At 46.9% G+C, this 288358-nt stretch overlaps 2 protein-coding genes across 2 annotated transcripts; both read left to right on the top strand.

Annotated features, from left to right (window-relative positions):
* The first annotated feature begins 150408 nt into the window (after positions 1-150408).
* Positions 150409-286642, top strand: LOC147722880 (fibrous sheath-interacting protein 2-like). The gene is made up of 3 exons (XM_086967404.1): positions 150409-153894; positions 285287-285868; positions 286553-286642. The coding sequence occupies exons 1-3, from the start codon at positions 150409-150411 to the stop codon at positions 286640-286642; spliced, it is 4158 nt and encodes a 1385-aa protein (XP_086823530.1).
* On the top strand, positions 235704-236997 carry LOC147722881 (lamina-associated polypeptide 2, isoforms alpha/zeta-like). The gene has a single exon (XM_086965299.1). The coding sequence runs from the start codon at positions 235704-235706 to the stop codon at positions 236847-236849; it is 1146 nt and encodes a 381-aa protein (XP_086821425.1). The 3' UTR covers positions 236850-236997.
* Positions 286643-288358: the final 1716 nt, after the last annotated feature.

The raw sequence follows: 288358 nt of genomic DNA, 5'->3' as shown, positions 1-288358 counted from the left end.
AGGAGGTCTGGACTCAGGGGTCCCCTCGGTTCTAGTCTCTGGCTTAGGAAGGGGGTAGCGGGACAGTCTTTGTTACCAATGAGTGGAAAATAGCTCTCAATCCTCGAGCTCGGCGTTCTAGATGATCGGGCCGCGGTGGAGCCAGCAGGTCCCGAGATGGACGAAGGAAAACGACGGTCCGCGGCGGAGCCTGCAGGTCCCGGTGAAGATGACGGTTACAACGGTCCGCGGCCACGCCAGCAGGTCCCGACGACGATGAAGGATATGAAGGTTGCGAAGGCTGTGGCAGCGCCAACAGGCCGGACGATGGTGCACAAGACAGAGCTACGGCAGCGCCAGTAGTCCGTCAAGGATGAGTTCCTCTTTACGTCTCTCGACTCCAAGATACAACTGCCTTCCTGCTCTGGAGCTGCCCCAGTTATAGGGCTGGCGGGCTTTGATGTCCGGACCCTCGCACTTGGAGGTCGGGAGGTCCGGGATGAGGGAGTCCAGACACCCAGCAGGGGGGTGGAGCCAGCGCCCGGGGAGGCGATGGGCGAGCGGCACTTGGCGGGGGAGAGCCATCGGCACCTCTTTCTCCCATTGACTTGCCAAGTAGCCCGCTCACCTCCTGGGTGGAGGGTGGTGCCGGAATGTCTGAGGCCGGGCCCGGCCCAGGGTTGAGGTCGATCGGGGGCCAGGCGGCCTCGTGGTGGAGTGTCCAAGATGGCGCCCCAGGCTGGGCGCGTGGGCCGGCCGTGGATCGGGCCCACGAGGTCAACAGGCTTGAGGGCAGGGGTCCCTGAGGGGACGGAGGACGTGCAGTGGTGGTGTGTGGTACTTGCGTGACTGGACTCAGGCCTGGTTGGGCCGGGGGAGAGCGGCCCTTCATGTGGCCTGTCCAACATGCGTCCCCCCCAGCTGAAGGCGGGGAGAGTTACCCATCCTCTTGGGGACTCTCCTCGTCGAGGCGGAAAAACCGGGACAGGCCATCCGCGTTGGCGTGATCTGGCCCAGGCCGGTGTTCGACTGTGAAGTCCATACCTTGCAAGGAGATGGACCAGCGTAGCAACTTTGGGTTTTCCCCCCGCATATGCATCAGCCACTGCAGGGGTCGGTGGTCGGTCTGCACCCGAAAGTGGGTGCCAAAAAGGTAGGGCCGGAGCTTCTTGAGGGCCCATACCACAGCGAATGCTTCCCTCTCTATGGTGCTCCAGCGTTGCTCCCGTGGTAGGAGTCTCCGGCTGATGAAGGCCACCGGTCGATCAAGGCCTTCGGTGTTCACTTGAGACAGGACTGCCCCCACGCCCTGGTCGGAGGCGTCTGTCTGGACGACGAACTCCCGGCTGTAGTCTGGGGCCTGGAGCACAGGGGCGGAACACATGGCGTCCTTCAATTGTTCAAATGCAGTTTGACACTCTGGGGTCCAGTTGACTTTCTTGGGCTGATTCTTTGACGTGAGTTCTGTGAGGGGCCCCACTATGGTACCATAGTCTTTCACGAACCTTCGGTAATAGCCCGTGAGGCCCAGGAAGGCTCGTACCTCGGTTTGGGTGATGGGGGGCTGCCAGGCCTGGATGGCGGCAATTTTCAGCTGCAGAGGGGCCACTAGGCCGCTTCCCACCTGGTGTCCGAGGTAGGTTACAGACCCTTGCCCAATTTGACACTTGCTGGCCTTGATCGTGAGGCCAGCTTGCTGAAGGGCTTGCAGCACTGCTCGGAGGTGGTGGAGGTGCTCGGTCCAATGGTGGCTGTATACAGCGATGTCGTCTAGGTAGGCGGCGCTGAATCCTTCGAGCCCCGCCAGGACCTGATTGACGAGCCGTTGGAATGTTGCTGGGGCATTCTTCATGCCGAAGGGCATGACCGTGAAATGGTAATGGCCATCGGGGGTGGAGAAGGCAGAACGTTCTTGCGCCCGGGGTGTGAGGCCGATCTGCCAATAGCCTGCTGTCAGGTCGAAGATGCTGAGGTAGCGGGCAGCTCCCATTCGGTCGACTAGTTCATCTGCCCGGGGGATGGGATGTGCGTCTGTTCTGGTGACCGCATTCAAGCCCCGGTAGTCGACGCAGAACCGGAGTTCTGGTGTGGTGCCGGGGGCCGCTGCTTTGGGGACCAGTACGACAGGGCTGGCCCAGGGACTGTCTGAGGGCTCGATGACCCCGAGCGTGAGCATCTTGGCTACTTCTTCCTGGATGCAGGCCCGTACCCGATCTGGCACGCGGTAGGCCCGGTGGCGGATAGGGGGGCTGTCCCCGGTGTCCACATCGTGCACACACCAGGAAGTGACACCTGGGGTGAGGGAGAACAGGCTGGCGAACTGCGACAGGAGGGCTTGACACTCTTGGCGTTGTTCTCTGGTGAGGGCCTCCGAGAGCCGGACCCCATCCACGGAGCCGTCTTGCTCCTGAGTCCGTAGGAGGTCAGGGAGAGGCTCGGAGTCTTCTTCAACCCCATTGTCTGTGGCCATCAGGAGGCTGAGCTCCGTCCGTACAAAGTGGGGCTTTAGTCTGTTAGCGTGGAGGACCCGGAGAGCGTTCCGGGAGGATTCCATGTCGATGAGATAGGTGGCAGGACCCTTGCGCTCGATTACTTTGAAGGGCCCCGTCCATTTGTCTTGTAGGGCGCAAGGCTCAGTGGGGGACATCACCCATACCTGTTGGCCAGGTTCGAATTCAATGCATGAGGCATTCTGGTCATACCATTTTTTCATATCCTCTTGACTGGCCTCTAGGTTGGCTTTCGCTAGTTCTCTGAACCGCCGGGTCTGGTTGCGGAGGGTGAGGAGGTACCGGAAGACATCTGGAGGGTTCTTTAACGGAGGCATCTCCCAGCCCTCTTTGACTAGGCTGAGCGGCCCCCGCACTGGGTGTCCATATAGCAGTTCAAATGGGCTGAAGCCTAGGGATTTCTGAGGGACCTCTCGGTAGGCGAAGAGGAGGCACGGCAGCAGCACATCCCACTGGCGACGGAGGGGCTCTTCCAACCCCCCGATCATCCCCTTTAGCGTGCGGTTGAACCGCTCAACAAGTCCGTTCCCTTGGGGGTGATAGGGGGTCGTGAATCGGTAGGTGACCCCGCACTGTTGCCAGAGGGATTTCATGTATTTAGAGATAAAGTTCGTGCCTCTGTCGCTGACGACTTCTCGGGGGAAGCCCACACGGGAGAAGATCCCCATCAGAGCCCGGCCGACTACCGGGGCTGTCACAGTTCGTAGAGGAACAGCCTCAGGGTAGCGGGTGGCGTGGTCCACTAGCACCAAAATGAATCGATGGCCTTGTTTTGTGCGCGGGTCCAGGGGCCCCACAATGTCTATTCCGACCCTCTCAAATGGGGTAGTGACCACAGGGAACGGTTGCAGGGGGGCCTTTAGTTTGCGGCCGCTCTTTCCACTGGCTTGGCACGTGGGGCAAGATCGGCAATGCTGGTGCACGTTGTTCCTCATTTTGGGCCAGAAGAAGTGGGTCACTAGGCGACTGTAGGTTTTATCCTGTCCCAGGTGCCCTGCCAGGGGGACATCGTGGGCCAGGTTTAGCAGAAAGTCTCTAAAACGGAGGGGTACCACTAATACTCTGTTGGCCCCCAGCTCGGCTATTCTTTGCTCGCTGTACAGCAGATCATTGTCCCAGTAGACCCAATGAGTTCCGGAGGTATCCCCTGCGCTTTGGGCGAGCGCTTGCTGGCGGAGTCCCTCGAGGGAGGGACAGGTCTTCTGTTCTTGGCGAAATTGTTCTTGCGTGGGCCCTCCCTCTTGAGGCCACTGGTCGAGATTAGCGAGGTCGGAGGGTTGAGCTGGTTCGGGGGGGATGTCCTGGTCGGTGGTTTCGGCTGGGGCGACCGGAGGCGGTGGCGCCGGCCATTCGGGTTCTTCTGGGCGGTGGTTGGCACGGGCGGCCATGGACCGGGTGGTGACGCACGCCCAGTCTGGGACGCCTAACATCCCCAGGTGTTCTCTTCGCTCCACGGCTGCCCACGGAGAGCTTTCAAGGTCATTTCCAAGGAGGCAGTCTACGGGGGCGTCGTCTCGGACCGTTACTTTCAACATGCCGGAGACCCCTCCCCATTCGAAGGGGACGCAGGCCATCCGACACAAACTTTCCGAGTTATCGGCTGATCGTACAGGGCAGAGAATGTTCGGTAGATACTGTTCTGGGGTCACCAGGTGACAGCGGACGGCTGTTACACTGGCCCCGGTGTCACGAAGGGCTTCGGCCCGGCGTCCATTGATGCTCACCCATTGGCTGTACTTCTGGGTGTTAGCGGGTAGGGGGACCCGCGGGACCATGTCTTTTCCCCCTAAGCATGCTAGAGCCATGGCGGCTGGCTCCCACTCCTGATGCTCTTGTTCGTATTCTTCCTGCTCCTCGGAGATCTGTTCTTCTCCTAGGGCCGCGGCGGCCACTTGGCGGGGTCTGGGGCTCTGGTACTGCGGGCAGTTTGGGTCGTTTGCGTAGTGGCCGACTCGTTGGCATCGGTGACACGTGACATTGGCTCTGTACCCCGGTCGCGCCGGGGTGCTGCCCCGGTTGGCCGGGGGGGTGGTGCTGGTTGCGGGGGCGGTCGTAGCGTTGTCTTTTCCTCGTCCTTGGCCCCCTCCTCCTCCTCTGGGTCGGTGCTGACCATTGTTGTTCCGGTTCTGTTCGTAGAACCCATTCCGGCCTACTCTGGTGATCTCCCACCGGTCAGCTTCTGCTGCGAGCTGCCGGGGATCTGTTAACTTGCTGTCGAGGAGGTGCTGGCGGAGTTCAATGAAGCAATTGTTCGACAGATGCTCCCATACCATCAGATTGAACAGTTGTTCGTAGGTCGTGACGTTGCTTCCTCTGATCCAGCCCTCGAAGGCTCGGCTGAAGTAGGTTACATAGTCCACCCAAGTTGTACCCGGGATGCGGGTGCAGTCTCGGAACCTCTGACGGTACATCTCGGGTGTGAGGCCATAGCGGGTGAGGAGTGCCGCTTTCATATGGTCATAGGAGGTCATCTGGTGGTCCGGGAGCTGTAGCAGGGTATTGCGGCCCTCATTGAGGAATCTCCCCCATAGGCCGGCTCCCCAATCGCTTCTATCGATCCGGTGTGCGGTCATCGCTATTTCATAGGCCTTAAACCATTGCTGGATGTCGTCCTCTCGGAAGTATTCTCGGACAACATCCTTGGGGATGTGTACCTTTTTCTCTGTGGCCCCTGAGGTGTGGGGTCGCTCGGGCACCCCTGCTTCTTTATTCTGCTTGCGCAGGTTGATCTCGGCTAGGTTCCGTTCGTGTTCGTACGCCAGTTTCTTTTCCTCGAGCTCCCTTTGTCTCTGTTTCTCCTCTCTTTCTTCTCGGAGATGCAGGTGCTCTAAGTTGATTTTTTGTTCGGCCAGCTTGAGTTCAATGTCCATCTTGAGTCGGGCCATTTCCAGCTCGTGTAGTCAGGTTCTTTCTCTTTCCTGGATCTCGTCTTGCGAGAGACCCGTTCTTTGCCCTTCAGGGGCCGTGGTGGTTTTTTCTGCGGTGCTTTGATCGGGGGTTCCGGCAGCCCCGGTCTCTGCCCAAGATTCTAGGGCATGCTTGAAATCGTCTTTGGTGCTTAGTCCGGTGGTAGCGATACCCAGTTCGATGCAGAATTGTTTTAGTTCACGATGGCTGTACTCCTCCAGTTTCTCCATTTGGAACTTCTCGGTTGATCCGCTTTCTTTAGTTGTCATTGTGATTTCGTCGTGGGGTGAGCTACTCTCTGTACGTTATGCGGTGATTCGAATCGCGCCGCTGGCCACCAATGTTAGACGGACCGGGAGGGTCGGCCGAGACTACGGGGAGAGGTCTCCGGGGAGAGCCGTCTCCAACGACTGTACAGACAAGTAACTTCCCCCCCACAGACGGACACCACACAAGATTGAAGGTTAACGAGACTTTATAGGCAATTCTTAGGTTACAATGATATGATACAAGGAGGTCTGGACTCAGGGGTCCCCTCGGTTCTAGTCTCTGGCTTAGGAAGGGGGTAGCGGGACAGTCTTTGTTACCAATGAGTGGAAAATAGCTCTCAATCCTCGAGCTCGGCGTTCTAGATGATCGGGCCGCGGTGGAGCCAGCAGGTCCCGAGATGGACGAAGGAAAACGACGGTCCGCGGCGGAGCCTGCAGGTCCCGGTGAAGATGACGGTTACAACGGTCCGCGGCCACGCCAGCAGGTCCCGACGACGATGAAGGATATGAAGGTTGCGAAGGCTGTGGCAGCGCCAACAGGCCGGACGATGGTGCACAAGACAGAGCTACGGCAGCGCCAGTAGTCCGTCAAGGATGAGTTCCTCTTTACGTCTCTCGACTCCAAGATACAACTGCCTTCCTGCTCTGGAGCTGCCCCAGTTATAGGGCTGGCGGGCTTTGATGTCCGGACCCTCGCACTTGGAGGTCGGGAGGTCCGGGATGAGGGAGTCCAGACACCCAGCAGGGGGGTGGAGCCAGCGCCCGGGGAGGCGATGGGCGAGCGGCACTTGGCGGGGGAGAGCCATCGGCACCTCTTTCTCCCATTGACTTGCCAAGTAGCCCGCTCACCTCCTGGGTGGAGGGTGGTGCCGGAATGTCTGAGGCCGGGCCCGGCCCAGGGTTGAGGTCGATCGGGGGCCAGGCGGCCTCGTGGTGGAGTGTCCAAGATGGCGCCCCAGGCTGGGCGCGTGGGCCGGCCGTGGATCGGGCCCACGAGGTCAACAGGCTCGAGGGCAGGGGTCCCTGAGGGGACGGAGGACGTGCAGTGGTGGTGTGTGGTACTTGCGTGACTGGACTCAGGCCTGGTTGGGCCGGGGGAGAGCGGCCCTTCATGTGGCCTGTCCAACAGTTCTTATTTTTGTTTTTCAAACCGCCATCCGGATTCAGCTGCTAGGGTCGTGGTTGCCCAAGTCTTTGGAGTGCAGCTGAAGACGTTAGGTCGACAGTTCTGGTCGGTCTAAGGGAGTTGCCCTGGACTGACAGAAGCATTCCTTAGCATAGAACACCCTACCGCCACGGGCAGCAATTAGAGAGGATGGAGTTTTTCGAGATAGAGAGACATGCCAAACTGTTGGACTTTAAAGCCTGAATGTGTATATTGATGACAAAGAAACCATTTTTGATATTATGCATTTTCATGTTGCTTAGTGTAATGACGTTTTTAATAGGATATGTGTTATTCTCTTTTCAAGTGACCTTTGTACCCACTACACAGCCCATACCTCCTTCTACTGTTTCCTCGCATTCTTTTTACCCTCTGCCTGAGCATGAGTCCACCAGAAGATTAGAGTTTATCAATAACTCTTTCATTCAGCTCTTACACCAACACCAATTAGTAGTGAACACAACTAATTGTTGGGTGTGTGGTCTTATGCCACATACAACAGATAAGGGTATCCCATACTTGGTCTTACCATTTAGTTACAATGGTTTACCATTTAGTTACAATGGTTCTTTGTGGGCGTTTCAGACGATGTTCATATATGCCATCGAACCATATCCCCCACGTTCCAAGAAAAGTAACTCGAGCAACAAAGCATTGGTAGCGGGAATCACAAATATGAGCAGAAACATTGACTCGTATAGAACGATTCCCAGAGATGAGTTACAAGCTTACGCTAGATGGAATGTAACAGGATATGGAGTTACTCTGAGTGAGAACCAGCGAGCAAAGAGATCCTCCCCGATTTGGATTGTACCCCATCAGGGTCACCTATGTCTGCAAGGTAATGGCAAGAATCCCAGAGCTCAGTTAGGGAAAAGTATCTGCACTGAAACATATGTTTTGCATCTCAGATTTCCCCTTAGTTTCTAGCAGCTAAGGGTACCTATTTAATCTGCCATGATAGAGCCTATACATGGTTGCCCCCTGACTTCTTGGGCACATGTTTTGTTTCGTTCCTGTTGCCTCCCACCTACACGGCCGCAGCAGATTACCACAAGACAAGGATAGTTAGAGGTGTCATCAGTGAAGAAGACACTGCAGGACAAGAATTTGGAGATTTCATAAAGGGTTTTCTGCCGTTTTGGGGACCTATGGTTAACAGCAGGAACATAAGGCAATTGACAAGGGTGGTTGAAACCACTGTAGTTGAAACCGCCGGTGCCCTTAGTAATCTGACGGCTGAGCTCCAGGCGGACCGCCTTATGACTCTTCAGAACAGGGTTGCATTTGACGTCATACTTGCAGACCGAGGTGGGGTATGTAAAGAGATCCAATCAAGTTGCTGTGTTTTCATCCCAGATAACACTCCGACAGTCTACCAGGCAAATTCCAAACTGCATAAGATCTCTGAATCTATTCACTTGGATATAGGAGATTGGTCATTGATGGGGTGGTTCTGGGAACTGATATCCGCCTGAGGATGGAAGATCCTGATAGTCATTGGGATAATCTTAGCCATCCTTTTTCTGTTTTGTCTGTGTGCACAGTGTGCTCCTGCAATATGTGGCCTCTGTGCTACATCGTGTGTAAGGAAACCTGTATCAAGGAACGAGCTAAGTAATAGGATGATGCTACAGCAACATCTCAATGACTTTATGAATATAGACCTGGACTCAGATTAGCGTGAGTATAGGTTATTGCCTATGTAAGGGCAAAAGGAGGGTCTGCGGTACTGAAAATTCTGGACCCGTGTTATAAACATCGTCGTATAATGACGATTTTGGTATCAGCAGACCAATAATGATTAGAATACTATGCACAAGCATTTTCGTCACATTCGGGTGACGAAATCACCCTGAAATCAGAGTTTCCGTCCTGAACCCTCGGGTTCCATGTTGTGAACGGCAGCCATTTTGTGATTGCCCTCACATAGGCCCAATGACTAAGGCCAAAAACGAGTCTGAAGGACACGTACACCTTTGCTGACTCCTCTGTGACCTGGGCAAGCTGACTCCACTGCCTGAAGCCAAACCTGTTCGGCCAGTTCCTTTCCCAGTGGTCGAATGAGATTAGTATCAAGGCACAACATATGTTATGTTATGTTATGTTATGTTATGTTATGTTATGTTATGTTATCAACATTTATTTTGCGCACAGATGCTCCAGCTAAGGAGCGTCCTGGCGCATGGAAAAGGTGGACATAACACAACGCAAAGAAAACAAAAAAGTGAGGGTCAACATAAAAGATTAAAACAGGTAAGTTTTCCCGGCCCTACGGAATGCTAGTAGATCCTCTAACAGGCGGATTTCCAGAGGGAGAGAGTTCCAGAGAGCCGCAGCTCTCACACGGAAAGAACGACCGCCCATCCGGCTAAGCCTGAAACGCGGGATAACCGCAAGGGATTGCCCAAGAGATCTGAGGGAGCGAGTCGGGACATAGGCGGATAAGAGATTATTGAGGATCTCAGGTGCCGATCCTTTTAAAATTTTAAAGGCAAGGCTAAGGGCCTTAAAGTGGATTCGGCTTTTCATTGGTAGCCAGTGTAGGGACCGCAAAGTATTGGACGTGGGACAGGACCTCGGCAGACTCACCACTGCTCTCGCCGCCGCGTTCTGAACGCGCTGCAAGCGAACGATCTCAGATTGGTTAGCTCCCAGCAGGAGCGAGCTGGCGTAGTCCAGAAGGGAGATGATCGTCGCTTGAATGACCAACTGTCTCGTCGGAGCATCAAAAAATTTGAGCACCGGCCTCAGTCCACGCAGAACACCAAAACAACATGCCGCCACTTTCGTAGTGTGGGTAGTAAAGCAGAGGGTGTGGTCAAGCCATACTCCCAGGTTTCTAAGTTCCATCACCGGTGTAGGGGCCGGCCTGAGCTCCTGAGGCCACCAAGTGTCCCCCCAGCAGTCCGTTCCCCTTCCCACGATCATCACCTTAGTTTTTTTCGCGTTCAGCTGGAGACAGTTGTTATTCATCCAGCTGGCCACCTCTCTCAGCCCATCTCGGAACCTGGGGGCATCCCGTTCGGCATCCCCGGCATGATCGTGACCGCTAGCTGCATGTCGTCGGCATATGAGACCATGGTTAGGCCCCACTGCCTGGCGACATCAGCCAGCGCCTGCACGTACAGATTGAAGAGCGTGGGACTCAGCGAGGAGCCCTGAGGGACCCCCAGGTCCAACTGATGGAATTTGGACTGAAAAGGAAGGGTGGCAACGCAGAAGGAGCGATCGCTGAGGAAGGAACGGAACCACTGCAGAGCAGGGCCACAGATGCCAATGTCCTCCAGGCGGTGCAGAAGGATGCGATGGGACACTGTGTCAAAGGCAGCGCTAAGGTCTAATAAAATAAGCGCTGCCGTTTGACCTGCATCCAACACACTCCGCAGATGTTCTACCATTGCCAGAAAGGCGGTCTCCGTGCTGTGCCCAGCACGGAACCCATTCTGCGTAGGATCGAGGACATTGGCCCGGGCCAAATGCTCGGATAGAGCATAAACCTTTCATCGCACGCAAACCATGCCTAATCTTACACACACCTGTCCCTGTTTCTTTCTTTATGACTTGCTTTACGAGGCGGAGGTGACCGTTTTTATTGGGGGTCCGTCGATATCTGATGAGACTACTGGGCTTTGCCGAGTAATTGATTGTGGGCTGGACAAACTAAAATATGGGCTTGTCATCATGACTCTTCTTTTTCTTTGTAGTGAAAATATGTGAATGGTCAACTGTAAAATAAGGAATGTTTGCCTAAAGCATAATATTTTGTATAAAAAGAGAAGGCTGGCTTTGTAAGATCGAGCAGTCTCCTGAGAATATACACCGTGTTGTACTTCTAGGATACCTGTTACTGGCTGCAGCCAATAAATACGATCTTTGACTTCACCAAGAAGGCTCTGTGTTTCTGTATTCTGAAACAGGAAGGACTCGAATTCTTCGGGTGTGTTCCCTGGCACCGCTGGGTTCTTAAAAACCCAGTACTTCAGAACCAGGATTAGGCCTAAGAATCAGGGGAATGACCAAAAGAAGGATACTTCCAAGGCTCAAGAGAAGGGTGGGGATACATCTAATGACAAGTCTCCCACAGGGGCCCAAAACTCCAAGGATGGGGTGGGTCCCAAAACACTTCCTCTACCCAGAAGAAACCTTACTGCCATGCCTGTAAACAGACTGGCCACTGGAAAACAGACAGCTGTTGTCCAAAGAATAGCAATAAAGAAAATATTCCTCCAAGTAACACTCCAACACCTTCTGTTACTACTAGTAGTAATCCCCCAGGTGGTGGGAGCACCCCCAAGAATTTGGGTGGGTTTACTTTTGGAACGCAGGTGGACTCTGGCCTAACCAGGTCCCCAACTACAACTACTCTTGTCTGTGAAAATGGCATGGGGTGTGCCAACTTCACTGCTTGCCCAAACACTTTGAGCAAGTACAGACAGGAGCCCCTCATCAATGGTCAAAAAGTTGAGGCCTATAGTGACACATGGGCTAGCATCACTATGGTGACTGAGAATCTAGTCCCCTCAAGGTAACTTTTACCTGGTGCCACATACCAGGTGACCAATATTGATGGAATACAAACCAATCATCCTATGGTAGTAGTAAATCTCAGCTGGGGAGGTGTCACTGGCCCAAAGAGAGTGGCAGTGTCAGCAAACTTACTTGTAGATTGTATACTTGGGAATGATTTGGAAATCTCAGCCTGGGCTGAGGTTGAACAGGAAATCCATTCTAAAATGGTAAATATCCATGGAAACGTTAGTGGGGCTGTGATGGCCACAGCCCCAATCCAAGATGTCCTTCCTGAAAAGGTTGGTAGGGCTGTGCAAGTCTCAGCCCCATCTTCAGCAGACTCCCTTCCTAGACAGATTAGCAGGGCTGTGATGGTAACAGCCCATACCCAAACTGAGTCCCTTCCTGAAAAGGTTGGTGGGGCTGTGAAGGCCGCAGCCCAAACTCAAACTGATTCCTGTGTTGTGAAACCTGAAACTATGGATCACTTCACACAAACAGAGAGCACTGAGGAGGAAGGGAAATCTCCCTCCCACCAGACACTAGGAAAGGATCAGCCTCCTCAGGGAACTGATCTTACCACTTGTGAAGAAACTGCCCCAGAGGTAGTCAGGCCAAGCCTGGCAGAGCCCCTGATGTCAGTGGACCCTTCCAAGGTGGGACCCAGTCTGGAGCAGGTAACCTGCCCCTCTCTACCCTGCCTCAGTCAGCCCAGGGCTGCAGAGGTCAGGAAGGTCAGTGAGCCCCAAAGGGCCCCCTGTCTAATAAAGCACCCCCATCAGCAGATATGGGGCACCACAGCTAGCAGCCCTAGCAAGGTGAAAACTTTAAAAATTCCTGAGGGATCCCCCTTCCCACTAGTTAGGGACCTCCCCCAAATGGACACTGTTGGGCACAGCCAAACCTGGGACCCCAAGGCCCCAAACCTGACCTGTCCCTCCATTAAGCCAACCAAAGGGACCCAGCCTCCAGCTGTAGGCAGCCAGAGGTTGACCCTGAGAGCACAGTGCAACTCAGTCAAGGAAAGAAAGGCATCCATGGTGGATAGTGATTGGAGGAAGCTGAGTCCTACATAAGTGGAACCTCACTTCAATACTCAATCTCAACACCAGCCTTTCACTTTGCCAAAACACACCACAGGTAGTGATTTCCTATGGAGGAGACCCTCTGATACCCCTAGGGTGAGGGATTGCTTAGTGGACCATGAGGCAGGGGCTAACCATGCTAGTGCAGGTACTTCCTTATATGGCCCGTAGGCAATATAGGCTTACCTGGTCAAGGATAGCCTTATCTCCTTTCGTTGGGGGGGGGGGGGAGTTATGTAGGAAGGTGGATACCTGACTATAATTTCCCCAGATTTTTTGCCTTGTGTTTAGCTGCTTTTTGACTTAGTTGGCCTGGGACCCTGCTAATCAGAGTCCCAGGCTATCTGCTCTCTCTATAAAATGGACTCCATGCACCCTAGGTGCATAACCAATTTGGTACTGGACACCTTATCAGCCCCTGTACAGTGCACTATAGGTGCCCAGGGCATAGGTGCATCCAAGGCCTACCAGGGGCTGCAGCATATCTTTTGCCACCCCTGGCTGGTACTTAAATTGACACAACTGGCTGATCACTCAGCTGGGGCAAGGTGGTGTAATCACCCCTTGCTTAGATATAGTATACCTATATCTAAACCTATATCAGGACACATATATACCTATCAGTCACTCCTATGGCAGGCCTTAACAATCCTGGAGGCAGAGTGCTTGGTTTTATGTAAGATGGTGCTCTAGCATGAGCTGAGCCTGTCTGCAGCTGTCGGGACCAACTCCATTTGCTGTTCCGGGATATTGCCATACCATATACTCTTAAGTGCATTATAATCGACGCTGTTACTTGCTAACTTTGGTTTGGCTTTATCAAAACATGTCGTGTAAGGTGTCATACGCTTTGGAATACTACCCCCTCGCCAGTCCTGGTGACGGGGGTAGCATTCCACCCTTCTAGAGGAAGAAGACATGTTACTTTGCTAAAACGCGGTTAATCCTAACCAGAGCCTCAGCATCACAAAATGGATGCTGCTGCCCCGACACAAGTCTGACCTCCTGCTGCTGACCGAAACTTGGCAGGGGAGGCCTGGACAAAGGGTTTCCTGTCACAGGGAGGTGCTACACCACCCCAGACAGGAGATAGTGGATTGGAGCAGGGAGGGTTGAAAGAAACTATACACTGCCTGGGGCACACAAGGTGTCCCATGCAAAATCCAGTCAAATCGGTTCTGGTGCACTCCAGCCCCAGTCCTGGCGTGAAACTGGACAAAGGGAAAGGGGTGTAACCACCCCCTTCCTGGGTCCCACCCATAGGAGGGACCTAGCAGGTAATCCAGCCCCCAGATTTGGAATAAAGGTGGGAGCAGTGCCAATGCACATCAGATTATCCTGACTGAAACTTATGAAATGAAACTCTGGATCCTTCGACATCCTACTCGACGTAGAAGACTGAAGAATCTCCGTGTGGTCAAGGAGTGACCACCCTGTGCAAACAGGCACCATCCAGCGCCTCACCATTTGCTTTGTTGCAGTTCCTGCCAGAACTCGAGCGACAGAAATCGACAAGACCCAGCTTTCCTGCCTTCCAGCAGCCCGATCCACAGTCCCAACGAATCTGAGACCCGTGGAGGTGACCTGATGCGTGGGGCCAGCCATCTTGGAAAAACAACAAAGTGCTGACAGTGCAGCTCCCGAGGCTCCCTCGACACTGTTCATTGGGGTTTGAAAAGCCCCAGCCCGAGCAGCTTTTGCACCAAAGCTCTCCCCTCCACACTCACCAAGTGCTGCATGGGGCCCTTTTGCATTTTCCTGCTCGACACGTTGGTCCGGTCACTTGCCCGTTGGCTAGCGGCCCCAGTACCGACTAACCTTTGAATTTGCTCTTCTAGTCTGGTTGCTCCAGACTGGCCCTCGCTCCCCTGAAAAGGAGCAACCTCTCTGACCTTGCTGGTCCGAGTAAGAAGCGATCTTCGAATCCTGCGTGGGTTGCACTTGCCAAAGCTTGTTAACTCCAATCTGGAAGCCGACACCGCCGACAGCGCGAGCCTTTGTGGGACAGCTCGTGATCCACTCCTGGACATCCTCGGTGCCCCAGAGTCTATGTGGCAGCGGAGACAAGCTTCTTGACAACCACCTGATTGCGCCCGACATCGCCTGGTTCCTTCCTGGTCACTGGCTAGTGACCCAGACTCTGTCCCCTCTGCTTTCAGGTACTCTAATCGTCGATCCACCCTTGGATCTACCCGGACTCTTCTCTTCTGGCCGCCTGCAGCATCTTCATCTCCAGGCTCCTTAGATCTACACGACGAAACCCGACACACTTTGGCACCTATGCACACGCTTCCTGTGGGTGAGGTAACTCATGAACGCCGGTGCTCCTGTAGTGGTTTACACCTCTAGGCCCTTATTTATGAGGCCTTGCGTCAGTGTTGATCCGCTGGTGCGTCACTTTTTGTGACGCACCAGCGGCGTAAAATATGCGCCTTGTTGCGCCATATTTAAAAAGTGACGCAGTGAAATCTATGAGATTTCACTGCGTCACTTTTAGGATGCTGTTGCGTCAAAATCTTGCGCCTGCCTCACAGCAGGCGTAAGGCTGACGCAAGCCCTTTCACATGGGGCTTTCCACATGTGAAAGGACGCATTGCTGGAGTTGCGTCACTTTTGTGACACACTCCAGCAATGCGTCACTTTTGCGCTTACAGATACGTCAGAAATACTGACGTATCTGTAAGTCCTTGCGACATGATGCGTCATACATTAAATATGACGCATCATTGGTGTCGCAAGGAGTGCGCAGTGAAAAGTGACGCATCGCTGTTTTCACGCAGCGATGCGTCACTTTTCATAAATGAGGCCCCTAGTGTCTAAGTCTAAAGTTTTGTATTTCTAGTCCAGTCGGAAGACTCCTAAAACTGTAACTCGATAACTTTTACGCACCATTGACTTTGAATTGGTGCATGCGTGTGCTTTTAGCGCTGCACCCGAGTACTGCTGGCTTCTCCCGACTTCATCACTGCTAGTCCCGAGTAGTCCCAGCGATTACCAAGGCCCTAGGCCTTACCACTGATCGAATAGTGATACTTATACCACTTTTTTGATATATGGTTTGAGTGGCCACCGGCCTCATCCATAAACGTGCAACTTTCATATGTTAAACTGTGCTTTTCTTTAAACGCTTATGCTTCTATACTCATAAAGAGTACAGGGGATTATTCTGAGAATAAATACATATATTTTTATAATATATAACTTGTGTGGTGTCCTTTCATTTGATATTACAGGATTGCATATGGTAAAACAGCTGGCTTCACATGCCTTCTTGAGTTTAGCCTGAAGGCTGCTTAGTCCATGCTACCCCTAGGATAGCTTGTCTTTTTAAGGTTGACTTACAACCACCACCATAAGGGATTGTTTGGACTGATACAAGGTGCCCACAGAATTGTGGACATCATACATCAGGCCCACTTCTCACACTCAGGTCTTACCTGCCCTGGACCTGGGAGACTGGATGGTAGCGTTGGACTTGCAGGACGCTTATTTTCACATCCCCGTCCTGCCGGCCCACCAGCGCTACCTGCGGTTCACGGTAGGCCACAAGCACTTTCAGTTTATCGTGCTCCCCTTCGGCCTTACCAGCGCCCCTCGGGTGTTCACGAAAGTGATGGCGGTGGTCGCAGCTCATCTGTGCAGATTAGGGGTGTCAGTCTTCCCCTATCTCGACGACTGGTTGTTGAAGGCGGGCTCGCCCCAGACAGTCGTCAGCCACCTCCAGACTACAGCCGACCTCCTGCACCTGCTGGGGTTCTCCATCAATGTGCCGAAGACACACCTGTGTCCCTCTTAGAAGCTCCTCTTCATCTGAGCGGTTCTAGACTCGGCGCAGTTTCAGGTTTATCCCCTCGAACAGCGGGTTCGGGATATTCAGGCTCTGATTCCGATCTTTCAGCCTTTATCACGAGTCTCGGTCAGGTTGAAGCTGCGGCTTCTGGGGCTGATGGCCTCCTGCATCCCTCTGGTGCATCACGCCAGGTGGCGGATGCGGGCTCTGCAGTGGGACCTGAAGTTTTAGTGGGCCCAGCATCAGGGCAACTTGTCCAACCATGTCTTGATCTCGGACCGCGATTGGGTCAGCCGGAGATCCCTCTCCCTACCCCAGCCGGAGCACGTAGTTGTGATGGACGCGTCCCTCCTGGGCTGGGGGCCACATGGGAGAGGTGGAGATCAGAGGCCTCTGGACTCTGGCAGTGTCCCGGCTCCACATCAACCTTCTGGAGCTGCGGGTGATCCAGCTTGCACTGAAAGCATTCCTCCCCTCTGTCTGGGGGACTGTAGTGCAGGTGTTCATGGACAACAACACCGCCATGTGGTACTCCAACAAACAGGGCGGGGTGGGGTCGTGGACCCTGTGCCAGGAAGTTCTGCGCCTCTGGCACAGGCTGGAACATCAGGGCGGGACCCTGGTGGTTCAAAACCTGGCAGGTTCCCTGTACGCCAGGGCGGACAAACTCAGCCGTCGGTGCATGATGGATCATGAATGGCGTCTGAACTCGAACGTGGCGCAAGGTCTCTTTCAGCAGTGGGGAGAGCCTTGGTTAGATCTATTCTCCAAAGAAGAGAACGCGCAATGTCATCAGTTTTGCGCGTTGGAATTTCCATGGTGGCACTCGCTCGGAGACGCTTTTCATCGCGAGTGGAGCTGCGGTCTATTGTACGCCTTTCCGCCTATACCACACCTACCCAGAGTGCTGAGGAAGATCAGGTGCGACCAGGCCCAAGTCATCCTTGTGGATCGGGACTGGGCATGAAGATACTGGTATCCCGAGCTACTCAGCATGTCAGTCGATCCCCCGATTCGTCTGCCTCTTCAGGAGGACCTTCTATCGTATCAGCAGGGGACGGTCCTCCACCCTAACCTGTCCAGCCTCCACCTCCATGTCTGGAGATTGAGCGGCGACAGTTGAGGCCATTTGACTTGCCTCCTGAATTCTGCGCTGTGATTCTGGCAGCCAGGCATCCCTCCACCAAATCGGTATATGCCTGCAGGTGGAAACAATGTGTGGCATGGTGCACAGCAAAGGCCGTGGATCCACTCTCTGCTCACTTTCTGAGGTTCTCCTCTTTCTTCTTTCTCTCGCCCAGCAGGGCTCTGCTCTGGGCACTCTTGAGGGCTACCTCTCTGCCATTTCCGCCTTCTTAAGGCTCCCTGTTCAGCCCTTACTTTTCAAGTCCCCAGTTGTAAATAGGTTCTTGAAGGGCGTCACTCATATGTTCCCCCTTGTTTCTTTTGTGATGCCTCAGTGGGACTTTAATCTTGTTCTGACGTATCTGATGTGCGCTCCCTTTGAGCCACTTCATAACTGTCCTCTTCGTCTCCTTACTCTTAAGACTGCATTCCTGGTTGCCATCAACTCTGCCAGGAGAGTGAGTGAGCTCCAGGCTCTTTCTTCACAACCTCCTTTCCTTTCTGTCCATCCGTACAAAGTTGTGTTGCGGACGTGACCCTCTTTTCTGCCCAAGGTAGTCACAGCCTTCCACATCGGGCAGTCCATCACCTTGCCCACCTTCTTTCCGCCTCCGCTTCCCTCGAAAGGGGAAGAGAGGCTCCACTGTCTGGACCCCAAAAGTGCGCTCTCATACTATCTGGATCGCACACACCAGTTCCTGGTAGATGGCCAACTCTTTGTTGGTTACCTGGGCGCTAAGAAGGGACGGGCGGTGCACAAACGGACCATTTCTCGGTGGGTCGTCTTGTGCATCAAGGCTTGTTATTCACTAGCTAAAAAGGAGCCTCCTGTGGGGCTGCATGCCCATTCCACTCGGGACACGGAGGCTCCTACTGCCCTGGGTCGGGGAGTCCCCTTGCAGGACATCTGTCAGGCAACTACGTGGGCCTCGCTGCACAAGTTCGCAAGACACTACTGCCTGGACAGCCAAGTCCGGAGAGATGGCTTTTTCGGCTGTTCCGTTCTCCAGGACTTTCTGGTGTGATTATTGGTTTGCAGACCCACCACCGGGGTTGGTATTGCTGGGGTATCTATTCTAAGGTAAGGAATCTAATACTAACCTGTTTCTTTCAGATGCACAAGTTACTTACCTTCGGTAACGATACATCTGTAAGCTATACTAGTTAGTATTAGATTCCTTACCGCCCCACCCATCCTCCCTGCTCTGCGAACCGATATCTAGGGTTAAGGTCATCCCCTTTCAGGGCCCTAGTTTCATGGCAGCAGTATTGGATTTTATCATGGCTCTGCGTTTCTGGCGCGTAAAGCTGTGTATAAGAGCTAGCGTCGGTGCGCGGGGGCGGCGTCTGGGTGCTCCGGCAGCGGATGCGGAGCCGCGGACGGCGCCTGGCGACGCGCTGGGGTGCTGCTGTGCGGGGGTTTCCGGATTCAGGCTTGCGCCTGGGGATGTTCTAAGCTAAGGAATCTAATACTAATCCAGAGACTAATACATCATCCAGAGACAAACTTCCAAGCCCACCAAAGCTAACCCCTCTGCCTCCAACCTGCAGTGTAACAACCTGGCTAAATTCTTCGATGACAAAATCTCCAATATTGAGCTCTCCCTAGACCCCCACCCTCAATCCCAACACAGTAATTCCACACCCCTTATGAAACCTCTCCCATCCCCAGCCCACAACACGCTCACGGAAGCCGAGACCACTCCTCCATCGACCCCCAAACTCACCCCTCACCCTTGCCCCCCACCCCCTCCCAAGCAGCGGAAAGACTTCAACCCTCTCTCCGAAGAGGACATTTCTAATGTGATTGCTAACTCCAAACCCTCCAACCATTTCGCAGACCCTTTACCCGCCTCCCTAGCCAAGAACCTCAACCTCACCCTAACCCCACTGTGGACAAAGATTATCAACAGCAAACAACGGACTGATGCACGATTGCCTCATACTAGGCCAAGTCACCCCCCTCCTAAAAAAACCTGAGGCCGACGCAAATGACCTCAAAAATTTTAGACCCATCACCAACCTCCCTTTCCTACCCAAAATCCTGGAGAAATGTGTTCTCTCCCAATGGAACCAACACCTGGAATCTAATAACCTACTCGACTCAAACCAATCTCGGTTCAGAAAAGGATGCAGCACAGAAACCGCTATACTGAGCATTACAGACGACATTCACAACTCCCTTGACTCCTACAAATGCTGCCTACTTGTCCTCCTAGACGTATCAGCTGCTTTTGACACGGTTGATCACAACCTACTCTTAGACGCTCTTGCCCCGATTACCCGCCCGTTCATGGAGGCTCTTTGTGCTTCTCTTAGGGAGGATTACCATCTTATCCGAAAATATATCTCTGCTGATTTGAAGGAAATCCACCAGATGGTGGACAGCCTGGGAGACAGGATGTCTTCCTTAGAGGCCCATGAGAAAAGCAGGAGAGAAGATATCTAACAGCTGCAACAGGAGCTATTCCACCTCAGAGATCAGAACTTAGATCTGCAAGCGCACACAGATGATCTTGAGAACAGATCAAGATTCAACAACATACATATCCAAGATATTTTTACTGATGCAGAGGGATCTAACCTCAATCAGTTTGTAGTGGATTTTTTTCACTCAATCTTACATGTCTCCTCTGATACAGATATCAAAATGGACGGAGTCCATAGAGTGGGCCCAGGAGAATGGGCTTGGCTTCCCTAGCAGATATATTAACATGCGTCCATGACTTAACATTGAAAGTGCACATACTTAAGGCAGGCAGGAGCCAGTATCCTAAAAAATACAAAGATCACTCCTCGACCTTGTTTAAGAATTTGGCAGCCTCCACCCTTCAAAAACACAGGTCTTTTCACCCAGTGACTGCCCACCTTCTAAACCAGAATGTCACCTACAACTGGGGCCGTCCCTTACGCCTGATCTTCCACATACCAGGGAAACTTCACTAGACACGCTCCTTGGAGGGGGCTTGAGGTCTTCTTGGTATAGAGGACCCATTGATGGAGAATCCCTCCAAGCAGAGTTGGTCAAGATGATCCAAGTGGCGAAATAGGCAAGGGGAAGCGGACATGTCAATCGGGGCATTCCGTCTGGACTCAGAGACAATGGCCAATAGAAAGGAGTCCTATCCGGAGACTTTATAACGCCAGAGAAGTCCTGATCTGGACTGCACTTTAGCTTCTTAAGGTTTCTGGGCTGGTGGCCAGGGCCGTGACGGGGGATTTTCCTATTGAGCCACCACATACCCCACATTTTGGTCCCCACAGGAATTGGGATTGTGTCCTATTTTTCCATTCTCTTTGGCATTTTCTTGTTGATCAACATGTTTTGTTGTGTTGCTTTTTCACTTAGTTGTACAAAGGAAAACCTATGAATGCTGATCTTTATTTTATTTAAAACTGCTTTTATTGCATTTTTTCACAAATAGCTGCCATCATACATACATGCATAGTCATACAAGACAGGTGAATATGAAGATCAATATAACAGCATTCAACTTAAACTAAAAAAAAAAATATTCACGTTTCAGGAATGTACATCAAAGAATGAAAAAAGAGAGGAAAAATCATTTATGATCAATTGAGGATAACTGCTTTTACCGGGATGAAGAGTTATATTGGTGCATTAGCAGTTCAAAATACGGGATAGCGGCATGAATAGCTGACAAGCAAGGCCAGATGACTGAAGTTCGTGTCAGAATAGGAGCCAATTTGGAAAATGGCAATATGGCCAATATGATTGCAGCATAGGTTAAAGTGAGATCATGACTCCACATAGTATTCCTTGGAATCCCAACCTATCCCCAGCCCCAAGGTCTCAGGTCAGGTTCAGAGTGCCCAAATTCAGTTAGTTTCCTGAAGGAGGCTCAATAGGTAGCAGCAAAGCAGTTGCCAAATATCTTTGGGTCTGGAGGAGGGGGCAATAGTGTTGCATAGATATCGCTTGTAGTGTCACAGTGTTTCAGGTCTCTCATCCAGGCATTGACTAATTGTACTGCATAGCTGCCCCAGTGTATGGAGATCTGCCTCTTGGCGAGTAGTAGACCAATGTCAGTGAAGTGCCAAATTCCAGCACCTAATGTTTTACAGTATCCCAGCAGTGCCAATATTTGGGAGGGGGGTCAATATGCAACAATCAGTGTGAGATGCCTGAAGACTGTTTCCCAATATAACAAGACCGGTGGCCAATTCCACGCCAAGTGAACGAAGTCAGCACTTTCATCTGCACATCTAGAGCAATTTTGGGACTTGGGGGGTCCATTATGGCAAGTAGTGTTGGAGTAATGTAAGCTCTGTGTAACTATTTGAAATGCAGAAATGTGTGTTTTTTAATTGTTAGATATGAAACGGGTTAGTGCAACAATATGCCCACACCTTATCAGACAGGGGGTGGCCCAAGTCTCTCTCCCATGCCACCGCAGTACCACCGCGTGTCGGGGGATCACTTGCAACTTCTACAAGAGGAAGTTACGGCCCTCTTGGCCAAGGGGGCCATTGAGCGCGTTCCTGGGCCAGAAGTAGGGCGTGGTTGTTACTCCCACTACTTTCTGGTTCCCTAGAAGGGCAAAGGGGGCCTACGCCCTATCTTGGACCTGCGGAACGTCAACGGCTTCCTCTGGATGGAGAAGTTCAAGATGCTGACTTTGGCTTAGATCTTAGCTGCCCTAGACCTGGGAGACTGGATGGTAGCATTGGACTTGCAGGAGGCCTATTTTCACATCCCCATCCTGCCGGCCCACCAGCGTCACCTGCGGTTCACGGTAGGCCACTAGCACTTTCAGTTTACCGCGCTCCCCTTCGGCCTGATCAGTGCCCCTCGGGTGTTCACGAAAGTGATGGCAGTGGTCGCAGCTCATCTGCGCAGATTAGGGGTGTCAGTCTTCCCCTATCTCACTGACTGGTTGTTGAAGGCGGGCTCACCCCTGTCGTCAGCCACCTCCAGACTACGGCCAATCTCCTGCACCTGCTGGGGTTCTCCATCAATGTGCCGAAGTCACACCTGTGTCCCTCTCAGAAGCTCCTCTTCATCGGAGCGGTTCTAGACTCTGCGCAGTTTCGGGTTTATCCTCCCGAACAGCGGGTTCGGGATATTCAGGCTCTGATTCTGATCTTTCAGCCTTTATCCTGAGTCTCGGTCAGGTTGACGCTGTGGCTTCTGGGGCTGATGACCTCCTGCATCCTTCTGGTGCATCATGCCAGGTGGCGGATGCGGGCTCTGCAGTGGGACCAGAAGTTTCAGTAGGCCCAGCATCATGGCAATTTTTCCGACCATGTCTTGATCTCGGAGGGCACTGCAAGACAGTTGCAGTGGTGGCTCACGGACCCCAATTGGGTCAGCGGCAGATCCCTCTCCCTACCCCAACCGGAGCACGTAGTTGTGACGGACGCGTCCCTCCTGGGCTGGGGGGGCCACATGGGAGAGGCGGAGATCAGAGGCCTCTGGTGTCCGGCAGAGTCGCGGCTCCACATAAACCTTCTGGAGCTGCGGGCGATCCGGCTTGCACTGAAAGCATTCCTCCCCTCTGTTGGGAGAGTGTAGTGCAGGTGTTCACAGACAACACCACCGCCAGGTGGTACTGCAACAAACAGGGTGGAGTGGGGTGGTGGACCCTGTGCCAGGAGGCTCTGCGCCTCTGGCAGTGGCTGGAAAATCAGGGCGTGACCCTGGTGGTTCAACACCTGGCAGGTTCCCTGAACGCCAGGGCGGAGGAACTCAGCTGTCGGTGCATGATGGATCACGAATGGCATCTGAACTCGGATGTGGCGCAAGGTCTCTTTCAGCAGTGGGAAGAGCCTTGGCTAGATCTATTCGCCACAGAAGAGAATGAACAATGTCATCATTTCTCCGCGTTGGAATTTCGAAGGCGGCACTCACTCAGAGACGCTTTTTGTCACAAGTGGAGTTGCGGTCTGTTGTACGCCTTTCCACCTATACCACTTCTGCCCAGAATGCTGAAGAAGATCAGGCGCAACCGGGCCCAGATCATCCTTGTGGCTCCGAACTGGGCACGAAGATACTGGTATCCCGAGCTACTCAGCATGTCAGTCGATCCCCCGATTCGTCTGCCTCTTCAGGAGGACCTTCTGTCGCAGCATGGTCCTCCTCCCGAACCTGTCCAGCCTCCACCTCCATGCGTTGAGATTGACCGGCGACAGTTGAGGCCATTTGACTTGCCTCCTGAAGTCTGTGATGTTATTCTGGCAGCCAGGCGTCCCTCCACAAAATCGGTATACGCCTGCAGGTGGAACAAATTTGTGGCATTGTGCACAGCAAAGGCTTTGGATCCACTCTCTGCCCCCCTTTCTGAGGTTCTCCTCTTTCTTCTTTCTCTTGCCCAGCAGGGCTCTGCTCTGGGCAATATTAAGGGCTACCTCTCTGCCATTTGCGCCTTCTTAAGGCTACCTGATCAGCCCTCTCTTTTCAAGTCCCCGGTTGTAAATAAGTTCTTGAAGGGCATCACTCATATGTTGCCCCCTGTTCCTTTCGTTATGCCTCAGTGGGACTTGAACCTTGTTCTGATTTATCTGATGTGCGCTCCCTTCGAGCCACTTCATAACTGTCCTCTTCGTCTTCTCACCCTTAAGACTGCATTCCTGGTTGCCATCACCTCTGCCAGGAGAGTGAGTGAGCTCCAGGCCCTTTCTTCACAACCTCCTTTCCTTTCTGTCCATCCGGACAAAGTTTATTTATTTTATTTATTTATGTCATTTCTAAAGCGCGCTGCAACCCTACGGGCATCCTGGCGCTGAAAAAAGTGCAACTAAAGAAACTGAACAGCAAAGGGACAAGTGAGTGGAACAGCTCTAGGGAAGTATAATTTTGGGGAAAAGCCAAGTCTTTATCCTTTTGTGAAAAAGCAACAGTTCGTTGGTTTTCCTAATTGCCAAGGGAAGGCTATTCCAGAGATGAGCTGCAGCTATGCTAAAAGCTCTGCCACCATGAGTAGCTTTCCTAATCCTAGGTACACTGAGGAGGTTAGTGGATGAGGAGCGGAGGGTCCGTGTGGGTTCATACCACTTGAATTTGGCCTGAAGGGGCTTAGGACCCAAACCATGCGCTGCCTTGAAGACGGTGCACAGGGATTTGAACCGGATCCTCTGATGAACGGGCAGCCAGTGCAACTCAGCTAGAGCAAGGGAGGTGGAGGACCGACGTCCTCGAGAAAGCACCATCTTTGCAGCTGCCGCCTGGATGCTCTGGAGTCTGGAAATCAGATAGGCAGGAGATTCCAGTAACAGAGCGTTGCAGTAATCCAGGCGGCTGAGGATGGTACTTCTGACCACGGTTGCTCTGGTGTGTGCTGGAAGTAAAGGCAGCAGCTTTCGAAGGCCCCGCATTAGGGCGAAGCAGCTGCTCACCTGTCTGTTGACGTTGGTCTCCAGACTCAGGTTGTCATTGAGACTGACCCCCAGATTCCGCACTGTTTTTACTGGTGCCAGTGGCTCACATGAGTCTAGAGGCCAAAAGCCAACAGGCAGGTTTCTGGCTATTCTTCCCACTTTGCATTGCATTATCTCAGTTTTGCTGCTGTTAAACTGTAGTGAATTTCTTTTTAGCCAGGTTGCCATTTTCATTATGCAGGTGTGGAAGGTCTCAAGAGATTCTGCATGGGCACCATCCAGGGAAATCATCAGCTGCGTGTCATCCGCATAGTTGATCACGCTAATGCCGTGAGCCTTGATGATGGCCATCAGGGGCTGCATATAAACATTAAAAAGGATCGGGCTAATCGCAGACCCCTGAGGGACCCCATGTGGGACCATAGCGAACTCAGACTGATACGGGGGCAATGCCACTGCCTGCCATCTATCTGACAGATAAGAGCGGAGCCAGTCAAGTGCCATACCCTGTACTCCAAAGGTTTTCAACCTAGTCAGCAGGATGTCATGGCTCACCGTATCGAATGCGGCGGACAGGTCAAGCAGAATCAGAATTGCTGATTCTCCCCTGTCCGCCCTCATTCTTAGGTCATCCAGTACCATCAGTAAAGCTGACTCGGTTCCATGGGCTGGTCTGAAACCGAATTGCTCCTCTTCAAGGATGTTATTTGTTTCCAGGAAGAGGGACAAAGACCTACTGACCAGCCGTTCCATGATCTTAACTGGGTACGGCAGGAGTGAGATAGGCCGGTAGTTCTTATGGCAATTGGGGTCCAGATTAGATTTCTTTAGCAGCGGTGTGACAACTGCCTGTTTCCACTCCCTCGGCACAATGCCTGTGCCTAGGGATTGAACACATAGCTGGCGGAGTACAGGAAAGAATTCAACCCCAAATTCTTTAACTATTTTATGGGGTAGAGGATCCAATGGGGATCCAGATGTTACATTGAGGGCTAATTGCGTGAACTCTTGTTCTGTGGGGGTAACAAATGTATCCAGGATAGCCCCTGGTGCTAGGTGTTCATCCATTTCTTCATTCTTCTTTCCATTCTCCATGCTGCTTTGGTGCTGCATTATGGAGGGGGGGCATCCTCCATGCTTTCTATGAGTTTGAAGTAGTGTTGCGGACACAACCTTCTTTCCTGCCCAAGGTTGTCACAGCCTGTCACATCGGGCAGTCCATCATCTTGCCCACCTTCTTTCCGCCTCGGCATCCCTCGAAAGAGGAAGAGAGGCTCCACCGTCTGGATCCAAATTGTGCGCTATCATACTATCTGGATCGTACACGCCAGATCCGGGTTGATGACCAACTCTGTTGGTTAAGAGGGTGCTAAGAAAGGACGGGCAGTGCACAAACAAACCATTTATCGATGGGTCGTCTTGTGCATCAAGGCTTTTTATTCACTGGCTAAAAAGGAGCCTCCTGTGGGGCTGCATGCCCATTCCACTCGAGCCACGGCAGCTACTACTGCCCTGGGTCGGGGAGTCCCCTTGCAGGACCTCTGTCAGGCAGCTACGTGGGCCTCGCTGCACACGTTCGCCAGACACTACTGCCTGGACAGCCAAGTCCGGAGATATGGCTTTTTCGGCCGTTCCGTTCTCCAGGACGTTCTGGTGTGATTATTGGTTCGCAGACCCACCACCGGGGTTGGTATTGCTGGGGTATCTATTCTAAGGTAAGGAATCTAATACTAACCTGTTTCTTTCAGATGCACAAGTTACTTACCTTCGGTAACGATATATCTGTAAGAAACAGTAGTTAGTATTAGATTACGTATCGCCCCACCCATCCTCCCGGTTCTGCGAATCGATATCTAGGGTTAAGGTCATCCCTTTGAGCCTTTGAGGGCCCTAGTTTCATGGCACCAGTGCTGGTTTTATCATGGCTCTGCGTTTCTGGCGCGGAAAAGCTGTCTATAAGAACTGACATCAGCGAGCAAGGGCGGCGTCTAAGTACTCCGGCGACGTCATCCCGGCGCCAACGACGCCGGCGATGCATGCGAAGTCGCAGATAACGCCTACTGACGCGCAGGGGTACTGCTACGCAAAAATGTCCGACTCCAGACTGACGCCTGGGAATATTCTAAGGTAAGGAATCTAATACTAACTACTGTGTCTTACAGATATATTGTTACCGAAGGTAAGTAACTTGTGCTTCACGGTGAGACAATTTAACTGCTCCCACTTTGACAGCAATGGGCAGTTGACTCCCACGCACTAAGATGGCTGTGCAGAGAGAGCTCCATTGGGAAGTGGAAGGGTGCACTGGGAAAGGACACGAAAGGATAGGGCCACATCAATCGCACACTATAAGGGCTAAGCCACGCAGAAGACTTCTATACTCGCCGATGACCCTAGTCAGTGGAGGGGTGCACGAAGACAAGACTGCGACCTGAGGGCCAAGGGTGCTGAGAAGCTGGCGTCTAGACTCACTCCCAGGGAAAACTGAAAGATAGGACATCCGTGAAGAGTAAATGTTGCGGGGAGCCATTTACAGATAGCGGCCACTACCTCTGAAAGGCCAAGTGAATAGCGCCTCCAAACAACATGGGCATTGAAACGAAGAAAAGCCCTATTGAACAATGGAAAAGCAGCTGTAAAAAATTCAGATTGGTGACGGACGTTATAGTGAAGCCTGTTGAAGATCTAACAGCGCAGTCATGAGACCCGGCCCAACCTAACATGACAACTCGCCAGCAAAGACAGAGCCAAGATGGGGAAGCCAGACACTTGCCAACCGAAGCTAACATTTTACGCTAATAAATCCGCAAAACAGCAACAAGCGGAAGCGGACCTTGAAGCAGAATTCTCACAGCAGGAACAACAGCCCAAGGCAGGGGAAGACTTGAAATCGGTCCTACTGGAGTTGCGACAGGGCTTCGGGGTCATCGCAGAAAAAATGGACACGATGACGACGCAGATGGGCACGATAGCCCGGAAAATTGAGGGACATGAAACACGCTTGAAAGACGTAGAACAACACATCTCCACTGTCGAAGACACCACCAGCCATGTGCAAAAAACGACGGCGCAGATCGATAAGCTGCTTAAAGTCATAGCAGCTAAAAATGAGGACATAGAAGCGCAAAGCCGAAGAAACAACATACGCGTTTTGGGAATACCCGAGAGTACGAACACGAGCAAGATGGAAGAGTATGTTAAGAAATTATTGGTTGCTGGGGTGGGCACGGAATTGCTCTCACCTCACTTTATAATAGAAAGGGTACACAGATCCCTTGGGCCGAGCCCGCCTCCTGGGAGCACTCCAGGGCCCATTATCGCCCGCCTATTAAATTACAGAGACAGAGATGTTGCTCTGCGTTTGGCCAGGGAGAAATAACTATTGAATAACGAGGGAGTACCTTTTACAATGTACCCAGACATTACATTACATGTATAGGAGGAATGGCGCAAATTCCTGGCAGTGAAACAAAAACGAAGACAAGCCCAGATCGACTACGCCCTCCTATACCCAGCTCATCTTCGTGTCACCCATCAAGGAACACAAAAGTTCTTCACTAATCCTCAACAAGTGGAAGTCTTTCTAAAGTAGATACACAAACAGAGAAGATCGACGCCAACACCGGACAACTCAACACAATCTCATTCACTAGGAATAGAATGAACACTGCTGCAAACTGCGATAAATAACTGATGTGACAAGTTTTATGACAAATGGACATTGACACGTTCATAACGCAGTACATGAGAGTGGGGTAACACTCAATATACACAAGAAACAAGGACTTACAGTGGCAAGACACCTTGCGAGGAGTATGACCTACACTCCAGCCAGGCACCCTCGAAGTCTGGCCAGGAAATAACAGAGAGATACACTACACCTGGACTGACTAGAGGTATTCGTGGGCCACCCAGATGCATCACCCCACCTGGGAATACCCCACTATTGTTTTCAATTTACGTATGCTTTTCTTTATTCTCTTCTCAAGTTTTAAATGGGAAGGGATTGCTATAACCGTTATAATGGAGAAGCTGATGGGCATTGGGGAGGGGGGTGGGACTTTTACAACTGGCATGATTGGGATGCTTCAGTGGGTGGGGGAGGTAAGGGGAGGGGAGTTTCAAAGTTACAGTGAACCAAATATACGGAATGTTTTACATATGACTGTTTTTTGGAGCATGCACTTTTTGAAGTGTGCACGCTCACAGAGCACAGACCAGTTAGGGCTAGAAAGATATGATGACACAGGAGGATAGAACTATACTAGGAGTGATGTCTTGGAACGTCAGGAGCCTAGGGGATTTGAGGAAATGGAGGCAAGTATTAGCTTATCTAGATAGGCAACAGATACACGTGGCACTGTTACAAGAGACACATCTCGACCCGAGGGCCCAGAATCACTTTGTCAGTAAATGGGCGGGGTGTTGCCTCTTTTCTTCCTACTCAACTTATGCCTGTGGGACAGCAATACTCTTCAAGAAACAAATTGGATTTGAGATGGCCGGGGTGATAGAAGATCCACAGGGCAGATGTGTCATTGTGTGGGGGAGACTAGGCAGAGACATAGTCACGATTGCCAGCTGTTATGGTCCTAACGGATAGCCCAGAATTTTTCACTGACCTGTGGGGCAAAATATTGAAAGTTGGGTCCACTCACATAATATAGGGGGGGGGGGATTTCAATGTCACCCTACAACCACACCAGGATAGATCTAATACAGCCGCACACCACTATACCAATGCACAGGAGGCATTGAAGGGCATAATTGAGGAGGGTGGACTGATCGATAGTTGGAGGCACAAGCACCCAGAAAGACAAGAGGGCACACGCTTCACGTCGCACAGGGGACATGGGCAAGGATAGATTATTGTTTGCTTTCGAGGGGATTGGGGTCTGGTATATGCAATGTGATACACATGGATAGGATATTCTTGGATCATTGCCTGGTAAAGGTATTAATTGTTCCACCAGGATATGATAGTCCTAGGCCGAGCTGGAGGTTGCAACCCACGGCTTTGTTGGATACAGTTTTCCAGGCGGAGTTAGGGGAGGAAATCCAGGACTTCTTTGCTAGAAATAAGTGATCGGTTTACAGTGTTGAATTGATATCGGAGGCTTTCAAAGTTACAATAAGGGTATTCTGCATCTCAAAGAGTTTTGGGGTACTAAAAGGCATACGACACACACTACAAAACCTTGAGCGAGATCTACTGGGATTGGAGAGACAAATGAGCGGAGAGGGGAAGGGAGAAGTGCAAAGCAACTTCTGAGAAAAGTTATTGGAATACGAAGAAGCTGCAAAGAGAGAGTAGAAATTTAGGGGATGTGTGAGAAGTTGGCCTGATATGTAGTGCTCACTATTCTAGTGATCACTGTGTATCATTCCAAACGACCCTAATGAGGATTGGTTGTAAGTCAACCGTTAGACCAGCTATCCTAGTAGCATGGACAAGAGCGGTCTTTAGGCTAAACTCTAGAGGGCGTGTTAAGCCAGCTGTTATACCATCACATATACCCCTTGAACACCAAGTGAAAGAACACCACACAAGTTGTTATGAAAATAAAGTATATTTATTTAGAAAACAACAGCCCTGGACTCTTTATGAGGACAGGGCGCTAAGCACAATACAAAGCTCCTAAGAAAATACTGAGTCGCACAATTTACACAAATGCCCGAGGGGCACGAAAAACCATATACTCTAAAAGTGGAATGTGAAATTACTAGCAGGTAAGTACTACTCTAATAGGCTTTAGCATCGCTAGGACTGGACTACTGAACCTTCAGATTACTAGCAGGAGGCCTAGGGAGATCGGGTGCAGAGTGTGCACTCTCACGCGGGATGCGGGACAAAGTCTATGGATGCTAGATTTCGTAAAGTTAGTGTTATCGGACGAATCCGACTAGGTAGAGCTGAAACGAAAAAGGATCTGGACCTTTGGATAGTTAAGCTATGCTGGAGCACCGAAATGCTCAGGTTACCTAGCCCAGGGGCTGCGGCTGCATAAGTCTGGAAAGACGTCGGGATTCCTCGTTGCAGTCTATGGAGCCTGAAAGAAGAAGTTGCTGGCAGGCGACCAGTGATGAAGTTCAAAGTGATCCAAGCCTGGATCAAAGATGGAAGACACCTGTAAGCAGAGGGGACCAAGATATGAATCACTAGCCAGTGATTAGGTGGGCACCAGGATGGCACTGGACGGAGTCACCTCAACCAGGCGAGTGGGTGATGCTGGGCTCTGCAGTCTCTCGGACCAGGAGGCGTTGTCGGCAACCAGGATGGAGGTGCGAGCTGTCCCACAATGGTATCTGCTGTCGACGTCGCTGGACCCAGGATTGGGGCAACAAGTCTTGGCAAATGCAAGCCCACGCAGTGGACTCAAAATGGCGTCTGGAGTGGACCAGGAGGGTCCGGGGTGCTCCTCTGTTGGAGGGGAGCAAGGGCCAGTCTGGAGCAACCAGACCAGTGGTGTTGTCATCATGGTGCATCGTCAGGAGGGCCACAAGCCAGCAGGCAAGTAGCCGGACAACGCAGTGAGCAGCAAAGAGCAGAAGGGCCCCACGCAGATCTGGTGGATGCTGGGGGGCTGGACTTCGGTGCTGGAGCTGCTCAGGGTTAGGGCTTCTCAAACCCCAAAGCACTCACTCGAGGATCCCTCGGCGGTCGTGCTGGATAAGAGTCGTGCAGTTCTGAAGATGGCCGGTCCCTCGAGGTCTCGTCACACCCACGGATCTCAGCAGAGCTGACGATGTAGGTAGAGGTCAGAGGTGCCAGGGAAGCCGGGTCTCGTTGTGCTGGTCAGTCAGATTCCTGAGGAAGGACGTGCAGCAAACCGCAGTGTTCTTAGTTGGTGCCCGCAGATGCAGGGTGACTACTCCTTAGTCACAAGGGAGAAATCTTGAGAAGAAGTCGAGAGTTCCTTTCGTAGAAAGTAGTTTCAGGATTCAAAGATGATCTAATTTGGAAGGGTCCCCGCTCCCACCTTTATACTAAAGAAAGGGGCTGGTACGGGACTAGGTCCTGCCCATGGGTGGGACCAGGAAGGGGGGTGGTTACACCCCTCTCCATTGCCGGACTTTCCCCAGCTCAGGGGCTGGTCTGCCCCTGGAACTGGTTCTAGCCGGCAGATGCATAGTGAGCACCGGGGTGCCACTTGCAGTCACCTTCCTATTCAGCCCTGCCTACCTAGGATACACAAAACCCTGTCTGGGTCGGTGCTAGCACCGCCCCTGACAGGAAACCCTTTGTCCAAGCTCTCCTCGCTGGAAGGACTCCCAGCAGCAGGAGGTCAGACTTGTGTCTGTGGTGGCAGCATCCATTTTGTGATGCTGAGGCTCGAGTTAACTTTAACCGGGGTTCACAGTTACATACATGTCGTGTCCCTCTAGAAGGGTGGAATGCTAACCCCGTCGTCAGAATTGGCGAGGGGTTAGTATTCCAATTTGTATGACACCTTACTCGACATGTTTTGATAAAGCGATACCAGAGTTGGCATATAACCGCGAGGATTATAATGCACTTAAGAGTATATGGTACGCGTTATCATAGAACAGCTATTAGGACTTGGTTCCGCAAGCTGCAGGCTGGCTCAGCTCATGCCAGAGCACCATCTCACATGATTCCACGCACTCTGCCTTCAGGATTGTTAAGGCCTGCCATAGGAGTGACTGATAGGAATACATGTGTCCATTTTAGGGTTAGATATAGGTATACTATATCTACAGCAAAGGGTGATTACACCACTTTGCCCCAGCTGTCGTGCAGCCAGTTGTGTCAGATTTAGATGGCCAGCCAGGGGTGGCATAATACATGCTGCAGCCCCTGGTAGGCCCTGGGTACACCTGTGCCCTGAGTTACAGGGTCTGATAAGGTGGCCCAGTACCAATTAGTTAATGCACCTAAGGTACACGTGTCAATTTAGTGAGAGAACAGCAAGGCTGTGGATCTGATTGGCAGGCCCACAGCCAGAGAAGTCGTAAACCAGTGAAGCAAAAAGCAAAAATCTGGGGTGATCATAGGATTGCAGACCCTACTCTCATACATGACCCCCCCAAACTTTGGGACAATAAACTAACCTTGACCAGGTGAGTCTTCTTGCTCTAAGTGGAAATACCTGGAGAGCCCATCTGCATTGCCATGATCAGTGCCAGGTCTATGCTCCACTGTAAAACCCATCCCCTGTAGGGAAATGGACCACCTAAGCAGTTTGGGGTTTTCACCCTTCATCTGATTTAGCCACAAGAGGGGCTTATGGTCGGTCTGAATCTTGAAATGAGTGCCAAACATGTATGGCCTCAGTTTCTTCAGGGCCCAAATCACAGCATAGGCCTCCTTCTCAATAGCTGACCAATTTTTCTCTCTGGGGGTCAGCCTTCTGCTAATAAAAGCAATGGGCTGGTCATGACCATCAAAATTCAGTTGAGATAGAACAGCTCCCACACCCAACTCAGAAGCATCTGTTTGGACAATGAATGGTTTGGAGTAGTCTGGACTCTTAAGGATAGGGGCTGTGCACATGGCCTGCTTTAGGTCATCGAATGCCTTTTGACAGCCTGCTGTCCACTGAACTTTCTTTGGCATCTTTTTGCTTGTCAGGTCATTAAGTGGAGTCACAATTGATCCATAATTCCTGACAAATTTCCTGTAATAACCAGTCAGGCCAAGAAAGCTCGAACCTGAGTCTGGGTGGTTGGAAGAGCCCAATCTTTGATGAATTGTATCTTGCTCTCCAGTGGCTGAACCTGGCCTCCACCTACAAGGTGGCCCAGGTATACAACCTGTGTCTGCCCTATCTGGCACTTTGTGGCCTTGATAGTGAGACCTGCTGCTTGCAGTGCCTCTAACACTTTCCTCAGGTGGACCAGGTGATCCTCCCAGGTGGAACTAAAGACAGCTATATCATCAAGATATGCTGCACAGAAATCATCCAGCCCAGTGAGAACTTGATTCACCAGCCTTTGGAAGGTGGCAGGTGCATTTTTCAAACCAAAGGGCATTACCATAAACTGATAATGCCCACCAGGGGTAGAAAATGCTGTCTTGGGCTTGGCATCCTCAGCTAACCTGCTTTGCCAATACCCAGCTGTCAGGTCAAATGTACTTAAGTAGTTGGCAGAAGCCAATCTATCTATCAGTTCATCTGCCCTTGGTATTGGGTGGGCATCAGTCTTAGTGACTGCATTGAGGCCTCTGTAGTCTACGCAAAACCTCATCTCTTTCTTACCACCCTGGGTGTGAGGCTTTGGCACTAGAACTACTGGACTAGCCCAAGGGCTATCTGAGGGCTCAATGACTCCCAGCTCCAACATTTTCTGCACTTCAGTTTTGATGCAGTCTCTGACATGATCAGGCTGCCTGTAGATTTTACTCTTAACTGGCAGACTGTCACCAGTGTCAACCTCATGGGTACACCAATTGGTTTGACTGGGTGTCAGAGAGAACATATCTCTAAAGGATTGAAGAACTTGTTTGCAATCCTTTTGCTGATGTTCAGAGAGGCTGCCACAAAAGTCAACACCATCCACGATTATCATTGCCACACGGGGTGCAAATGAGCCTCGATAGGGGTAAGGATAGTCAACAAACCTCTCTGACCGGTTCCATAAAATAACCTGGCTTAATGAAATTAGGAACTTGCTTCAAAAATTGCACTTAGACCACTTATGGACTACCACTGACCCCTACGCCTTTCCATCTAAGGCGATACTGAAAAAAATGTATTGGGACAAGGTATATCATTCTGTCTTAATTTCCAATCAACCGTCTATGATGGCATCCCAGTACCCGGAGACCAAAATAACCCCAAAATGTGAACAGTACTGGGATTTGATTACAAAACCCTTGGATAGAAAGCTGTACTTCCAGTTTAGAGTTGGTTCCCTACCTTTAAATGCTTTTACTTTTAAATGGTCACCAGGCAATGTAAATACATGTTGTTACTGCAAGGTACATGTTGAGGCCATCCCACATTTTTTGTTCGTTTGCCCATTATATGCATGCTGCCCCAAGAAGCAGATAGCTAAAACCGGTGTGCAGGAACTTGGGTATAAGAAAGTACCTAGAAGCCCTGAGAATATTAAGTTCAAATTGTACCCCCAATCTTGCAATCGCCTTAGCCAAATACTTGGGATGGGCCTGGATAATTCGCACGCGCACTTTAACTGCAATTGATTATGTATGATGGAAAATATCTAATTTTAAGATCAACCCCATTTCTCATGAACTAGGTACTGTGACTCTGATTTTTAAAATGTATGTATTTTTTAAGCTGAAAAAAAGAATTCGCCAGCATTTTTTGTATCTGATTGTATTTAATGTGTATCTTATGTCGATCTTAAGTTTAGCGTAGTATTTATACTTGTTTAGAATAGGGGAAAAAATGCTTTTATGACAATGCTGTCGAATAAAGTATTGAAACTTGACTTGACAACACCATCCACTGACCCATCATCAGGGTTCTGAGTGAGCAGGTCTGGGAGAGGGTCACTCTCCTCCTCCTGTCCCTCATCTGTGGCCATGAGCAAGCTCAAGTCCTTCCTGTTGACATATGCTTTGAGCCTATTCACATGGAGCACCCTGAGGGTGCTCCTGGGAGTTCCAAGGTCCACCAGGTAGGTGACCTCTCCCTTTTGCTCAATGATTGTGTGGGGCCCAGACCATTTGTCTTTGAGTGCTGCTGGGGCCACTGGCTCCAGCACCCACACCTTCTGTCCAGGCTTGTACACAGTCAGGACAGCCTTAGAGGCATGCCAAGCTTTTTGGAGTTCTTGGCTAGCCTCAAGGTTTTCAGAAGCCTTTTCCATATACTCAGCCATCCTGGAGCGGAGACCAAGTACACAGTCCACTATGTTGGTTGCAGGCTTTTTGAGAGGTTTCTCCCATCCTTCCTTCACCAAACACAGGGGCCCCCTTACAGAATGCCCATACAGAAGTTCAAAAGGGCTGAAGCCAACCCCCTTCTGTGGGACCTCTCTGTAAGCAAACAAAAGGCAGGGTATCAGGACATCCCATCTACGCCTGAGCTTTTCAGGTAGTCCATGAATCATCCCTTTTAGGGTCCTGTTGAACCTTTCAACAAGCCCATTGCATTGTGGGTGATAGGGTGTAGTGAACTTGTAGTTGACACCACATAGCAGTCAAATATCCTGACATGAAGTTTGCACCTCTGTCAGAGACAACCTCCTTAGGGAAGCCCACTCTGAAGAACACTCCAACTAGGGCTCTTGCCACAACAGGTGCTGTAGTGGTCCTAAGGGGAATAGCTTCAGGATACCTGGTGGCATGGTCCACCACCACCAGTATAAACTTGTGCCCTGATGCTGTCTGGGGTTCCATTGGACCAACAATGTCAATCCCCACTCTTTCAAAGGGCACCCCACCACAGGCATTGATATAAGGGGGGCCTTTGTGGTGCCACCTGACTTACCACTGGCTTGGCAAGTGACACAGGAGCGACAAAACTCCTTGGTATCTTCATTCATATGAGGCCAGTGAAAGTGTGAGACAAGTCTGTCCCAAGTCTTATTCTGGCCTAAGTGTCCTGCAAGGGGAATCTCATGGGCCAAGGTAAGAAGGAAACCTCTCTGTGACAAGGGGACGACCAGCCTCCTGGTTGCACCAGGCTTGGGGTCTCTTGCTTCAGAGTACAGGAGTCCATCATCCCAGTATACCTTGTGGGTACCTGTGGCGTTCCCTGCAGCCTCAGCAGCAGCCTGCTGTCTGAGGGGTTCAAGAGAAGGGCAGTCTAACTGTGCCTTCCCCAGGTCTTCTCTGGAGGGTCCCCCTGAACCCAGAAACTCAACCTGATCAGGTTCGAGTTCTTTAGGCTCAGTTTACCTCAGCTCTTTGAGGTCAGCCTCCTCTGAGACTTGATCCTCAACCTGGGGCAAGGGGGAAGGCAATGCCTTAACCCTACTGCTCTTCTTCTTGGAAGGTGTCTGCTCCATTGTTCCAGGATCCAGCACCTGTTCAGTGGGGCATCTTCTGGCCTGTGACCTAGTCACAGCAAAGACATGTGCTGGCACACCTAACATCTCCATGTGAGTCCTCTGCTCCACTTCTGACCATAGTGATGACTCCAAATCATTGCCCAACAAACATTCAACTGGGAGGTCTGAACTAACAACAACCTTCTTTTGGCCACTTACCCTTTCCCAGGAGAAAGCTACAATTGCCATACTATGGTGGGTAGTGACATTGCTAGCATTGGTCACTAGGTAGTCTGTACCTAGTATGATCTGTCCAGGGTCCACAAAGTTAGGTGTCACCATTGTGACACTGGCACAAGTGTCCATATAGGCCTGAGCCATCTTTCCATTTATAAAAGGTGTCTGCCTGTATTTGTCCAAAGTATTGGGACTTGCATCAGGGGACATATCCATATCCCCTGTACAGACAAGGACAGCCTGAGTGAGTATGCCAACTAAGTTGTCATACCCCTCAGATCCCAAGGTTAACCCAACTAATCCCTTGGGAGGTGCACTACCACTGCTGACTGTACTAGGGGGTGCAGGTGCCTTAGGGGCTGCAGTGGCAGGAGTTTGCCCTCCTTTCTTGGTGCACTCACTAAACCAGTGAGTTTTACTTTTACAGTATTGGCACCACCTTTTAGACTGGCCTTCTTGAGTCTTCTTCTTCTGGGAAGCCTGACCACCACCCTCTTTGGTTTGTTGGGGGCCTGTCGAAGACTTCTGGTCATTTTGTTCACCTTTGTTATTATTACCCTTCTGGTCTGCTTTCTTCTGACCACCCTGGTTCTGGCCCTGGTTCTGCTTAACCCTTGTTCGGACCCATCTGTCTGCCTTCTTTCCCAATTCTTGGGGAGAGGTCAGATCTGAGTCAACAAGGTGCTGATGCAACAACTGGTTCTGACAATTGTTTAAAATCTGTTCCCTCATGATCAGATTGTACAATCCTGTATAATCAGTAACCTTACTGCCCAGCAACCAGCCCTCCAAAGCCTTAGTGGCACAATCCACAAAGTCAGACCAATCCTGAGACTGAGTTTTCTGGGTATCCCTGAACCGCAACCTGTACTGCTCAGTGGTTAGGCCAAACCCATCTATCAGTGTATTTTTCAGGACTTGGTAATTGTTAGCATCCTCAGCTCTAGTAGTGAGGAGCTTATCTCTACCTTTGCCTTCAAAGGAGAGCCACAAGACAGCTGCCCACTGACTCTGGGGGACGCACTGGACAGTGCAGGCCCTCTCCAAAGCAGTTATCCATTTGTGGATATCATCCCCTTGTTTAAAGGGGGGCACTATCTTACTCAGGTGTCTAGTGTCTAAACTCCTGTCCTTCTCTCGAGGTAAAATGCTGCCTACCCCACTCAATTTCTGCTCTCTAGCAAAGGCAAGCCTCTCTTTGGCCAGGGCAAGTTCTTCCCTTTCAATCCTCAGATTGGTCTCCCTCATCTTTGCTTCATGCTCTCTCCTCTTAGGGGATGACATCCCTCTACGAGAAGAGGTCTGAGAGCCATTGGTTTGAATGGATCTGTTAGAGCCTCTGGATAGAGACCTAACTCGTCCATTCCCAATGTTAAGTCTGCCTGAGTGTGGCCCTGGGGTCCCCCAAATCCATTCTCATGCCTACTTAAGTTGGTCCTGGTGAGTCTACTGACTTCTACCTGACCCTTGTCTGCCTCCTCCTCTGACAACTCCTGATCCTCCTCCTCACCTTCACTCACTGTTCCATTGTTTTGGAGGTCAGGGTCCCCAAGGGTTCCCTCTAAGGGGGGCATGTTCCCATCTGGATGAGAAGGATCTGTGTTGGCAGTCCTCCTGGCATCATAAGTCTCTAAGAGACCAATCAGAAAGGGAATGGTAGGGTTAGAACCCTGTTTTAGCTTCCTGGATGTACAGATTTGTCTCATCTCCTGGAAGCTAAGAGCAGCATATCGTGAAGTGACCTGTGGAGGGTCCACAGACATAAGGGGGGCTTCTGAGTTCCCTCCTTTGTCCGACATGCTTCTAGTGTGGTGTAAGTGATGCACCTACCTACACTATTTGTTTGCCTACTGATCCCTTGCTAAGAGATGTAGTCAGGGTGTGCTAGGCCCTGTTGAACTACAACAGCTGGTTCAGTAGAACTCAGAGTATTCTAAGCTAAGTTATATGTACCTGGGTACTTATGTGATCTTTCACAAGGATATTCTTAGGATACGTGAGGTAAAACAACAGCAAGCTCAAATCCCAACCGCTGCCACCAATGTGAGAAGTTGGTCTGATATGTAGTGCTCACTATTCTAGTGATCACTGTGTATCATTCCAAACGACCCTTATGATGATTGGTTGTAAGTCAACCGTTAGACCAGCTATCCTAGTAGCATGGACAAGAGCAGTCTTTAGGCTAAACTCTAGAGGGCGTGTTAAGCCAGCTGTTATACCATCACATATACCCCTTGAACACCAAGTGAAAGGACACCACACAAGTTGTTATGAAAATAAAGTATATTTATTTAGAACACAACAGCCCTGGACTCTTTATGAGGACAGGGCGCTAAGCACAATACAAAGCTCTTAAGAAAATACTGAAAGTCGCACAATTTACACAAATGCCCGAGGGGCACGAAAAACCATATACTCTAAAAGTGGAATGCGAAATTACTAGCAGGTAAGTACTATTCTAATAGGCTTTAGGATCGCTAGGACTGGACTACTGAACCTTCAGATTACTAGCAGGAGGCCTAGGGAGATCGGGTGCAGAGTGTGCACTCTCACGCGGGATGCGGGACAAAGTCTATGGATGCTAGATTTCGTAAAGTTAGTGTTATCGGACGAATCCGACTAGGTAGAGCTGAAACGAAAAAGGATCTGGACCTTTGGATAGTTAAGCTATGCTGGAGCACGGAAATGCTCAGGTTACCTAGCCCAGGGGCTGCGGCTGCATAGGTCTGGAAAGACGTCGGGAATCCTCGTTGCAGTCTATGGAGCCGGAATGAAGAAGTTGCTGGCAGGCGACCAGTGATGAAGTTCGAAGTGATCCAAGCCTGGATCGAAGATGGAAGACACCTGTAAGCAGAGGGGACCAAGTTCTGAGTCACTAGCCAGTGATTAAGTGGGCACCAGGATGGCACCGGACGAAGTCACCTCGACCAGGTGAGTGGGCGACGCTGGGCTCTGCAGTCTCTCGGACCAGGAGGCGTTGTCGGTGACCAGGATGGAGGTGCGAGCTGTCCCACGATGGTATCTGCTGTCGACGTCACTGGACCCAGGATTGGGGCAACAAGTCTTGGCAAATGCAAGCCCACGCGGTGGACTCAAAATGGCGTCTGGAGTGGACCAGGAGGGTCCGGGGTGCTCCTCTGTTGGAGGGGAGCAAGGACCAGTCTGGAGCAACCAGACCAGCGGTGTTGTCGTCGTGGTGCATCGTCAGGAGGGCCACAAGCCAGCAGGCAAGTAGCCGGACAACGCGGTGAGCAGCAAAGAGCAGAAGGGCTCCACGCAGATCTGGTGGATGCTGGGGGGCTGGACTTCGGTGCTGGAGCTGCTCAGGGTTAGGGCTTCTCAAAACCCAAAGCACTCACTCGAGGATCTCTCGGCGGTCGTGCTGGATAAGAGTCGTGCAGTTCTGAAGATGGCGGGTCCCTCGAGGTCTCGTCCCACCCACGGATCTCAGCTGAGCTGACGATGTAGGTAGAGGTCAGAGGTGCCAGGGAAGCCGGGTCTCGTCGTGCTGGTCGGTCGGATTCCTGAGGAAGGACGTGCAGAAAACCGCAGTCTTCTTAGTTGGTGCCCGCAGATGCAGGGTGACTACTCCTTAGTCACAAGGGAGAAATCTTGAGAAGAAGTCGAGAGTTCCTTTCGTAGAAAGTAGTTTCAGGATTCAAAGATGATCTAATTTGGAAGGGTCCCCGCTCCCACCTTTACACTAAAGAAAGGGGCTGGTACGGGACTAGGTCCTGCCCATGGGTGGGACCAGGAAGGGGGGTGGTTACACCCCTCTCCCATGCCAGACTTTCCCGAGCTCAGGGGCTGGTGTGCCCCTGGAACTGGTTCTAGCCGGCAGATGCATAGTGAGCACCGGGGTGCCACTTGCAGTCACCTTCCTATTCAGCCCTGCCTACCTAGGATACACAAAACCCTGTCTGGGTCGGTGCTAGCACCGTCCCTGACAGCAAACCCTTTGTCCAAACTCTCCTCGCTGGAAGGACTCCCAGCAGCAGGAGGTCAGACTTGTGTCTGTGGTGGCAGCATCCATTTTGTGATGCTGAGGCTCGAGTTAACTTTAACCGGGGTTCACAGTTACATACATGTTGTGTCCCTCTAGAAGGGTGGAATGCTAACCCCGTCGCCAGGATTGGCGAGGGGTTAGTATTCCAATTCGTATGACACCTTACTCGACATGTTTTGATAAAGGGATACCAGAGTTGGCATATAACCGCGAGGATTATAATGCACTTAAGAGTATATGGTACGCGTTATCATAGAACAGCTATTAGGACTTGGTTCCGCAAGCTGCAGACGGGCTCAGATCATGCCAGAGCACCATCTCACATGATTCCACGCACTCTGCCTTCAGGATTGTTAAGGCCTGCCATAGGAGTGACTGATAGGAATACATGTGTCCATTTTAGGGTTAGATATAGGTATACTATATCTACAGCAAAGGGTGATTACACCACTTTGCCCCAGCTGTCGTGCAGCCAGTTGTGTCAGATTTAGATGGCCAGCCAGGGGTGGCATAATACATGCTGCAGCCCCTGGTAGGCCCTGGGTACACCTGTGCCCTGAGTTACAGGGTCTGATAAGGTGGCCCAGTACCAATTGGTTAATGCACCTAAGGTACACGTGTCAATTTAGTGAGAGAACAGCAAGGCTGTGGGTCTGATTGGCAGGCCCACAGCCAGAGAAGTCGTAAACCAGTGAAGCAAAAAGCAAAAATCTGGGGTGATCATAGGATTGCAGACCCTACTCTCCTACAGGATGCTACTGGGTATCTCGCAGGTATGGGGAAGGGGAGAGACCGGGCAAGGCATTAGCAGCAGTGACAAGATGCCCACCCTTAAATACTCACATATTGGAGATACAGGGGCCTGGGGAAATACTACAACGGGACTCAGTAGACTTATTGGACACGTTTGTCACACACCACAGCACGTTCTACACCTCTCAGAGACATGGCTGACCTGATTTGGAAGACTTCATGGGGGAGGTGGCTCTTGGATGGCTCAGTGATACGCAACACAAATTCCTATGCCTCCCGTTTGAGGTGTATGAAATCAGGGAAGCAATCATGCAGCTAAAGAATGGGAATGCGCCTGGATCAGACGGCCTACTGACTGATTATAAAAGCTACATTGATATCATAAGGGGGTGGTGATGGACGGAGCATCTGAATCAATCAAACACTCACACCCAGTCAAAAAATCTGGGTTTAATCCATCACCGTTCTTCAGCCCACTCTGCCACCCCAGTTCAGACATGGCTATATGCAAATCAGTCTGACCCTGTGCCTCATGGGAACAGTCCAGCCCGAACTGCCAAGCCATGTCTTCGCTGGACCGGAAACAAGCTTCCGAGGAACGGATTCTGGCATTCCAGCTGTCTTCAGCCCGGCTTGCTTGAATCCAGTGGCAAAGTGAGCAAGGGACTCACGTCTGAGCATACCCTGCAACACTTATGGCGGCCAAAAGCGGTACAAAAGACATGGCTTGGTAGTTCGGGCTGGACTGTTCCCATGAGGCACAGGGTCAAGGCTGATTTGCATATAGCCAGTGTATGACCTAGGGGGGTGTGGAGTGCAAAAAACGATGGATTTAGGCTCAGAACTTTGTACTGGGGTGAATGTAAGACATTGTTCTGCATTCTGTCCATCAACTGTGTTTTTTGCAATTTTCACCCCGAGTGGGCTGGTTATGCTCAGACGTGAGTCCCAGGCTCTCCACATCACTGGAGTCAAGCTATCCAGGCTGAAGAAGGCTGATAGCCAGAAACCGGTCCTTGGATGCTTGATTCTGGTCTAGGAAAGACATGGCTTGGTAGTTCGGCTGGACTGTTCCCATGAGGCACAGGGTCAGGGCTGATTTGCATATAGCCAGTGTCTGACCTAGGGTGGTGTGGAGTGCAAAAAAACAATGGATTTAGGCCCAGATCTTTGTACTGGGGTGAATGTAAGACATTGTTCTGCATTCTGTCCATCAACTGTGTTTTTTGAAATTTTCACCCCGAGTGGGCTGGCTTTGCTCAGACGTGAGTCCCAGGCTCTCCACATCACTGGAGTCAAGCTATCCAAGCTGAAGAAGGCTGATAGACAGAAACCGGCCCTTGGATGCTTGATTCCGGTCTGGGAAAGATATGGCTGTGTAGTTCGGACTGGACTGTTCCCATGGGGCACAGGGTCAGAGCTGATTTGCATAAAGCCATTATCTAACCCAGGGTGGTGTGGAGTGCAAAAAACGATGGATTTAGGCCCAGATCCTTGTACTGGGGTGAATGTAAGACATTGATCTACATTCTGTCCATCAAATTGTTTTTTGTAATTTTGCTTCTTGGGTACACAGCGCAGATCCTTAAAACGTACAGGAAATTCATAGCTATAGCACTTTTATTAGCAAAGTGGAAGGTGGCCTGCAGGTGGGGCAGAGGCCGAGCCCCAAAATTTAAGGAGTGGGTAGCAGACCTAATATATTACCAAGAACAGACCTCCACATATGCCGAACTGCTACCACATGCATCTGAAAGAGACACGTTAGTGATAGATTCCTTACCTTAGAATATCCCCAGGCGTCAGACTGGATCCGGAACATTTTTTGCGTAGCAATACCCCTGCGCGTCGGTAGGCGTTGTCTGCGGCTCCGCGTCCGTCGTCGGCATCGTGAGCGCCGGAATGACGTCGTCGGAGTACTTAGATGCCGCCCATGCGCGCTGACGTCAGTTCTTCTTTTTTCCGTGCCAGCTAGCACAGATCCGGAAGATGCTCTACCCCCAGTCAATTTTTGACTGGCATTTTTGATCTTTTTGATCGCCCTTTCTTGTCGAGTCTTTGACTCCATCGGTGCCAGGGATGCCCGGGTTCAAGCCTTGCTCGAAGTGCGACCGACTCATGTCGGTCACAGACCCCCATCGCTGGTGCCTGAAGTGCTTAGGCCTCGACCACGATGATCGAACCTGCTCCGACTGCCGGGCCCTGACGTCGAAGGCTAGGCGGGAGTGGTCCCGCAAGCAACTCGAGCTGAGGCAGTCGGCCCGCGCCGCTCCAGGTCCCGGTCCCGGTCCCACGGGAGGTCGAGGGACAGGTCGCGAGGTCGGAGTCATCGGAGCTCCGGAAGTGGACACCGATCGTCTGGTTCCAAGTCCTCAGGTAAGAGGCATGAGCAGTCGGAGCGACGTCATCGATCCTCCGACCTACCCCGACGCTCGCACGATGCGGCCGGGGGCTCGGGCGACACCGCCCACGCGGCTCCTCGGGAGTCGCTAGCGTCGCCGCCTGCCCAACACCTTCGGGTCCCTGGGCAGGGCGCGACGCCGGAGGAGGTCGAGAGGTACCTCATGGCCATGAGGGCCCTCCCTCCTCAGTCGGTTCCAGTGGCGCCTTCGGGCCCGACGGTTCCGTCTGGAGGTTCTAACGGATCGGGCGCTTCGGCCCCAACGCCGTCGGGCGCTTCTGCCCCGACGCCGCCGGCGACTTCGGTCCCGGCGCCGCAGGACCTCGTTGGATCCGGCTCCGTATCCGGGACGTCGCCGGTCGACCTTACGACCTCGCCGGCGCCGTCCTCAAGGGTGTCGCCCCCGGCGCCCACTGTGGTTGCCGTCCCTAATGTTTCCTACGGTCCGACTCAGGCACCGGAAGGGCGCCGCTGGGCGCCGATTCCGTCGGCCTTTGGGGATTTTTATCTCCACAAGGAGGCCCTGTCTGCTAATCCTGGTTTACAGGACACAGGTGACGAGGAAGATTGGGAGGGGTCCGAGGACCCTCTGGCACTAGATTGCCAGTCTCAACAGGACTGGACATATGAGCTTGGGGAGGCCAGTGGTCTTGACACTTCACCAGACACTGGATTTAGCTCACCTCCGACTGTGGCTTCGGAGGCGGGCTCTACATATAGTGTAGTGGAGACGAAGGCAGCTAAGGCCTTAAACTTTAAGCTTCCCGCCGCGGCCGTGAGGACTAACCTCCTCACAGAGGTCCTCAAACCGCAGTCAAGCTCCAGTGAGCCTCTGCTGCCATTCAATGAGTGTGACGTTCTTGTGGGCACTTGGTCCAAGCCCGCCACAGGTCCGCCTGTGGATAGGAACGTGGCCAGACGGTACCGCCCGGCCCCGGGCGACCCATGCTTTTTGTCCACCCACCCCACCCCGAGAGTCTGGTCATCCAGGCCTCAAACTCCCAGACCGCATTCCCATCAGCCCCACCCGACAGGGAATCCAAGAGATACGAACAGTTCGGGAAGAAGGTTTTCTCATCTGTTAGCTTAGGGCTGCGGTCTGTGAATACCGCCTGTCTCTTGGGCCGCTACACCCACACTCTGTGGGGCACGGTTGCGGAGGTGCTGCCACAATGCCTGGAGGAGGTCCAGGCTAAACTCGGCCAAGCCCTTGCGGAAGGCCGAGACGCAGCACGCTTTTCTATCAGGTGTGGGCTGGATACCACGGACTCACTGGGCAGGGCGATGGCAACGACAGTGGCGGTTCGACGCCACACCTGGTTGAGGTCCGCCAACTTCTCGGCCGATGTCCAGGCCACAATACTGGACATGCCGTTTGATGGCTGTCGCCTCTTCGGCGACAAGGCAGACCATGCGCTGGAACGTTTCAAGGACTCCAGGGCTACGGCCAAGTCCTTGGGCCTCACAGCCCCACGCCAGCAATCGGGTGCCTTTCGCTCCTTTCGTGGCCACGGAAGGGACGCCCCCACACGTACTGCCAGCCACGCGCCGCAGAATGTCCAACAGCGCGGTGGCGGACGTGGAAACCGCCTTGGCGGCGGTTGGGGACCACGGCGAGGCCAGTCCACACCCCCCGCAGCAGCCCTTGCCTCTAAACCTTCCTAGTCCGAGTTTTCAGGCCCATGTGATGCCTGTGGGAGGCAGGTTTCGCCATCACCTCTCCCACTGGCGCACAGTCACTTCGGACAGGTGGGTGCTGCAGATTGTCCGAAGGGGCTACTCCCTCCCCTTCGAGGCATCCCCTCCATCCATGCCACCGCAATGCCACCGCGTGTCGGGGGATCACTTGCAACTTCTGCAAGAGGAAGTCACGGCCCTCTTGGCCAAGAGGGCCATCGAGCGCGTTCCTGGGCCAGAAGTAGGGTGTGGATGTTACTCCCACTACTTTCTGGTACCCAAAAAGGGCAAAGGGGGCCTGCGCCCGATCTTGGACCTACGGAACGTCAACGTGTTCCTCCGGAAGGAGAAGTTCAAGATGCTAACTTTGGCTCAGGTCCTGGCTGCCCTGGACCCGGAAGACTGGATGGTAGCGTTGGACCTGCAGGACGCTTATTTCCACATTCCCGTCCTGCCGGCCCACCGGCGATACCTGCGGTTCACGGTAGGCCAAGAGCACTTTCAGTTTACCGTGCTCACCTTCGGCCTTACCAGCGCCCCACGGGTGTTCACGAAGGTGATGGCGGTGGTCGCAGCTCATCTGCGCAGGCAAGGGGTGTCAGTCTTCCCGTACCTCGACGACTGGTTGTTGAAGGCGGGCTCGCCCCAGGTAGTCGTCACCCACCTCCAGACTACGGCCGACCTCCTGCACTTGCTGGGGTTTTCCATCAATGTGCCAAAGTCACACCTGTGCCCCTCTCAGAAGCTCCTCTTCATCGGAGCGGTTCTCGACTCGGCGCAGTTTCGGGTTTACCCACCCGAACAGCGGATTCGGGATATTCAGGCTCTGATTCCCATCTTCCAGCGTTTATCCCGAGTCTCGGTCAGGTTGACGCTGTGGCTTCTGGGGCTGATGGCCTCCTGCATCCTTCTGGTGCATCACGCCAGGTGGCGGATGCGGGCTCCGCAGTGGGACCTGAAGTTTCAGTGGGCCCAGCGTCAGGGCAACCTGTCCGATCATGTCTTGATCTCGGAGGGCACTGCGAGACAACTGCAGTGGTGGCTCACGAACCGCGACTGGGTCAGTGGCAGATCCCTCTCCCTACCCCATCCCGGAGCACGTAGTTGTGACGGACGCGTCTCTCCGGACTGGGCACGAAGATACTGGTATCCCGAGCTACTCAGCATGTCAGTCGATCCCCCGATTCGTCTGCCTCTTCGGGAGGACCTTCTGTTGCAGCAGCAGGGGACGGGGCTGCACCCGAACCTGTCCAGTCTCCACCTCCATGCTTGGAGATTGAGTGGCGACAGTTGAGGCCATTTGACTTGCCTCCTGAAGTCTGTACTGTGATTCTGGCAGTCAGGCGTCCCTCCACAAAGTTGGTATACGCCTGCAGGTGGAACAGATTTGTGGCATGGTGCACAGCAAAGGCTGTGGATCCTCTCTCTGCACCCCTTTCGGAAGTGCTGCTCTTTCTTCTTTCCCTTGCCCAGCAGGGCTCTGCTCTGGGCACTCTTAAAGGGTACCTTTCTGCTCTTTCTGCCTTCTTAAGGCTACCTGATCAGCCTTCTTTATTCAAGTCCCCCATTGTAAGTAGATTTCTGAAGGGCATCACACACATGTTTCCTCCTGTTCCCTTTGTGATGCCCCAGTGGGACTTGAATCTTGTTCTCACTTATCTGATGTGTGGTCCCTTTGAGCCGCTACATAACTGTCCTCTCCATCTTCTCACATTGAAGACTGCTTTCCTGGTCGCCATCACCTCTGCCAGGAGAGTGAGTGAGCTCCAGGCTCTTTCTTGTACTCCACCTTTCCTATCTGTTCATCCTGACAAGGTGGTGTTGCGTACACGACCTTCCTTTCTGCCCAAGGTTTTCACGGCCTTCCACATCGGGCAGTTCATTACTTTGCCCACCTTCTTTCTGCCTCCGCATCCCTCGAAAGAAGAGAGGCTCCACCGTCTGGATCCAAAACGTGCGCTCTCCTATTACATAGACCGCACACGCCAATTCCGGGTGGATGACCAACTCTTTGTTGGTTACGTGGGCGCGAAGAAGGGAAAGGCAGTACACAAGAGGACCATTTCGCGGTGGATCATCTTGTGTATTCAGGCATGTTACTCCATGGCGAAAAAGGAGCCCCCTGCTGGACTGCGGGCTCATTCCACTCGTGCCACGGCAACAACTGCCCTGGGCCGAGGAGTCCCTTTACAGGACATTTGCCAGGCAGCAACGTGGGCCTCACTGCACACGTTCGCAAGACACTACTGCCTGGACAGTCAAGTCCGGAGGGATGGCTTCTTTGGCCGTTCAGTCCTCCAGGACTTTCTGGTGTGATAATTGGTTTGCAGACCCACCACCGGGGTTGGTATTGCTGGGGTATCTATTCTAAGGTAAGGAATTATCACTAACGTGTCTCTTTCAGATGCACAAGTTACTACTTGTGTAACTATATATCTGTAAGAGACATTAGTTAGTGATAGATTCCTTACCGACCCACCCATCCTCCCCGTTCTGCGAACCGATATCTAGGGTTAAGGTCATCCCCTTTCAGGGCCCTAGTTTTATGGCACCAGTGTTGGTTCTATCATAGCTCTGCGTATCTGGCGCGGAAAAGCTGTGTATCAGAACTGACGTCAGCGCGCATGGGCGGCCTCTAAGTACTCCGACGACGTCATTCCGGCGCTCACGACGCCGACGATGGACGCGGAGCCGCAGACGACGCCTACCGAGTGCAGGGGTATTGCTACGCAAAAATTTTCCGGATCCAGTCTGACGCCTGGGGATATTCTAAGGTAAGGAATCTATCACTAACTAATGTCTCTTACAGATATATCGTTACACAAGTAGTAACTTGTGCTTCTAAACCCAAAGACATATGGGGGCCGCTACAAGGATATCTCCTCTCACAAGGCTTTGAAGACACGCCTACCATGACCTCCCCGACACATGATTAATAGGAGACATACTTAAGTAAATAGCCATTTCTCTTTTTTGTGCTACAAACACGCAATACTCACTATGCCTATTGGAAGAGAAGGAACCTAGTATCAATAAAGGGAAAAGATAACATGGTAATGGTTATGTATAAATTGCTGCTTTGGGATAGCCCAAACATGTCACTAAACTGATGTTTCTGACCACCCTGTGTCATCACTCTGTACACAAATGTGTTGATCTGTGTAAGATGCTGGTGACAGCTGGGTCTATGGGCTCTGGAGGGGGAGACTGGTGATCATTGCCCCAGAGACGACTCTGGAGGGGGAGACTGGAGATCATTGCCCCAGAAACGACAATGACAGAGTGGTGAGTGTGAGGAGGCTGGGTGGAGCCTGGTCTCCCACTTACTTGAAGGAGGTCTACTACTAGGACTTGTGCACTGCAGGGGTAGGATTGCTGCATTCAAGAGGTGAGAGTGGCTGTGGTGCGGGAGCTCGGGCCGTCTGCAGATGAGAGCCTGAGTGTGCACTAGGAGGGTGCCCCTAGGAGGCCATGAGATCGGCAGATGGGAAAGCGGCATGCTGGGCCTTTGGATTCTTTACTGCTATGACCAGGCCCTGTGAATGGAGAGCTAAAACTCATAAGCACGAGGCAGTGAGACTGGCTGTACTGATTTCTGACTGCCACCTGGTGTGATCTTTATCTTCTTGATGTTCTCAAGTGCAACACACAATCTGACCCACCCTCTGTAGCCCTGAGGCCTTGGTGCAACTCTACAGTCCTGGTAGTGGTGGCCTGGACCCTGGGAGAAGCCTCGCCTGTTCTTGCTTACCTGGCCAGCTTCTTGGCGACGGCTCTGTGTCTTGGCTTGGACGGAGATATTGTGCAATTTTTCAGGGTCATTGGCTCTACTTCCCTCCTTCAACCCTATGAGACTTTCACTCTTGTCGCTGTTTGGTCACCTTTGGCGCCAGACCGACAGCATCTGTGCCCTAGTATCTCTGTGTTTTGTCCTGAGCTGAGTCCCACCACTGTAAAAGCACTTTGCCACCCGGCAAACTTATTGCCCCTCCATTTTATCTCAGCATCTTTCTTCTAAGACATCATGGCCATGGGCAGAGGCAAACAGGACTGCACCATGAAGAGCATTCTTGTTAGAGTTGGTGTTCACCCAATTCCTGACAATCCTTTGCCAAAAAACAAAGGATTGTGCCTGTGCCCAGTCCAAACCAGTTATGAAACATTCTGTTTACCAGACTTCTCCTTTCCTTTCACAGTGCAGAGCAGAAACATCAGACGCCCCACAGGAGGTGGAGCCATGATTGTGGAAGGCAAGTATAGCCCTGTAGCACTTTGTTGACAGGATTCCTTTTCGGTGTGCAGGGCAGAGGCATCAGCCACTCCCCAGGAGGTGGAGCTAGCATTGTGGAAGGCAGGCAAAGCCCTATTCAAGGTTCAGGTGCAACTCCTGCCTCCCATCTAGATGCAGATCTCTCTATTCACCACTGGGCTGACTCATACTGCCTCTTAGAATCCCCCAGTCCTGTCACTCACAAACTCCAGACAAGGAATGCACAACCTAGCAGAGGCGTGCTTGAAAGGTTAGGCAAGCAAATACAAGTGGTGTTTGCAAACACAGAATGTTAAAACCAACTTCACTAAAAGATGCATTTTATCATTCTGATTCCAGGCATACTAAACTCGAATTTCTACCATGTTCTCTGAGCCGGTTAGGATTATAAAATGTAATAATTCTAACAGCCCATTCTGGCCTATGGAGAACAGGTAGCATTGCAATAGTGTAAAACGAAAATGACTGTAATTCACTATTAGGACATGCCACACACATCAGGGCTTGTCCTACCTTATACTTACAATGCACCCTGCCCTTGGGCCTACCATAGGGGTGTCTGATATGAAGAAAAGAGAAGGTTTAGGGACTGGCAAGTGGGTGCACTTGCCCAGTCAGCATGACAGTACCAGACTGCACGCAGGCTCTGCAATGGCAGACCTTAGACACATTTTACAATGCTGCTTCTATGGCTGGCACAACCGGTGCAGCAAGCCCACTAGCAGCATTTGGATTTACAAGCCCTGGGCACTCCTGGTGCACTGTACTAGGGTCTGACAAGTAAACCAAATCAGCCAATCATGGAATCACAAATTAATGCATTAATTTACAATAGGGAGACCATATGCACTATACCACTGATCAGCAGTGGTAAAGTGCCCAGATTCATAAAACCAACAAAAACTTGAGGTCAGATAAAATATAGGAGGAAGGCAAAAAGTTCAAGGATAACCCTGTAAAAAGGACAAAGTCCAACAACCCCTATCCCACTTTACTATGTTCCAAAACAATTTCGAACTCTTGCTTGCACATGCCTGTCTGAGATCCTGCCATTGGTTCTCATCCCAAGCTTTCTTGGCCTTTACCTGAGCTCTCCTATAGGTTTGCCTAGGAGGGACCTCCCAACCCTTTCCTTTAGGTAGTTAAGTTAAGGGCTTACCTGTGGGTGGCTCTTCAGATTCATTGTGGGACAAGATTCAGATCTGAAACCACTTCCTCTTTAACCAACTAGGCACTTTAGACTTTGCTTTGAAAACCGAGACTGCAACTGGGAAGTCTCCTGCTGCTCCTGGTCTTGTCATCCTGGCAGTTGTCTGTGTCTGTGCTGCTTAGAGATTCTTCTACAGGCCTGTGGACATCCATGACACCCGAAGGAATCTCCCTTGGAGTGAAGGAGTCACTCCCCTGCATCCAAAGGCACCAGAACAAAGCTGACCGTTCTGTTGTTCCTCAGCTCCCACAGACTCCGAATGGTTCAGTAACGTAGGTGGTGGTTCTGTGAATCCCTCAAGGCCTTCACAGCAAGTTTGAATCCAGTATCCCCAGTTGGAACCAATTGAGCAGTATCCCTGTTCAGAGTGTTGGCTTACCATTGCCAAGGCTTGTTGACTCTCTTCTCCAGAGAACTTCTGGCTCCAAGAATCTCCAGCCGCTAGCATCTCTTGCTACCAAGATCTTCGTCCTCACCACATCCTCTGCACCGTGGGCCTTCATTATTTGTGTGCTGCTCGAGGTCTTCTTGCGACTCCTGTGCCTCTGGCCTGTGGGTCCTCTTGAGGGTCTTCTTTGGCTATAGTGGCTCCCATGCTTGCTCGGGGCCTGCGCTGACTTACCTGCTTGTGGTGAGTCCCTTCGATCTTGCTGGTCAAGACATTGTACCTTTTTCGCCTACTACATTTGTTGCCATTGTCAAGGCTTGTTAGTGCTCCTGGCGGACACCGACCCCCTGGCTCTTGACAACCGACATGGGCCAGCTAATGAACAGCTGCTGGTCTTCCACAGCATTGCCTGGTTCACACAGCTGCAGCGCTAAGGTCACTGTCAACTCTCTTGAGTCTTCCAACATCGGTAGGCATTCGTCTTCTGTGCCCCTTGGTCACTACTGAGTGGAATAAATTCTGTCCCAGTGGCTTGCAGGTACTTCTTTTCCTGAATCCACCTTAGAGTTCTACTGGACTGTTTAATCTTCTTTGCCAGCGGCATCATCCTTAAAGTCCTCCATTCTACAGCGGTTTCCAATGTCACTTTGCACCTATGCACCCGGCTACCGTGGTGTCGATATCCTCGTTCCTGGGGTATCCACGCATATGGTGACCCTCCAACCTTCCATCTTCCACAAGGTTTCGTCAGGGTCCTCTGGGAAGGGTCCTTCTTCTTAAAACCTACCTCTGCAAGGTAACCATTGACTTGATTGAGCACGTGGTCGAGTTCCCACTCTGCACACGGCCTCCGAGGTGATCCTGGGTACTTACCTTGAGTGGTTCCTTGCTCTTCTACATCTTCTGGGTCCAGTCTCGACTAAGGTTGTGGTTCACATTCCACTTAATTAGTATATGGTTCAGTCTCCCCCTGTAGACCACTGTGTATTTGTGCTACTTACATGCTACTTACATGTTCTAGTAATAAATTATTGAGATTATATATCTGGGTAGGAGATATTACAATGTGTTAGTGTTTATAATAAATACATATTTTTATAACTACACGGTGTGGTTCTTTTTTATTTAACATACACTAAATGTTTAGTACTGGTAAAACAAGCTGCTTTACACTCCTAGAAGCCTGAAGGCTGCTCTCCACAGCTACCCATTAGAGAGCTTTCAAGGATGTCTAAGACCTTTAAAATAAGCATTAGGGTTGTCTGGATTAGTGAACAGTGTTACACTTACATTTGTGAGCACCATATAATAAGCCAGCCTCCTACACTAGCTCAATTTGCTCAAATGTTAAAAACAACAAAGCGACACGTTTTGCCACGCAGTGGAAGGCCCTTTGAAAGGTTGACTGCTCACATTGCTTATTGCTGTACTTGGGTGTTAAGCTGGTACTAGTGAGGCGCATCCAATGCCCAGAAAACCTCAAGAAGTGTATAAAAGAAAAAATAATGAAGCAATAGTATCAAAAAATCTGCTGCATTAAACCGTGTAATGTGCCTTTTCTTGCAGCATAATTTATTCAACCCTGCTGCAGAATTTGGCCTTTCACTGCCACATAATTCCATTGGCCCCGCCTATAACCCATGACAGCAAGTTTCAAGGGCATGTCAAAGTTGAAGTATGTACATCCTCTCGACTGTAGTTGAAGTGGGCGGGATTAGTAGGGCATGGCATGCCCCTACTTTTTCAATTTAATGGAATCCATTCCCCAACCAATATTACTTTTAAAAATGCGTCCCAGGACTGCAGAAATAGCCAAGGCCTAAAGTGAATGCTTGGCTATTCATGGCCGTTCAGGATCGGGCAGGATGTGGAGAGAAGGAAAAGGACTGTTTCTTCCTTCTTGCCCAGAGAAGACAAGGCCAGTGTCCACTTCACCTCTCTATGTCAGCTACCCCTCCTATCTCTTTTCTTTCTTTCTTCCTTTTCCTCTTATGCCCTCTCTTTCTGTCTTTGTCTCCCTTCTCTTCACTTGCTGAATGAAAATTATGACTTTAAGAAATGGCTCTAACCCTCTTTTTCCTCTGCTTTCCTTCATTCCTTTGCCTGTGAAATGGATCCAAAAAAGAAAAACACTTTGCTAATAATTTCGTCTTTTTCTGACATTTTTCTATTATAAAGTGCAGCCTCATGATGAAAAGAAAAAAAGATTCAAATTACCTAAAATAAGAAAAGAAAGCAAGAAAGCGTGGTCGCAAAGTGGCAAGAATGGGTTATTCACACCCAGACACATTAGGCCATGTTACAAAGTTTGCCAGTGAAGCGCTAGTTTCATTTTCTCTTCTTTCTTTGAACAACATTGCTTTCGCCGGGTGGGGAAGTGCACCATTTCTGGAGGTACTGAAATACCTGGTTGATGTGTGGAGTGGAAAACATTTAAAGTGATCCTTATCAGCTGTTTTCTTTATTTTAGTTAACAAAATGTGTACCACAACTCTGTGTTCAGGGATGAGGTCTTTTTATACCATACTGCGTACGTTTTGTAGGGATATAAGCAATGGACCTTGAAATGGGTCCCTACCAGGCACTGTAGTCATGGCCTTAACTTTTCAGGCAAACACACTCATTGATTTCTGAATAATGAGTGTAAAAGCGTTACGGTTACCATGTTGTTCCTTCTTATATTTCACATGCTTTACTTAATCTTGCATGCCCTATGAGTGTTCGCTTTTTTAGGATCTTATTACTTTTTTTCCAGGCAGCATATTACTCTTGTATATTGCATATTTTGAATTGAGTCACATGGAGGTGTTTAGAGTGGGGTATTATAGTGGGGCACAATTAGGTTTTAACTAAAGGCACTGCTAGTTTCTCTCAGTTGGGCAGTTAAGTGTTCTGTGGGGGAGAGGAGGTGGCACTTTGACCAGAGCTAAAAAATTTGGAACTGGGGAACAAGGTTCAGTTTTCATGACCAGTCCACGAGGCCACTCTCCTGAGCAAACACATTTCCATTCTAGACCTTAAAAGGCCCGCTAGAACTTAGAAACCCTGGACCCTAGTGGTAGCAAGTGTGGGTTAAATGTGAAGGCACGTTCACCACAATCCGTACTGACGTTCACCTCCAGTCTTGCGGTCAGGCCTACAAAGGGGCACACCCTAGAGCGACAGTGGCTGTGTCACTGAGGTCACAGAACCCTCAAGGCCAGTCCACCCCACCCATTGGTACCTCCATTGGCCTTGTTTCAGCAGTAGTAGTGCAACTCACCAGGGATCGGCAATGTGGGAATTGCACACACACCAAACTAAGTTCACCCTACTTCATGCTTTCTCTGCTGCTTCATGTGCAAGTACCTTTAACATGTGCTGCCTGCTTTGGGGCCACCAGAAATATGCAGCAATGCAGGACAAAATGATGTTGCAGAGTTGAGTAAATTATGCAGCAAAAAAAAAGGCTGCATCTGTTACTTATTATTTTTACACGATAACAGTCTCGGCAAAGATTTTGCCTTATTAATAACAGTGTGTTATGCAAATGCAGCAGTGAGAAAGGTAACCAGTAAACCTTTGCAAAGGGCCCTACACTTTGCAGCAGCATTTTTTAGTAACTCTTGATCCGTTGGAGCGACACATTTTTTTTTAAGGTAAAGTCGTCAGATTAGACAGTAGAATATGTATTTATGAGGCAAATATGCAAAGTCATAATTATGTGGAAAAAACTTGCACAACTAGGATATTTTGGAATTCAAGTTAGAATTACTTCAGAGGAAAAAGGGAAGAGAAGTGCTGATGACAGAATCTGCATGGCTCAGAGACAAATGGCTTGTGCTTCCACTTTTCAGCATATAGGGACTTTGTGAATGTATTGTAATGTCAATAACTCATATTAAACCTTAAGTAAACATGAGAATCCATTGGTTGAATTAAATACATTAATAAGCTGTAACTGGTCAGTTAATTGCCAAACAAATACTAAAAAGTGGGATGTTTTCCTCTTTCTGGCCAGACTTCTATCTCCGCCCACTGACACAATCTTCAGGTAATTCCCGCCCTCTGATTCTTCACCCACAGTTCCCCTACTTTTTTCCCTACGTTGACCACAGCCTCTCGAAGAGTTTAATAACTTTTTTTATGTTGAGCCCAGCGCAGTGCGCATGCGCTGCTCTATGGGGAGACTTCTTGTGAGCACTCTAAACTTCCCCGTGTGGGTCTGACTCTTCCCACATGTTGGATTGGCCTTTGTGTGTGCCTTTCAAGAATGAAAGCATGCAAATGGCCGAAGGTGGGTGCATGTCCCACCTCTTCTCCAAAGGTTCACTCCCACAGCGTTTTGTTCTCAGGAGCGAGCAGCGGAGTGCAGGGTGGCAGCTGCAATCCTTGTTGTCTCGTCTTGGATCAGGTTACTAATTAAACACAGCGCAGTCCCTTTCACTTTAGCGGCCGCGCTTGTTGTTTTGTGTGGGCTTGTTAGTAGTGTGACTTGTAATGGTATGCTTTTGCTTTTATTTTTGGGCAAAGTTGAAAATAGCTGTTTAAATTGGGCAACCTGGTTTTTTTCATAGTAAGAAGCAGTAAACAATGTGCAATGAAAAACAATCAGCACGTCCACTCAACTACACTCGGCCATGCACATTGTTATTTCCGACTCAGATTTGTCATTGCGTGTCAGTGGCTTATGCAGATTGTTTAAAAAGCAAATAATTCACGGTGGCACTCCTGCTAATGATTAGTTTGAATGACCAATTGATACGTTATTGGTTGAAGTTATATTTTCAGTAATATTGCTACGTTGGCAGTTTTGCTTCGGAGACTTGAGGGATCACATTATAGTTTTGGGTCCATGGCTAAAGCATGCGTCATGGCGACGGGTACGGTATTTCATTCATTTGCTATTTTCAAGATGGCGGCTGGACATTTTGTGGGCATGGAAGGTTTGTGTAACATTGATGTCTTCATTGAAAAAGACCCTGGTCTGCAAGAAGAACCATTGTCGAATTCTTAAGATTGGAAGTTGGCCTTTTTAATAAAAGAAAATTGGTCAAAATGTACCCAGTAGTTGCCCTTTTGCCAGTAAAATACAGTGTTACCAGTCTAGATTTACAGGCCGTCGCTCAGAAGCTCGCAGGTGTACTGCCTTCAACCTGTATTATTACCACGTGGAAGCAAGCAGGCTTTAAATGGAGCATGCCATTGGGGCAAAGACTCAGGGCATATTATCAAGGCCAACAACGCCACTTTAACAGCTGTATCTGAAAGAAACAGGTTAGTATTAGATTCCTTACCTTAGAATATCCCCAGGCGTCAGACTGGATCCAGAAACTTTTGCGTAGCAGTACCCTTAGCGTCGGTAGGCGTCGTCTGCGGCTCCGCGACCGTCGTCGGCGTCGTTGGTGCCGGGATGACGTCACCGGAGTACTTAGACGCCGCCCTCGCGCACTGACGTCAGTTCTTCTTTTTTCCCGCCAGCAAGCGCAGATCCGGAAAAAGTGGTACCCTTAGTCAATTTTTTACTAACTTTTTCGATCCTTTTTGATCATTTTTTGAAGTTTATCAACTCCGACGGTGCCGGTAGGGATGCCCGGGTTCAAACCCTGCATCGACTGCAACCGACTGATGTCGGTTACCGACCCCCATCGCCGGTGCCTTCACTGTCTGGGTCCCGACCACGACGACAAGTCCTGTTGCGACTGCCGGGTCCTGACATCCAAAGCTAGACGAGAGTGGTCCCGCAAGCGACTCGAGCTCCGGCAGTCGGCCCCGCGCCGCTCGAGGTCCCAGTCCGCGAGGAGGTCGAGGGACCGGTCGCGGGGTCGGAGTCATCATAGCTCCGGGAGTCGTCACCAGTCTTCGGGCTTGGTAAGAGGCACAAGAAGTCGAAGAGGCGTCATCGCTCTTCTGACTCCCCTGACTCACCCCGACGCTCGCGCGACGTGGCCGGGGGTTCGGGCGACACTGCACACGCGGCTCCGTCGGAGCATCATGCATCGCGGCCTGCTCCAAACCCGCCGGTCCCTGGGCAGAACGCGACGGCGGGGGGAGATTGAGGCGTTCCTCACGGCCATGAGGTCACTCACTCCTCCGTCGGGTTCCGCAGCGCCTTCGGGCCAAGGGGCCCCGACTGGGTCCCCACGCGGGCCGGGTGCTTCGGCCCCGGCGCCGTCGTGTGCTTCGGCCCCAGTGCTGTCAGCGACTTCAGTCCCGACGCGGCAGGGCCCCGCCAGATCCGGCTCCGGATCCTGTTGTCGCGGGTCGACCTCGCTGGCGCCGACCCCCAGGGTGTCGCCTCCGGCGCCGTCCCTGGACGACGTTGTCCCGGGTCCTACCTTCGATTCGGGTCCGCTCTCAATGCCGATGGGAGATTTCTATTTATATGACCCAGCCCCATCCTTTGACCCTGAGTATCAGGAGATGGGTGGCGAGGAGGATTGGGAGGGGTCTGAGGACCCTCTGGCACGTGAGTGCCAGTCTTCTCAGGGCTGGACAGGTGAGCTTGGGGAGGCCAGTGGTCTGGACACTTTGCCCGACACTGGTTTTGTCTCCCCTGCTACCGTGGCTACGGAGGAGGGAGCTGTCTATAGCGTGGTGCTGACGCGGGCTGCCAAGGCCTTGGGCCTTGAGCTCCCCCGTCGTGGCCTGGAGGACCAACCTCCTCACTGAGGTCCTTAAACCGCAGACAAGCTCGGCTGAGCCTCTGCTGCCGTTTAATGAGGCCTTTTCAGACGTTCTTCTGGGCACTTGGTACAAGCCCGCTACAGGTCCGCCTGTAGATAGTAACGTGGCCAGGTGCCACCGCCCGGCTCCGGGCGACCCTTGCTTCCTGTCCACCCACCCCACCCCCCAGAGCCTGGTCATCCAGGCCTCTAACTTCCAGTCCGCATTCCTGATGGCTCCCCCCGATCGGGAATCCAAGAGGTATGAGCAATACGGGAAAAAGGTATTCTCCTCCCTGAGTTTGGGGTTGCGGTCAGTCAACACCGCGTGCCTCTTGGGGCATTACACCCACTCTCTGTGGGACACGGTCATGGACGTGCTGCCACAATGTCCGGAGGGGGATCTGGACTAAACTTGCCAAAGCCCTTGCGGAGGGTCGAGATGCGGCACAGTATTCCATCCGGTGTGGGCTGGATACCACAGACTCTCTGGGCAGAGCGATGGCAACGACGGCGATTCGTCGCCACGCCTGGTTGAGGTCCGCCACCTTTTTAGCTGATGTCCAAAATACCCTTATGGACATGCCGTTTGATGACCGTTACCTCTTTGGCGACAAGGCAGACCATGCGCTTAAGCGCCTTAAGGACTCCAGGACTACGGCCAAGTCCGTGGGCCTCTCGGCCCGAGCCAGCCAAGGGCTGCCTATCGCTCCTTTCGTGGCCACACGTCATGCCAGCCACGGGCCGCAGACTACCATCCAGCGCAGTGGCATTCGCCTCGAAACCCTCCTAGTCCGTGCTTTCAGGCCGATGTCACGCCAGTGGGGGGCAGGGTTCGCCATCACCACCTCCACTGGCGCACTGTCACATTGGACAGGTGGGTGCTGCAAATCATCCGAAGGGGCTACTCCCTCCCCTTCAAGGCGACCCCTCCAGCCATGCCACCGCAGTACCACTGCGTGTCAGGGGATCACTTGAAACTTCTACAAGAGGATGTTACGGCCCTCTTGGCCAAGGGGGCATCAAGCGCGTTCCTGGGCCAGAAGTAGGGTGTGGTTGTTACTCCCACTACTTTCTGGTACCCAAGAAGGGCAAAGAGGGCCTATGCCCTATCTTGGACCTTCGGAACGTCAACGGCTTCCTCCGGAAGGAGAAGTTCAAGATGCTGACACTGGCGCAGGTCTTAGCTGCCCTGGACCCAGGAGACTGGATGGTATCGTTGGACTTGCAGGACGCTTATTTTCATATCCCCGCCCTGCCGGCCCACCGGTGTTACCTGCAGTTCACGGTAGGCCATGAGCACTTTCAGTTTACTGTGTTCCCCTTCGGCCCTACCAGCGCCCCAAGGGTGTTCACAAAAGTGATGGCGGTGGTACCAGCTCATCTGCGCATGTTAGGGGTTTCAATCTTCCCCTACCTCGACGACTGGTTATTGAAGGCGGGCTCGCCCCAGACAGTCGTCAGCCACCTCCAGACTACGGCCGACCTCCTGCACCTGCTGGGGTTCTCCATCAATGTGCCGAAGTCATACCTGTGTCCCTCTCAGAAGCTCCTCTACATCAGAGCGGTTCTAGTCTCGGCACAGTTTCGGGTTCATCCTCCCGAACAGCGGGTTCGGGATATTCAGGCTCTGATTCCGATCTTTCAGCCGTTATACCGAGTCTCGGTCAGGTTGACGCTGCGGCTTCTGGGGCTGATGGCCTTCTGCATCCTTCTGGTGCATCACGCCAGGTGGCGATTGCGGTGTCTGCAGTGGGCGCTGAAGTTTCAGTGGGCCCAGCATCAGGGCAACTTGTCCGACCATGTCTTGATCTCGGAGGGCACTGCAAGACAGTTGCAGTGGTGGCTCACGGACTGCGATTGGGTCAGCAGCAGATCCCTCTCCCTACCCCAACCGGAGCACGTAGTTGTAACGGACACGGCCCCTCCAGGGCTGGGGGGGGGGGCACATGGGAGAGGCGGAGATCAGAGGCCTCTGATCTCTGGAGGAGTCCCGGCTCCACATCAATCTTCTGGAGCTGTGGGCGATCCGGCTTGCACTGAGGGCATTCCTCCCCTCTGTCCGGGGGAGTGTAGTGCAGGTGTTCACAGACAACACCCCCACCATGTGGTACTGCAACAAACAGGTCGGGGTGGGGTCGTGGACCCTATGCCAGGAGGCTCTGCGCCTCTGGCAGTGGGTGGAACATCAGGGCGTGACCCTGGTGGTTCAACACCTGGCAGGGAACCCGAACGCCAGGGCGGACAAACTCCGCCGTCGGTGCATGATGGATCACGAATGGCGTCTGAACTCTGACGTGGTGCAAGGCCTCTTTCAGCAGTGGGGAGAGTCTTAATTAGATCTATTCGCCACAGAAGAGAGCGTGCAATGTCATCAGTTTTGCGCGTTGGAATTTCCAAGGCGGCACTCGCTCTGAGACGTTTTTCATCGCGAGTGGAGCTGCGGTCTGTTGTACGCCTTTCCGCCTATACCACTTCTGCCCAGAGTGCTGAAGAAGGTTAGACGTGACCGGGCCCAAGTTATCCTTGTGGCTCCGGACTGGACATGAAGATACTGGTATCCCGAGCTACTCAGCATGTCTGTCGATCCCCCAATTCGTCTGCCTCTTCAGGAGGACCTTCTGTCACAGCAGCAGGGGACGGTCCTCCACCCAAACCTGTCCAGTCTCCACCTCCATGCTTGGAGATTGAGCAGCGACAGTTGAGGTCATTTGACTAGCCTCCTGAAATTTGTGATGTGATTCTGGCAGCCCAGGCGTCCCTCCACAAAGTCGGTATACGCCTGCAGGTGGAACAGATTTGTGGCATGGTGCACAGCAAAGGCTGTGGATCCTCTCTCTGCCCCTCTTTCTGAGGTTCTCCTCTTCCTTCTTTCTCTTGCCCAGCAGGGCTCTGCTCTGGGCCCTATCAAGGGCTACCTTTCTGTGCTTTCCGCCTTATTAAGGCTACCTGATCAGCCTTCTTTGTTCAAGTCCCCGATTGTAAATAGGTTCTTGAAGGGCATCAATCATATGTTTCCCCCTGTTCCTTTCGTGATGCCCCAGTAGGACTTGAACCTGGTTCTGACTTCCCTGATGTGTGCTCCTTTTGAGCCACTTCATAACTGTCCTCTCCGTCTTCTTACTCTTAAGACTGCTTTCCTGGTTGCCATCACCTCTGCCAGGAGAGTGAGTGAGCTCCAGGCTCTTTCCCCCAAGCCTCCTTTCCTTTCTGTCCATCCGGACAAGGTTGTGTTGCGGACAAGACCCTCTTTCCTGCCCAAGGTAGTCACAGCCTTCCACATCGGGCAGTCCATCACTTTGCCCACCTTCTTTCCGCATCCCTCTAAAGAGTAAGAGCGGCTCCACCGTCTGGACCCAAAATGTGCACTCTCATACTATCTGGATGGCACACGCCAGTTCCGGGTGGATGACCAACTCTTTGTTGGTTACGTGGGCGCTAAGAAGGGACGGGCGGTGCACAAACGGACCATCTCTCGGTGGGTCGTGTTGTGCATCAAGGCATGCTACTCTTTGGCTAAGAAGGAGCCTCCTGTTGGGCTGAGGGCCCATTCCACTCAGGCCACGGCGGCTACTACTGCCCTGGGCTGGGGAGTCCCCTTGCAGGATATCTTTCAGGCAGCTACGTGGGCCTCGCTGCACACGTTCGCAAGACACTACTGCCTGGACAGCCAAGTCCGGAGGGATGGCTTCTTTCGCCGTTCCGTCCTCCAGGACTTTCTGGTGTGATTATTGGTTCGCAGACCCACCACCGGGGTTGGTATTGCTGGGGTATCTATTCTAAGGTAAGGAATCTAATACTAACCTGTTTCTTTCAGATGCACAAGTTACTTACCTTCGGTAACGATATATCTGTAAGAAACAGTAGTTAGTATTAGATTCCTTAACGCCCCACCCATCCTCCCCGTTCTGCGAACCGATATCTAGGGTTAAGGTCATCCCCTTTCAGGGCCCTAGTTTCATGGCACCAGTGTTGGTTTTTATCATGGCTCTGCGTTTCTGGCGCAGAAAAGCTGTGTGTAAGAACTGACGTCATCCCGGCGCCAACGACGCTGACGACGGACGCGGAGCCGCAGTCTACGTCTACGGCGCAAGGGTACTGCTACGCAAAAGTTTCCGGATCCAGTCTGACGCCTGGGGATATTCTAAGGTAAGGAATCTAATACTAACTACTGTTTCTTACAGATATATCGTTACCGAAGGTAAGTAACTTGTGCTTTCGGCCAAAAAGCGGCGACTGAATTACCTCACTATTAGCAAGGACATGCTAATAGGCATCAGCGCGTGTTTCCTGGTGTCAGCTGCTTTTTCACTAACGCCTCGCATCGCATCTCTAATGAGATGCAAAGAAGGCATTCCCTCTAAAAACAAAACTGAAAAAGTCGCCAACCGCACATCGCGTTATCAACAAGCTGGACTCTGACACCCATAGCGACATAAATATCTGCGCTAACCGCTGTTAACGCCGTCAGCTAACGTCTGCTAAATTTCAGACTTAGCTATGTGCATAAAGGGAGGTGGATTGTCTGCCTAAGACCATCGTGGCGTATCAACAATGGATTCCCTATTGCTGCAGTGTTATCGCTGGATTTCGAGCAATAAGCCCCCATTTCGCCGCTATTGCTGCATTGTTTATTGCCTTGGAGATAAGCGTTGATAATAACGCAATATCTCTGCGATGAAATGCAGTGATAGCCGGCAATATTCAAAACAGCGCTAAATGCGCTCTGCGATGATTATCGCAGCTACTTGTTGATATGCCCCTCAGTATGCTTTGTTCTCTTACTCCCAGCTTGTCCCTTGGCTTCTTTCGTCCTTAAAAGAAAACCTCAGTGTTTCTTTTGTTTTTAATGAGGAATCGCTTGCTACCCTGTGATATCTCACTTTGAAATTGAATATTTTTACAGCACTATAAATTGAAAACACTCTCTACAAAGGGGTTTGTTCTGGTTGTGTGCTAATCCAGGCTATTTATTATGTGACTGTTTGGCCTCTGCTCACAGCAGGATGTTGTGTTCTATTTACTCAATTTGTCCCATGTTTAACACTGTAGTTACCTCGCGCCGCTGCCAGTGCACGAGCCATGCCCTGAGCTTTATTACGCCCCAGTGTTCTATGTTAGAACCTGGCAGGGATGACCGTTGACAGGTGGCAGTTGTGGCTAGGAATGACTGTATGAAGACGTACCTTGGTGTCAGGGACTGATGTTAATAAATCACGTGAAACGTACTTCTGGCTCCACTCCTTCTTTACAATTTGGTGACGTTGGGAGCCCTGACACCACAACGAACCTCGGTGTGCTCCGGATCCTTCAACTGCAGAATTTTATCTTGAGGGTCGTCTTCATCGAACCGATATAGGGTTCCATCGCCATTCTAGTGTTTCCTGCCGGCGTGTGCATTACCTGCTGTTCGTCTAACAGTTTATAAGCGCACCGACCGTCCTATGTTCCAGCTGGGCGCAATCTTCCGGGTGATTCGCAGTCCATGTGATGACTTCTGATCGTCAAGCAATGTCCCACTCGCGTGTTAGCTGGTGGAGGATGCGGTGATCGACGCATGGAACATCGTGGCTGCTGAATTTGCCTTCGTGCTGCCGGTGAGATCTTTTCTATCTGCCTGCTTTGTACATCCGCCTGCGATCAAGGTGGATTTATATATTCATTGAGAGTAATTCTCCTAAGGTATTTTGCCTGCGCTGTTCCCGCCGTAAGCGTTCTCCTCAGTGCTCCTCCCTTGCGGGATGACGTCACTGGAACGCACACGTTAGGGACGCCCTGCAGCTCTTTTACTACAGCTTTCGGCAGATTCCACGCGTGTCACACTTACTAGTGACTTGCACTCCTTCAAAGATCGATGATATTGGGAAGCATTTCGGCGTGTTAATAAACGGTGACACGCACACCTTATAAAAATATTTACATATTTAATAACTTTGATTCACACTACTGTCAGCCTTCAGCAGATTCAAAGCGTGCCTTGCCTACTGGTGACACGCACACCAGATTGTTATAGTTTCAAGTTGGCTGACATTGAGCATACCATCCATTGCATGTGACCTCACGGTGACACGCACACCGGAATTGTGTATAATTACTTAAGATTTTTGACATCCATTTTGAGTATAAACGTGGAAACAAATTTCTGCTGGAGCCCACACAGCTGAATTTGCGTGTTACTTAACGGTGACACACACACCTTACTATTCTATAAGTGGTTTTCACATGTGTGTCTTTCAATACGGTGACACACACACCTGTGAGTTTCTTATAAGAACATTCCGTGTTTTGCTGTACAAATTATAAAACAGTTTGATTTTTTGAATCGCCTGTGGTATTCACTCCTATTTCCTTACCTCTCCTACTGTACTATATTCCCCCACTCATTCTGGACAAAATTGTTATTAGTCAATTTATAATTCACCATGGCGTCAGGCACCATATTGAACCTTTCACATCCACAACCATTCATTCCATCTACAAGTGATGACGCTATCTAATGGGAGGTTTGGCGAGAATATTTTGAAAATTATATCTCAACCATTGAAGAGAAAGAAGAACTCACTCTGGAAAGTTAAAGAAAAATACTCCTCCATTGCTTAGGTGCTAAAGCAATGAAAATATACAATCGAATCAATAAAAAACCCAGGGCAGGAGATGTATACATGATTGCATTGGAAGATTTAACTATGTATTTCAAACCTACTATTTCTATTTCTGTTAACAGATACAAATTCTTCCTACGCAAGCAGGCTCCTGAAGAATCTATAGAGGATTTTGTTGCCACGTTGAAGAGTTTGGCACTCACTTGCAGGTTTGGCACATTGCATGACGAATTTATTCGTGACCAAATCGTTATTAGATCTTCTGATAAGAATATTCAGGAGAAATTGTGGGCGAAGGGAGAATTTCCACTAGAAGGGGTTATTGAGATTGTCAAATGTACAGAATTAACTGGTAGATGTGCCAAAGCTGTTTTGCAAGAAAGGAAATCCACCACTGATGACAAATCCACCATAGCAAAAATCATTCCTTCTAAAAATTATTACAATAAACCTTGTTCTAGCAATGTACAAAAGAAAGATACTAGCTCTAAGGTCAAATTGTCAGACAATGGGCAATGTTTCAGATGCAGTAGTAGATACCATTTAGCTAATGACAAAAAGTGTCCGGCATTGAAACAAAAATGTTCAAGATGTGGGTTGATTGGGCATTTTTCAGCAGTGTGTAATAGAAAACAGAGAAGTGTGAGGAATGTAAATGTGGTTGTACCAGAGGAACATGATGATGCAGATTCTTCGGATGAAGAAGATATGAATTTATTTGTACTGAATATCAATGATACGTCAAACAAAAAGAAGAAACCATTATGCCATTTAAATATTGGAGGTGTGGACATCTTGATCGTAGCTGATTCGGGGTCTCCATACACCATTGTGAATGAAAAGGTGGGGTTGGATAAATTTGTTCCCGTTATAGGCAGAGAGTTACTGAGCCCTGATATATCTCCCAAAACATTCACAGGGTAAACAATTGAAATGCTAGGTTTCAGGGAGTTGCACTTTCAATTTGAAACACAACAAATGTTAGGGAAGTTGTATATCTCCAGAGTTGGTCCTTCTGTGTTGTGGTGGATCGACCAAGGTGAGATAGGGATAATTCTAGATCCTAACAGTCCAGATCCCGTTTTGGTACTGCAAACTGAAGATAATTATAACAGTTTCATTGTTGTTGGACTTGGCCCTTCTGGCAGGTTCACCCCTAAACTTTTTGCTTTGTGTTTGTGACCCAGTGGTAGTGATTTTTGGTTTCTGCGCACTTTCACTGTGTCCCAGTAGAAAGTGCGTGCGCACTCTGAGTGCGTGGAGTAAGGTTGACCTGCCCTCCCATAGGAATGCATGGGGAATGTCTGTGTCCCTGGAAGTTCCTGATGCATGAGACGTGCATGCTCAAGTTTGGTATGTGCGAACTCGTGAGAGTGAATACTGCGCAATGGTATGTGCGATGTGTATGTGTCTAGTGGGGAAGTGCCACTTCTAGACATGGCTGTATGTGTGCTGTGAGGGTGCTGGAGTGTGATTGGCTGGAGCTGGCTGGGATGCCAGGCTCCAGGATGTCTGGATGGGTCTGCCCAGTGGTGAGTGCTGAGATTAGCATGCTGATGTGAGGGGAGGAGTGCACCTGTGTCCTGAATGAGGCTGGGTTTTCCCCACACAATGCTGGCTCCGCCCCCTGTGGTGCGACTAATGACCCTAGCCCTGCCAGTGAATGAAAGGGGTGGTTGAGCCATCAAGGGTGCTCCAAAACCAGATGCGACTGGTTTCTCCCCCACCCTGCACCTAAAGACAAAGGAATTTGAAGTATAAGAAGGGGCTGTGTCCCCTAACAAAATGTTCTCTTCCAGGATCCTGAGGGGGCTGCTGCTGTTGCTGGGCAGGAGGACCGCCACTTGGACTGTCTCCCTGCCTGGAGACCCAGTGACCTGGCTCTGGGCCCAGCCTTGCCCCCCTGAAGAACTTTGCTGGACTTTTGTGTTTCCTGCTAGCGCCTGGGAGCGCTATACTTTCACCCCCCCCCAGCGCCTGGAAGCGCTTGCATATTCCTCCTAGCACCTGGGAGCACTTTGTTCTGCTTCTAGCGCTTAAGAGCGCTTTATTGCGGCTTGTAGCGCTTGGGGAGCGCTTTATTTGTAAACGTCGGTGCCCACCCGGCATTGGACCCGTTTTGCCGATTTTCGGCGCAGTGCCCCTCTTTGGCTGCGTTAGTTATTTATCTACGAGTGCCCACCTCGATTGAATATTATTGAAGAAGAGCCGGTGCCCACCCGGCATTTGCTGCTTATCCCCCGCCGGGCCGCCGCGCTGCCTGCGACGACCCGGAAGCAGCTAGTTGGCTGGCCAATAGCAGTGAGGAAAGGCAGAAGTCCCGCCATGCAGCCGCGACGAGGAAGGCAGTCAGCGTCTCTCCCTCCCCCGGGGCTCCCTAGTGCGAGGGAGAGCCCCAGAGAGCGCAGGAAGAGTGCCGGGAGAGCCCAGAGAGAGCCACCGCCGCACAGAGAAGCCGGTGAGTGCACAGGCCGCTTAGAGAGAGGGGGGACGTCGGGGCACATTGCCGGTGCCCGCCCCCCCTCCAGTGTGAAGCGCCTATTGAGGCTCAGGTGCATAGCTTCGGTTTAGAGCCCGAGAGGCTCTTGGGGGGCAGTCATTTGTTTAGAGCCGAGCCTCAGAGTGCCCATTACCGTCAGAGCAAGAGGGAGGCGTCGGGCACATTGCCGGTGCCCGCCCCCCCCCATGGAGTTACTCCAGCTCCGGGAGCATTTGATCATTTTTAGCCCACGAAGGGCTCAGGGGGGCATCTTAGAGTTAGTGCCACGAGAGGCTCTTAAGTGTCGCATTCTGTTTCGAGCCCTCAGAGGCTCCACGTGGCATCACTTTGTTTTCCAGCCTAGGAGAGGCTCCAGGGGCATTTCATTTTCTACAGCCCTGAGAGGGGCTCTTGAGTGCCCACATTGTGTTTAAGAGCCTGAGAGGCTCAGGAGGGCCATTTTGTTTGGTTAGAGCCATGAGGCTCTTGGGGGACACAAGTGCGGTGTGCAGAGCCTGAGAGGCTCCAACGTTGTCCCCACCATCATTGCTTCACAGCTGCCCAGCACTTCGTGGGCAGCTGCCACGTTTAGGCCCCTGACTTTGGGACACAGGGCGTCCTAGCCCTAGAGAGGCCAGTTGGCCTAGGGCCAGCCACAGGTGGTGGCTCATGTGAGTTTGGCGCACTTTGTGATTTACTTGCTAAGGTGATTTCTGCGAAAATTGGTATTTCCTACACCTCTGAATGTTTTTAGGCATCATGTGTTTTCCTCCCTTACACCTCTGAATGTATGTTCTGCATCATGTGTTATGTGCCTATACCCCTTCTTGTATTGTGATACTTAGGTGGTTGTTCTTGCTACTACAGGTGTTGCTAGCGAGGTCCTAGTTCCCTGCGTGACCTGTTCCTAAGGTGGTTAGGATTGCGTAGGTGGTACTTAACCTTTACCAGTAGTTACTGGTTGTGTGCTTTATGTTCTATTTTGTGCTACAGTGATTTATATTCTATGTTCTAAGTGCTAATTCTACCCAGTGCTAAGTTCTAAAAGTGCCTATTCCTGACAGTGGTCCATGTGGTCCTGTCTTGTACATATCCCCTGTAAATTCTGCCTGTGCCTGTTGGCACATTGTAAAGTGTGTGTTTTCATCTAATGTGTTTTGGTGTAATACAAAGGCTATTTTTATATATAACCTTGTGTGGAGTTTCCTTTGTGGTGGGCCTTGGGTGTTGTTGCTGGGGTGCGTGCGTAAATACTTAACTCACATCGCCTCCAAGTTTAGCCTTGCTGCTCGCGCCACGTTACCTAGAGGGTGAGCGGGGGTTATCTTGGCGTGTAACTCCCTTGCCCTGACTTAGGAGTGGTGGTCTCTGATTGACTTTGGCGCAAGCCCTGGCCAGCCAGGGATCCCATTTCTAACATTGTCAAAAGGTATCCCAAAGTATTTTCTGAAGGAATAGGAAAACTTAAAGGATTTGTTCATGAGATTAAGCTCAAAGAAAATGCTGTCCCTTGCATTCATAAATCGAGGAACATCCCATTTTCTATCATGGACGAAGTAGAAGAAGAACTTATCAGACTACAAAAGTCAGGTATCATCCAACCTGTAGAGTCTGCCGAGTGAGTATCCCCCTTGGTCATTGCAAAAAAATCTAATGGCAAACTCTGCCTGTGTGTGGACCTTCGTGACCTAAATAAAAACATCTTGATAGACCAATTTCCCCTGCCAAGAATTAGTGAAATGCTATCCTACACTAATGGTGCCAAGTGGTTCTCCACAATAGATTTAAGCTCAGCCTACCACCAGGTAGCGCTTCATCCTAAATGCAGAAGTCTCACCACTTTCGTAACGCTGTTGGGGTGTTTTAGATTTAAGAGAGTAGCATTTGGACTAGCCTTGGCTGCGGCTATGTTCCAAAGATTGATGCGCACACTCTTTAAAGATGAAAAGAATCTCCTAATTTTTCAGGATGATATTATGGTAACAGGCACCAACAGGAAGGAACACGATGAGAAATTGAACAGAGTTTTGAGTATACTGGATCACCATGGTCTCACTGTGGATGTTCGTAAATGTAAATTTGCCACCAATGAGGTTACGTACTTGGGGCATGAGATTAACAGTAGTGGTATAAAACCAAAAAAAGAGCTCCTATTGGCTATTAGAGACACCCCCCGACCAAAAACCAAGGAGGAAGTTAGAGCTTTCCTTGGCCTTTCAGAATTCTATGCAAAGTGTGTACAAAACTTTTCTTCAAAAACTTTTCCTTTAAGAGAACTTATGTTATGTTATGTTAATAACTTTTATTTGGCGCACAGCTGCCCCAGCGAAAGGGCGTCCTGGCGCCTGATCAAGTACCACAACATAACAGGAGGAGCTGAGAAAGAAGAATCAGTTAGCAGAGGCAAACGGGTGAGTTTTGATGGCGCGTCTGAAAAGAGTTAGGCTGTTTAGGGCACGGATGTGGATTATTAAACAAAACAACAAATTTGAATGGAGTACTACTTGTGAGGAGTCTTTTGAAAGAATTAAAAATGACATCTGTAAAGCCCCACCCCTCCAAGGATTCAATCCCTCCCTCCACAGCATGTAACCACTGATGCGAGTGGATCAGGATTAGGGGCAGGACTTAACCAAATTACGGAAGAAGGCAAAGAAGTGACTGTAGCTTTTGCCTCTTGCTCGATCACACCTACAGAAGAAGGTACTCTGTGATTGAGCGTGAGGCACTAGCATGTGCCTGGGGTCTAGAGCACTTTAGGCAGTATATATGGGGGTATCAAATTACTCTCAGGAGTGACCATAAACCTTTGCTCACAGTGCTTTCCACCAAAGGTTTACAAAGTGCCTCTCCACAACTTGCACGCATCTCAATGAGAATGATGGATTTTAATTACAAGGTTGAGTACCTTCCTGGTATAAAGAATCGAGTGGCAGATTGTTTGAGTCGGTTATCTTTACCCAACACTAATGAGCTGACATCAGACATAGAATCATTTTGCATTGCTAACATCATTGAGGAGGTACCCTGCATTTCACATTCTGATTGGACCTCTGCCATGGAGGGAGATGCTACTCTTCTTGAAGTAAAGAAATACATAAGAGCGGCTGTCCTGTAAAAAGAAGTATTCCTAAACAACTGTACACTTTTTGGGAACTCAAGGACGAATTATCCATTGAAGGAGATTTGATACTTAGGAATGGTAAGGTTATTCCCGCTACCTGTTTACGATCTAAACTCCTAGAGATCTGTCATGAGGGCCACCTTGGCATTGGGAAAACCAAAAGTAGAGTTAGGAACTCGTATTGGTGGCCTGTTGTTGATATTGAAATCGAAAGGACTGTCAGGAACTGTGTGGCATGTGAGAATTCAGACAAGTCTCAACAAACTTTGAGGCCACCCCTTCAGCCACTTTCTTGCCCTTCCATGCCATGGGTCAGACTAGGCATTGATATTTGTGGTCCCATTTGGGAACATGGGGAACAATTGTATCTCATTGTGCTAGTGGACCATTTTTCTATATGGCCTGACGTGGAAGTTGTTCAGAACGCGGATGCTAAGACCATTGTCAGCTTCTTAAAAAAATTGTTCCTTAGAGAAGGTCTCCCAATTTGTTTAGTCTCAGACAATGGCCCACAATTTGTATCCACCATTTTCAAGACATTCCTTAAAGAAAATGGCATCTCTCATAAGACCACTTCGGTATACCATCCCGCTGGGAATGGAGAGATTTAATCATGTGATTAAAGGTGTCGTTTAATTAGCCTACCAAAATGACCTCTCATGGAGAAAACAACTTATCCACAATCTATGGGCCTTTCGTGTGACTCCCTGTGAGTCCACAGGTACTAGTCCCTTTGTACTTTTAAGAGGTAGAACCCCCATCACGAAAGATAGCGTGGGTTGGGCAACTCCCAAAAGAATTTCTTGGTCCCTGGTTAAAGTGAAAAAAAATATAGTACATTCACAAAAAGATCAGCAAGAAATACTATGACTCTAAACATGCATGTAAAGAAGTTCACATTCAAGTAGGAGACAAAGTTAAAGTAAAGAATCCCAAGTTCACTAGCTAAGGGCATAGTCGTTATTCACAACCCATGGAGGTTAGGAAAGTTTTCTGTAACTCAGCCCTCTTAAGTGATGGCAAAACTTGGCATTTTTCAGCTTTATCGATGTGTAAGGATGGCGTTGTTGCTTCACCTCCTCATTGCAGTTCTGACAACCAAGATCTTTCATCTTCCCCAAACTACGATTGGATTCTGGATGGTGATGCCAGTAGGGATTTGAAGTAAGCCCACACAACCACAAATGATGGGTCAGATCTTATTTATTAGACATTAGTCACAAGAGCTCCCAGGAACTGACAAAACAGGAATACAGAGAACAGTATTCAAAGCACAACATTCTGTATCCATAGGAATGGACATGACATGGTAATGTTCTGATATAATATAAACATAGAAGATGGAAACTAGATTACTACAATATTTCCCTTCTTTCACAGAAATCAAACCTAAAGAATTGAAGGATGAATAAAAACCCAAAAAGAAGAAACTATGAAAAATAGAAAGAGAAAATGAGAAGAATAAGACTTTATAGAGAAAAGAAGAAGATTCATATAGCATTTGCATTTTCAAGTTACATTCAACAACTAATTACATTAAAAACTATGTAGTATTTGCATTTTAAAATCACATATAAAAACGACATAGCATTCTAAAAATCACATATAAAAACTACATAGCATTCTAAAACTACTTCCAAAACTACAAATCCATGCGTTTAGGAGTAACCCTAATCCTACTGCTCCTCCTAGGAGGAAACTTAGAATCAATTTTACCAGCAATTTCAAGTCCTGTATTTTCCCCTCTGCTAGCACATCCCAGCTGAGAAACAACCTTCTGAGGCAGTTTATAAACACGAGCAAGGTTCCACCAGTTTTTTCCATTAACTCTCACTGCAAATTTCGTAACAGCATCGACATGAACTGGTGAACCAAATTCAGATAAACCTTTAGGAACATTATGTGGTGACTTGATCTTAACCCAGTCACCAACTTTTATGTTGGACACAAATTCAATCTGATTGATTGTTTCCTGATGACTTTTAACAACTTGTCCTCCTTGATGCTTATTTACATTCTTATCAGTATAAGGTTGATTATTTGTCAAAGAACCTTCCTTTGTGGACTTATTCTGCAAGATTGAACCCCATTCTCTCATCCAAGCCGGGCACAGATGGAATGAAGCCTCCCTTCCTCTTAAAAGCTTGAACGGACTTGAACCAGTGGTTGCATTAGGAGTTGTTCTATGTGCCCATAACATACTCTGCACGGCCTCCTTAATATTTAAATCAGAAGACACTGCCCATTGTATACACTCCACCAAAATTCGGTTATTCCTCTCAATAAAACCATTTGCTTGTGGATGATAAAGGGCCACCCTCTTGTGAACAATACCCGATTGAGACAAGAAGACGGACATTTCTTTTGAGGTAAACTGAACTCCATTATCCGAAACAATCTCTTTCGGAAACCCCTCCCTAGCAAATATACTTTAAAAGAATTTGATAACCTCATTAGAATTGGGATCAGACATTAAATGGACCTCCCACCATTTGCTAAAGTAGTCGGCCACAACCAATGCAAATTTACATTTGTTAGGTAAAATGTTGAATGGACCCACAAAATCCACCGCCAATTTCAACCATGGACCATCAGGCAAAGCCACATGTTGAATCGGAGGAGAAACAATCTTAACTACTTTATCACTTGAAATGCAGATAAAACAATCCTCCACAATAGAAGTGATCTGTTGGTCCATTGAGGGCCACCAGTAAAAATTATGAATTCTCTTCTTTGTGTTAGTCTGCCCCAGATGTCCTTCATGTACAAAGTTAACTATGGCTGACCTTAGTTTCTCTGGAGGTACACATTTCTCACCCCTCATAATCATACTGCCACCTTCAACAGTTAACTCATCACCAACTTTTGCTAAAGGATTAAATACTTTTTCCAGTAAATTTTCTTTAGGCCAGCCAGTGATAATGTAATGTTTGACCCTCTTCAAAACACTATCTTGCTCCATAGCAGCAAACCATTCATTCTCAAAGAAACAACCAACTGAACACGCATCCACAGCAGCAATCAAACAATCTTCAGCTATGTTTTCTTTGAACTCGTTTTTAGACATAGGTTCCGGGAATCTTGACAAGAAATCTGCACAAGTATTCTTTCCACCTGGTATGTGCGCAACTTGAAAGCTATACTGTAAAAGTTTGCTACTGAGTCTTTCTATACGCGGTGTATGATCTTTTATAACCTTTCCTTGGAGAATGAGAATCAACGGTTTGTGATCAGTGAGAAGGTTGAAATTCCTACCCCACAAAAAACATTTAAACCTCTCAATTGCCCAACAACAAGCCAAGAGTTCACGCTCAATTACTGAATAGTTCTTTTCACTAGGTCTTAAGGCCTGTGACGCAAAGCCAACAGTAGATTCCTTCCCATCTTTCACTTGTGAAATCATACCACCTAAGCCATACAAACTTGCATCGAAGGTCACAGTACATTTTACATTAGGATCGAATGGTGTTAAAATGTTACATGATCCTAATTCTTTCTTAAAAATTCCTGAACTCTCTTTCACAGATTACATCCCAATTAAAAATTGCCCTTTTTTTAAGCAAATCTCTCAAATGTGCAGTCTTCATAGAGAAGCTGGGAATAAATTTTGAATAAAACTCGCACATTCCCAGAAAAGAGGAAACCATGTCCTTTGTAGTCGGACTGGGAGCATCTACAATTGCTGGTATCAAACCTTCCCTTGGTACTATACCTTCTCCTGAAATCTGATGTCCTAAATACTCAATTGATTGCACACCAAAAATGCATTTAAGCTTATTTGCCACAATACCATTCTGCTCCAACCTTTCCAACACTTTAGACACATTAGAATCATGTTGAATTTTAGTTTTCCCAGCTACTAAGATGTCATCCTGATAAACAACAGTTTCCATAACACCTTGCAAAACCTTCTCCATAACCAGTTGAAAGACTGAAGCTGCGCTAGCTAAGCCAAATGGCATTCTTCTAAATTGAAATGTTCCAATAGGAGATACAAAAGCTGTGATGTGTTTGCAAGATGGATCTAATTGCACTTGGTGATAAGCTGAAGCTAAATCAATTTTAGAAAAATATCTAGACCCCGCAAACTTAGAAAGAATATCATCTATGCGAGGCAAAGGATGAGAATTCACTATTGACACTGCGAAGATCAATACAGACTCTCAAACTTCCATTGGGTTTGCGTCTGACAACCAAGGGAGATAACCAAAGAGAAGACTCAATGGGTTCAATTGCTCCGGATTCACACATTTCCCTGAGTTCATTAGCCAAATCATCCCTGACACTATGAGGTACCGTCCGTAACTTGTGTTTGATAGGGATAGCACCTTCTTTTAACCTAATTAAATGTTTAAAACCAGAAATGCATCCTAAACCATCCCCAAATACCTTTGGAAACCTATCAAACCATGAACTACATGTATTCTCTAACTCAACATCTTCAACCACAGAAACTTGATCTTTCGTGCCAGGTCTAAGTTGCATTTTGAATAGACCCTGATGGTACCAACCAAGAATATTAAGTCCTTTTTTAGCTACATAGACCTTACCTTCAATAGTTCTTTGTCTAAAAACTAACGTAGCTTCAAAGAAACCTGACAATTCTATTTGTCTACCCTCATAAGAGAGTGGTCGCCTGTCAGGTGGATAAAGTGACCTTTCTTTCCATGTCTTTTCAAATAACTCAACAGTTATCATCGTTATACCTGCCCCTGAATCAACCAAAGATCTAAAGGTTTATTATCTACCAAAACTTCAACAATAGGACCAACACAATCCTCAGTTTCATCCTTCACTACCACCACCAAATCTGATAATGAACTCACCACTTCCCCATCACTTTCATCTTCCTGTGTTTTACCCCTATAAACTGTATTCACTGTGTTCTTTGAGTTACAAACTTTTGCAAAATATCCTTGTTTACCACACTTATGGCAAGATGCATTCTTGGCTGGACACATGTAGGGGAGTAGGGTCTGCTATCCTATGGTCACCCCAATTTTTTGCTTTTTGCTTCACTGGTTTTCGACTTACTGAGGCTGTGGGCCTGCTAATCTGACCCCCAGCCTGATGTTCTCTCTCTAAATTCACATACATGTACTATAGGTACATAACCCAATTGGAAAATGGACTCCTTGTCAGCCCCTGTACCATGCACTATAGGTGCTCAGGGCATAGGTGCCACCAAGACCTACCAGGGGCTGAAGCATAGCTTTTGCCACCCCTGGCTGGTTCTTAAATTGACACAACTGGCTGATCACTCAGCTGGGGCAAGTTGGTGTAATCACCCCTTGCTTAGATATAGTATACCTATATCTAAACCTATATCTGGACACATATAAACCTGTGAGCCACTCCTATGGAAGGCCTCATCAATCCTGGAGGCAGAGTGCGTGGTTTAATGTCAGATGGAGCCCTAGCATGAGCTGAGCCTGTCTGCAGCTGTCGGGAACAACTCCCTAAGCTGTTCCGGGATAATGCCATACCATATACTATTAAGTGCATTATAATCCTCGCGGTTATCTAGCAACTTTGGTTTGGCTTTATCAAAACATGTCATGTAAGGTGTCATACGATTTGGAATACTATCCCCCTCTACAGTTCTGTCGACAGGGATAGCATTCCACCCTTCTAGAGGGAGAAGACATGTTACTTTACTGAAACGCGGTTGATTTTTAAAAGAGCCTCAGATCCACAAAATGGATGCTTCTGCCACAGACACAAGTCTGACCTCCTGCTGCTGACCGAAACTCAGCAGAGGAGGCCTGGACAAAGGCTTTCCTGTCGCAGGGAGGTGTTACACCACCCCAGACAGGAGATAGAGGATTGTAGCAGGGAGGTTTGAAAGAAACCAGACACTGCCTGGGGCGCACAAGTCTGCCCCTTGCATAATCCGGCCAAACCGGTTCTGGGGCACACCAGCCCCAGTCCCAGTGCGGCCTGGATCAAGGAAAGGGGTGTATCCACCCCCTTCCTGGGTCCCACCCATAGGAGGGGACCTAGCAGGTAATCCAGCCCCCTAGATTGGTATAAGAATGGGAGCAGTGCCAACGCACTCAGATTGTCCTGATGAAACATTTGAAACGAAACTCTGGACCCTTCGACACACTACTCGGCATAGAAGACTGAAGAATCTCCCTTGTGGTCAAGGAGTGACCACCCTGTGCAAACAGGCACCATCCAGCACCTTGACGTCTGCTTTGTTGCAGTTCCTGACGGATCTTGAGCGACAGATATCGACGCGATCAAGCTTGCCTGCCTTCTTACAGCCCGATCCAGAGTCCCTACAGAGCTGAGACCCGTGGAGGCGACCGGAAGTGTGGGGCACGCCATCTTGAAAAGACCACGAGACGCTGACTGTGCAGCCCACGAGTGACCCTCGAAGCTGTACACCGGGTTTGAGAAGCCCCAACCCTGAGCCACTTTTGCACCAAAGCTCACCCCTCTACACTCGACGAGTGCTGCGTGGGGCCCTTCTGCTTTCTTTGGCTCGATGCGTTGGCCCGGTCAATTTCCAGCTGGCTTGTGGCCCTTGTGCTGGCAAAAACCTAAATACGACTTGTGATTCTGGTTGCTCCAGACTTGCACCTGCTCCTCTGAAAAGGAGCACCCGCTCTGACCCTCCTGGTCTGAGTGAGAAGCAATCTTCCAGTCCTGCGTGGATTGCTCTTGCCAAGTGTTGTTTGCTCCGATCTTGAAGCCGACAGCGCCGACCGTGAGAGCCTGCGTGGAACAGCTCGTGACCCGCTCCTGGACGTCGCAGATGCCCCAGAGCCCACGTGGCAGCGGAGAGAAGCTCCTCGACAACCACCTGATTGCGCCCGACATTGCCTGGTTCCGTCCTGGTTCCACTCTGGTCACTGCTGAGTGACCCAGACTCTGTCCCCTCTGCTTTCAGGTACTTTTCTACTCTGCTCCACCCTTGGATCACACCAGACACTTCCCCTTCACATCGCCTGCAGCATCTTCAGCTTCAAGCACCAACAAACTGCGTGACGAAACCCGACGCCACTTCGACCCTATGCACCCACTTCCTGTGGGTGAGGTAACTCAGCAACGCCAGTGTTCCCACACTGGTACACACCTCTAGGGTCTGTGTCTAAAGTTTTGTCCTTCTAGGTTCAGCAGAAGTATCCTTAAACTCTATTTGTGTAACTTTTACACACCATTGACTTTGCATTGGTGCATGCGTGTGCTTTAAGCACTGCACCCGAATCCCACGGGCTTTTCCCGACTTCAGCATTGCTTGTCACGACTGCTCCCAGCGATTCCCTAGGCTCTAGGCCTAACCACTGTTCGATTGGTATCTCTTATACCACTTTCTTAATATATGATTTGAGTGGCCACCCGCCCTCATCCATAATTGTGCAACTTTCATATGTTATACTGTGCTTTTGATTTAACGCTTGTGCCCCTTTGCTCATAAAGAGTACTGGGGATTATTTTAGTAATAAACACATATTTTTATAATATATACTTGTATGGTGTCCTTTCATTTGGTATTACAGGATTGTGATTGGTAAAACAGCTAGCTTAACACGACCTCTTGAGTTTAGCCTTTCAGGCTGCTTAGTCCATGCTACCCCTAGGTCAGCTTGTCTATAAGGTTGACTTACAACCAGGCACCATAAGGGATTGTTTGGACTGATACAAGGTGGTTCCAGAATTGGAAACATCATATATCAGGCCAACTTCTCACAACACATATTTGCATTAGGAAAATGTTCAGCAAATCCACACTTTGTACACACATTCCTTTGTTTGATTTTACTTTGAAAGGGTTTAATAACTTTTGAGTCAGAATTCCCTTTATAATCTACTTTAAACGGCGCTTTGCCTGAGTTTTTGTGTTTTTCTGACTAACTGACTCTTTTACAACATTAACTACAGAATCCTTTTCTGGTTTCAATTCTTTTTTAGCTTTCTGTGATAGTTCAATACTTTTTACAATCGATATAGTCTCATCCAATGATGGATTTTTAAGTGTTAATAACTTCTCTTGAACTTTTCCAGAATTAGTATGAACAACAATCTGATCCCTAATTAACTGTTCAGTAAATTGTTCAAATTCACACTCTGACGCTAAAATTCTTAAGGCTGAGACATAGCCTATTATGCTTTCAGTTTCTTCTTGTTTTCTAGTAAAAAACGTATGTCGTGCAACAACCAAACTGCTTTCAACATCAAAATGTTTCTGTAAGCTCCTAACTACTATCTCAAATTCATCTAACTCCTCCCCATTTTCACCTAATTGCGTTGCAGGTAAGTGTTCTAACATTGCTTGTCCTTCAAATCCAAGGTTATGTTCCAGAATAAAACATTTTCTTTGAGCACTAAATCTGCTGCCACCAATTGCCCCGAAAAACGTTCCAAAAGCTGTAAACCATACCTTCCATTTCACAGGAGGATCACCTGGGAGCTTTAAAAATGGAGGAGGGGCTTGTACATTCTGCATATTTCCGAAATAAATATGAAAATGTCAAAATTAACTTATTTATACCTTATTGAGCCTGTACTATAAATGACATGAAAATTTAAATGTTACTTAAATTTCCTCAAAAATGAAAGATTTAACTCCACTTTAAATAGTACAGTATGTGATATAAATACAACTTAGGCAAAATAGTACAGTATGTGATATAAATACAATTTAGGCAAACCAAGTTATACGTAAGGTGAAAATGCTTTCCCTCCAGCAATGTCAATATGCCACCAATCCACTAGATGGCACTGTTAAGAAATAAATACACAGCATTACTTTTCTTCATTAGAGCTTCGTTGTTGTCTTCGTTGTAAACTGTTAGGGGCAGATTTATGAGGCCCTTGCGCCACGTTTACGCCGCTGTTGCGTCACGCAAGGCGGCGTAAACGTGGCGCATCCCTACGAACGATTTACAACGTGACGCATCTAGGCAGATGCGTCACGTTGTAAAGCCCTGCGCCGCTTGTGGGCGTTCCGGCTCAGGGTGGGCGTTCCGGGGCAGGTGCGCCTCGCAAAAGTGGCTGAGTGAAATCTATGAGATTTTACTCAGTCACTTTTAAGCCAATGCTGCGTCAAAAGCCTGCGCCTGCTTGAAGCTGGCGTAGGTCTTGACGCAGCATTGTTAAAATGGGGCACCCCCGAGCCTTGCAGGAGCTGCGTCATGCTTGCGACGCAACTCCAGCAATGCGCCACATTTCCGGCACAGATGCGTCACGCATCTGTGCCGTTTTTGCACCATGGTGCGCCGCATTATAAATGCGGCGCACCATGGCTGGCGGAGCTGTGGCGCACTGTGGCGCATGTTAACTGGCGCATCCCTGGGGATGCGCCAGTTAACATAAATCTGCCCAAACAAAAAGAAAGACTTTTGATTCTTCCCGTACTGGCTTGTTAACTTGTTCACTATGGCAGGACAGTACACGAAGGCAGAACAGCACACGAAGGCAGGACAAGACCGGAAGGCAGGCTTGTGACACAGCAGATGTCTTGCGTTTCAAGTTACACACGGGTGAAAGCTGAACAGATTTCAGCAAGTAGGCAACGGAAAACAAAGGAGAACATATGACGTTGTTAAATCACGTCTTCTCTCCACTGTTCTTCCGGCATCACGCAAAGACAATCACCAATACTTGCCCAGCATTCCACGACGTCATCAGATGTTGTGAGCCACAGGAATGAGTAGATCTCCGGTTGACAATAAACCGTTGAGCATCCAAAGATCGTCCAACAGCTTATATGACCAAGATGCGGTAAAAGTACTCTTTTAAGCTCGCGCTGTTGATATAATGCAGCATAATTTTTTTTTAAAGTCATGAATTATGTTGTCCCATATTGCGCAGAGTATTTTCTGTAATTACCGACAACTTTTACAGACTTGCCTTTACTGGCAAATTCTTCGTTTCCAAACAGTAATTTTTTTGAGAAATAAGATCTCCTAAAAATGAAATTTTACTCACAGTTCTCTTTAAAGATGTCAGTTCGTCTGTTTATTTGTTGACAATAAGCATATTATCAATCTTTTCTGCGTCAGCAATGCTCCAATGAATCTTTTCCACACAAGCAATGTTCCAACGAAGAAACATTATAGCTAATGAGGCAATTTACATCTGTAATGATGCTGTTGTACACTGCTCCTGATATGCGCTGAGATCACTGATCCCATCAGCGTAAGAGTTGAAATGTAAAAATATTTCAATATTTTCCTTCCAATTTCACTCCAAAGATAATACAGAAGCTTGAACACACGTGGGTTAGGTGACTAATGGCCAGTCCTCGTCGCCAATTTGAAGTAAGCCCACACTACCACAAATGATGGGTCAGATCTTATTTATTAGCCATTAGTCACAAGAGCTCCCAGGAACTGACAAAACAGGAATACAGAGAACAGTATTCAAAGCACAACATTCTGTATCCATAGGAATGGACATGACATGGTAATGTTCTGATATAATATAAACATAGAAGATGGAAACTAGATTACTACAGGATTCTTACCCACAGGGAACAAGTAATGCTCCTTCTGATGGTGAGAGTGCTTCTGGTGGTACACCCATTCTAGGGAACAGTTGTAGTTGCTCGAGTGAGAAATTATCGGGAGTCGATAAGGATAATCAAAGTACCAGTAACTATGAAATTGATTGTCCTATTGATGACGATGATATGTCTCAAATCAGCATGTTTCGGAGTGAACCCAGGGTGGGCAGGTACAGGAGAGTTGTGAAGCCACCAGCAAAATTACAGGATTTTGAGTGTGATTAGTTCCTTGGCTTTTCTCCTCTTCTTATCTGCTGCTTTTGGTACATTCTTTTGGTTTTATCTTTTATTATTGAGAAGGAGATGTGGTATGTTCTATTTACTCAATTTGTCCTATGTTTAACACTGTAGTTACCTCGCACTGCTGCCAGTGTCACGAGCCATGCCCTGAGCTTTATGACGCCCCAGTGTTCTATGTTAGAACCTGGCAGGGATGACCGTTGACAGGTGGCAGTTGCGGCGAGGAACGACTGTATGAAGACGTACCTTGGTGTCAGGGAGTGATGTTAATAAACCACGTGAAACTTACTTCTGGCTCCGCTCCTTCTTTACACAGGATTGTTCGAAAAATGTTGAGTGTGTGGGCATGCATGATAATCTGCTGCATGGCTAAATTTATAAGGTCCCTAAGGCGAGACCTATTGGCTATGCTAATGCTTGCTTTTTTCATGCAGCTTTAAATAGTGTGAACTCGACCCCAAGGTATTGGAGCGCTTTACATGAGCACAGGTTACGTTACACAAGAACACATTCAGGCACGGGTAGATTAAGTGATTTGCCCAAAATCACAGAATGTGGACGCGACCCCGAGGCTCAAACCTTCAGTTCCAGCACCAAAGTCGGCAAACGAGCCGTCAGACCACATCCTCTCCCCACTCACTTGAGTGAGAGTTCATACACCTCTGAGAACGACAGACGTGCGCAGCGTCTGGCTTAGATGCCACCTGTAGATAATAGACAAGAAACACCAACTCGGAAGTGCGATAGTTCCAGAGAAACAACAACCCTCTGTAGTCTCGCCTTGCGGGTGACGTCACAAAGTAGTCCCTCCTCTCATGGCCTAGTAGTATTGTGATGACAAGTGGACGCCGGTAATGAGCCAGCGATAGTGTACGCCCGAGCAATGACTCTTCACCTCTCCGAGACAAACTAACGCTGGGCTTGAAGAGCGATGAACGGGACTGGAGCTGGGTAAGTGGGAGGAGAGCGAACGATGTCTGCTTCAAATGAAGGCTGTTGCGTCCTTAAAACCCCTCTGTGGTTTACCGCTCTGATCGGCCCCTTTGACAGATGAAACGGTCCAACATCGCCCCTCCTAGTTCTACAAACTCGCGTCCCAAACCAGTATTGCACATCTTAGCTGGCGGCGCATAAATATAGAATACATTTTTGGACAACAGTGGTGATAATACTTCCGGTGGCAACATACTCCGATAAAGAGCGATGGTGATGTTAGGGGTGGGGGTGTTGTCCGGTGGTTAATAATGATAATAATAAAAAAGAATTACCTGGTTCTGCCGGCAGCCTCATGCTCCACCCCTTCCAGTCCCTGGCATCACGGATTCCCCACCCAATCTACACACTGCTCCCAAGCAGGGAGTCTGGGCAGTTTCTCCACCCAGCTGTGCAATACAGTTGGAATGGAGAAACCTAAGTGCACGTCAGTTTGACCGACCTAAAACGGCCTGCCAAACTGATATGCGCCCTTAGAAGTGCATATAGCCGCCCCACTACCCAACTGGCTCAGCCAGCAGCTGAAAAATAAAACGATACCGAAATATTGTTTTATTTTTCAGCTGCTGGCTCTGAACCAGTGGGAAAAGGCTCCTCCGCCATTGAGGAGGAACCGCTGCTGAATAGTAAAATGATTAACAATGTTGTCCTCATTTAATATTTTTCATAGTGAATAGAAATACAGGAAGGAACTTTGAAAAGGTATACTATGCAACTATAGGTCAGATGTACAACTGAGTAGAACGTTCGCAAACCCTCTCTCTGATTTACTGAATCAGGGGCATAGCTGTCAATGTTTCTGATTAGTAATGTGTGACATTTTCTTAATTTCAATGTAATTATGAGTGACATTCAACAACTATGAGTGACACCTTCTCGTGATCATTATAATGTCACCCACACTTAGTAGTAGCACAGCACAGCCCAGACACCAGTTGCCGAGCAGGGCTGCAGAGAAACAATAAATTAAACAGAGAGTCCCTGCCTTAGCCAGCCTATGCCTCCCTGGCTGGCAATCAATCATAATAAGGACATGATCAGATCATGATCAATTGGCAGAGTCTGTCCAGGCTCACTTCCACGTGGGACCCAAGGCCGACTACAGAGTGTGAGAGGGGCCCCTGCAGGGATCTTCTCTCTTTACAGTTCTTCAATTAGGCCCTTATTTTACTGCAGTTTAAACTGACCCGGTTTTTGGCATGTATCTAAGAAGCTTAGTTTTGCGACTGGACATCCACTTCTGTTTGATGCTATGGTTTAAGCAGGAGGTTGTTTTTTACATTAATTATGCAGTGTGGTTTTGAGTTTTGTTCTTCAAATCTCAGAAATTTGTTTGGTTTAATGTGAGAACAGGATAGTTCCACGTCATAATATATTGCGAATCTTATATATTCCTCCCGTTGTACACTAGTGCTATCTTGTGGTGTTTGAAAAACAGCACTTGAGTTCAGCTTTTATACCATCCATCACAGCAAAGCGAGAAACTGGAACTATCAAACTTCAGGACATAGGGGCATATTATGAAGACAGGCGATCACATTATCGCAGCTTTAGAAGCAGAAAACTGCAGCTAAAACGGCGATAATGAGCTAGATAATATGCTCTATGGAATTCCAATTGAAGCCTATGTTAGAGGTCCTCCACATTTACCATGGGCTTCAAATGGAATTCAATAGAGCATTCTATCAAGCCATTATCGCCGTTTTAGCGGCAGTTTTCTGCCGCAAAAATGGCGATTATCGCCTGTCTTGATATTATGCCCCATGGTTCTTTTGCATGGCAATCTCAGGCATTGCCGTAATGAGGGAAAAATATCAGGAGTGCATTATTCTAGAGCAAGATGCTTGGCCCTTGGCAGGACTGTAGAGGTGTAGTACTGAAGATTCTGGACCCGTGTTATAAACATCGTCGTATCATGATGATCAGCAGACCGGTAATGATTGAGATACTATGCACAAGCATTTCCGTCATGTTCGAGTGACGAAATCACCCTGAAATCGGAGTTTCCGTCTTGGACCCTCGGGTTCCATTTTGTGAGCGGCAGCCATTTTGTGATTGCCCTCACACAGGCTATATGACTGAAGCCGAGATCGAGTCAGAAGGACACGTATACCTTCGCTGACTCCTCTGTGACCTGGGCGAGCTGAGTCCACTGCCTGAAGCCAAACCTGTTCGGCCAGTTCCTTTCCCAGTGGCCGAATGAGATTAGCATCCAGGTGCACATGTCGTAAACCTTTTCATCGTATACAAACTGTGTCTAATCTCAAACACACCTGTCTCTGTTTCTTTCTTTATGACTTGCTTTACGATGAGGAGGTGCCCGTTTTTATTAGGGGTCCGTCGATATCTGATGGAAACACTGGGTCTTGCAGGATAGTTGATTGTGGGCTGAGCAAACTGAAATATGGGCTTGTCATCATGACTCTGCTTTTTCTTTGTAGTGGAAATATGTGAATGGTCAACTGTAAAATAAGGAATGTTTGCCTAAAGCATAATATTTTGTATAAAAGAAGAAGGCTGACTTTGTAAGATTGAGCAGTCTCCTGAGAACATACACGTTGTTGTACTTCTAGGATACCTGTTACTGGCTGCAGCTAATAAATACGATCTTTGACTTCACCTAGAAGACTCTGTGTTTCTGTAGTCCAAAACAGGAGAACTCGAAGTCTTCGGGTGTTGTACCCTGACACCGCTGGGTTCTTAAAACCCGGTACTTCAGTTGACGCTTCCAACGTGGGGCGATTTCAGCGGGACCGGTCCAAGCCAGAGGTTCGTGAGGAGCTTCGTGTGAAAATTCTGGAGGAAGGCCGCCACTTCATCGACCCCTGTATGTCGACGTGGTCCGAAAGTCTTTGCTGCAAGGTTCCCCTCTTCCCGACGGCTACGAAGGACTGCTGCCCTGACTATCGCCCTGTTTTGGACCCTTGATGATTGGTAGAGCGAAACGGTAGACGAGTCTTCTGGTGACGTCATCGATATCTTCAGTTAAGTATGAGTGGAGCGTCTCCCAGTCCTTAGTTTGGTTCTTAGTTCTGGTATCCTTTTTGGATCGCTTTGATTTGGAATTTGCAAATCCCAAGCCGAAGGACTCGTGTATTCGCGCGACTATCGTATTCGATAATCCTTTGAAGTTTGAAGCTAGACTAGAGAGCGAAGATGCCTGGTCTTAGCAGACTTGGAAATATGTTTTGTCTTGGCTGTAATAAGGATTCCCGATTGGAGGACTCGTGTCCGCTTCCTCTGATTGGAACTCCAACGTATGAACTCTATGTGAAGCATGGAGTAGGCCCTATCGCATATAATGAAGTATGGACCGATACATCAGGAAAGATGGTGTTTTAAAATGGCCTCAATATGGTAGTTTTGACACAGAGATTTTGGATAACTTAGAGGTTAAACTTTTTAAGAAGAAAGCCCGGCCGGCAATGTTTGACTCTTTTCGCATATGGCACAAAGAAGCCAAACAGTGAGAAATGAAATTAGCGAAGAAAAATAAATGAGAACAAGGTATGTCTATGGTACAAGCAGTGGTTGCATTTAGGGATAAAGAGGAAGAGCAAGAAAGCGAACAAATGCTTAGGGTGAAGAAGTTAGCGGTAGACAGATGCTACCCAGTTTTGCCGCATAAAAAACAGGAAGGAAGGGAAGATCTTGAGAAAGATCCTTTAATGTCACATCTCTTGAATTCACCACCCCTTATGCACAGAGTGCTACGGCACCACCGCCACCAGTTGTGATTGCACAACCCCCAGTTGTTGTGCCACCTGTGATTCCACCACAGCCAGCTCCTTTTCCGTTGGCTACTCTTCCTTTGGCGCAGCCTCCTCAGGGGACGCCACCTTTGTCTCCTTCTTCGTCTGCTACTTCTACGCCTGTTCTTAATGTTTCTTCCATTCCGACTTTGACTTCTTCTTCTGCTATTGTTCCGTCTTCTCTTATTCTTTCACCTTCTCCTTCCGTTAGACAGCGACTGACTACTGCAGTTACTGGTTTCTTTTCTACTTTGTTGGGCAGATGGTTATGTCCCCTGTTGTTGAGCGTAGACAGTCACGGAGTCAGTTGCCAAATATGGATGAGTGTGCGATTTTGGACCATATGGCGCGTAAATGGATTACGTACGATATGCGGTATGATCTTGAGGGTGTTATGCATCTCTTCCTTCAATGGGAAGCACTGAAGCAGCGGTACGTTTTCGATACGATGTGTGCTTTCCTTGTTGAGAAATGGGAAGAGGAAGTAGGACAAGCTCCTGATAAGTTGTATGGTATACGTTCCGAGTTTGCGAAGGGAACGATTGTGAGTCCATCTGATGTTGAGAAAGCGGTTGTGATGTTGTTGTCATTTAGGAAAGCGCCTCCTTCTCGACAATTGTTTGAGTCTGATTCTTCAGTTGGGAGAAAGGCACGACAATATCGGATGGGAGAAGCTCCTCCGGTGTGGAAGGAGGAAGTGGCTGCTGGTCCAGGTAATGTTCTGCCAGCTGTACTGGCTCATTTTCAACGTGTTTGGGTACATGTTCCGTGGAAACGTGCTGAAGTTTTAGCTATTAAGCAGTCTTTGCCCGATCCACGCAAAAATCCAGCATGGTACTATAAAGAGTTGACTCAAACTGTGAGTTCGTGTATTATGAATTTGGCGGACATCGACATGTTGTTTGGTAATGTTGTTCCACAACCTATTTGGAGTAAGATTCGTCATACGGATCATGCGGATGAATTAGGTGATACATGGGTTAATCTTAGAGACGCAGACAATAGACAAGTAGGCGGTGCTAAGCCTGAGGATTTGATTACTGAACTTCCTGAGAAAATTATTACGTATATGAAGAATTTAATGCCCGAATTGCGTGTCAATTGGGACAAGTTGTCTGCATGTAAGCAGAAGAAAGACGAAACGGTGTCTGACTTTTTCACGAGGTTCGAAGAGACCTTCGTAGATCATAGTGGTCAGGATATGGCTACCAAAGGTGGTCAGAGATTGTTTGTTGACAAGTTTGTACATAATTTGCTTCCTGAATTATGCAATAAGTTGAAGGAATCTGAAAGTGCTTGGGCTGTTTCTACGTCAGCCCAAATTTTGGCTACTGCCCAGTACTATGAAAATAGGCTCAAAGATGAGTTAGAGAAAGTGGATAAGAAGACTAAGGAATTGAAGACTAAAGTTCTTCTACAGCAAGCTTATCCACTTCGTATTACTAGTCAGCGCGATTATCAGCAGCCTCAGCAGTATTCGAGAAACTCGCAAAGAAACGAGTCTTCTCAACAGCGTTTTCCGTATGGGCCTAATCAGTGTGCATATTGTAAATAAGAGGGTCATTACAAGAATAGTTGTCTGGTTCTGTTACAACGCACGAATGGTGCTTCTGGTGTCAGAGGTAGAGGTGCTCAACAAGTGCCTAGAGGTAGAGATCGCGGACAGAATGTACGTCCTTTGCCTCCGCAGAACTCGATGAATAGTTTTGATCAATACCAAAGTTCGTCTGGTAGGACAGCACAGTACTATGTGGATGATTACTATGTTGAAGTTGATGAAGCAAATGGTCATGATTGTTAGGACAGCCATGGACAAAGAGAGGGAGTTGTTTCAGTTCCAGTAGATCAGAGTGGACCTTATGTTGAAGTGATTACAGCAGGTGTGCCAGAACCTTTTCTGTTGGATACTGGTGCTACAAAGAGTTCTATAATGCATTCTAAACTCCCTGGCGCACCTTTGTCTCGCTTCAAAAATGTTTCTGTAGGTTTTTCTGGCGCCCCCGTTACGAATCCGATTTCTGCTCCATTGTCTCTTTCTGTTGGTCCGCGTAAGATCGAAGCACCCCTTCTTTTGACTACAGGTTGTAATGAGAATTTGTTGGGATTGGATTTGTTGAAGAGATTGTATGCGACATTGTATTGTTCTCCATCAGGAGTGCATCTTACTTTAGGTAAGAGAGTGATCTCTCCAATGTACGTGTCGCAAGATTGTCTTCCATCTGAATTGTCGCTCTTACCAGATTCATTGTGGGCTACTGGTCCAAACGATGTGGGTCTATTGGACATTCCGCCATATGTCGTGACACTGAAGGCGAATGCTAAGTTACCGCGCATTGCACAATATCGCATCTCGAGTGATGGTGAGCGTGCACTTTTAGTGATTATTTATGATCTGATCGAAAAGGGTGTCATTGAGGAAACGAGAGGTAATGTGTGCAATAGTCCTGTTTTGCCTGTTTTGAAGAGAACTGATCCTTCACAGCCTCCTGTATATAGGTTTGTCATCGATCTTCGCGAAGTGAACAAAATTGTTGTTCCACAATTTCCAGTTGTGCCCGACATTACATCCTTGTTGACTCTGATTCCAGCTACTGCCACATGGTTTTCGGTGATTGACTTGAAGAATGCTTTCTTCAGCATCCCGTTTGGCATGGAGAGTAGGGACATTTTTGGATTCTCTTTAGGAGGTCGCAGTTTTCGCTTTAAACAAGCTCCTCAAGGCTATTGCGAGAATCCATCGATCTATAGTCAAGCTTTGAAGTCACAACTTGATCTGTTGATTTTCCCTGATGGTGCAGCCCTTATTCAATACGTGGATGATTTATTAGTCGCCGCTGACACTGAGGAGATTTGCAGGGAAGCCACTTTGTCGTTACTACATCACTTGTCTGATTGTCATCACAAAGTTTCTCTCTCGAAGTTGCAATTTTGTCGACAAGAAGTAACCTACTTAGGTCACCTCTTATCGAAGGAGGGAAGGAAATTGACCCCAGAAAGAATTCAAGCTATTGCAAAAATGAGTGTGCCTACGACACAGAGAGAAGTACGTGCATTTTTGGGTATTACGTCGTACTGTAGGCAGTGGATTCCTAATTTTTCCTTGTTAGTGAAGCCTTTGATAGCCCTTACTGTTAAGGATACTCAAATCCTATTCCTTGGACTGATGAATGTCAAACAAGATTTTCAGAATTACGCAATGCGTTGTGTTCGGCTCCTGTGTTGGGTACTCCCGACTACAGTAAGCCTTTCACATTGTATGTTCATGAGAGAGAGGGATGTGCATTGTCAGTCTTGACTCAGCAGTTTGGCGATAAGCAACGTCCATGTGCGTACTTTTTGTCGACTTTAGATCCGGTAGCTAGAGCGTTGCCGAGTTGTTTGAGAGCTACGGCGGCAGCGGCTGTTTCAATTCGACAGTCTTCTGGTTTGGTTATGGAGAACACGTTAGTTGTTATGGTTCCACATGCAGTGGATACCTTGTTGAACCGTACAAAGACACAGTATTTGACTAGTGCTCTGTTGTCGGGTTATGAGCTGACGTTGTTAGCGAGTCATGTGCACATTAAGTGATGCAACACGTTGAATCCAGCCACATTGTTGCCGATTTCAGTTGAGACAGATGATAATAATGAAGAACAGCATGACTGTTTTCTGAGAACTGAAGAAGAAACGAAAGGGAGAATGGACTTGAGGGATACTCCTCTTTCTGAATGTGGTGGTACTTTGTGGGTTGATGGTTCATGTTTTAAGTTGCCGAATGGTGATATGACTGCAGCATATGCTGTTACGACTTTGCATACGATTGTTGAAACTGCACGTATCCCATATAATTCAGCACAAGCAGCAGAATTGATTGCACTTACGAGAGCGTGTGTGTTGTCGAAAGGTATGAGAGTGACCATATATACTGACAGCCAATACGCTTTTGGCGTGGCTCATAGCTTTGGACGTTTGTGGCGTGAACGTGGGTTCTTAACTTCGCATGGGACGAAGATCCAGCATGGACAGTTGGTGAATGAGCTTCTTGAGTCACTGACCTTACCGTTACAAGTTGCGATTGTGAAGTGCAGTGCACATAAAAAGGTTACTGATGATGTTGGTCGTGGTAATGCATTTGCTGATGAAATCGCAAAAGAAACCGCAAAAGATGTAATGAATCGAATGTATGTAGCAGGCCCTGCAAGATGGGTTGGTGATGTTGGAATGTGTGAAGATACGATTGAGAGTGTGAAATCCATTCAAGCTGAAGCTACAGAGAAAGAGTTGAATGAATGGAGAGAAAGTAAGGGTAGATTGGATTCGAATGGTTGTTGGATTGATTTGTCAGAGCATCAGAGATGGTTGTTACCCGATGCATATGTGCTTGCAGTGGTGACAATGGCTCATGGAATGGCACATATTAGTGTGAAAGGGATTTGTAAGTTGTTGGCTCCGGTTTGGCAGAATGCGGGAATTCCAAAATGTGCAGAGAACTTGGTGAAGAATTGCATGGTGTGTCTGAAATACAATCCTGGTAGGGGAACTCCAACTCCAGCTGGTCATTTTGCACCTCCTACGTATCCATTCGAGGTTTTGCAGCTAGATTTCATTCACATGGAAAGGTGCAACAATTTGAAATACGTACTCGTTGTTGTTTGTGCCTTTTCAAGATGGGTGGAAGCATACCCCCTAAAGGATAATACTGCCATATCCACAGCTAAAGCCCTTGTCAAGGAATTCTTTCCTAGATTCGGAATGCCAAGAATGGTCTGGAGTGATAATGGAAGTGAGTTTGTGGGTCGAGTGATGAAGAAAGTATGTGAGGGGCTAGGCATCCGACAGAAGTTCCACGCTGCAAATCACCCCCAATCAGCTGGATTAGTAGAATGCTATAAGGGCACATTGAAGCTGAAACTAGCAAAGATTCAAGCGAGTTCTGGTCTTAAATGGCCTGACGCTCTGCTTTTAGCACTCCTATCAACGAGAATGACTATTCACTCGCGAGTGGGACTTAGTCCCTATGAGATTGTGTTTGGCCATCCGGCCAATATATGGGGAGTGCCAAGGCCAAAAAAATACAGTGAACTTGAATATCCTGTACTGCTTGATTATCTGTACGAATTGACAGCTAAATTGCGTGTGTTACACCAACAGGTGCATGATACTCTGCCTCCGGTCTCTGAAGCTCCAGGACATCCTATCGATCCTGGATCGTGGGTACTGATCCGGAATTTCCAGCGGACAAAGAATGATCAGCCCCGTTGGACCGAACCTCACCTTGTTCTTCTCTCAACGAGATCAGCTGTTCGAGTAGAAGGCAAAAAGCACTGGATCCACGGCCTACACTGTAAGAGGGTCCCACTGCCCCTCCCGTACGACCGTAGGATCCAGGAGAGTATCGCTGACTCTGAAACTGAGACTGTGCCTCGTTTTCTGCCTTTTAGCGATGCACGTGTAAAAGGAACAATTTCTGAACAAGAAAGCGACTATATCTTGCAAGAAGCTGTGCCACCGTCAAGTCGATTGAACACTACAGAGCCTGAACTCTTGTTTCAAGACCAGACAGTACATGGAAGAAGCCGTTATAATCTGAGGCCGAGAACTATGGACAAATAAAAATTATTTTTTCTATTTTTGAATGTGCAGCTCTCTCATCTGAGAAACTTGCTTATTTTTGTTTTTGAACTGCCATCTGGTTCAGCTCCTAGGGTCGCGGTTGCTTAAGTCTTTGGAGTGCAGCTGAAGACGTTAGGTCGACAGTTCTGGTTGGTCTAAGGGAGTTGCCCTGGACTGACAGAAGCATTCCTTAGCGGAAACACCCTACCGCCGCGGGCAGCTACTTAAAGAGGATGGAGTTTTTCAAGATGGAGAGACCTGCCAAACGGATGAACTTTAAAGCCAGAATGTGTATATTAATGACAAAAAAATGATTTTTGATAATATGCATTTGTATGTTGCTTAGCGTAATGATGTTTTTAATAGGATATGTTTTATTCTCTTTTCAAGTGACCTTTGCATCCACTACACAGTCTATACCTCCTCCTACTGTTTCTTCGCATTCTTTTCACCCTCTGCCTGAGCATGAGTCCACTAGAAGATTAGAGTTTATCAAGAACTCTTTCATCCAGCTTTTGCACCAACACCAATTAGTAGTGAATACAACTAATTGTTGGGTGTGTGGTCTTATGCTACATACAACAGATAAAGGTATCCCATACTTGGTCTTACCATTTAGCTACAAAGGTTCTTTGTGGGCGTTTTAGACGATGTTCATATATGCTATCGAACCATATCCTCCGCGTTCCACGAGAAGTAACTCGAGCAACAAAGCAATGGTAGTAGGAATTGCAAATATGAGCAGAACAATTGACTCGTATAGAACGATTCCTAGAGATGAGTTGCAAGCTTACGTTAGATGGAATGTAACAAAATGTGGAGTTGCTCTGAGTGAGAACCAGCGAGCGAAGAGATCCTCCTCAATTTGGATCGTACCCCATCAGGGTCACCTATGTCTGCAAGGTAATGGCAAGAATCCCGGAGCTCAGTTAGGGAGAAGTATCTGTACGGAAACGTATGTTTTTGCGTCCCAGACTTCCCCTCCGTTTCTAGCAGCTAAGGGTACCTATTTCATCTGCCATGATAGAGCCTATACATGGTTGCACCCTGACTTCTCGGGCACATGTTTTGTTTTGTTCCTGTTGCCTCCCACCTACACGGCTACAGCAGATTACCACAGGACAAGGATAGTTAGAGGTGTCGTGAGTGAAGAAGACACTGCAGGACAAGAATTTAGAGATTTTGTGAAGGGTTTTCTGCCGTTTTGAGGACCTATGGTTAACAGCAGGAACATAAGGCAATTGACAAGGGTGGTTGAATCCACGATAATTGAAACTGCCGGTGCCCTTAGTAATTTGACGGCTGAGCTCCAGTCGGATCGCCTTATTACTCTTCAGAATAGGGTTGCGTTAGACGTCATACTTGCAGACCGAGGAGGGGTATGTAAAGTGATCCAATCAAGTTGCTATATTTTCATCCCCGATAACGCTCCGACAGTTTACCAGGCCATTTCCAAACTGCATAAGATCTCCGAATCTATCCACCTGGATAAAGGGGATTGGTCATTGATGGGGTGGTTCTGGGAACTGATATCCGCCTGGGGATGGAAGATTCTGATATTCATTGGGATGATCTTAGCCATTCTTTTTCTGTTCTGTCTGTGTGTACAGTGCGCTCCTGCAATATGTGGCCTCTGTGCTACATCGTGTTTAAGGAAACCTGTATCAAGAAACAAGCTAAGTAATTGGATGATGCTACAGCAGCATCTCAATGACTTCATGAATATAGACCTGGACTCAGAGTAGCGTGAGTGTAGGTTATTGCCTATGTAAGGGCAAAAGGAGGGGCTGTAGTACTGAAGATTCTGGACCTGTGTTATAAACATCGTCGTATCATGAGGATTTTGGTATCAGCAGCCCGGTAATGATTGAGATACTATGCACAAGCATTTCCGTCATATTCGAGTGACGAAATCACCCTGAAATCGGAGATTCCGTCTAGAACACTCGGGTTCCATTTTGTGAGCGGCAGCCATTTTGTGATTGCCCTCACACAGGCTATATGACTGAAGCCGAGATCGAGTCAGAAAGACACATATACCTTCGTTGACTCCTCTGTGACCTGGGCGAGCTGAGTCCACTGCCTGAAGCCAAACCTGTTCGGCCAGTTCCTTTCCCAGTGGCCGAATGAGATTAGCATCCAGGTGCACATGTCGTAAACCTTTTCATCGTATACAAACTGTGTCTAATCTCACACACACCTGTCTCTGTTTCTTTCTTTATGACTTGCTTTACGACGAGGAGGTGCCCGTTTTTCTTAGAGGTCCGTCGATATCTGATGGAAACACTGGGCCTTGCCGGATAGTTGATTGTGGGCTGAGCAAACTGAAATATGGGCTTGTCATCATGACTCTGCTTTTTCTTTGTAGTGGAAATATGTGAATGGTCAACTGTAAAATAAGGAATGTTTGCCTAAAGCATAATATTTTGTATAAAAGAAGAAGGCTGACTTTGTAAGATTGAGCAGTCTCCTGGGAACATACATGTTGTTGTACTTCTAGGATACCTGTTACTGGCTGCAGCTAATAAATACGATCTTTGACTTCACCTAGAAGGCTCTGTGTTTCTGTAGTCCAAAACAGGAGAACTCGAAGTCTTCGGGTGTTGTACCCTGGCACCGCTGGGTTTTTAAAACCCGGTACTTCAGAGGGTTGATGAAGGCTAAAATCTCTTTTCATATGTACTAAGCTCATTTAACCATTCAGAACAGCTTTTCAGAATGGATAAATGGATTTAGTAAACTTTACCGAATCAGTCTTTGAAAGGGGAGTATCTAGTGCCCCTTACAAATACTGATTCCTTATGGTATGTATTATTGTTTTGTGACTGAAATCTCGTTCCAAACTATTAATAAAATTACCGACACCTCAAAGGAGGTGGTAACCCATTCACAAACAGAAAGGGAATTGGGTGTTAATTTGGGTTCCCGGGGTCACACTTGTGACCCCTCGCTTGCTCTTTATGATCCCTTGTTCAATAGTCCTTGAGATATCCAAAGAACACAAGCATTGGCAAAACTAAGAGATCTGGCATTGGTCACCAGCCTTTTGGCAATTGTTGTCTTGTTTGCTCATAGTTTTTGCAAAACTTTATTGTTTGGGAAAATGCCAGTCCCTCATCAATCTAAAGAAAAGCATTGCCCAAAGGCAATGATGTTTTTTGGGTTAAAAAACACTCACATTACTACAGTACTCCCTGGCACTGTAGAAAACAACGTTGTGTGTGGATGAGTTATGGTATTGGAGAACCGGGCCTTATGGGCCTGGCGGGACAGGGCACGCCTTAAATCCCGAGTTCACCTGCCTTGTCGAACAGAGACACGAGACACTCTGTTGGGCGTAGAAAACCAGGTTTATTAGCTGCAGCTAAGTACAGTTGTCCCAGAAGTACAGCGTATATTCTAAGGAGACTGCCACTTTAGTCCGTGGCGCACAATCTTTTATAGCACACATATTTACAACGTATACTCCCAGTATATACAAAGCAAGCCAATAGGAGAAGTTGGAAAACAAACTATCAGGTGTCTCAAACACGCCTCTCTTTCAAACCCTTTGTGTCACCCCTCCCCACAAATTAATCAGTGCTAGTACCGACAATCTAATTTGCAGGTGGCTGGACGTATTTGTATGCCTCAAAGGATAGTTGTGTAACAAGATAACACAAGGAGAGAATAGTGAAGACCAGTCAGATAAGATAATGTAAGGAAAGAATAGGAGAGACCAAATAGTCAGTCGAGACAGGGATCAATCAACTCAGACATGGATTAATGAACTCGGCCAGACCCTGACATCTGTTTCGTAAATAAGGGCAGGGGGTTACTTTTTTAACAGAAGAGACAAGTAGCAGCTCGAAAAGGCAAAAACACTCAGTTCGCCGTGCTGCCTGAGTGAAGGCAACACAAAATGGCGACGGGACACAAAATGGCTGCTAAATGCAGGACGAAGTCGGAAACCAAAGAACCTCAGATCCTCCTTTTGCCATTCTCAGGCAAAACACACAGAACTCAAGTTAATCCGAGTCGATGTCAATGGCCATGAGGTTGTCGAGCTGTTGCTGCAACATCATTTTAATGTTCTCTGTTTTCTGTGACACAGGCCTTGGGACACACATGGTGAAACAAAGACTGCCGATGGCGGGAACACACTGTAAACAAAGACAACAAGAGAAAATGATGGCCAAAACCATTCCAAGGAAAGGTAATATCTTCCATCCCCAAGTGGACAGTAGTCCCCAAAACCATCCTATCACAGTCCAATCTCCTGTGTCCTGGTGTATTGACTCGGAAATTATATGCAATTTAGAGATGGGTTGGTATACCTTAGGGGCGTTATCAGGAATATAAATGCAGCAAGTGGACCCGATTAATTTACAGACTCCTCCACGATCTGCAAGGACAATGTCTAGAACCATCCGGTTCTGCAAGGTCATAAGGCGATCCGCCTGAAGCTCGGCTGTCAGATTACTCAAGGCTCCATAAGTTACATTTAAAGTAGCCTCAACAACATGAACTAGCTGTCTGATGTCTCTGCTGTTGGCCATTGGGCCCCAGAAAGGAAGCAACCCTTTAATAAAGTCACCTCCTTCTTGTCCTGCTGTGTCCTTAGAATCAATAACCCCTCTGCCATACCTTTTTCTATGATGACCTGAAGGAGCGGTATATGTTGGAGGGAGAAGAAAAGCCACATAACAAGTTCCTGAAAAATAGGTAGGAAGCCACGTGTAGGCTCTGTCGTGGCAGACAAAATATGTGCCTTGTTATGGCACTAACGGTGAAGAAATCTGCGGTGAATAGATGTACGTATGGGAACAAACACTCTTTTCCTCTGGGTTTTTAATATTTTGGCCATTTATCTGTAGACAGAAATTACCTCGATGAGGTACGGTCCAAATTGGTGGGATCTCCTTCGTCTAGCCTTATCTGTAAGGCTAGTAACATAACGAGTCACGTTCCAGCCATCATATGCTCGTTTCTCATCAACGGGAATCTTACTAATTTTAGCAATTCTAGCCATGGCCACTATTCCCTTTATCAAAGAACTGTGACTAAAATCTATTCCACCACCATATGGACTACCAGGAGGATATCGAAGTTGATTCTGATATACGTTAGAAAACATGGCCAAATAGGCCCAAGCGGAGCCTTTGTAGGAAAATGGAAGAACTAAATATGGCATCCCTCTCTCTGTATTATGAGGCATGAGCCCACAAACCCAACAATCAGTAGTATTGACTACCAGTTGTTGCTGATGTAACAACTGGATAAATGAGTTGTTAAAGTATTCTTTTCTCCTAATTTGCTCATGTTCCGGGAGTGTATGAAACTGATGTGGGGAGGCAGTAGTAGGAAATGATAAGGAAACAGAAGTTGGAACAGGTGCTTGCTGCATAGTGTGAACAACCCAACTTACACAAGCCAATAAAATACATGAACATATTAAAATACATAAGGTTATGCCACATGAACTAACCAACAATATTTTATATTTACTTTTCATTTGTTCATTCTTATCACTGTTTTCCACTTTAATATCCATTCTCTAAAGCGTTGCTTATGGCAATCTTCCTAGATCACTTAGTTGTGATTATTAGCCGTCCGATGGCACTGCAAGTCCTGCAGACCTACTGTCTCTACTCAGGTCACAGCCTAAGACTCCTACCGTGGTCCTGCAACTTTGATGGATAGTGGAAAAGAAATGTAAAGTTCAATTGTCTTTCATTAATCTGGGTCTTAAGTTGTACCGAGTCTTATTAGGTATTGTTTGTTCTCGAAACAAAGTCTCTGTATCTACTGTGTTCAATCGCAGATGTGGTGGTACAGCTTCTTGCAACACGTCATTGTCTTCTTTCTCAGAGTTCGTTCGATCCAGGTGTGCACTACTGAAAGGTACAAATCGAGGGACCCTTTCGCCTTCACTGTCACTTATACCCTTACGAACCCACTGATCAAAAGGCAAAGGCAAAGGTACCCCTTGCAGTGCACGCCATGGACCCAATTCTTCTTCCCAACGACCTTTACTGCTGTACGTGTTGCTAGCAGAACTTGCCGAGGAGGGCCCCAACAAGGTTGCAAATTCTTTTTCCTCTGGAAATTTTTCAGACAGACCCAGTCTCCGGGTTGGATGGAATGACCTGGGTCTGCCGAAGCCTCCGGCAAAGCGTTTTGAACCTGTTGGTGAAGAACATGCAATTTAGTGGTGAGGTCATGTAAATAGTCAATCAACATTGGATACAGGATGTCAGAATACTTTTTAGGTCGAGGGACTCCCCAGACGTTAGCTGGGCGCCCAAAAATGACCTCGTATGGGCTGAGTCCTAAACGAGAATGTACAGTAGTTCTCGTGGATAAAAGTGCCAAGGGTAAAGCGTCAGGCCAAGCAAGACCCGTGCTGGCCTGAATCTTCGCCAGTTTAAGCTTGAGAGTGCCCATTATAGCACTCTACCAGACCTGCTGACTGAGGGTGGTTTGCCGCATGGAATTTCTGCCTAATACCAAGACCCGCACACACCTTCTGCATAATTTGGCCTACAAATTCACTTCCATTGTCACTCCAGACAATTCGCGGCAAACCAAACCTCGGGAAAAATTCCTTCAAAAGGATTTTAGCAGTAGACAAAGCAGTATTGTCCTTTAGGGGGTAGGCCTCTATCCATCTGGAAAAGGCACACACCACCACCAAAACATACTTGAAGTTATTACAACGTTCCATATGAATGTAATCAATTTGTAATACCTCAAAAGGATACGTAGGGGGAGCAAAATGACCTGCTGGAGTTGGGGTTCCCTTTCCTGGATTGTGCATTAAACAAACGATACAATGTATCACCACAATCTCCGCACATTTAGGAATTCCTTCATTCTGCTATACTGGAGCCAGAAGTTTACATATCCCTTTTGCACTGATGTGGGCTGGACCATGCGCCATAGTAACTACAGGTAATACATAGGCGTCCGGTAACAGCCAATGCTGATTTTCTGACAATTCCGTCCAACACTCTGTCCCGTCCAACATTCCCGTACTTTCCACTTACTCAATTCCTTCTCCGTAGCCTCTTCTTGAATCATTCTCACACTTTCTATTGTATCCTCACACATTCCTCCCTCTCTGACCCATCTTGCAGGGCCTGCAACACACATGTGACTCGTAGCATCTCTTGCTGTCTCTTTTGCTACCTCATCTGCAAAAGCATTCCCGCGACCCACATCATCAGTGATTCTTTTATGTGCACTACACTTCACTATTGCTATTTGGGTAGGCAAAGCAAGTGATTCGAGAAGGTCAGTTACCAACTGACCATGCTGTATCTTAGTCCCATGGGAAGTAAAGAATCCTCTTTCCTTCCAAAAGCGACCGAAACTATGAGCCACGCCAAAGGCATATTGGCTATTCGTGTAAACATTCACTCTCTTTCCCTTAGCCAACACACACGCTCTCGTCAGGGCAATCAACTCAGCTGCTCGGGCTGAATTCGGTGTAATGCGTGTTGTCTCCACTACCGTATACAAAGTGGTAAAAGCATAGGCTGCAGTTGTCTCACCATTAGGAAGTTTGAAACAAGACCCATCCCCCCATAGGATCCCAGCCGGGTCCACAAGTGGTGTGTCTTTTAAGTCTATTCTGCCTTTTGTTTCCTCCTCTGTTCGGAGAAACCTGACTGCAATGTGGAAGGAGTGTGTAGTGAACTATAAGTTTACCACACCCTATCACCCACAATGCAGTGGTCTATTTGATGGTTCAACAAGACATTAAAGGATATGATTAAGGGTCTAGCAGAAAAGCTCAGACGGAGATGGGATACCCTGCTACCCTGCCTTTTATTTGCATACAAGGAGGTTCCTCAGAAAGTCGTTGGCTACAGCCCTTTTGAACTTCTGTTTGGGCATCCTATAAGAGGACCCCTTTGTCTGGTGAAGGAAGGATGGGAGTTACCTCTCAAACTTCCCAAACAAGACATTCTGGACTATGTACTTGGTCTCCGCTCCAGGATGGCTGAGTACATGAAAAATGCATCCAAAAATCTTGAGGCTAGTCAGGAATTGCAAAAGGCCTGGCATGACCAAAAAGCTGTACTGACTGTGTACCAGCTAGGACAGAAAGTGTGGGTGTTGGAGCCAGTGGGCCCAGCAGCTCTCCAAGACAAGTGGAGTGGACCCCACACTATTGTTGAACAGAAGGGAGAAGTTACTTATTTGGTAGATCTTGGAACTCTCAGGAGCCCACATAGGGTGCTTCATGTCAACAGACTGAAACCATATGTTGACAGGGCAGACATGGGCTTGCTTATGGCTACTGATGAAGGACAGGAGGAAGAGAGTGATCCTCTCCCAGACCTGCTCTCTCAGAACCCTGATGATAGGTCAGTTGATGGTGTAGCCTTGTTAGGCAGCCTCACTGACCAGCAGCAAAGTGACTGCAGACAAGATTTGCAGCAATTCAGACATATGTTTTCACTGACTCCAAGTCAGACTACCTGGTGCACTCATGAAGTGGAAACTGGGGGCAGTCTGCCTGTTAAAAATAAGATGTACAGGCAACCTGGTCATGTCAGGGACTGTATCAGGGCAGAAGTCTAGAAAATGTTCAAGTGGGAGTTATTGAACCAGCAGAAAGCCCTTGGGCCAGTCCAGTAGTACTTGTACCTAAACTTCACACACAGGGTGGTAAGAGAGGGATGAGGTTTTGTGTGGACTACAGAGGTCTCAATGCTGTCACTAGGACAGATGCCCATCCAATACCGAGAGCAGATGAGCTCATAGATAAGTTGGTATCTGCCAAATTTCTGAGCACATTTGATCTGACAGATGGCTACTGGCAGATCAGACTAGCAAAGCCAAAGACAGCATTTTCAACCCCTAGTGGACATTATCAGTGTGTGGTAATGCCCTTTGGTCTGAAGAATGCACCTACCACATTTCAAAGGTTGGTGAAAAAAGTCCTCATAGGCCTGGATGACTACTGTGCAGCTTATCTTGATGATATTGCTGTCTTTAGCTCCACCTGGAAGATCACCTTATCCACCTGAAAAATGTTTTGGAGGCCCTGCAGAAAGCAGGCCTAACTATCAAGGCTACCAAGTGCCAGATAGGGCAGAGTCAGGTTGTGTACCTAGGCCACTTGTAGATGGAGGCCAGGTTCAACCATTGCAGAGCAAAATCCAGACCATAATGGGCTGGGTTGCCCCAACCACCCAGACTAAGGTCTAGAGCTTTCCTGGGCCTGACTGGGTACTATAAGAGATTTGTCAAGGGGTATGGTTTGATTTTGACACCCCTTAATGACTTAAATTCTGAAAGTATGCCTAAGAAAGTTCAGTGGACAGCCAGCTGTCAAAAGGTATTTGATGACCTGAAGCAGGCCATGTGCACTGCACCAATTCTGCAAAGTCCTAACTACTCCAAAGAATTCATTGTTCAAACAGATGCTTCTGAGTTGGGGGTAGGGGCTGTGCCATCACAATTGAATGAAGAAGGTCAGGTCCAGCCAGTAGCTTTTATTAGCAGAAGGCTAACCCCTAGAGAGAAACGTTGGTCAGCTATTGAGAGGGAGGCCTTTGCTGTGGTTTGGGCCCTGAAGAAGCTGAGGCCATACTTGTTTGGTACTCAGTTCACAGTTCAGACAGACCATAAGCCCCTCTTGTGGCTAAAACAGATGAAGGGTGAAAATCCGAAACTGCTCAGGTGGTCCATGTCCCTACAGGGATGGACTATACAGTGGAACATAGACTTGGGAGTAACAATGCCAATGCAGATGGACTCTCCAGATATTTCCACTTAGAACATGAAGACTCAACTGGTCAAGGTTAGTTTAATGTCCCTGCGTTTGGGGGGGTTGTGTAGGAGAGTAGAGTCTGCTTCCTATAGTTACCCCCACTTTTTGCTGTGATTCACTGGTTTTTAAACTTTAGTATAGCTGTGGCCCTGCTATTCAGGCCCACAGCCTAGCTGTTCTCTCTCTAAAGTTGATACCATGTGTGAGAAGGTGGCCTGGTATATGATGCTCACTAGTTCTAGTGATCACCTTGTACCATGCCAAGCAACCCTTATGGTGATTGGTTGTAAGTCAACCTTATAGACCAGCTATCCTAGAGGTAGCGTGGACAAAGCAGTCTTAGGCTAAACTCTGTAAAGGCATGTGAAGCAAGCTGTTTTACCATACACAATCCCCTTGAATACCAAATGAAAGGACACCACACAGATATATATTGAAAATATATATATATTTATTTACTACAAAATCCCCTATACTCTTTATAAGCACAGAAGCAAATGAATTAAAACAAAACACAGTTTAAATAAACAAAAGTTGCACAATATGGATCACCTAAACCATAGTGGTATAAGAACCACCTAGCTGAAAGGAAGTAGGCCTAGGGCCTGGGGAATCGCTGGAGCTGTTCGGGACTAACAGTGAAGAAGTCGGGAAAGGCCCGCGGGACTCGGGTGCAGTGCGGAAAGTGCACGCATATACCAATGTAAGTCAATGGTACGTAAAACTTACAAAGTTAGTTATTAAGGAACCTTCCGAGTGACCTACAAGAATGAAACTTTAGACACAGACACTAGAGGTGTGTACCAGTGTAGGAACACTGGCGTTGCTGAGTTACCTCACCCACAGGAAGCGGGTGCGCAGGTGCGAAGTAGTGTCGGGTTTCGTCACGCAGGTCGTTGGTGCTTGGAGCTGAAGATGCTGCAGGCGGCTCGATGTGAAGAGTTCCGGTGGACCCAAGGGTGGATCTGAAGTGGTGAAGACCTGAAAGCAGAGGGGACAATGTTCAAAGTCACTAGCCAGTGACTACCGTGGAACCAGGATGGAACCAGGTGATGTCGGGTGCAAACAGACGATGAGGTGTAGCTTCTTTCTGCAGCCACGTGGACACGAAGAGGTCTAGGACGTCCAGGAGTCGATCACGAGCTGTCCCACGAAGGTTCTAGCTGATGGCAGTGTCGGCAACTTGATCGGAGCAAACAGGCCTTGGCTAATGCAAGCCACACAGGAAGTGGAAAAAGCTTATCACTCAAACCAGCAAGGTCAGAGCGGGTGCTCCTTTTTACAGGAGCGAGGGCAAGTCTAGAGCAACCAGACCTGCAGTGTAGATTGTAGGTTTCATCGCCAAGATGGCCGCTGACCATATGGCAAGTGGCCGGGATGGCGCGTCGAGTGGCACAATGCAAAAGGGCCCCATGCAGATCGTGGAGATGCTGGGGGGCTGATCTTCGGTGCAAGGGCTGCTCGGTTGTGAGGCTTCTCAAACCCCAAAGCACAGCATTGAGGGTGCCTCGGGTGCTGCGCAGTCAGCTTCTCGGGGGTCTTTCGAGATGTCCGGTCCCACGTCTCTCTGTGCCTCCACGGGTCCCTTCTTTGCAGGGACTGTGGATCGGGCTGTGAGAAGTCTGAGAGTCTGGGTCTCGTCAGGCTCTGGGCTCGGGCTCCGGCAGGAGGCAGCGGCAAAGCAGACAATGAGTTGCTGGTTGGCGCCTGTGCTCACAGGGTGGCCACTCCTAGGCCACAAGGGAGATGCTCTTCAGTCTTCTGTGCAGCAGAATGTCGAAGTTCTGTCGTCCTCTTAGTTTCAAGTAGATTCAGGATGATCTGAGGTGCTATGGCTCTGCTCCCACTCTTATTCCCAATCTGAGGGGTGGATCACCTGCTAGGTCCCTCCTCTGGGTGGGACCAGGAAGGGGGGCGGTTACACCCCCTTTCCTTTGTTCAGCTCCTCGCCAGGCCTGGGTCTGGAAAGTCCCAGGACCGGTTTGGACTGGCTTATGCACGAGGACACCTTGTGTGCCCCGGGCATGTCTGATTCTATTCAGCCCTGTCCTACCCAATACACAAAATCCTGTCTGGGGTGGTGCTCGCACCTTCCAAGGCAGGAAAACCTTTTCCAACCCTCCCTCGCTGGAAGGACTCCCAGCAGCAGGAGGTCAGACTTGTGTCTGTGGTGGCAGCATCCATTTTGTGATGCTGAGGCTCTGGTTAACTTTAACCAGGGTTAAGGCTATGTACATGTCGTGTCCCTCTAGAAGAGTGGAATGCTTTCCCCGTGGACAGAACTGTCGAGGGGATAGTATTCCAAATCGTATGACACCTTACTCGACATGTTTTGATAAAGCCAAACCAAAGTTAGCATATAACCGTGAGGATTACAATGCACTTAAGAGTATATGGTATGGCAATATCCCGTAACAGCTAAGGGAGTTGTTCCCGACAGCTGCAGACAGGCTCAGCTCATGCTAGAGCACCATCTCACATGAAACCACGCACTCTGCCCCCAGGATTGCAGGGGCCAGCCATAGGAATGACTTATAGGTTAACATGTGTCCAGTTAAGGTTAGATATAGGTATACTATATCTAAGCAAGAGGTGATTACACCAACTTACCCCAGCTGAGTGATCAGCCAGTTATGTCAAAATATGGAGGCCAGGCCAGGGGGGGCACAATAGATGCTGCAGCCCCTGGTAGGCCTTGGCTACTCCTATGCCCTGGGTACCTATGGTACAATGTTACAGGGGCCTATAAGGTGAACCAGTTCCAATTCGTAATGCACCTAGAGTACATTGGCAGTAATATAGAGTGAGAACAGCAGGCTGTGGGTCTGATTACCAGGCCCACAGCCACATTAAGTCATAAACCAGTGAAGCAAAAGGCAAAAATTTCGGGTGACCATAGGATAGCAGACCCTACTCTCCTACACCATGCACTTAAGATACATACATACTTGGTTACTGGGTCACCCTTGTGAGCCCCTGTATAGTGTACCTTAGGTACCCAGGGAATAGGTGCACCCAAGACTTGCCAGGGGTTGCAGCATGTATTATGCCACCCTTGCCTGGCCTTCCAAACTGACACCACAGGTCTGCAATTGCAACCTGGGTAAGGGGGTGTAATCACCCCTTACTTAGATATAGTATACCTATATCTATCTATCTATCTATCTATCTATATATATATATATATATATATATATATATATATATATATATATATAGACACATATTAACATATAAGTCTCTCCTAAAGCAGGCCTTGACAATCCTGGAGACTTGGTTGTGTGTGAGAGGGTGCCCTAGCATGAGCTGAGCCCCTCTGCGGCTTTCAGAACCATCTCCTTTTAGCTGTTCTATGATATAGCCATATCATATACTCTTTAAGTGCATTATAATCCTTGCGGTTAATGATAACATTTGTTTGGCTTTCTCAAAATATGTTGTGTAAGGTGTCAAACACTTTGGAATTCTATCCCCCCCCTCCCCCGCAAGTCTTGGCGGGGAGGTAGCATTCCAACATTATTATGGAACACCTTTTTGTATATGAGGTAGCATTCCACCCTTCTAGAGGGAGAAGACATGTAGTTACTGGTAAACCCGGTTAAAGTTAAACAGAGCCCCAGCATCACAAAATAGATGCTGCTGCCACAGACACGAGTCTGCCCTCCTGCTGCTGGACGAAACTCCGCAGGGGAGGCCTGGACAATAGGTTTCCTGTCCAGGGAGGTGCTGGCACCTCCCCAGACAGGCTTTGGTGTATTGGGGCAGGGTGGGTTGCATTCAGTGAATGCTTTTCAGACACTGCCTGGGGCACTCAAGGTGCTCCATGCATTTCCCAGTTCAAACCTGTTGCTGGGGCACTCAGCTCCAGCTCTGGTGCGAAACTGGACAAAGGGGAAGGGGTGTAACCTCCCCCTCCCCAGGTCCATCCTTAGGAGGGACCTTAGAGTTAGTCCAACCCCTAAACTTACTATAAGTATAGAACCCTAGTCCCTAGGACTTTAGATTACCCTGGACGAAACTCTGCAACATATATCTTCGACATTCCATATCGACTGGAAGACGGAAGACATCTCCCTTGTGGTCAAGGAGTGACCACCCTGTTCAAACAGGCACCAACTGCATCTTTGCCAGTCTTTATTTTCGAGGCTCCCGCCGGATCCCGAAGAATCTGCGACACAGGACATGAACTTCCAGACATCTCTGAAGCTGACCCAAGCTCCCAGCAAAGCTGAGACCCGTAGCTGACACAAGAGACGTGAGACCGGAAGTCCTGGACATCCTGCATTTTGCAAGCTGCACCTACTTCCCGAGGTATCCCGAAGTTGTGCACTGGGGTGCTTGAAGCCCCAGCCCTGAGCACCTTTTGCACCGAAGCTCAGAGGCCCACACTCCGCGAGTGTCTCGTGGGCCCGCTTGGTGCATTTCAGGTCGACATGTCTTCGCGGTTCCTAGTCCGTTGGCAAGTGATCCCCCAAGAAGACCAGTCTTGAAACTACTTTGCTTTCCTGGTTTCTCCAGGCTTGCTCCAACTTACCTGCAAAGGAGAAGTTCCTCAGATATTGCTGGTCTGCACCGAAGCTAATCTCGACATCCTGCGTGGATTGCGTTTGCCAAGGCTTGTTGGGTCCAATCTGGATACCAACACCACAGTCAACTAGATCCTTCGTAGGACAGCTTGAATCCAGTTCCTGGTTGTCGTCGACGCCTCCTGGACCCCATGGCTGAAGAGACAAGCTTCACCTTTTTCACCTGAAATCGCCCGACATTGGCTGCGAGCTTCCCATCGCCATCCTGGTCACTGGCAAGTGACCCAGATTCTGTACCTTCTGCTTTCAGGTTCTTCAGATCTTCGATCCACTCAGACATTTTTCCTCTGGTCGCTTTGCAGCACTTCTTTTCAGCTCTCCATTGACAACGACGATGACGAAACCCGACACCAAAAGACACCTATGCACCCGGCTTCCGTGGGTGAGGTAACACGAGTACTCCGGTTCTCCCGTGGGTCTTGACTCTCGAAGTGTTCTAGTCTAAAAGGGTTCGATCGTAGTCCACCCAGAAGTGTCCATAAGTTGTAAATTTGTATCTTGTTTGTTTCCCATAGAAAGTCAATGGTAACCCACTGCTGTGTTTAGACACTGCACGCGTCTCTTGTGGGCCTCCTACATCCTAACCTTTGGTTGCTCCCAGAAGCCCCAGCGATTCCACAGGCCCTAGGCCTGCTTTCTATTCCAGATGTGGTTCTTATACCACTATTTTAGTATATGGTTTGTGAGGCCCCTATGGCATAACGTATTCTGTGCAACTTATCGTATGCTTATTCCTTGTATTGTACTTTTACCTCTGACCTCATAAAGAGTGCAGAGGGGTTGTGTTTAGAATAAATACACATATATTTGATATATACCTTGTGTGGTGTGCTTTCATTTGGTACTCAAGGGATTATAACTGGTAAAACAACTAGCTTAACTCGCCTCTAAAGTCTTAGCATGAAGGCTGCTCTCCACAGCTACCACTAGGATAGCTTTCTATAAGGTTGACTTTACAACCACCATCAATAAGGGTTGTTTGGACTGGTGCAAGGTGTCTTACTAGAATAGTGGACATCATATACCAGGCCAACTTCTCACAATGCCAACCATCAACAATGTGCACACCGCCTCGCCCAGCAGTGCATGAACAGATCACAGGCACCACTCTGCAGTAACAGGTGAAAGAAATGCAGTGCTTCAGACAAAAATGGAAGTTGTGGAAGAGGAAGTAGAGTCTATGGAATATGAGGCTGGGCGAGGGGGATTCGGGAAGGAGCAAAGGCTGGAGGGGGCGTTATTAGAACCAAAGACAGTTTATGACGCCTTCCATCACCCATTCTCAGGGTCTAGATCACCCATGGTACCAAAATGGGTCATTTCTATTTGGGGGGGCCCCTTCCCGCTCATTACCCTTCCAGAGGGGTTTCTTCATTTTTTTAGAGCAGCAGGTGCAGTGGTATTGATGCCCAAAGGCCCGATTTGTGCTGTCTTTCACAGTTCAGATAGAGGGGCATTTCCTTCCCTACACTAGGGCCCCGGACATCCCAGCTAAGCCACTGAACCCTACCCTCTTAGACGTGAGTTCCCCAATGGTTGGCATTTCCGTTTAACTTTCCAACCTCTGCTGAGCTTCCGGTTAGGCAGGGCTGCGGCCATGGAGTCTGGTTACTACGTATGTGCGCGTAACACCCAGCTGCTGCTCCTGTGTTTGTGGGTGAGCTGCTATAACCAGAAACTCTCGGACGTGGATGGGTGGATGGGAAGTCCCTGCCTCAAGTTAAACTCTGATAAAACTGAGGGGGTGGCGCAGACCGCTTACCAGATGCCCCCAGACTGCACCTACATATTCTGCAGATGAATGCGGGGGTTAGGCATCATGGCGACAAATTATCAGTTATTAATCTCTGTTCTATATCACTATTGCCCTTCAGAATCTCTTCATTAAGGACCTTCTACGTTAAACGCTGTATATGTCTTAATCCTGGCTACCTTTTATTTAACATTTTTACACCGAAAAGCCTCTTCCAGGGCCTTTTCCTCCTGAGATAAGGTAGAACATTTTATTTTTTTCACTGCAAACAGCAAGACAGTACTTTATTTCCAGTTGCCCCTCACACTGCTAGTATTTTGATGTAATTTCATAACAAAAACGCTAATTTCTAGATTCTAATTATGGAGGCAAACCGCGTCTGTTGAAGTTGTGGCTCGGTAAACTTTACAATAAATGGTTTGGAAAGGTTGTTCGAGCTTCTGCGACTTTAACAGCTCTCAAAATAGTCTGTTTATAAGGCTGTTAGGCACAGCAGGAGCCGATAATCGCTTTCCCTTCTTGGAAGACACATTTAATAACAAGCATTGGCATAGCCAATAAGTCTCGCTTTTAGGAACTTATAAGTGTTTAGCCATGCAACAGTTGGTGTTGTTGCCCCAAGGATATTCTGCTGCATAGCTAAATACTTATACAGTCCAAAAAGCGAGACCTATTGGCTATGCCAATGCTTTTTTTTATTAGCCCACCAGGGCATGTGTAGATCTGAGCGGAATGTAATAGACAAAAACTAGAACAGCTTTCCTAAATAGGTACGCGGAGTCTGTATAGCAACCATGTTGTGTTGGTAAATCAACTCAGATCCCACATTGCCTTTTTTATGTGCGGAACATTCCATTCCTATCTTAGACAGGGCCGGGTTTAAAGTACAGCTTTAAGCAAATAAGCTGTACGTTGGTCAGTGCAATGTGGGTGGTTAAATCAGAGCCCTTCCCTCTTTAGTTGCAGCATGTGGGCAGGCACAATAACTGACAGGCCGCCATAGTAGTTCCCCAAACTCAGACATGTGAAAGAGGCAACGAGCAGGAGACCCCGCATCTTGAGTTTCCCGCAGTAAAAGGGGGCTGACCACCGGAGGTCTAGAGCGGAGTTGCTGAAGGCTGTAGGAAGGTGGATATCTGACTATGGTTACCCCCAAACTTTTTGCCTGGTGTTTAGCTGGTTTCAGACTTAGTTGGCCTGGGATCCTGCTATTCAGGGCCCCAGGCTAATTGCTCTCTCCTTAAAATGGACTCCATGTACCTTAGGTGCATACACAATTGGAACTGGTTCACCTTATAGGCCCCTGTAACAGTGTACCATAGGTACCCAGGGCATAGGTGTATCGAAGGCCTACCAGGGGCTGCAGCATGTATTGTGCCACCCCTGGCCTGGCCTCCATATTTGACAAAACTGGCTGATCACTCAGCTGGGGTAAGTTGGTGTAATCACCTCTTACTTAGATATAGTATCCCTATATCTAACCCTAACTGGACACATGTTAACCTATAAGCCACTCCTATGGAAGGCCTCAGCAATCCTGGAGGCAGAGTGCGTGGTTTCATGTGAGATGGTGCTCTACCATGAGCTGAGCCTGTCTGCAGCTGTCGGGAACAACTCCCTTAGCTGTTCCGGGATATTGCCATACCATATACTCTTAAGTGCATTATAATCCTTGCGGTTATATACTAACTTTGGTTTGGCTTTATCAAAACATGTCGAGTAAGGTGTCATGTGATTTGGAATACTATCCCCTCGACAGTTCTGTCGACGGGGATAGCATTCCACCCTTCTAGAGGGACACGACATGTACATAACCTGAACCCCGGTTAAAGTTAAACTCAAGCCTCAGCATCACAACATGGATGCTGCCACCACAGACACAAGTCTGACCTCCTGCTGCTGGGAGTCCTTCCAGCGAGGGAGGCTTGGACAAAGGGTTTCCTACCTTGGGAGGTGCGAGCACCACCCCAGACAGGATTTTGTGTATTGGGTAGGACAGGGCTGAATAAATTGAGATATACCTGGGGCACACAAGTTGTCCCCGTGCATAAGCCAGTCCAAACCGGTGCTGGGGCTTTCCAGCCCCAGTCCTGGCGCGGAGCTGGACAAAGGAAAGGGGGTGTACCCGCCCCCCTTCCTGGTTCCACCCAGAGGAGGGACCTAGCAGGTGATCCACCCCTCAGATTGGGAATAAGAGTGGGAGCAGTGCCGTAGCACCTCAGATCATCCTGAAATCAACTTGAAACTAAGAAGACAACTGGACTTCGACATTCTGCTGCACAGAAGACTGAAGAGCATCTCCCTTGTGGCCTAGGAGTGGCCACCCTGTGAACACAGGCACCATCCAGCAACTCGATGTCTGCCTTGCCGCCACCTCCTGCCGGAGCCTGAGCCTGAGCCCAGAGCCCAACGAGACCCAGACTCCCAGACATCTCAGAGCCTGATCCACAGTCCCTGCAAAGAAGAGACCCGTGGAGGCACCGAGAGACGTGGGACCGGACATCTCAAAAGACCCCCGAGAAGCTGACTGCGCAGCACCCGAGGCACCCTCGACACTGTGCTCCGGGGTTTAAGAAGCCTCACCACCGAGCAGCATTTGCACGAAGATCAGCCCCCCAGCATATCCACGATCTGCGTGGGGCCCTTTTGCTCTTTGCCACTCGACGCGCCATCCCGGCCACTTGCCACGTGGCCAGTGGCCATCTTGGCAACGAAACCTACAATTTACACTGCGGGCCTGGTTGCTCCAGGCTTTCCCTCGCTCCTGTATAAAGGAGCACCCGCTCTGACCTTGCTGGTCCGAGTGATAAGCTTTCTTCACTCCCTGCGTGGCTTGCATTAGCCAAGGCCTGTTTGCTCTGATCAAGTTGCCGACACCGCCATCAGCTAGAGCCTTCGTTGGACAGCTAGTGATCGACTCCTGGATGTCCTCGACCTCTTCGTGTCCACGTGGCTGAGGAGACGATCTGCACCTCATCGCCTGTTTGCACCCGACATCTCCTGGTTCCATCCTGGTTCCACGGTAGTCACTGGCTAGTGACTTTGAACATTGTCCCCTCTGCTTTCAGGTCTTCACCACTTCAGATCCACCCTTGGATCCACCGGAACTCTTCTCGTCTCGACGCCTGCAGCATCTTCAGCTCCCAACACGATCGACCTGCCTGACGAAACCCGACACTACTTCGCACCTGTGAACCCGCTTCCTGTGGGTGAGGTAACTCAGCAACGCCGGTGTTCCTACACTGGTATACACCTCTAGTGTCTAGGTCTTAAGTTTCATCCTTATAGGTCACTCGGAAGGTTCCTTAAACACTAACTTTGTAACTTTTGCGCACCATTGACATTGCATTGGTGTATGAGTGCACTTTAAGCGCTGCACCCGAGTCCCGCGGGCCTTTCTCGACTTCTTCACTGTTAGTCCCGAACAGCTCCAGCGATTCCCAAGGCCCTAGGCCTCCTTCCTTTCAGCTAGGTGGTTCTTATACCACTATTTTAGTATATGGTTTAGGTGGCCTCTAGGGCTCATCCATATTGTGCAAATTTTGTGTATTTAAACTGTGTTTTGTTTTAACGCATTTGCTTCTGCGCTCATAAAGAGTATAGGGGATTTGTAGTAAATAAATATATATATATATTTTCAATATATATCTATGTGGTGTCCTTTCATTTGGCATTCAAGGGGGTTGTGTATGGTAAAACAGCTTGCTTCACATGCCTTTACAGAGTTTAGCCTAAGACTGCTTTGTCCACGCTACTAGGATAGCTGGTCTATAAGGTTGACTTACAACCAATCATCATAAGGGTTGCTTGGCATGGTACAAGGTGATCACTAGAACTAGTGAGCATCATATACCAGGCCAACTTCCCACATTGTTGAGCAGCGGTTGGGATTTGAGCTTGCTGTTGTTTTACCATTACAATCTTTGAGAGTATCATTTGAAAGATCATTAGGCATGAGCGGGAAATCCGTTACGCCCGCGGATTTTGCGGATTTTTGGGAAATCCGCAATCCGCAAATTTTGCAGATTTCCTGCAAAATCTGCAAAAAAAAATCCGTGGACGTAACGGGTTCAAAAGTTTAACCCCCACTCATGTAACTATTTTACAATGGCGCCAGCAAGCTGCCAGCGCCGTTGTAAAATAGTTACAAAGTTAGCTTGCACAGGAACCACTAGATAAAACGAAGCAGGTGCTGCTTTATTTTATCTAAGTGCTTCCTGTGCAAGCTAACTTTGTAACTATTTTACAACGGCGCTGGCAGCTTGCTGGCGCCATTGTAAAATAGTTACATGAGTAGGCTGGGCACATAGAAACAACAAGTTCGCAAAACTGGCGACCCGTCAAGTAAGTTCGCAATTTGCGAAATTGTACAAAACCCTCGCGAACTTGCAGAAACCCGTGCAAACACACAAAAAAAAAATCCGCAAAATCCACGAGAATTCGCGGATTTTGCGGATTTTCGCAATCCGCAAATTCGCAAATCCGCAAATTCGCGGATTGCGAATCCGCAAAATCCGCCCATGCCTAAAGATCATACAGGTACCTGCTAGGTACATATAAAACAAGACTAGTATACTTAAGTTCTACTGAACTTAGTTGTTGTAGAGGATAGGGAGTAGCACACCCTGACTACAACTACTAGATAAGTTTAGTAGGTAAACACCAGTGTAGGTAGATTGCAACATATCCACCCACACTAGAGCAATGTCTGGAGCAGAGGGGTCCACTGGGACTGTCCCTGTTGAGAGTGACCCTCCAAGGGCACCATCCAAATTTGCTATGCTTAATTTTAAGGAATTGAGGCAGCTTTGTGCCTCAAGAGGTCTCAATACGGGTCCAACCCCTACTACAGACCACCTTAGAGAGCTTTTAGACCAGTCTGAAGCTCTAATGACCTCTAAACCATACCCCACAGGGAAGGGTGAAGGAGGCTCTCCCACTGAAGATGACAATACTGACACCCCTTTCCCTGTAGTCCAGATAGATGAGGATGACCAAGTCACTGGAGATACTCAGCCTGGGGAAGAAGAGGAGACAGAAGGGGGGAGCAGTGATTCTGATGATGGTAGACTTAGTCAGGTACCAGCCAGCAGGCTTAGCCAGGCTAACTTAAGTGTATTTGGGACTGAGCTAAGGATGACCTTACCCAGACCCCCAAGTGGACTTAACCAGGAGCAAAGGAGGAGAAGGTATCATTCAGGTGAATCCAATACCTCCCAAGCTTCTAGAGGCTCTCATGGTCACTCCAGAAGGGGGATGACTAGCCCTCAGAGAAGGGAACATGAGGCCAACATGAGAGAGACTGAGCTTAGGATCCAGAAGAGGGAACTAGAGGTTGCCCTGGCCGAAGAGAAACTTGCTAGAGCAAGACAGCCTAGAGAGAGTGGGTTAGTTCCCACTGGTGGCAGCATTACCCCAAAGGATAAAGACAGGTCCTATGATAGTAGAAACCTGAGTAAGATTGTGCCACCCTACAAAACTGGGGATGATATCCACAAATGGATAACTGCACTTGAGAGAGCCTGCAGAGTACAGCAGATCCCTCAGGAGCAGTGGGCAGCAATCTTGTGGCTCTCCTTTGAAGGTAGAGGCCGAGTCAGACTCCTCACAGTTAGTGATGGGGATTCTAGAAACTACCTGGTCCTGAAGAGTGCTCTGATTGATGGGTTAGGCTTAACCACTGAACAGTACAGGTTAATGTTCAGAGAGACCCAGAAGACACAGACTCAGGACTGGTCTGAATTTGTTGAATGTGCCACTAAGGCTCTGGACTGCTGGTTGCTGGGAAGTAAGGTTACAGACTATACAGGATTGTATAATTTAATTATGAGAGAGCAAATCTTAAGTAATTGTCATAATCAGCTTCTACATCAGCACCTGGTGGACTCTGATCTGACCTCTCCACAAGAATTGGGTAAGAGGGCAGACAAATGGGTCAGAACCAGGATCAGGCCTAAGAACCATGGTGGTGACCAAAAGAAAGAGACTACCAAGCCTCAAGAGAAAGGTGGGGATAAAACCAAAGAGAATACTTCCCCAGGGCCCCAAAACTCCAATGGAAAGGGTGGGCCCCAGAACACTTCCTCTACTGAGAAAAAGCCTTACTGCCATACCTGTAAACAGGTTGGACATTGGAAAACAGACAGCTGTTGTCCCAAGAATGGTAATAAGGAAAATATACCTCCAAGTAAGGCTCCAACACCTCCTGTCACTCTTAGCAGGGGACTCCTAGGTGGTGGGAGCACCCCAAGAATTTGGGTGGGTTTACTTTTGGAGCTCAGGGGGATTCTGGCCTAACCAGGTCCCCTACCTCAGATACTCTTGTCTATGAAACTGGCATGGGGTTTGCCAACTTCACTGCTTGCCCAACCACTTTGAGCAAGTACAGACAGGAGCCCCTCATCAATGGCTTGAAAGTTGAGACCTTTAGAGACACGGGCTAGCATCACCATGGTGGCTGAATGTCTAGTCCCCTCAAGGCAACTTTTACCTGATGCCACATATCAGGTGACAAACATTGATGGAATAGAACCAAACATCCCATGGCAGTAGTCAATCTTAGCTGGGGAGGTGTCACTCTCCCAAAGAGAGTGGCAGTGTCAGCAAACTTGCCTGTAGATTGCCTACTTGGTAATGACTTGGGAATCTCAGCCTGGGCTGAGGTTGAACAGCAAACCCATTCTAGAATGGTAAATCTCCATGGAAAGGTTAGTGGGGCTGTGATAACTACAGCCCCAATCCAAGATGTCCTTCCTGAAAAGGTTGGTAGGGCTGAGCACAAACCTCAGCCCCATCTTTAGCTAACTTCCCTCCTGAAAAGATTAGCAGGGCTGTGATGGCAACAGCCCATACCCAAACTGAGTCTCCTCCTGAAAAGGTTGGTGGGGCTGTGATGGCCACAGCCCAAACTCAAACTGATTCATGTGTTGTGAAGCCTGAAATGATGGATCACTCCACACAAACAGAGAGCACTGAGGAGGAAGAGAAATCTCCCTCCCACCAGACTTTAGGTAAGGATCAGCCTCCTCAGGGAACTGATCTTACCCCTGATGAAGGAACTGTCCCAGAGGTTGTTAGGCCTAGCCTGACAGAGCCCCTGATGGCAGTGGACCCTTCTCAGGTGGGACCCAGTCTGGAGCAGTTAACCTGCCCATCTCTACCTTGCCTTACTCAGCCCAGGGCTGCAGAGGACAAGAAGGACAGTGAGCCCCAAAGGGCCCCATGTCAAATAAAGCACCCCCATCAGCAGATTAGGGGCACCGAAGCTAGCAGCCCTAGCCAGGTGAAAACTTTAAAAACTCCTGAGGGATCCCCCTTAAAATAGTTAGGGACCTCCCCCAGATGGATATTGTTGGGCACAGCCAAACCTGGGACCCAAAGGGCCCAAACCTGATCTGTCCCTCCAGTAAGCCAAACAAAGGGACCCAGCCTCCAGCTTTAGGCAGCCAGAGGTTGACCCTGAGAGCACAGTGCAACTCAGTCAAAGAAAGAAAGGCACACATGGTGGAGAGTGATTGGAGGAAGCTGAGTCCTACAGAGGCATCTCACTTCAGTGCTCCATCTCAACATCAGCCTTTACCTTTGCCAAGACACACCACAGGTAGAGATTCCCTATGGTGGAGACCCTCAGATACCCTTAGGGTGAGGGATTGCTTAGTGGACCATGAGACAGGGGGTAACCAAGCCAGAGCTGGTACTTCCTTATATGGCCACTTAGGCAATATAGGCTTACCTGGTCAAGGATAGCCTTATCTCCTTTCGTTGTGGGGGTGGGGGGGGTGTAGGAAGGTGGATATCTGACTATGGTTACCCCCAAACCTTTTTGCCTGGTGTTTAGCTGTTTTTATTTACTTAGTTGGCCTGGGATCCTGCTATTCAGGGCCCCAGGCTAATTGCTCTCTCCTTAAAATGGACTCCATGTACCTTAGTTGCATACACAATTGGAATTGGTTCACCTTATAGGCCCCTGTAACAGTGTACCATAGGTACCCAGGGCATATGTGTATCCCAGGTCTACCAGGGGCTGTAGCATGTATTGTGCCACCCCTGGCCTGGCCTCCATATTTGACACAACTGGCTGATCACTCAGCTGGGGTAAGTTGGTGTAATCACCTCTTACTTAGATATAGTATCCCTATATCTAACCCTAACTGGACACATGTTAACCTATAAGCCACTCCTATGGAAGGCCTCAGCAATCCTGCAGGCAGAGTGCGTGGTTTCATGTGAGATGGTGTTCTAGCATGAGCTGAGCCTGTCTGCAGCTGTCGGGAACAACTCCCTTAGCTGTTCCGGGATATTGCCATACCATATACTCTTAAGTGCATTATAATCCTCGCGGTTATATGCTAACTTTGCTTTGGCTTTATCAAAACATGTCGAGTAAGGTGTCATACGATTTGGAATACTATCCCCTCGACAGTTCTGTTGACGGGGATAGCATTCCACCCTTTCAGAGGGACACGACATGTACATAACCTGAACCCCGGTTAAAGTTAAACTCGAGCCTCAGCATCACAAAATGGATGCTGCCACCACAGACACAAGTCTGACCTCCTGCTGCTGGGAGTCCTTCCAGCGAGGGAGGCTTGGACAAAGGGTTTCCTGCCTTGGGAGGTGCGAGCACCACCCCAGACAGGATTTTGTGTATTGGGTAGGACAGGGCTGAATAGATTGAGACATGCCTGGGGCACACAAGGTGTCCCCGTGCATAAGCCAGTCCAAACCGGTGCTGGGGCTTTCCAGCCCCAGTCCTGGCGCGGAGCTGGACAAAGGAAAGGGGGTGTACCCGCCCCCCTTCCTGGTCCCACCCAGAGGAGGGACCTAGCAGGTGATCCACCCCTCAGATTGGGAATAAGAGTGGGAGCAGTGCCGTAGCACCTCAGATCATCCTGAAATCAACTTGAAACTAAGAAGACAACTGGACTTCGACATTCTGCTGCACAGAAGACTGAAGAGCATCTCCCTTGTGGCCTAGGAGTGGCCACCCTGTGAACACAGGCACCATCCAGCAACTCGACGTCTGCCTTGCCGCCGCCTCCTGCCGGAGCCGGAGCCCAGAACCCGACGAGACCCAGACTCCCAGACATCTCAGAGCCCGATCCACAGTCCCTGCAAAAAAGAGACCCGTGGAGGCAACGAGAGACGTGGCACCAGACATCTCGAAAGCCCCCGAGAAGCTGGCTGCGCAGCACCCAAGGCACCCTCGATGCTGTGCTCCGGGGATTGAGAAGCCCCACCCCCGAGCAGCATTTGCACCGAAGATCAGCCCCCCAGCATCTCAACGATCTGCGTGGGGCCCTTTTGCACTTTGCCACTCGACGCGCCATCCCGGCCACTTGCCACGTGGTTAGCGGCCATCTTGGCAATGAAACCTACAATTTACACTGCGGGTCTGGTTGCTCCAGACTTGCCCTCGCTCCTGTAAAAAGGAGCACCCGCTCTGACCTTGCTAGTGTGAGTGATAAGCTTTCTTCACTCCCTGCGTGGCTTGCATTAGCCAAGGCCTGTTTGCTCTGATCAAGTAGCCGACACCGCCATCAGCTAGAGCCTTCGTGGGACAGCTCGTGATCGACTCCTGGACATCCTCGACCTCTTCGTGTCCACGTGGCTGAGGAGACAAGCTGCACCTCATCGCCTGTTTGCACCCGACATCGCCTGGTTCCATCCAGTGACTTTGAACATTGTCCCCTCTGCTTTCAGGTCTTCACCACTTCAGATCCACCCTTGGAACCACGGGAACTCTTCTCGTTTCGACGCCTGCAGCATCTTCAGCTCCAAGCACCATCGACCTGCGTGACGAAACCCGACACTACTTCGCACCTGTGCACCCGCTTCCTGTGGGTGAGGTAACTCAGCAACACCAGTGTTCCTACACTGGTATATTTTATTTATTTTTATTTTATGGAGTTTGTAGAGCGCGCAGCTACCCCCGAGGGGGTGTCCCGGCGCTAAAATCCAGGGGTACCCAAGTGAAAGGGGAGGTGAAAAAGAGGGAGATGAAGAGGAGACTAGAGTCCGGAGAAAAGCCAGGTTTTGAGTTTGGCTCGGAAGATGGTTTCAGAGGGACAGAACCTCAGCTCAAGCGGAAGGGAGTTCCAAAGTCTGGCAGCAATGACACCGAAACCTCTGCCACCGGTTCTGGACAGTCTGAAACGGGGCGAGATCAGGAGGCGGAGGTCATTGGATCTCAAGGATCTGGTGGAGCGGGATATCGAGACCCGATTTTGCAGGTAAGTAGGACCGAAGTTGTTGACGGCTCGATAGGTAAGAGTGAGGACCTTAAACTGGATGCGGCTAGCCACAGGGAGCCAGTGGAGTTTCCTCCGGAATGCAGAGACAGATTGACGATACGGGATATTACCGATCAGTCTGGCTGCAGCATTCTGGACAATCTGCAGCCGACCAATCAGGTACTGGGGAGCCCCTGCATAGAGGCTATTGGCATAGTCCAAGTGGGACGTGATAAGGGCCTGGGTGACTGTGCGGCGGGAATCCATGGGGAGGTAAGGAAGGATCTTTCTTATCATGCGTAGTTTCATGAAGCAGGCGGAAGTAACTTTATTGATCTGAGTTTTACATGACAGGGAGTCATCAAATTGGAAACCAAGGTTCCGTGCCGAGTGAACCGGGGATGGGGCAGGATCAAGAGCCGTAGGCCACCACCAAGAAGAGGGGATAGAGGTTTTCTGATTAAAAAACAGAACCTCTGTTTTATCTGCGTTCAATCTAAGGTGGTTCGTAGTCATCCAGCCACTGATGTTATGGAGGCATTGGCGAAAGTTGAGAAATGCGGAGTCCGAGTGGTCCCGAAAGGAAAACACCAGCTGTGTGTCGTCAGCGTAAGAGACCACCCTGACTCCGTAAGATTCCACCACGTCCGCCAAGGGGGCCAGATAGACGTTGAAGAACAGGGGGCTTAGGGCGGAGCCCTGCGGCACCCCACAAGATAGAGGTTTTTTCTCTGACTTAAAAGGGCGTAGCAGTACCCTTTGACTTCTGGATGAGAGGAAGGACTCGATCCAGCCGAGGGCAGTGCCACCGATGCCTATCTGCTTAAGACGATCCAGGAGGATGGAGTGAGAGACCGTGTCGAATGCCGCGGACAGGTCGAGGAGAACCAACATGGCCTCCTCGCCCCTGTCCACGCACTCTCGGATGGTCTCAGACACCTCCAGCAGGGCCGTCTCGGTACTGAATCCTGCTCTGAAACCGGATTGGGATCCATGAAGCAGAGAGTGGTCTTCTAAATAGTCCGTAAGTTGGAGCTGTACGGCTTTCTCCAGGACCTTGGCGGGTTTAGGAAGAAGGGAAATGGGACGATAGTTGGAAAAGACAGCGGGGTCTGCGTCTGCCTTTTTCAGAATGGGGATCACCAATGCCTCCTTCCAGGTGGTTGGGAAGAAGCCATGGTGAAGGGAGGCATTCCAGACGGAGAGGAAAGGGCAAGCCAGTGAAGGCGCCAGTTCTCCCATGATTTTAGCGGGGATCGGGTCGGATGGGGCACCAGATTTACAGCCGATGAGTAGTCTGATAGCCTCGTCCTGGTTGAGTTTATTGAATGCAAGGAAGGATGGAGACTCAGGGGGACTAATAGGGGAAGATGGAATGACAGACTCTGTGGGGAAGGAGACACAGAGTTTGTTAATTTTTTCCAGAAAGAAATCTGAGAGTCCCTCACAAAGAACCTGACAGGCGGTGTTCTGGGGGGCCCTAGCCGGAGGGTTAATAAAGTCTTTAACGATGTTAAAGAGCGTTTTAGATGAATTTTTGGCTTTATTGATTTGAGCGGCAAAGTGGTCTTTCATTGCGCATTTTTTAAGTTTAAGGAATTGTTTTAGGGCCGTTCTGTAGAGATGTTTGGCTTCAGGGTCGTAGTTAAGTCTCCACTTGCGTTCTAGAGCCTTACATCTGCTTTTCTCCTCCCGAAGGGGGGTGGAGAACCAGGGAGCCGAGGGTCGCGACCTGGTGGAGGAAATGGTTATCTGGGGGGCAATAGAATCAATTGCTTTGAGGAGAGTAGAGTTCAACCTAGAGACATTTTCATCAATGTCCGGGGAGAGGTGCTCCGACTGATAGTGGAATAGTGGATCCAGGGTAGCGCAAGTGACCTTATGCCACTTTCTTCCCAGTTCCTTCCTAGGGGCCATTGGGGCAGATTTGCGTCCCAGAGTGAAAGAAAATGGGACGAAGTAGTGATCGGTCCAGGTCAGAGGGAGAGGCTGAAGGACAGTGATGAGCGGGAAATTGGCGAATATAAGGTCCAGGGTGTGGCCTGCCACATGGGTGGGACCTACGACCAGTTGTTTAAGATTGAGGCTATCCATGGTGTCCACCAGGTTGGTAGCCTTAGCGCAAAGCGGGTTGTCGATGTGGAGGTTAAAATCGCCCAGGACAATGAAATTTTGATGTTTAATAGATAGATCAGCCAATAAGTGGACAAGGGCAGTGAGGGAGGGGGCAGTGACGGGAGGGGGACAGTAAACTAGTGTGCCAGCTAAGATTGCTGACGCGGAGTCAGAGATTGAGAAGTACATAGCTTCGATTGTACCTATTTCAGCAAGTTTAGTGAAAGTCAGCTGGAAAGAGGATTTGAATATGACGGCTAGACCGCCACCGGACTTACCTCCGGCCCGATTCAGGCATTTGATGTCATAACCTGGGGGGGTAGCCAGATAAATATCCGGCGAGGAAGAGTCTGTGATCCAGGACTCAGTTAAGAAGAGAATATCCCATTCATCAGACGAGATAGACATCCAGATGTCATTGGCGTGACGGGGAAGGGATCGGCAATTGATCAGACCTGCTCGCAAGGTATACTGATTAGAGGAGGATGGCTGTGGTGGCGGGCAAGGGGAGAGACGAGGTTGGCAGGGCGGGAGTGTAAAGTTGCATTGTGGGCAGAGGTAATGAGCGGTTTCCAGGTGATTGGGGATGCAGCGAGGACAGGTCGGGCATGAGCGCGTATTAAGTAGGTGAAGTTGGGCAGTAGTCCAGCAGATGCGGGTGGGGCTAGAGGAAGAGGCAGGGGGACTGGCCCTGGGCCCGGTCCAGGCCCGGACGGGCCCAGACGGGCTTGCCTTTGGCGCGCCTTCGGCGCGCTGACGGCGCGTCCGCTGCGCTTCCTGGCAAGGCACATCTTTTATGTCCGTGTGAGAGGGAACATGGGGGTGTGGCCAGCTGAGGTGGGCGTGTCCGCCGTGGCGCCTCGCCCTCAGTGATGGCGACAGGTAGCGTTCGTTGCAGCGCTAGGAGCGCTGTTTAGGTGCACAGGTAAGTGAGGTTTAAAAGCAAAGTATCACACAGAAAAGTTTTTAAAAGAACATAATTCACTCCCGGCTTCCGCCTCAGGAGACTCCCAAATTAAAGTGACGCGCTTTCCAGCCGCGCGCACTTTATAGTGTCAGGGGAGGGGGCGTGGCCAGCTGTATACTTGGGCGTCCCCTCAACAAAGAAACCACACAGGTTGAGTATTTTACCCAAGAACTAGCATGCCGTTATTTCGGCGGGAAAGGTAAAGTTACAAGGTTCAAGATAATAATCTCTAAAAGCAAACTTCAACTGGGGAGGCAAAGTCTATGGATCAACAATGTTATATTTCGGCAGTGACCAAGTTTTCAGTGAATTGTGTATATAGGAGAGTATTTCTTAGAAACATTTTAAACATAAATATTTTAAATTCAAACATAAGCATTAGTTTTTACGAGAATGAATTACACAGAAAACACAGTTTATAGTGATTCAAAGAGATATTTAAAAAGATATTTTCCACACCAAGAATTTCGTTAACCTCTGTTATGCATTTATTACATATTCACAATTAATCTTCATACAATATACAAATTTTTAAAAAAACACCATTATACATTTCATAAAAAGATTTTTTAAAACAAGAATCACAAGTCGACGCGGCGTTTCGGTATTCTGTATTTGAACCTTCTTCAGGACTGATTCTAGACAGATTTAAAAAGATTTAAAAAAACAGGGTTACATTTTTTGCATTGGTGTGGACATCTACTCAATCAATTCCCTATATGGTCACAATTCATGGTCACTGTAGTATGCTCTTTTCTCATAAATATTTTTATCTTTTACATCTATTCAAGTCGTATTCCCTTTTGGCTACAACTCTAGCCCTTATCCTTAAAACACATTTCTCTCTATTAATATACATTTCTATACTTTGACAAAACTAATGGTGTTTACCTTTCCCTTGGACCCAACGGTCCAATGCTTACGAGACCAATTTTAGGACCCTAATATCACAATCTATTATTTGTATAGGTTTATTATTTGTGCGCATACCTTTAAATTAGATAGGGCAAGGCGCCCACTGGACACAGTTTGATTGAATTCTGCACCATGTAGTCTTCGGATTATTTTTATCTCCGGAAAAATTCTCCGTTTTTGATATCACTAGTTGAGGTAAATAAATAAAGGATAATGAAGATGCTATTCCATTTAGACACCCCACTTTTGTTATGACCTTGTTTTGACTTAAAGATCAGCAAAAAGTGTGTTTGTTCAGTACCTGGTATTTGGGGTAAATTGGCTTGGTCTTAGACTGCCAGGGGGAGCCACCGTCTTCCTAATTATGGGTTTCATCAATGGCCCTCGGGGATTTTTTTGAAACACGTATTAGTCTCATTCTATTTCGATAAAACTGGTTCCTAATATGTCTAAAAGGATTTACCGGATCACTCACCATTCAAAATTGGGTGACTGGCGCAATATTCAGGATGAGTTGCTACCAAGTTCCTTCTTGTTCGATTCCAATTTCTTTCTATTATTAAACAATAAAAGGTATACAATTTGTAGAGTTATGTATGCTCTCCGCTTAGTTTAATTTTATTTTCGTAATCTTTTAGTTTTGGTAGCCCATAGGTCATATTTATATACCCTCTGTTGTTATTTATTTAACGAGGGAAAGGAGTGGTTCTCTTGTCTCTTTACATTGTATTTGGATTATAAGTACCTTTACCAAAAAATAATGGGAAATTAAATGGATATTTATAGTTAATTTTGTGGAGGGCTGTTTGGATATCCCCCTGTGCTTCCTAACGTCATGGTTGTCATTTTCCATTACCTTAGTTGACAAATTCGGCCTCCCTGCTCCTGGTCTCTGGCAGTCAGTCCACACGTCCTTCCACCGGTCTGGTATGGGCCGTCACGAACGCTGAGGGTTTCCTCATTCCTCGGCGCTTTTATCAGCAAGCCTCTTCATTGGCTATCGTTCTCTGTGTTCTAATTGGTTCACTATCGGCGAATAGCCGTGCAGTTACCATAGGAACCGAACGCTTTTTTAACTACCGCTATGTGAGCTGTCCCATTGGCGAATGTCTACCGTTTCCTGCTTCTTTGATTTGTTAGTATCGGGACAAACAGCGTGCGGTTGTCATGGCAACCGAACGCGTTCTCGTGCGTCTATTCCCTCACGTTACTGCCGGCTGGAATAGAGCACAACTTTCAAGAGAATTAACGTCTATTAAATGTTCCTTCTTTGCCATGCAGATTCATATTACGTGAAACTGGCTCTATTATCAGCAACTCGTCTATCTTACTATTACGTTATGTGTTTTTCTCTTCCCAAACCGATTGGTCTATATTGAGCCAATCACTACGCGGTTTCCAATGGCAACCACAAAGCTTCTTGTTCCACACATAGAGCCAACTATACTAATCGCGTGATGAGAATCATATTTACCACAGTTAGGCCCTCAGTTTTGTATTATGTACGGAAAGAGTTTCGGTTTGCATATTCCTACAAGTACGTTTACATCCTCTGTGTAAGGGTACAAATCCTTTAGTTAACACGAGTGGATTATTTGTCTCTCGTATGATTGGTCTGTAATGTACCACTCAGTTCGCAGTTCCCTTGGTGACCGACGGGCTTATTACCACGTTACTGAGCTGAGTATGCTTATGGCACATTCCTGCTCGTGTTTTATTCGGATTTTTTTTGCATACTGCATCTACCTGTAACCGAGGACTGTTCCTTACTTACATTCTTCTATTATAAACGTTTTTCTCTGACGGAAAAAACGCCACAATTTAGTCTTTAATGGACTGGGTTTACTGGGTTCTACTGGGATTCAATCTTATATTGATTTGATATTTACTAGGGTTTTATTTAAGTCTTACCGGGCCATATACCAATACCCCTCGCTCAAAGAGTGTGGATGGTATCCAGTCTAAGAGGCTTTTAATGTCAGAAATCTGATTTATTATTTAGTAACTTACTGGTGAGAAGTTCGAGTTGTTCTACATTCGCTCACTGGTAAGGGGTGAAATACACCAGGAACCCAAGTTTTGCTCAGATCTTGGGTATGCTTATAAAATAATGGTTTTATGGTAGAACTATCATCTATTAGAGGGCAGTCTCTACTGAATTATTTTCTCCCAATCTTCTCTTGAATTTAGGCCGCACCTCACACTGTTGAGGGTTGACATGTAAAATTGCTCCCTCCTTTTCCTTTTATTATTTAGGTTCCCACCTCTAATGTTGTCAGAAATTTTCTCTATGCCACACCATTTGAGATCTTCTATTTGTGGTTAGCTTCCCTCCAATGTTCAGTCAGGGGCGCTCCTGTCTTATTTGTTCTAAGTGCTGAGCGATGCTCATTGAGTCGCATTCTGAGTTCTCTAGAGGTTTCACCTATGTATGGCTTGTTGCAAGGGCATAAGATTAGATAGACAACGTTCTTAGATCTGCAATTAATAAAGTTTTTTATGTATATTGTTTTACCATTTGCAGTGATCTGACTCCCTTTGAGGATACTAGTGCAGTTTATGCAGCCCATACATGGATGGGTTCCCGTGGATAAAGGATTATTATCAATGGTGGTTTGTTGAATTCTCAGGTTCTCTTTGTAAGTATGTACCAAGGAGTTCCTGATCGTTCTATTTCTCCGGTACGAGAACATGGGCTTAGGGATAGGCTCCTGAGCTTTATCTGCAATGAGATGCCAGTTTCTATTTATTATGTTTTTAACTTTGAAACTAACTTGCGAGAAGTTGGTCACAAATATAATTGGCTGTACTTTATCCTGGCTCTGTGTTTTTGGGCTAAAAAGGTTTTCTCTGTTAAAATATTTGGCTCGTTTATAAGCATGTCTGATCATTCTTCTTGGATATCCCCTTTCGAGGAATTTTCCTTTTAGATTTGTGGCATGGAATTCATAGTCTGCCATGGTGGTACAGTTGCGCCTAAGGCGAAGAAACTGCCCGAAGGGGATATTGTTTTTTTGTGATCCTGGGTGGTTACTTCCGTAATGTAGCATGCTGTTTCTGTCAGTTTGTTTGGTATATAATTCTACTGCTAGTTGGCCTTCTTTATGCTTAATAATTATATCTAAGAATTCCACCTGGCTTCTGCTCATATGAGATGTGAATCTCAGATTCACATCTCCCAGGTTTAACCATGCTAAGAACTCTTTGAGGTCTTCCATTTCGCCTGTCCATATAAAGAAAATGTCATCAATATAGCGCCCCCACTCTGAGACGTTTTCATAAAAAGGGGCGGCTATATTGTAGACATGTTTGTCCTCGAACTTTGACACATAAAGACATGCCAGACGGGGGGCACATGTGGCCCCCATGCTGGTCCCCTTGATCTGTCTGAAAAGGTTGTCTTTGTATAAGAAAATGTTATTCTTGAGGATTAGGGTTATGCAATCAATAATGAAAGTCTGGTGGTTCGTTAGGTCCTGTTGGTTATCACTCAGGATCTCCTCCATAATTTCGATAGTGTTGTTCTGGGGGATGTTTGTGTATAACGCTTCAATATCCAGAGTCACCAGTATCTGTGACTCTGGATCAAAGCTTAGATTCTCAACTTTTTTGATCACAGAAGTGGTGTCCTTTACATATGATCTTTGTTGCTGTACGAGAGGTTGCAAGAAAACTTCCACGTACTTACTAAGGGGCTCTGTTAGTGATCCTATGCATGATACTATGGGTCTCATAGGAGGGTCACAGATGTCTTTGTGTACCTTAGGTAGGCCATACAGTGCTGGGATTAGTGGGTCTTTATTCAGCATGAATGCGAATTCTTCCTCGCATATGATATCATCCTCTCTAGCTAGTCTCAACATCCTTTCGATTTCCCCCTTTAATGTTTGCCATTCCTCTCTATTTGATTTTTTGTAATGGTTTCTGTTATTCAAAAGTTTGAACATTCTGTTATCATAATCCTGACTGTTCATAATTACAATACTCCCACCCTTATCAGCTGGCTTCACTGTTAGGGTACTGTCCTGTTCTAAGGATTTTAGGGCTTGCTTCTCTTCACATGTTAGGTTGTAAGGTGTCCAGTTTTTCTGTTTCAAAAGATTATCAATGCTCTTATCAACAGACCTTTCGAAGGCCTCTACATCTTTGTGTACGGCATTGAGAGGGGGGACCCATGTGGACTTGTTTTTCAATCCAGATTTATTATGTCTCTCGGGTCTTTCTTTTCCCTCGAAAAAGATTTGGAGTCTCACTTTCCTAAAAAATTGCTGCAGATCTCGTTCTAGGGCATATCTATCGACAGGTGAACAAATTGCATAGCCTAGTCCCTTCTCTAACAATTTGGTTTCTATTGTGGTTAGTTCGTGATCTGACAGATTAATCACTGCAGGCTTATTATTAGTTGCTGTTAATCCCACTGTTTCTGGCTCCTCGTTCGAGGACGTTGAGGGTTCTGGGCTTGGGTATATTGTGCCTGATTGTAGTTGTTTTTGCCCCTCCCTCTCCCTCTCTGTTGTCCAAACATCTGGTTGCGCCTGTCTAAAAAAGCTAGACCTTCCTTTGTAGTGGTTTGCTGTTGTCTATTTGTCTCTCCATCTTGTTGATGTTTCTCATTTCCTACTTCACCCTCTGAGTCTGTACTACTGAATGAGGAATCCAAAAATCTCACACGTTTTCTATTTTGGTTTCTGGGTTGATTTTGCCACTGTCTACGGGGTTGGAAATTCTCCTTAGGATGGTCATAAAAGTCTTTTTGGAGATATGGATATACAATTTTCGGGTTGTAATTTTCTATATCCTTTTTTAATTTGTTACTTTTCTTTTTGATAAGGTATTCGCTATAACTATCCACATCATTTTGAATTTCTTTTAATTTCGCTTTAGCGTCGTCCAGTGCTGTGCTTTCCCTCAATTGTATCTCCATATCTTCTATTTCCTTCTTCTCAATGATTATAAATTCTTCCGCTGTTTCTACAATGAGCAAAATCCAATCTCTACTACACCTGTTGGCCACAAGTGTCCACTTGTCTATGAATTTTTTGTCTGTAATGAAAATCCCTGGTTCATTGGTTACTTGTAAACCTTTCGGGATAATTCCATTCTTACAGTATTCCACCAAGAATACTGAACAAACACACTTTTTGCTGATCTTTAAGTCAAAACAAGGTCATAACAAAAGTGGGGTGTCTAAATGGAATAGCATCTTCATTATCCTTTATTTATTTACCTCAACTAGTGATATCAAAAACTGAGAATTTTTCCGGAGATAAAAATAATCCGAAGACTACATGGTGCAGAATTCAATCAAACTGTGTCCAGTGGGCGCCTTGCCCTATCTAATTTAAAGGTATGCGCACAAATAATAAACCTATACAAATAATAGATTGTGATATTAAGGTCCTAAAATTGGTCTCGTAAGCATTGGACCGTTGGGTCCAAGGGAAAGGTAAACACCATTAGTTTTGTCAAAGTATAGAAATGTATATTAATAGAGAGAAATGTGTTTTAAGGAGATAAGGGCTAGAGTTGTAGCCAAAAGGGAATACAACTTGAATAGATGTAAAAGATAAAAATATTTATGAGAAAAGAGCATACTACAGTGACCATGAATTGTGACCATATAGGGAATTGATTGAGTAGATGTCCACACCAATGCAAAAAATGTAACCCTGTTTTTTTAAATCTTTTTAAATCTGTCTAGAATCAGTCCTGAAGAAGGTTCAAATACAGAATACCGAAACGCCGCGTCGACTTGTGATTCTTGTTTTTAAAAATCTTTTTATGAAATGTATAATGGTGTTTTTTTAAAAATTTGTATATTGTATGAAGATTAATTGTGAATATGTAATAAATGCATAACAGAGGTTAACGAAATTCTTGGTGTGGAAAATATCTTTTTAAATATCTCTTTGAATCACTATAAACTGTGTTTTCTGTGTAATTCATTCTCGTAAAAACTAATGCTTATGTTTGAATTTAAAATATTTATGTTTAAAATGTTTCTAAGAAATACTCTCCTATATACACAATTCACTGAAAACTTGGTCACTGCCGAAATATAACATTGTTGATCCATAGACTTTGCCTCCCCAGTTGAAGTTTGCTTTTAGAGATTATTATCTTGAACCTTGTAACTTTACCTTTCCCGCCGAAATAATGGCATGCTAGTTCTTGGGTAAAATACTCAACCTGTGTGGTTTCTTTGTTGAGGGGACGCCCAAGTCTGTTTAAGAGATACTATCCCCCCCAGTCCCCAATTAACTTGTGTGGGGTCCTCCTTTTATTTCTCACCTACACTGGTATACACCTCTAGTGTCTAGGTCTTAAGTTTCATCCTTATAGGTCACTCAGAAGGTTCCTTAAACACTAACTTAGTAACTTTTACGCACCATTGACATTGCATTGGTGTATGCGTACACTTTAAGCGCTGCACCCGAGTCCCGCGGGCCTTTCCCGACTTCTTCACTGTTAGTCCCGAACAGCTCCAGCGATTCCCAAGGCCCTAGGCCTACTTCCTTTCAGCTAGGTGGTTCTTATACCTCTATTTTAGTATATGGTTTAGGTGGCCCCTAGGGCTCATCCATATTGTGCAACTTTTGTGTATTTAAACTGTGTTTTGTTTTAACACATTTGCTTCTGTGCTCATAAAGAGTATAGGAAATTTGTAGTAAATAAATATATATATATATATATTTTCAATATAAATCTGTGTGATGTCCTTTCATTTGGCATTCAAGGGGATTGTGTATGGTAAAACAGCTTGTTTCACATGCCTTCACAGAGTTAAGCCTAAGACTGCTTTGTCCACGCTACTAGGATAGCTGGTCTATAAGGTTGACTTACAACCAATCATCATAAGGGTTGCTTGGCATGGTACAAGGTGATCACTAGAACTAGTGAGCATCATATACCAGGCCAACTTCTCACACAGGCTTCTCTGCACAATAGAAAGGATTGGCTGTAATTGTTGTGTCATGGGCCTGGCAGTGGGACTACTCTGTCGCTCATATGTGCACAAACAAATCGGGACAGGTTGCCACAACATTCCCTGCCTGGCAGGTGCGAGGCATCAACCATCTTTGTGAATGCTGCACACGGCAAATGCAACAAGCATTGGCTTAGCCATTAGGTCTCACCTTTGGGACCTGTTTAGCTATGCAACAGCTGATGTTGTTACACCAAGGATATTTTGCTGGATAACTAAACACCAACAAGGGCCCAAAGGCAAATCCTATTTGGTATGCCAATGCTTGTTTATTGTGTTGCCAGGAAACTCTTCCTGGCCACAATAGTGCATTTATTATTAGTCATAGCAAGGAATACCCACTGGTGACGACACAATTTCAATTCTTTGAATGCTTCACATTGTTTAGGAAGACATTGTGTGCAGCACACGATTTTTATTGATCACAGCATCGATTTCTTAATAATCACATCACACTATTTGCATCAACTGAATTCTTATTCAGGGCAATACTGATAACAGTGCTTCATTCCATTGACCATAATGAGGCAATATTTGTGATCAATTGATCTTTGCATAAAACCCTGTCGATCATAGCTTGACATTCTTATTAGTCACAGCGTGTTTTTTATGAGAGTGTGGCACTGTCGTGGTTCCTAGCATTAGTTTTCCTTTGATCATAGATTCAAATGTCATGAGCTGTAGGATCGAGCTATTTGCAGTCACATGATCTACGCTGAGCTAATCTCATTATTGGAGTGTTATTGACTACAGTGTCAATCCTTGCTAGTCAGTGCTTTGAATTTTCATTGACCAGAAGGATGGATTGTGTATTCATATATTACAGTTTTTGATAATTGGATGGAATTTTAATTGCATGAAATTGTTGTTGACCACAGAATTTTTAATCAGGCATAGCATAGCATTCTTCCTGATCATGATATGGGCGCCTATGGGTCCATTGCTATTGGTAGTGGCTGCACGGGCTGAGCACAACACAGCGCTTCTACTGTGCATGCAGCTACAATCCTACTGATCATAGCTTGGTTTTGTTATTGATTAGGGTGTGGCATGTTATCAATCACATAAGGGGCTCAGCCTGCCAGGTACCGCCGAGAGCCCTTGCTCTGAACAGTCTGACCACAAGCACATCCCGTCCTCCTCAGACCTCACAGAGGCATCCCGGGGGCACACGTGGGCCGTGGCGCTAGTGTCATGCTCAATGGAGGGGCTCCTGATAGCGCCAACGGCAGCAAGCACGGCCCAGTGCAGTCCATGGTGAGAGGTGTGTGCCCCAGTGTCTACCCGCTGGCCTAAGGTGCAGAGTTCACCAACAGGACTGTAGATGCCCATGCCAATTGGATTCAGAGCTGGTGTCCGGGCAATGAGGTCACCCAGACACCTTTCTATAGTGTAAACAGGGGCACCTGTCCAGGATGGCACTGCCAGGCCAGGTTGCTGTTGAGACACCTCTTAGTGCTTGGGGAAGTGGTGCCAGTGCTGCCTGTTTTGAAGTGCAGAGTACTAGCGCTGCTTGCAGGTAGCACCGACTTATGCTGCCTTCCATTCATATATGAATAATCAGTGCACAGGTGCTGTGTGCCATGTATATGCACAGAGGTGGTCTCAGGTGCAGCGCATCCGTTGTATGCTTCGGCGGGGTGCACCCAGTCTCCCCTCAGGTGCGGTGTAGCCAAGATGAGCACAGGTGCGCCGCACGAGGACTGCTCTCAAGCTGTAAGCTAGGTGTGTGTCGCGCGCGCTCCGTCCTGCTGTGCACAGGTGCAATGCATCTGGCTGCTCGGTACCGGGACGGTCTTCCGAAGGTCACTCGGACCCTGCTGTAGTGAAGCTGCAGCTCGCGCACTGAGCAGCTTTCAGAGGATCAGACTTCTTGGGTTTCACAGGCAGGGCTGGTGAATTTACCAGGGAGGAGTCGGAAACTTCCCCCCTCCCTCTGACTCTTCTGAAGAGCTGGCAGGAATTCCATTCAGAGAAAAGGAGCGAAAACACCCAGAGGGATTAGAGCTGTGAAGTGCGATTTGCTGGCTTCCGTTTGAAATAAATAAATATTCTTCTTGCGCTCCTGCTTTCAAGTGTACTACACTAGCCTCGTGACTAAAACAGTGACTGTCCAAGGGATCCTTCACCATGCCTATGCATTTAAAGTACATTGCAGAATCACAGCACTGGACCCTGCATGCAGCGTCTAATGAAAACTCACGGAGCTAAACAGCTGCACAGACTTTAATACGCATCACGTCCAGACCCGTTGACAGCTCGCCACGAGAGAGAGGGGGGGGATTTGGGCGGGGTAGGGTGTGTTGTCCGTGAGGCGTGCTGCCTCAGTACATCCTGTGCACGAGCGGTGAAAGGGTGATGTGTCATCACAGCGCCAGTGTTTGATTGACGTCTCTGCGGTTCCGTGATTCTGAACCCGTTCAATAAAGGTTGTCGTATCGAGACGATTTTGGTATCAGCGGACCGCAAATGACGAGTGCGGTATGTACGAGTGTTTTCGTCATAATCGATCAATGGAAACACTGTGTATTTAGGGATTTCGTTCGAACCTTCGGGTTCCATTTTGTGTACGGCAGCCATTTTGTGGTTGCCCTCACGTAGGCGGATGACCGCGGCCGAACGAGTCCTTGGGACACGTACACCTTTAGCTGACTTCTGTGTGACCTGAACAAACTGGCTCCCTTGCCCGAGGCTGACCTCGTTGAGCCAGTTCCTCGTTAGGCAGCTGGTCAGATAGAGATCAAAGAGCAGGACATTGCTGAGTTTATGGTAAATGCACACACCCTTCTATCTTACTTCTCATCTGCTTCTGTTCCTTCCTTTATTGCTTATTTTAGGGTCTGAGTTGAGGTCCTTTTATTATGGGCTTGTTCGGCCTGTCCAAGCAAGAATGTTAGATTTTGCCTTGTCATTTCTGGTGGGCTGGACAACTGAAAGTGGGTTTGTCGTTATGCGATACTTTTAAAATGTCACTGTTTGATTGGTCCGTTTGTAAATAATTGTTGCTAGCCAGGAATGTGATTTTTGGCATAAAAGACGATGTCTCGCTTTACTAAATTGTGCAGTCTCTAGCGAACCACCCGTGTCGTGCTTCGTAGACCTCTGTTCCTGGTTGCAGCCAATAAACTTGGTCTTTGATGTCACCTAGAAGTGTCCCGTGTCTCTGTATGCCAAGACAGGGGAATTCGAAGACATCGGGCATTTTCCCTGGCGCCGCTGGGTTCTAAAACCCAGTTCTTCATCACTACAGCTTTGCCAGGTTGATGACCTCAGGGCTGTGAAATCATCCGCACAGTATATTTTGATTAAATGCAACCTGGCTGCGCATTACAGCCTGTAGTAAGACGGTGAACGTGACTTGGGTGAGCAAGCTGTTTTTACACTGGCCTCAGCTGGAATCTGTGCAAAAGTTATTTATTATTTTTAAACATATCACCTGTAGGAAGGTGGATACCTGACTATGGTTGCCCCCAACTTTTTGCCTAGTGGTTAGCTAGTTTTTGACTTAGTTGGCCTGGGATCCTGCTATTCAGGACCCCAGGCTATCTGCTCTCTCTGAAAAATGGACTCCATGTACTGTAGGTACATACTAAATTGGATCTTGGGCCACCCTTGTCAGTCCCTGTATAGTGTACCATAGGTACCCAGGGCATAGGTGCATCCAAGGCCTACCAGGGGCTGCAGCATGTATTACGCCACCCCTGGCTGGCCATTCAAATAGACACAACTGGCTGATCACTCAGCTGGGGCAAGGTTGTGTAACCACCCCTTGCTTAGGTGTAGTATTCCTTTACCTACTTACATATAGACACATAGTAACCTATAAATCACTCCTATGGCAGGCCTTAACAATCCTGGAGGCAGAGTGCTTGGTTATGTGTGAGATGGTGATCTAGCATGAGCTGAGCCTGTCTGCAGCTTTTGGAACCATGTCCTTATAGCTGTTCTATGATATTGCCATACCATATGCTCTTAAGTGCATTATGAACCTCGCGGTTAAATGCTAACTTTGGTTTGGCTTTATCCAAACATGTCGTTCGTGTAAGGTGTCATACGCTTTGGAATACTACCCCCTCGCCAATTCTGGTGACGGGGGTAGCATTCCACCCTTCTAGAGGGAGAAGACATGTTAGTTCTGACTATCCCGGTTAAAGTTAACCAGAGCCCCAGTATCACAAAATGGATGCTGCTGCCACAGACACAAGTCTGACCTCCTGCTGCTGGGAGTCATTCCAGCGAGGGAGGCTTGGACAATAGGTTTCCTGCTTGGGGAGGTGCGAGCACCACCCCAGACAGGAGGATGTGTATTGGGACAGGGAGGGCTGAATAGATTGAGACACTGCCTGGAGCACACTAGGTGCTTCATGCATACCCCAGTTCAAACCGGTTTCTGGGGCACTCCAGCTCACCTCTGGCGCAAAACTGGACAAAGGAAAGGGGGTGTAACCACCCCCCTTCCTGGTCCCACCCGTAGGAGGGACCTAGTGACCAAACCAGCCCCTTTAATTGTATAAAGGTAGGAGCTAACCCAGGAGACTATAGATTAATCCTTGAATCGACTTGAAACAAAACTCTGGACCCTTCGACATTCACCTGAGCTGAAGACTGAAGAATCTCCCTTGTGGCTAAGGAGTGACCACCCTGGCCATCCAGGCACCATCCAGCAACTCAACGGCTTGCTTTGTCCCCGTTCCTGCCGGAACCCGAGCACAGAGCCCGTCAAGACCTCGACTCCCAGACCTCTCTGACCCCACTGCACGACTTCAGCACAGCTGAGCCCCGTGGAAGGCGTCGGAACCCGTGGAACCAGGCAACTTAAAAAGTCTTCAACTTGCTAACTTTTAAACAACAAGGGACCCCAATTAAGTCAGGCAGGGACCTCGGGGAACAATTTTATGGAAACAACAGTGGTCCCATGCTTACGTAATACAACACACCAAATAAATATAGACGAAATCGCTTCTATATTTTCAGAAGGGCATGTCCAGCCGGACAGAGGTCTTTCAGGTTTACTTAATAAACAAAATTCTTCAAAAAATAGACGTAGGAATACCTTCCACAATGCCCCTATGTGGTACACAAGCCTGTGCCCAACACTAACGGGGTGATCACAGTTGAAGAAAATAGGAAAGGTTCAAGGCAAAACAAACGTTTTTCTGTTTCCATATAAATTGTACAGAAAATATCAAGCTGCACCATTACATAAAATCAACCAATCAGATTTGTATCGGGTGCATAAGCAAGTCGACGGCGTTTCGGTTCCATCAAGAAATCATAGGAACCATCATCAGGACAGTTAAATACTTTGCCTTTACATTAAACCTCAATTTTGCCTATAAAAAGAAATAAAAGTATACTTTAGAAACAAGGTACATAAAAGAATGCGTGAAGTGACTCTTTGTGTGCAGTGCACATGCTCATTCGTCAGGGGGTGATACTAGTCATAACCAGGTTGTTGAGGCAGTGCCATAAATTACAACTATAGAGCATGCGTCCAAAGTTGCTATAATGTGCCTAAGGGGCATTAGTGGTTGCATACGAATGTTGACCGCAGTGCCAGTGAACTAAAACTGTGGTGATCTTGTGTACTTAGCATTCGCCGATAAGTGAGACTATTTCAGGATAGTGGGCGCCCCGCACTGCTTACCGAGGCAGAGCGTGTTAGGGCACAGATAGTAATTACTTCCTTGATGCCCGGACCAGTCGCCCTGTAAAACGAAGGACGCATGTTAAAATAAGCCGGGGTAAGCAGTGCGGGGCGCCCACTATCCTGAAATAGTCTCACTTATCGGCGAATGCTAAGTACACAAGATCACCACAGTTTTAGTTCACTGGCACTGCGGTCAACATTCGTATGCAACCACTAATGCCCCTTAAGCACATTATAGCAACTTTGGACGCATGCTCTATAGTTGTAATTTATGGCACTGCCTCAACAACCTGGTTATGACTAGTATCACCCCCTGACGAATGAGCATGTGCACTGCACACAAAGAGTCACTTCACGCATTCTTTTATGTACCTTGTTTCTAAAGTATACTTTTATTTCTTTTTATAGGCAAAATTGAGGTTTAATGTAAAGGCAAAGTATTTAACTGTCCTGATGATGGTTCCTATGATTTCTTGATGGAACCGAAACGCCGTCGACTTGCTTATGCACCCGATACAAATCTGATTGGTTGATTTTATGTAATGGTGCAGCTTGATATTTTCTGTACAATTTATATGGAAACAGAAAAACGTTTGTTTTGCCTTGAACCTTTCCTATTTTCTTCAACTGTGATCACCCCGTTAGTGTTGGGCACAGGCTTGTGTACCACATAGGGGCATTGTGGAAGGTATTCCTACGTCTATTTTTTGAAGAATTTTGTTTATTAAGTAAACCTGAAAGACCTCTGTCCGGCTGGACATGCCCTTCTGAAAATATAGAAGCGATTTCGTCTATATTTATTTGGTGTGTTGTATTACGTAAGCATGGGACCACTGTTGTTTCCATTCAACTTGCTAACAGCGCAGCTCCTGAGGCATCCTCGAAGCTGTGCACTGGGGACTGAGACACCCCGACACCGAGCTCCACCTGCACCGAAGACCAGCCCTTCACACTCCACGCGATCTGCGTGGGGCCCTTCTGCTTGTGTTCTGCTCGACGCGTTGTACGGTTGCTGGCCCATTGGCTAGTAGCCCTGTGGCGACGATCCTCTTGAAAATCCATCGCTGGTCTGGTGGCTCCAGACTGGCCCTTGCTTTCCTGCAAAGGTGAAGTACCTCAGACCCTCCTGGTCTGCACCAGAAGCCTTTTGTGTATCCTGCGTGGGTTGCCTTTGCTTAGGCTTGTTGGCTCCGATCTTGAAGCCGACCCCTCAATCTGCGAGAACCTTCGTGGGACAGCTCCTCTCCAGCACCTAGTCGTCCTCGACACCTCCTGGTCCGGGTGGCTGCAACAACAGGCTTCACAACAGCACCTGATTGCTCCTCGACGACATCTGGTTCCTTCCTAGTTCCACCCGGTCACTGGCTAGTGACCTAGACTCTGTCCCCTCTGCATTCAGGTCTTCTTCAACTCCGATCCACCCTTGGATCCACCCGGACATCTTCCTCCTGGTCGCCTGCAGCATGTTTTCTTCAAGGCTCCATAGGCTTCAACGGCGAAACCCGACACATCTTCACACCTATGCACCTGCTTCCTGTGGGTGAGGTAACGCGAGTACTTCGGTGCTCCCAAGGGTATTGACTATCCAAGTGTCTAGGTTTTTATTAGTTGTTTCCTCCTAGCTAGACCGGAAGTGTCCTAAATCCGTCTTTACTTACCTTCTAAGTTCCCGTTGACTTTCCATTGACTCTCGCGTGAGAGCACTGCACGCGCCTCCTGTGGGCCTCCTACTCCTACCCTAAGGGTCAGATAGTGTAGCCCCAGCAATTCCCTAGGCCCTAGGAGTGTGTTAGTGAATAAATACATATATATTTTATATATATCCTGTGTGGTGTCCTTTCATTTGGTTTTCAAGGGGTTACATATGGTAAAACAGCTGGCTTTACTCGCCCTCAAGAGTCTTTTAGCCTAAGACTGTTCTGTCCACGCTACCTCTAGGATAGCTGGTCTATAAGGTTGACTTTACAACCATCACCATAAGGGTTGTTTGGACTGGTGCAAGGTGTTCACTAGAATAGTGAACATCATATACCAGGCCAACTTCTCACATCACCCTCTTGAAATGTAATTTTGAAAGCGCTATTACAATTTGAGGACAAGCGCATTCCTCGTGCTAAAAAGTGGCAGCAGGGGGAGGGGCGAGAGGAGGGGCGAGTGAAAGCGTTCCACTTGGGGGAGTGTGCAGCGCCAGGATTAATAATTGCTACTATATGGCGCCGCACGCTCCCGCAAGTGAAACGCCACATGCGCACGCGTTGCCATTGAAGGCAATGGAACGCGTGCACGTTTTTGGCTGAAAAGCCAAAGCGATCACAAGAGGTCTTTTTGCTTTGCAGCGGAGAGACCTAAAAAGGAGGCTTGAAGCACAGCGTATACATATTGCCTCTCATCTCAGGCCCATGAGGTGTAATTATATAGGTGTGAGGTATGTTCAGTGTAGAATTTTAAACTGTATTTGTGCATAGCCTGTATTTGGGTGAGAGAGCCCCGGTTTGTCTGCAGCAGTACGCCCATTGTTCCGCCATTATTAGTAGGTCAGTGTCCACCATCCATTGGGCGTGAGCCCTGGAGATACATATGGGTGCCTTTTCTTGCATGACGTATCAGCATGTAATCAGCTTGTGGTGTGTTGCATTAGTTATTAAAAATTCCAGGGCGTCATATTGTGGGGGGGGTTCTGGAACTGAACTGTGCAGCGCTTGGCATGTGGCTCGCACCTGCTGGTATAGAAGGACATCCATAGCCATCGGCTGAGGGGCATCAGGCTGCAAGGGTGGGGAAGGAAGTGGCCCTCTGGGTACAGGTCCACAAGTGCGTGCAAGTTCCACTTATGTGCTCTGGTTTTTGCACTTGAATTCAGTAGGGCGGTATGATTTGATTGTTGGTTATCAGAATGGATGGGGCATACAGACATGGAAGGTTAGCACAGTATCTCAGTCCATCCTAAGCCCACTGTACGCAGTCCACTGTAGTACCTGCCTCACGTCTGCCTATACGGATGACATAATGCCATGGTCAGGGGTGGCTGGAATTTGCTAGGATATAACCTGAAATTAACCTATTAGGACTGGGCGCACAGTGCGTATAGTGCTAAATTAGGTGCATTGAGTCCACCTGGCGCAGAGGGAGTGTAAGAATCTCCCACGCTGTCCTGGGGTTCTTTCTGGCCCATGCAAGGGAAATTATTTGTGTTCTTAGTCGTTGCATGAAATGGACAGGCAGTGGCAGATTGACAAACAGATATAAGAATTTGGGCAAAACTAAAATTTTTGCTATCGACAATCTTCCCGATAAGGATAAAGGAAAGCGATTCCATATTGGAATTCTGTCCTCCAGACAGGCCATTGTCCTACAGTAGTTTTCACTCCACAGTCCCCCCCCCTGTTTCGGCTGAGCCATATTACCAGGTATCTAAGTACCGTCACCCATGTTAATGAGAATTCCGATTAGCCCAGTTAATTATGATTCCTGACAGTCCCTCAAAATGGATGACCTTGTGTATAACTGTATCTAGGTTGTAGTGGGGCTCCCAAACGTACAGTGCCATGCCGTCTGCGTACATTGAAACTAATACTCTACGGGTTCTGAAATTAAGCCCGCTATGCGCATGGTGTTGTTGCAAACGGGCTGACAGGGGTTCCATAGCAATGACAATTAATATAGGGAATAAGGAACATCCCTGATAGGTGTCCCACTTAATTAAGAATTGGGTTGATGTCAATCCATTTAAACACAATCTTGCGGTCGGGGAGGTGTATAACGCTTTGGTGGAGTCTAGGAAGGCGGCGAATGCCACCAGGCCATGTTCCACACTTTGCATGATCGCAAACAGCATTAGAAGATTGTGCCGTCGATTGATCCGGAAAAAACCCGATTGGTCTGGGCGAACTATGTCTGGTAAGAAGGGCCGAATTCAATTAGCAATAAGCTTGCCCAATATTTTGTTGTCCATATTAATCATTGACAGGGGTGTGTATAAACCGCACACATGTGCTGGTTTGCCAGGCTTTAGTATAGAAATAATTACCCCTTCCCAAAGTGAAGGGGCAGCTCAAGAAATCTGGCACATGGCTAGCAAATGAGGAACCAATAGGGTAGCGTATTCTTTATAGAAAGAGGTCATCAAAACATCAAGGCCGGACGCCTTGTCATTTGGGAGACTGCAAATGACTTGTAGGACTTCCTCCTCATTGAAAATCGAGTCCAGATATTGGCGGTGTTCATCGTCAAGCCACAATAGCTGGATCCTATTGAGATATCCAGTTAGGTCCCCCTCTCGCATCTGTCCGTTAGTTTGGTAAAGAGAGGATTAAAAAGAGGACATTGTGTCATGTAGGGCCGATTGGTAGGTTTGATACACCGACTGTTCGTCTACTAGCCCCACAACATTAGTTTGGGCTCAGAGTGTGAAGCATGTCTGCCAAGGTCTTACTGCCACAGTTGTCCGACCCAATACTACCACACTTTGGATTCGCAGGAGAGATAATAGAGTTCACAGTTCACCTCCTCACTATACTCCGTGAGTAGTCCGCGTATAGACGCTAAGGAATGCTTATTGCAATACCGGGCTTCGAGTGCATGCAGGTCCCTCTCAAGCTGAGCACGTCTTGATCTAGTCGCTCTCAGTACTGCTTTGTAATGCAAGCCCCTCTCACCACGACCATGAAGGCCTCCCAGAGTGTCTGCGGTAAGTTGACTTCGTTGGTTGCAAAGTATTCCGCAATGGCCGTGCGTATCTCGGTGAGAAATACCTGATCATGCAGTGTGCCTGGAGGCAGGCGCCACGTTAAGGCGAGCGCAGTTGCCAATGGAAAAGTGATTTCCAGGAGCACTGGGGCATGATCTGACAGTGTTTTGGGATCTTAAGTCGCATTGACTGCCCAAGTAAGCACATCTTAGTTAGTCAGCCAGTAATCTATACGCAAGCAGGCCTCATGTGCCTGTGTCACAAAGGTCCCCTATCTACGATCAATGGGCCCGATTCACAAAAGTAATCTGAGGCAAAATCCTAACTTTACGACTTCTAGTATTCACAAAAGGCATTTAGTAGTAGTACATTAAGGATTCCTAACTTTACTACTACTAAACTGAGACAAAATTCTAATTTCACGACTTTCAGTTTTCACAAAAGGCATTTAGTAGTAGTAAAGTTAAGATTGATTGATTCGCAGGTAAGGGCAAGCCCAGGACTCCACTCACGGTGCCCCACGCCCAGGCCTCTAGGCACAGCTGCACACAGTGTAGCTGCGGCCTCACAGACAGGAGAGAGATGGCCTCCTCTGATCTAAGCCCCCCAGCCCCTGTCCAGCCCTGCGACCATGCCTCACCGCCGAGACGGGCAGACGCCGCAGCCAGTCAGCCTCTCAGGATCTCCACAGCAGGTCTGCCACGCCCCCACGTTGAACGAGGACCAGCTGATCCTCCACCCAGCAGGGCACCGAGCCCGGCTGCAGTCACTGCCCTTCGCCTCTCAGTCAGCCTCACCTCAGTCACAGCCGCCTCCGCCAGGCAGATCTCCCCAAGGCCACAATTCGGGTCCAGACCTTAGTGATTCACCCGGGCCTTGGCTCGCACACCTGGACGGGCTCCAGATGGGTGTATCTCTCCAGCTAGGTCGCTGGAATCATCAGCAGTTGCTGGGAGATCTCATGTGTGCACTCCTACCGCAGATGGGCAGGGATATTGGTGGATTATAGGTTTCAGCTGCCAGAGCCTCTCTACCTAGCCGCCATCTTGCTGCATAGCTAGGCTCCGCCCCACAAAAGCCACATTTTCAATGTCAAATGGTTTCAAGTATCTGTGCCTACATAGTTCTAATAATGTTTTAAGAAATCTAAATCTTAATATTGCTCCACTCCTAGGCCGTGTCCAGAGACATGGCAAGTCCTCCCTTTTTTATAGCAGCAAGGGGAACCCTGTCTGAAGTGACATGGCTCCTGAAACTCCTTTATACTTTGCGCACTTCCCTTACTTTCGAAATACTTTTTTCCTCAAGCTTAAGGCACTGATTTGAATGTTACTCTGGGCTAGAAATATACCCCTTGACTTTTATGACAAATGCATCCAGGCTCGATTTGATCGGAGCCTAGGCATACCAGAGGTGCAATTCTATTACCTTGCGTTCCCAATTAATGACTGGTTGATTGGGGACAGGGGCAACGCCACATAAAGATTTGAATGAAATGTAATGAACAATAAAATGGTGTATGCGGCTGAGACACCCACTTCTCTCTCCTCTGCTACACAATAGTGGGCTGGACTAAGTTCCTGAAACTGATCAAATGGAAGAAGAAATATACTAGGGAAACCCGCTTTGGCAGGGTGTAGGAAAGTAGGATGTGCTTTCGTGGTCACCCCCACTTTATGCTGGTGTCATTATGTTTTTCTTACTAGTCTGACTGGGAACCTGCTAATCAGGACCCCAGTCTCTGTGCTTCTTCACTAAATTGAACATGGTGGTTACTTTGGTACACCCCAGATTGAATATTGGTGTACCCTTGTAAGTCCCGTGTATATGGTCCTAAGGTACCCAGTGCATAGGTACACCAGGGCGTCCCCCATGGGCTGAAACATGCATTATGCCACTCATGGGAGACCACTCAAATTGTGACTACAGGCCTGCCATTGCAGCCTGTGTGCGCTGGTGCCAGCACCACTTACGACGGATATAAGTTTCCTCATGTCTGTGGTCACTGCACTTAAAACATATAAGTCACCTCTAAGGCAGGCCTTTCAATCCTGAAGGTAGAGTACTCGGTTATAAGTGTGAGGGTGCCCCTGCATGAGCAGGATACCCCGACAACCTTCGGAGTCCAATTTCCTGGGTTGTAAGTGCATCAGCCATTACTATACATGGAGTGACCATGCGTCATTACACGATGGCTAACTCTAAACTGCCTGTAACAAACCCTGTTGTGTTTGGTATCAAACATGTTGGAATCACACCCCAACACAGTAAATGGTGTGGAATCATACCCCAACACCGTAAACGGTGTTGGAGGTATGATTTCATGCATTGTGCAGCTCTTCCGGGAGGCCCTCAGTGCTCCTGGTATCAGTCTTCTACACCCGGACAGCTATCTATGGCTGCTGCCGACCAGAGAGACAATTTTGCTGTCCTACTGCTGAGCCAAGCTCGAGCAGGTGAAGGCTGGACAATAGGTTTCCTGTCACAGGGAGGTGGGACCACCTCTCAGACAGGATTTAGTGTATTGGTAAGGGTGGGGGTACTTGCCAGTGCCACTAGACTGCTTTGAAGGGCATATTTGGTGCCATCTTTGGATACTCCAATTAGAACCAGTTCAGGGAGCCGTTGGCTCCAGCTCTGGTGCAAAACTGAACGAAGGACATGGAACTATCCTCCCTGCTGTCTAGCCCCTCCTGCAGGAAGGACCCCTGAATTGTCCCAACCTTTCCCTTAGGGTACTTAAGGGCTTACCTATGGGTGGTTCCTTAGATTAGTTGTGGGACAAGATTAAGATCCTAAACCACTTCATCTTTAACCGTCTGGGCACTTTGGACTTCGTTGGACTTCCCTTTGGGAAATGAGACTACAACTGGGAAGACTCCTGCTAATCCTGTTCATCGTCCTGCCAGTCTTCTGCGTCGTCTGTGCCTGTGCTCCATACAGGTTCTTCTACAGGCCTGTGGACATCCAAGAAACCCGAAGGAATCTCTTTTAGAGTGAAGGAGTCACTTCCCTGCAACTGCAGGCACCGCAATGAAGCTGAACAGTCTGCTGTTCCTGAGTTCCTACAGACTACGAAAGGTTCAGCAACACAGGTGGTGGTTCTGCAAGTCCTTGAGCCCTGCACTATATTCACAGCAAGTTTGAAGCCAGTATCCCTCATCAGAACCGCTTGAATAGAACCCCTGTGCACCACGTCGACGTGCCGTTGCCAAGGCTTGTTTACTCTCTTCACCAGTGATCTTCTGGCTAAAAGAAATTGCAGCCTCAAGTATCTCCTGTAACCAAGATCTTCGTCCTCACCACATCCTCTGCACCATGGGCCTGCATTATTGGTGAGCTGCTGGAGGTCTTCTTGCAACTCCTGTGCTTTAGGCCTGTGGGTCCTCTTGGGGGTCTTCTTTGGCTGCAGTGGGCTCCCCTACTTGCTCTGGGCCTGCTCTGACTTACGTTCTCATGGGAATCCCTTGGACTTTACTGGTCCTGATATTGCACATTTTTCGACTCCTATGTTTGTTGCCATTGCCAATGCTTTTCGGTGCCCCTGCCAGACATTGATCCTCTGGCTCTTGACACTCGATGTGGGACAGCTCATGAATGACTCCTGGTCTTCCACAGTGATGCCTGGTCTGCAGAGCTGCAGCGCCATGGTCTCCGCCAACTCTCCTGCATCTCCGACATGGGTGGGCATTTGTTAACCGCCTCTCTTGGTCACTCCTGAGTTGCATAGAGTCTGTCCCCTCTGCTCTCATCTTGAATCCACCTTTGGGTTCCAGCAGATTCTTTCACCTTCTTCTCCAGCGGCATCTTTACTGAAGTCCTCCATTGTGGTTTACGTCGGTTTCCGACATCACTTTGCACCCATGCGCCCGGCTTCCCTGGTGTAGGTATCCTGGTTCCTGGGGTATGCACGGGTGGGGTGGCTCTCCAACCTTCCATCTTCTACTGAGTTTTTTCAAGGTCCTCTGGGAAGGGTCCTTCGTCTCAACAAGTGCAATCACGACTTACCCATTGACTTGTATTGAGCACGCAGTCGTGTTCCCACTCTGCACACAGCCTCCATGGGGTTCCTGGGTACTTACCTTGGGTGGTTCCCTGGGTCCCCAGTTCTTCTACATCTTCTGGGTCCAGTTTCGACTTAAGGTCGTGTTCGCATTCCACTTTATTAGTATATGGTTTGGTCTCCCCTGTTGACCACTGTGTATTTGAGCTTATTGCGTGTTCTATTACTAATGTATTTTGTGTATTGTTATCACATTTCCGGGTAGGAGATATTGCAAGGTGTTAGTGAGTATTTATAATAAATACATATTTTTAGAACTACACTGTGTGGACCTTTTTCACTTAACCTACACTAAATGATTAGTACTGGTAAAACAAGGTGCTTTACTTTCCTTCTAGACTAAACCTGAAGGCTGCTCTCCACAGCTACCACTTAGAGAGCTTTTTAAGGTTGTCTAAGACCACTAAAATCACCATAAGGGCAGACTAAGGGGAAGTGGGCGAGATCGGGAGGGCACAGCGTGCCCCTACTTTTTTTTTTTTGTAGATTCCGTTCCCCTTCTTTGTTTATTTTAAACATTTTTCCCCCGCGATGGCAGAAGTAGCCAAGGCCTGCAAAGAAGGCTCGGCGTTCGTGGCCGTTTGAGGACGGGGGTAGCAGGCAGAGCAGAAAAAGGACTCTTTTCCTTCTTGCCAGTAAGTGTCCATTTCTCCTGCTCTGCCCCTGTCAGCTGCCCCTCTCTCTTATTTCCTCTCTTTCTGTCTCGCTCTTCCTCACTTACAGAAAACTTCAAGAAACGGTTCTCACCCTCTCTTTCCTCCTTTCGCTTATTTGTTCCCCTGTGAAATGGATCCAAAAACAGAAAAAAACACTTTTGTCATTTTTTTTTTTACATTTTTGTTTTCACAGTGCACTTTGGGAATAAAAGCTTCCGACTATAAAAAAATAAAAAATAAAAAATAAAGCAAGTCAGAGTGTTCACAAAGTGGCCAGATTGATTTTATTCACACACAAACACATTAGTGTCACTTTACAGAGTTTGCCAGTGGAGCGCTACTTTTGTTTTCTTGACTTTCTTTTAACCCCATTGTTTTCCCCGGGAAGGAAAGTGCACCAATCCTGAAGGTACTGCAATGCCTGATTGATGGGTGGATTGGTAACCATGTTGTTTCTGCTTACATTTCACATGCGTTACTTTGCTTTTTCCAGGATGTTGGTACTTTATTTTTAGGCAGCATACTGCTCTTGTCTGGGGCGTAATTTGAATTGAGTCGCATCCAGGAGAATATAGCGGGGCACAATTGGGTTATAGTTGAAGGCATTGCAAGGTTCTCTTCTCTCAGCGGGACAGTATGGTGTTCAGTGGGGAAGATGATGTGGCACTATGGTCAGAGCTGTTGAATTTGGAACTGGGGAACTGAGGAACCAGGTTCAGCGTTCATGACTAGCCCCCCAGATCACTCTCCTGAGGGAGCACATTCCCATGCTAGACCTTAGATGGCCTTGCTAGACCTAAGAAGCCCTGGTGTCTTAGCACCAGCAGGTGGACCCTAGCAGTGGCAAGTGCAGGTTAACGTTGATGCCTGTCCACTACAATCCATTCTGAAGTTCACTTCCAGTCTTGCAGGCAGGCCTATGAAGCAACACACTCTAGAGTGACTCTGTCACTGAGGTCACAGGATCCTTGAGAAGGGCCAGCTCTAGGGCGGTGCGACCTGTGTGATCGCAACGGGCTCTGACTTTGGTTGGGGGTATTATGTTTGCAAGTATATTATGGTTCTAAAAGCATTTGCTGCCTATATCCTGGCCTCCAGCAATTATCAGCAACAATAAAAATGTCATGATAACTCCGGTGATTAATGTTCTTACTAGAGAGAGATCAGAGTTTTCTCTAGTGGAAGGTTTGACTCATGAAAAGGTAGCGCAGACGGTTAATGTGCCTGCTGGCACATACATGTACATGCAGATCACAAAGTGCACATGTGTAAATAGGTCAGCGAGTCACAACTTTTGTCAGAGAGATCCTTTTGTTACTTGCAGTTTGTAAGTTAAAATCCTAACATAGAACAGTGAGATAGTAACTGTCATCTAAGAGCTGCATGCAAACTACAAGGTAAAAATTATAGTGTTTTGTTTTTTCCTCCCAGTCTTTGATTATCCTAATGTTGCAAAAGGTGTTCATTCAGAAGGAAATCAATTCTGATTATTAAAGAGAACCCCAACCATGGTATTACGTTTTAAATTCTCAGTTTGTGTTTCTCCAGACCAATCACTATTAAACTATATTACCTACTAGTATGGTTGTCATGTGGCTCCAACACCGTGTAGTCCTATGTCTTATGTAACATTTCCTATACAGAGATTTACACACATATGATTAATTGTCTCTCTGTAATGAGTGTGATGTAAAGTGCTCTGGCACCCTACACTGGTATGAGTGGTGCTGTAAATCCAGTTAAATGCATCTGAGAGAAAGTGTGGTTAAGGAGACTTGAGGGGCACTGTAAAAGGGTGGTAGTGAGGGAATCTGTGGCGGTGGTGGTCATTGGGGAGCACCAACAAACATTGATGCACAGGGAGCCAATAGCGCTAAAGCCAGCCATGCCCTTGAGGCCAGTCCACCTCACCCATATATTACCCCGGTTGGCCTTGTTTCAGCAGTAGTAGCTGCAACTCACCAGGGATCGTCAATGCAGGATTTTCACACACACCAAACTAAGGGCCAAATGTAGGTAACAGGGAAATACCGATTCCTAAATACTGAATTTTACCGATTCGGTATTTAGAAATATGTAGGGAATAATTCGGTAAAAAATACTGAATCGTTAATATTCCTTACTACCGAATCGGTAATACTGATTCGGTAATTAGGAATCACCTACCAATTCATTCCTATGGACTTGGAGGCCCATAGGAATGAATGTGGAGAAATTCGGTATTACCGAATCGGTATTACCGATTCGGTAATCGCTGGAGGTATTTCAAGGGTGCCGGACACCCTCTGGCACCACTGAAATGGCCATGTGTGCACTTGCGGCACACACGCATGCCCTAAGGCACACTTCAAAAAGCAAAAATGTGCTTTTTGAAAGGAAATCGCTATTTAACACCAAATAGGAGTTGGTGGTAAATAGCGATTCCTTAAGGCTGAGGTGCACTGTTTTAAGTGCTAGCTACCTACATTGCATTTGAAGGAATCGGTATTACTGATTCCTTAAATGCAAGGCCAAAAGGAATCGGTATTAAGGAATCGGTATTTACAGATTCCTTAATACCTAAACCTCCCTACATCTCAAATGCATAAATACCGGTCGGTAACGGTGAAATTTAACGAATTTCACCGTTACCGAGTGGTATTGGGCCACCTACATATGGCCCTAAGTTCGCAAATTTCACAGTCTTTCTGTTTCATGCACAAGCACTTTTAACATGTGCTACCTGCTTTGGAGGTCACTGGAATTATTCAGCAAATGAGGACAAAATTATGGAGCAGTGTTGACTAAATTGTGCAGGAATAAAAGGCTGCAGCGTAATGCAGTATATTTTCTGATATTTTATTATTTTGACGTTTTATACATGCAACCCGTCTCTGAAAATATTTTGCCACATTAGTACCAGTGTAACATACAAATACAGCAGTGAGAAAGGTGATTAGTCAACCTTTGTGAAGGGCTGTCCACTTAACAGCAACATAAGTCATTTTTTTTTAACTTTTGATCCGTTTGAGCTACAAACAATTTTTTTGTTAAAATGGTCAAATTGTGCAGCATGTGATATATTATGTGGCAAATATGGCAGGGCAATAATTATTTGAAAAACATTTGTAAACTAAGATATTTTGCCATTCATGTTTGATCCGGTCTTGTGGAAAAAGGGAGAAGTGCTGATGACAGAAACTCCATGGCTCTGAGACAAATGTCTTGTGCTTCCACGTTCAAGCATATTTGAGACATTCTGTGATTGGAAACATGTTCCACTTTGTGAATGTATTTTAAAGTGAATAACTCTTATTAAACCTTATATTATCATGTGTATCCATTGGTTGAATTAAATAACTTAATAAGCTGTAACTGGTTAGTGAAATCCAAACAAATACAGAAAATTGGGATGTCTTGTGCATTTTAGCCACACCTCTGACTCCGCCCACTGATCCAATCCTCGGTTTATTCATGCCCTCTGATATTCTGCCCACAGTTCACCTACTTTTTTCCCCCCACTTCGACCACTGCATAAGGGTTGTCTGGATTAGTGCAGAGTCCTACACTTACATTAGTGAGCACCATATACTAAGCCAGCCTCCTACACAGGGGAACTGGCTGCAACAGGTAGTGAGCCTGGGGGAGTCCAAGCCTGGGACAAAAAAGGCATTTCTAAACTAGGCGATATTTGGGGTAGATCAGGCATCAAATCCTATGAAGAGCTGAAGGGCGAGTTTAACTTGCATAGAACTCCATTCTATTATCTACAGATCCGGCATGCTTTAGAATCTGACAAAAAAATAATTTATCGACCTACCCAACTTCAGACTCCTTGAAGCCAAATTAGCAATAGAACTCATTTGCAAGAAAAACATTTTGCATATTTACAAATTTCTGGTCCTAAACATTCTAAATCCCCTAATGGAGTTGAGGAATAAGTGGGAGGCAGACCTAGGGACATTAGATGAAGCTGACTGGTTAAAGGCTCATATGGTGCGACAAATGTTGATTGTCTTGATCAGACTGTGACGTAATTCAAATACTGTCTTACAATGGGTATATTACACCCCTGATAGACTTAGCCAGATGTGGAGGGGGTGAAATCCTTGTGCCCTGAATGTCTCTCTTCTGTGGGAAACACATTGTCTGGAAGTGTCCAGTTATACAAACGTATTGGCAGTAAATACATGGGGTATTGAGTAAGGTGATTAAAAGCCAATCAACATGGACTCTAAAGTGGTGTTTTTGGGACTGACAGATCTTTTTGAAGGTCTGTGAACCCATAGATTGTTTGTGGATATGGAACTGCCCATTGCTACACGTGATATTGTGTGTAATTGGAGATATAATGCCTCCCCATCAAGACCTGAATGGTCACGGGGGATGGATATTTATTCCCAAGCTGAAGCTGTGTATAAGAGCAGAGGCTGTCCATGGAAACACGAGAAGATATGTGGATCCTGGATGGACCATTATAATGGGGTCTCAGCTGTTTATATTATAGAGATGTATAGAGAGTATGAGGGGCAAATCTTGTCGATCTATTGTATTAGTGTTTGATTAGTTATTACTTAAGGAAAATTGTATTGAAAAGTATATTAGTAAAAGTATGTTAAGTGGGTTTTATTTTGTAAATGTACCAAAAAATGTTTTACATTGTTGAATTGAAAAAACAGTCTCAGATGATAAAATTGCAATAAGTTCAGAACACATCCACTTGTATTGTGTACTGGACAAAGTATGACTAAATCTGAAGACAGTGTGTTTGCTAAAAATCCAGCTACCCACCTCCAGGTTAAGATGAGTGTAGGAGGGTACTCTGCATTTTATAAAAGAAACACTTCATGGCCTGACCTTAGTTACCAGTATAGTGTTCTTCTTTTCTAAAATAGCAGAATTGTCTGCAGCATATCAAAAGTTTGCCATTCCCAGTGATGCTGTAATAAGCTTGGTAGTAAGTGCATGTCTACAGCCAGGGCTCTGTTATGGAATCAGCTGTCAGTATTACTACATCCCATCTCAAGTTTTTGCGCTTCTCAAAATGATTTGGAAACAGAACACTGTAGTCATGTATAACTTGTACGCTTTTGTATGTATGTTTCATGTATTCCTTTTTGCTATGAACAATGAAGATATGATGTTTAATGATGTCTTTATGGGCACTTGCTAGTAAACATTGCCTCATGTATTGTTATAGGTGTGTTAGTGAAAGCATGTTAAGTATGTTTTCCTTTGTAAATGTACAAAAAATGAACAAAATGTTGAATTAAAAACTATTCTCAGATTATAAAATTGCTATCAGTTCAGAACACATCAGCTAGGATTGTGTATTGGTTGACAAACTATGACTAAATTTGTAGACAGCGTGTTAGCTACAAATGGCCCCCAGCCTAAAAGTTAAGATGAGTGTAGGAGGGTACTCTGCATTGTAGAAAAAATACTTCATGGCCTGAACTTAGTTTCGAGTATAGTGTTCTACTTTTCTAAAATGGCAGAAATGTTTGCAGCATATCCAAAGTTTGCAATTACTACTGATGCGGTAATAAGCTTGGAAGTAAGTGCACGTCTATAGCCAGGGCTGTTATGGAATCAGCTACCAGTATCACTACATCCAATCTCAAGTTTTTGTGTTTCTCAAAATGATTTGGAAACAGAACACTATGGTCATGTATAACTTGCAAGCGCTATTCCTTTCTACTATGTACAATGAAAATGTGACATGTAATGTTCTTTACGCCCACTTGCTAGTAAACATTGTCTTATGTATTGTAATAGGGATGTTCCATCACTTTTTTGCATGATTGGTGCATAGGCTTGGTATTAGCCTGTACTTTATGAAGTAAATATCCTAACTTAACTAAATTTAACTAGTTTGGCTAAAAAATTATTATGGTTCCGCCGATACGTGTACTGGGATCGATGGAAACAATCAAGACTAAATGATTCTTGCTACTGTTTCAGGTTGAATAATTGAGGACCTCTATTTTTTACTGATGTTAGGATTCACTGTTTGAGTATTACTGTACCATTGGTGTGTCTTCTTGGAATTAGTGTATTGCCTTAAACACGCATATGCTGTGTTAAGGCATATGCATGGTTATGACAAGCATGGTTGGGCTTGCAGGGTAATGGCAACCGTGGCTGGGCCCGCGTAGTTAAGGCTGTTTCCGGTCTTAAAACAGACTTTAATAATGTCTTTCTAGGCTTAAGCATATGCAACTGATTTTTTCTGCCTTAAGACCTCCTTATCCCTGTATTAAGCCTGGGGAACAATCTTCAGCAACTCAGTACTTTGTTTTCTGACCTGCGACATTATTAGGACCGTCCTAAGCCGTGGTAAAACATTAATATATGAGTCAATAAGAATTCTGTGTTTCCTTTGAAAGTAACATGTTTTTCACTATTAATTTTGAGGCCTTGTTAAGCTTCATGCACATTTCTTGTTATAGTAAGTAAACTGATTATGTTGTGTCCTGTGTATATAAAAACAACTTGCATAAGCTCATGTAACTGCATTGATTGCATGTTGAATGATTGTCAATATAATTTACAGGAATGCATGGACAAGCGACGCACTTTAACACTGGACACTGATCAAGGGATAATTGAAGACACTGGAATTAGGAAACTGCTAAACTACAATAAGCAACATTCTTCTGTTATTAACATAATGGAACAACAACCAACAGAAAGCATTTCAAATTGGGATTATTGGAATACCAACAATTCAAATATGAAGCAGTATTTACAAGCACAATTAGATATTCAGCAGGTGGTTGACTCAGTGTACCGTAACATCTCACAAAGATATGAAACACCTGCATCAATGCAGGCTGCTCTGGTGACCTGCAGTGGAGCACTTTTTGATAGAATAGCTAATACCATCATTATTGAAATGACTCATCACCTTCAATCACTTTTGTCAGGTGAAGCACAGACAAAACCATGTCCCTCTTCATCAACTGGTACTGTGGTGGAAGAAGTTCTTGGTGACATCACCGTACATTGCAAACGGAGCCCACCTGGTAAACAAAACAAAGACACATCAACCATCCCTATTTATTTTGCTGAATTTTTGGAAGATGTTATATCTGGTCTTCTTTCCAAAATCGTCTTTTCTTCAAACTTTGCTGATTCTAAAGGTGAAGTGATATCCAAGTGTGGTCTTATTGAAACGGCAGCTAAATTAGTGCATCCTTTGCTGGGAGAAATTAAAAAGTCTCCGATTAAAATTGTAAACAGTAATAAAGAAACATGCAGTTCACTTCCAAGTGAAAAGGATGTAAACGGAGCAGTCCATTCAATTTATCACTGTATTTTGAAAGAATTTGGATCCTATCAAAAAGTTCAAATGATTTTGACATGCAACAGCAAAGGGTTTATTGAAAGAATAAGTAGTTTATTATTAGCAGGACTAGATGATTACCAGATACAACCTCCTCTTTCAAGAGATTCAGGCCCATATAAAGCGTTAGAAGCTAGTAATATTATTAAAAAAATTAGGACCAAATTTAGACAGTCCAAAACACAGGATAGACCGTTATCACCACTCACTACAATGTTATCTGCTAAGGTTTTCGAAGACATTGTTATACAACTAATCTCTAAAATGTTTCCTGCCTCTTTCAGTGCTCAGTGCGCTGGTAATCCGAGCAGTTTGACAGATTCTGAATTCAAAGAAATTATTTCAAAACTTATACATGAAGTTATGATGGAAATTTCAAATCATGAAATTTGGTACACTCAAGATGCAACATATATTCAATGTGTACATGCTCAAAAGGATGCACCTAATGTTGTTGATTCAGTTTATAAGAATATTATGGACAAGTATGGAAATCAAATCGCAGCACAAGATATTACCAGTGAAGGCCAAAATATGGTAAAAGGGATATCACGTTTATTAATTAGAGAGATTTCAAACCCTAATTTCATGGCAGTGCAGTCTGTTGAGTCATCCTGTTCATATGCATCAGCTTCGGCATCAGCATCATGTGTAGTTGAACATATTCTTTGTGGTCTTGATGTGTCCTGGGATCGAAGCAAGACAACAAATCAAAATGGTGTCAGTTCAACTTCATTTTTGCAAGACATTATTACAGGGATTATATCAAAAATCCTTTGCGCTATTGTAAATCAGATTATGCAGGGAGAAGATAAAAAAGCATCAGCAGCAAAATTAAGTGAATTGACTGTAACAATTGTAAATTCTGTACTATTGGAGATTAAGAATGCTCAAACTCCCATGCCCACCATTTTAGAAGAAAATAATATGTGCCCAGAAACACGTAAATCAGCTGTGAATACTATTGTTAATTCAGTGTTCTGTACAATGTTTCGAGAAAATGACAGTGGTTCAACGTTTTATGTACGCTTAACTCACAGCAGCAGTTCATTTGCAAAAAGAATTGTCTGTTTGATCAGTGCAGCAATAGTTGAAGATCAGTCACAAAGACCTGTTACTGAAGATGCAGCCTCTCCTGCATGTGTAACTCTGGATGCAGAGAATATTGTTAAAACTGTGGTGACCAATGTAACAGAAGCCAAGAATCAAGGTAAATGTCCAATGGTAAAAATTCCTTCAACAACAAGTGTTAAAGCTACAAGCGTTGTTGAAACTGTTTTTGATTATCTTGCTCAACCATTTGATGATAGTTATCTTTCACAACAATCTGTGACAGTGTTGTCTTCCAGAGTTTTAGAAGAAATTGTTGCACATTTTGTATCCAAGCTTTTTATCCACTGTCCCAATTTGGCCCTGTGTACAAAGGACATATCATCAATATCTCATGTGAAAGAAATTACTGAAAGATTGTTAAATGCATTGTTAATTAACATTCCAGAAGAACAGATACAAATTGTTCAAGATACAAGCGAAATACGTTACGTACATCCTAACGACTATCAGATTATAGAGAAAGTTGTTAATTCTGTTTACAGTAGTGTCTTTCAGTTATCTGGATCCCACCTTTCGATTTATTGTCACTTAGCAAGAAAGGGCGATGCTTTGTCACAAACAGTTGCCAATTTAATGATTGCTGAAATATGCAATTATCATTTTGAGCCGTGTTGCCCTTGTGGTAAGCTGTTGGATAAGTATGTAAGCATAGAATTAAGTTATATTGTACAAAGAGTTCTCAATGATATCAAAGGAATGCCAGCTCACAGTCCACTCATTGAGTCAAACAGCCATGGCCTCTATACACCATTTCTGGAGGAAATCGTTAGCCAGTTTTTAACAAAAATGTTTGTTTCTTCCAACTTTGCCAGAAACAAAAAATGCCGAAGCAATTCATTAGAAAGTGAGCTTAGCATAATTGCTTCAAAATTGATAAATACTGTCTTAAAGGAAATGCTAAGAAATGAAATGTGTGTAATAAAACCTGTAGATGAAGAAAATTGCCTACATCCTGAAGATGAAGATTTTATCTCAGAAGTGGTTGATTCTGTCTACATGAATGCCTTGCATGAGGCAGGATCCCCTTTTAATCTTTTCAAAGCCATAACTAGTGGAAGTGCTGTTGTTTCTGAAAGAATTGCCAGTTTAGTAATGAAAGAAATTTTCAAATACCAACTGCTGATTTGTTCAGCTGCAGGTGTCTCATGTGATGCATACACTGATCTAGAAGTTACAAAAATTGTAGAAAAAGTTCTAGCACATGTTATTGAACAATCCACTTTAGCTGCTCATGCAGAACAAATTGTGGATTCCATAACAGATAAAATCAAGGATTCATTAGAAGATGAACTACCAAAAATAATTCCTCATGTTAAAAGTGAACCAGTTAAAATTGATCCAGTCATGGTGGCAGAGCATTTGGCAGTACTCTCCATTAAAACAGAATATTTTGATCTGCTGAAAAAACAATGTTTGCTTCAATCTGGACATACACTTGAATATATAAGGAATATAGCTTTCTACGATAAAAGTACCTCAGAAAATACTATTGAAGCTGCACCTTTGGTTCCTGATTTAGCAGTATTAAAGAAACAAAGAGTTGCTACTTTAGATAAAATTGGAAGAATAGCAGTTAAACCAAAACAGGTAAACAACAGTTTTATTAATTTATAATTTAACAATGAATAAGAAGTATTAAAGAGACATATACAACAGAATGAAACAGTTGCATGTTAACTATTTAATTTCTCTGTATATTTTAACATTTTAAGAACCACTAATCCTCTGAAAGAACGTTGATGGTTACGCTTTATGTTGATGTTTGTATTGACATTTGTGGTAGCAAAAAGTGGATCATGAATAAAAATGTACACATGAGGCATTGCCTCTTTCAATGCACTTCTGAATGAACTTCATCGTATGTGTACTAACCTTCGTTGTAGGTGACACATTTACCTATCTATGTAACACACAAATGGCTTGCAATGGTGGGTTAGATAGGATTTTTCTAGCTCATGCTAAAGCAAAGAAGAAAATCGGGACCGGAACTGTAAGCAGCCGTAATTTCCCGTATTTGGTACAAACTTAAACTGGGCACCGAAAAACAGTGCCAACCTACAATTATATTGGGGCATTTTTGTGCCTGATTTTTCACCCAAGTACAGAGGAGAACTATATACAAAGATTCCAGTGCCTATGTTATGGGAAATTATTGTTTGATTGTTTATGGAAGAGAAATGTTTTATTCCTTCTCATTTGTGTTGTTTTTATGAAAACTACAAAACACCATGCATGATTATTTATGTGTAGGAAGGTGCCCCTTCCAAAACATAAACAATCTTAAATGGCAATTTTTAACTTCTATGTGTGCTGCTGTGTGCAGCACACATAGAAGTTGCAACTCGTCATTTTTAAAATGATTATTTATGTGCAAGAAGGGACACCTTCCTGCATATAAACAATCATGCATGGTGTTTTGCTGTTTTCATGAAAATAGCAAAAATGAGGAGAAATAAAGCATTTCTCCTCGTTGCGCCCTGCTAAGACCAGGTTTTCCCTGGTCTTAACTTTGGTGCTGCCTCATATTTACGCTACTCTTGTAAATGTTGGTCAGCGTCCAGGGCTGGACTGTGAACCAAAACAAGGCCCTTGCAAAGTGCTATGCCGCCCCCCGGGGGGTTGGGGTGTGGCAGAGCTGTTTGCCACGGCCGGTTGCGGCCGATTTTGTTACAGCGGCCGATATTGCAGCTGCAAAAACGGCCCTGTAACAAAATCGGCCCCCAACCCTGGCGGCCCACCAGGGAAATACCCGGTGCCCGCTTCGGCCAGTCCAGCCCTGGCAGCGTCAAAATCAATGGGAGTTGTGGCAGAACGCCCGCCGCAATGACCATTGCACGCCCCTTTCATACTAAATATAGCATGAAAGGGTGCCTTATTTAAGTGACTTAACACTGACTTGTAAATAAGGCGAAGCCCATATCGCCACCACAACGTCAAAAAAGGGACATTGCTTCGGCAATAGGGGCTTGTAAATGTGCCCCTCAGTTTCAAATAACTCTTCCGCACCTTGCTTCAAGATTTAAATATGAACTAGTGAAGGACGTTCAATTTATTTACGACTCTACTTATGTCAAACAAGGAGCATTGTGACTAAAATGTACAAATTAAATGTAAGCCTTATTCTATTTGAAAAGGTGAAGGAGAGATTACACTACCAAATATTGGTACCATTTGCCTCAGATAACATTTATCCATCTAGAATTGTCCATGTTGTTGTAGTACAGATATATTAGGTGTTGCTCATCAAATAAATACAAGGGTGCACTAAAGTAAAAAAAGTAGCAATGTCAAAACTAATAAAATCTAATAATGTATGCAATATTCGTTCTCAACCTCAAATTTGGCTGCTAATCCTCATTATGAATTTCCAATCTTGTTTGCGAAAAGGGCAAAATGGGTTTGCCAAACTTTTTACTGGGTTTATTCACTTGGTATTTTTCTCTAAAGTATTAATGTACCTGCAAGACGTTGGCTGCATCCATCAGAATGATGTCGGAAATAAGCTGTCAGTTTTGGTTAAAAGGTGTGGGCTTTGCTAATGGCTTTAAGAATATTATTTTTAGGTAAGCGCTGCTAACACAAACAACCCTTCTTGAGAGTCATCTTTTAGTCATGATGGCTATTAATAGTAGTGCTAATCTATCTAGTTCAGGGCAACTTTACAGTGACAGTTTATTGTAGGAGTTTTAATTAATGTTCTAAGTGACCATCATAATTATCAAACATCTATAAAACGTAAACCCTTTCTTCTCATCATTCTCTCTTCAACCCTCGCTTTCACCTCAGCACCCCATCTTGCTTCAGTCCTCCTTTCACATTTCTTTTCAATAACCTCCTTCCATTCCCAGTCTCTTTCACCCTTCTTTTACCTGAGCATCCTCCAATGAAGCCTCCTTGTCCTGTACCAGGCATATCGCACACCGTCTTCCTTCGCATATACTCCCTCCTCCCCTCTCCGAGGGCTGAATATGCCAGCAACTGACTCTCCACCCCCCTACTACCACTACCCAGGAAAACCCCAGAAGGCGTTGTGCTGCCCCACCCCAACCTGCCGCAGCTCTGCGCCCTGCGATTCCTGTCATCACCAACTTCTCCTTGATATCTCCCAATATGTCCCTCAGTCTCCACAGATAGTGAAGATTGCCCCAGATCAGAGAGGTATACGCAACTGTAACAAAACAGTCTAGTTTTTCCCTCTACTGCTTCCATATAGCTTGCTACCATAATGTCCTTGTCCAGACCTAAATTCTCAGTGCTCAATAGATCGTCCTCATGGTCTCGATGGGTGCATATGCTATCACCTTCCATTCATCTCTGCAAAGGAACCAATGCAGACCATCCAAGCAAGTCCCTGCCAGCTTTCATGTAAATAAAACATCCCTCATCCCCAAGTTGCATTACTGCTCGCCCTGAGCACGGGACTAAAATCCTTCCTTCTCTCAAGTGTATCACAAGCTCGCCTGGTCATCCCTTTTCATGCACCATGGCTGCACAAACTGGCAAATCAAAACACCATCTCCCACCAAGCATTCCCGACTAAGGCACAACATGTCCGTTACTTGGCCTTCCAAAATCCCGTCCAACGGTGTCATACCATCCTAGTATCCCAGGGACGACAGCTATCCCCACTATCAAATCCCCCTCCCATGGTTCCCGAGACTGCTCACACCCTACTCAGAAAGGAAATATTAGCACAAGCTATGAAACCCCCCTTTTCTTCTTCCCCCACCCAGCGACAACATGATTCCCTGTCCCCATGTATCCCCTGGATACATGACCAACTGTCTCCCAAGCATGCAGCCGCATTTGCTGGCGCAAACCTGATGGAGACAGTCTCTGATTACTGCCACTGCCTGGTCGAGTACTGCCACCGACAGCGGAACAGTGCTGAAATGACCATCTGTAATAGGAAAAATCCCTTGCCGTATGGAGCAAGGGCCTTGTTTTCTTCAAGGCAGTCCCTTCCAATGCATGTGGACACACATACCCTGGCCCACATTCCCCACCACCTGAGCCAAGCATAGCCCCTGAAATGCATATTTACATAATTGCACCTGCCCCTCGTTGTGCGGGCATGGTTGCGAATTGAAGACCAGCACCCTCCCAAAAACCATATAGCGGCTGTTGCTGCTTATATCTGAAGTGAACTGCATCCCAGAAATGGCATAAAAACTGCCCACCCTCTGTGGTTAATTAGGGTTCATCAGGTCAAACTATACTGAGGCCCACCCTCCCGTTCAGGTGAGGTGAATATGATCAAACAAACCTGAGAACCATTTCGAAGTACGTACATTCCTTGGGCTGCACTGATTGCCCACGTGCCTCAACCGGCAGGTCCAGTAACATACATAGATTCTTTGGGGCTGTCCTCGTTGGGCGGACCAGTTTTGATAGTCTTAACTATAATAGACAAGTCCTTCCTGCCTCAGTTGAGGCCGAAGATTGTCTTAAGGCCATCCACTGATTCATAACTCTGCATAAATATGTCTTCCCAAAATTTCTCTGTTCATGTTTACCCTGTCTCCCACGTCCCTCTCTACCGGAGCCAAATGTGGCCCTTGAAATGCACTTGAATTACCAATATCATACTTGGCCCTTATTGCGCAGGCTGGGGTTGACAGTTCATACCTGTAATATAAAGGCACTCGCCGTATCGACTGAGGCCGTGGCTTGCTACCAGTCCCACAACAAGTCGGCATTGATGCCCATGTAAGGTATTGTAAACCACTATTCTTGCATTCCTGACTCCACAGTTAGTTCAGTACCAAAACCTGTGTAGGAGACCCTAGGGCCTCGTTCGGCCAAATGTAGGGGAGCTTCTGACCGCCCCCCTTTCCACACTTCTGTTTTTACTCCCACACCTTCACTTGCCTAGTCGAACCCCAATTGAGTTAACTGCCTCCCCAACAGGCCCCAACCTCCTGTGGATATCACATTGACCACCAGCCTCTCTCACCTGCGACTAAAAAACTCCAATGTCCTTTCTGCTTGTGACTTCCGCTGCTCTGTGTTGTCTCCTCCACCTGCCTTTCTTCTGTGAAGACACCAACAGACACGTCGAATTGCCCTGCCTTCCGCAGGGCCTCGCACCTCAGAGAGCCCCACAATCACGTCCCCATGCCCTTCACTACCTCACTTATTCCCTCCCTTGACACGCAGTTCTACCCATGCACCCCAGCGTTCACAGCAAATATCCAAGGCATGACCATAACATCCTTCGTCACACCATGCACCTCCCCACTGCCGAGGAAAGTAGTGCAGATGAGGTACTGTGTGGACAAACCCACGATGTAGGGAATGCCGTCATAGATGCCCCTACTTCTTCTGACAAAGAACCTGGAGCTGTCATGCATGCCACCTGCCTGCCTCTTCTACGGGCATTGTCCCTTCCATTCACCACCTGTCTGTCCCAACCAGGCGGCCTTCCTGCACCACCAGGCCCACGAACACCCTGGTCCCCACGTGGGTCTCTGCACCCTTATAGTCTGCTCTCTGCCCTCAGCTTGCTTGGAGCCCTGGTGTCCTTGTGACTTTCCACTCAGTCTGAATGAAAGCCTTCACAGAGCTGCACAATGCCATCATCCCCTAGGCCCTGGAGCTGTGCCTCTCCAACGTATTTGTAACGACAGGCCCTTAACCGGCTCCGCCTTCTTAACCCAGGCCCACCTTGGTGACAAACAGCCAAAAACACCCTCTGGTTCAGCGGGAGGGAGGGCGAGGTGCCCGTTTGAACTGGGCAGCCCCTGCAGCCTCTACCAGCACAGAATGTACTCGCCATACTCAGGCCCTGCCCCCACAAAATTTGTGACACCAGGTCACCGCTTTTCGACGTGGCTTGCCAAGGCCCAGAAAATGTACCCACATGCCTGGGAAACACAACAATTATAGTGCTAAGTGTACCTGATCCAATCCAGCCCGATCATTCTTTGTAAAACATCAGTGAACCCATAGTGATTGTTTGTTAGAACTATCCATACTATATGATAACCATTTTGAAAAGTAGGCCGGGCAAGATTAATCAAAGACAAGTTTAGCACACCTCCACCAGTGCCTTCATTATGCCAAGGAATTACCACTATTATACCAGGCAGGGCTTATGGAGTAGTGCCTATGTCCAATGTTCAAGGTACTTCCCTCATACGTCCCTTGGCATACTGCCTTATGTGTAGGCTAGTAAAGAAGCTAGTGACCATTATTCAAGTACCTTAATTGTGCATAAATAGTGATATTTTATTTTTAATTATTCATTTATAGAGCGCTAACAATAATCCCAAAGTATATATTTCAGCGCTTGGTAGCAAGAATTCGTCCTACAGCTGCCAGCGAGAGTAATAGATCTGTCAGATCTTAGGTCTTGGGAAACATACGTTTTTTTCCTAAAAACTAAATAGTCTGCCGTAAGGCGTAGGTCTTGAGTTTGTTCTTTCCATTTCTTTGCTGCCAGATATGAGAACGAATGTCCTCCTTCCCCCACTTTCCTTATACGCTTTGTCCTGGCCTGCGCTTGATGGAGTGACCGTAGGCACCTTGTGGGAACGTAGAATTCAATTTTATTCTGTAAAATTCTTGGTCCACTACAGTGCAGTGCCTTATGTACATGACTGAGTAGCTTAAACACTGCTCTTTGTCGCATGGGTAGCCTAGTGGAGATTTTTCGTGCACATCGATGCTGAACTCAGTCTGCTTTTATTGCACACCAGTTTGGCTGTAGCGTTTTGTAGCACCTGTAGGCGTGAAAAGATGTAGTCAGCCATGCCTATGACCAGAGCATTGCCATAATCTAGCTTGCTTATGAGCAGGGCCTGTGTAACTGTTCTTCTACAGTCCAGCTGGATCCAGGTAGAGTCTTCTTTTTTTTTTTTTTTTTTTTAAACCTTTATTTACAAATGCACAATACACAGCGTCTGCCTACAACCCCGCAGGGCCGGCCGCTATGACAAAAACAGGCTGAGCGAAAAGTGCAATACGAGGCAGTACGTTGCTGGAGCAATCTATCACATCAACATTATCGGCAAGAGCGTAATATCATACAAATAGGATAAGAAAGGTTTAATTTTATGTTTTTGTCGAAATGAACACAAACAAACAAACACATGGTATCATAGTGGCAAGGGTTGCTGGAGGTGGGAGGGGGGGAATGGATGTAGGAGAAACAACGAGGGTAAGGGGGGGGTGGCGCGCACAAGAGAGCAAAGCATGTGGTAAGTAGAGGAGAGGAACGTAAATCACGGAGAGGAGGGGAGAGGGACTTCGTAGTCAAGTGGAGGAGAACAGATGTCTCCACGGTAAGTATTCCAGGGAGCCCAAACTCTGGACCACTTCCCTGGGCGCCCCCGGGCCTCATATACCGTCTTCTCTCGGAACATGGACCAGTCCATGTTCTCTTTCCAGGCACTTAACACTGGCGGTCTAGGGGAGCCCCAGAGCTGCGCAATATCCCTCTTCGCGATCATATTGCCTAGGGTGACCCAAAGTGTCTGGGCAGCAGTGCAGTCAGTCGGTTCCCACACATTCAACAGACAACGACGCGGCTCAGGAAGCAATGGGACCCCCGTGACACGACTCATAACATCATGCACCCTAGACCAGTACGCTACAATCATTGGACATTCCCACAGAACATGAAGAAAAGTACCATCCATCCCACACCCACGCTTACAGCGTCCGTCTGCAACCAGACCCATTCGCACCAGACGCATTCCAGTAAGATACACGCGATGAAGGATTTTCAATTGGACAAAGCGAAATCGCGCCGGAATAGCCACCTCCTTAGGGGAGGACACAGCGGACTGCCAGTCCTCGTCGTCCAATTCAAGTCCGTCAGCAGTCCAGGCAGCCCGGAGCTTCTCGAGCTGGTCGGCCCTGTTATTAATAAGCTTCTTATAAATTAAGGAGATGGTACTGTCTGGGACGTGGCCATCCAAAACTCGATCCTCCAGAGGGGAGGACTGCGGAACGTCCGTACCGGAGGGGAAGACAGACGACAAGGCATGTCTCACCTGCATATACCGGAAGTGCTCCCTATCATCGAGCCGGTATTCCAGCTTTAGTGATTCAAAGGACTTAACCGCGCCACGTGTCCAAAGGTCCCCCACAGTACTAATCCCAATCATGTCCCATTTCTCAAACCCTTTCGTCTTCCACAGGTTGCCCAGTCGCTCCGAGTCATACAGTGGCGTCATACGTGTCAGTCTACCACCCCAGCCCGTGGCCACCGTAGCCTCTCGCCATGCCCGCACTGCACATTTCGTTGGGCCCGTAAGGAGTCGAAAGGGGGCCTTAGAGTATAGCGCCCTATTAAAGTTGCCACCGGGCAACAACAGTTTATCTAAAGCGAAGGCAGGGGCGGGCTCCGGAGAGTATGTCGCATGGTTGATGGCACTCAGGTGCGAGGCCCAGTAGTATCGTCTAATATCCGGCAGCGCTATACCTCCGTCGTACCAGGAGAGCGTGAGCTTCAATAAGGCAATGCGGGCACGGCCATCCCATATAAGTTGCCGCTGTAAACTCTCGACTTCATGGAAATAGCGGGCTGGAACGGGGTCGAAGAAATTTTGCAGGGCATAGAGGAAGCGGGGAAGCGACATCATTTTAAAGAGCGCCGCCCGGCCCAATGGAGATAAGGGCAGATCGCGCCATCGCCGGACATCCTGCTTCAGTCTGCGGAGCGGAGCATACAAGTTCCGTTCATAGCGGACCGAAGAGATCATGGATACATGGACCCCCAGATACTTAAAACCGTCAGTCGCTACCAGGATGGGAAATCTGCGGGGGAGAGGCGGTAGAGTACCAGCTATGGCATAGACACAGGACTTGGTCCAATTAATGACCAGTCCTGAGTTCTTACCGAAGGACGTGAGGACGTCGAAGAGAACATTGAGTGACTTCTGAGGGGAAGTAAGATAAAGCAGGATGTCATCCGCATACAAGGAGACACGATCCTCGAGGTCAGGGGACCATCGGATCCCTTTGATCGAGGGTTCCCACCGGAGCCACGCGGCAAGGGGTTCGAGTGCCAAAGCGAACAGAAGCGGAGAAAGGGGACATCCTTGGCGTGTGCCACGGCCCAAGGGAAAGGGGTCTGAGCACCTCCCATTCACCGCGACCTGAGCTAGCGGCTGTTCATAAAGAAGCTTAACCCATGTGATGAAGTTGGGGCCAAAGCCAAATTTGGCGAGGGCTGCCCATAGGTAGGGCCATTCAATAGTGTCAAATGCCATTGTGGCGTCAAGGGAGGCAATCACTGCTGGCTCGGCGAGAGTAGAAGCTCTCGCGAGGACACTGTGGAGCCTACGCAAATTAAGAGCAGTGTTCCTGTGAGGGATGAAACCGGATTGATCCGGATGGATCAGATCACAAATCACAGTAAGCATCCGATTGGCCAGCACCTTAGCGAGGATTTTGGGTTCCGCATTAAGGAGGGAGATGGGGCGGTACGAGGCACAACGGTCACGAGGTTTGCCATCCTTATAAATGACCACTATGGTAGCGAGGCGCTGCTCAAGGGGGAGGCACCCAGCCTCAACCGCCTCGAGAAACATGTGACGCAGGTGGGCGGCCATCTTGTCGGGACAAAGTTTGTAAAGTTCAATGGGGAGTCCATTAGGGCCCATTGCCTTACCCGAGCGAAGGGAACGAATTGCGAGGGCAATCTCGTCGACAGTAAAGGGGGCCTCCAGAGCGAGGCAGTCCGCATCAGACACAGTAGGCAGGGCAATGTCACGCAGGAGTAACCTGGAGTCAGCCTCATCTCGATCACTAACAGGCGTATAAACCATACGGAAGTGATCAACAAAGCACTCAACAACCTCACCCGGATCAGAGACAGTCACACCAGAATCACGAACAATGGAGGGAACAACACGACTCGCACGCTCAGTCTTATCCAGCCACGCAAGAAGCTTGCTAGCCTTGTCACCCACATCATACAGTCGACCAAGCTGATTGGACCGCATCAATTTAGCAGCATCCGTAACACAGGCCTTATAGTCTGCTTGTTTCAATTCCAATTCGTGCAACAGTGCAGGCGTGTCATTCCCACCCAATTCACTTTCAAGCGCAGTGATTTCAGTTTCAAGAGCCACAACAGCCTCCCTCTTGACCCTACGCTCAGTGGCAATGAGTGACAGGGCGGAACCCCGAATAACCGTCTTGAAGGCCTCCCAGAGAACAGTGGGGGAAGTGACTGAGCCTAGATTCTCAGAAAAATAGCAATCTATTGCCTTAATCAAATCTGAGCGGAGCCGGGGGTTTTTAAAATGCCAGGGAGGGATCGGGGGAACTCTGTTACCATGCAGACCACCCACAGAAATCGTAATCAGCAGGGGGGAGTGGTCCGAGATACCCCGGGGGAGATGTCGAATCTCACGAACAGTGGACAAAGTGGAGGCTAACATAAGGAAATAGTCGATACGGGAGAGGCTGCCGTGCGCGCCAGAGTGAAAAGTGTATTGTTGGAGTGCGGGATGTAGTGAGCGCCAGACATCCACTAAGCCAAAAGTGTCAGCCATTTCACTGAGCCACATCTGGGACTGTGGCAATACTCTGGGGGGTAGTCGGTCGCAGTCGCCGGACATGACAGAATTGAAGTCCCCGCCCAGGACCAACAAGCCGTCTGGCAGCCCAAGAAGAGTCCTGCCTAAGTCAGCATAAGTGGTAGCCTGCAGTCCCGGGGGGATATAGACAACAACAAACACGACCTGTTTACCCTCCCACCTCCCCGAAACAGCAGCATACCGCCCACGCTCATCAAGGATAACATCATCAATAGCAAGAGCAAGGGAAGACTTTACCATAATACCCACACCCCGGGAGCCCGAGGTGAAACCCGCATGTGCAACCAGTCGATAACCCCGGCGGTCTAAGGCCTTGCAAGCATTGCCAATCAAGTGGGTCTCCTGAAGGAACACAACATCAGGGGCGTGGCGCCTCAAGAATTGCAGTACAATGCCCCGCTTAATCCTGTCACCCAAACCATTTACGTTCCAAGAAAGAATCCGCATTTCACCCCCCCCCATTACGGCAAAAACATTCCACACCCACCCCCCAGCAGGACCCACTATGAACAGTCATTGCAAGATATGAAATACCATGAAACAGAGAACAGAACAAATTAAACGAAACACAACCCAGTCCCCAAACACCGACCCCAGAACCCAAACCCGTTACAACACCCCCCTCCCTGCACCCCTGCTGACTAAAAAGCCACCCCCAACTGCAGTGTGCCTGTCGCCCCATACTTCTACACAAAGAACCCCCCGAGGAGGAAGGGAGAAATCACCCGTTACCGCACCGCCACGGGCAGAGTCATTAGGGAATAAGTCAATATGTACAGTACGTTGCATAGTCTCAATCGGAACCTCCAGGGCCTCTGTTACTCCTGGGCCGCTGCACCACCTTCCGCACCACCAGGGCCTCCGCTCCCAAAGTCATCTGCCGGCAACGAGTCCAACCAGTCGGCTGCACGTTCAGGTTGATCAAAGAAATAGGCACGTTCCCGATATTCGATCCGGAGCCGGGCCGGAAACAGCATGGCATATTTCAGTCCCCGGTCCCTTAGGCAACGCTTCACTCCGAGGAAACCTGATCTTTGCCGCTGCACTTGAGGAGTGAAGTCGGGATATATGGAAACAGAGTTATTGTCATACTTTAGGGGACCATGTTTACGGGCGGCCTGGAGGATAGCATCCCTGTCCCGGTAGTGAAAAAGCCTGGCGATGATAGGCCTCGGCGGGTTCCCCGGCTTCACTTGACCTCCGGGAAAACGATAGGCGCGCTCTACGGCAAAGAACTTACTAAGTCCTGCCGGAGCCAGTTTGGCGACTATTAGTTCCTCGACCAGAAGATCGGTCGCTACCGCACTATCGCCTTCCAGCACTCCGACAAGGCATATGTTGTTCCGCCTGGCCCTGTTATCATAGTCCTCCATCCGCTTGAGCAGTAAGTCGTGTGATGCACGCAGATTGCCAATTTCGGATTGCGCCTCAGCCATGTCGTTCACCAGGCTCGACGTTTTGAGATCCAGTGCCTTCACCCGCTCATTTGTTTTGGCCAGGTCGGCTCGAATCAGAGTCACATCCACCGCCACTGTGTCTATTTTGGTCACTACGGCTTCGAATTGTTGGCCCATGTCAGCCTTGAGTCCAGTAATGGCAGCCATAAGGTCTTGGAGCGACACTTCCGACGTAGACGATGTGTCTGTTTGAAGTCCTTCAGCACCCATGCATACGGCCCCGGGGGAGCCTCTCGGCTGGGTATAGCGTTCGATCATGTTCGTCTGGATCGATCCCCCCCGGGTCGCAGCCTTCCGGCGTCTTTCGGCCTCCACTTTCGTCGCCATCTCGCATTCAGAGTCGGCCGGTTAGCCAAAGGAGGTGACAAGCAGGTAGAAAAGTCTCGAAACTCCGATGCGCGACTGAGACAGAGGTGTCGCGGCCTCCTTGCCAGTCCAACGGAGGATCGTGCAGACTGAGAGGGTAGCAGGCGAGGCAGAGTAGGAGGAGACAGGAACAAAGGGAAGGAAACCGAAAGTGAAAGCAATGCACCTCCGGCGGGCCAGATGCCAGGCAGCCGTTGTTGTTCAATTACAGGTCGGCCACAGTGGGCAGCCAAGTCCCCGGCCGCGCCCGCGGGCAGGCCAGAAAGTTGCAAGTTGCAGAAAAATGGTCCCCAGGGTCCGATTTCGACCGGAAAAGGATCTGTAGCATCAGCGATGATAGCGCTGCAAAAGCCCGTCAAAATGACCAGGATAGGTGAAGGATAGATAAAGGAGGACGGCGCGGGTCTCGGGAGCTCTCTGCTCACGCGACCATCTTGGATGCCCGCGTAGCTCCTCCCCCCAGGTAGAGTCTTCTTAGCAATTTCAGAGTTGCAAAGCCCCTTCCACACATGGCCCTCACATGGTCCTTCATGGAAAGGGCATTGTCAATGAGGATGCCTACATTTTTGGCCCATTGCTTGGGTGCTGGGGCATCTCCCAGGGTTTGCGGCCACCAGGTGGCATCCCAGATCAAGTTTGCTCCTCCAAAGAGCAGCATTTCTGATTTCCCTGTGTTTAATTTCAGCCGATGTTCTAACATCCATTGTGGCATCTCTGCGAGGCAGTATTTCAGTTTTGCTTTGGTGTCATCATGCCTTTCCTCAAGCGCTACCATTAACTGAGTATCGTTCACATAGGAGCAGATGCGGAGGCCCCATTTTTTACAGATTTTCGCTAAAGATGACACGTATGCGTTAAAAAGTGTAGGGCTCAGGGATGCTCCCTGCAGCACGCTACAGCTGATGGCGCTAGGTTTAAGAAAAGATGTGGCCCCGTTGTACTGTTTGTGTTCTGTTACTCAGAAACGAGCTGAGCCACTGTAGGGCTTTGGCATGGATTCCTTTTTCATGAGGATTTCCAGCAGTCGATTGTGCAAGACAGAGTCAAACGCTGCCGACAGGTCCAATAATATCAGGGTTAGAGCTCCCCCCTACTCAGTCAGAGATCTGATGTTATCTAGGACGGCCAGAAGCATTGCCTCCATGCTATTGGTAGCCCTGAAGCCAGTTTGTGAGGAGTCTATTAGATCATTGGATACTCTAAACAGTTGGATAGTTGTCTGTTTACCAACCTCTCCAAAACTTTGGAGAGGTATGGGAACTGGGAAATTGGTTGATAGTTTCCAGGGCTGTGCACATCTGTTCCTGCTTTCTTCAACAGAAGGTTGTTATCTTTCTTAGAGAAATGTATTGCCCATTTGTATGTGCTCTGAGATTCTGGAAGGGCTATATGCTGGTATTTGAATGTTTTCATCTTGTATTTCTCACTTTGTGTGTTTGTGTTTGTATGTGGTATCCCTTTAGCGCAAACCGAGCCAAAGGGCAGCAGAGTGCTGTACATGGTCAAATTCTATGAGTGATAGAAAAGTTGGCTGCTTTGTGGGCTGTTTATTTGGTAGTGAAGTATTGCATAGTGGGACTTTTTGTCCAGCTTACTGCACTTCTTGTTGGTGGCTTGACATGGAGAGTAAAATGTAAGTTGTGTGCTTGTGCAGAGTCACTCTCATTGTGACTACCATGTTGCTCTCACATTGCATGAGCATAACTTGCAACACATACTTTTGATTATTTTCGAGTGCACTATGAGCATTTTACATACTCCAGGCTTTCTCTGGAAGGTGGTTGACGATCACCAGACCATTTTGATTGAATTATTTTAGGTTTTGTGATGTATTAGGTAGTCTGATAATGTGCTGCATGGCTTAACACTTACAAGATCCCAATGGTTGAACCTATTGGCTATGCCAGTGCTTGTTGTCAATTGCTTTTGCTTCATGATTTTCCTCCGATTAAAAAACCTTGTGAAAGTCTCTCTTGCAAATCTTTTGAATCTGGATTCTTTTCTATTCAGTTCTGGGTTGTTTAACATTCGGATTCTCATCTTCGCACCAACTCCTGATCTGTTTCTTCAAACCTCTCATTCCAATGATAAGGTGCCGTCACACTCAGGATACCATGCTTATAATTGTATTGCATGCATGCATGTAATGCTTATTTATGTAACTCTCTACCGGGGGATTCTTACTACATTGCTGTATTCAAGTTTATCGATAAACTTCAATAAAAACAGTTTACAAAAAATAAGTTGACCCTTTCCACTGGTAATGTAAGGAGCACACCACATGTGCCATTGATGATGCTTGTGGCAACACATCATGCTAGCTGCATACTTCAGCAACTGGTAACAATTCAGCATAGTTGAAAATGACAGAAGGCAGACCTGTTGGTGAAAAAGCCAAAAATGGCAGCTATAAAGGTTCAGATGATTGGGTGAAGTAATCAAGATCAAAGAGCGAGGTGGGTGAGGACATTGAATATGGCGATGCTGAAGCAGCAGAAGTAGACAGGCCCATGGCAAGAGCAATAGAGAGCCATAGGCAACAGCTCGTAAGACAGTAGTGTGTAGATTTCATCCTTTCTAGCTGTACTTACTTGCGTACAAAGAGGTTGAATGTGCCAAAGAGGTGCTGAAAGAATCCTGTGGAATTTCATGGTCTACAGCACCATAGGAGTAGAGTGAGTGCTTTCATTTGAACTTGTGCCTGTCGGAAAGACGACAGATCTTTTAGACATTTTAGAGGTGAAGAAGAGATTGTGCTGGGGTTGTCTGATTCTGTGCTAGGAGCTAGGTGTGTGCGGCGAGTCGTGCCTCGCGGTATAGCAGTGGCGTGTGGAGCCAGCGTTGAGTTGGTTGCCAAAGCCAAGTGCGAGTCACGTAGTCAGCAGCACCTGCTCCTGTCTACCTGGCTCACTAGAGAGGCAGGACCCCCAGGAAGGCAGGCCTGTTTCTGCCTGGCTTTTGGCGTTCTTTCTAAGGCGGTCAAAGGCAGCCCCTGGAGCACGCTCCATGAATACAAAAGCTGTACTCGGTCCCCGCAGAGAGTGTACCCCAGGCAATCTGCCAGAAATGGCCTGCTAGGACCGGGTGCGGCTTGCAGACTGGTTGGTTTTGCCCCACTCTTGGCGTCAAAGGCAGCCAAAGCAGACAACAGAAAAAGGAGCTAACAACTCCAACTTAATGGTTCCAACCCGACGGCTCAGATCTGGCACATTTTAGCCCGGCCTACCTCCACTGTATCATGGTAAGATCAGCATACCAAGGTCTAACTCCTTTTACTTCTTGACAGAGACTGATCTCCCCTTCTCACTCCTTCTCACCCCTTGTATTTTGAGCTCAAACCCTTGCAAAAACCCATGTAAGCATTCGTGGTAACTGGGGCATAGTACCCTTCCAGCACCCTGCTAATAGCTCTCTGGCAACCCCTGGGTATCCCCTCGAGAGAGTCCACAAGGGGGCACAGCAAGAGCACCTTTGGTACGGAAGACGTAGTACCAACAAGCCAGTGTTGAGTCGGGGAGTAGGGGAGAAGGGACCTAGCAACGACTAGAGGGGTACTAGTCTACTGAGTGAACATTGCCTGCCGAGCGAGATCTCTGTCCCACAGAAGCAGCCAAGTCCGGCTCAAGTGCAGTGGGAGAGCTCTGGTGCCATGGAACACCAATCAACAAGGTTTATTTCCCACAGTGACTTTTTCAACTGTTGCATCCCCTTGTATTGCCACCATGTGATCTGGCAGGACCAGACAAGAGGCGAAACCAGGGAAAAACCCTGCTCGAGGAAGAATAAGAGGACAATAGAGCCACTCTGTGGAGACTCCATCAGCCCCCAACGGTGAGGCCCAAATAGCTACACCAACTAGAAAAACACGATAGGCAGGAAGGTGAAAATCACCAACTTTTTATTCTCTCCAGGCCCCAAATATCAGAGTCTGCAATATGTCATTTCATCAGCCTGGTAGACCTGCAAGCTATCTAATACCAACTCCAATAACTCTAACATCACTAGTCATCAAGTACTCATGAAAACGCAAGTGCATGCATGGGAAATCCAACAACAAATTGGGAAGACACAGCTGCAATTTTTCTTGGAGAGTCCAGCAGGTAAAAACCGGCCTCACAACGGAATCACAGACAGTCAAGATAGCTAAGAAACCTGCATTATAGGACGACCAACAGGCACCTCAATAGAAAGGCAAGAATTATTACCTAGCCCGTTTGAACTAACCCCGTGCCTAAGGAAGCGAGGTGCCACAAAACACAACAATAAACGTCGGACCCTCCCATGACTATAATATTCTACTCTCACCGATAAAGGTCCAGTTGGGACATAATGTTATTCCCAGTCAAAGCAGCCCCCCAAAAATGTGCCCTCAGAGGTCTACTTGAGTCATCTAAGTAACACCTCTCATCACAAACAGAGTAACGACACCCAGTGCAATGAAGATAGTCCATCATTTTTAGCACCCCTTTGGTCCCCATTCATCAACACTATGGAGACCAGTTCAACTGCACTTACCTTTCACTCAGAAAAGCTAGAGCTGCAAGTAGACCTATTGCATGTCTTAGCCACCCACTTTTCTGGCTACTCCAAGATTTAAAGTCACTTATTGAGCAGGTGCAAAAAGACCCCAACACCTCATATAACGTGTGCCAATGCACTAGAACCATCGATAATTTAAAATCCATTCCCACCATATTAAAAAACATTTTAGCAGAAGTAAAACCGTGGACCACAAACATATTAAGCTATCACAAATCTGAGCACACCGGCCTCCTCACTCACAACGGGGATACTGGGCAATGAGAATGAAGGAAATGGCATTCTGAGCCACACGATCAAAACCCAACCACCCATTGATGGCCGGCAGCCTGCAACTACACCAAAAAATCAACAACTTGGAGGCTCGTCGACCACAGCAGTAGACAGAAAATTGCAGGTAGCTACACAAAGTCTCCCCCCAACAAAAATGGAGTGCAAATGGTTGAGGAATTCACGGAACAACAAATCGATAAAACGTCAAGAAAAGGCCAGACACCTTTGAGTGCACTACTTCAGGAACAAGAGGGAATCATCAGGACAGCATGGGCCTGACATCCTACCTCCTGCTAGCCCCAACTTACCAGTTGATCACAGAATCAGGGGCCCTAGAATTAGAAACAAAATGGTCCCTCAACAAATCATTTTAAAAACTGAACTCCAATAGACTCATCAGTCTTAAAAACTCTTTGATACCTGTTCCCCAGACGATTATAAATTGTCTTGCACCTAAAATTCCACCCATATAGTTCAAACAACTTTTGGCAACCCACTCCACAAACATCGGTCTGGACAGTTGACAATACCCCATTATTTCCTAGAACAGACAAACCCACGCAACAGAAAACAGAAAAGGGTGGACCAGGAGCGGACACAAGATTGCTTGAATTAAGATCAATCGAATCATAATCAAATTAATCAGACAGTTCAGTTTAGATCAAGCAGCAAACTAGGAGCGAGTCAGACAAACACAGAAGACCAGCAAGCCCTTAATTTTGCCCCAATACAATACAACCAAATCTTCTTGTAGCTGAAGAAAGACCCCAAGGACACTTACACCGCACAGTTTTAAACGGTGCAGCAGGCATCTCTTCATGAAATGGGGAATAGAAATAAATACAACAGAAATCGAGTGGCATCCAGGACCCCTCTGCCCAACACAAAAAACACCATCACCATGGATAGTGTGGTACTTCGGGGAGCCACAGGCCCCGTGAAATATGCTCTGGATAGTCAGCCAAATCTATGAATCCTCCATCCTGTAGCACCTGGAGCCGTTAGTCACACAAGACGTGTCTTCATACCTACACCTCGGGATGGCGCAATCACCAAGAGAGACGCATGAGTACGCCAATCCACGGTCCCAGTAAGAAGTTATTTAAAACTCTGCTCTTGATATATTAACGGTCTTGGTAGTAAGACGAGGGAGACTGATCTTATCAATCAATCAATCAAGCTTTATTCGATTACAAAATAATCATAAAAGCACATAGAACAATAAAACTCATGTTACTAATATAGATAAAAGGCCATAGAATTATGAGATAAATTATACAGTTACAGATTCTTACATGAGGATAGTCTTTCTGCAGTTAAAAATGAATTTTAAAAACGACGTGACAGCTAAAGTTATAAGTTCTTCCCCCAAAGATTGCATAATTAAAAAAGCTGTACAATATTGTTTCAAACCTAATGTTCTAAGCACCGGGAGTATCCACCTTTTTCTCTGGACTGTATAAAATTTACAAAAGAATAAAACATACATAGTGGATTGTGCAGAGAAGTCATCACATGGGCAATTGGACAACTGTCTGGACCAGTCATTATGTCTTTGGAAGCTGAATAACCTGTGAACAATACACATCAATGTACTTCCTCATGTAAAGCGCTCTGATACCTCCGGGTCTAGCCAGCGCTATATAAAATGTTTCAAATAAATAAATAAATCCTAAATCGTGTTAATAAATATCTTTCAAAATCAAGAGTAACCTAAATTATGTACGGATGCATCTTAAAGGTAGTCAGGATAGTTTGATGACTCGAGACTGAAGATTTTTGTAACTCTATATTCGTTCTTATATTTTCAAGAGATTGCAAGCAGCTGAATTAAAAAACGTTCCTATCTACCTTATTCAGAGTGATGGGGTTATCAAAATATTCTTGATGACCTAGTTTGCACAAAAATTCCTTAACGTACTTAAGCCACCCTGATTATTTGACAATTTAGACTGGTCTGCTCTGTGGTCCAATACCAATAACATCCTCTAAATGGGATAAACCCAGTTCCTAGTGGCAGTTAAAGGTGGAGACACTGGCCGGGACAGCAAGCAAATATCTAAGAAACCTGTTTTCAACCCTCTGCAAAGATGTCACGTCTACATGTCCCCATATGCCCGCACTATAGATCGCTATTGAAACGCATTTAGCTTTATAGATATAGAGTAGTTCTCTGGGGGGGCGTCTTCCCACTTTTCTGCCAAAATTAGTCAGGGCTGCCATGGCCTTGGAGAATAGCAATCTCCTTAGTCTTACGGCCTGTGTCCATGAGCCAGTCCGTTCAAATAGGACCCCCAAATATGAGAAAGTGTTGGCACAAATTAGATGATTCTTCTCTAGGAAGAACGGGCCGCACTTATTACTCACCAAGCCACATTTCAGTATGAATGTTTTGGACGCATTAACTGTGAGACCTAGATTGTACATGAAATTCGCAAAACTGGATAAAACCTTCTGGAGAATATTTTGGGTGCGGGCCATGAGCACCACCTCATCGGCGTACATGAGCACAGGGAGTGGACCCTACTACCCTCGGGAGGTCCTGGCACTCTCAAAACCGAATCTAGATTATTAATATACAGGGTAAATAGAAAAGGTGCCAGGACACAACCCTGCCTTACTCCTCTTCTGACAATAAAATGGTCTTATTACTTTTCTACTAGACTTCGATATATTGCTACTTCAGGAAACCTGGGCCATGTCTGCAACGCCAATCATGGGCTTTTAGGAGTACTATCAACAAGTGAGCAAGACAAAAAAATCGGGTAAAGTCTCTGGCGGACTATTCATCTTCATCGCATCTGACCTACATTGGCAACAAGAACTGATCAATTTAGGCCAACCATGGGCCCATTGCGTCAAAATGTCACTGCCGCAAGACACAAATAAAGAAACTGTATGTAAAATCCACAAAGATACAAACCTAATCTGCAATGTGTACATTCATCAGGCACAGAAGGATAAACTAGAAAAAAGATAGACGCTAATAGCACTATTAAAATCACTTCAATTCGCCTTTCTGCAAGCTGGCATCCTGCTGTCTGGTGATTTTGACATTTCCCTATTGCAAACAGGTAAAACACAAGGAAAGCAACATCCCAAACTGGCCGTAATCAATATTCCTTCAGTTTTCACAAACCATTGCAGAACAGATCATTTATGTAAAACTTGTATCACAGCCCTATCAAATATAGGGTTGCTCACTTTAATCGCATGTTTACCTCAAGATCAACCAGCAGCATTTACCAGAAGCTCAAAAAACACTAATACCGGCGTAGGCTATACTCTAGTTGACCCCGAGCTCTCTCTAATGATTGAAAGCTTTCAAAAAACAATTGTCCTCAGCTCATCGAGCTCCTCATCTACCCCCCAAGAGCTCCACTAAGTAACAATCTTATGGAATTTACAAGTGCATACAACCTGAAAAGGTAAGTATGTAATGGAAAAGATGCATCCACACTAATGAACTACATAAAAACGTTGATTAAAACCAAATTTGATAACAATTTACGGACATCGTAGTAAACTGAAAATCCATAATTTCGACTCTCATTTCTAACTTCTCACCACATCACTCCCAACACCCAAATAGAATAAGGAAAGAAATATGTTGGTTTTCAAACTCGCTATGATAAAAAAAAAAAGGAATTTACACAAGGAGATCAGAACACTCAGGAAAAATGTGTCAATGAACAGTGCAAGTATGAACCAACAAATCAACACTCTTAGGCGTCAATACAAAAAGGCAGTCTGGTCAAAAAAGAAATCCCATCAATCACATATCTTGATAAAGTTGTAGCAAACAAACAAAATAAAAAATAACGTGCTGTTTTGGGCAGAAATGAACAATATAGCCAATGGTTCTTTCCGCCACCACAATGCAAATATTTCTGAGGCAGACTAGATAGAACATCTGAACATGATTGACAGAAAAGCCCCAGCGGTCATACACCACTAAGCTCCAATACCATTGACACAAGAGTTTCCCGAGGAAAAAAGGCTAAACGAAACTCAAGTCGAGAAAGTCTTAAAAAATCTTAGACCAAATGAGGCTTCCAGACCGAACGGCCTTCCGAACCACTATTCAAGCTTGACCAACCCTTTTGGGCTAGGTACCTCACCCCACTGTTAAATCTCATGTCTTTAATAAATAGCATACCTGCATCATGAAGGGGCAGTATCCTACAATATGAGGACGACATAGTACTATGTAGCCAGATTTCAATTGGCCTACAGCGCTTGATAACAAAACTTCTGGAATATACAGAGGCCCAAGGACTGAAACTAAATTATAATACAAACAAATGTTATCTGTTTTTCTGTAAATACTAACTTCCACAATATAAAATACAAATGGTTCACAGCTGACAACTGAATAGAGGTAGTGGGTCTCTACAAATACTTTGGGGTGATTGTAGACTCCAAATTAACATTCAAAGAGCATCTAACAAAAAGACGAACCCAGGCGAACAAACTGCGCTTTGTACTTAATACATTACAAATAAAACTAGCTTGCCCATCAAACTCTCACCTTTTACAAGTAATTTTTGCCAAGTTCCTTCTATCACTCACCTGCTGCTCTGAACTTTTCAAGTGTAAAGATGCAAACATTTTTTTCACTGCTCCCCATTGCTTGCCATGCGGACATTTCAGTGACACATGAAGAGGGAATCATGCGTATCTTGGCTCAGGTGGGCATCGAAAAAATGCAGGGTTTATTCCCTATTGCCTCTTTTTTAACGTCTGCTGATACAGATTATATCCAACATAAAACCCTACTGTTTACAATCTCGCTTCACAGATTGAGAGGAGCATCGTAGGTCCACTTCCCTAAGTTTCCTGCGGAACCTCCGTCGTCCTTGGCCTTACACACCTTACTCACTAGTCCAGGGCAGATAGCACACTCCCCAAGGATAAGATCTTGAATAAATGGAACGAGTGTCTAGACCCGCCGCTCAGCCGAGAAGATTGGGAACACTGCTGTGCATTAACTGGTGCTCTCACATCCAACGGGAATTTACGCATTATACATTTTAAATTCCTTCACCAGACCTACCATACACCTCACCGGCTTTTTGGATATGGTCTCAGGGAGTGAGATGTGTGTACACGATGCGGTGCTATGGGAGCAGATTTATGTCACCTAGCCTGGTCCTGCAACAAGGTGAGGAATTACTGGACCGAAGTGACTGCTACACTGTCCAAAATTATTGGAGTTGCCTTTTATTGTTCGCCTCAGGTGTGTTTGTTGGGCCTGCTCCCCTTCCTAAAAGGTGTTACAGGTAAACTAGCTAGAGTAGCACTACTTATTGTAAAGAGATGAGGAGCGATGGTATAGGACAGTAAAAGGAGCCCCACAGTGACACAATGACTCGAAGACTTGACATACTGCAGGGAAAACCTAGTGCTATATGCAGAGGAGCTACCTGTGGCCTCTCGACCACATGATATCTGGGAGCCCCTGTTGATATACTTTATGTTCCATTGTTCCACATGATGCCTCTGATACTGAGACGGTATATTTGCTATTACTATCAATGTCTATGATGTATTATGATTGCAACCAAAGAGTCAGAATTGGAATCTACCCTTTATATATGTATTATATAGCCACTTTTCTTTTTGTTTGATGACATTGGGCCATTTGTATGAAACTTTGGTTTTGTGATTCTCAAGTAGCGATTTTTTTGCGAATCGCTATTTGGGAATCGCAAAACGCTATGTATGTAGGATTTGTAAATAATTTTGCGAATCCTACATATTCCTTAATTGTGAATTGCAAATTGTGATTCGCAATTAAAGAATACCTCCCCATTCATTGTTATGGGCCTAGAGGCCCATAGGAATGAATGGGAAGACATTCTCAATTAGCGATTCTCAATTAGAGAATCGCAAATTGAGAATGCAGTTTCAAGGCCTGGGTGTCAAAGGGACACCCTGTTGCATCCCTGAAATGCGCATGTGTCCACATACATGCCCTATGGGCATGTATGTGTGCCACATTGCACTTTGAAAAATGCAAAAAAGTGAATTTTTCAAAGAAATCGTAAATTATTACCAACTTGAAGTTGGTGGTAATTTGCGATTCCTTATGGCCAAAATTGCACTTTTTCTGAGTCTCTTGGGCCGCAATTTGCGATTCCTTAAATGCAATCGCAAAATAGGGAATCGCAAATTTACGATTCCTTATTTTGTAAGGCTGTGTTCCATTCATACATCCCACTTAGCTAAATTGTGAAAACGCTGAAATTCTGCAAATGATGGCATTTGCGATCGCAATTTTGAATGATACATATTACCCCAAGTTCCTCCTTTCCTTGTCCATCCATACTTTTATTATTTTGCATTATCATCTTGATATATTTCATGATACTCTATGGAAAATCATAAATATAAAAAAGATGTAATTTTTATTCATCTACAGCAATCCACCCTTTTTAAATGCATTTTTTTGAATCCTGCAATTTATCTCCCAGGCGCAGGTTTGACTGGAATTTGGGTTATTTCACCAACTGCCGGTTACGTGAGCAGCAATATTCAACCTGTGTTAGAGAATTAGAACAGCACAACTAGAATCCCTGGCAGCTTTCTGCTAGTCAGAAATAAAGAATCAGCCCAAAAGCAGGAATGACTGGCGTGGCCGCAACCGGGACTTGTTCGGAGAGCTCCTGTCACGGGCTGTGTGGTAACGTTGTGTGGAGAGGACACGATGTGCAGCTCGTTGGAGGAGACGCCGATGGGTTCTGAACCCAAGCCTATGCTAGCCGCAGGAGACTACTGAGGAATCAGGAGACGAGTCAGGTCAGCAAGGTTGTGGGCGGCTGGGGGAGTAAATACTTCCTAGGACACTGGGCAAGAGAGCTACGCTCTGCATGCAGAGTCTGCCTTGGGGTGTAGAGTGTTTGTCTTTCCTGCCATCACTACTTGCGGCATTGTGCACAGAAAGGACTTCCAGGACGCTTGGCTTTGCTCTGCAGAGTTCTTGTATCCTTGGCTAGCACTAGGATCAATGATCGGCCTCATGGGATGCACCAAGGGTACCGGGTAGAGGACCTTCTCCCAGGTTGCGAGCTCAGCGGACATGGACACAACACAGCCATCTGTTCAGCAGGACCTCCCGAATGACCGACTGGATGCGATCTTGCATGCCATAGAACGTACCAGGTAATCGATTGAGTCTAAGATAAACAAGGTTGTGCTGGACCTTACATTATTGCATGCAGACTCTCAGAAACTAGGTGATCAAGTCACTGCAGTAGAGCAGGAGGTTTCAGAGCTAAAACCGCCTGCTGATTTCCTATAAAAGCAACAGACTGTAAATGTAAATGTTTTTGTATAGCGCACAGCTACCCGCAGTGGGTTTCCCGGCGCTTGTACGAATACCGCAAGGGAACCCTTCCTGGCTTTCCCTGTGAAGTGTCCATTCCTGGGCACCCCCATGGTGCAGACCAGGCATCCCTCGCGTTGTGGGGGCCGTTGTGGAGACTAAGCAAGCTATTGCCCAGAGTTGCAGCGTGCGACCCATGATCAGAATAGGCACTGAGGTGAGAATATCCGGTCAGGGGATGTAATGAGCCCGAGACCCACCGGGGTAGGAATCGAACCCTGGTCCCTGGCCAGAGCTCTGCATTGAGGTCTGCCTGCTCTAACCATTGAGCCACACTTCTCCACACCATGCGCATGGAGTCCGTATCCGATACATTAAGGACAGGGTAGAGGACACTGAAGGCCACTCTAGGTGGAATAATATGCACCTGATTGGACTTCCAGAGCAGGCGGAGGGCCAGAACGCTCTTGCCTTCTTGGAGCAATGGCTCAAGGATACTCTTCCCTCCTCCTCCTTCTCTCCTTTCTTCACCATAGAGAAGGCACACCACATTCCGGGTAGAAAACCACTGCAGGGCTCTGGGGCGAGCCAGCTTATTTTCAAGTTGCTACATTTTAAAGACAGGGACATGATTCCACACAAAACCAGGAAATTAGCAAAAGTTAAATTTGATAACACTTGGATCCTTTTCTTCCCGGAGTACACTCTCAGAGTCCAGTGCCAACGAGGGTCTTTCCTTCCGGTTAAGCAAAAACGTTGTCAACTGTTAGGAATCGAGCTAGTCCTATCTCTGTGACCATGCCTTGCCATCACATGACCAGGGATAGGTAGATAAATAACCAGTCCTACCTTTAGCTCATTGCTCGATATTGCCAGTGTTTGGATTCCCTTCCTGGTTGTTGGTTGCTGGAGGCTGCAGAGCTGAGCTTTCCTCTCTGTGGTCCTTTCCCTTGTTGCTGACCTGTACCCTCTCACGGGCTCGTGAGGAGGGTTAGTTCTTCTTTTAGCTTTGTTCTTGTCCCTTCCCCGTCTTTCTTTCCCTTTCTAGGTAATTAGCGGTATCCTGGTAATCCCTCCCTTTTTCCTCTTTCTTTTTCTTATCACCGGGGGTTTTGTTTATTGTTTTAGAGTGAACCGGGGGCTCCCGGTCACTCCAGCGTGCTTGCTTGCAGAACGCTGTAGTGCTGAGACTCGCCGCTAATTCTAGCGCGCCCCGAACTCAGTACTATCCGCCTCGTTATTTGCGGAAGTGACGTTTCGGGTTACTCCGCGGCGGTTTCGATTTACAGTAGCGCTGCTCGGAAAGCGCAACGGAGGGTTCCCTGCTCACTGCCCCTTCGGATATATGATTTTTGCTAACGGGGTTTTTTGGTAGTGGCTGTTTGCCTCCCCTGACCTTTTTCCCCGTATCTACTTATTTTAGTACCAGTGTCATTGCCCACGCTCCCTCATTGCTACTGCTATAGTCACTCAAGCAGACATAAGAATACAACGTTTATTTTGTTACGATACCCAGCATCTTTACGAGGCCAAGCCTGCCAGAGACACAGGTGAGAAGGGTTATATGGTGGACAAGGCATGGTCATTGGGGGTTGGTTGTATTGGTGTCCAGTGTATGTGAAAGGTGTTGTTTTTCCCTACTTGTGCTGCAGGTGCAGAAGCGTAAAGAACGAGGGAGCAGTGTCCTGGTGCCTACAAGGGTGGTAGACTTGGTGTCTCCTCCACATAACCACCCTCTTTTCTGGTCCATAGGTGCACCCACAGTGTTTTTCCTGTGGGTGTCCAGTGGGCAGGAGAAGGGGACTGGTGCATGCTACGTCCCTGCAGTGTTTGGGCCGGTTGGGGATCTAACAGAATATCGAGCCCACGTTAATATAGCACTGCCCGGACTAGCATGGATGAGGATGGGAATCCGCTGGGTGGCGGTACGGGGGGCCCCTCAATGCAGGATATCATGGGAGCTGTCCACACCCTGCAGGCACAGGTGCAAGAGTTGCAGCAGGAGAATGTAGGGCTGAAGCAGGAGTTAGTGGCAGTAAGAGCCCGTGAACAGTCACAACAGAGGGGAACTACTCCTGTGATTCAGCCAGCTACCTTCCAGTACACTGGAGGAGCGGGATCTAATACTGCAAGCGGCGGTTCACCAATAGCAGTAACAGTCTCCACTCCTGTGGCGGTGCCCTTGGCCCCCCCTGAGAGATTCACAGGAGAGAGTGACAAATTTGGAACCTTTATGAACCAGTGTCAACTGCACTTTATGTGCAGAACTAATGCCTTTCCTGACGACTCCGCTAAGATTGCATTCATATTATCATATCTGGCTGGTAACGCGGCCCAATGGGCGATTCCGTTAGTGGAAAATAACGACCGGGTGTTATACAACTACCAGGCGTTTAAGGTTTTAATGCATAGTCTATTTGCCAAACATGCGTTCATGCAGGCCAGTGACGCCGAACTGTTGAAATTACGGCAGGGTAGGCAGGATTTGTTGTCTTATATAGCCAACTTCAATCGCTTGGTCTCTGAAACGCATTGGCCGACTGAAAAGAGGACGTCCCTATTCTATCAAGGGTTAAACGAAGAATTGAAGGACATAGTGTCTCAAGTGGTGGATCCTCCGGAGGACTGTGCGGCATTCATAGACTTGGTAGTGAAACTGAACCATAGGGTGACAGAACGGCGAGGTGAACGTAGCCGATTTCAGTACTCAAGAGGTGGTTATGTGAGACCAGAGGTAAAGGCTGGAGGAGAGAGTAAGGTCACGCCTGAGCCTATGGAGATAGGTGGAGTACGAGGTCCTTAGACTCCAGAGGAAAAGAAGAGAAGGAGAGAGAAGAATTTGTGTTTGTATTGCGGACAGGGGGGGCATTTCGCACGTGATTGTCCCGTGAAACCTTCTGGATCAGGGTTTGGGAAAAAGGTGGCATGCATACAAGTAGAGCGGATAGTGGAGAAGGAAAGGAAAGTACAATATGAAGTGGTGGGGGCGATTGATCAGGCCCCTAGGCACTTTGTGATTAACGCTCAGCTATTGATATCCGCGCAGAACCGTGTCCCGGTGTCTGTGTTACTTGATTCCGGGGCCACCGGGAATTTTATGGATATATCGATGGCGGATAAGTTGATGGTTCCTTGTCAGCTAAAAGAACAACCGGAACCAGTAAGGGCCATTGATGGAACTGAGTTGACTTCGGGGTGTATCACCAGACAGACCGAACCATTGGGTTTAGTGTGTGACAATGGGCATGTGGAATCCGTGGTTTTCGATTTGATCGATGCCCCCTCGTTTGGCTTGGTTCTGGGGGTCCCGTGGTTACAAACACATAACCCCAGGATTGACTGGGTACAAAGATTGGTCACCTTAGACTCGGTACATTGTTTAAAGAACTGTTATGTAGTGGCGGCGGAGCAGATCAATCCTTTGTCCTGTGCTGTTACCGAGACGTGTAGAATCCCTCCTCAGTATGCGGCCTATAAGGAGGTGTTTGACAGAGTGTGCCCAAGGTCTCCCTCCTCACAGGTCGTGTGATTGTAAGATCGACCTTATACCAGGGGCCCCGTTGCCATGTAGCCGGGTCTACGCATTGTCTGAACCTGAAGAGGCTCATCTGAAGACCTACATAGATGAGATGTTGTCATTGGGGTACATACGTCCTTCTTCTTCGCCCGTGTCATCGGCGATCTTTTTTATACCAAAGAAAGAGGGGTCCTTGAGGGCGTGTGTGGACTACCGCACCTTGAATTCCGCCACGGTTAAGAACCGTTACCCTCTTCCGCTCATCTCCGTGCTGCTAGACCAACTCCGCAGGGCTACGGTTTTTACTAAGATGGACTTGCGGGGCGCATATCATCTTATCAGAGTTCGGCCAGGGGATGAGTGGAAGACGGCTTTTAAGACGAAGTATGGATTGTTCGAATACACTGTAATGCCGTTTGGTTTGTGCAACGCGCCCGCGGCGTTTCAATTCTTCATAAATGAAGTACTTGGTAGATACTTGGATCAAACCGTTATAGTGTACTTGGATGATATTCTCATTTATTCAGAAAAAGGTCTTGATCATACTGAGCATGTGATGCAGGTATTACAGACGTTACAGGAACATCATTTGTACGCTAAGTTGGAGAAATGTCAGTTTGGGGCATCTGAAGTGGAGTTCTTGGGATTTGTCATTTCTGCGTTGGGCATTCGTATGGATCCTAAAAAGATTCAGGCTATTGTGTCCTGGCCAGTGCCGACGAATGTGAAACAAATACAGATGCTCCTAGGTTTCGCTAATTTTTATCGGCGATTTATTCTCCATTTCTCCGAGATAGTGGCCCCAATGACTCGCCTCTTGAGAAAGGGCGTTCCTTTTGTTTGGACTAGTGAGACTCAGGAGGCTTTTCGGATGTTGTTGAAACAGTTTGTGTCTGCCCCTGTATTGGTGCATCCTGATCCTGCCCTGCCGTATTTCGTTGAAACAGATGCGTCCTTGTGTGCGGTAGGAGGTGTTTTGTCGCAGAGAGACGAAGCCACTGGCCATATGCATCCGATCGCGTTCTTTTCCAAAACTCTATTGCCAGCGGAACGCAATTATACGGTGGCAGAAAGAGAACTGCTGGCGGTCAAACTAGCGTTTGAGGAATGGCGCCATTACTTATGGGGTGCCCGTCATGTAATCACCATCTACACCGATCATAAGAATTTAGAATTCTTTCGTTCTGCTAGGGCATTAACACCGAGTCAGATGAGATGGGTTTTGTTTTTTAATGAATTCGATTTCATTATAACATACCGACCTGCAGCCCAACAGGTGAAATCTGATGCGCTCTCTAGAATACATGTGGATATGAAGGACGAAGGTTCCTTGAGTGCGAGTAGGACAATGATAGATAAGGAGAGAATCGTAGGGGCATTGACACTGGACGACTTTCCGGCTCTGATCAGGGTTATGTAAGTGCGTGTCCGGTGTGTGTAACGAGCAAGCCCTCGCATTGTAAACCCTCGGGACTTTTACAGCCTTTGGCAGTTCCACCTGGTCCGTGGCATTCTTTGAGCATGGATTTTGTAACCAATCTACCTACTGTCACAGGTCTTACCACAGTATTGGTGGTGGTAGACTTATTCATCAAGATGGCCCACTTTATCCCGTTTCCCAAGATTCCTACCGCAAAGGAGATGGCACTGGTGTTCATGTCGTCGATTGTGCGTTTGCATGGGTTACCGGAGGTGATTGTATCCGATAGAGGTGCCCAGTTCATTTCACACTTTTGGACTGAGTTATGTCAGGTGCTTAAAACCAAGATTTGTCTATCTTCAGCTCACCACCCCCAGTCTGACTGTGAGACGGAGCGCGCTAATCAGACGATGGAGCAATACTTAAGGTGTCTGATAGCGTCCTTGTCGTGCGATTGGGTCACTGCCTTGCCCATCGCGGAGTTTGCCTATAACAACAGTGTGCACTCCGCCTTGGGCATGACTCCTTTTTTCTGTTCCCTGGGGTACCATCCAAGGGCGATGGCGATACAACCCACGGGTCGCGTGCCAGCCATTGACAGTATATGTAAGCAATTGGGGGAAGTCTGGTCCTTGGCTAGAATTAGTCTTCTGGAGGCAAAGGAGGCTATGAAGGCCCAAGCTGATAAACATCGTGTCCCTGCTCCTGCTTATAGAACTGGGGATCTTGTGTGGCTGTCGTCACGCAACTTGAGGTTACAGGGACCACGTAAACTGCAGCCCAGGTTTGTGGGTCCATATCCCATTCTCCAGGTTATCAATCCGGTGGCAATGAACCTTGAGTTACCACAGGAGTATAGTGTTGCACCCTGTTTTTCATACTTCACTGCTCAAACCCTATGTACCAACTGACCAGGTGCTACCACCCCCTCCTGCTGTCCTGATTGATGGACAGGAGGAATATGAGGTCCGGGCTATCCTCGATTCGAAGCGAGTCAGGGGACGTCTATATTACTTGGTGGACTGGAAGGGGTACACGAAGGACGACAGATCCTGGGAGCCGGCTGGGGAGGTTCACGCCCCGCGGTTGGTTCGGGCATTCCATAGATCGCACCCCTCTAAGCCCAGACCGGTGGGGAGGATTGTCGGGGGGGGGGGTACTGTTAGGAATCGAGCTAGTCCTATCTCTGTGACCATGCCTTGCCATCACATGACCAGGGATAGGTAGATAAATAACCAGTCCTACCTTTAGCTCATTGCTCGATATTGCCAGTGTTTGGATTCCCTTCCTGGTTGTTGGTTGCTGGAGGCTGCAGAGCTGAGCTTTCCTCTCTGTGGTCCTTTCCCTTGTTGCTGACCTGTACCCTCTCACGGGCTCGTGAGGAGGGTTAGTTCTTCTTTTAGCTTTGTTCTTGTCCCTTCCCCGTCTTTCTTTCCCTTTCTAGGTAATTAGCGGTATCCTGGTAATCCCTCCCTTTTTCCTCTTTCTTTTTCTTGTCACCGGGGGTTTTGTTTATTGTTTTAGAGTGAACCGGGGGCTCCCGGTCACTCCAGCGTGCTTGCTTGCAGAACGCTGTAGTGCTGAGACTCGCCGCTAATTCTAGCGCGCCCCGAACTCAGTACTATCCGCCTCGTTATTTGCGGAAGTGACGTTTCGGGTCACTCCGCGGCGGTTTCGATTTACAGTAGCGCTGCTCGGAAAGCGCAACGGAGGGTTCCCTGCTCACTGCCCCTTCGGATATATGATTTTTGCTAACGGGGTTTTTTGGTAGTGGCTGTTTGCCTCCCCTGACCTTTTTCCCCGTATCTACTTATTTTAGTACCAGTGTCATTGCCCACGCTCCCTCATTGCTACTGCTATAGTCACTCAAGCAGACATAAGAATACAACGTTTATTTTGTTACGATACCCAGCATCTTTACGAGGCCAAGCCTGCCAGAGACACAGGTGAGAAGGGCTATATGGTGGACAAGGCATGGTCATTGGGGGTTGGTTGTATTGGTGTCCAGTGTATGTGAAAGGTGTTGTTTTTCCCTACTTGTGCTGCAGGTGCAGAAGCGTAAAGAACGAGGGAGCAGTGTCCTGGTGCCTACAAGGGTGGTAGACTTGGTGTCTCCTCCACATAACCACCCTCTTTTCTGGTCCATAGGTGCACCCACAGTGTTTTTCCTGTGGGTGTCCAGTGGGCAGGAGAAGGGGACTGGTGCATGCTACGTCCCTGCAGTGTTTGGGCCGGTTGGGGATCTAACAGAATATCGAGCCCACGTTAATATAGCACTGCCCGGACTAGCATGGATGAGGATGGGAATCCGCTGGGTGGCGGTACGGGGGGCCCCTCAATGCAGGATATCATGGGAGCTGTCCACACCCTGCAGGCACAGGTGCAAGAGTTGCAGCAGGAGAATGTAGGGCTGAAGCAGGAGTTAGTGGCAGTAAGAGCCCGTGAACAGTCACAACAGAGGGGAACTACTCCTGTGATTCAGCCAGCTACCTTCCAGTACACTGGAGGAGCGGGATCTAGTACTGCAAGCGGCGGTTCACCAATAGCAGTAACAGTCTCCACTCCTGTGGCGGTGCCCTTGGCCCCCCCTGAGAGATTCACAGGAGAGAGTGACAAATTTGGAACCTTTATGAACCAGTGTCAACTGCACTTTATGTGCAGAACTAATGCCTTTCCTGACGACTCCGCTAAGATTGCATTCATATTATCATATCTGGCTGGTAACGCGGCCCAATGGGCGATTCCGTTAGTGGAAAATAACGACCGGGTGCTATACAACTACCAGGCGTTTAAGGTTTTAATGCATAGTCTATTTGCCAAACATGCGTTCATGCAGGCCAGTGACGCCGAACTGTTGAAATTACGGCAGGGTAGGCAGGATTTGTTGTCTTATATAACCAACTTCAATCGCTTGGTCTCTGAAACGCATTGGCCGACTGAAAAGAGGACGTCCCTATTCTATCAAGGGTTAAACGAAGAATTGAAGGACATAGTGTCTCAAGTGGTGGATCCTCCGGAGGACTGTGCGGCATTCATAGACTTGGTAGTGAAACTGAACCATAGGGTGACAGAACGGCGAGGTGAACGTAGCCGATTTCAGTACTCAAGAGGTGGTTATGTGAGAACAGAGGTAAAGGCTGGAGGAGAGAGTAAGGTCACACCTGAGCCTATGGAGATAGGTGGAGTACGAGGTCCTTTGACTCCAGAGGAAAAGAAGAGAAGGAGAGAGAAGAATTTGTGTTTGTATTGCGGACAGGGGGGGCATTTCGCACGTGATTGTCCCGTGAAACCTTCTGGATCAGGGTTTGGGAAAAAGGTGGCATGCATACAAGTAGAGCGGATAGTGGAGAAGGAAAGGAAAGTACAATATGAAGTGGTGGGGGCGATTGATCAGGCCCCTAGGCACTTTGTGATTAACGCTCAGCTATTGATATCCGCGCAGAACCGTGTCCCGGTGTCTGTGTTACTTGATTCCGGGGCCACCGGGAATTTTATGGATATATCGATGGCGGATAAGTTGATGGTTCCTTGTCAGCTAAAAGATCAACCGGAACCAGTAAGGGCCATTGATGGAACTGAGTTGACTTCGGGGTGTATCACCAGACAGACCGAACCATTGGGTTTAGTGTGTGACAATGGGCATGTGGAATCCGTGGTTTTCGATTTGATCGATGCCCCCTCGTTTGGCTTGGTTCTGGGGGTCCCGTGGTTACAAACACATAACCCCAGGATTGACTGGGTACAAAGATTGGTCACCTTAGACTCGGTACATTGTTTAAAGAACTGTTATGTAGTGGCGGCGGAGCAGATCAATCCTTTGTCCTGTGCTGTTACCGAGACGTGTAGAATCCCTCCTCAGTATGCGGCCTATAAGGAGGTGTTTGACAAAGAGTGTGCCCAAGGTCTCCCTCCTCACAGGTCGTATGATTGTAAGATCGACCTTATACCAGGGGCCCCGTTGCCATGTAGCCGGGTCTACGCATTGTCTGAACCTGAAGAGGCTCATCTGAAGACCTACATAGATGAGATGTTGTCATTGGGGTACATACGTCCTTCTTCTTCGCCCGTGTCATCGGCGATCTTTTTTATACCAAAGAAAGAGGGGTCCTTGAGGGCGTGTGTGGACTACCGCACCTTGAATTCCGCCACGGTTAAGAACCGTTACCCTCTTCCGCTCATCTCCGTGCTGCTAGACCAACTCCGCAGGGCTACGGTTTTTACTAAGCTGGACTTGCGGGGCGCATATCATCTTAGCAGAGTTCGGCCAGGGGATGAGTGGAAGACGGCTTTTAAGACGAAGTATGGATTGTTCGAATACACTGTAATGCCGTTTGGTTTGTGCAACGCGCCCGCGGCGTTTCAATTCTTCATAAATGAAGTACTTGGTAGATACTTGGATCAAACCGTTATAGTGTACTTGGATGATATTCTCATTTATTCAGAAAAAGGTCTTGTTCATACTGAGCATGTGAAGCAGGTATTACAGACGTTACAGGAACATCATTTGTACGCTAAGTTGGAGAAATGTCAGTTTGGGGCATCTGAAGTGGAGTTCTTGGGATTTGTCATTTCTGCGTTGGGCATTCGTATGGATCCTAAAAAGATTCAGGCTATTGTGTCCTGGCCAGTGCCGACGAATGTGAAACAAATACAGATGCTCCTAGGTTCGCTAATTTTTATCGGCGATTTATTCTCCATTTCTCCGAGATAGTGGCCCCAATGACTCGCCTCTTGAGAAAGGGCGTTCCTTTTGTTTGGACTAGTGAGACTCAGGAGGCTTTTCGGATGTTGTTGAAACAGTTTGTGTCTGCCCCTGTATTGGTGCATCCTGATCCTGCCCTGCCGTATTTCGTTGAAACAGATGCGTCCTTGTGTGCGGTAGGAGGTGTTTTGTCGCAGAGAGACGAAGCCACTGGCCATATGCATCCGATCGCGTTCTTTTCCAAAACTCTATTGCCAGCGGAACGCAATTATACGGTGGCAGAAAGAGAACTGCTGGCGGTCAAACTAGCGTTTGAGGAATGGCGCCATTACTTATGGGGTGCCCGTCATGTAATCACCATCTACACCGATCATAAGAATTTAGAATTCTTTCGTTCTGCTAGGGCATTAACACCGCGTCAGATGAGATGGGTTTTGTTTTTTAATGAATTCGATTTCATTATAACATACCGACCTGCAGCCCAACAGGTGAAATCTGATGCGCTCTCTAGAATACATGTGGATATGAAGGACGAAGGTTCCTTGAGTGCGAGTAGGACAATGATAGATAAGGAGAGAATCGTAGGGGCATTGACACTGGACGACTTTCCGGCTCTGGTCAGGGTTATGTAAGTGCGTGTCCGGTGTGTGTAACGAGCAAGCCCTCGCATTGTAAACCCTCGGGACTTTTACAGCCTTTGGCAGTTCCACCTGGTCCGTGGCATTCTTTGAGCATGGATTTTGTAACCAATCTACCTACTGTCACAGGTCTTACCACAGTATTGGTGGTGGTAGACTTATTCACCAAGATGGCCCACTTTATCCCGTTTCCCAAGATTCCTACCGCAAAGGAGATGGCACTGGTGTTCATGTCGTCGATTGTGCGTTTGCATGGGTTACCGGAGGTGATTGTATCCGATAGAGGTGCCCAGTTCATTTCACACTTTTGGACTGAGTTATGTCAGGTGCTTAAAACCAAGATTTGTCTATCTTCAGCTTACCACCCCCAGTCTGACTGTCAGACGGAGCGCGCTAATCAGACGATGGAGCAATACTTAAGGTGTCTGATAGCGTCCTTGTCGTGCGATTGGGTCACTGCCCTGCCCATCGCGGAGTTTGCCTATAACAACAGTGTGCACTCCGCCTTGGGCATGACTCCTTTTTTCTGTTCCCTGGGGTACCATCCAAGGGCGATGGCGATACAACCCACGGGTCACGTGCCAGCCATTGACAGTATATGTAAGCAATTGGGGGAAGTCTGGTCCTTGGCTAGAATTAGTCTTCTGGAGGCAAAGGAGGCTATGAAGGCCCAAGCTGATAAACATCGTGTCCCTGCTCCTGCTTATAGAACTGGGGATCTTGTGTGGCTGTCGTCACGCAACTTGAGGTTACAGGGACCACGTAAACTGCAGCCCAGGTTTGTGGGTCCATATCCCATTCTCCAGGTTATCAATCCGGTGGCAATGAAGCTTGAGTTACCACAGGAGTATAGTGTGCACCCTGTTTTTCATACTTCACTGCTCAAACCCTATGTACCAACTGACCAGGTGCTACCACCCCCTCCTGCTGTCCTGATTGATGGACAGGAGGAATATGAGGTCCGGGCTATCCTCGATTCGAAGCGAGTCAGGGGACGTCTATATTACTTGGTGGACTGGAAGGGGTACACGAAGGACGACAGATCCTGGGAGCCGGCTGGGGAGGTTCACGCCCCGCGGTTGGTTCGGGCATTCCATAGATCGCACCCCTCTAAGCCCAGACTGGTGGGGAGGATTGTCGGGGGGGGGTACTGTTAGGAATCGAGCTAGTCCGATCTCTGTGACCATGCCTTGCCATCACATGACCAGGGATAGGTAGATAAATAACCAGTCCTACCTTTAGCTCATTGCTCGATATTGCCAGTGTTTGGATTCCCTTCCTGGTTGTTGGTTGCTGGAGGCTGCAGAGCTGAGCTTTCCTCTCTGTGGTCCTTTCCCTTGTTGCTGACCTGTACCCTCTCACGGGCTCGTGAGGAGGGTTAGTTCTTCTTTTAGCTTTGTTCTTGTCCCTTCCCCGTCTTTCTTTCCCTTTCTAGGTAATTAGCGGTATCCTGGTAATCCCTCCCTTTTTCCTCTTTCTTTTTCTTGTCACCGGGGGTTTTGTTTATTGTTTTAGAGTGAACCGGGGGCTCCCGGTCACTCCAGCGTGCTTGCTTGCAGAACGCTGTAGTGCTGAGACTCGCCGCTAATTCTAGCGCGCCCCGAACTCAGTACTATCCGCCTCGTTATTTGCGGAAGTGACGTTTCGGGTCACTCCGCGGCGGTTTCGATTTACAGTAGCGCTGCTCGGAAAGCGCAACGGAGGGTTCCCTGCTCACTGCCCCTTCGGATATATGATTTTTGCTAACGGGGTTTTTTGGTAGTGGCTGTTTGCCTCCCCTGACCTTTTTCCCCGTATCTACTTATTTTAGTACCAGTGTCATTGCCCACGCTCCCTCATTGCTACTGCTATAGTCACTCAAGCAGACATAAGAATACAACGTTTATTTTGTTACGATACCCAGCATCTTTACGAGGCCAAGCCTGCCAGAGACACAGGTGAGAAGGGCTATATGGTGGACAAGGCATGGTCATTGGGGGTTGGTTGTATTGGTGTGCAGTGTATGTGAAAGGTGTTGTTTTTCCCTACTTGTGCTGCAGGTGCAGAAGCGTAAAGAACGAGGGAGCAGTGTCCTGGTGCCTACAAGGGTGGTAGACTTGGTGTCTCCTCCACATAACCACCCTCTTTTCTGGTCCATAGGTGCACCCACAGTGTTTTTCCTGTGGGTGTCCAGTGGGCAGGAGAAGGGGACTGGTGCATGCTACGTCCCTGCAGTGTTTGGGCCGGTTGGGGATCTAACATCAACTAAATTTGACATGTTCCTTGCTCTAGCCAGCAAAGCTCAGAGTGGTTTGAGGTGGGAAAGTAAGCTTTTTTGAGACACCACAGGATACCTGGGACTGGCTGGAAACCACTAGCCAGTTCGTAGGCCCTACACCAACTGGCACAGCAGACACCTGGCGGAGGGAGGCGAACAGTATGAAAACTCGTCAGCGATGGTCTAGGAGGCGGTATCCGGGCTTGTCAGCAGTCCCTGGACAGGACCAAATCTGGCAGGAGAGACAGGTAGCGGTCCTATAGGCGGAGCGGCTGGCGGAGTCTGCAGAGGTGGTCAGTGTGGAGGGAACACCACCCCACTCGTCGGAGGAAGTGGGCTCATCAGCAGTTGGACTATCGGATGTGATATAATTACGAATGCCAGATGTCAAGCCACAGACCTCTGATGGTATTGTATGAGGACTGGGACTCAGGTGTTTACACCACAAACTCTTGACAGTCTTGCAGCCTTGAGGCACGTGATGTTGCTGCCCTTGTCATTTTGTGTGTAGGGTTGGGGGTCTGCACCAATGTGTTTGCATGTGCTTTACAGTAGGGCTATTCAGATTTTCTTGGTCATCTGTACTCTCTCACGATTATATGTGTTATACATGGGGATAACGCTATGGGGTGCCCTGCTAGGCCTTTCCACCCCCTATGTCCATCCCTACTACATGCTATCAGTTGGTTTCACGGATAGCTTGTATCCTATTTAGGTATGGGTAGCACCTCTAGTTTATGGGGGCCGCTCTGATACGGTTTATTTACCACCATGTTGGCGTTTTTTCCTACTTTCATATCTACCCAAACTTCCATTTGGGAGGGGGCGACAACATAGTCCTGTACTGACCCGCACTGGTGCCAGGTGTGGGCTAGGTCATGAGTGGTTGCTATATGATGCAGGAACAGTTGTTATTGGCCGCATTCCGGCATCATGGAAGGAGGCAGTGGTGATGCCGATTTTTAAGAAGGGCGATAGATCTGACCCCCGATGCTATCGACCAATTTCACTAATTGATGCATCATGTAAATTATTGGGTAGGGTCATTTTAGCCAGATTGGAAACATGGGCAGACTCGGTGGGCCTCATTGTGAACTCCCAATACGGGTTCAGAAAAGGCAAAGGGACGGTCGAACAGTGCCTGAACTTGGCTTTAATTATAGGAAAGTACATGAAGGCAAGGAATTCCTCCATCCACCTTGCCTTCATGGACCTTTCAAGTGCATTCGACACCGTGGGTCGGAGCAAGCTCTGGCAAATGATGGGGGATATGAGCTTTGAGGAACCCTTGGTCACCTTGCTTCGCAGACTGCATGAATCAACAACTGTAGCCATAAGGTTTGGGCCAGGGGGGGAAAAAACTAAATCCATCCTCTCAACTGAGGGCGTACGACAAGGATGCATATTAGCCCCTTTTTTGTTCCTTGTGTACACTAATGGTCTGGAAAAGTATCTGTTGGACCATTGTCATGATTTCCCAAAGGTTAACGGCAGGAGCATACCAATACTTTCTTATGCCGATGACACAGTACTTATGACACTCACAGGAAATAGCATGCAGATCTGTCTTGACGCTTTTAACACCTTCATGTTGGACCTAGATCTAAAGGTAAACTTCACCAAATCCTTTGCTATGGTCTGTGGCCCAAAGGGGACTAAAACCAGAAAGTTTGTGGTAAATAACTCTACCATAGAAAAGGTTGAAAATTGTAACTATCTGGGAAACCTTTTTAATAATAAGTTGAGTTGGGCCCCGTTAATGAAGATCCGAGTCCAGAGCGCCAGTCGCTCTATAGAAGGTCTGTTTCGCTTTTGTGGCAAACTAGGTCAAAAACCTGTCACACATTTAAAAACCTTGTACAAATCTAAATGTTTGTCGGTGGCTACCTATGGGGCTGGGGTTTGGGGGACTGAAAGCCCTGCCATGATACAAGTCATGGAGAATAAATTTATAAAGCGTGTATTGGCAATTCCATCAGGTTCATCAAACAAATTTGCTCATGATGAAATAGGTTTGAGCTATGTGAGTGATACCATTCGTCTTTCACCCTTACTATTATGGGGCAAAATATGGTTATCAGAGGACCTTCAGCTCTCTAGAGACATTCTCCAGGACTGTTTAAAACTGGAAAATGGGAAACAGATTCCTTGGTTATCATATGTTAACGAAATGCTCCACAAAATAGGTCTGTGTGACATCTTTGATAACCCTGAAAAAATACAGGGAGACATTAAAACCGTTATTAAATCAAGTTATTGGAAATCCTCACATGTGCACTCCTTAGCCAGGCCATCTGGTCCTATGGTTAATTTACAGCATTTGTTTTATCAAACCTTTACAACTCATGTGCAATGGCGATTTTATTTGACAAGGTTTAGGCTAAACATCTTGCATTTTCTTTTTGCATTTCCTAAACAAGGGGGTTGGTGTGAGAGGCTGCCCCCTTGTCCCTGTAATAACAAAGTTAATCAAAGTACCATGCATGTTGTTCTATTTTGTCCCTTATATAAGGACCCGAGAAATAGGTTCATTAAGCCTATTTTGAAGGGGAAACAACCATGTAATTATAATGAAGGATATGACTACTTGTTATCTTTGTCATCCTCTGGAGTATGTTGTGCAATGTTAAACTTCATACGAGTGTCTCTCCTGATTAGAAAACGGTACGGTTAATTTGGCCTTAAGAACCTTTGTCTTTGCTCATGTAGAATGTTTTTTGTGACTTTTACCCCTTGCTCCCCCTGATGGACATCCTAGTGTGAATAACTTACGAATTAACATCTGTTGTTTGAAAGAATATATTAATTAATGTCCTTTTACCAGTTTAATGTTTAATTTGTAAGACTGTCTTTTAAAAAGAAATATCCTTAAATTATGTTCTGTAAAATGTCTTACTTTTATGATTCTTTTCTGAATCAAATAAAGTTTTTGAACCGAACCGATGCAGGAACATGACTGATTACACAATACTTACATGGAATGTGAGGGGTCTCCGTACACCATCTCACAGATATGCAGTCTGTTCTTATCTTAAAAGACATCAGGTGCGCAAAGCCCTACTGCAAGAGACTCATTTAGACGGTGCAGAAGCGGCTACGTTACAATGGTAATGGAGGGGTAAGGTAAACGCTACTAATTACTCACTATTTGCACGAGGGCCCCACCCAGGTACACCTTTCACAGCGGAGGAAGTAGTGCTTGGGAAGGAGGGCAGATATCTGTTCGTAAGGGCTAGGGTGGACGGTCGTTACGTATTGCTGGGCAATGCATACGCCCCTAACACGGACTTAAACCTATTTCTTGGATCACTCTCCCAAATACTTGTTAAATGGTGTGATACTCCGTGGCTGAATTGAGGGTATTTCAGCAGTGTCATGTCTTGGACGTTGGGTTGGACAGATCATTTCCCCCTTACACATACCACAGCTAACTCTGCTGTTTTGAGTGGTTGGACTCAGGGGTAGGAGATGGTGGATATTTTGAGACACGGGAACCCTGGTGTGCGGGTGTATTCCTTTTACTCGGTGCCACATAACCTACACATCCGGTTAGAAGGGTTCCTTGGTTCTCCCTCCCTACTTCTGTATGTCACGGGTTTAGATTATCGGGGTTGTACACACTTGGACCATAACCCAGACAATGTTTTACTTGCATGGGGGACTGAACCTGCTGCCATTCCTACGTGGCGGCTACAGCCGTTGACACTAAAGGATCCACTGTTGAGGGATGAGGTAGGGAAGGCCCTCGGTAAGTACTTCGCATACAACACGGAGATGGCCTCTTCTGGCATGTTGGAATGGGTTGCCATGAAGGTTACAATACAAGGTAAATGTCTTGGGTTGGGTTGTAGCATGATGCTTAAACTATGCAGCGCACTCAGCGAGGGCTAACGCGCAAAGCGATTGCACTGGTGCTTTGTTAGCCTGGTTAATCAAGGAGGGATCAGGCCACGCGATTTATCATTGCACTTCGGTCCCAGGACGGCAGGCATAAAAATACACGACACGAGATCTATAGGGAATTGACATCACATTTTGCACAGCTGTATAGGTCCACCCAGACTACCTCTGATGGGGACATGCATTTCTGTTTTTGGATGGAACCAAGTTTCCTACACTCACACCATAGCAGCACCAGGAACTAGATGCGCCTCCGACGCTGGGGGAAATAAAGGGTATGATGTGTGCATTGCCTAATGGCAAGGACCGGATGGTCTTTCTCATGAGTTTTATAAGACTTATGCAAATCAGCTGCGTCCACCACTCTTAGGAATTTATTTGGAGGCATTGGAGGGGGTTCCTCTCCCAGCCTTGGTGACATAAGCCACTTTGGTTACCCTTTCTAAGCCAGATTGGAATCCCTCAAGCATGAGTGCCTACCGACCTTTGGCGCCGCTAAATAAAGATTACAAGATACTGGTAGGAGTTCTGGTGAGTTGACTGACCCTGGTCACCCCATAACTGAACTGGTCCAGCAGGACAAGAATGGCTTTGTCCCGGCTCGCAATACCCCCTTAAATATTCAAAGGCTTTTTCTGTTGATGCAAAGGGCTGTAGCGGACTGGCCTGCAGCAGACTGCCTGGTCTTAGATCTTGAGAAGGCCTTTGATACTGTGGAGTGGCAGTATCTGTTCGCAGTGTTGCGACAATTTGGGTTTGGGCCCTGCTTCCTAAATCTAGTGAAGCGGTTGTAGGACACCCCCACTTTTCGCGTTCGCTTGGAGTCCTTGTTCTCTAAGCCTTTGTCGATCAGCAGGGGAACCAGACAAGGTGCTCCCTCTCTCCGCTAATATTCTCCCTGGCTATAGAACCTCTGGCCATAGCTCTGCGACAACTGGCAGACCAATGGGGAATACAGATGTGGGAAGAGACTCATGCCGTTTCGCTAGATGCCGACGATATTTTACTTTGCCTTAAGAACATATAGGCTATACCTCCAGTGGTACCCAACACACTACAGCTGTTTGCTAGAGTGTCGAGCTGACAGTGAAATGGGGAAATCATGTTTATATCCCTTTATTCTGTACGATGATGATCCTCAGTGGATGGTGGATGGTGCAGTAGTGGCCGGGCAGCCGGCAGTGTTTCAGTACTTGGATTTCCGCATCTATCACAGGGATCAGGATCTACTAGAAGGCAATCTGTCTAGAGCAATTACTGCGCTGCTCCTACAGGTAGACTTCTGGAAAACACTTAACCTTTCTGTTGCAGGTAAGGTGGCAATCATTAAAATGGTGGTGTTGCTCAGATTATTATATTATTTCACAAATCTTCCATATACCTACCAGCATAATTTTTTCGCCCATTGGGAAGACTGATAAGGAACTTTATATGGAGCAGTAGTGTCACGCTTGCTTAATTGTATCTGCCTCAGACGCAGGGTGGATTAGCCTTACCCAATCTGGAACATTATTATTTTTGTGTCTCAAATACAACGGATGGCAAAGTGGCTGGATGAGCTAAATCACGAGGATGCGGCGGGAGGTGGCCCACCATCTATGCTAGATAGGCCTATTTACATTTTTCGTCTGTGCGCTAGACTGAGTATGTCTCTACACATCCTGGTATCGATAGCCCACAAATGTTTCCATAGAGCCTTATATCTCACCATATTCGTCCACAATACCACTCCTGGGAATGCCGAGGGGTGGGGGTAGAGTCGGTATAGCTGAACTTGCAGTTTGGCGAGAGGCTGATGTGCACACATTAGGGGACCTGTATGTGGAGGGCAGATTACGGCAGTTCCGCTCTCTGATAGAGGAGGAAGGCAATCCGCCGGGGCAGTTCCTAAAGCCCAACTCCTATATAGCTACATTGCGACGCCATTGGGGGGATATTTCGTAGAAGCGCCAGCACACCTGTTGTTACAGTACACCCATGTACTGGGCACGGAGCAACACTTCATCAAATGCTTCACGGAGTCCATTAGAGAAAACCCCTTTACTGATTTAACACACTTGCGCATTAAATGGGAGACGGACCTTGCATGCCCATACACACCCAAGGAATGGGGAATGTTGCTGGAGAGACTCAGACAGATCCCTAGGAATGCAAGATTTAGGCTAATTCAATTCTTCATAGTCCATAGGGCCTACCTATCCCCAGACAAAATCAACAGGCTTACTAATAGGGTGAAAGTGTGTTGCCCGCGATGCAAATTGGTGGATCCTGATTCATTGCATATGATATAGTCTTGCCCCAAATTGCAGAATTATTGGCTTGGAGTGATTTGTTTACTAACCACCAGCCCAGCTAGAGCATTACCGAATACAATGGGGGCTTGCATCACAGGTATATTCCCCAGAGATAAAAAAAAAAACACAGGGCCACCTCTCATTTTCTAGTTTTAGGGCTGGCGGTGGGCAAGCAATAGGTCACCTGCCGTTGGAAGACATTGAGCCCCCTTCACTCACAGCCTGAGCTCACTTGATGCTATATTGGGCTAAAGCAGAAGTAACTTTATTGTTAAGAAAAGACACACGGAGACTTCGTAAGTATCCAAGTTCGGCAGCATGGGGTGTGATGCTGACTGCGTTACAAGTGGCATTGGCCCCGGAGGACTCTTCCACTTCAACCGAGACCAATCAGACTAGCGCACACACTGGCCAAGGTGTGCCCTGTCATTAGTGAGTTCTGTTCCTAGTGTGACACATTGCCCCTGATGATATGGTCTCTTGAAATGTGACACTGAGATTGATATATCTGGGATTGAGCGTGTGATATGGTCATGGAAAACGGGTTGTCCCCAAACCACACACCCCTTCCTCCCATTATTGCCCCCACTGTTCCTCCCAGTTGCCTCTTACAAGTGGTTGTATATAGTTTCATTATAATGGATCTGGTTGATTACATAATGATCACGACTCTATGGCTTAGCAGAGAGGAGTTGCTAGAAATGTGCAGATCTAATGTCGTGGGGAAACAAAACTGTGCCCTTCCATGTGCCTGGATATTGACTTAAAAACAGGTTTTGCAGGGCGAGATAAAATGTTGGTAGTACGGAGTAGATTTGCTTAGTGTCTTTATATGACTGAGACAAGACATTTTTGTTGTTTTTTTCTATCCTTGAAAGGATTTTATGTACTATTCAATAATGTAAATTGTCCTTCCAACTGGTAATTGTTGCTTTTATGCATGTCTGTATCATGTTTCACATATCTACAAAAACTTCAATAAACAGATAAAAAAAAATCCCAGGAATGGCTAGCCACCAGTGCTTCAGCAAGTGTTAACCACCCTCAATCTGCATGAAGCATGGGGTCCTGCTAAACAGCAAGCCTGGTTATTGAACAAAGCAGTGCTCACAAGAAAAAAACATGGATGGTCTTACCTTCTTATGGGAACTGGGCGCCGCAGCCATATCTTGTAAATCACATATCTCCCACACTACAGCTCTCCCTTCTTCTCATTCCACTGGGAGCATTTTTCCTCAAAGATCATGTTCCATTGTGGAGACAAACCTGGTCGGACAATTTTTGTCACTAGCGGGAGTGTGGACCCGGATTCCAACATTTTTTGTGCATCTGTCCTGCCGTCAGCCAAATGAGACGACAATTTCTACTTCCAACTCTCCGGTTACTCCAGATAAGATCTTGCCGACCGGCCGTGATGGATTTGTTGAGCAGCTAGTCGCTGCAGCTTTCTTGTTGGACAACAAAGTTTATACAACAAGTCAACAAACAGTTAACAAATGCAGCAGGGGCAGAGGGGACAGCTTAATTTCTTTTAACAATTAAGCTCTTGATGTTTCTAAAGATAAACTATTGAGCTAAGAGTCTCACTGAACGTTAAGCATTTTTACTGCATTGTTTTATAATTTTAACTTGGTCAAACACTAATTGTTGCTTTGGGTAATGCACAAACTTAAAATGCACCCAGAATTCTCGGCAAATGTGCATAATCGTTTTAAAATTTTGTAATAGTTTTAACCAACCAAACAACAAAGATCATGTGGGCATAATGCACCTATATGCCCAGCTATTTCCATGTAAACTTAAAACACCAACGCTTAACAAATGGAGTGTAAGCTGACCCTGCCCACTTTTTACACTCGATATACTTCTAAAGAAGGGATGTAGCAGGCAGCCATGTAAGAATTGAACACGTGTGACAGTTCCAGTTAGCACTACGCACTTTATACTGTTGGTGAAATCAGGCCAAAGCATATTTTGCCTATTTGCACACTGAACCAATTCCTCTAATTTTGGAACGCTAATCTTAGATTAAACACATACCGTGTACACTATTCAGAATGACGTTTGTGTTTCAGACTTGGCTAGTTTTAAATACCATGAGCTTAGACTAGCTCTACATAAAGATCTCTTGGACCTTTGCGGTGTCATCCAAGTCCCCTTTTAATTAAGAAATTGCATTATTGTTTCTTGTCTATTTTGTTACGGAAACTGTATTGTAGTCTCTTGTTTATTTTATTATGGTTTTAATTAACTAAACAATAAACTACTTACACTCTGCACGTACCCTTTGATTGTAGACACACAGAGGGTCATTAGGATGACGGGCGGACTTAGTCCGCCCGTCATCCCATCGGGGGAAGGGACCGCCCGCCATAAGGGTGGGGGTCCAGTGGGGGGTATTAGGATGCGCCTGCCACAGTGGCGGGCGCATCATGGCCCGCCACAATGCTAAAAAGGCTTGTGATGGGGGGGTACCACAGGTACCCCCCCATGTGCACCCCCACCTCGCCTTCACCATGGGGACCCACAGGGGGCCCCCAAAGTGAAGACCGCCTGCCTTTCCATGGCAGCATTGCCGCCACGGAAAAGCATCTCCCACGGCCCATGCTAATATGGCTGGCGGTGTCTGATAGACACCGCCACCATATAAACCCTTTTCTGCCCCGGCCGCAAGGCGACCGGGCGGAAAAGCAGCAGCGGTCTTCCCGTCCGCCGCGGACCCCACAGCCATACTAATATGGCGGAGGGTCATTCCGGGACAGATGGCGGGCGGTTCGCCTCTGCCAGGCTGGCGGTGGCTACTGCCGGCCTTGTGGGGGCGAACCACCCGCCATCCTAATGGGCCCCACAGTGTCCCATTTTTGGGCAATATGTTCTTAACATTGTCAGTGAGGGAAAAGGTCGTGGAACTGTGTCATTATTTGACTCTATAAGGCTTGATGTAGCTTTTTTTCTTAGAATAAACTGAACTCTTTGTAGTATAGCATAAACTATAAAGGGATATGTCGTTGATTCCTCTCAGTTGCTGCACTTTGAACAAAATCAGGAAGAATTTACGATTGCCTACCATAGGCATGTGTATTTTAATACAGTAGTAATTGAAGAGTTAGACAACTTTAAGTGAGAAAATGTACCTGTACGTTAGGTAGCAGGGTTCAGGCCTATTTGCTAATGGGGCTGGGGTCATAGACAGAAATCTATTAGGTATATTCGTTCTTGGTATTGGCCAGAGTATAACTCTCTTTGTGGCGCAAGTGTGTGTTTTAAATATGGTATTGGCGACACGTGTTAACTTCAGCAGATCTGAAGCCCCTCCAGCAGATTCAATCATGAAAGCGTGTAGTATTGAAGCCTAAGGGAATCTATATACCCATTAGAGAGCAAATCACAGTCATATGGTCAGTAGATCGTTTTATTGAGGAAGATTACCTTTTAACAGCAGGAGAACAGCTGATTTGCATCCATGCTTACTGGTAGCACGATGGAAGCCATGAAAGGCATCGAACTACAAAATGGGTAAATATGTTTGTGATTCCTTTTTCTCGTGTTAACCACATTGTTTAAGACCCTACACAGACTATGCCCTCTGGACTTTTGCCTCACACTTTCCTAGAATACCTGTTCTCTTTAGTCAAGAGACCCCTAACCTTTCCTCAGGGACTACCACCCCTTTGGTGTGAGTGAAAGTTTGCACTTGTGCCCCTGAGGAGTAGTAAGCCTTGGATGCTGAATACTAGCGCTCTTGTAAAATTTCAGCTTTATCTGCATGTTGACTCGTTAGGATGCATACACATATTTAATTTGCCTTGTGTGCGTTTTGGTTGTGTAATCACATTTTGTACGGCCCTACTGGCCAGGTAGGAGTGCTGCTTAAAAGGTACTCTTCAAAATAAACTTCTGAAACCATGAACACCGTGTTTATATTACTAAAGAGCTATATAATGAAAACTATCCTAGCTATTGTAATGGAAAGTTTTAATTCTATTAAGGACTCGGAGGCAAGGATTAGGCTGTACTTTCTTCACTTTTATTTTCCAGCAGCCATTAAAACACTAAAACAAATAACTACATTTCCAATGAGAACCAGGGAAACACAACTAAAACTTCAACATCAGCAATGTCTATTCACGATGTAGGCTCTCCAACAACTTCCCCTGAGGACTGTCTATCCCCCTCTTTCTTCTTGCAACCACAGCCGACAAATCTTCACCTCATTCCTGTTTAGCCGATTCCGCCCCTGTAACAACAAAGCTATGTTATGAAATCCAGGGTTATAAGACAAAATATTGAATTCAAAATATAGAATTATCAAAATATAGAATGGACAAAATAGAATGGACAGAATATAGTGGTAAAAAATATCGAATTGAAGGTAAGTAATATAATATCGATTTTTTAAAATATAGAAAGTCAAAATATCGAAGTATATAATATAGGTATTAAAATATATCGAATTTTTAATAATATCGAATTTTTTTTAAGTGTTTTGTATGTTAGTATACAAGTGAAAAGTGTATATTATTTTTGTAATTTATTTTAAGTAATTAATTTTATGTTATTTAATTCTGTAGCAGGTTGTCGGTTTATAGGGGAATAGGGTGGGAAGTAATTTAAGTATATTAAATTAAATATAAATTTTTAGAAATTACTAATTATTTTTAATTTAATTTTGCGGTTTCGTTCTGTAGCGGGTTGTGGGTTTATAGGGGAATAGGGTGGGAAGTAATTTAATTGTAATTAATTAAATATTTTTATTTATTTATTTATTGGTATTCATTTTGAATTCATTGTTAATACATTTTTAATTGTTAATTAATTTTTATTAATTGATAATTATGTTAATTGTATTACTTTATTTTCTGTAGCGGGTTGTGGGTTTATAGGGGAATAGGGTGGGAAGTAATTTAATTGTAATTAGGTAAATAATTTGTATTTATTTATTGGTATTGATTTTTTATTTATTGTTAATTCATTGTTAATTGGTAATTAATTTTTATTAATTGGTAATTAATTTGTATTAATTTATTAATTGATAATTACGATAATTGTATGAATTTATTTTCTGTAGCGGATTGTGGGTTTATAGGGGAATAGGGTGGGAAGTAATTTAATTGTAATTAATTACATATTAAAAATACTTTTTGTGTATTGATACTTAATTTACTGTTAATTAATTATTAATTGGCATTAATTTTTATTATTAATTAGTTGTTGTTATTGAAAATTAATTAGTTAGGTAATTATGAGTAGGGAATTAATTTGAATATCTAATATTTACTTGTATTTATAATTGATTAATTATTACATAATATTAAATTGGCAATTAATTGTAATTAATGTTTTATTGGTATTGATATTTAATTTAATTTTAATAATATATTTAATCATTACTTTCCCTACTGTTAAATTCACTTGTGGAGAAGTGTGGCTCAATGGTTAGAGCGGGCAGACCTCGATGCAGAGCTCTGGCCAGGGACCAGGGTTTGATTCCTGCCCCGACGGGTCTCCGGCTCATTAATTCCCCTAACCGGATATTCTCGCCTCAGTGCCTATTCTGATCATGGGTCACACGCTGCAACTCTGGGCAATAGCTTGCTTAGTCTACACAACGGCCCCCACAACGCGAGGGATGCCTGGTCTGCACCATGGGGGTGCCCAGGAGTGGACACTTCACAGGGAAAGTCAGGAAGGGTTCCCTTGCGGTATTCGTACAAGCGCCGGGAAACCCACAGCGGGAGCTGTGCGCTATACAAGTACAAAAACATTTACATTTACTAGAGTGGGAATAGTAACTTTTACCCCTCCGCTATCCAACACTTTTCCTACTGTTGCACTCTCTGGAGTGGGAATAGTAATTTTTACCAATTCTCTATCCAATGCTTTCCCTACTGTTGCACTCTCTGGAGTGGGAATAGTAGTTTTTACACTCCCGCTATCCAACGCTTTCCCTACTGTTGCACTCTCTGGAGTGGGAATAGTAATTTTTAACCACAACAATAGGATTTCGGGATCCAAGGGAATCAAGTTTATAGACCAACGAAGAAAAATTTCCCCTTCTTAACAATACTTATAACAACATATCTCATTGGGTTTGTTAATGTGGTATGAGCCTTATAGGGATCTAGAAAAAGGAGTGCATCTTACATTCAACCAACTCTCATCTGTAATACTTATATAGTAATAAACCAATCCTATTGGGGATACATCCCTTAAGGACTAGAACCCTCACTCACCCTTGGGTGACATGCTTCAACATATGGGTTCCTACTTACCAGCAAGAAAACCTAGTCTTACTGGGAGCTACAATTTCCCAGATTTTAATGAAGGAGCTCAGAGATGTTTTCTTAGTATGTTATGATAGGGAGGATACTAAATCCCATATGAGAGTCAGAGGGATAGAGAATTTGCAGTGCAAGAAAAGTGATAAAGCAAATTGTTTAAAATGGTGTATTAAAACTGTCTAGATTGATGCATTAAACAATTTTATTCGCATGCTCAATCCGACAGGATTAAAATTAAAGCAACTAAGTAGTATGGATTTAAACTACTTTAGGTCAACATGTTTCAGCCATGTGAGCTACAACTAGTATCGGTGGCTTTCTTCAGGACCTACGCAAGATGTGAAATTGCTACTACTATTAAGTGTATAATAAACCAAAAAAGTGATGAATTTTATATACTAAACCCCTTTGGCGTGATACCTGGTAATACCGCGTTTATCCTCATAAGTAAGATAATAGACCTCACCTCAACCTGGCAGGCAGCTCAGGGAAGGAGGCCCCGCACTCTCCGTCGGTACCTTGTTGTAGATGCAAATTCTGGTGGGCAGACTGCTCCGGCGGCGCATTTTAGTGCCCCATATTTATAACAACAGGAAAAGCCACCCTGCGTGACTTTTCCTGTTCTTATAAATATGGCCCCTTTGCACACAGGACTTTGCGTGAAAGGTGCGTTTCATAAGTTTTGCTGTGAGTGTTCCCAAGCAACACCCATGAAACCAGACATATTTCCAGATTTACGAGAAATCATGAATCTGGAAATGCGTCCGAATGCGGGACGAAGGGAGGCGTAGGGAGGTGCAACAAGAAGAAATGTATTCATTTCTTCTCGTTGTTTAGGAAGATGAAATCCCCTCTAGTGATTGTTTATGTGCAGAAAGGGAATTTTACCTGAACATAAACAATCTCCCCACAACGCAGGCATCCTTGCACCATGGTACAAGGGTGCCTGTGCCGGCGCATGTCAGCAGTTTGTGCACCAGCGCAGGGAGAGCACTCAGATGCAACATACTATGGTAAATATGTTGCATCCCTGTGCTTTGAAAGTGACTAAGTGCAGCACAGCCAAATGGCTTGCAGCACTCACTGAGTCACTTTCCTTGTAAATCTGCCCCATAGAGACAATGAATCATACATGTAATAACATAAGGCAAAGGTGACTACTAGTTGTAGGATTCAAATCATTCATACTGGTAGGCATAACACAGTGTTTAGCATTGACTTTAACGATGAAACTTTATTTCCATTCAAATAAACCGTTTTAGCAGAATCGGGATAATGAAAGATTGGGAAGAAACTTAAGTTACTATCTTGTACCATGCAGTTTGCAAACATCTTTTTGATGCCAGTTTATATGTCTCTGTGCTAGATCACAATTGTCACTTATAAAGTGCACAGTAACTAAAGAATCTCTGTGACAAAAGCAGTAACCCATTGACCTATGCAGATCAAACACAGTTAAAAAGAAAAATATAGGCACACTTTCTTGGCAAGAGGCATATTAACCCTCTATGCTACATTAAATAAGTCAAGCTGCCACTGAACAAAACTCATCTCTCTCCAGCAGGAACATTAATCACTGGTGTTATCTTGGTCTTGACACTTTTATTGTTGCTCGAAAACTTCTAATTATACTTGGAACATTTGCAGTGCTTTTAAAACTGCTGCCTACGGACCCCCTGGGAATGTGTCACGGACCCCTAGGGGTCCGCGGACCACAGTTTGGGAAACACTGAGCTAGACCATCTGTAGCCAAAGACGCTAAAAACTTAAAAATGTGGACAACGTCTGCCCCCACCGTTCCACCTGTCTCTGAAAACACCAACTCCCCAATCTGGACCAGATGGAGCGATATCTCTTATTATTACTTTCAGCACAAGATCTGGCAAGCAGGGAGGCAGCATCTGAAGCAAGTCCACAGAGGATAGAACAAAAGGCAGAGGCACAAATTTGAACACCTGCAATCTTCATTGAAATTGGTGAAACCGCCTGTGAGGGGAAAGTATTGGGATTGTGAGATAAGCGTCTCTGATGTCCAGACTGGCCATCCAATCGTGACTCTGCAGCAGATACCTGAGGAGGTGAATTCCCTCAATTTTGAAGTGGCGATTGACCAGCCACCAGTCGAACTCCCTGAGATTTATCATTGGCCTGTATCCCCCATCCAGCTTCTCCTTCAGAAATTTTTTGTTGAGAAAACCCCTTGGGTGAAAGGTAGATGGCACAATCGCTCTTTTTTCCCAAAAGGCCGAAAATTTCCCCATCTATTAGGAACATATGTTCAGAGGAAAAAACTAGTGGTCTGGGCTAAATGGGTTGGGCAATCGTAGAACTCTATCTGGAAACCCCTGATAGACTGCAGGACCCAAGCATCCGAGGTCAGAGCTGCCCAGTTGTGTAAGAAGAGTTGTAGTCTTCCCCTAATGGTTATACCCACAGAGTACTGAACTCTCACCTTGTTGAGCATTATAGGTGTTGTTGCCTCTTCCTTTGAAGCCCCGCCGTCTCGGGTACCAGCTAGTGGGATAGAAGTTTTCAAACTTGTTCGAGTCCTGCCACTGGCCTCTACAGGGTTCTGTGTTCCGGTAGGGAGCTTGATTGGAAACAAAGCTGGTCGAGCGCCCCCCTGCCACGACCGGCGCCACCAAAAACACGAGGTGTAAAGATACACTTAATAGACGTCTTAGCCTTGTCCAGGGAGGCAAAAGTGTTTACAAATGTTTCCAATTCTTTTACAAAAGGGTCCCCAAAAAGGTTACCCCCCGTGTGGGTCCAGCCTCTGAAGTAGCAAGCTTGCCCAACTTCAGTTCTATCTTTATCAAGAGAGAGCGGCGATGTTCTGTGGAAATCGTGAAGTTCACATTCCACAGGAAGATAATCGCCCGCTGGGCCCAACTGGATAGAGTCTCTGGAGGAATGAGGGCCCAAGACTCCCTGGTGTCCTCCACCATGTCCAGAATCTAACCCAGTGGACCCCCCACATTGAAGAGTTTGTCTTAGCAGGAACGCCAAGAGTGAATGATCAATTTCTTTAAGTCACGTACAAATTTCACTAGGAAGATGACCGTCTTAGCTTCAATCTCCGGCGTGAGTGACACCTTTCCTTCCAACGCCGGGCGAGGGCATTCTACCCGTAGGCAGCTCCTGACCTCCTTGCTAATGGCTTCTAAGTCTAACGGCCATGTATGATGCCACCCTAGGGGCTGGGGTCCATTCTGCCGATCTGGGGTGCAGTAAGTCATCCGGGTTCAACATGTCTCCAGGTACCAGAGGTTCTGCCCACCGATCAGCCGCCGCCGGGCGCCAGAGTCTGCTAGGTTTCCTATCTCCATATGAGGTTTGGGGTGAATCATCTAGATCCCCCGAGGGGAGGGGGATCCCTGGAGGACTCCCCCCAGACCCTCGATGAGAAGGCGGGGTTGGATGGGGCCTGGGAATCCAAAAAGGCCTTCTTTAGGCGTGCAAATACATCCGCATCCATCCCTAGACCGTCGGCACGTTTACGCTTAGACAGGGAGTCGGAAGGCTGCCCCGCAGGTAGGGGTTCAGAGACCCTTGAGGAGTCTTCCCTCTGTTTGAGGGGTTTCTGGCACTGGGCCTGAAGTTGGAGAATGTTCCTCTTCAAGGGTTCCACCACCTGTGTTACCGCCTTAAATATAGAAGCGCCCATTACCTGACAGAAACTGTCATCAATGGTGAGGTAGGCTCTTTCCTCTCCCTCCTCATAATAGTCTTGAAACTCATCCATAATAACAGCACAGCCAAGAGCTGGAATTGTTTGGGGAAGATATAAGATAGGGTATGTTCCCCGAAAGTTATACACCAGGTTTATAATGGAAGGGATGAAGCCTGGGACCTCTGCTCCCTGCTTTTACAGAGGGTGTCACCTGCCTGGGCCGGCCCCTAATGCGCTTATCTTACCCGCGACACGTGTGTTCTGCTACAGGAAGGGGCTCTGAAAAAGCTCTTGCCTAATTACTGTACAAGCGTATCTTTCCTTTCCCTGAGTATAAGAACCAGCCGCCTTACGTGAGTCCCTGCGTTTAATATAGCGGAAGACGAATGCTACGGTGGCCTGCGGGGTAGAGACTCATACAAGTGAAAAATAACTATTGCTGGTTCCATAGCGGTCGGAAGCCCGCACCTCGATCGAAGCTCAGCAGTGAGGGAAAAATGAAAGAGGTGCTGCAAAAGGGACGAGAACGTTCCCGCTGCCGCACTGTGTAGAAAAAAGGCACGTTAGCAAATGTAGTAGCAGCACATAGCATAGAACGATATCGCACAGAAATACATGCCAAAAAGATTTAGATAAAAAGGCAAATTCCCACCAAGTAGAGGGAACGCACAAAACACTTATCTTAAGCTGCTGGTGCAGCGAAGAAAGAGGGGGATAGACAGTCCTTAGGGGAAGTTGTTGGAGAGCCTGTGTTGTGATTGGATATTGCTGATGTTGAAGTTTTTGTTGTTTTTCCCTGGTTCTCATGGAAAATGTAGGTATATGTTTTGGTGTTTTAATGACTGCTGGAAAATAAAAGTGAAGAAAGTACAGCCTAATCTGTGCCTCCGGTCCCCACATAGAATTTACAGACATTTATTTTTAAACCATGCCATTATTAACTAAAGAGTAATGTTTTATTTTACGTTATATTGAAGAATTAAATGTCAAATGTAAAGTCTGATGATGGGCCCTAGGCCCTCATGCTGGCAGGTAGTCACACGCAGACACAGGACACACTGGAGGTATGGTGCAACTGGCCCAGAGCACGTGCGCTCGGCCTATTTTATTAATGCTGTGTCACATGACCAGTGACATCAGTGGTGGGTGGGTGTTAAGTGTAGATACAGGCTCAGCACTAGAATGCTGACTTATGCTGGGCATTACATCAAAGATTTGTAAATTGCACCTTGTCCTAAATATTCTAGGACTGGAGTTACAGCTGTCATTTATCTAGCCTCTATATTAAAACTACAATGGTTATACTAAACTTCACATCCATATGTATTTATATTTCTCAATATATCAACGATTAGTATGCCTCAAATAGGTTTCTGAGAAGAGGCAACACTTTCTATCTTCATCTTTGTCAAATCCAATGAAATGAATAATAATTGTTGCGCTGATGAAGGTGCTTCATAAGCAAGAGAAAGGCTTATATCATATCTTGCAACTCATTTAATGGTATTGATGATAGAACAAGCAACATAAAATAACCATTGGCTGCAAAACATAACATTTAATTTGTGAGAAATTGCAGGTGATAAACCATGGCTAGATGTATTGGCATGGATGCCTTCTAGCAAAAGTAATATTCTTTAGGTGCGCATTACCATTACTCACTATGACAGTATTAAAACTATGTGGGAATCAAAGACTAGTTACATGTTAAAACAAGCACTGGCAAAGGCAATAGTCCTGCTGTTGGATGATAGCTTTTTAACTTCATCAATGCATTTTTAGATTTGTCATGATTTTTGTAGAACTTTATTGTTGGGGAAGCTGCTTGGGCCTCAACAATATAAGAAAAGAAAATTAGCTAAATACAATATTTTTTCTTTCATAATTCACACATTTCTGTAGGAGTCTCTGACATGTAAGACTTCTCATTTGTTAGCAGATCTGCTCCTTGTAAAAGCAAAACGCTGTCAATGCTGTATGCTTTATTGGGTAGAAAAAAACTGTGAATGACACAGCGACAGACCACTGGATGATGAAGGCTGACTGAAAGCATCTTTAAGTAAGTATATATATAAATATATATATATATATATATATATATATATATATATATATATATATGTATATAGCCCAAAGCTTAGGATGCACTCTCCTTCAATAAACTTCCATAAAATAAGGCAACAACGCAGTCAGCAAGTTCACAGGTATATTTCATTTTGCCTTACGTGTTTCAGACTTTCTATGCGTCCTTGATCACAGGCATGAGCGGTAACAAAATGAATGGCAAAAGACTTCTGATACACGTCACCAACATCTTTTAACACCCACAAGTAAGGCCCGGTCTTAGCTCTTAAACATACCGAGCACACCGGCCCGCTGTCGTCCGTGGTACTGCAATCCCCACGACAGAGCTGCCTTGATAATATGAAGTTCCACAAATGCCCAAATCTTAGTATGCACTCTCCTTCGGTAAACATCCATAAAATAAGGCAACAACGCAGTCAGCAAATTCACAGGTATATTTAATTTTGCCTTACGCGTTTCAGACTTTCTATGCGTCTTTGATCACAGGCATGACCGGTAGCAAAATTAATGGCAAAAGACTTCTGATACACGTCACTAACATCTTTTAACGACCACAAGTAAGGGCCACGTGATATAAACATTGTATTCTGGGATCAGTAGTCTTTGAATTAAACACCCCAGTTCTTAATAAAACTCTAGGCTGCCAGCTCAATAATTATAATAACCCAATTCCGCCATTAGTTGGCTTCCCATGAACAGCATACTGTGTTGCATCAATACTTCCTGCCGATACCGATGGACCCGTCTTAGCTCTCAAACATACGGAGCACACCGGCCCGCTGTCGTCCGCGGTGGTGCAATCCCCACGGCAGGGCTGCCATATATGAAGTTCCACAAATGCCCAAAGCTTAGGATGCACTCTCCTTCGGTAAACTTCCATAAAATAGGGCAACAACGTGGTCAGCAAATTCACAGGTATATTTAATTTTGCCTTACGCGTTTCAGACTTTCTATGTGTCCTTGATCACAGGCATGAGCGGTAGCAAAATGAATGGCAAAAGACTTCTGCTACAGGTCACCAACATCTTTTAACACCCACAAGTAATGGCCACGTGATATAAACATTGTATTCTGGGATCAGTAGTCTTTGAATTAAACACCACAGTTCTTAATAAAACTCTAAGCTGCCAGCTCATTAATTATAATAACCCAATTCTGCCATTAGTGGGCTTCCCATAAACAGCATACTGAGTTGCATCAATACTTCCTGCCGATACTGATGCCGGTATTAGCAGGAAGGTCCTAAAATAGGTCCTAACTATAACTGCCAGTAGGCAATTATAGTTAGGACCTAATTTCCATAGGAGAAGAGTTTTTTCATTTGCCAATATCTTTGGCGCCGTTTGACGAATCTTCATGAAATTTTGTAAACTAATGAGGTGCTCTGGTCACCTCCTGTCTTCAAAGTTTCAGCGTGATACTTCAAGTGGGGGCTGAGAAAAAAGGGGGGGCCCAAAACGCGTTTCCCCCATGTTAATTTCAATTGGAAACTTTAGACACGGCTACAGCCCGAACTGCTAAACGGAATTATACCAAATTTGGCAAAAAGGTAGCTCTTGGTTTAGAAAGTGACCTTTTTTTAAAATGGGGAAAATCCGTTCAGTGGTTACAGTGAAATTCAATAAATAGATTTTTGTATATATCTGTGAACCGAGGAGTCGTGACTCCTACTGAGCATGAGCTTCATTCTAGTTGCCTGCCAACACTCCAAACCAGGTAGTGTTGGCAGCCATCTTGAGACTCGGTAACTGAGTCACAAGAAAACAGAAAAAAGAAGATGAAAAACCCTTACGCCCCCAAAAAGCATTTTTTAAATATAATTTTGACCGAATTCGAGCTGGGTGCGCGAATCCGGACGATTTAAAAAAACAAAGCGCGGTCTCTCGCTCTTCATTTGTTAAAAAGCTCCTGGGTGGGCCAGGTCCCGGGGCAATAAATTATGGGGTGGGGATCCCCACAGCCCTGGGGATTGCCACCTCCCCGGGGCTTTTCAATTTAGGCTGCGGGGGGCACGCGTCTCCCCCACAGCCCTGGAGACCATCACCTTCCCAGGGCATATTTTAAATAAGGGTGGACCCCAGGAACCGCCACCCTCCCAGGCGCTTTCTGGAAATTAGGGGGTGGTGGGCCTCACAGGCCCCCCAAGCCCCGGGGACTGCCACCTCCCCGGGGCTATAAGTAATAATTAGTGGGGGGCTCGAGACCCCCACACTGCCTTGGGGACCACCACCTCCCCGGGGCAAAAAATATTTAAATGAGGGGTCTATTATGGACCCCCAGCCCTGGGGACCTCCACAAAATGATGGGAGGGGGGCTGTGCAGACCCCCTCCAGGAGCCCTTGATGGCCCTGGGGACCGCCACCCTCCAGGGCCGGCTCCTGCAATGTCCAGGGGTGCCCATTCCCGGGACATTGCTGTTTGCTATGACAGGGCGGGAGGACCGCTCCTGCCCTGTCATGGCAAACTCTGCTTTGGTTTTTGGATGCGAGAGCACGAAACCTGCTCTCGCTTCCAAAAACCAAAGCAGATTGCTTTTGCACAAGGGGAGCTGCAAGTCAGCAGCTCCATTTGCGCAAAAGTAATGCCGGCTCCCGCAGGAGCCGGATGCACCCACACGGTCTCCAACGGTGAGGCCAGGCTCCGGTGGATGGGGCCCGCAGGGCCAGAATTGGCCCGGAAGGGGGGCCACGCCGCCCCTTCCCTAAACTGTAATTTTTTTTAAAGAGTCCAGGCCCTGGGTGATGGTGTCCGCGGGGCCACTATTGGCCTGAGGTAGGGGGCCACGGGGTCCCCCTATTTTTTTTTTAATTGTGGCAGTCCCTGGGGAATGGGGTCCCTGGGGCAAATACGAAATAATGGAAGCAAATTGTTTTTCTTTTCTTTCGAGTTTGGAGTTGCGACCCCAATGCAGCTCTCAGCGTGGCCCCCGTGTAACGTCGCGTTGGAGTCGCAAATTCACCTTAAATAAATAATTAAGTAGTATATAATTTAGAAGGTAGTGTTGTATTTGTGAATTTGTTTTAAAGAAGAACTGTGATTGAAGTTAATGACAAGATTACGATTGATTTAATTGTTAGAAATATGTAAAATTTAAAATGAATAGTTAAACTTGAAAAGTGCATTGTGTTGTAGTAAATGTAATTTATGCTTTTGTTTTGTAGATTCGCGCCGGGTGTGCTAATCCAAAAAAAAAATGTTGTGTACAAAAAAAAATTATATTATAGGTTGGCTCTAAAAAGAGCCCTTGTTTTCATCGTGAGTTTGTTGTAGCTACATGTAAGTGCGATCTTTAGGTTATTGAGAAAGACTCTGTTTCCTTGATCTGTTAAGTGTACTCCATCACTTCTGTAGAAGTCATCCATATCAAAACGTAGATTGTTGTTATATATGGAGCCCATGCTATGGTCTCTGAGGTAAGCAGAAACATGTTTATTGACCTTCTTTCTAGCTTTCTCAATCTGAGAACAGAATTGATTTGAACACTTCCATTTCTGTCTTTGGCATATGTTAGAGTATACAAAGACAGTTTGAGTCAAAAGCAACATCCATTGTGCAAAGGTGTCTTTTCTTAGCATTACCAGACCTATCCCAGTCAATGTGCCTAGGTCATTGCCGCCACAGTGCACAATCAAGAGGTCAGGGGGTTGGGGATGGAAAAAGGTTTTAACCAAAGGCATCAGTTGGTGCCATGTTAATCCTCTCTGTGCAATCCATTTAATAGCCACATTTTGCAAAGCCAGGTCTTTGTCAATACCTCTGCGTTCAGCACACCTTTTGCACCAGAAAACATAGCTGTGACCAACAATCCACATTGTCAGCATCAGGAACGGATGTCTGGAAGTAATGAAAAGATGTCTGTAGCTGAGGTAGTCAATTGGTAGAATGAGAGGTATGTAAAATGGTGAACGAGATGCTGTTTTTTAAAAAGGAGATAATTGACTGACTGTTTATGAGCACTGTACACTCAAAAATGGGGTGCATGCTACTTTCTTTAAAAAGCATGTTTTTATTGGTTAGTAAAAAATGTTTAAATGGTACAGTTGATAGGATAAGCTCACATTTTTGAAATGTCAACCACACTTGCTGTTTGCATTTGTAACATTGTGTGGTGACGTTGAACTTGTGACCTGTGAGATCATTTCAATGTTCCATGAACTGTTACTATGGAAACTGGCATTAAGCAGAATGGGGGAAGGGTTGAAACATATATTATATTATATTAAAGTAAGATTTCCCAAGTCAGTAGTATCTTCAGAAGTGGTGTGTTCTTAAATAAATAGTGGTATTTTTATTTGTGATATATTTTTGAACTGCTGTATGGAGTCGCGGTTCTATTGCTTTGGTGCAAGGGGAAGTCGCGACTCCAAAAAATTCCAGAAGCAGTTTCAGCACTTTTAATAGTCAGTTGGTAAGGGTTAATAAGTGTAATCAATAGAAATGTGTTTTACTATTTGAAATAATGTAGGAAGCAATGTGAAGTGTTACTTACATTTATTTGTGTGGAGAAAGAGGGACCTTTGCCATTACTGGTTTTGCCTTGCTGAGAGAAGTGCATTTCATTTATTATGTGCATAAGAAAATATTTTCAGAGATTCTGATATTTCATATTCTACAAATCAATTTGGTAGGTGAGTTATAAATTTGTGAGATGTATTATGTGTTAGCTTTGTTATTCAAATTACATAATTAATCAAGAACTTTGATGTTTGATTTATATATAATTATATACATTTTTAAATGTAGAGATGTTTATTGTAGTATGTTTTATAGTAGTTAAATGTTGTTTGGAATAGATTTGGTATAGTATTATGTGTATATTGGAATATGGATTGGTGATTATGGTAGTTTGTTTTAGTGTGTAGATATGTACATGTGTGGTATACCACATCATTTTAGTTATTGCTTTAAATTTGCAGTTGGAGTCTGTGAAGTTTTAAGGTGTGCATCGACTTCTGTCTCAAGTATGTTTCTACTTGTATATGTATTTTTTATACGTCTTATGCATTTGAAGGAGCATGAAGTATAACGAAAAGGTGTTGTTGCCTTTTATGCGATAGGCTGAAGACTGTGAGTACTAGTAGAATATCGAAGATGCAGCACAAAAGTGTGGTGTAAAAGATGCTGACATAAGGTGTTATTAATTCGGCTTCTTTTTTAAAATTTCTAGAAAGGTACAATTGAAGTATGCCGCATCACTTTTTATGTTTGCTTGAAATTGGAAGGTTGTTCTGTGAATTTTTAAGGTTTGGATAGTGTTATGGTACAGACATATTCATGTTTGTGTTTTAGTAATATGATGAGAGTTTTACTAAAGATTTGTGAAGGGTTCCTACTTCGTATTTGGGTCGATGTGATACTATAAGTAGTTGTAGAATGGTGAAGCAGTAGCCTGAAAGTGACGTTTGAGCTGTTTGTAGAGTTTTTGTTTATTAGAGTAATTTGTATGATGTAAAGCAAGTTATATTTCATTTATACCGCATAATTTTCAGTGTATGTTTGAATATTGAAGTGTACTCTGTGAAGTTTTGAGCTGTGCATGGTGTTGTGACTTAGATATGTGTCTACTTGCTCATACACTATTAAACATAATCCCTGTACTCATACAATCACCATTGCATTAGCTATCTAGCGATTCAATCATCCAGACACTACCCTTTCACTCTTTCAACCACACACACACTTTTCTGGTACTTATGAAATCACTCAGCCAGTACTCATGTACTTATTTAAAATCACACAGTCCATATCTTTGCACTCCTGTAATCACTCAGCCAGTATCTTAGTAGTTCAGTAATCACTCAGGCGGTAGTCATGAACTTATAAAAAAATCACCCAATCACTTACTATTTATTCCAGTAATCCTCCACATATTACCCCTGCAGTCATGCAATCACCCAGGCACTAGTTATGTACTACCCCTGCAGTCATGTAATCATGCAGGTTGTTTCTATGCACTCATGTAATAACCCACACACTACTCTTGCAATCATAGAATCACGCAGGCCCTACTGTTGCACTCATCTATTCACCTAGCCACTACTTAATGACTCATCTATGCCTTTAGTTGCTATTTACACACTTATCCGTGCACTCAACGTCTATGTCTGCACTTATGCAAGTAGCCATTCACTTTTCACTTTCTACTGCAATTGCCCAGCGACTACCTTTGCACTCATACATTCACCCAAGCACTACCCACGGTGATATGCAATCACGCAAAAAAGATCGATGAAGCCTTTTGGTAAATCAGGGCTAGTTTAAACGACTTGAGGCTCGCGCGTTTTTGAGTAAGGAAGCATGTTGCCAAACGAGGCTGCTATATAAAAAATATAAAACACAATGATGCCCATATAACCAATGGAATTTATGAAGCGCCTTTTTCAACCACATACGATTTTTTTTGCTTGTGTTGTTCATAATTCATTCTAAAGTTTGTAACTACATGTCCCATAATCCCCTTATGCATCAATTTTAAACAAATTGAGCAAACGCCAGCCGGCCGCCATCTTGATTCGATCGGGACATTGGCTGCTAAGAGACTGGAGCAAAAGGTAACCGCTCCGCTTTATCCCAAAGGTTTTTACATTTAGATTGGAGGAATTGGGCATTAGAACCACTCTCGTAATAATTGTTGTTGTTTTAATAGGGCACACTCTGATTTCAATATTTACACCACTAAAGAAGCCTGCAAAAAGACACAGGTACGCTTTCTCACGATATCATAAGCGGTAGGGGTAATGGAAAAATCTGTGTTTTGCTTTTAGGAAGGTTACAAATCTTTCTCCGTATTAATTTTTTTGTAACAGTTTCCGTTATGCAGAGCACCGGGATTAGTAGCTAGTTGGCAAAGATAAATGGAAGTTGACTCGCGTTCACCACAAGCGCTGAAACGAAAGGTATGTCAGACTTGCGTTCACAGCTTTCAAACTAGTTAACGTTACGATTTTGAAATGACTAATGACCGTCATTTTCCTAGGTAGGGGTATGTGTGGAATATAATGTGGAGAGTCAATTGCATGACAAAAAGAGTTAATTCACGTACATGGAGCGAATTCAAATTAATTGAATCTACGCTTTTTGAAAGAAAGGATATCTTCCTAGAGCCCCTCGTTTCTTCTAACAACCTCGTAGGTTGATTTTTACAGATTCAGACGAATTTCTAACTGAATTAGTGTAACTGTTATGGAGAAGAGCGCCCATCGTTGTAAATAAAACTTTATTGTTTTCCTTACATCTCAAGTAGATAAATGACAAAGCCCTGATGAGATTCCAGGAACTGGTTTCCTGGTCTCGAAACGCGTCGGCAAATGCAAAGGAGTCAGATGTTCATCTACAGTATAAACTAGGAGTAGCTGGTTGAAAGATTATCAAGTGATTTCATTTATTGACTGTCCTCCTTGTTTTTTTACTTTGTCTTTCATTCTTTGAAACCAAGTATCCATGAATGTATAATGTCTTGTTTTGTTTAAAAAACATTTTTTTCTTCTTCTTTTTTTGGGATATATGAAGTTGGAAATTCATTTGATTCAGTGTATATATGTATTGTTCCATTTATGTTTGTAAATTGCATTGTATATTAGTGTAAATATATGAATGTACAGTTGTCTTACTTTTTTACATTAATGGATTCAAAAAAGCTTTCAAAAAGATAAAAATGATTGGTATAAACAAAAATACCTGGTCAAACTAAGGAAGTTGTTGTTTGACCTTTACATTAAGATTGTGTATAAATAATGGTGGTGTAGGCACATTGTGTGTTTGTTTATACTTAACTCTTTCTACACATCGCTTCCCTTCTTCTGTACCTCTGTTGTTTCTTACTGCAGTGTTCTTGCTTCTTTCTGAACCTCGGTTGCAGTCCATTTTCCAACATGAGGTAAACATCACTTTTGTCCTTCTGCTTTACTATTCTAGTAATGCTCAAATTGTTGGGCCAAGGCAAATATATAAAAAAGCCTATTGCATGTCTGAGGTGTAAATTCTCACCATATTGTAAAAACCATATATGTATTTGTTTGTAGCTTTTAAATAGAAGGTGTTTCTTTAGTAATAGATAAGAATATTTGTATATAATTATTTTAATATTACATTATTATTATTTTTTTAGATATTCTCCATTATTATTAAGAAAGATTCAGTATGACAAGAAAAGGGAACAAAAAAAGTACTATTTAAAGGAGAGAGAAAATCAGAAATTAGATGAAGTACAACATGAGACGTTGAAGAAAAAGTCTTCTGATAAGAGAACTAAAGAATTTGTTAAAATACTTTTAAGATCTGGAATGAATTTCGAAAATGTGGAAAATAGAAAGAACAAATTAATGGAAAATCAGGTTATGAGAAAACAATGTTGAAAGAAGCATCAAAGTATATAAGGACATTAGGAAACAAATGTATAAAAGTAGAGTACTACAAAATTTATTGAAAGATTGCAAGAAATATAAAAAAAATCGGTACTTTACAAGACGAAACAACAGATTGAAACGATAGTAGAAAAAGGTTTTGAATTGAAAAGAAAATTGTTTATATTAGTATTAAAAAGAATGAAGACGTTGAATAAAAGAATGCTGTTTATGAAGGAGAAAGTAAAGGAAAAACATTGGTTAATAGCACTAACTTTTGCTAAAATAATTCGGGTGAATGGAAGCACACTTCTAGTTCGGAACCTTTTTTTAATGAAGAAAGCTATTTTCAGCAAAATACATTAGTTCACGCAGTTGATACTAATGGTCGTTCTTTTGAGGTAAAAAATTGTTGTCCAATTGATAAAGAAAAGATGGTTGCTAGAAATGTGGAAAAAGTAATAGCAGATGAAATTCAAGGGAGACTTTCTCAATCTCCAGTTTATTCGTGGGATTGTAGTAGTATACAACAGGAATCTATTGACGTTTTACGAAATGTTTTACAGGAGTATAATAAAAAAAGTGTTAAACAGAAGCTAAAGATGCTGCAAGGACTAGATCCTTGTAAAGTGAGAAAAAAACTGGGTTGCAGGGTCATTCACTGGCTTGGCTTTCTGGAAAAGTGTGTCAAAGTACTTTTCGTCATCTGAAAATGTTAGCAGTACATCACTCTGCAATGCGGAAGTTTATAGGAAGATTGTACTATGTAAAAAGTCTTGCATCATTTTTAAGTGAAATAAACACTGCTCTTTTGCATGGTTCCCTATCAGATGTAAAAAAAGCTTTTTTTATTATTTTATTTATCATTTTGTATTAAACATACAATGTGCACATAGCATATTCATGTTAAGTCTTCAGTTAGCAAAATTAAGAACCATCAGTAAAGTACAACAAAACACAGACAAGGGATACTTTGATTATGTCCTGTACAGTGCATTACATCCATCAGTAGACTCACAGATCTGCCACCACGTGTAAATCGACCAGTTTACCCTGATACGACGCACAAGTAGTGTCTCAATATCACCATCATCTCCCCCACATCATCTATAGTCCAAGTTCCTCCTCAGGGTGTACGTCACAACAGGCTAGCAAGTATTCTCGTAACGGGGCCCAAATGTCCCTGGGCCTGGAGGATATGGGAAGTTCTTCTGCATACATCTCTAATTGGTCTCTGCAGTATACCAAGTCTTTTTACCACCTTTCAACTTTGGGGCACCCTCTGCAGTCCCATGTGAACAATATCCTTCTCTTCGCCAGCAGCAAGGCCACATGTATAAATCTCCCCACTACACCTTTTAGCTGCGGGGTATGCCCTAGCAGGCATAATGCCGGGGTATTGTGCAACTCAGTACCTGTCATTTTCGTCAGAGTGGACAAAACCTTGTCCCAGTATGCGAGTACAGCCCCACATTCCCAAGCTAAATGTATGAACCCAGCAGAGTCTGATCCACACCGCTTGCACCTACCCGTCTCCCGTAGTCCCATCCTCCATAGCCTATGTGGAGTCTGGTATGTTTGATGTATGAATTTAATATGTATTATTCGCAGGTTACTGTTAGATGTCAACCTCTCAGTTAGAGAGCATATTAGAGTCCTTTCACTCTTTGTTAATGGGGGATCTAACCCTTCGTTCCATCGTGCTAAACTGGGATCTACACCGTGCGGCTCCTCGCGTTGTATGGCCTTGTACAGCTTGGTGATCAGTTTTTTCTTTGTGGGGGCCACAATAGTCAGCTGAAGCGCCGCTAATGTCTCCAGTTCCGCCGGAAAGCTAGCATAATGAGCCTTAACCGCCCGCCGCAGCCTGTAACAAGTAAATTGAAATAGCAGTGTTGGGTTTTTAATATAGGACAGGTCTTCCCCCGTGACATATGTGCCCTCTGGAAATAAATCTCCCATGTTTGCAATTCTAGCCTCTCTGAGGGCCTGTACCGAACCTTTGTCCTGCGCGACCGTCAAAGCAGTATGCCCCTCAATGGGCATTGCAGGGGCGTATAAGGGGAGCTTATGTGTCCTCCGCCCACTCGCCCGCCAGGCCACCGCGGTAATGTCAATTGTGTTAATCTCTGCTCTCGGCGTGTGTCTGCGGGAGTGTGTTACGATACCCCTCAGCGGTATAGGGTGAGCGTCCCCCTGTTCCACCGCTACATGCGATGTGAAGGCATGTGGTTTGTACCAGTAATATGTGTACTGAGCTTGGCAACATAAGTAGTATACATAAACGTCGGGTGCCTTGAACCCCCCCCCCTCTCATATGGCAACGTTAATGTGCGCCAACTGATCTTTGGTTGCTTTGTGCCTCATACTAGCCGTAGTAACTGTGTCTGCACCGTTTTAAAAAATTGTGTCGTCAGGGGCATTGGAACATTGCAGAACAGATACAGTAGCTTAGGTAGTATTACCATCTTGATGACGGATATTCTGTCCACCAGTGACAGTGGTAAACGCAGCCATCTGTCTATTTGTGTAACTAGGGATGCATAAGCTGTGCCGTAGCTTTCGGCGATAACCACTTCTGGGTCTCTGTGTACCCACACTCCCAGATACTTTACAGGACCATCTGACCATACTAGTGGATACTCGACCAGGGGAGGCGTGGTTTTAGCAGTGAGCGGTATGATCACTGATTTACTCCAGTTTATGTGGAGACTAGAATGTAGGCTAAACTTGACATATTCTCTGAGGAGAGAGCCAAATATCTGGTCGGCTCACGGACATACAAGACCATATCATCCGTGTATAGAGATATTCCCACCGGCCTGTCGTTGAAGTTAAGTGCCGCGGCCCTATGTGTCTGCCGGATTTTACACGCTAGGGGCTCCAGCAAGATGGCAAATAAAAGTGGGGATAACGGGCATCCCTGCCGCGTACCTCTCTCTATATCAAATGGCTCCGACGTGTCTCCTCCTATCCGAACCCTAGCAGACTGTTCAGTGTATAATAATTGAACCCAGCTTATGAACATGGAGGGGAACCCCATTCTGAATAGTAGGTGTAACATATAGCGCCATTCTATAGAATCAAATGCCTTTGTGGCATCTAAAAGCACAGCAACTGCCTGCAATTCTGGATTTAATACATGGAGCATGGCAAAGATGGTTCGCAAATTAAGAGAGGTAGAGCGGTCTGGAATGAACCCCGCCTGGTCCAGTAGGACCAATAGGGGCATGAGAGTCTGTAACTTCGCAGCTAGTATCTTCGCTAGTATTTTAGCATCTATATTAATAAGTATTAATGGCCGATAGGACTCGCAATTTTCAGGGAATTTGTCTTTTTTCAATAATGTTATGATCATTGCCTGCCGTAGAGAGGGGGGAAGCGTACCCACCTCATAAGCCTCTGCATACATTGCCAAAATATGCGGTGCAAGAATGGCAGCATGCGCCTTGTAAAATTCTGCGGTTAACCGGTCAGGGCCTGGTGCTTTCCCGTTTGGGAGTGATTTTATAGCTTCAGTCACATCCTCCACGTCAATTGGCAGCCTAAGATATTTCCTATGTACAACCGAAAGCCACGCGCAGGCAATTTACTCTAGGTACATATTGAGATCTCTCTCACTAGAGCCTCTGCCTGAAGAATAAAGCATGCTATAGAAGTTACAAAACTGCTCCACTACAGCCGAAGGGGAGTAGTGTGATTGTCCAGAGCTTTCTATAATCCGCTCCACTGGAAGTTGAGCCGCTCTGTAGTTTAATCTACCCGCGAGTGACCTGCTCGGACGTCCGCCCTCTCCATAGCGCCTATCTACCTGTCGCCTCGACAGATACCTCACCTCCTGCTCTGCCAATTCGTTATACTCGTCAATGAGCTCATGTATGTTTGCTAATATTCCTGTAGAAGGCCCCCTGTCATATTGGGCTTCCAGCTCATTCAGGTTTTTCTCCAGTGTGTTCAATCTACCGCGTATATCCTTTAAAATTCCTGCTGACGTGCTAATACAGGTTCCCCTTATAGTGACTTTAAAGGCTTCCCATAATATCTCTTGACTATCTACTGTCCCAACGTTCATCTCAAAGTATTGCTCAATGGCAGTCCTAATTGTGTCTGCGAATATCGGATCTAATAATGCCTCTGCCCCGAAACGCCACGTGTATGGCTTTCGCGGATTCTGGGGAATGCGGAGTGTGAGGATTACTGGGTTGTGATCTGATAACGTTCTGGGCAAATTTCGCACATCTGTCACCCATTCATTTTCTCCCTCACTAATCAACCAATAGTCTAGCCTGGACCACCCGTTCCTTGCCGGTGTAATGTGTGTAGCGCACACAATAAAGAGACACCACTCCAGTTTCATTTACAAGAACAAGTATCTTCATCCACCTTTTAGTCAGGGTTGAAAACGTGGAGTTCACACCATATGCTGGGGAGACGGTTTCTGTATCATTAGGTCAATGCAGGCAACATTTCTTAGGCAAATATTCAATACACAATCAATCACAATCAATCAATGTTTATTTGCATCATTAGTTAAAATTGTTACAAAATTCTCATGATAAAATTACAGTACAAAATGTGTTAAAAATGCTGAAGTTATTGTCTCTCGGCCTCCATTTTTATTGGAGACAATGTGTATAAAATCCGAGGATTAGACTGTCCCTGTTGGCCCGCCACCTAGAGAGCCCTCCTGTTCAGTTTGTTCTAAACATTTTCTAGCTTCTTCCAGGAATTTGACTCCGCGGCATGCCAAGATTATGGAGGAACCTCCGAGCCAGCTTGTGACTGCATGTCTGCAAAAACGAATGTTTAGCTCGTTGAGGATGGGTTTCAATAAGAGTTGTCTCTGATTTATCAGGGCCGGGCATATACAGAAGAGGTGGGCAATGGTTTCTGTTTTATACCCACAGAGGCGACATTGTTTCGTCTGGTGGCACGATTTCCAGGATGGTAGTAGATCTTTTGAGACATGCATTCCCCTCCGATAGGCTATGAAAGCCTTTTTGAGATAACCGCTAAAGTGGGATACTAGATATGCCAGTGGTTTTAGGGTTGTAAAGGAGTTCATGATGGTCCAGCCGTGCCAACGTTTTGCCAGTGTCTCTTTATCCTCCAGAAAGGATTTTCTTTTTGCTGCCGCATTGGCTAGTTTGCTTAGCGTTGCCTTATCTGTCCCTGGTTTCCATGCTGATTCCAGCTCCAATGTTTCCACACACAATTTCAAATACTGTCCCCAGATGTTCGGGGTTTCGGTTTCCCCCCGTTTTATAATTTCCTCCCAACTTAGCCAGTCTTAGTGTGTGACTGGGTCTGCAGATCGAAGTTTATAACAGAGTTTCATGAAGCCGCCCATGCTCCGGAACTTCTGATTTTGCAGGCCGAATTCAAGCCTGACATGTGAGGCTGAGGCAGATTTTGGGAGATTGCAGATCGCTTTGTAAATTCTAATCTGTAAATCATTTAAAAGATTGGCTTCCTTGCCACACCATGTAACTAGACCATAAGATAGGGTGGGCATTATCTTCACTGCCATTACTTTTAATAGATGGTTATAGTTCGGACAGTCCATTTTTCCTTTAAGGGAACGGTATGCAAAAATTATAGATTGTGCCTTTACTTTTAATGCTGTTTTCTGGTCCTTGTGATTTACTCCTTTTGTGATTGTTATTCCCAAATACTTATAATACTCTTGTTCTTTCACTGTTGTTCCTTGGGCCATCCATTTGTACTTTAATTTTTGCGGGTCAACTTGACGGACCACTTTGGTTTTTTCTTGGTTTAGGTCCGGGCTTTCCCGTTCTAAGTACGATGTTAATTTATTGATAGCTCTTTGTAAGCCGATTGGGGTTTTACTCAACAGTACAATGTCGTCAGCATATTGTAGGTAGTGTATTGGGTTATTTACCAGGTGTGGTGGGTGGCTGCCTGCTGATTCGATCGCGCTTGTGAGGTCGGAAAGGAAAAGATTAAAGAGGGTGGGGGCTAATACGCAGCCTTGTTTTAGGCCTTGGTGCGTTTGGATGCTCCTGGTAGTACTGCCTCCATTTCCCAGTTTCACTTTTGCCCAGGTGTGGTAATGTAGGGCTTTGATAGCTATTAGAAGTTGATGTGGCAACCCCCAGCTCTCCAATTTTCCCCATAGGCGCTCTCTATTCACCCGATCAAAGGCAGACTTGATATCTATGAAGCAGGCATACAGGCGGGTTCCCTTTGCTACCGCTTGGTCTGTTAGGATAGCCAGGCAAGTTAGGTTAGTTATTGTTCCCATTCCTTGCCTGAATCCTTTTGAAATTTTGGCATGATCTTTGTTTCTGTTATCCAGGCTTGTAGTTCCAGTAGGATGCAGGAGGCGTAGAGTTTGGCCTCTACGTCTATTAACGATATCAGTCTGAAATTTGTGGGATTGCGGTGATCGCCGTACTTGAATATTGGGTGGATGATACTGCCTTTCCAGGAGGCGGGTAACTCTGCTTGTTTGTATATTCTATTGAACAGAGGTGTTAGGGTCTCTGACCACAGATCCGGGTCGTGCTTAAAGATCACTTTTGGCAACCCGTTTGGTCCTGCTGCACCCTCTGACTTTAGTCTTGAGATTATCGGCCTCAGTTCATTTTTGGAGGTTAGGTCATCTGGCTCTGTTGGCCCCTCCTGATGTTTTCCCTGCTCGAATTCCCAGTAGTCCTTGTTCTTCACTCCTTTTGGTTCCTCTGTGTTGTCCTTGTCTACCCTAGAGCCTTTGGCGTGGCTTGGATCTGTATTGCTGTATAGAGTTTGCACGTGTCTGATCCAGGTTTCTGCACCAACCCCGGCTTCTTGTTGGAGTTTTGTCCCTTGGTTGAGCTAATTTATGATGCCCCAGACGTCCCGGCTATTAGGATGTTTTCCTGCGATTACCAGTTTGTTCCAGATGGTTTCTTTGTATAAGTGTTTTGCGGCCCTTAATTTCCTGTAGGTGCTCCTAGCTCTCCTTAGATTGGATTTGTTTGCAGCTGACCCCAATGTTTTTTGGCTTGCGAGGGCCCGGACTTCCTTGGCAACCTTTCTTTTTTTAGCTCTTAGGTCCATGCTGAACCATGTCTCCTTCTTGTTGTAAAAATGTCTGTGGTTCCCTGACCTTGCAGGGAATTTTTGCTGCAGTACCTGAATCATTTGCTCCCATTTGGGAACACGGTCAGCCTCCTTTTGTGTTCCTAAGTTAGCCATGTGTGCTTTAACTAAGTTCGTGATTTTGCCCAGCCCCTCTCCACGCCATTTTAGTTTTCTCAGGTTGAACTTTGATGCTTGTTGCAGTAGTGAGGTCGTTGTTGGCGCAATGCTTGGTGCAATTTTCAGACTTATTATTTGGGGGAAATGGTCGCTTTCTACTCGATGTTCTATACCAAATGATTCAATGCTGGAGATTAATTTGTCACTTACTATAGAGTAGTCAATTGTAGAGTGTACCCTGCAGCTCAGATATGTGACGGCTGCCGGCTGATCCCCCTTTGTGTTGCCATTCAGGATTGACAGGCCGTAATCATTTAGGCTGGATGCTAACTTTTTTCCGCCGCTGTTTGCTTTCATCTTCACCTTTGCCCTGTTTTGGTCAATAAGGGAGTTGTTGAAGTCCCCGGAGATAACGAATGGGTAATGCGAATAGATCCTTTGCATGACCTTAATTAGTGACAGCAGGATCACGTGTTTTTCTTTTTGTGACTTCCTGTCCGGATGAATATACACATTAAGTATTATCATTTTTCACGGTTCTGTCCCCGGTGATGGATGTTCGATGATTCTGGTCACCTGGACCCACTTCAGGCCCACATCTATCTCCTCAGATGCCCAGTTATATTTATAGGTTACGTATGTCTATAGTCCGCCGCTGGGGTGGCCATGTGTGGAGAAGCTTTCTGCATATATTTGATGTTCTTTGAAGCCTAGAATTGGAGTCGAATGTAATTTCCATGACTCCTGGATCAGAATTATATCTTGGCGTAGAAAGAATGCTTGGGTTTCGTAATCATGGGCCATTTCTCGAAAGCCGTGCACGTTCCACGAGCAGATTGCAACTGTAGATTTCTTTGTTAGATTCTGAGGGGGAGTCTCGTTCCGCAGTTTTGCGGAGGAGTTTAAGTCTGGGTTAGGTAGCTTTCTTGCTCAGGACGTTAGGTATCCAAGACCAGTCTGTTCTGTCTGCGTGATGGAGACCAGTTGTTTGTAGATTGCGACTTGCGCTTGTGTGCTCTGGCGTGGAGTCCCGGGCGCCATGTAGACAAGAGATGTGTTGGCCTCTGCTCTCTTTCCCCTTTATTTGGTCACATGTATTAAATTGTTAGGGATATGGGTACCTCGGACGCGTATATCCCATTATGGATATTCCCCATGTTTCAACCTGAGGTCTAGCAAGGTATATCCTTTCTACCAGGTCATTTGAGGCCCAAGTTGTAACTGTGTCTTCTATGGCCGCATTGTTTATGTTTTGTTGGAATACAACAGAGTAAAGGTCCTGGGAAGTAATTTATTTTAGGTCTGGTACTTCGTTAAACAGTTTTAACAAATTGCCTCGGTTCAGAATGTCCTGCGTCCCCCTTGTTGGATATTCGGGGATAAATGTTAATTTTAGGTCATATGAATCTGAATTTTTGCTTAGCTCATTATGTATTGATCCTGCTTTACAAGCAGACAGCTTGTGAGATTGAATCCTGTCACTACCGGGGTAGGTTGATTGTTCTTCTTGCTCTTTCTGTACTGCCTCAATGGTGGTTTTATTTTGCTGGGTTGGGGCTATGTTTGTTAACTTCGCTTGGGCCGTACTTTGCTCCCTTTGCGATAGCGAACATTTGCGATCCTTATCCAGGACAGTGATTCGCATGGGGATTGGCACAGATTTGGTTTCGAATGCTGCTGCTGGACCACAAGATTTGTGTACATTTCTTTCAGATGTTGCGGATAGTTGTTGCTCGATTAAAATTTTTATAGCAGGGTTGGAGCCCTCTTTGTGGCTGTGTTTTTTGCCCAAACTGTTATTGTCCAGGGCTGGTGTCGGGTCGTGTTGCTCACAAACTCCATATTCGCCTACTTGTGTTGGCTTCGTTTTTTCACTTCCCAGCACTTGCTATTGTGATTGCTGGTTCAAACTTGAGTCCATTTGACTATTGTCACCTATGGGTGGAGATGGGCTAGGATTAACTCCTGTCCTGGGGCCTTCGCCCCTTGATGTGTTCGATGGATTTAATTTATCGAGTGGGTCTGCAGAAGTGTCCTTGCCCGCTGTCGACCCATTCAAAGGATTGGATTTGTTTTCGTGATGGGTGTTTGTATTAAATATGGGGAAGATTTTGTCCGGATCTACGTTTGGTCGTTTCGTGTACTTGAGCCTGGCCTTCCTTGCTTTTTTCCTTTCTCTCTTTGTTGGTTTGTCCTCGGTAGTGGATTGGTGGATAGGTTGTATTTCTTCAGTATCTGAGTCTGTTTTACCAGAGCAGCATTCCTTTGATGGTTGATCTCGGTCCGTTGTTTGTTTGCTTGTTGTGGGGCCATTAATAGGCTTTTGCTTGGGTGTTTGTGGTTTTTCCGGAATAGGCTTAGTTTCTATTGCCTGACTGTGACTGCGTGATTGTTTTACCTCCCCTATGATGTCCATCAAAATGGCTGGTAGGCTTGCTAGCTTTTCAATAATGCTTCCACATCCGCAGTTTCGTTTTTGATTGCTCCCGCTTGTGTTGGGCTCTGATTTTTTGATTTTTCTGATTTTTTCTGAGTTGATAAGAGCACTGATAGGGAGTCCAGTTTTGCGTTTATGCCCGAGATGTGCCCAGCCACTGGTGTGATAAGGTCAATCTGGACTTCCATTTTATTGGATTGGTAGTTCAGCACCCTTATTGCTTGCTCTGGAGTGCTTAACAGAGATTGGGTCCATGGCATGGAGGGCTCGTCTTTTTCGATTTTGCTCCGGTCCTTGGGTTCTAGGTCCGACGTACTCCCCGATGAAATTGTGATTGGCACAGAACGGCGGGGGTGTGGTTGGTTTGCCTGCATAAACATGGTGTCGTTTATGCATGCTTTTTGTTGGTCTCTTTTTGGCTCGGGCCGCGGGGTGTTGAGACCAGCATGCCCAGACTCAGATGTTGATCGCCAAAGCAGTGTTCTGCTCGTGGTACTCTCCCTTGTGAGTCGATCTACTTTGTAATCTTCTCGGTAAGTTCCTTGGGTTGGGAGTCGTTTGATAGGAAGAGGGGTTTTAGCCATGAGTCCCCTTCTTGCCCTGTAATGGTGGTTGGATTTTTGTGACCTAAATTTCCCTCCTGGACGTCCTCGGTTGCTATTGCATGGTCACTGACTTCGACTAGCTCCGCAAATGTCGCACTTTTACTCTGGCGTGCCCGGATGTCCTTTGCGGGGCAATTTTCTGAAATGTCCTTTACGGCTCTGCCTCCCTTGAGTTCGTTTGTAGCTGCGGGAGTATTAGGACGGTGCACCTGTGCAGTTGCCAATGCCCGTTTGCCTTGGAGTGAGGGGCCCGAACACAACGGAGGGGTAAGACACTCTGGTTTGGTGCTTGGCATGTTTAATGGCACGATGGGGCTTGGTAGTTTAGAAGCCTCCGCTGTTGGTGCGTAGATCGTCGCCATTGGGTCCTTAAGGTAAAAGAATTTTAGGAGTCTGGGTTTCCGTCTGGAGTCTGATGTTAACTCGGGGGTTGGTGCCGATTAACCCTGGGCGTAGTGGGCGTAGTGGGGCTTCGCGGAGCTACGTGAAGTGGGCGAGAAACTACGCCCACCTCAGCACTCCAGGTAGCCCCACTACGCACCGCAGGCCTCCCTCCCGCCCTCCCTAAATACTTTAAATTAAAAGTGTAAAAGAATTAAAAGGCACTTACCTTGCCCGCCGCTGCCCGCCGCTGCCCGCCGCGTCCCCGGGGCTCGCTATCTTCATTGCTGACGTCTTGTGTACTAATGCGCATGCGCAGGCGGCCGCGCATGCGCATTTTTTCGTGAGAAATGCGCATGCGCGGCCGCCCGCGCATGCGCATTAGTACACAAGACGGCAGAATGAAGATAGCGAGCCCCGGGGACGCGGCGGGCAGTGGCGGGCAAGGTAAGTGCCTTTTAATTCTTTTACACTTTTTATTTAAAGTATTTAGGGAGGGCGGGAGGGAGGCGGGTGGCGGCTAGCTACGCTCCGTCTGTGGAGCGTGCGTAGTGCCGGATTCTACGACTGCTACGCAAAATGCGTAGAAGCCGGCACTACGCACACTCCGTGCACGGAGCGTAGCCGCCCGCCCACCCTTAGTGCCGATACCAACCTCTCCCTGGAATTTGATTCTGGCCCTGTTTCCGGTGGCTTTTCAGCTTCCAAGGTTGGCTTTCTCGTTTTTTGGGGGATTTTTTACTTTTCGCAGTTTGGCGCATTTTCCCCGATCTCATTTCCCCGGTCGAGATCTTGCACTCCTTTAGTTCCTTTAGACCCTGTCTTGAGGATCTGGTCGTGCTAATTTGTAACTGTCTACAACAGGGATGAGCGTGGGCTAAGGCAGGAACTTGTCGTGGTCAGGGGGATGCAAACGGAGTAGACTGATGTAGACAGGTGTAGAGAGTGGGTGGCTGTACGTAGCTATGCGGGCGGCCCTGCCGGCTATCGGGGGCTATCGGAGGGGGAGGAGAAATGGTGCGGCCAGTCATACAAGTCATGTGTGTGCACCCCATGATCGCAAGAATTACGATGCACACTTGCCTCTTCTTACCACGTTGCCCCAGGCGGCCTTCCTTGGCTCGGTACACAGGCTCCCTCGGACTCTCTCGGGCACTCAGAGCTCTGGGTACTCTGGCTCTCTGGCGATCTGGGCCCCTGGCTCCTTGTGCTCCTTGTTCTCAGCGGACTCCCAGCGCACTTCATCCACTTGTCTCCTCTGCTCACCGCTGCGTCCCCTCTCCTCTTTTGCTGTGGCGTGTGGGGGAGGCGTAGGCGACTCACTGTGCCCAGTGCTCCTAAACCCCCACTAGACAGGTACTCACCCTGCCCAGCCCCTCTGCAGCACGGCTTGCTGGGTCTCGCTGGGTCCCACTTTGTGACTCCTTTGTTAACCACTGCTTGTAAGTCACTGCTTGCCACAGCCCACACAGCCCGTCGGCCCGGCTGCGCAACACAGCACCGCAGCACCCGGCCCAGAACTGATGTGGCACGGGGGTACGGGACGCGAGGCTCGGGGGAAGCGTTTTGAAAAATGGGAGCGAGTGCGTAGCTCCTCCGTCAGCACCCCCGGCGGCTCCCAGCATCCTCTCTGACAAGCTGCGGCTCTGTTTACTGTGGGTTTTCCAGCCACGGCGTCCGCTAACACCCGGTGTCTGCCTTGCCTCGGCAGCGGTGTAGCATGCAGGCTGCTGGCTACATTGATTGTCGTGTCAGCCGTGCCAGCTAGCCCCCGGCTACTTCCCCGGCTGCAGTCTGCTACGGTCCGCAGCGTCCGCGGTCTCAGCATGCTCCTTGCTCCTCGCTCTCGGCTTGCTCCTCCTTCCTCAATACAAGAAACATTTCTCAGACAGAGGTTCTATTTAAGCAACATCTCCTGTGCAGTGCAGGTAATATAGCTCATTCAGTCATACAGCACAGGGGCCAATACTTAGGGAGATATGTAATCAATATAGGCAGCCTGTCTCCCGCAGACATATATTCAATATAGGCGCCATGCCTTCTGCACCTATTCAATATTGATAATCAGGCTCATTCAGATAGGTATAACAAGTAACAATGCTTAGGCGAATATTCTATACAAGCAACATTCCTTCGGCAAAGTTTCATAACCATTCAACTCACCGGGTCAGTCCCTGTGGGGGCACTCAGTCACTGCAGCAGCGCCGGCACTGGCAGGCGCAGGGCACGTCTACCCCTGTCAGCCCGCTCCTCCCTTAACTCTGGGCTTTGAATGAGGGGGGGATCACTTCTCTGCCTTGTGGCTGTTGGTCGGAGGAATTCCAGGGCTCCTGTTCTTCATAAGGAGCCCCTTACGCGAATGCCTGAAGCGGACCGGACCTCTGAGCTGATTCATCGTTCGGCTTCCTGGGGGCGCAGCCGATGATGCGGTCGGCGCCCGGGTTGCTAGTCGACGCTCCATTTTCGAGCGCTCAAGCCCAGCGCGGCCTTGGTGGCAACCGCAGCGGCTCTCACTCCACTCAAGGGGCCGCGGCAATGATCTCAGCCCCCACAAGCCTTCTCCCAGTAGCGCTGGGGCCGTGGCGGTGAGTTCGACCCCAGGGCTTCTCAGTGACAGCGCTCGCATGGAGCCTCCCAGCCAGCGGCGGTAAGCTGTTCAAACATAGCGCTTCACTACTGCCGCAGCGCTTCGTAGAACAGCCTGGTCCTGGGCAGTGGCTGTGATTCTGGCCACGGCGCTTCTGAGCTCGCAGCCCTTCCAGCTCTCAGCGCAGTCAGGTCACAGCAGCGATCCAGTCTCTGGCGCATTACCTCCTCGTCAGCCCTCCCCGTCCCAGTCTTAACTACATGAGCATAGCTCCTCCCACCAGAAACTCCCAAGCAACTTGAAACCCATCCCTTCCCTCCAGGCCACACCCATACCCTGAGGCATATAACCCTGTGACCTGCCAATCAACAACCTGTTTGTTTTTTCTGCGGAATCACTTCCGAGCAGTCTTCGTCGAGGGGGGCACTGGAATTGGCCTCCTATCTGGTAAGTGTGGAACGGGATGCTAAGCGCCCGTTTTTAACCCCTATTGTTCCTGTTTTTCTTTTACCTTGTAGGCATTTGCTTTGAGTCCCTGCTGTAGCGGGACCGTGGGGTTGGGGGTCCGGACTGCCTGCTGTGGGGTGGTGACTCCCTGCTGCAGCCTCCCCTCTTCCGGGTTCGTTCCCTGCTCTAGCCGGTACACCCGGGGAGGGAGGGGGGGTGTGTGGCTGGGTTTTTCAGCGCGTCGAGGGCGTGCAGGATTGGCTTCTCTGTCTGTAACTCTCGGGGCTCGTTTCTTCGAGCCCGTGTTTTTCCCCTTTTTCTTTATGCTTCCTGCAATCCTTGGTGGAGTCTGGGGTTGCGGGGAGGGGGGGGGGGGGGGGGGACTGCCTTTGTTTGGTCCGTGGGGGCCCGTTATTTAGGTTCAGTCCGACTTTGATGATTGTTTCCTGGGTTAGTGTTCTCTTCCCCGCGTTTCTGTTGTTGGAGCTCCCTCTACTGGCGGTCCAATTTTGCTTTTTTGCCGTTTTTAGGTTTTGCCTCGCCAAAAAGATGCGCTCTGCGCATCTTTTTCGGCGCAGGCGAAAACCTGATGAGAACTGTAGTGTGCTTTGGGTCGGCCCTCGTCATTCATTGGCTGGCTCCGTAAACGGAGCCTTGCCATTGGACGAGGGGCCTGTCCGTCAATGCCGGACCAGACACGGGGGCGTTCCCGACATTCTTTGGCTTTTGCCGACGTCACGCGACGCCGGGAACGCCCCCGAGTCTGGTCCGGCATTGCCGGCACTTCTGCGTCTCTCCTGCCCCGTGACTGGCCGGCCGGCCAATCCTAGCGCGGCCGGCCGGAAGTGCCCGCCCCCCGCAGCCCGGGGGAAGAAGGAAGACGGCAAGCAGTATGGCGGCGCCCGCGGGGCTCCCGTGGCCTGGAGGGAACCCCGGGAGATGCGGAGGACGTTGCCGGTCTCCCATGCCGAAGAGGGAGACCGGAGAAGTGCCAGAGAGATTGTCGACGTTGCCGGTCTCCCATGCCGAAGAGGGAGACCGGAGAAGTGCCGCCGTCGCATGGTGCAGGTGAGTCGAGTTTTTTTTTTTTTTCCCTCCTCTCTTCCCCTGCCTTCCTGCCCCAACCTCTCTCCCCCTGTCTCCTACCTTCACGCGTCGTCGCTACGGGCCGCCGCTTAAGCGAGGTCGCTGCCGCCTTGTTACTAAAGAAACGCCTAAGTTGGCTGAGCCTGTGGTGCAGCAAGGAGCTCAGATGGTACTACGTGACTTCCTGTCCTGTCCACTTCTGCGGGTGCTAATGAGAGAGGTGCGTGCACTGCCCGTCTTTCAAAAGTGCGTGCTCAGGTTCACTTGCTGCCTGCCAAAAAAAAGTATTATGATTGCTACCTGGTCTTGCTTGACCCACGCCTGCTCGCGGTTCTACTCCTGCCTACTCTGTTCTTCCTGCTGCCTCCCAGGAAATTCGTGCTGCCTGCTCGGGTGCCTTGCTGCCTTCATAGCTATCTCTTCTAATTGATTGAAATATTTCGGTTGCCTTCTCTGTTAAACGTCACAAACTTCTCTCAGGTGTATCCAGGGATTCTTCTGGAATTGTTGCTGCCTGCTCTGGTTTCCAGTCTGCCTGTAAGGGTATCCTTGTTTGGACATTCGTGCTCTGCTACCCTTTGTGCCCGCTGTCTGCCATCTCTACTGCCCTCCCTGGTAGAGTGCCCTACTATCACAGCTCCCTGCTGTGGCACCCCCACTGCCTGCCCTGCTATTACTGTGGTCCCCCCTGTTACACCCCTTACATAATCAAGGACGCTGTCTTGGTCTATTGTCGCTGCTGCCTGCTCTGGTATACCTAACGGGACAACTTTGCTGCCTGCTATGAATCATACATAGCCTATGATACGCCCGCCCGTCCTTCTGACACCCCTCCTAGCTGTTCCGGTACTGGCTGCCTTTACTATGATGCCATCTGCCTGCCCCAGCATCCTCATGATGGTACTACGTGACTTCCTGTCCTGAAGGGCGCAAGACTCCAGTCCTGGATTTATATTTAACAGCGCAGTGCATTCTGCTACTTGTAGTTTTTTAGTCAAACAGAGCTAACGGGCTGAGCTGTCACATTACAAAGGGCTGCAGGAAGAAAGCCAAGACTGGTGACATCGACTGTATGCAATCTGGCGCATTGATGCGCCTGCTAGGGTTTCCCTGCTGCTGACTGCAAGGTTACCCCGTGGACTGTCCTGGCATCACCGAGGCCTGCTCAGGTGTCCCTGAAGTGCTGACTGTGCAGCCTGCCGCAAACCGCACCTGCCAGGCACCTCTTGAAAGAACAGTTCTGGAGGTAGCCCATGCTCAGGAAAGGTGGGGCGAAGCCCATGGCCGCCCCTCCCCCCTCATTACAATGCACCAGCCCCACACGCTGCACCTGCGGATAACAGAGCACCTTACCTGCAAAGCCTGAAGTCCGTGCCAGCTCTTCCCGTGACTGCTGCTCCTCCCTGTGCCCTGTGGTTCCTGCACCTCCCGTGCCTGCTCCCTGTACCTCCTGTGATTTTTGCGCCTCTCTGTGCCTGGTCCTGGCGCCTCTGGGATCCCGAGGCTGCTACTTCACCTCCAGGCGCCTGGTCGCTGCACCCACTGAGGATGCTGCACGTCCTGTGCCCGCTCCTTGCACCCCTCGCGGTGGTTTCATCCACCCCTGCCTGCTCCCTGCACCCCGTGGCTGCTGCAGGTCCTTCCCGTCCTCCTCGTGCCTTCCCTGCTCGTGCTTGCTGCGCCCGTGCCTGCTGCTCCTCACTCCCCGGGTCGCCTTTGTTTACAGCGCTGCCTGCTGCAGGTTAACCTTTTTAAAACAGCCCTCTCTTAACAGTTTCATTTGTTTTCAGTGCACATCTGCTATGAACCCTAAAGCAACTCCAACTGGAAACTGTATCGGTGTAAGCAAATAAAATTAAATTAAAAGCTTTTTATCATCTCTCTCCACGCCTTCTTAGTTGTTAGGCCAATGAGTCATCAGCAATATTATTCCTGGTGCAAGATTCTGAAACAACCCATCAGTCATCTACCATAAGTAACCAATGAAATATCGTTAACACATATGGTCACGGGATGCAGAGTGAGGGGTGACACAGGGGTGACCAATGGAAAAATGCAAACATGAGCACTGTTAAATGCTCGTTGTTTGTCACAGTAATGGAATCATGCATTGGTTCTGGCTTAGGGCCACGCATTCTCTCCTTGAGTCCCTCCCGCCGCGCTCTCTCAATCACATGCACGGCCTGGGTGTATATTATATGAAGATGGAGAGAAATATGAGCTGACACGTTTTATAACGTACCATCATAGAGTTTCACCATTGTGAGCCACAATAAATGTTGCAGGGAGCTCTCCAACTTGCAGAGGTATCTGCCATTTTGCTTGGCTGCCAGGAGGAGATTTGGCAGCTGCACTTTTTTGGATTAGTGTTTTAGCCTCTGGCACCAAGGCTTACTCAGGTTTTCCTTCTTCCAGTCGACCTGCGGAGATGAGGACTTAAGCTGCATAGATCAAAAAGCAAGATTTCTTTTTAAAGTAAGAAGTATAAATATCCATCTATGTGGTATTTATGTAGTGTGAACCTAGCCGAAATACAGCAGAACTTAGATGGGAACATTCAGTGACGTAGTAGTTCAGGCATTCTCAAATGAATTCTCTCCACTGTAAAGTAAGTTTTGGTGAGGTCGACAAATTTCCCTTTCAACAGTTGCACATACAGTGGCGTCATTAAACAAATGCCCCAGGTGCCCCTGGCCCAGGAGATTAGATGCGGACCACTGATTATGCTTTCAAGGCTGGTGACAATATCAAATAGTGCAATAAACCATTACTCATTGACAAAACACTTGGGGCCTGATTTACTAACATTGCACGTCATGGTTGCACCTTTTTATGCCCCATCAATGACGCAAAATGCTTGTAGATATTTACAAAGCTGCGCAAGGGGCAATTGGCGCTGCTGTACGTGGCTTTGTAAAATAAAAGTAACGCAATGCAGTGTCTTGCGTAGTACTGCGTCACATTTCATTCTGAGAGGCGTTCCGTGGGTGGAATACAGGCGTTCTCATGCATCCACTCATGGATTCCACGCAATCCTAGATTTAAAAGGTTTGTAAACCTGGAACTGCGTGAAATCTCTGTGCCGCCCAGAGGATGGTGTAACGAGAGAAAAAATGCTTTTCTCCTCGCTCGTTTCTCTTTCTATGTGCACCTCAAGCAATTGTTTTTCTCCTTATAACGCAGGCCTCAGTGTTGAGCTTTCATGTATCAACCTGTTGTATTGTGGGAGATGTAGTCTTGGCCAGTTTCAATTAAACAAACGGGACCAAGATACCGGTTAACAGGAAACGTACAGGGCATAACATTCATTAGTCATGAAGACAGCTTGTACCTCTAAAAATCCGGAAACCCTGCATGCGAATATGATGTTACGTTAAATGCACTTGAATCGCACAATCCCAACCTTTCAGGATCCGCGTGCCCTGTCCGGCTCGCCCATTCACTGGCGTGAATGCGGTTGTGTGTAGAAATGTGTCCCTCAGAGAGGCGGGCAGGCTGGGAGCAGACTGGTATGTGCATTGCTTGGTGGTGGGTTATAGTCAGGGAACAAATCCTAAAAAAATAAGTGGGGATACAGAGTGCAGAGTGCAGAGTGCAGAGTGCAGAGTGCAGCTTCAGAGTGCAGAGTGTCAAAAGCAATGCCAATAGCTCTAACTTTAACAAAGGCAAAACCATTGCATTGTAAATGCTTGTTTACTGGAGGGATTTGCATGGGGCTTGATTTCGTGTCTTGGCCTCTCGCTGTCCTGCTGTGGAGTTCTGCTGGGGAGTTGGGGAGTTCTTACCTCTGGGTTCACTGGTTCCTGGGACGGGGTCTTCTGGGTTTCTTTGTATCCTTACAGTTGGGCCCTGTTCAGTCTTTTCCTTTTGTAGTTTGGTAGCCTTCTCTGATAGGGCGGTTTGAAGGCCGGCCTTCGGTCCTGTGTAGGGATTGGCTCCAGGTCTAGATTGGCCCTTGGGGATTTTTGCTTGGATTGGTCTGGGTATATCTTGGGGTCTGGATTTCTGTTCTCCTGTTTACAACATGGAGGGTAGAGGTGCAGACGTGCGTGAACTCGGCTGTGAGGATGGGGAGGTGGTCGCTGGTTCTTCCACTGCTCCTTCCATGGCGAATATTCAAAAAATGATTGAGGCTGCTGTGGCGGCGGCCTTTGTGGCTCATGATCCCAAGGGGCCTAAGAGACAGAAATTGGATGCCTCGGCTGAGGTAGATCCGGACGTTGACTCTGATGAGGAAGTGAAGGGTCGTTTTGTCCAAGGGGCTGACCTTCGCTGTGTTATGCAGCATGTTCGAGACAATCTGGGATTCCCTGATCCTGTGGAGGGTGGAGAGTCTGAAGACTTCTTCGCCAATTACCTGAAGAAAGATCCGGAAAGCCTCCCCATTCATACGTCTGTGAGGAAGGTGCTGGAGGGGGAGTGGAAGGATGTTGACAGGCATGCCTTTCCCCGGTTTCTGGCTAAGAGGTATCCCTTGCAGGGCTTCGCGGAGGAGTTTCCGGCTGTGGTGAAAGTGGATTCTCTGCTGGCTGGTATGGCGTCTCAGAGCCTGGTGGTGTCTGAAGATGCGGTGCCTTCTGATCCTGGGGACAAGCGTGTCGAGGGGGCCTTGAAGCGGTCCTTTGCAGCCTCCAATCTGGCTGTTCGGTCTGCTGCTTACACCAGCTATCTTGTTCAGTCGCTTCTTAAGGACTGTCAGGGTATTTCTGCGCAGCTCATGCAGGAAGAGGATCCCTCTGAGTCTTTGTCCATGTTGGAACAGCAGTTGCGTTTCATGGCTGACTTGTCCTTCGACTCCCTTAGTGCTGCGGCGGCGGCTGCTGGGGCCTCGGTTGCTGCTAGGAGGCAGTTGTGGCTTAAGTCTTGGAAGGCGGAAGCTGCTCAGAAGGCGGCCGTAATGAAGATTCCCTTCACGGGCTCTAAGCTGTTTGGGGAGCCGTTGGAAGCTTTGATTAAAAAGACAGCTGAGGACAAAAAATTGTTGGCTCCGGTCCGCTCTTCTCAGAAAGGGAAGTTTGCGGGTTATAAGCGGGCTTTTGGGCAGGCGTTTCAATCTAAGATGGCTGCTCAGCCCTTTCGTGGTAGGGGACGTGGCCGGGGTGTCCCTTCCTTCCACAAGTCCCGGGGTCAACAAGGTGCTTCCTCTTCTGCAGGTCCCTCCAAGTCGTGACTATGTGATGGATTCCTTGGAGGTGCCGGTTGGGGGTCGCCTCACCTCTTTTTTACCTGTCTGGGAGGAGTTCGTTCGGGATCTGTGGGTTCTACAGGTGGTACGGCTGGGCTACAGAATAGAATTTGGGACTCCTCCGGTGGATGTGTTCAAAGCTACCCCTGTTCCCAGGTCTCTGGCAAGATGTCGTGCTCTATTGGACGGAGTTCGGGACTTGGTGTCAAAGGGTGCTGTGGTGAGGGTGCCTGTGAGACAGCAGGGTCGGGGGGTTTACTCAATCCTGTTTTTGATCCAAAAGCCAAATGGGGACTTCCGTCCGGTCCTGGATCTGAAGGCGGTGAACTTGTGTATCCCTCATCGGTCCTTAAAAATGGTGACTCTGCAGTTGATTCTTCCCTTCCTGTCGGTGGGAGATTTCCTGGCTTCTCTCGATCTACGGGACGCCTATTTTCATGTGCCAGTGCACGCAGATTCCCAGAGGTTCCTGCGTTTCTGTGTAGGGGTGGATCACTACCAGTTCCAGGTATTGCCCTTTGGCCTGTCTGCCTCTCCGAGGGTGTTTACTAAAGTGTTGGCGCCCTTGGTGGGTTTGTTGCATGCTAAGGGTATACAGGTTTTCCCTTACTTGGACGATTGGCTGATTTCTTCCTCTTCTTTCCTTCAGGCTCAGTCACATTCCCGGGAGGTTTGCAGTCTCCTTCAACGGTTCGGGTGGATTCTGAACTTGGAAAAATCCCATCTTCACCCCACTCAGGAACTGTTGTTCATTGGGGGGGTGTTCAACACCAGGTTGGGGAAGGTCTTCCTGTCGGAACCCCGCAGACTGACTCTTGTGCACGAACTGAAGAAGGTGTTGGGGGCTCGGTCTTCCACGGCTCGCCAGTGGTTGCGTGTTCAGGGGCTGATGTCAGCAACTGTGATGATTGTTCCTTGGGCCCGCTTACACTTATACCCCCTTGTGAATCATCTTCTGGAGCATTGGGATCCGGCCTCTCTGAATTACGAGCTGTTGGTTCCGGGGAGTGTGTCCATCGCCCGGGAGTTGTCCTGGTGGCTGGTGGATCGGAACCTCTTACAGGGCTCGCCCTTTGTGTCCCAAGTGAGGTTGGTCCTGACGACCGACGCCAGCGAACTGGGTTGGGGTGCGGTCTTGGGTCAGGAGTCTGTGCAGGGTCTTTGGTCTGTGCCGGAGGCAGAGATGTCCTCAAATTGGCGGGAATTGAAGGCGGTTCAGTTGGCGTTGTCTCATTTTCTGCCTTGGGTCCTCCAGAGGGATGTGATGGTGCGGTCGGACAACACGGTGGTGGTGTGTTATATCAACCGCCAGGGGAGCGCGAGGGTGGCTTCCCTCAATTTGTTGGCTCAGAGGATAGGCCTGTGGGCGGAGTCTCACTTGTTGTCTCTGAGGGCTTTACATCTGCCTGGGATTTTGAACTCGGAGGCGGATCGCCTGAGCAGGGTGTTTCCCTCCCTGTCGGACATGTGCCTGTCTCAGGAAGTCTTTCATTGCCTGATGGCCCGGTTCGGGGTCCCGGTGGTGGACCTGTTTGCGGCCCCGGGGAACGCCTTGAGGGAGACGTTTTGTTCTCTGGTTCGCTCTGCCGAGGTTTGGAGGGTGGATGCCCTGTCCTTCCGGTGGGAGGGGGGCCTGATGTATGCCTTTCCCCCTATTGCCCTGCTGCCGCGTGTTCTGCTGAAGGTCAAATTGGATCGGGCTTCGGTGATCCTGGTGGCTCCGGATTGGTCCAGGCGGCCTTGGTTCCCTCTGTTGTTGAAGTTGGCAGTGGGGCCTTGCTGGAGGTTGCCGGTGGTCCCTTGTCCCTTGTCATTTCCCCCTCTGTCTCTGGAGTGTCTGGTCCGCCTGAGACTGGCGGGTTGGCTGTTGAGAGGATGAACCTTGTGGCGTTGGGGTGTTCTCCTTCTGTGGCGGAATTTATTCAGAGGTCCAGGCGCCCTTCGACTCTCAAATCCTATGCCCGGCATTGGGTTTCTTTTCAGTCTTGGTGTACGGCGCGTGGGTGGTCTGCATTGGAGGTGGATCCGGTACTGGTCTTGGACTTTTTGAAGGACGGCTTTGACTTGGGTCTGGCTGTGTCATCCCTGAGGGCTCAGTGGGCTGCTGTTCGGGCCTTTCGGGGTTCGGTCTGTGACCCGGTGGTTCCCCTGGTGTCCCGTTTGTTGCGGAGTTGCTTCCTTCAGAAGCCTGTCATTCGGTCCTTTGCTCCTAGTTGGGATCTGCCTCTGGTTTTGGGGGCTTTGCAGGGGGCTCCCTTTGAGCCTCTACTGGAGGTGTCTTTGAGGTTTCTGACGATCAAGGTGCTGTTCCTGGTGGCTATTACGTCGGCTAGGCGGATTGGGGAGTTGGGCTCCTTGCTTCGTTCGGCCCCTTTTTTACGTTTCTTTCCTGATCGGGTGGTACTGCGGCCTGATCCTTCCTTTGTTCCCAAGGTCCCTTCCTCTTTTCACTGCTCTGCGGATCTGGTTTTGCCTGTTTTATGTCCTGATCCTCTTTCAGAGGTTGAGGTGCGGCTGCACTGTTTGGATGTTCGGAGGGCTCTTGAGATCTATTTGTTGCGTACTGGGCCGTTTCGTAAGGTGGAATCCCTTTTTGTGACCTTTGGCCTGGCTGGTCAGGGTCTTAAGCCTTCTGGGGCTACCCTCAGTCGTTGGCTACGATGGGCTGTGGGTGCTGCGTATGAGGCCTGTGGTGTGTTGGCTCCTGGGTCTGTTCAGGGAAGGTCGACTCGGGGGGTGGCGGCTTCCTGGGCTTGTTTTCAGGGGGCTTCCATGGCTGAAATCTGCAGGGCTGCTACCTGGAGTTCTCCGCACACCTTTATGTCCCATTATCGTTTGGTGGTTGGGGGGACTGATTCTGCTGGGTTTGGGGACGCTGTGTTGCGTTCTACTCCGGTGGTGTGACTTTCTGTGCTTTAATAAAGTCTGTTTTTTGCTACTGAGTGAAGCCGATTATTGCTTTGGTATCTGCTCATGTAGTTAGGACTGGGACGGGGAGGGCTGACGAGGAGGTAATGACCGGTTACTCACCGGTAATATTCATTACTCCGAGTCGTAGCCCTCCCCGTCCCAGTCCAGGTTCCCATCCCTCCCTCCCTGTTTCGGCTTCATGTGCTTGTTGGGTACAGGTTGTTGATTGGCAGGTCACAGGGTTATATGCCTCAGGGTATGGGTGTGGCCTGGAGGGAAGGGATGGGTTTCAAGTTGCTTGGGAGTTTCTGGTGGGAGGAGCTATGCTCATGTAGTTAGGACTGGGACGGGGAGGGCTACGACTCGGAGTAATGATTATTACCGGTGAGTAACCGGTCAATCTAGACTACATAGGGCACAGAGAACGTCCTCGCGCAGCGGACGCGGCAGCCTGATACTCCCTAGACGCCGCTAGCTGCTTCATGCCTTAAAGGTTTTAAAGGTTTTGACTTTGCACAGCATTATTTGTTTTTAAAAATCACACGCTGCTCTTTATATTACTGTTTGCCCCACCTTACTGCAGGCAAGTTCTCCCCTGGCCCCGGTCCGACACGGCTTGTGCCCATTGTTCAGAGGGCTGAGCAGACAGATTTGCATCACTTCCGGCGGATGCCGGAGTCAGCGCTCCAGTCTCTGGCGCCATCTAGACTACTTAGGGCACATAGAATGCGCTCGCGCAGCGGACGCGGCAGCCTGATACTCCCTAGACGCCGCTGGCTGCTTCATGCCTTAAACGTTTTTACTTTGCACAGCATTATTTGTTTTTAAAAATCACTTGCTGCTCTTTATATTACTGGTTGCCCCCACCTTACTGCAGGCAAATTCTCCTGGGGCCCCGGTCCGACACGGCTTGTGCCGATTGTTCAGAGGGCTGAGCCGAGAGATTCTCATCACTTCCGGCGGATGCTGGAGTCAGAGCTCCAGTCTTTGGCACCATCTAGACTACTTAGGGCACAGAGAATGCGCTCGTGCAGCGGACGCGGCAGCCTGATACTCCCTAGACGCCGCTGGCTGCTTCATGCCTTAAAGGTTTTTACTTTGCACAGCATTATTTGTTTTTAAAAATCACTCGCTGCTCTTTATATTACTGGTTGCCCCCAACTTACTGCAGGCAATTTCTCCTGTGGCCCCGGTCAGACACAGCTTATGCCGATGTTTGGAGGGCTGAGCCGAGAGATTTGCATCACTTCCAGCGATTGCCGGAGTCAGCGCTCCAGTCTCTGGCGCCATCTAGACTACTTAGGGCACAGAGAACGCGCTCGCGCAGTGGGCGCACCGGCGGCACGCCAAAGGCAAGCCCGTCTGCGCCCGTCCACGCCTGGACCAGGCCCAGGGCCATACCCCCTGGCCTAAAGCACTCAGCCACGAGGATATGCTACTCCAGAATGGCCCTACTACAACTCTGCCCATCAGTTAGCTGCTCATGCACCCAGTTCATACTCAACGGAGTGCCTAGCTCACAAACCAAATTCTGCACCCATTGTCACTTTAAAGTAGACATTGACTCAAGGATAGAAACCACCACTCCCCCTCGCACTAATAATAAAAAAGTAATCAACATTGCAGCTGCTCTTATTAATCCATGGTCACTGGGCAGGCATAAAGAGGAAATAGCAGAGCTAATTACTCAACTTCCCCTTAGAAAACTCTTCTGACAAAGACACCAAAACTCTATTATCAGATCTAGAGTCATTGGGGCTTACTCAACTGGTCTCTAAGAGGACTAATGAAGCGAGTCACACCCTTGATGGTGTTTTTTCCAACTTCAAAAATATCTCGATAAAAGAAATCCTACCCCTAGCCTGGTCGGACCACCATGCGGTAATTTTTTTAATCCCCCTCGATACTCCACCGCCTGCAATCACAGCTACAAATGGCACAACCATGTTCAAGTCGTGGAAAAATCTGGACAGTCAAAAGCTCCTGGAGCTTTTGTCCTCCTCACAATTTGAGGTTCCAGATGATCCTAACATAGCCTCTATAGCATATACACATTTGGCTTTCGAACGCCACAACTAACCTAGTGCCCATCAAATCGTTATCTAAAAATCGAAGCTCTCCTTCTGCTCCATGGTTTACCAATTCTCTTAGAGACCAAAAACAGAAATGTAGAAACCAGGAAAGACACTGACGAAAGTTATATGCTACTGAAGAGAAACTTCTTTATAAAATTGAACTTACGAAATACAAAACTATGATTATTCAAGAAAAAAGCTTATATTATTCCACACAGATCGAACGTGCAAAAAACTCTAATAAACAACTCTTCCAAGTAGTAACAAACCTTTCACAACAGACATCGCAAACTATCCCTTTACCCTCGCAAGCACTCTGCAACACCTTAGCTGACTATTTCTATGATAAAGTGAACAATATTTACATCAACTTCTCGGGTCATAGACATCAATCCATCATTTTCTCATACACAGACAACTCTGAGCCCATCTTTGGGCAGTTTCAAAAGGTTAGTACTCCCCAAGTTATCAACATCATGGCTGCTATTAAATCCGGCTCAGCCAACGACCCTTGCCCCCCTGCGCACCTTGCTCCAGTTACTGAAATCCTAGCCCCGTACTGACAGAAATATATAACTTAATGTTTCACACTGGTATCTAACCGACTATTTGGAAAAATACCCTTCTTAAATCCCTTCTGCAAAAATCCTGTCTGGACCCTGAGGACACTAACAACTACATGCCTATCGCTAGTCTGCCTTTTGCGGCCAAAGTGGCTGAAAAACTCATGAATCCCAAAATTTCCCAGTATATTGAAGACCACCACCAACTGGACCATACCCAATTTGGTTTTGGCAAGAGCCATAGCACTGAGACTGCTCTGATCAAGGCATCAGATGAAATAAGAACCATCCTTGACCAAGGAGGGACCGCAGTTCTCATTCTGTTGGATCTATCGGCCGCATTCGACACGGTCGTTCATAACATCTTGATCGACCGTATCACTGCAATGGGCATTCAGGGCAAAGCCAGAGACCTGCTGCTCTCCTTTGTCTCCAACCGTACCTACACGGTCACAATGAACAATTTTCACTCTGCCCAATTGACGTTACCGTTCGGTGTTCCTCAGGGCTCATTCCTAAGTCCGACGCTTTTTTAATATCTATGTATCGGACTAAGCCAGAGTCATCAAGTCGCATGGGATGGGCCTAACATCGTACGCAGGCGATACACAGCTGGCACTGGCTATAAAAAACAACGGAGAAAGAATAGCAGCCAACTTCCAACACAGCATGTTGGCCATCAGTAATTGGATGGCCAAAAACTGCCTTAAACTCCATTCCAATAAGATGGAGGTTATGATCTCCGGTAAACTCTCTCCGATTTGGTTAATTTCCTGGTGGCCCTCAGATCTCGGTCCCCCACCCAATCCTGTCCCCAAGGTTAGAAACTTGGGAGTTATCTTTGACGATAAACTGACCTTCGCATCCCATGCAAATGCAATCGTCTCCGCTTCTTTTTATAAACTCAAAACCATTAAAAAGATCCTTCCTCTCAATTCAAGAAGAACGTTGGTCCGCTCTGGACTATTGTAATGGGCTCTTTAACGCTCAACAAAAAGTCATTCAAAAACTGCAATCAGTGCAGAATGCAGCAGCCAGAATGCTGTCAGGTTCGCCAGAAATTTAAACCTATTGCCCATGTAATTAAAAGCTACCACTGGCTTGCGGTGAAGAACCGAATAAAATGTAAGGCACTGTGCATTGCCTACAAAGCTTCTCGGATTCTAGGACCACGCTTTCTCCTAAACTCTTTAGCCTTTCATGCCCCCAACAGGCCACTTCGCTCTTCCAACCTATACCTGCTGTCAGTGCCAAGGACCAAAACAGCCTTGTGGGGTGATCAACGTTTTGTTGTATCCACAGCAAAGCTATGGAATTCCCTCCATCTGGAGATCAGATCCTGCCAAATCTGGTGGCATTCAGAAGAAAAATAAAAACCTGGTTATGTAATCAATAACTTCTCCCTCCACTGTCACGTCCGCAGCGCCGAGACGCCCTTGGGCATTTCCGTGCTTTACAAGTTTCATAAATAAATATTTAAAATCCTACCAGCTTCAAGAAGGACTCTATGAACGCTGCTGCTGTGTCACCATGAAACCTGCAAGGACTCCAAGAACCCCAGAGCACCTCCAGCCTTTGAGAAATTGCAGAGAAGCTCCTTTGGAGTGAAGGTATAACTTCCCTGCACACCGCTGGCACTGATCCCATGAAGTCCGGTTTATTGAATTGCTGCTCCCTGACGACATCGATGCAGCACAAAAGCAAGAAGAGATGCAACAGCTCTGAATGGTCAGATCTGCCTCTCCACCAAGTTTAGAGGCATCAAGACCTATTGGAGCCATGGTGTACCAATACCTGTGGTATAGGACACCTGATTGTAGAAACCAGGAAGAACAGTCTACACCAGACTCCCAAAGCACCTGAAGCAATCACCTATCAAGGTACGTCGAGACCCACTTCCTGAGTGTCCCAGCTGTCCCGAGATTGCCTCTCCAAGTTGCCTGCTCCCCACAGCGAGGACCCTAAAAATGCACGACGACCAGCTGACCAGTTCACGCTGCAACCGTCCCCAGCACAAGCCAACCAGGTCTGCTTCCATGGTCCCTAGACTCTTGCGACCTCCTCCCTCAAATGAGATCAACCGGATTTACCAGTAAGTCCACCTGTGCAGTGCATTTTCAAGTGGTCCCGTTCGTCTTTACGCACCAGTTTCCAAGACCGCGCTCCCACCCTATCTGTGACGCTCTGGAACTTCTCCTGCTGGAACTTTGGACCCCGTTCCGACATCGACCTACAACGAGAAGGTGAACTTCAGGAAAGCATTGCCTAATTGTATATGCAATTTTCTGTTTTATTCCCATTGATTCCAATGGGCCATAATTGCGCAAAAATGTGATATATTTTCCGAACTCTTTGAAAATCGCAACTGGAAAAGTGCTTACCTTAGAACTGTGGTCTTGATTTCTAAAAATACATAAAATAGTCAATTAATTAATTTTTTTTATTTTTTTTAACTCTGACAATTTATTAATAAACTGCATGATTTACTTAAAATCTTTACAGTACAAGGTAAAACAAAAAAATTTAAAAACTTGATGAGCGTCCCGTCCCCGCCCCCACGTGTCCCATCCACTCATAGAAGTAAATATCATAAAATAGTCTTTATTTTTGTAAATTAGTCTCAGACTTATGCATGAGTGTGTCTGTCTCATTTATTCCCTCTGTGTGTGAGAACAAATGCGGAGCACTACCTTCTGATAAGCCTAACTGCTTGTCCACACTACCACAAAAAGAGCATTAGAATGATCTACTTTTACTTCTGCATACTTATCAGGGAATCACTGGACACTCTACTCAGTGAACTTCATTTTAGTGCACTATATAGAGAGCCAGCTTCCCACAATGAGTCTCTCAGTAGGTCTGTGAGTAGGTACATGAGTCTCAAAGTGAGTCTGTGAGTGGATGCATGAGTTTCAGAGTAGGTCTGTGAATGTGTGTGTGTGTCTTTATGGGACTGTGAGTGGGTGCCTGAATGTCTGTGTGGGTGTGTCAGTCTTGGAGTTGGTCTGTTAGGTGTGTGAGTGTCCAAGTGGGTCTGTGAGTGGGTGCACAAGTGTTTGAGTGGGTTTGAGTGAGACATTGATCTGGTCTATGAGTTGGTGCGTGGGTGTCTGAGGAGGTCTATTAGTGGCTACACGAGTCTCTGAGAGTCTCTTGAGTGGGTACATGAGTTTATGAGTGGGTATGTGAGTGGCTGTATGAGTGTCTGGGTCTGTGAGTGGGTGTGTTAGTTTCTGAGTTGGTCCGACAGTGGGTGTATGAGTCTCTGAGTATGTCTATAAGTGGGTGCATTAGTGTCGTGGTGAGTCTGTGAATAGCCCGAGCTCGAGCGTCTGGGTTGCTCCAGTCGCTCCATTGGCTCCCCATTAGGAAGAGGATCCAGTTCAAATCCTTGACCCTGATGCACAAGGCTCTGCATGGTTCAGGAGCGGGATATCTGCAGAGGAGACTGACTTTTTATCGTCCAGCTCGTTCCCTCCGTTCGGAAGCTCTTTGCAGAGCAGTGGTTCCACGGGTGAGGAAGGCCCGTGCGGGAGGGCGGTCTTTTGGCTGCAGAGCCCCCCAGCTTTGGAATCAGCTTCCATTTTCTCTGCGGAGTACTGTTAATTTACTCCAGTTTAGGAGGGGCCTGAAGACCTGGCTTTTTAACTCTTAGTCTGTTTTTACTGCCCATCGTCTTTTCTGTTCCGTTCTGTTGCTTGTTTTTAGCTGTGTTGTGTTATTTCAATATGAGTTGAGGGTGGAAAGCGTCGGGACACTCCCTGTGAGTAGCTGCACGCTATATAAAAGCTCTATAACATAACATAACATAACATAACATAACATAACATAACAATAGGTGCATGAGTGTGAACGGGTTTGTGAGTGGGCGAGTGACAGAGTGGGTACATGAGCCTCTGAATGGATATATGAATGAGTGCATACGTCTCTGAGTGGGTGAATGAGTTTCTGAGTGGATCGGTGAATGGGTATGTGAGTGTCTGAGTATGTCTGTGAGTGGTTGCATCACTCTCTGAGTGGGTGTGTGAGTGGATATGTCAGTGTCTTTGTGAGATTGGGTCTGAGTGGATCTGTAAGGTGGTGCATGAGTGTCTGAGGAGGTTTCTGAATGGGTGTATAAGTGAGTGGGTGGGTATGTGTGTTGGTCTGTGAGCCTTTGAGTGGCTCTGTGAGTGGGTGCATCAGTGTCGTTGTGGGTCTATTAGTGGGTATGTCAGTGTCTATGTGGGTCTGTGAGCCTCTGAGTGGGTCTATGACTGGGTGAATGAGTATGAGTAGGTCAGTGAGTGGGTGCATTCGTTTCCGGGTCTATGAGTAGGTTTGTGAGTGGGGGTGTGAGTCACTGACTGGGTCTGTGAATGAGTATATGAGTCTCTGAGTAGGTTTGTGAGTGGGTGCATGCATTTCTGAGTGGGTTCATCATTGAGGATGTGAGTCTCTCAGTGTGTCTGTAAGTGGAGTTAGGGGGTTGTGGTCGCTAAAGGGGCTCCACTCCGTTCTTACCTTTTTAATCTGTTCTTTAGCAAGGGCAGAGATTACTATAAAGTCTATTATAGAAGCACAACCTCTCCCTTTAAATGTGGGTATGAGGGTGTTCCCTGCTTTCACTGGCAACAGGTCCATTGTGTGGGTAATAGCAAAGCTATCTAGTAACTTCATAAGCAATGTTCCTTCTCTGTTATGTTCGAAGTGTGGTCCACTTTCTACAGGGCAGGAAGACCAATCAGGGGACATGGGGAGTAGTTTTGGGCACAGGTGACAATTAAAGTCCCCCATCAGCAGGACAATTGGTTCGGCCCCCCCGCCTTAGGTCTGTTTCTTCGTTTAACTTACTCTCTAACGCTAGTAGTATGGGGAAATTTCCCTCAGTTGAGCCCGAATTGTAAAAATTTAGAATTAGAAGTCTCTGTCCTTGTCCCTGGAATATCACTGCTTGTATGGTATCTGACACCCACATGGGTTGTGACCAATTGCCTTTTAGGTCTAAATCGACATATATCACTAACCCTCCTTTCGCCCTCCCAGATCTCACTTCTTGGCCTAGCCTAAAGAAGCATTTGTAGCCCTCCAGTTGGCAGGAGTCAGAGTCTCGTGCCCATGTTTCTTGTAAGGCTATAATATGAATGCCCCTTATGTACTCTCTCCAATCTTTATTGTCGAATTTACCCCCCAGGCCAGCTACATTCCAAGACAGAAATGTTAATCCTGCCCTATTTGCTTTCCTTCCCTCTGTGCTGTGTTCATTCACTCTACACTCTCCTATTTTATAGGTCATTGAAACCTTATCGTTCTCCTCCCTCTGTTTTGGGGGTCTTCTGTCATTATTAACCCATTCCTACTATTAACAATTCCATCCTCTATTACAGGACTTGCTAGTTCCCCTGTTGCAGTAGTTGCATGCTCTTTGTCTGTAGGAGGTAGTCAATCATTTTCATTGAGCGTCTGCAGAGGGGCAAATCTGTTTCTCCACTGGGGATAGTCTCGGAGAGGTAGAAACTGGTCGGGGTAGTTTGTGGCTCTATCCCTTTGGGTATGTTGTGGCCTTCCAGGATTCCACATTGAGTGGTCAGAATTATTACTGCTCCATCTGCTTGGGTAAAAGTACCCAAGGGGAGCGCACAAATTGTACTAGTGTGGTTTCTATTAGAATTCCTCAGTATATAATCCACCAATCTAGCATCTCTGAAATGTGCCACAATGCAATCCCCTCTTATATCTTTTTTCCTGCCTCCAAGCCAGTTAACTCTTCTTACATGCACTATCTCCCCCTTTCCCCGTTATTCAATGGTCTATGAATATCCAACCACTTTGAAATTTTAGCATGTAATTGAGAATGCGATTCTTTGTCTGATGCCCTGAGTTCCGGTACCCCTGCAAATACTAATACATAGGAACTGGCTTCTGGTGGTAAATTTATATGTGGGGGGGGCTATCTGGGCTGTAGAAAGGGTCAAAGTCCATGTAGGGTGAGCTATAAGGGCCATTTCTTAAATGATGGTCTTCCTGTCCCCTTTGTATGAGCGGTTGCTGGGGGGCTTTATCAATATTTTTGGTGCTCGTCTTTTGATTTGATCCCCCTCTAAGATCTTGGGAAACTTTCGGGGCATCATGTACCTGGGCAATTGTGTGTTGGATATTGCTAACACAATTGTTCTTTGTCATTGTATTATTAGTGTTATTAGTGGCCACACTTATGGGTTGATTAGGACCTGAAGGGGGTTTCTTAGTTGTCAGGTCTATTCTCTTACCTTGTTTGGTCAATTCACTCGCTATTTTCTCCACCCTACTTATAATTGGTTTCAACTGGGCGATAATAAAAGTTTCCATGTGTTTCTTGAGTTCTCCTATGACCTCCTCAATCCATCCTGGTGGGTTTGTGTTTGTGTGCACCTTGTTGTCTACCAGGATGACCTCTTGTCTATTTTTGGGTCGACCATCTCCTATAAGTGACTTGTTTTTCTCTGTTGTCCCTTGGTCCTCCCCCGTTGTTTTGGTTTACTATGGGGGATAGGGTCACTGTGCCCTGAGTTTTCTGCCCCAAAGAGAGGTAAGGGTTGAGCACAGGGAACGCCCTCTAACGGGCTACTTGCTGACACTAAATTTTCAGTCATGTTGGGGCTGTCAGCGTATGATTCCTAGATTGCGTTGGGGTAACTACTATAGGATTGGGTGAGGCGGATAAGCTCCTTTCCATACGTTCTATCTCCCCAGATACCTTCCTCAACATCAAATCAATTGTGGTGGGTTTTTTTACTTTGTTGGGAGCTGGAATGTTTGTTTCGGCCAGAGTTTGTTTGGGAGTTTCAACTAGGTGTGCTTTGCTCATAGCCGAGCGTGTTTTTGGGTGATTAGACATAGTGGGTGTAATTGTTGACTAGCTCTTAACCTCCCCCAAAGAGCAGTCTAAGCTTCCTTCTTATGGGTGGCTAAGTCTATCTAGTACTATATTTACTATATTTTTCCCCTACCCCACCTCCTCCTAGTTGAACAGCTGAGTATCAACAAGTACTATTGCCCTACCAGGCACATGCGGCCAGTCCAAGTTCAACAGTACCTGTCACAATAGTCCGTGTCAAGGGGGGTGTCTCGTCCCATCCCTGGTCGTCCCTCGACGGCCACAGACGGCCCGTCCTCTGCCCGGGCTCACCCCGGTGCCGTCCTGCGCGCGTCCCGCGACGCAGGAGGTGCTTCGTTCTTTTTGTGCCCCTCCGGGCGCGGCTGGTAGCGTCAATGGGCGGGGCCTGCAGGGATTGTGGGGGCTGTAGTCCCCCCGCTCGGCGGCCGCGGTTTGCAGGTGGCAGCGGGGGGGACCAGATACCCGGATGCAGCTCTCCCCGGCGAACTCCCAGCGATAACAGGATTCATCCCGCAAGCAAGATGGCAAGGCAGTTTAGTCCCTCTAATTCGGCGTTCTTTCCGAGCCTCTCCCGCTCCTTCACGGAGCTTCGCTCTCTTTGTGCGCCTCCGGGTGCGGCTGGTAGCGTCAATGGGCGGGGCCTGCAGGGATTGAGGGGGCTGTAGTTCCCCCGCTCGGCGGCCGCGGTTTGTAGGCGGCAGCGGGGGGGACCAGATACCCAGATGCAGCTCTCCCTGGCGAACTCCCAGCGATAACAGGATTCGTCCCGCAAGCAAGGTGGCAAGGCAGTTTAGTCCCTCTAATTCGGCGTTCTTTCCGAGCCTCTCCCGCTCCTTCACGGAGCGTCGCTCTCTTTGTGCGCCTCCGGGCGCGGCTGGTAGCGTCAATGGGCGGGGCCTGCAGGGATTGAGGGGGCTGTAGTTCCCCCGCTCGGCGGCCGCGGTTTGTAGGCGGCAGCGGGGGGGACCAGATGCCCAGATGCAGCTCTCCCCGGCGAACTCCCAGCGATAACAGGATTCGTCCCGCAAGCAAGATGGCAAGGCAGTTTAGTCCCTCTAATTCGACGTTCTTTCCGAGCCTCTCCCGCTCTTTCACGGATCTTCGCTCTTTTTGTGCGCCTCCGGGCGCGGCTGGTAGCATCAATGGGTGGGGCCTGCAGGGGTTGTGGGGGCTGTAGTCCCCCCGCTCGGCGGCCGCGGTTTGTAGGCAGCAGCGGGGGGACCACATGCCCAGATGCAGCTCTCCCCGGCGAACTCCCAGCGATAACAGGATTTGTCCCACAAGCAAGATGGCAAGGCAGTTTAATCCCTCTAATTCGGCGTTCTTATACAGGGGCCTAGCCGGCATAGTTCCCAGCAATGAACACCACCCAATGTGCTAGTGTATGAACCCGCTTTATGATGTCTGTGTCCATGCTCCTGCAGCGCTGTAGTAATTTACATTCTCGTATCGTTCAGAGTATCTGTGTCTGGGTGTATGGTGTCCCTGCCATCTCGGGTTCACTCGTGTGTTTCAAACAGGGAGAAATGAACTGGGATACTATGTGTCCATCTGTTTCAGTCTCGGCCCCATTTGTATGCACATTGTCCTACTTCACAATCCGCGCCCATGGGGGGAGCCCGGGGGACCTGGCATGTCCAATCACACCACAACCATTTGTTGCGCAGCCAGCCACTACATTATTCCCACCCCCTCACATAGAGAGGGGTGGGCCTGACCTCCCAAGACCTTCTTTCACACAGCCATTTGGACGGGCCGAGTCTCACCCTCGCAGTTGGAGTCATCCCGGTCTCTCATGACGGGCTGGTCGGGGGTTTTACTATCTTCGTCCCCATCACTCTGAGAGCTCGGATATTCCCAGGCATGCAGCATGTGTCTCCATTGGTCCGCCATCGGGTGGAAGCGCAGCCCCCTCAGCTCCTCCCTGTGTAGCGCCCTCTCCTCTGCCTCAGCTCAGGCAGTCACCTCCCTCCGCCACACAGTCGCCTGAGGTCCCATAGGTGCTTTCTATTCAATTGCTATACGCCTCTAAGCCAGTGCTAGAGCCAAATCCATGAAATTGTTTCCTGCATTCCTTTTGGGCTGCCTAGGATATAGTCCCAGCAAACAGATTTTAGCAGTGCATGCAAGCGTTTGTCCCAATGTAGCATTAAGCATTGGGAGGATGGTGTGCCAAAATATCCGAAGGACCCTACACTCCCAGGTCATATGCAGGAAACCTGCATCTTCCTGATTACACCTCGGGCAGCACCTCAGCAGTCCTGTGCGGTGTTAAGTAAGTAATATGCACATAGTTGAATTGTACATATTTCAAAGGCTTATTCTGCGATATATTCTTGGGGGGATTCCAGGACCCTTCACCATTCTGCATAGGTGAGGTCCCTCCCTAAGTTGCTTTTCCACTTCTCCTGTAAACGGAGCTGGGGCGGGGCAGTGAGACCTCACACAAGGACGCGTAGAACCATTTAATTTGGTGTCTTGCTGTACCCAAAGTGACCAGGGAGTGCAACACTGCATGTGTCTCAGGCTCCGCCCTATTCTGGCCCCACAGTTGCACAAATGCCCTCTTAAATGCCTTGTACACTTAGAACTGGCCCTAGACAAGCCACACCCCTCCACCAGCTCTGCGAATAAAAGCAAAGCGTTCTCTTGGTAGCAGTGTCCTACAGTCTCGAAGCCCACTACCGCCCAGGGTGCCAACTGCTCCACAGTCAGTACCTGTTGCGGTTCGCCATGGGGCAATCCCACCAGCGGCAACTCTGGCGAATATTTTGAGGGATCAGGTATCCTCTTAATGCTACATCTCCAGCAATGCAGTGCCGTGGACTGTAATGTGGTGTTGTAGGGAACTTTTGCTGTGGGAATCAGAAGCTTTGCCAGTAATAGACTGGGACTCTGACCGGGTTCCGCCAAGAACGCCCCGTCCACATTCGCCCCTTCGAGCCATTGAGATAGCCATTGCAGCTGGGCAGCAAGCTGATATATAACTCAAAATAGGGTACTCCCATGCCTCCCGCTTCTATGGGGTGTCTCAATACTGCAAGTGAAAGTCTGTGCCTGCCGTCCCCCCAAACCAGGCTCCTCAGCAAGGCGTCCAGGTGCGGAACCATGTCACAGGTATCAACACTGACATATTAGCAAAGTAATATAGCACAAGAGGGAGCATGACCATTTTCGCCAAGGATATCCTAGCCTTGATGGGAAAGGCGTAGTGTATTCCAGAACTGAACACTAGGTCTGAGGGATCGGAGTGCTCTACCCAGGTTTCCCTCTCTCAAATCCTCCAAAGAGTGGAGATCTGGACGCCCAAGTATTTGAAGGTGTCCGACGCCCAGTTAAGATCCACGGGTGCTCCGAGAGGGAGAGCCATTGGTCCAGCTACTGGGAAGAGACATGTCTTGCACATGTTGACACGCAAGCCTGACAATTCCTCAAACATCTCCAGATACTTTAGGGCTGTTTCTGTCCCTTGAACAGTGCCACAAAGATACACTAGTAAATCGACCGCGTAAAGAGATATATGTGTCCGTCCCCCTAGCAACAACCCCATACCGTCCGCCCCAGCCGAAATAGTGCGGCCAAAAGTTCTACTGCCAAGGCGAAATGAAGCGGCGACAAGGGGCAACCCGGGCAGGTACCTTGCGCTATGCAGTATTGCGGGGAGATGGTTCTGCCAGTCTTAACCCTGGCTTTGGGGCTGGTATACAACAATCATACCTTGGCCACCCAGTCGTCCCCCAGACCCAGATGCTTCATAACTGCCAACAGGTAATCCCACCCCACGGTGTCGAGGGCTTTTTCTAGGTCAATTGATAGAATAGCAGCCTGCTGGAGCGTGTGCACCTCTGGATGATATAGCACCAAATGTAGGCGGCGTAGGTTATATGAGGTATTGCAGGAGGGAATAAACCTGTTCTGATCTGGATCGATCAGGACCTGCATATGCGGGAGCAACCAACATGCAAGCACTTTACTAAGGATCTTAAACGTCAGTATTGAGCATGGAGAGAGGTCTATAATCTTTCACCTCAGCATCTGGAGACACAATCTTGGGGAGCAGGACCACCAACGCATCTCACGTGGTGTCTGGGAGATGTCCAATTTGGAGGGACTCCGTGGATAAGGACACTAGCCTTGGTGCCAATTCAGACCCAAACTTCTTATAGAATTCTTCCGGCAAGCCATCTGGGCCAGGAGTTTTCCCATTAGCCATGGCGGAAATAGCACACTGCACCTCCTCCAGGGTCACTGGTCCACTCAACTCTGCCAACTACTTCCTCATCCAGCATACGGAGATCTAGGGGTTCCCAAAAATCCTCAACAGTTGCACCAGGGAGGCAGTGTAAAGTTTATAATAGTCCCTAAACCGAGCATTAAATTCTCTTGGGTCATGCAGGGTTGCACTGTCAGATGTCCGTATACGCATAATCCGAGATCCATGTGCCTCCTGACTAATCAGCCAGGACAAAAGACAGCCCACCCATCCTTCTTCCCTCTGTACTCTGTCCATGTACGCCCTATAGTCATGGGACCTAAGCAGCTCCAGTATGTCCCCATGCTGCACGCTTGCCCAAAAGCTGAGCAGGTGCCTGTGTGTCTCGCCCCTGGAGGCCGTCCAGCTCACAAATTTCTCCATCTCTGTGAGAAGTTTGCCTGATATATGATGTCTCCAATTCTGGGGGCACCTTGTATCAGTCCAAACAATCCCTTATGGTGTCTGGTTGTAAGTCAACCTTATAGACAAGCTATCCTAAAGGTAGCATAGACCAAGCAGCCTTAAAGGCTTAACTCAAGAGGTCGTGTTAAGCGAGCTGTTTTACCAATCACAATCCTGTAATATCAAATGAAAGGACACCACACAAGTTATATATTAAAAAAATATATGTATTTATTACTAGAATAATCCTCTATACTCTTTATGAGTCTTGAAGCACAAGCGTTTAAACAAAAGCACAGTTGAACATATACAAGTTGCACAATTATGGATGAGGCCCGGGGCCCACTCAAATCATATACTAAAATAGTGGTATAAGTATCACTAATCGAACAGTGGTCAGGCCTAGGGCCTGGGGAATCACTGGGAGCAGTCGGGACTAGCAATGCTGTAGTCGGAGGATGAGCTTAGCGCGCATCCAAGATGGTCGCGTGAGCTGTGAGCTCCCGAAACCCTCGCCGCCTCCACCGTCTATCCTGACGCAAATCCTGTTTCTGACTACGGGTTCTAATAGCTACGACTCTCCTGATCTGAAAGGCCTTTTTCAGATTTTGAATCGGATGCCGGACGCCCGAATTACTCCTTCCTGAAGCCTGGAGGCCTACACCGTGGCTCATCCCGGGACTCGGGCATCCGGAGCACCCTGAAAGTAGTTGAACAACAACGGCCTGTGGTAGGGGACGGCTACCCGGGGTCTACTTTCGGTTTCGTTTTCACTGGCTGCGAAGATTGGAGGTGGCTGCCTAATGTTCAAGCTGGCCTGTGAGCGCAATCGCTTCACTGATCTTCACCGACGCCCTGCATTGCAGTCTCTTGTGGTTTTTCCTTGTGGGGAGCCATTTACACCAGGTCCCAAAAGCCCCTGAGGGGCGCGCAACCCACCATGGCGGCCAAGTCTGAGTGTGACAAGCGGTCCCTCAAGAATGTGACTCGCGGTGGCGTGACTCAGACCACCATTATGGACAGATTTGCGAGCAATAAGGGCTTGCCCAGTGGGACTGGTAAAAATCTGGAGGACCTTGGTGGTGGGTCCCCTGAGTCGGAGGAGCCAACTCTTCGAGACGTGATGGGCGCCATCGCTAGCATACAATCGTCGATGGGCCAACAATACGAAACCTTGGCAGCCAAGATCGACACGGTGGCGGTGGATGTGAGCCTGATCAGGGCAGACTTGGCCAAGACTAACGAAAGAGTCAAGTCGATAGATGTCAAGACAGCCAGTCTCACCACTGATGTCTCCGAACTCCAGACTGAGATCCGGACTCTTCGGACCTCGAGTGACCAGTTTGCCCGCCGGCTTGAGGATTTTGAAAGTCGCGCGAGGCGCAATAATGTCCGCATAGTCGGAGTTCCGGAGTCCTCAGCCGATCAATCGACGGACCTACTCATTGAAGATCTGATCATCAACCACCTCGCCCCTAAAGGCCTGAGTAACCTTTTTGCGGTAGAGCGTGCCAACAGAGTCCCGGGCGGCAGACGCAAGCAGGGGGCTACCCCGCGACCCATCATTGCGCGGATCTTTAACTACAGGGACAGGGACGCCATCTTGCAGGCTTCGAGGACTAGCGGCCCAACCAAGTTCGAGAATGCGTCCATCAACTTTTACCCTGATTTTACTCTTTCGGTGCAGAAGCAGAGACTGGGATTTTCTGGGGTGAAGCGAAGATTAAGAGACCTGGGCATGAAGTATGCTATGCTTTTCCCCGCCTGATTGCGCATCGAACATAACGAGCGGGTGCTCTTTTTTGGTATGCCAGAGGTGGTCAGTGACTGGTTGGACACATTATCTATGCCACGGGATAATGCGGAACGATCCAGAGGTGCTGAAGGTAGCCAACGGGACCAGGAAGAGTAGGGGCACCGGTGAGTGCTACCATCGTACCGTGTTACGGTGGACTGCTATCCTTTTTTGGGTCGATGACATTCCTAGAGACAAGCCCTGGGGCGGGGGTGTTTCCTTTTCTACTTGTAGTTTAGTTTTCTGGGGTAGAGCGACAGGCACACTGCTGAATGGGGTGGTTTTCTGGTTTTATCGCAGGGGTGCAGGGTGGGGGGTTGTTGTTTTGGTATTCTGGGGGAGGGGGAGGGGTTTTCTTTTTCTTGTTTGCGCTGTTCTTGAGGCTACGTATTGTTGTATGGCTTATACTGTGTTTCCTTCATGGGGTTTGGGGGACCCGACTACTCACTTTCGGGATGGGGGTAGGGGGTTGAGAGTCTTGAGTTGGAATGTCAACGGCTTGGGGGACAAAATAAAACGGGGAATTGTACTCCAATATGTGAAGCGCCATTCTCCCGACATTGTATTATTGCAAGAAACGCATCTGGTGGGGAACACGTTCCATGCAATGAACCGGAGGGGCTACCGGTTGGTGGCACACTCGGGATTCACTTCGGGCTCTAGAGGGGCAGGTGTTATGATCCGCAGTTCCCTTCCCTTGGAGATTGATGAAACGATACTGGATGACAGGGGAAGGTATGCAGCGATTGTTGGTAGGTGGGAGGGGAGAACGGTTGTTATCCTCTCGATATATGTCCCCCCGGGTTTACAGGCCACCACATTTGTCGATCTGGGGAAATTGGTATTGAGGCTTCCTGATGGGCTTCTGGTGGTTGGAGGGGACTTGAACTCAGTGGTTGATGGCCTGGAAGATTGACATCCTCCCAGGGCTCTTACACCATCACAGTCCTTCCTGAGTGGTTTTTTGGAAACGTTTGGTATGGTGGACTGTTGGCGGATGCTTCACCCAGGGCAGGCCCAATATACTTTCCACTCCGGGGCCCATGGGAGCTTAGCCAGACTTGACTATATTCTTGTGCCCGCAGCCCAGGCCACGACGGTGCGAGAGGCCCGACATTTGCCTAGAGGCATTTCGGATCACTCCCCGCTATGGATCCATATAGATCTCCACTTAGACGCAGGGGGCCGGGTCGCCCCAATTAATCCCTGGCATCTACGTGTTCCAGAGACCAGGGCTGGGGTGCTTAAAGCTATAGACCACTACTTTGCTGACAATGTGGGATCGGTGTCTTCTTCTGTGTCCCTATGGGAGGCTTTTAAAACTGTGATACGGGGTCAGACATTGCCGCTAGTCGCCAGCTCTAAGAAGCGCCACAATGGAGAGGTTGAACAGCTAGAGTCTGATATAGTGGCTTCGGAGAGGGATCTTGAGTGTGGGGTCACGCGTGAAAAAGTGCATATTTTGCAACTGAAGCAATCTGCTTAGAAAACCTTGGTCACGAATGCCGCAAAAGCTATGAGTCGAGAACAACAGGGCGACAAGGCGGGGAAGTTGATTGCTTGGTTGGACAAGAGGGAGAGATTGAATCGTGTGGTGCCTGTGGTTGAGCGAGTGGATGGTGTACGTGTGACGGATCCGTTGGAGATTGTGGAGGAGTTCGCTTGTCACTTTCGAACGGTGTACGCGCCGGTCTCGGACCGGCCGGAGGAAGACTCCCATCTTTTGCTTAGGGATATCGCTTTGCCTTGCCTGTCCGACTCTGACAGAGAGCTGATGGAGGCGGATTTTTCCACTGATGAAGTAGCGCTCGCTTTTCGCTCCATACGCTCTGGAAAAGCCACGGGCCCAAACGGCATACCCATTGAGCTGTACAAGTTGTGTCCGAACAAAATGGCGTTGTATCTTCGCTCGATGTTCTTGGAGTCCAGGGAGCGGGGTTCGCTTCCCCGTGACCAGCGCTTAGCGTCTATCGTGGTGATCCCTAAAGAGGGAAAACCCTGTGAATTCTGTACCTCCTATAGACCTATTTCACTTCTGAATGTGGAACCTAAAGTTTTGGCAAAAATATTAGCTAACCGTCTGATTAAAGTGATTGGAGATTTGGTGCACCCAGACCAGTCTGGCTTAATCCCAGCCCGTAATACCTCGCTGAATTTACGCCGTCTTCATGGCGTGCTGGTGATGGCGGAGACGTTGCGTGAGCCGGCCAGTTTGGTTTCTTTAGATGCCAGTACGGCATTTGACACAGTGGAATGGCCATATCTTTGGGCGGCTCTGGCGAAGTTTGGCTTCGGACCGGTGTTCATAGGGTGGGTCCAATTACTTTATGAGGAGCCCCTGGCCAAGGTGGTCGTTAAAGGTCGAGTGTCGACTCCCTTTGTTCTGGGGAGGGGTACGCGGCAAGGATGCCCCCTTTCTCCGCTGCTTTTTGCCTTGGCTCTAGAACCCTTGGCCGCTTGGTTGCGATGGGAGCCGTCCCTCAAAGGAATCAGGTGGGTCCCCGGGTTTGAAGATCGCATTTCACTTTATGCGGACGACATTCTCCTTTACCTCACCTCCCCTCGGAAATCTCTGGAGGTATTGTTCGACGTCCTTACTTCCTTTGGGAAGAACTCTGGACTGGTCATCAACTGGGGTAAGTCTTGTGTGTATTCGCTCACAGACGATACTTCACACGTACCGCGCAACTGTCCAATACAAATTTCGTCCACTGGATTTAAATATTTGGGTATCTATATTTCGCGTGATTCGGCCATCAGGTACCAGCGCAACTTACTCCCCCCGCTTATTTGCTTAAAGGCAGATGTGAAAGCCTGGAGCAGACTGCCGCTGTCCCTGGTGGGCAGGGCAGCCTTATTCAAAATGATGTCCCTTCCCAGATTTTTGTATGCGCTTCAGAATACACTGGATCTAGTGCCCTCCAACTACTTCCACGAGATCGAGTCCCTACAAAGGATGCTGCTGTGGGCCGGACGTCCCCGGATTGCTTTGGCTAAGCTTACGTTGCCTTGGTATGATGGCGGTGTTGCGTTGCTGGATATACGACGATATTACTGGGCCTCACAACTGAGCTCGGTTAATCATGCGATGTATGGTCCAGCTTCTAACCCGGCTTTTGCTATGGATAAATGGCTGCTGCCGGGCGGAGACTATGACAGGGCGCTTTATTCCAAACGGTCTGATGTGGCATTGACAGGGCCTACCAGAGTTGCGGTGCGGGTCTGGTACAACGCTAATGCTGCTATGGGCTGGTCAGACAATCTCACTCGAGCGACTCCACTCTACGCAGCGGAGAGGTTGGGCAATTTGTGGACTACCAAGGGTTTCGTACAATGGGACCTTATTTGGATTAGTAAGGTGGGGGACCTTTGGCGGAAAGACAGGATAAAGTCGTTTGAAGAGTTGCAACTAGAATTCAAACTTAGTCATCGGGAATACTTTCGGTACCTACAGGTCCGACACGCCCTTTCCTCTGTTTTTCCGGCTGGCACGCTTGTTCCAGAATCCTCACCCCTGGAGGATAGAGTACTCAATGGATACGTCCCGGACAGTACGATCTCGCCTATATATAAAAAGCTGATTAACGACCGAGCAGACCTTCTTCTACAGCTCCGTACGGCCTGGACCGGCGATGGACTGGAACTTGATGATGAGGACTGGCAGGCGGCGATATCCTCCCCGAAGGAGGTAGCAATCTCGGCCCGTCTGAGATTGGTTCAGTTAAAAATCCTACACCGAGTGTATATGACGGGTCCTCGCTTGTTGCGTATGGGGTATGTCTCGGATGATTTGTGTAAGCGTGGATGTGGCATGGTGGGTACACTCCTTCATATTTTGTGGGAATGTCCGGCGGTAGCGTCCTTTTGGAATCGTGTGCATGGTGTTATGACTGAGGTGACGGGTGTTTCGCTTTTGCCTGAGGCCCGAAGGTGTCTATTGAATGTGTGGGAGCCCAATGATTATAATGTGGCACAGACGCAGTGGGCCACCTTGGGTAATATGATCGCTAAGCGTGACATTGCGTAATTGTGGGGATCGTCGAGGGCACCCAGTCTGTCGGCCTGGTCTAGAAACATGGACAGGTGCATGTTTCGTGAAAAAACAGTCTACATTGCTCGGGGCAGGCCCAAGAAATGGGGGAGGATATGAACCAATGGAACCAATATTGTGGTGAAATTTGTACCCCCCCATTTGAGCCTCCGCCGGAGGTGTTACACTCCCCTTAGGGTGATGTTCCTTCTCGCTTCGATTTTGTCAATGTATTGCTGGCCATCTCTCTCTCTCCCCTTTCCCCCTCCCGTCAGCTCCTCCTATAGATTATGTAACAGTTGTGGATGCGGTACTCCCACCCCAGGGGATCACTTATGTCTCTGCTTTCCGTTTAGCTCTTCAGTTATTTTCTTTCCTTTTTGGTTGGTTGGTTGTTTTCAAAAAACACAAAGCAAAAACCTTATTCCTCCTGTGATGTAATGTATGACACAACATGATTGTTTAATTGCCGCCGGGCCCTAGGGTTGTCGGCTGAAGGGCTGTGTATTCATTCATCCTGATATGATTATTGGAAATGTTGTCAGCCGACCCGATGTGGCCGTATGACTGCTATTGTATCTCCCTGTTTATCAATAAAGGTTTTAAAAAAAAAAACAAAAAAAACTGTTGTCGGGAAAAGCCCGCGGGATTCGGGTACAGCGCTTAAAGCACACACATGCACGAATGCAATGTCAATGGTGCGTAAAAGTTAAAAAGTTACTGTTAAAGGAGACTTCTGATTAACCTAGAAGGACGAAACTTTAGACATATACACTAGAGATGTGTACCAGTGCAGGAGCACCGGCGTTGCTGAGTTACCTCACCCACAGGAAGCGGGTGCACAGGTGCAAAGTAGTGTCGGGTTTCGTCACGCAGGTTGATGGTGCCTGAAGATGAAGATGCTGCAGGCGTCGTGAAGAGAAGTGTCCGGTGTGATCCAAGGGTGGATCGAAGATATACATGATCTGAAAGAAGAGGGGACAGAGTCTGGGTCACTCAGCAGTGACCAGGGTGGAACCAGGAAGGAACCAGGCAATGTCGGGCGTAATCAGGTCGATGCTGTGAAGCTTGTCTCCGCTACCACGTGGACTCTGGGGCACCAAGGATGTCAAGGAGTGGATCACGAGCTGTCCCACGCAGGCTCTCGCTGTCGGCGGTGTCCGCTTCCGGATTGGAACAAACAAACCTTGGCAAGCACAACCCACGCAGGATTCGAAGATCGCTTCTTACTCGGACCAGGAGGGTCAGAGCGGGTGCTCCTTTTCAGGGGAGCGAGGGCAAGTCTGGAGCAACCAGACTCACAAGTCAAATTCAAAGGTTCGTTGGTACTGGGGCCACTAGCCAACGGGCAAGCGACCGGACCAACGCATTGAGCCAAAAGATGTAGAAGGGCCCCACGCAGCACTCGGTGAGTGTAGAGGGGTGAGCTTTGGTGCAAGAGAGGCTCAGGACTGGAGCTTCTCAAACCCCAATGCACAGCTTCGAGGGTCACTCAGGAGCTGCACGGTCAGCGCCTCGTGGTCTTTCCAAGATGGCGGGCCCCACGCTTCAGGTCGCCTCCACGGGTCTCAGCTCTGCAGGGACTGTGGATCGGGCTGGGCTGTTAGAAGGCAGGCCCGCTGGGTCTTGTCGATCTCTGTTGCTCGAGTTCCGGCGGGAACTGCAACAAAGCAAACATCGAGGTGCTGGATGGTGCCTGTTTGCACAGGGTGGTCACTCCTTGACCACAAGGGAGATTCTTCAGTCTTCTACGTCGAGTAGGATGTCGAAGGGTCCAGAGTTTTGTTTCATAAGTTTCAGTCAGGATAATCTGAGTGCGTTGGCACTGCTCCCATTCTTATACCAATCTAGGGGGCTGGATTACCTGCTAGGTCCCTCCTATGGGTGGGACCCAGGAAGGGGGTGGTTACACCCCTTTCCCTTTGTCCAGGGTCGGACTGGGGCTGGTGTGCCCCAGAACCGGTTTGACCGTATTATGCAAGGGGAAGCCTTGTGCACCCCAGGCACTGTCTAGTTTCTTTCAGCCATACCTGCCCCAATACACTATCTCCTGTCTGGGGAGGTGTAGCACCTCCCTGCGACAGGAAACCCTTTGTCCAGGCCTCCTCTGCCAAGTTTCGGTCAGCAGCAGGAGGTCAGACTCGTGTCGGTGGCAGCAGCATCCATTTTGTGATGCTGAGGCTTTGGTTAGTATTAACCGCGTTTTAGTAAAGTAACATGTCTTCTCCCTCTAGAAGGGTGGAATGCTATCCCCGTCGACAGGACTGTCAAGGGGATAGTATTCCAAATCGTATGACACCTTACACGACATGTTTTGATAAAGCCAAACCAAAGTTAGCACATAACTGCGATGGATTATAATGCACTTAAGAGTATATGGTATGGCATTGTCCCGGAACAGCTAAGGGAGTTGTTCCCGACAGCTGCAGACAGGCTCAGCTCATGCTAGAGCACCATCTCACGTAAAACCAAGCACTCTGCCTCCCGGATTGAAAAGGCCCGCTATAGGAGTTACTTATAGGTTTATATGTGTCCAGATATAGGTTTACTAATAGGTATACTATATCTAAGCAAGGGGTGAGTACACCACCTTGCCCCAGCTGACTGATCAGCCAGTTGTGTCAATTTAAGAACCAGCAAGGGGTGGCAAAAGCTATGCTGCAGCCCCTGGTAGGCCTTGGATGCACCTATGCCCTTGGTACCTATGGTGCACTGTATAGGGGCTGACAAGGTGTCCAGTACCAAATTGGTTATGTACCTATAGTACATGTCTGTTAATTTAGAGAGAGTACAGCAGGCTGTGGGTCTGATTAGCAGGCCTACAGTCACATTAAGTCGAAAACCAGTGAAGCAAAAAGCAAAAATTGGGGTGACCATAGGATAGCAGACCCTACTCTCCTACACTCTCTATCCAGCAATGTGTGGTGCAGTTCCCTACACACCCCCACGGCCCGCCCCATGCAATGTCCCCGCACCACCACCTTGAACGCTTCTCACTCTATTAAGACCAACGAAGCAGAGCGGTCATAATCAGCAAAATAATCACATACAAGAGATTGTAGGAAGTCAGCAAACGGAGCATTTTCTAGGGACATTGGGTTGAGATGCCTTGTTGGTATCGGGGATCTGTCTCCATACAGTTTGTATGACAGCAACAGGGGGCTGTGCTCGGACAAGTTTCTTCCCAAGTACTCTGTGTGTGTGATAGAATCGCTAAGAGTGGGGAGCACCAAAAGGCATCTAATCGGGTATGGAGCTTGTGCATTGGGGAATAAAAGGAGTATTCTCTCGCGTCCCCGTGTTGGATCCTCCAAATATCCTTCAGCCCACATTGGGACATCCAGTCCCGCAAGCCAGCTGCCTATCAGCGGGTCAAGGCACCAGGTAGAGAGGGGTACGATTGATCCAGGTCCACATCAGTCACTCCATTAAAATCCCCCCCATTAATACTGGACCCACCATCAGATCCGCTACACAAGTAGAGAGGTCAGCCATATAGGCCAACTGGTCGTGGTTAGAGGCATACGCACAGCCTAGCGTGACCTCCCGCCCATACAGCCTCCCCAGAAGAAGACATATCTGCCCTCCTTGTCTATGGCAGATCGTATTAGTTCAATGGACACCCCAGCTTGAATCCAAATCAATGCCCCACGGGCATACGGTGAATATGATGTGGCATATACCTGCCATCTCCATCTTCTACGCAACTGGTCAACTTTTGTTTGAAGCAAGTGAGTCTCCTGCAGGAGGGCTATCTGCACCCCAGCCTCTTAATATAGTTGTGAATGCTATGGTGCTTAGACATGGACCCCATCCCCTTGATACTCTATGTGAGGAATTTCAGTGATTGCTGGTGTGCTGCCATTGCTGATTAAGTGAGCCAACCTCCCCCCAGGCTGCTCCAATACCCCCACCATCCCCCCAGGCCAATAAGACAAACAGCACCAGCGCCAAGGACAAGACAGGACCGATGCAAGGGGAAAAAAAAAACATATCGGAACAGGAAAAGAAGAAAATAATCCCAACATGGACCAACTCCCCAATTCCTAGAGCAGTATAGCAATGGCCACACACCCAAACCCTTCGTACAGGTAATAGTCAATCGAGCTTAATCAAGCTTCTAAACAATTTCAAACCAGTGTGTGTAGTTCAATCTCTTTAATAACAGCAAGCCAGCAGCATTACCCCATTAGGGTAATGCTGCTGGCTTGCTGCGGGGAAAACCAAACATGATATATATATATATATATATATATATATATATATATATATATATATATATATATATATATATATTCACTGAAAAAACCATAGGTTATAGACCATATATAGTTAGGGATTAGCATTTACAAAACCTTATTTTACTCGCACAAAACCATTGAAATTCGCATATATAGTTAGTTGCACTAACTATATATCGCGCACCCGCAATCCACTGCTGATGATGTCACATATTACATCATTCATGACATGGTCAGTGACATCACTGATGACATCACTGATGACAACTCAAATGACATCACTGACAACATCACTGATAATATCATTCATGTGATAATAGAATGAACCTCTTCAGACTCTAATATAACCTTAGATACAATCAGTGTAAAAAGACACTCACAGATTGTCACTCATCCATGGAGTTACTCATACATCTAGTCAGTCATGCAAAGAATCAATCACACCTCCATTTCCTCAACTATACAGTTATACACACCTTACTAATTCAAACATATTCTAACACATATTTAATCTCCTATACGATCCCTGATACAAGTTCACAATGATCCATGCAGCCACTCACACATTCACTGCCTCTTATGCACGGTTATATATGTCAACTCTCACATGTACTGTGTTTTACATATGTACTTTCTTTGGAATATATGTATGTATGTATGTATGTATGTTCTTATATAGCGCTCGATGTTACCCTTGGGCATCTCGGCGCTTGCCTTGGGAACCCGTCCTGGTTTTTCCCTGTGAGACCACCCGTGCTGAGCATCCCCAAGGTGAAAGGCAGGCATCCCGCCGCGGGTGGGCCGTTGTGGAGATTAAGCAAGCTTGTTGCCCAGAGCTGCATAGTGTGAACTCGTGCTTAGAGTGGGCACCGAAGCGAGAATTATCGAGTCCATGGACAATTGGGTTCAGGACCCTGCCGCGTCGGGAATCGAACCCTGGTCCCGGGTCTGACCTCAGCTTCAGGGTATGCCTCCTCTAACCAGTAAGCCACACATCTCCAAATATAGCACTGAGATATCCATTCACTCACCAATACACTCATGCATACAGTCAACCACCCATACAGCTGTTTCCACATGCAGTTTTGAACCCATACATCTAGTGAATCAACTGTTCACACATCTATGCACAGAGTCACACACCTCCCAGCCACGCCCACACACACACTCACTCTCCCATACAAATACTTGGGCAACCAATCAATAACCCATATAGTTACTCATATAGCTACTGATCAACACATGCAGCAGTTTACAGAACAACAGATATAATGATGCACAAATTAAGACAGTTTAGTCACTAACCCATGCACTCAGTGAGACACATTTAATCACTCTCTCATACAGTCAGTCATGCACCTACTAAATCCTTCATCCAGACACTTATACATCCACTCATTCTTCAATATGTAAGACATATTTTAACTTTACAGAAACATACAGTCACTGGATGATGTCATCAGTGATGTCATCAGTGATGTCACTGACCATGTCATGAATGATGTAATATGTGACATCATCAGCAGTGGATTGCGGGTGCGCGATATATAGTTAGTGCAACTAACTATATATGCGAATTTCAATGGTTTTGGGCGAGTAAAATAAGGTTTTGTAAATGCTAATCCCTAACTATATATGGTCTATAACCTATGGTTTTTTCAGTGAATTTTCAAGGTTTTGTAAATGCTAATTCCTAACTATATATGGTCTATAACCTATGGTTTTTTCAGTGAATTTCAATGGTTTTTTAATAGCAAATATCGAAAGCTGTAAAATGTATTCTTCTTTTAAATGAAAAATATATTTTATATATTTTTGTATTATATTTTTTTAATTTAATTTATATTATAATTTAAATTATTTTTTATTGTTTCGCTGCCGATACGCGAACCGGTAAACGTTCCGTTAGTGCAAGTACCGTGTTAGAAAGCCACATCTTGACGCGTCGCGTAATCGCAACGTATCGCGTTACTGCGTAATGCGCCTTATGACGCACCGTGTTAGCGCACCTGGAAGCGCTCTGGAACGCGAACCAAGGCGCGAAACTCAGAGCCCCGGAAACGATCCGAGGCGCGGCGCGGAGCGCGTAACGTAAGCATAACAGGTCATGTGACTAGTTCATAAAACTTTTCATTGGTTCATTTTACTTTTAGTTTCCTAATGATGGAACGCTTGATCATATGACGTAAAATAAACACTTTTCATTGGTTTAGAACATTTTTTTTCCCAAATGATGAAAGTCCCACCTTTTTTCCTCACTCTGACTTTCATTTTTATGAGAGAAAGACCTGTTTCTGCTTGTTCAGTCATGGCATCTGTAGTAGCTGCAGCTGGTGGATCCCCACCACCACCACAACCTCCAAGGAAGAGAGGACCAACTCCACAGGTCATCCTCCAACAAGAGGAGGATGAAGAGGAAGACGAGGAACAGGAGCAAGGGACAAGGGTTTTTTTAAAAGAACAGCCAAGGAGGTCCCATATTAAAGAACATTTTATTTGGCAATTTTTTTCATTTCCTCCACATGAAAAAAAAGTAAATGCCAGGTACGTTACCTGCCTCATCTGCCACGATGTACTCTCCAAAGGAACCGAAAAAATATATAGTTATGGTAATTATACCATGCATCGTCATATGGAGAGGTGGCACCCGATTAATTACAGTGCTGCCCAAATTCGAGATTTGGTGGATAACCCCCGACCTGCCAGTACATCCACCAATGAAGTGGCAGTGACAGAATCAGAGGCAAGGGAAACGGTCCCAAATCTTCAGAAGAACTTTGGACAAATGAAAATGACATGTTTAACTTGTGGCAAATTAATTTCATGTGGAGAGAGGAGTGTTACTCTAATTAATAGAGCATATGAACATCATCAATGTTCAAAACGTCCCAGAAACTAAATTTACTTTTTTTTTTGTTGCTCCTGTTGAGCTCTTTGTAATGAATCATTTTTGTTTCCCCTCCCTCCTAAAAAACACACAAAAAATATAAAACAACAAAAATAATAAAAAAAAGTTATTTTCAGAACTACCTTCCCTTTAAGAAAAATTGCTAGAATGTTTAGCACTCTAGCATCCTCTATTTCTTTTGATTCGCTTCCCGGTTCGCGTTCTGGTACGCGAACCGGAAGCAAACTAAAAAAATTTTTTTTTTTAAAAAGACGAGTAAGTAAACAGAGAGTAATGTGAAAAGAAAGACAAATAGAGGGAGTAACACACAGTTACTGTTGAAAGAGGGACTGAGAAAAGGAGTGAAAAGAGTAGTATAAATAAGTAATAGAAAAAGAAATGAAGTAAGTAGCAAAGGCAGGAAACTAAGGGTTAAAGAAATGAAGCAGTGGAACTAATAAAAGTTAAATGTGATAGAGATATAACGTAAAGAGTACTAAACACTTACCTTATAATTGTCATTAACGTAGTCAATTGTCATTTTTATACTTTTAATCTGTGTAAGAAAGAACAAAAATTTTTAAATTAATAGAAGGTAGTAAAAAAAGAGTGAGCATGAGACAAGATGAATACATATTATAAATCACAATTCAAAGTACAAAATTAATTATACATATTTAATGGTTTATTTTTGCTGTTATCAGAATATCTCAAATTTCACTGAAAACAGTGAGTTGAAGGTATTCATCATATAACAGCGGGGAAAAAAAAACACAATCAAAATGATTGTGTTTAAAAAACCAAATAATATAACTAATCAGAAATCAGAACTCCTCAAAAGTAACTTACTTTCTATGACGTCAAAGGATGTCCTATGAACAGCTTATACTCTGTTGTGCTGTTACTATTTTCTGCCCGCCACTTTCTGAAAGATAAACTCCATCGATTTAAGAAAAATGAGACATACAAAGCAATTTAAAACAGCCTACTAAATTACATCCACACCTCGAATCATTATAATCCAGTTACCTACCCTAAATTCTCACTTCAGAAAGCAAGTCAAAAGGCAACATTGCTTCGTACTAAAATGATAACCATTGCCGAAAGACTAGCCTTTTTTATATTTTAAATAAGCTGTGTAATATCCTGATGTTATCAAAGGAACATCATAATATATAATAGCTGCAGTTGCAAATATTCTTCCTGAAATCGATGACTGTGTAGCCAAAACATTTTTAATTAGACTTAACAACTTTTTTTCATCCAGTTTAAGTAGTTGAAATTGTAAAATGACATTTCACCCATAAGTTTCCATAAATAATATGGACAGCATTGCAGACTTACATTTCCTCTACTCCTTATTTTGATCTGCTGCTTGACTTAGCTTATAAACACAAACAGTTTTCGCTCTGTACTACAATTATCCACAAGGCCATATAGAGTAGGAGCCATTAGAACCTCTTGAAATTCCTCTGAGAAATCCCAAGATTCCTTTCCTAAAATTTTGGTTGTAAGAACACCAGGTAAGAATTTTGAAGGTGGAAAGGCAATCTTTTTTTGAAAGTTAAAACAGAATCATTGCAGAATGACCAGCCGTTTCCAGATTTTAAATAAGCTGTGTAATGTCCTAAAGTAGTTGAAGGACCGTCATGATATATAATTGCAGTAGTTACAAAAGTCCTTCCTGATATTGACAACTGCGAAGCCACAAAATTATTAATTAAAGTTGTCAATTTAGTTCCATCAGGCCTACATCGTTGGAACATTAAAATGACATACTGGCCATAACTTCGTAAAATTAATGTGGACAGCATTGCAGACTTACATTGGCTACACTCCATATTTTGATCGGCTGCCTTTACTAGCTTATTGAAGGATACTGATTTACTGTCAGGCCAAGTTAAATATATAAATCTTTCTGAGTCTACACTAGTAGTACTTGATAGACTACAGTTCTCGCAATCATGCTGCCATTGATAAGAAAGGCCAAACAGATAATCTACATCTACACCTTCATCTTGCAATACTTCAAGCATATACATTAAAAACTCCTGACAATCCTGCTGAATATTTTCAGAGAATTGTGTTTGACCTGAACATTCGTCTAACAGATAACGAATTTCAGACACACTTTCTACTCTTGTTCTATCAGCGCTACATTTCTCTAACACAGAATTCAACAAACAGCATAAACTTTGTTCCGAATTGATCACAATCTGTTCTTTTAAAGTCTCTAGTGAAAAGAGAACATTAACAACTACATTAGCATAGCAGTTGACACCAGAACTATTTTCAAATTCAAAACCAACAATATTTTCAACAGAATTCATTTTATTCCTGCTTACACTTTTTGGTTCATCGACTTTTGGTCTTTTTGCTTCAACCTCCCTACTATTACTGATATTTCTTCGTTTCCGGCCTACCACACGTTTCTCTAACAAAGGATATTGAGGCAAATGTGGTGCATACTCTCTTCTTAACCTATTGTATTCCTTAACACAATCTAGATCCGCACAAATGTTTGTGACATCACAGTCAATCAAGTACAATCCCGATAAAGTTTTGACTCGTGACAATGCTACATAAGCCATACCCTCTTTAAACACAGAACTGCCAATATTCACTAAAGCAGTGTCTACACTTAAACCTTGCGATTTATGAATTGTCACCGCATATGCCAAGCAAACAGGAAACTGCTTACGGCGAACATATAAGTCTTTTACAAGCAAAAACCTTGCTGTGCTATGACCAATTAGCTGTACTTCCTCAATGCCATCAAATTTAATTTTTAAAAATTAAATTCCATCTCTATTCTGTATTTCTCAAAATCAACAACATTACCCATTGATCCATTTACCAGACCTCTTTCAACATCTAAATTCCTTCTCAAAATGATTCGGCAATTTAAGCACACATTCAAAGTCTTTTCAAAACCCGCAGTTTTAGATATAGTCTTCTCTAATGAATCCAATTTAGATTTCAAATTCTCAGACAAAATAATTGTTGCTCCCATATGCTCTATTATGTCAATAGCTTCCAGTTTCACAATCTCTTGTTTTTCTAAATTCAATATTTTGTTGTTGAAGATGGAACATTCTGCAAGAGTTGGCATCAAACATATTCCAGATTTCTTCTCAGTAATTTTCTTAAAAATATCCTCTGGCAAAACGTCTTCTTCTGGATATAAATTTGACAGTAATCGTGCATGTAAAGCTTCTTTCCCACGCTCAGTCACTTTCCCGATTCTAACATCTTGTAGAATATTCTTGTAATCTTCGTCCTTCGCCTGACGCATATTTTCACGCAGCTCAGAATAATTGAAGTTTAACCATATGTTAACGTTGCCAATGCTCCCTAGGTACTTCTTGGTATCTTCATGTGTAAGCAGTTTAAACACTGGTTGTCCTTTCACTGGTGTCAGCTGCAGAAGATCACCAAAAACAATGATGTGTTTGCCACCGAATAACACATCATACTCTGTTTTAAGAACTTCCTGCATTCTCAAATGCACAAAGGCAAGCATGACATTGGAAACCATGCTTACTTCGTCAATGATAAGAAGTTCCATCTTCTTCAACACTCTAGATACTTCACAACAAGCATCCCCAGATAACTTGTGGTATTGTAATTTGTTATCATGCTCCACTGGCAGCATCAGTAGCCGATGCAAAGTAATCCCTTTAATGTTATGAGCTGCCAGTCCAGTTGGAGCGGTCACAACACAAGACAGCGATGACTCAGTCCTTTTCTGCAGATAACATGAAATTGCTTTAATGAGGAAACTTTTTCCAGTTCCTGCTTCTCCACTCACGTATAGTGGGACAGGCTTCAACGACGTACATGAGCACTCTTTCGTCTCATGACTTAATCTATGCTCAATTTGGTTGGTAACTTCGTCATATATTTTCCTCTGCTCAACGTTGAGTTGTCTTTCCAAATCTTCTAAGTTAACCACATCCTCCTGAGCATGTGCCATGGCTCTTTCCACTTCAATCATGGCAGTGGCAGCTTCATTTTCGATAACTGGTTCTCCTAGTGGATCCTGACTCAATGAAACAGAACTCTGACTGTCCTGAGAACTGTCTCTAGCAATCTCAGCTGCAATTGTTGCTTTCTGCTCGATTTCTGCATTCAACATTTCTAGATATTTTGGAAAAACAGGACATTCTATGGACTCCTTGGCTGCATTGAAAGAGTCTTCGTAACAGAGGAAATCTCCAAGCAGTTCCTCTTCTGCACGCCAAGGCTTGAAAAGTTGCAAAAGAGCTAAATAGAAAAACTCTTTTCTTTCTGGAGATTCACAATTCAATTTTCGATGATTTACCAATTGACATTTTCTTTGCTTGACCAGACATCCCTCACTTCCAATTACAGCATACACTCCTTTATCAATATCTTCTTTGATGTTCCTCTTGACAACGTAATTTTGTAGAATATCATACAGACAAACATTCTCCAGGTGACTGCTTCTATTTGGATAATATGTATCCAACATGTTGGTCTTCAAAATATCTGTACTAATTGGCTCCTTCTCCGCCAAATACTCAATTTCCCGTACAGGTTTCAGAACTCGATTACGCGTTGCAGCAAGACCAAGACTCGCCCAAATGATACTCCTAGATTTGGCATAGAGACTTCCTGAAGATACCCGGTCAGAACATTCGTAAGCTCCGATTTCTCGATGCGACAACATCTTCAGACTGAAACTGTACAACTTCTTACTGAGGCTCTTTTCATGGGAAATATCCTCCCACATATCCTTCAGTTCTGTCTTTTCTTTTTTGGTGATATAAGACGTCACATACCGAGCCACAGCCATACAGTTGTCAGCCACAAACTGTATATCCATGTTAGCATTCCACATGGACAAAATCACTGGGTTGTAGTCATTAATGTACTTGGACTCTTCGTTTCTTTTCAAATTGTATGTGTTTTTGGGTGATTTCCTCGTCACATTATGTCGCAGCGAAGACATCAAATTGTTAACTCTTCCTTTTGATATCACCGACCGTGGAAATGCAAAACGACATTTGGTGTAGTACTTGTCCTTGTTTCTGAATTTACGACGACAGTACTTTCCACAACGATGGCTTTGAAACCGTAAAACTTGTTCTCTTAGACTTTTGTCTTCATTTGTCTTTGGAACAGCACATGTAGCATACTGTTCTATAAAACTCATCACTAAGTCATCCGGATCTGTTCCAAATTTGGGTGCATCTTTGATCCATAGCAGCATATGTATATGAGGAGCTCCTCTTGCTTGATACTCCTTTCTCCAGAAGAAATCCAACACCTCTCCAAGAGGTGGATTTTTCTGGTTCATGATGAAAGACATCATAGCTTCAAATCTATGATTGAAGTACCTGCATACATTCACTGGATCCAAAGAACACAGTTCTCCGGGTGTCTTGAATTCGATATTTTCAATTTTTCCATTTGCCTCACATAGAAATTCAAGTAAGTCTTCCCAGCCATACTCAGCACAGCTGAGAGTGAGGAACCATGTGGGAGTTCCTAAGTTCCTCAGCATACATTTTAAATCACCATGACGGCGATACCAATACTCATTAGTACCACGCTGACAAGCCATGAGATTAATCAGGTGAGAATCCAAAATACTGTCTTGCACATTGACTTTATCCATAAAGTCCCTTGCCGAGATATTTCGCAGTTGTACACCACTTTTCAAGATGTGGTTCACTGCATAAGACAATCCATATAGATCACTTTCAAACAGTAGATGAAATAAATAGGGAATGCATTGGCGAAACCTAGGATCTTCTGCATACAATCGTACAGTCCGGTATTCTGAAGCAGGAATTTGAACAGGTCGCTCATCATATCGTCCTCCTCGACCTGTGGGAAATAACTGTGGGAAACATCGAGCTTCCAAACTTTCCTCCCAAACACTAATGGGACTCCCTTTGGCTTGTTTCATTTGAAACAACTCAATAGCATTCCCCATGACTTCCTTGGAATGCAAAGGATGAACACTATAATGTTCATATATTTCTTCCTTTTTAGAGGCTTCTACTTTCTCAATTTGTCCAGCACACAAATCGCTGTCCTCTTCTTCACTTACTTCCTCTTCTGCAGCACATACATTCTTGTAGTACTCATTATTTTTTATCAAATACAATGTTGCCTTTTTGACTTTCCTAACATCCACTAAATCTTGCCAGATTTTCTTACTCTTTGTCGGAACACCATTAACTATGATAACCAGAGGTTCCTCTTCCACTTTCTCTACTCCAATTGTATTAATGGTTTTCTTCAAATCTAAAGGCAAATAAACAACTCTTCCCTTTAATCCTCTCTGTAAATCTGATGGAGGCAATTTCCCTGTCTTTGGCTCCATTCGTACAATAGCCTGGAAGGGATGGACACTTTGAATCAAAATAGATTCATAAGTATTTCAATCCTTCAATTCAGAAGGAATGTCAACCAATTCCAGATTATTATAAACCGCTCTAGCAGGCATCTGGTTTTGGTTTAATTTGTTATAACAATAAGTACACATACGTTGGTCCGCTCCCAAATCAAAACAATTTTCTATCATCAAGGATGTGGCAAAATCCTTCCATTCACTATTGTTTTCCAAATCACTTTTTGCATATAAATCCACTAACTTAGTCTGATTCTTATAATAAGTCCGTCGACAACACACACAAGTGAAATTAGGCCTCTCACTTGATTTCATCATAAACGTGGAAATTTCCTTGTGAAACTTATCTGTACTGAAAATCTGTACACTCTCTTCCACATTACCTTCTTCTAGTGGGTCAATTTCAACATTGTTCTCTTTACCAGCAAAGTAACAGAACTCAATTTCTTGACAAATATTCTTCACCTCTACTTCAGAACCATGCAAAAGAGCACTGCTTAATTGTTTAAGCATCATTGCTGGACTCTTAGCATAATACAACATTCTAACTAATTTCCTCACTTTATTATGATGCACTGCTAGCATCCTGAAATGATGAAAAGCACTCTGGCATACTCTCCTGGAAAGACAAGCCAGTGAATGACCATGCAAACCTGTCACTTGTCTCACTCTGCAAGGATCTAATTCTTGCAACAACTTTATTTTTTGTTTTAAACTTTTCTTATTAAATGTCCGTATAAAATCACAAAGCAAATTGATGGAATCCTGTCGCACACTGCAAATAGAACTACACTTCCAGGTGTACACTGGTCCCTTAGGACATCTCCCTAAAACCTCATCACTTAACACCTCTTCTGCATCTGCAGACACAAGTTTTTCTTTTTCAACCGGACGACCATCTTTTACCTCATATGCTCGACCACTGCTTTCAACTGCATGCACCAAATCATTGTCCTGAAAATAACTCTCCTCATTAAAAAATGCCTCACTATTTGAACTATGCATCCATTCTCCTGAGAAAACTTCACAAAAATTACTTCGATTAACTACTCTCTTCCATCTACTATTTGATTTGAAAACATAAATTACCTTGTTAAGTTTCCTAATTCTATTAATTACCAAAATAAATAACTTTCGCTTAATTTCGAAAGCCTGATCAATAATTTTCTCCACATTTTTCTTTTTCTTATAAAATGCCACTTTCTGTTGGCCTTTCTTAAATTGTTTTAGCAAATTGACAATTACCCTGTTGCGGAAAATTCGCCTACGAATGTCCCTGAATGTATTTTCCCTTCTACTGCCATGCACAGAGTTATCTCCTGCTCTAGCAGAAACTTTTTTGACGGGCCTTTCCTTTCCATTTAAATTGGCTCTCTTTTTCTGGACTAAAACTTGTTCTGTAGTTATACTTTTGTTTCTACAAATGTTTCTAAGGAATGATTTCGTTCTCTTACCCGGAGTTTTCTTCGTGCGTTGAGGTGATTTTAATGTAGAGGACTGCTGCAAGCATTTAGTAATCTGCTGTCTTTGACGTTTCGTAGCCTTTCGGATTCCATCCTTAGACGGCATTGTCTAATTTCGAAATATTCTGCAGTTGAATCTGTGGTAAAATATAATAAAACATTTAATTAACCACTATTACCAAACAGTAAGTCAATAACAGTAATGATTTGATTCAGCAATGCTATAAAGATGATTCAGTGAAATGTTCTTAATTTTAGTGTGATAGTGATAGTATTACAGGGCTTTCATGCAAATGACTGCCCACCCTGCAACAAAAAGCCCACATGAAACTTTACGCACTTTAAATTGTATACTTACCTGCAATAATACATATGCCAGTGTTTAGGTCCCTCCAACCTGCCCCTCCCCCTCACCGCCTCCCTGCCCCACCATAACTCCCTCCACGACCCGCAGCTGCTATCTTGCAACATGGTGCATCTTGTAAATCACTACTGCATTATAAAAGTGACGCAACAGCAGCACAAAATAGGCGCACAACCATCATAAATCTGCCCCTTACACTTTAAATGATTGATTCAGGATGACGATAAGGTGTGGACTATCTAGAAGTTTGTTTGAGGTGAGGCCTACTCAGGGTTGCAGATGAAATTTAGACTTGTTAAAGAGTACAGAGGTGATAAGACATGTACAGGCCTACCAAAGAAGTGAATCATGTCCACTGCACTCTTGAACAAAGGCCAGACCTCCTCTATCTCCATGAACATGACTAAATATCATCTGCACAATGTGATTCTTAATGTTAGGAAACACAAGTGATATAATTGAAAAACATGAAAATATTTTTGCACATTTAACAATCACATCACCTGTATTTCTTCAGTTTACTTATCTCATTATGCAGATGTAGTTTTCGTCCTATGTAGAAGCACACCCTATCAATACTTAAATTACCCAAGCACACATAGGAGCGTATTTACAAGGACCTTGCTCCAGGGGAAATGTCTTAAATTAAAATTGGAAAAATTACATCAAAGGGACTCAAAGGCCTTGTACATATGCCCCAAACAACCTATGAAACACTAGCAGTACATATCAAGAAACCTAATTGATTTCAAAAAACGTTTTTAAACCTTTTATGTAAAACAAGTATATACCTACATTCATAGGGAACTGACTTAAAATTCCCTAATACACATGAAAACGTTTTTTTAAGGTCCTTGCACCTTTTTTTCAATAACTTTTAACATAGCTATGTAACTCAAACAATCAAAATCAAAATTTTTCAAGCACACATGGGGGCGTATTTACAAGGACCTTGCACCATGGGGAAAGTGACTACAAATGACCAGACACATATGGGGACGTATTTACAAGGCCCTTGAACCAGGGGGAAGTGACTTGAAATGGCTAAGCACACATAGGAGAGTATTTACAATGCCCGTGCAACACTTATGCCTCATTTTTTACATGTACACTGTAGAGCAGCATGGGGCAATAACAACACAGATGCATCATGCATCTGTTCCGCAAAAACGACGCATTGCAGGAGTTATATCACAAGTAAATAAATTCTCATCATTTTTTAAAGCATTCCTTTTCCTTAAAAACGATTTTCTGATCATAATTTGAAAACACAGGACAGCTCCTATGTACAACCACACCTTGTCAGTACTAATACTTTACATTATCTGCAATTACAATTGGTAAAAGAATCCAAAATCGTCTTTGAAAGCATAATGCAAACACTTGACTCAAAACATCATTTTAAATACACAGCTGGCTTTCTTATTTACGCAAAAAAGCATACTAGTCTTTATCTAAAATATAGAAACGATAACTCACCTTTACAAATGCTTTTTGAATTTCAAAACAGCCTCAGAAACACACCAATTTTTCTTTAGCAGAATAAAAGGTATGCACTCCGGAGGCTGCAACCAACAAAGGCACTGAAATGCTGATATTCATCACACATATCTCTCATGTCAGCCAATCAAAACTCTTCCCTCACTATTTTCAAATCAACACCCTTCCCCCCTCTGCCCTTTCTGCCCTTTTTCCATAGCAACTACCGCCTGCCAGACCTCTCATGTTTACAAGTTCACACAACAATGTTTCAAATGAACTCTGAACTCTCAGTACACCTGCTAATCCACTGCAATCTTTCATAACATCATTTTTAATTAACCATTCAAATTACATCTTTCAAAGAACACATCCATGCACCCTAACTTTCTGTTTTCAGCAATGGAAATACACCAATCACTACTTATGAATCATTTGCACTCAAACTCCACAGTTTTTTTTCATTACAAACTTCACTATTTCAACTGCCATTTCATTCCCACACTTCATCTGACTGCAGCAAAAACTCCTCTAGCCATGTTTTCAGTCTGGATTCTTGGACATAGCTACATCCACTGGGCTCACAGGTATGCTGATAACAGAAATTTACACAACCTCAATTTACAAAATGTGGAAATCAAATGGAATGGCCGAAGAGGATTGAAATGTCACCAATTGATACCATTGGTGAAAACCTTTTTACATTTGCCAACCCCTGACCTCATAATAGTGCACTGTGGAGGAAATGATTTGGGGACTTTGACTGGAGTAGGTCTGGAAATGCTCTTAAAAGACACCTTTGAGCAATTGATGACAGTTTTTCCTCAAACTCCCTTGGTATATTCCATTATATGCCAAAGACAAAAATGGAGGTGGTCCAATCAATTTTGTCCACAAATTGAGAAATCGAGGAAGCATGTAAATAAGTCTGTTTCAGCTTACATTAGAGACCATGGAATGGGCTCCATCTACAACAATAACTTGCGTTACTACATGCAAGATATCTACAAAGGAGATGGCGTGCACTTCTCAGATGAGGGGAACAGAGTTTTCATACAAAATTTAAGACTGTGTATTGGTACCTACGTATAAGTACCTAGAACTTACACAGAACCCAAAAGCTCTTTTCAGAGCTACCTTTACTTTAATTACTCTTTTAAAATTTCGAATGTACCTTTTTTCACTAATTTTCACTTATGTTCGCTTCCTGGTTCGCTACCCGGTTCGCGTACCGGCAGCTAACCGCGTGAAAAATTCAAAAAAAAAATTCGACATATATGAGCCTCCTCAGTCACCCTCAGAAAACCTAGGGGGTCAGGATACGTCTAAAGTACCCCCTTCTACCCATTCTGAACATTATTTACCCTCCATCTTGTATCTCAATTCTACCGAAACACAAAACGGAGGACTCCCGTAACGCTGCAGGTTCGTGTACCGGGACACGCACTGACAAGCACTCGCTCAAAAAAGGTGGGAAAGTAATTTACAGAAAAACCACTGGAGACACTTTCACCAATTAAACATTAGCTCATACTACATACCAATCCCTACCATTTTCACAAATTTGGTTGGAATTCCATTTAGCCATTTAGCATGTAGAACTCTCTAAATTCCCTGAGGTAAATTACTTCACAAAACACATTTGAAGTGTTGGAATTGACAACCAATTAAAATATTACTTTCAATTTCTACTATTATATCATGACATTTGATTGGTTATGTACCAAAATATATATAAAGAAAGAGAGAGAAACACAGCCATTTTGACTACTACTTCTTGAAGTACATATCAACTACATTTCAACTGATAACTTCAAGTTCTATTTGAAAAGTAAGATATTATTTTAAAAACTGAAGTATGTTCTGTACTGTAAGCTAATTAGGAAAACATTTTCTGATAGTTATATTCTATCACTCTGTAATACTTATAGAATAAAATAGACTTCTCTGTTTTAGTTATGGATGGAGTTAGACTTGTCTTGTATAATTAAGAATTGACTTAGAGTTTATTTCATAATTTTTTTCATATTTCTACTTCCAGTTTGATACCATACACTGCCCAACGAAAAAATCACTGTTTAAAAAACCAAACTACCTGTCTGTACTTAAACCCAACAGTGCCCTATCTGTACTGATATATTTTTTTTAAATTTATTTTACAGCATACAAAATGGAAGGACAACAGAAAAATAACTTGGAAATTGTTACAGGAAGCAAAACAGATACAGAAATTGACTCTGAATTCTATGATGATTCACGGGACTTTGAACTTCTGCAATGTGTGAAAGCAGTAGATTTCCTACTTGGAAAAGAAAAAAAAACTGATAATGAATTATTAGAATTTCTTTTTAATTTTGAAAAAGAATCAGAAAAATAAATTTTTATTTAATAATTCAAAAATTGTTTGTGACATTATTCATTTTTATATGTATTTTGTAAACTAGTACCAAATTGGTTATAATGTAAAGTCAGACTTTAAATATACTGTGCAACTTTTTTGTGTTACATAGTAAGTTTGCTCATAGTTACTTCCTTTCTTCCACTATTTTATCTCCAATGTGTATTTAACATCTCTTTATCATCTCCTACCTCCATATTGTTTCGGCTTTCCAGACAGACTATGGTATGAATTCCATATACCACAAAAACTTCAGAAACAACTTGCAAGATATCTACAAAGGAGACGGTGTTTATTTATTTATAGACTCTGCATTGGTACCTACATGTTGCTACGTAAAAAAAAATAAACAAAAAAAACAACAAAATGAACAATCAATAAAAATACAGTATTTTGAAAGTCAATCATTCTTGTTTCCTTATAGTACGCTCCCCGGACCGCTTTCCGGTGTGCGTACCGGGCGCACCCCACGAAAAAAATCATTTTTTTTGTGGTTTTTTTTGCCCCGCGGGGCCCTTTTAAAGCCTCCACATCAAACCTAGGGGGTCAGGGAGGATCTACTAAGCCCCATTATGGTCATTTGCCCCTTCGTTTTGGCCTCCTCTTGTCTCTCGATCCTACCGAGAGACAAGATGGCGACCGCTCCGGACTGTTTAGAATGTTGACAGACACCGGAGAGCCAATCAGCTTCGCTTCGCAAAGCTCCGTTACGCGAAAAGTACGCGAACCGGAGCGCTACCCGGGACGCTGTCACAGATATATCTGTTTTTTTAAACGTTAATTTCTCAAAATCCACTGGAGCACATATATTGAGACCCAGAAAAGGCACATCGGGCTAACAGTCCCTACAATTTTGCCAAGTTTCGTGCAAATCCATTCAGCCGTTCGAGCTAAAAGTGAGGCCAAACGCCCTATGGAAAAATGAATGGGAAAAACGCGTTTTGGGACCCCCCTTTTTTCTCGGCCCCCCTTGACGAATCCCCCCTAAATTTTCAGGGGCTGCTCCGAAACAAAATGTGCCAGTTTCACTCACTGTTCTGAAATGCTCCTTCAGCCAGCAGTCCGGAAATATTTTCCTCTGCTCCCAACTCGCCGCACACTGCAAAGACTGGGGGCAAGCAGGTCAGGCTTCAACCATTTATTTCCCACACAGTGCCCCACGACACAAGCCTGTTCCTTGAAGGGCGGTCAGTGCATGCAGCGCAGGGCTTCTGTTCAATATCGACACGATACCTCCTTCGACTTTCAAAGAAGTGCACCGACACTTGGCAAAGTTGCATTTCAATTACATTTAATAGTGAGACAGCGTAGCCAACTCTGCTTCTCTCCTGCAGTACGTTCATATTGTACCGAGCAATGTTGCCTCTGAAAAGCACTGATAAATAAACTATTCGTGAAACACTAGAAATCTAGAACCAATAAAACAATGACAACTAAAAAAAGGCGCAATAAAGCAATGGTAGCTTTTACATGACGTCACTGTAAGTGTGCTTTTGATTTACATCATACATATTATGAATTCAATAAAAATGTCAGATCACATATTCATTGTCAGCTAGCTTCAAAAGCTGACTTCAAGCTGTACTATAACCACGGTTATTATTTATAATCTGCGCACCACAAACAAGTACTTTTGCACAGAAGTAACAGACTAATTATTTTTAACAAAGTCATTTTAATTTCATCGACTTATGATGGATGAAAGGCCTGTCAGCCAATTATACAAATGTGTTCTCCGTTACTGAGTGGGGCATCGAATATTTCATTTGAAAGCGGCAAGCACTTGTCCTCTTTTTGCAAGAACTTAAGCGGCATCTTCTTAAAAACTATAAATTGTGATAGGGCTTTTTTTGTTTTAAGGAGAAACATTTAATTTTCACCAGACCCCTTAACTTTGTTAACACAGTCGTCAATATTGGTTACTTGAAATTCTTTGCACTTCAAGGAAGTGAGTGTGTGCCCATATCTGTGTGTCATGCAACATGTGGCAAACTGAATCTTTTGAAATATGTGAGGTTTCTAAATTTAAATCCGTATTTTATTGTCATGTCGCCAATGAATGCAATAGGAACAAGCATCTGCAATGCAATAGGTCTCGCATTTACATGAGTAAGAGCTATTGGTATAGTAAATGGCAATTCCTTTTATTTATCTTTTTTTAAACAAATAATTAAAAGGCATTGTCATTTACAATGTTATAGTTTAAACTCTCGCAAATACATTACTGATTGCATTGCAGATGCTTGTTTATTATGTAGCGAGATGAACGTTGTGAGTCCATCTTCAGTTTCACATACTCCTCTGATCTGCGCTGTAACAGTCCACCTCCTCGAGCATTTTTCGGATGACTCCTAAAAGGAACAAGATGATTGTGTATCAGTATCCTGATACCTGTAGGGCTTTTTATTATTTCACGGTTACGCACATTATAGCATTTTCAGTGGCCTACTGTTAATGAGATCTGCCCTATGACTTAGCCTTTTCATTATGCTTCCTATTTTCCCACTTTTCCTTTAAAGAGTTGGGTGCTTGCTTTGAGTTATCTTTTTAAGAATTACTCTTGATTTGTGGTTTTGTAGGTCTAGCTCCCAAATTATCTATACCTATGGATGCATAGGTATCGTCAATAATTTTTGGTAACTCGCGGTCCTGTTCTCTTTGAGTCAAGTTAGTGAGTCGTTGGTGTACTGCCAACTCTGCTACTTACTCTTCAATGGTACTCAACATAATGATGGATACTGTGGCAAAATTGCCCTTCAGTTTCATCCCCAAATCCAGGGCAGGGGTTGCCCTGTATGAATTTTGGATCTGTTTCAGCACCTCTGGCAAAACAGCTAATGAGGGTGTACCACGAGTTCTGGTATATGCTGCATTGAAGACCGTATCCCATGTGGTGTAGTCCTTTACAGGGGGAGCCATCCCCATTGGCAAGCATATGGTATGAATTACGTGTTTTTACTGGTGTCCCATATAGGGAAACACTGCTTCAAGCTGACTTGTTTTTTGTGCAATCCAGAAAGGAATTACCTCCCATCTGACATGAACTGTACCCATGACTGCATTGATGATTTGTGGGCTTATGTCCGGTGTAGCCAATCGTGGTTGTGCAGCTTGAGCAGCCCACACAGAATTTACTGTCATTGTTCACATAATGAATTGTGTCAGACTCCTATACATTCTGAGTAGGCAATTATATAGTCTGCATAACTGTGGTGCTGTCACATCAGCTATGTTTAGATGTTGTGTGCAATCGGCCAAGACTGGCCATGTTCCTCCCTCATTACTAAGGGGACCTGTTTTTGGAAATTTAATGGTATTTCTAGAGTTTCGTCAGCTGTATAGTTATTTGGAACGTCAGTCGCACTGTACATGTGAAACAATCAGAAGCATTCGTTTGCTGCTGGGAATGTAATCCATGAATAGAATACCTCCGTCCTAAATGCTTTGTGAGCCTCAGCCTCTAGGGAACTTCTCCACCTGCCAGCGTGAGATCATGTTGTAGCAGCTTCTGAGTAACTTCATGTCTGCAGTTCTCAGGTATGTTAAATGCTGCCAGGTCACCCATAAGGGTATGTTGAATTCAGAGAGGGTACCAATAAAGGGTGAGCCTTTGAAAGGTTCAAGCTTGAACTACCTACAGCCAATAAATAGGTTTTACCTACACAACTGAGGAGGATTTTTCCTTAACACCAACAACATGTCCTAATAATGGGTTTTTGGGTATACCAAAGAAAACTACTCAGGTGATACACTAAATAAGAGCCCAAGCTAAATCGTTGGTGGTGCCATGTTCGGCTTGTACTTTACCTGTAAAACTGTGCATTTGTTGGGCAATGTAAATGTCAGGATTTGTTCCAGACTGATTCTGTGCACCATCCTTACCCCTAACCTTACAGGGTAATAAATGTGTGATCAACCTCAGAATGACAACCCTGATCCCACAAGGAAATTGTGGTAACAAATCTAGAATCCTTTTGTTTGGTTACTTATGCATACCCCAAATAATGCACAAGAAATACTTAGCAAGGCACTCAATATTTAATGAAGCATTGTGATTCTTGTATAAAAGATGTGTGCTACGATAATCAATAGAATGAAACAGATTAGCGTGATTTGCATTACGAGAATAGTGAAAAAGATGAATCTTTGTGCTATAATAGTGAACATATGCTAGCATATACATACTGTGTTTTAGTGTACTCCTACCTAGTGCAGCCTAACCTAGTTTTGCCTAGGGTGGGTGATCTGCCAAATCCCTGTTGGTCGTTGAACTCGGCGTTACCTGTGTAAGTGTCATCAGGCTATCCGTCATGGTCGTAAGCTGGACATCCCTCTTCGCAGAGGTAAACCGGAACTAGCTGAGTTGGAATTTCGCCATGCAGCAACCTCGCAGTGACAGTGAAATGCTCCTCAGCCCAACAATGCGGTGAAGCCATTTATATAATAAACTTCCCCCATGCTGCCATGTCGAAACCCCAATTCAGGCCGCTATAGTTTATTCTATTATGATAGCTCTGTCGCCTCATAGACCACAACTAGACAACAACATTTACGCAGATAACTTTATCCCTTTTATGAAATGTTCAGGGTATTATGATAGTGTGCTTACAAAGTGGAAATTTAAGCAGTGCAGTTTCAGAGAATTTTATCCTGCACAGACACTCAAGCAAATGTATGTCAAATGTCACAGTGTATAAGGAAAGCAACTTAAGAAACCTGAGAATGTGAAATGGTGGTGTTTCTAACTGGGTCTATTCTGACCACATGACACAGGCAGTCCTGGACCTTACTCCGTGCCCGGAGGCGTTCAATTAACGTTGCAGTGGGTTTTGTCAGGCAACACCCATGGAATTCGATGCTGCCCCAGATTAACAAAGTGATGTAAAGCTGGGGAAGTGCCAAATCTGTATGCCTCCCAAGGTGAGGCGTAACGAGGAGAACTGTATTTATTTCTCCTAGTTTTTCCCTCTTTCTATGTATGCTGCATTCTTCAGTACACTTAAAAAGAAGAAAAATCCTTTTAGGAGTGTTTTTGTGCAGGAAGGTGCTCCTTCCTGCACAAAAACATTGGATGCTACTGAGGCCTCCATTGCACCATGGTTCAAGGGTGCCAATTTTGGCATTTGGCTGCGGAAAAGGCGGCAGCGCAGGCAGAACGGACAGGAATGCACTGTATTGCTTAACTACAGTGCATTCTTTCCCTTTCACATTGGCGTAGGGCAGCACAGCATGGTGCCTTGCTGTGCTGCACTATGCCAAATCCCCATAAATTAGACCCTCAATCTACTTTCACTGTTCAGTCCTGAAGCTTTCCTACATTCAACCAGGGTTCTGCTTATTGTAAAACACACACAGCGCCAGCACACACACTCACTATATGCACACTGCACCACACTTCATCCTACATGCATTGTACGTAACGCAAACAAGCATACTCCCAGCACATGCTTTCCCCGTGCTCACACTTCACAGCATTACATCTCTCATGTAATGTATTCCTCTTAGGGATACATATACCCAAGACATGCACTAACCACAGTGGCACATCACAGTTCTGCTCCATCACTGAATTGTACCCTTACCAGGCACACATACAACCAACGCAGAGTCACTACTCCTGTGCTGCGCAGCACTCCACATTTACCTGATGTTGGTCAAGTGTGAGTTAAGCACACCGCAGCAGAACTTTTAAACAAGTGAATGAGCCTGTAGGCCTCACTCCAATGAAACAAGGTAAAACGATCCTGTTCACTACCAATGAAAGCTACAAGGTATTCTGCCACCACCCCCTTACCTCCTGGTAAAGGTGGTAGCCTTCTACCACTATGAGGGTAGCACTTTGGGTGCCCCTTACAGTCCAACAAGACCGCAATCCGTGAGAAAGGCCTATGTCATGGTGCAGGCGCATGGTCCATGTTCTCCTATGACAAAAAAGTCAGCATCAGCAATCCAAACAACGGTACAGTAGGTCACTCAGGGCAGGGGTACACATCTTTACCATGAAGATGACTTTTCTGTCCCAGCATGAGAATTCTAGTTGAGCAATAGGAGTGTCCAAATTGTTTGTGATAAAAGAGCTCCACTATTTCCAGTGATTCAGTCAAATAGAATGGTTCGCCTGAACCAAAATGTGCCAATCATACATTTGGAAGGTACGTAAAACAAATATTACACAATATCTGTTGGTTAGTTATGCCATGTTATAATTGCATTATTTCTTTAAATGAGAGAAGATAGTTTTAATTAAGTTCATAATGTGTAACATGTTTACAAGCAAAGCATTTCTCTTATAACTGAAGCATTGTTATTTATATTTTAGATTGTTGCTAGAAACTCCTTTCTCAATGTATTAAAACCTGATATAACCAAAGTGGAACTTCTAAAAGACGTAAAAACCCACCAGGAACTTATTGTTCGTCTGGTAGCTCACGATATTGATCATCATGTTAACGACGAAGTAATGGAAGACATAGTTATATCAAGTGAGCCATGTGTGATCGAAAAAGATAGCCAGGCACGTGTTTTGATGGCTAAAATTAGCTCAATTGCCAAAAAGAAAAAGTGTTGCAGCTTTAACTGCTGCGGCAAGGGTAGCACAAAGACTAAGGATTCTGGTATACCTGCCCCAGAAGAAGAGCTTAGTATCTATGACAGTCGCGTAAAAAAGGTCATTTGTGTCACTCGCAATCTTCAGCCCAGTGCTTCTGATCGAGTGATTGCTGACTTGCCAAGAGGACAAAACTGCAATGCAAACAGCAACACAGCTTCTGGCGGCAGAAAGTGGTTGGAATGTGTCAGCAGTAGCCTTGCGCAGAAACCAGTTTTGGCTGTGGGGATTTTTAAAAACAGCAACGAAAATTCTTCAATCACACCTTTCACCAAGTCTGGAAGCACGCCCATTGTATGTATGGCTTCTTAATTGTTACTGGGCAGATGAAACTGAATATAGTTATCACATACTATTTACTTAGTATGTATTTGTTTCCTTGGTTGCCAACACATGTATAAATTGGTAGTTGTCTATCAAGCATGTTCAGCAACTAGTGATGCTGGAACAATTTTCAGATTGATAGTGCTGCCATCAATGTTACATCACTGAAGTCAATATGAAAAATACAAGGATCACACTAAGAACAAGTGTGGCATATGAGCTAATCTTGTACAGCAGGAGGGTGGTAAGGGTTTGGTATGCTGCCAGTGGTGCATTTTGGAGCACACTGTCTCGTTTCACATATGCTACTAAAGAATGGTGTGGTAGAACACTGTCATTTACAGACAGCACATTTCTCTTTGAAACATCCTGTAAAGTTGCACAGGCTTGCAGTTTTATTGATTAAACTATATAGCACACAAATGATAATATGTAGAAATGGGTTTCCTGAGTATTTATTATTTGCACATCACCATGTAAAGTGTCTTCATTTGTTTTGATTGTAAACAAATATTTGTTTCCATCGTATTTCAAACTTACAACAAATTCCACTTTTTTGTGCTTTGACAATTGCTCATATATTTTGAATATTTTTTACAGGTAATTTGCAGATATTTAAATTTTGTTGTGTTAGAATTTTTTTACTTCTGACAGGCTTTCTTTCCACACGCCGTGTACCTCAGCAAGATTGTCACCTACTTCACGTTACAAAATCCACTCACTTTGCAGTCGGAGAAAGAATAATAAACACTAGTCTACATGTTAAGAAAATAAGCAGCAATTTCATAGACAACATAGCCTGACATTTGACCACTATCTTTGAACACAGAGCAAAGGTGACAAGATAAAAACTAAATTTAAAGGTATGTTTATTGCTCACTCACATCCTGAACTCCCGCAAGATTATTTTGAGTGTGCTGCAGCACCCCAAATCCCTGCTTGCGATGCCTATGAGCAACACATTCTGAATTAAATGTATTTTTAAAGGGCAACACAGAGTTACATTCACCAGCATTGTGAAAACACTTGTATTAAGAACAGAGCAGGTGAAACAATGGCCCTGGTATTGCTTGATCTAAGCGCGGCCTTTTATACGGTCTCCCATACCGTACTTATAAAGGCCCTTCAATCTTCTGGGGTCACTGGGGCGGCCCTGAATTGGCTTGTGCCTTTTCTTTCTAACCACACCTTCCAGGTTTTTTCATCCACTGCTAAATCCAAGCCATACTTTTCACCTTATGGGGTCCCACAGGGTTCAATTCTTAGCCCCCTGCTTTTTCACATTTACGTTAGACCCCTGACAGTTATGGTAGAGGAATCTGGGCTGTCGCTGTTCTCATATGCTGACGACACCCCTATTATCTTCTCTCTTTCAGCGGGTAAGACCTCAGAGCCTTCTGCTCTCAGGACAGGCCTCAGCAAAGTTGTAGCCTGGATGAACGCCAACCTATTAAAACTTAATGGCGAAAAAATGGAAGTCTTGGTTCTGGGCAAAGATAGAGATCACTGGGGCCCCCAACATTGGCCCTCAGAAGTGGGTAAGCTTCCACAACCCTCCACCCAGGTACGCAACCTTGGCTTTATCATCGACGATTCACTATCCATGCATCAGCAAGTTACCATGGTTGCTGCCACCTAATTCACCATTTTGAAATGGTTGAGGAAGATTGTGTGGATTGCCACAGCGATACCAAACAGATATAAAATCACTCACCATGACCGCACCAATATGCTGGGAGGAGGAACATACATCATCCCCGAAGAGATCATACAGTGTACTACCACCACTGACAGTGCCACCACTCCCATGGAACATCTCAACTTCAAGCTCCACACAGATGACAAGACAACCATCAGAGGCACCCTTGCATACTGACCCCCAGCTCCTGCAACATCATCGCAGACTTCATTGCATCCCTTGCCTTGGACTCTAAGAACTACATCTTCCTCAGGGACCTACATTTTCTCATCGGTGACCCCAACGTCAAAAACACCACACACCTCCTCGACAGTATGAACAGCCTCAGTTTGACCCAGATTGCCCATGACTCTACACACACCACAACACACGCTGGACCCCATTTTCACCTCCAGCAACTCCTCCAAATACAGCCATTTCACAGAACTCACATGAACCAATCACTCCTTCATCCACTTCAGCATCTCCAGCTCCCACACCACCACCCCCAAGATGACCTACGCCCCCCACCTGTGGTGGAACAAAATCTCCGACCAGCTGGGAAAATGGTCCAAACACATCCAACCCTGTTACCGCCACCAACCTTGAAAAGGGAGTTGAAAACATCCTCTACACCCAAGACACCACCTCCCCCATGAAATCCATCCACTCAGGAGCTCCCACAGACCCATGCCCACACCACATCTTCAACCTTGGATACCAAAGGATTAGCCAGGAACTCACCACCCTATTCAACACCTCTTTCATCACCACAACATTTC

Source organism: Lissotriton vulgaris, chromosome 4_1, assembly GCF_964263255.1.
Source record: "Lissotriton vulgaris chromosome 4_1, aLisVul1.2, whole genome shotgun sequence".
NCBI lineage: Eukaryota > Metazoa > Chordata > Amphibia > Caudata > Salamandridae > Lissotriton > Lissotriton vulgaris.
The sequence above is the reverse complement of the archived record's forward strand: the minus strand, read 5'-3'. Positions and strand labels throughout refer to the sequence as shown.

Bases quoted from the DNA above. Each gene is read 5' to 3' on its own strand.
- LOC147722881 (XM_086965299.1), top strand. From the start codon at position 235,704: ATGGAGGGTAGAGGTGCAGACGTGCGTGAACTCGGCTGTGAGGATGGG.
- LOC147722880 (XM_086967404.1), top strand. From the start codon at position 150,409: ATGGACAAGCGACGCACTTTAACACTGGACACTGATCAAGGGATAATT. The intron at 153,895-285,286 runs GTAAACAACAGT...TTTATATTTTAG, and splicing joins TAGCAGTTAAACCAAAACAG to ATTGTTGCTAGAAACTCCTT. The intron at 285,869-286,552 runs GTATGTATGGCT...TACTTCTGACAG, and splicing joins AGTCTGGAAGCACGCCCATT to GCTTTCTTTCCACACGCCGT.